Genomic DNA, 243257 nt, shown 5'->3' on the forward strand with positions numbered 1-243257 from the left:
ATGAGAGTAAAAAACGTTAGTGTCGTCTGCAAATAAGATGAAGTTCAAACGAGGGGAGCAATTGGTGATGTCATTAATGTAAATCAAAAAAAAAAAGTAGGGGCCCGAGGATAGATCCCTGAGGGACACCACATGACACGTTAGAGTATAATGAGTGACTAGATTTAAATGCAACATATTGTTTGCGATGACTTAGATAACTTCTGAACCATGACAAAGTAATCCCTCTCACGCCATAATTCTGTAATTTTTCAAGTAAAATGTCATGATCAATAGTGTCAAATGCCTTGCTAAGATCCATAAAAACTCCAATTATATGTTCTTTTTTAGTAAGCGCATCAATAATATTATCGACAGATTTGATTATAGCATAATCGGTAGAAAATCCTTTCCTAAAACCAAACTGATTCGTATTCAATATATCATTTTCAATCATAAACGAGTAAAGACCCTTGTAAACTACTTTTTCTAAGATTTTCGATAAAACAGGCAACAATGAGATGGGTCTATAATTTTTCACCATTAATGGATTTTCTCTCTTATAGATGGGGATAACTTTGGCGATTTTAAAAGAGTCTGGATACTTGCCATTAAGGAGGGATAGATTGAATATAATTTATGGGTGAGAGTAGCTGCTAGGGGGTAAATTATCTTTTTCAACAAATTCACCCTCAAATTATCGGGCCCACAGGATTTACGACATTTCAAAAATCGGACGATATCAATAATTTCAGATTCATTAATTGGAGTAAAAAACAAAGAATTTTGATTATTTTCAGGTAAATATTCTTTATAATTTTTGATATCATTTATGGGAATAGATGCTGCTAAAGAAGGACCAACATTAACAAAAAAATTATTAAAAATATTTGCAATTTGGTCAGGACTAGTGATAACATCATCATTATGAGTAATACTATCAGGACATTTCATAGGTTTCTTTTTGAGTATTTCATTAACAGTCCGCCAAAGAGCACTTTTATCATCCTTGTTAGATTCGAGTTTATTTGAAATATATGATTTACGTGAAACTCGAATTAAAGTAGTTAATTTATTTCTATATATTTTATACCTTTTCACATTTTCAGGAGTGGGTTTTCTCAGAGATATCTTATAAAGACGGTTTCGAGTAAGAATGGAATGTATAAGACCTTGAGTAATCCAGGGTTGCCGGGCTCTTTTCCTTCCATTTCTCTTGGTAGTTAAAGGAATATGTTTGTCATAATAATCTAATAATTTTTGTAAAAAAATTTCATAAGAAGAATCAACGTCTTGGAGTTCAAAGACGTCATCCCATTGTTCTTCAAATAAATCTTGATTCAATGAATCAATATTTTGTGGTGTTTCATTTCTATACATTTTCAAGTATTGTTTGGGTTGGCGGCGTATTAGGGTTGTTACAGATTTGTCTTTAATCATAAAAATCGGTAGATGATCAGATATGTCTGAATAAAGAATGCCGTTCGTGCAGGTTTCAGTAATGACATTAGACAGTATATTATCTATTAATGTTTTACTATGGGTGTTATTGTTTATTCTGGTGGGTTTATTGATGTGGGGATGCAGTGAGTTGGAAAGTAATATGTCATGAAAATGGGTGGGTTGTAATAAATCTATATTGTAATCTCCCATCAAAAAAATTGATTTTCTCTCTCCAAGAATTTCATTAGCACATTGATCGAAATTGTCAAAAAAAGATTGAATATCATTTTGCGGAGGACGGTAAATGGTACCAACTATAATATTTTTCTCATTGTCATTTAAAATTTCAATAAATAAGCTTTCTGCTCCTTGAATATGCAAATCAGTTCGAATTCTGAACTTAATTTGATTATTAACATATATGGCAACCCCACCTCCTATGCCACGCTTTCTGTCATTACGAATAAGATTGTAATGTAAGTTGGTGCATATACGTATAGCTTTCTTTTGCAGAAGTAATATACTATCAATGTGGGACATAATATGAAGTATACCAACATTACGAGACACTTTATCACAGATATGTTGCACATGAGAGTTCCATTTCATATTTCATTAATATATTCCGAGAAATTTTGATATTTTCTTTCACTTTACATGCTAAAGCCATCTTGAACATAGCGTAGAATTGCGCTTTAACAATAAAAACGCAACAACATGATCAACTTCGATGGAGCTCAGAGTCAGAATTTGTTGTTTCCTCTCCGAGTTCAGATGTTACAAATCTGTACATGTATCTGCTCGTTCCGGGATAATGACATGCTCTTATGAAGACCAGTGCTATCACCAAAGCGGTTCTCCTGGTTTACATTACAACGACATCATGTTATTCTGATATCAAGGTGAACTGATAAAATAACAGGAAATCATGTTCACAAGATCCCTGGGGTCGTATATTCCTATTAAAGAAGTCTCGCACCTGTAAACAATTCACTACGCTCGTACGCTTTCTTTTTATTGTGGCTCTTTCCAAATGGAGCAATGTCAAAGAGGGGTTTCACTTTCTAGCCAGAATTAGAAGACTCCATTATTGTTGTTATCATTATATTTTAATTATCATTATCATCATCATCATCACCATCATCATCACCATCATCGTCTTTGTTAGCGATAAACACGTGTTTCACATCAAAGAATTAAAACTGTACAATAGACACGAAAGACTTTGTGTCTTTCGAATTTCTTGACGAAGTATAGACAAACTCACTTCACTGTGTGGTCTTAAAATCTGCAAGAGGGGTTTATCAGCTGAACCTCCGCTCGCAGGTCCTCAAAGAAATAGGGTTTTATCACTCAATATTGTCACATCATTTCTGAATCAACGAAAAATTCAGAAGAATGTGTGTCCATCTTCCAAGTGAGATGTATTTTTAGAGAGATTCATCCTCATCAAACCCCTAATCAAATTTTGACAGGCTTGTGTGGTTTGATTTTAACATTTGTATCAAGTTTATGTTTGTATCTTTCGTCTGAATCAGAAATAAAATGGATGTATAGACCCACTACGTAAATTTCCGATGAATTCAGAATGCACGCGCTTTCTAATGATGTATAGCGGTTGGAAATTTTCAACAATAGCATGTCTGTAAACAATTTTCAAACTTTTGATCTCTGCTGTAGTGAAATGGCATACGTAGAAGAGCATTTCTCTACATAGAGAGAAAAAAACTAATCTTTTGTATAAGCTGTCAAGATGAGACCTTAGAAGAGTTACTATACAGCTCGATTTTCTTGTTTTGTTGTTTAATACATTTCTACAGACACAAAGCTTTCTGATGTTCACAGGGAAGGTAGGAACTGCAGGCAGCTATCGATACAGAACAGTTGCAATTGAAATTACACATCACTCGTACACATCAGGTTAATTTGAAACAGCAATGAAAAAAGCTTTCATTTCTAAATATCTTTGCAGACAATTTTATTCATATCGGTGGTAGATGTGATATTCAGCTTTTGATTTGAAAATAGAAAGAAATCACATTTTCAGCAAAACATTTAAAGGTCCCGGGCTGAAGGTAGGCTCCCACGAACACAGACATGTATCCTCAAACACGTCATTAATACAAAGACACAGATAATAAAATGATAGAATTGAAAGGGTGTTCCTCCAACCCGGTAAAGTGGTCTTCCATGGGGTCCAGTTGGATGTAAGGCGGGCGGCCTTACATCCAAGGGTGTTTACTGGACCCCATGGAAGACCAGCTATTGCAGCTGAATATGGGCTATCCAGCCATCTTTTCAGATGGACATGAAACAAACCAACAAAAGCATTAAAAATAGTTGTTGTTGTTGTTGTTGTTGTTTATAGAAAACGTGAAATTTTAAGATTGGATGAGTTGGTTTTATACGTATTTGTATATCTTTCTCCATGTACAGTAACGAATAAGTTCAAAGTATGCAAAAACTTGGAAAAGTAAAAGATACAAAACAATAACGAAATCGCCAATTCCATATCTATCGGCATTGTCCCTCATTCAAAATTAATCATAAGAAATGGGCGACATTGAACACTATATGATCATACGTATTACAACGAGAGAAAAAAAACTTCAAGATTCTATCACTTTCTTCTTTGAGTCTGATTTTTATGAAACTTCTGTATTATCTTTGCTCAATCTCACTTTGCATGCTAAAGCCATCTTGAACATAGTGTAGAATTGCTCTTTAACAATAACCACGCAACAACATGATCAACTTCAATGGAGCTAAGAGTCAGAATTTGTTGTTTCCTCTCCGAGTTCAGATGTTACAAATCCGTACATGTATCTGCTCGTTCCGGGATAATGATATGCTCTCTTGAAGACCAGTGCTATATCACCAAAGCGGTTCTCCTGGTTTACATTACAACCGCATCATGTTTTGTATGTTTGTTGGCAGGTATAACTTAAAACATGGTATCCTGGTACTGAACTGTTACAATAACAGAAAATTCTGTCCACAAGATCCCGGGTGTTGTATGTTCCTAAGAATTCTCACACCTGTAAACAATTCTCTATGCTCGTATGCTTTCTTTTTATTGTGGCTCTTTCCAAATGGAGCAACGTCAAAAGGGGGTCTCACCATCTACCAGGAATTAGAAGACTCCATTATTGTTGTTATCATTACTTTTTAACTGTCATTACCATCATCATCATCATCATCTTTATCATGTTAATCACGTGTTTCACATCAAAGAATTAAAAGTGTATTAATACATACGAAAGACTCGGTGCCTTTCGAGTTTCTTGACGAAGTACGAAGTAGACAAACTCACTTCACTGTGTAAATATCTGCAAGAGGGGTTCATCAGCTGAAACTCCGCTCGCAGGTCCTTAAAGAAATTTGGTATCATCACTCCATACTTACACATCATTTTTGAATCAACGAAGAAATTCAAAAGAATGCGTGTCCATCTTCCAAGTGAGATGTATTTTTAGACAGATTCATCCTCATCAAACCAATAATTTAATTTGGACAATCTCGTGTGGTTTAGTTTTAATTTTCATGTCTTTGTATCAACAGGTTCATGCTTGTATCATTCATCTGAATCATGAATAAAATGGATGCATAGGCCCACCACGTAAATTTCGGATGAATTCAAAATGCATGCGCTTTCTGATGATATGTATAGCAGTTGGAAATTTTCAACAATAGCATATAAAGAAAAAGATTATAGGTGTCTGCAAGCTATTTTCAAACTTGTGATCTCTGCTATAGTTAAATGGCTTTAATATGTTGAAAAGCATTTCTCCACATAAAGAACAAAAACTAATCATTTGTATAAGCTGTCAAGATGAGACCTTAAAAGAGTTACTACAGCTCGATTTTCTTGTTTCGTTGTTTAATACATTTTCATTTTCATTTCATTTCACACATGCATGTTCACATGCATGTTTTTTATATTTTCATTTCCAATCAAACACAGGTAATACACTTTGACATGATTACATATATTGGAACATAATAATACATATTGGTTCTTAAAAGAACTTCATGGAAATGGAAATTGAGGGGCTGCTAAAAAGCGAACTTGTAGATTGCAGTCCCCTCACTTACGTTACATTACTACAATACATTAATTATATATGACTTTATAACACAATACAACGATACATGTACCGTACAAGCTAATCATTGAAAGTATACAGTTTTCATTCAATCAAATCGGATGGTTACATGAAGTACAGTGTATACGCTTTCACATGTATACACATACACATAGACATAGACATACACATACACATACACATACACACAAGCACACACACGTACCCATATACACATACGCACACACACGCACGTACACACACATGTATGCATCCACATACATTGTGCACACACAGAAGAGAGTAGGAAAAGAGAGGGCGGGAGGGGGAGAGGGGGAGTAGAGAGAGCGAAGGGCAGGTCAACATTCTCGATACAGGGTGAAGAAAAAGAACAACAATTCCAAACAGTCAAACTAATCATGGGGTACATATGAGCTAATCAAATATTTCTTTAAATTACTAGAGAATGATTTCAAACTAATGGAATCTTTTATATTTTTCTCAAGGGAATTCCAAAATTTTGGGCCACTGTAGACATTTCTGGAGACACAAAGGTTTCTAATGTTCATAGAGAAGGTTGGAACTGACGGCAGCTATCAGATCGACACAGAACATTTGCAACTGAAATTACGCATCACTCGTTACACATCAGGTTAATCTAATTGATTAAAAACAGCTTTCATTTCAAAATATTTTTGTAGATTCATATCTGCGGTAGATATATGATATTCAGCTTTCGATTTGAAAATAAACCGAAATCACATTTTCAGTTATTACGCACTTTTGCAATTTGCTATTTTGCATGTCTGCCAATAAAGTATGGAGACAATTCACAAAAATGGGATAAATACTTCTCACTGGCGGGCCCTCAGTGTTCGTTATTTTGGTTTCGAAATCGTTGTCTTCACTTGATAAGGACATTACAGACTTGATTAACATTCTCAACAGTACTCATATGCAAATTAGAAGACTATCAAGCTGCATGATCCACAAATCAGAGAGGCGAATATGCAGCAAAACAGTTAAAGGTACGTTCCCACATACTCAGACGTGTATCATCAAACACGCGATTAATACGAACAGAATGCACAGATGATAAAATAAGACAATATACAAAGTATTGGAAAGAGTTGTAGCTGCTTATAGAACACAAGTGAAACTTTATGATTGATTTGGTTGTGGTTTTATGTTTTTATTTCTTTTCTCCAAGTTCAGTAACAAATTAATTCCAAATTCAAAGTATGCAATAACAACAAAATAAAAAGGAGTAAGAGATAGAAATCAATAAATGAATTGTCAATTTCGTAACAGCATTGTCCCTAATTACAAAACATAAGAGAAAGATGGCGACATTGCATCCTATGATAATGATGTAAACAAGGACAAATATATTTGTCTGCCGAAGAAGACTGCAAAAGAAGATTGCACAGTCCAGTAAGACACTTCAAAAATATATTTCAATATCCAATCACCTCCTTACCCTATGTCCGATCTTTATGAAAATTCCTCTATTATCTTGTTTAAGTAAATTCAATTCAATTAAATCAAATGTAACATCAATCTCAATCTTCTAAAGCCAACTTGAACATAGTCTGGCTTTCAGACCTTCTTCTCGAACTATTTTGCTATACAGGATATTGACGCTCAAAACGTCGAAAACTGGAGTAGGTTTAGGTGGTTTTGTCCTGCAGAGGCCTTTGCCTTCAGCAAAGGCGGCGACTGCGTCCCGGCGGAGTCCAGTTGGCAAAGTGTCTGGAAACCAGACTATTAACTTGAACATAGCGTGGAATTGGGCTTTGACGATTGGTAATTCTGTATATTTTGTATTTTGTATTCTGTATATTTTGTATGTTCTGTATACTTTGTATATTTTCTTTTATGATTGGTAATTCTGTTACTTTATTAATGTGCACATGATACTGTTCAGTTGTGTTTCGTCAGTTTTTTTCCTTGTTTGTGTATGTACCTCGAGTATCTTATTATTTGGATTATTTTGTTTTTCACATTTTTTTAAATCAATCTCATATTGTAACAGTGTCTTGAGCTCAATACAGATAGCAGTTATCATGATAATGCTGATAAACGTGTTGCCTAGCAGAAATTGTAATCAATATTATCTAAGATTATCCTTTTAAACCCATCTGCATATTTTGATAGATTAATTAACCACATAATACATATTTAAGATTTTCATTCATACCATAAATGCATCTTACCTATTGTTGTTTTTACTGTTGGTTGTAGATAATGCAAACAGTTTATCAACCGCATTTCGTTCAAGACTTTCACCAATTACAACAAATGTATATTATCTATTGCGCTTTACTTTTGATTTGTAAAATAATATGAATAGTAGTTAGGTGATACGCTATCAGCGTATCACCTATTGTGATTGTCAAAATTTCTCTTTTTTTTTATTCTTCTTTCTTTCTGCCACATTTTGTGTCGTCAATATCTCAACAATGACATTACGGAATAACATGACATTTTCAGTCAACATGTCTCATAACAATATCTAGCCACAATAAGGTTTTCATGACAGTAACATATCTATCACGTCATCTAGGCGCCATTTTGTGATTTTCGGACCTTGTCACATGATCGATCATAACTTCATAACTAGATATCATTTCTGTATCATTTTCGGTGGACATAAAGTTCAGGTCACGCTCTATCTTACATTTTAACGCTAGTTACCCAGGTCATCATTACGCGCGCGTTTGCGCGCGTCAAAATTTTAAAAGGCTCAAAACGACTTCCCAATGGGAAATCTCGAAGTTTCAGACAATTTTAAGCGTTTCAAACATTTTCTCGCGTGCGCGTCCGTCCGCGCAATTTCGCGCGCAGAGGGCGTAACTAACATGAAAATGCAATTTTTTTGACCGATTTGGATTTCTGATACTTTGAGTAACAATATTCATTGATTTCCGATCGATTTTGACCTATAACAAAGGAATGCACTGGCGTCAAAGTTGAAATTCCGCGCGCGCGTCTTTCTGCAAATAAAGTGAAAAAACATGTCTTTGTTTATTTCGCCATAGCTCTTTAAATCGTCCATTGACCCTATATTTCTCTTGCATATTACAAAAGCATATGAATTGGAAATAACGTTTCAAGTACCGATATTGCCAGGAAAACTCATGACGTCATCATATCATCATCTGAAATCAAAAAAGTGGAATTAATTTTTTTGAGGTACTGTTTCTGACATTCATTTGCTCGTATCTTTATTGTTTAAGCTTAATATTACCCCAAATTCAGATATGTTTTGCTTTGAACATTTGCCTTTCAAGTCCATGTCATGGTTTTAAAATTTGATGACGTCATCATACTTTAAATTGTGATTAAAAGTAAAGACACAAAATCGGACAAGTTTACGTGTTATGTCTATGGGAGGTGATTTTTTTAAAAACCATGCATTGACTTGACAACGTTTAAGCACCTTTATCTCAGCTGATTTTGCTCCATTTCCTCTGAAACTTAAGTATGTTGTAGCTCAGACAATAAGCTGCAGTCATCATGTATTTTATATTTTCAAATCTCCTCATTAGGTCGACAATTTTGTAGTTAAAAACTGAAAATGAGAATGCAATCTGTACGGAACAATTCCCGATTGTTCTTTGCAACTGGATATTGGTCGAATCCACGCGGCCACTTGTGGGAAGTTGAATAGCGCCATCACAAGTCAACGCTATAACGACAGTGTTATTATACATTTAAGTTTCTCATTCGATCTTCAGGACAGCCGTATGGCGTAATCGCTTAGCGCGCTGGGTGTTCATAACGCCATATCGGAAGGAGAGAAGTTCGACTCCCGCAGGACTTTTCCCGTTCTTTCTTTTTCTTTTTTTTTCGGCAGTTCAGCTTTACTCCGATGTCATTTATCATATTATTTTATCAAGTGTACGTAACCCGTGAACACGGCTGCTCTATTTCCCTTGTTTTGTATTGGAGTTTGGAGATTGGGTTTGCTTCATTAATTTTGTCACACTTAATGTTGTAAATTGCCCCTTGTTACAGTGTCCCGCTTGCCACCTTTCGTTTGCTCTTTCCTTTTCTCTTCATTGGTTATTGTTATACTGTAACAGGATAGGTAGGAACATGTACGTTTAAATAACTTGCAGGAATGGGAGCTGAATTGATTAACTCTAGTCCAGGTGTATGGCGTCTCGCTCATCTCTTTGAAATTCCAGATTGTTATTGTTTGACCTAATAACGGAGTTGTAGACAGGTTTTATGTTACTATAGAGGTATCTTGTGCCACATGAGTGGAATGCATCACTGTTTAGTGGTAGTAATGAACTTTTTCATGTTGTATATGGTATAAAGATATAAATTTCACATCCAATCTTCGGGACAGCCGTGTGGCTTTATAGTCACTTGGCGCGCTGCATGGTCATTACACACCACCTTAGGACGAGATGTTTGAGACCCGCAGGACGCTATTATTTTTTTTTCTCTCTCTTTCTTTGTTTTTCTTTTGGCAGTTCAGAGGCCCCATGTCACAATGGAAATTGACAAAAGTTGCCAAAAATTGACAAAATTGACAAAGATTGCGCAACATTATGCAAAGTTGACATGCAAGTTTAGGCAACTTTGCATTTGCTTGCGCAACTTTGCGCCATTTCCGGCAATTTTGCGCCCATTTCTGGCAATTTTCCGCAACTTCCGGCAATTTTGCGCAACCTTGCACCATTTCCGGCAATTTTGCGCAACCTTGCGCCATTTCCGGCAATTTTGCGCAACCTTGCGCCATTTCCGGCAATTTTGCGCAACCTTGCGCCATTTCCGGCAATTTTGCGCCCATTTCTGGCAATTTTCCGCAACTTCCGGCAATTTTGTGCCCATTTCTGACAATTTTCCGCAACTTCCGGCAATTTTGCGCAACTTTGCGCCATGTCCAGCAATTTTACGCAACTTCGTGCCATTTTCCGGCATTTCTGTGCAATTTTGCGCCATTTCGGGCAATTTTGCGCAACTTTGCACCATTTCAGGCAATTTTGTACAACTTTGCGCCATTTTAGGCAATTTTGCCCAACTTTGCGCCATTTCCAGCAATTTTGTGCAACTTAGCACATTTTCAGGAAACTTTGGAAAAGTTTGCACAATTTAAGGGAACTTTGCACAATATCAAACATTTTTTAGCAATTTTTAGCACCTGCACACAATACAATGCCACTTTGAGCAGGTTTTCAAAATATATTGACTTTTGGTGCCTGCTCTCTTTCATTCGTCTCAAAATCTTATCTTGTATATGATTTCAAATATCAGGACTTTATAATAATACTATTGCATCTTTCCTGTGGTCATGCACTTCTGCCAAACAATCACATAGTTGAACATCATCTTTGAAACTCTGTATTCATACATGTACTTCAGTCACAGAGTATGAGGACACCAAGAATGGTGCAATGTCAGATGTGCATGTATATAAAAGATTTCTTTATTAATTTTTTAATCCTCTAGCCCTCTATAATATTTTGTTCATATCTAAAGGGATCATGGAGAAAATATTAACATTCATGTGGTTCCAAAATCTCCATATATGCAATACGGTAAAGTGGGGGATGATGCTGTGGAACGGATCACCCACCTTTTAAATTCTTTGGGAGATAATTACATGGAACTCTAGCATTAACTAATTAAATATACTATCGCAAATCTAACGATGACATGCAATGCCTGGAGTATTTTATGTGGTACTAGTGAACAAAATAAAAAGACCTGCTTGCAAAAATATTTTGTAATGGAAGAAACAATTTATTATACTTAAAAATGTGATACATGTGATATGACTGCTGGATTTTGTTTACCACCCTTCCTCTAACTGTATTGAACAGTTCGTCGGCATTGTCTCTTAATGACATAAACCAGTTTTGGCAAAATTGATCATGAAGTATAGTAGGGGGGGGGGTCAGGAAAAAGCATTTATTATAGTGAGATATAACTTCCATAATTACACACATTAAGAAGATTTTTGTGGCACTGAAAATGGAGAATTAAATATTGCTGACTTAGAAGGAACTTTTGTCCTGTGGCCATTTTCACCATTAACACTTGTGTAATAAAACACTCGCCATGAGTCCCTTAAACTATGTGCTTCCTTTAACTTAATCATGGTTAAGAGATTCCCTTAACCCTATGTCCACTGGGGGGGTCAAATTGACCCCCCCCCCCCCCGTACAAAAATTTTCTGCTGCCGCGCGACCGCCGCTGATCGCGTGATAATTTTTGGTGACTTTTTTTTTCTTTTGAAATAAATTTTGCGAAAATCCGACCACCGGTCGCGAGGTCACGTGACATTTCGTAAGTGCATGTCTGCCCAAAATTTGGCAAAAACCTGCTTTTCCCATACGTTTGTGTGCAAAGCAGCATATTTCATAAATTGCTCTAAAACACAGCTTTTTCAATCTTCTAGGCCATTTAAAAGATGTTATGTGACTTCACATCAACTAATTTTAGATTAGAAAACAAAAAAAAATCTTAAAAACAAGGAAATACATAAGAAATAAAAACAATAGAATACATAAGAAATTCGGAAAACAATACAATACAAAGAAAATGTTTTGAAATTTGAAAATATTACCATATAATCTTGTTGACAATGCTTCTGGGATACTTTCTGCAAAGAATTAGAATCCAATTATAATTTTTGAAGGAAATATTGATATATTTGTGAATTTTATGAAATTTGATGCACCTCATTTGCATAAATTATAATAATTAAAAAAATTAAGAACTTTTGCGAAAAAAATAATGCAGCGACGTTCTTTTCACGTGTCTTCAGGCTTACTTGAATACTTCCAAACTGAAGTTAAATTACATTCAATTAAAACAGAAAACTAAACATTTCAGGTAATAAAGGAAACATTAAACACAATGATAATGTATACATGTACGTAGACTCCATTTGCTTATGAAGAGAGACATTTGTTTAGCCCTTTTGATTGGGGTGCAATAGGTATACATATACAAATCATCAGAAATCTGCAGTTTTGACAGAAACAAAATGCTTCCTACATGTAGTCAGCTCTACTGTCCCAAACTGGATACATCCTTGAGATCTTTGAAGCATCAGCAACAGATATGGAATACATTATTGCATTTGATTGTAATGTTACTTTAGTTTGAAAGTATTCATTTATAATGGAGTCTTGTACACACATTACCAACAAAATATCAGTATGTGGGGGTAACAGTAACTTTGTAAATTGCATTAAAAAGAGTTTTTAAAGGTGAAGAAATAAAATATCATCCTAGATATTTACATGTTATGTTAATACTATACTGACAATTAACATACATAAAAATCAAGTAAAAATATTATTCGTCTGGGGGGCAAAAGCAAGGTTAAAGGAAAGGTCAAAGGTCATAGCACTTTAACTTTCTCCAATAATATGTTTGATACCATTTTTGAATTCCTCTTTGAATTTCATTTTGAATGGTACCAGTTTCACAAAAATTGGTCAACCAGTTCAGACGCATTGTGCCGTTGAAATGGAAGGTCACAACCATTTTTGCCAAAACGAATCAAATAGGGCGGGCCATAGCTCGGAATGGCTTTTTTTTTGTTTCATGGGAAGGTAATGTTAAACTTTATGTGTACCAAATTTGAGCAAATTCTGAGACGGAAGGGTGCAAAATTGCACTTTCATTGGGTGAATTGGCATGGAATGACCCTAGAGCTCCATTATAGATAATTGTATCATACCTTTCTTTGATTTACAGTCCATCACTGGACACCAGAACATAACTGGATTTATTGTCAGTACTTCATAGGTCTTATCGCCATAAACTTTGCCAGTCATGCTCCTGAATCGGTCAAACTCATAAAGGAGAAACGAAGCATCTGTGCTGCAGAGGAGCTTGTTACAATTTTCTGACCATTTTCCATCAGACTTAAGTTCTCTTACTAGTTCTTGGTGGATTTTAGAAGCTGTCACAAGAAAATAAAAATTAGATAAAGGAGTAAGTGAACAGGCTTTGAGCCAGTTTTGTCATTTCGATATCTTTAAAAAATAAACAAAACAAACAAACAAACAAAAAGAAACTAAGGAATATAGGGATTCTTAAATATAAGAAATATACTTTTACACAATACACACACCACTGCTTGTGATACATGTACAGCAGGGACATTGTTTATAAACAGTTTTCCAAATGTAAATCCAGGGGACAATAATTTGATTTGGGCTGGTGTAACTGGGAATTCTGACTCACTTTCATTTGCAAATGCAATAGACCCTATGCATAGAATTTCTGCCCCTACAAGATGCCAGAAAACAATGGTTATATTGAAATGTTGCCTGGTCAACCGATTCCCGGTATCAATGGGTTGTCAACTCTGATGCAAACCAGCGAAATGGTGTACATGACAAGCCATGTCCTCCACGATGGCGGCAATTTCAATTGTAATGCTGTTCCGCATGGTGGAATGCATATAGGGTCTGTAGCGGATACTCCCATAAAAAAAGTCCAATAAAAATTCTGTTAAAAATGAATGGGTCGGCTCATATGGCCTAATATAAATAACAATAGTGGTATATCTATGTGCAATGGCTACCTGATACTGATTTTGGTTGACATGCACAAGCACACTTTACATAGTAGTAAAAACACATGAAATACTGTGGTTACCAGTAGTTTTCTCAAGCCATCACTTCATATGCAAAGGAAGACCCTATGAACAAATCTACTAGACCTTCGTTATCTCATTAAGGCATCAGCATATTTGTGACCATCCACCACAAATCGCTTGTAAAGTCGGCACCGACTTGAGACTAGTTTCTGTTTGTTTTCAGTAGAAGAATTGATTAGGTGTTCTGTACCATAGTGCAATCCCTGGGCATTGTTGATTACGAAGAACGATAAAAGGCAATGGGTGGTAACTGGGTCGGTCATGTATAACATACTTCATTCAATCAATGCAAACAAACGCCCATGGATCACATTATCGTAGAGAACACCTGTTCAATTCTTCCACTGGAAACGAACAGAACCCAGAAACCAGACTCACCTTGGTACCAACTTAACGAGTGATTCGTTGTGGACGGTCACATTTTTGCCATGATCCTCAATAAGGGGCTTTCCCCCTGGAACCCCTGCCAAGTAGCTTTGCCTCCTGGAATGCATAACATTGGACAGAAATTTCATTGCATCTCAGTCCCAACCCCCCCCCCCCCCCCACCAATCAAAATCATCATGTCCTAAGCCTATGTACTTCTCATCATGACTAACACTTTTCACAGTTTATATGAAGCGTGTAATTCTAACAATGTTTTATAAAGGTGAAATATTTGTCTCACAAACATTATCACTAAACTTTATCAACCATTCTTAAACACTTTAGTCAGTTCTTGAAATTTCATTGGTTCCTGGCCGTGTTACATACACATGGCTGCAGCATGTGCACGTCTACGCAATGCGCACACGCGCTGCTCGAACCAATTGGAGCCGCATAGTAATAACGGGACTGATCGATTCTAAAGCCCAGGTAATATTTTGTGTAAAAAATGTAAAAATTGCCTAGTCTAAAAGTTAGTCTATTTTTAAAATTAAAACCAATCTTGAATTGAAGTGTTTAAGAATGAGAATAAAGGTATTGTTTTTAGCTGCTGACTTGCATCTATATATCATATAACAAGCGATCGGATTCCATTATTTTTAGCATAGAACAGAGACTCCAACTCTCCCGTTTTCGACGGGAGATCTCCCGCCGAAAGCCCATTTTTGCACAATCTCCCGTTCTCCCGTTTGAGATTTGATTTCTCCCGCCCTGGCTCTGTGTCTCCCGGTGGAAAGGATTTCTTACTTATTTCTATCGTATGTTGAAAAAACAAGCCTTTGATAGCACCAGAGAACATCTAGAATCCTAGGAACTTCGCGCTTCTCACACATCAACTTGGAGTCTCCCGTTTGCTAGGGGTTTCAGGCGGGAGAATCTCCAGATCAGAAGGCGCTTGGGTTGGAGTCTCTGATAGAACCGTTCGGCTACGCCTCACAGTTCTTGATATCGCCTGTGTTATATGAGACGACAGATGCACGTCAGCAACTAAAAACAATACCTTCATTCTCTAATTGACAATAAGCAGCAACAGTTTTTCAGAAGTAACATTATTAGGCCTACTATTTGGATGTCATTACTCATTAGCAACACCTCTTTTGGCACCTACTATTTAGAGCAAACATGATGCAAACTTAACCCGTTTGAAATCTAAACTAATAAAATCAGAGACTCTCTCTTTGTCTGTTCACGAATAGGCTCCTAAACGATGTACTTTCATACTGAACTGACCCCGTACAATGATAGAACAGGTATCTAAGATGTGCAATGGGTAGGTTAGAGTAGCTCTGGGGTCAATCGTTTACTATGCAAATAACAAAAAAAAATGAATAATAAACAGCTTGGTTGCTATGGCTTGTGCCGAAAGGGTGGGTTGGGTGGTGGCGCGTCGCGTTAATGGGAACACCACCCTTCGTCCAAAGCCCCCCCGGTTTTGCCGAAAGGGTGCGTTGGGAGCGTTGGGTCGCGTCGCGTTGACTGGAACCCCACCCTTCGTCCAAAGCCCCCCCCCCCCGGTTTTGCCGAAAGGGTGCGTTGGTACTTTTTCTTACGTAATATCAAAAGAATTGAATTTATATTTAACCTTCAAACAACCATTTCAAAGAGGCTATCGTCCGGATCGGTTTACACTCTATTACAACTTGGTCTACAGCCAGTTGGTCTAATAGACTGTTTAATATCAGTTGGTCTAATATATACCAGTTGGTCTAGTCATCATTTCGTCCAATTACTGTTTGGTCTAATTGCTATTTGTTGTTTAATATCAGTTGGTTAGATATGAATTCAAAACTCGTCTTTTAACCCTATAAAGCCCAAGGGGGGGGGGGGGGGCACATTGTGCCCCCTACCCGATTTTCATTCGCCACTCCTTCGCCCTTAATTCAGTTTTAACCAAATTTGGTGACTTTTCTAAAAATCTTATTCCAAACATTTTGACATATGATTAAGCTATATTTGATATTGCTGGTTGCCATGGCAACAATAAAACTGACAACCATGTCAGTCAGATTTTGCATATTTTTCTGTTCCAATTCCAATTACCCATATTATAATGTATAAAATGGGCGTTTCTTGGCTGAAATTTGCTGAAGGAGCAAAATGTGAAGTAATTATGGCCCTGAAATGTTCTTCCTATTATTTCCTTTGTTTTTCTGTGACAATGCCATAAAACAGTAGATATAATAGAGGTACTTGAAAATAACAGTATTTTCCAAAGATTGCCATTCTATTTTGTGTCATTTTGATTCCTCCACCCAAGTTATACCTCTAATATCATTTGTTTATCACATTATCAATCTGCAAACTTAAAATTCCGATATTATTGGTATATGAAATATGATAACTATATGCATGTACCTATTCCTAACGATACATCACAGGTCTCATAATGTATTTCTTTATTTTGTTATGAATAGCGCCCCCATGTAGTGACCTTGAGAAATTTCGACCATAAAAAATAATGAGCTTTGACTTGCAAATCATTTGTGGCAAATATGAAAAATATTGGTCTATGATAACACATAGTGGGGATAAAGAAATTATACAGAAAAATCATGTTTTTAGCATATTTCCTATGTATTTCTTTATATTTTGGTGAATAGCGCCCTCTATGTGTCACCATGAAAAAAAAAATCAAGTATGCGGTCATGTAGACTATGAGTTGCTCTACCCATGTGCCGAATGTGACGATGAAACATCAAACAATAACATCAAGATAGCTTGGGCTTTATAGGGTTACATGAGAAAAAGAGAAAAAGTACCAACGCACCCTTTCGGCAAAACCGGGGGGGGGGGGGTTTGGACGAAGGGTGGGGTTCCAGTCAACGCGACGCGATCCAACGCTCCCAACGCACCCTTTCGGCAAAACCGGGGGGGGGGGGGGGGCTTTGGACGAAGGGTGGTGTTCCCATTAACGCGACGCGCCACCACCCAACCCACCCTTTCGGCACAAGCCGGTTGCTATGCGGTCCTACACATGGATTACGCGTTGCAACATCAGGGTCATGTTATACGCGCGATGACGGTGATGCTCGCGTCAGACGCGAATGCACGGTAACTGCGGCGACGCGTTCACTGTGCACAGTGGCCATGGCCACTGCGAAGCACGGGTACCCGCTAGTTATAATAAAATTGTACATCATGACTTGTTATGTGGAGCAACACTACGGATAATATTTCTTGTTAGGAACGCAAACTAGAGCAACTGTTCTCCAAGCAGAAGTGTCTGAGCATTGAACCAGATAGCCACGAGTGTATATGTTTATGCAGCTGTCATTTGTATGACGCACCTCTTGACCCCCGGGAAAAGTGCGTCATGGTCGCGTCAAGTACCACCAATTTGATGATGCGTGGTACCGTCACGGGAGCAAAATGTCCGTCACATACTGACCCATTATGTGCGTCATAGTCGGTCATTTAACCAGAGTGTGTCAAAAGGTTCGTTAATATACTAATGATGCACAGGATAGAGTGCGTTAGTGTAGGCGTAGTGCACTCGAGGGTATTTACAATTGGGAAACATGCACTCAGTACATTGTAAATACCCGAGAGTGAGCTACGCCTACACTAACGCCACGAAATAATCCTGTGCATCATTTGTTTTATAAAATGGGTCGAAAATTCGAAAACTAACATCATTTTTCAGCGTTTTTCACGTACCTTTGTGGATCAAGACGTCCGAAGATGTTCGTCCCAAACTTTTACGCACGTCGCACTCGCGGAAGTCCCGCACATACAGTATAAGTATAATGGGGGGTTGGGTTTCCGGACACCCGCATGAAAACTTACTTATTTTACATAGAATATGCACCCTTTACCTTAAAGACTTGATATAGACTTCTCATATAGGCCTACTAGACAACATACTCTGAAAACGGCGTGAGAATTAACCTGCTAAATCGTTGGATTTGCTCTTCAAAGTGACTCCATGTACGTGTCCGGTCCCATAACGCTTGGTCTACTGTACTGTACAAAGTGTACGTATAGTACAGTATACGTACGTACGCCACATATGTTATGCACAAGGGAAGACAGGCCGGCCGGCCGGCAGCCCGAACTAGAAGTTGTTTACAGGATTGACGGCGCGTACGCGTATGCACGCAATTCATCAAAGGAGCCGCCGCGCGCACAGACGATCGGCAATCTACCATAGGATTACAGGCAGTGCAGTTGTACTGAAGTAAAGGAAGGAGGTGTGTCTCATTTCAGCGCTTCCTATTGGCTACATTCTTGAACCCATTTTATAATAGGACCGTCATGTAATTTTGCGAGGCTTCTTGCATGGTATCCCTCCGTAACAGAATAAAACAAACTCGCGATCGCGAGCCGGGCAAATTCACCGGCTCCTGAAAACGCGAAACTGACACAATTTTCATTCAGTTTTATTATAACATACTGATACTCACTTCATTCTCGTATGTCTTCTTTTTCTATCTGATGTCAGACTAAAGGTCTTTTCAGAAGGTTTGAGCACAAATTTGCTCAAAAAACCACACTACCAAACACGATTTGTGATTAAAATCATTACATACAGCCCGCGGCATCGCGAAGCTCGCTATCCTTCAATCGCATTCACTGCTGTAGTGTAGCATCGACCGACCGTCGACCGTGAAATCTGCTGCAAAACCATGTGCGTGATGTGGACCGTGTTGTACATGTATACAGTACAGGCGTACAGTACAGGCGTACATACACGTGTACAGAAGACGAGGCATGGCAGAGCAGAGGCCAGGCCGCGATTATTTTTTCCGTAACCCTAACCTGCCGATCGACACACAAACGATTATGGAACTACTGAGAGTCTTATTCATATTTATGAACAAAATATTTACGTCGATGTAGGGCAATTTGTTAATCAGTTGCAATACTGACAGTCTATTATTAACTTAAAATAGTAAATTCTATTCAAACACTAGCCATATAAACCATGTACCTAACTTAGGGTTTAATAAGGTTCGTGTTTAAATATAGGCAGGGGCTTCAATCAAGCTGTTTTCGAATCGGGGAAGGGGAGGCGGGAGGTTACGGAAAAAAAATTACTGTGGCCATGCCAGGCCGTAGTTTCGCGAAACTAGATATAATAGTTCGAGGACATGCCATAGCAACGTGTAGGCCTATATATCAAAACACGCGTTTCTATGGGATGTCCATGAACTAGGGAACGGTTTTGAGAAATTCGAAGTCATTCGAAGTTGAAGTGGTCTTTTCCTATGCATTTTTAGGTGATCCGAGTATCCTCTCGAATCACCTTCTGTATCTGTACGGATTCTTTCTTTCTTTCTTTCTTCTTCTTCTTCTTCTTTCTTTCTTTCTTTATTTCTCCCCAAAAAGTTGTGCAGAGGTTAGCTCAGAAAGTGATATGCCTATCAAGTTCATACTTATACCATGTATGTATCGTGTCCCAAAGACGACAGATCTAGTTATTTTTTGTTGTTGTTCATATCTCAAAAATTCGATTTCTTATTTTTTTTTCAACTGGTATTTGGGAGTCTTGTAATATATTTAAAATGTTGATAGAAATTTCTGAATATATTCAGAAAGTACGCCTAGGCGCCTACTGTTTGGATAAACGGTAAACATAGTCTACGTTCGATACGAAGAAATCATTACGTCTTTCACTTGAGGAAAAACATACAAAACAAACAAACAACCAAAAAACACGTACGAACGAATGTTGATAGCCAAAACCAGGGAGGTGGAAGAAAGACCTCCCTGGCCAAAACTTTGATAAGTAATAAGCAGTTATGATGAGCGTGAACTGAAATTAATTGTCACGATTTTGCTGTCTAACCAGGTGATGACTGCATCTCATTGAACCTACTCGTAGTGAATTTCTCTGGGCATACGAGACCTTTTTATTTCTGTGATTGCATTTTTAATTGACTGATTAATCGATCTTTTTTTTTTTTAGTGTTCAGGGAACATAAGATATTCGATCAAGTACACTATATTCGACTGTTTGATGTCTCCTACTATGCGCCAAAAGAAAGGCTATAGAATCACGATATTTTTGCAATGATTCCTTTAATTCAACTAATGAGCTGGTTCTTCGATCGATATTTCCAGGATATTTACACGCTGTTTATTCCAGCGCGCGCATTCTTTCGTCTGGCACGCACCTGGGTGTGGCACCTGCTTTTGTGGAAATTTCCACAAGGGGAGAGAGGTGGGGTGTCAAGTTTCTTATCGAGCCGAAGAGACTGCATGTAACACAATCTCTTCGCTCTGATTTATTGTCATTCGTGCTTTCCCCTTATTCTTTGCTGATGTTGGTAAAATCAGACAACTTGTCTAAAATTTGTCACAAATTTTCTTTAGGTATGGAAGAAGAGAAAGGGGAAAGGAAAAGAGAAAAAAAGAGGAAAGAAGAAGAAGGCCAAGGGGAAGGAAGAACCTGGGGTGTTAAGTTGGATTGACATTTTCGGGGGAATTGGCGACTGTGACCTCTAAAGTCTCTAACAACATGTTAGAGGTCATTTTTAGTGTTTGGGTTAACTGGGGGGGGGGGGGGGGGAACATTTCTGATGGGGGAAATGCCTCATAACCCCCCCCCCCCCCCACCCTCTCACTCTCTCTCTCTCTTTAACTTATGTGAATTTTAACACTTCAATCTATCTTTTAGGCCCGTGAAGATTAAACCTAGCAGAATTAGATTATTATCCATAATCATATAGATCTAGGCCTTACAAAGAAATACAGTGTCACTCACGTCGTTACAAGTCGCGACGACGTGGAATCGGGGAAATCTCCACCGACTCCCGTCCTCAGATTTAGAAGACGACCCGAGGGTAAGAATTTGAGACGTCACCTCGTACTAAGCTTGACGTTCGGTCTGGCGTTAGAAAGCTGCCTAATGCAATGAAAAACCCCCACCCCATTCCTAAATAATCCAAACTGCCTTTAGAGCCACGTTCTATTACAACCACAACACACAAAAAAATGTAAATAAAAACAAACACAAAACAATAAATAAATATATATTTTTTTAAATTGTTCCAAATTCGAATAGACTAATAGTAATATAAATCTTAGGGCTTACCTTTATATCAGATGCCATGTACATGGCTTCCTGTGTTATCTTGTTCCGGTAACATGTGGGTTATGAAATTATAATCATCATGATTTAAAAAAAAAAAAAAAATTGATCAAATGGAATTATAAACACTTTAAAATTAAAGAAATCGCGTAAATCAGAAATAATTTGTTTTATGTGTTTATCATTAATAATGATCAAGTCACTTGGTCTAATATCTAAATGAGACTCCATGAGTTTCTTCAGCAGTGGGCTCGCTTTTGACGACATATTTTTGTATCTTGACTCGACTCGACTATACAGTATTCGACTTGAGAAAAAGAATGAAGATGGCGTATCGATATCTCTTGTGAATATCGATACAGACCTCATTTTAACTTTCAACCAATGAAACAGCCGCAAATTTGCAAAGAATCGTTTTTCAAGTAGTTCAAGTTTTGACACGTCCGGCGCACCATGAATCGAAATGACGTCATCTCTTAGTTTGTTTGGGTTTTATCCTTCGATCTCTAACCACTGGATATAGCATAGTACCAAAGACGCTTAATTGAAAAGACTGGGAACTGCGCGATTTTCATGTACAAAACAAATGGACAGCGCGCGGTCATCAAGCGTGCTAATTAATTCATACGCGGGTATACTCAGTCGCACTTGGTGGGTAGTTTCTCAGTTATAGTGGTACGCAATTATACTAATGATGCACAGGATAGAGTGTGTTAGTGAAGGTGTGGCGCGCTCGAGAGTATTGACAATGGTGCGACATGCACGAGGCGCAGCCGAGTGCATGTTTGCAACCGTTGTCAATACTCGAGAGTGAGCCGCACCTTCACTAACGCCACGAAATAATCCTGTGCATCATTAGATTTATAAAATGGGTCGAAAACTAACAGCATTATTCACGTACCTTTGTGGGTCAATACCAGTCAGCTACATGTAGCACTCGCTCAAAAGTCAAGGTGTCCGAAGATGTTCGTCCCAAACATTTACGCACGTCGCACTCGGAAATCCCGCACACTATAAGTACTGTACGTACGTATAAGAGTATACGTACGCCACGTACTGTTATGCACAAGAAAGGCCGCCGGCTGTTGTGGCAGCCCGCGGCCCGAACTAGAAGTTGTTTACAGGATTGACAGCGCGTATAGTAGCGCGTGACGCACTTGTAACAACTGATTGAGTGCGCACTGCTAGTGTAAAACATTGTGACGTACATCAGGCCAGGGAGGTGGAAGAGAGACTCTTCTTAGTGCTTACCTGAAGAAAATAATGCACGCACACGTGACTCATTTCAGCGCTTCCACTTGGCTACATTCTTGAACCCATTTTATAATATACTAATGATGCACAGGATAGAGTGTGTTAGTGAAGGTGCGGCGCGCTCGAGAGTGTTGACAATGGTGCGACATGCACGAGGCGCAGCCGAGTGCATGTTTGCAACCGTTGTCAATACTCGAGAGTGAGCCGCACCTTCACTAACGCCACGAAATAATCCTGTGCATCATTAGTTTTATAAAATGGGTCGAAAACTAACAGCATTATTCACGTACCTTTGTGGGTCAATACCAGTCAGCTACATGTAGCACTCGCTCAAACGGTGTCCGAAGATGTTCGTCCCAAACATTTACGCACGTCGCACTCGGACTACTCGGAAATCCCGCACACTATAAGTACTGTACGTTCGTATAAGAGTATACGTACGCCACGTACTGTTATGCACAAGAAAGGCCGCCGGCTGTTGTGGCAGCCCGCGGCCCGAACTAGAAGTTGTTTACAGGATTGACAGCGCGTATAGTAGCGCGTGACGCACTTGTAACAACTGATTGAGTGCGCACTGCTAGTGTAAAACATTGTGACGTACGTCAGGCCAGGGAGGTGGAAGAGAGACTCTTCTTAGTGCTTACCTGAAGAAAATAATGCACGCACACGTGACTCATTTCAGCGCTTCCACTTGGCTACATTCTTGAACCCATTTTATAATATACTAATGATGCACAGGATAGAGTGTGTTAGTGAAGGTGCGGCGCGCTCGAGAGTATTGACAATGGTGCGACATGCACGAGGCGCAGCCGAGTGCATGTTTGCAACCGTTGTCAATACTCGAGAGTGAGCCGCACCTTCACTAACGCCACGAAATAATCCTGTGCATCATTAGTTTTATAAAATGGGTCGAAAACTAACAGCATTATTCACGTACCTTTGTGGGTCAATACCAGTCAGCTACATGTAGCACTCGCTCAAAAGTCAAGATGTCCGAAGATGTTCGTCCCAAACATTTACGCACGTCGCACTCGGAAATCCCGCACACTGTAAGTACTGTACGTACGTATAAGAGTATACGTACGCCACGTACTGTTATGCACAAGAAAGGCCGCCGGTGTAGCGGCAGATAGCGTTCCGCGGCGTTTTTTGTTCTAGAACAGTATCCGCCGGCAGTTATCGTTTCAATCGGCAGTTATCGTTCCGACATGGGCTGAAATCTGCCGCGATTAGTGACGGCAGATACTGTACAGCGGCGGATTTTGTACGTACAGGCTACTACGTTGTAATAGCGTTGCTTAACCTGCCGCGTGCACGTGATCTTCGTCAGGGACTGTGTCGAAAGAGTTCCGCGCTGCGCGGATTAGGTTCCAAGTGGCTACTGCAGCCATTTTAGTAAGCAAAATGCTGCATGAATCGTCACGAGATGGAGTGAATTCTGCCTCCCTATGAATACACAACAGGGCGGACTTATTCCTCTCTTTGAATACGTTACAGGGACTCACGGTTGACATTTTTATAATCTGTTGATATTTTTATAATCTGCGGACATTTTAGTAGGCAAAGTGCTGCATTCACCTAGGCATGATACCTGCACCATGTGCACTGGAGTGAATTCTGCCTCCCTTTCATTTTCTCGTTTGAGGGGGAGCCGAGGGGAGGGGGTGGGGGAGGGAGGGGGAGGGATCATAATGCTATTCAAAAGCATATATCTATAAGATAATTTCTCGCATGGCTACGAAAAAAAAAAGATACGTGCGGACCAGAGCTAGCTGTTGTAACCTCGGAATACCGGTCTGGAGTGTAAGTGGAGGCAGCGAAACAGCAGCAGCGAGGGGCGGAAGCAGCAAATATAGAGTTATTGTACGTGAAACTCGAAATGGAAGCAGCGAACAAGCAGGGGCGCATTGGCAGAATCAGCGAAAAGAAGAAACCACAGTGAGAAGCAACGATAGTAACGATACCTGCGCTTCAGAACAGTATCCGCCAGTGTTAGGACACGATCTGCCGGCGGATACTGTTTTAGAACAAAAAAAAACGCCGCGGAACGCTATCTGCCGCTACACCGGCTGTTGTGGCAGTCCGCGGCCCGAACTAGAAGTTGTTTACAGGATTGACAGCGCGTATAGTAGCGCGTGACGCACTTGTAACAACTGAGTGCGCACTGCTAGTGTAAAACAATAGCCGGGTTCACACGTACAAATTAGCGGGATGACGATCGCGATGCTCATCCCGAGTTTTTTGGCGAGCGTCCACACGTACCAAATTAGCGGGATGGCGATCGCGATCGGTAGGCCTATCCCGCTAATTTGGCGAGCGTCCACACGTACCGAATTATCCCGCTAATTGCCGATAGAGACAACAACAAAGCCTGCAAACTGGGTCACACAGCGCCCTTCTCTAGCCGGGTTCACACGTACAAATTAGCGGGATGACGATCGCGATGCTCATCCCGAGTTTTTTGGCGAGCGTCCACACGTACCAAATTAGCGGGATGGCGATCGCGATCGGTATCCCGCTAATTTGGCGAGCGTCCACACGTACCGAATTATCCCGCTAAGTGCCGATAGAGACAACAACAAAGCCTGCAAACTGGGTCACGCACCGCCCTTCTCTATCACTGCTTGCGCGCACTTACCTTTGTCCATTGTCTTTTACGCGTCAGTGGTGTGGTTCGCGCGCTGTTGTTATTGTTCTCCAAAGAGGTGAAGGACCTCTTCGCAGAGGCCTCGCTGTTGTGATGTGCGCATTGCATGATGGGATGTAAAAACTCGAGATTGTAATCCCGACCGTTCACACGTACCAGCGCGCGGCCAATTATCCCGCTAATTGACGAACCAGCGCAAGATTTCTTGGGATTAGCATCGCGATGCTTATCCCGCTAATTTTCGGGTTTTTTCTGTCCACACGTGCAAAAAACTAGGGATGACGATCGCGATGCAAATCTCGAGATTTGTATCCCGCTAATTGGTGTACGTGTGAACCCGGCTTCTGTCACTGCTTGCGCGCACTTACCTTTGTCCATTGTCTTTTACGCGTCAGTGGTGTGGTTCGCGCGCTGTTGTTGTTGTGCTCCAAAGAGGTGAAGGACCTCTTCGCAGAGGCCTCGCTGTTGTGATGTGCGCATTGCATGATGGGATATAAAAACTCGAGATTGTAATCCCGACCGTTCACACGTACCAGCGCGCGGCCAATTATCCCGCTAATTGACGAACCAGCGCAAGATTTCTTGGGATTAGCATCGCGATGCTTATCCCGCTAATTTTCGGGTTTTTTCTGTCCACACGTGCAAAAAACTCGGGATGACGATCGCGATGCAAATCTCGAGATTTGTATCCCGCTAATTGGTGTACGTGTGAACCCGGCTATTGTGACGTACGTCAGGCCAGGGAGGTGGAAGAGAGACTCTTCTTAGTGCTTACCTGAAGAAAATAATGCACGCACACGTGACTCATTTCAGCGCTTCCAATTGGCTACATTCTTGAACCCATTTTATAAATCCAATTAATGTACAATACAAATGGACGCGTGCGCAATCACCCATATATTGCGCAGTGAAACTTAATCATGGCAAGGCGCGTGATCAATAAATTCGACGCAACTGATTGGTGATTGATGCGCTTATTTCTTTTGTCACTGATTGTGTTTTGGCGTATTGTGGCATTGCCTATTTTTCATGTACACGAATTAATCCTTATTTTTCTAAAATATTTTGTTACGATTCAAGCACTTTATATCACAAAAATCGTGTATAATTTTAAAATCTTTTAAAGATAATATTAACACCATTTATCTTATAAATAATCAATGCTTGCGGGCGGACTGAGTTGTGTTCTTAGCTCTGTGATTATAGTTCTGCCCGATCAGTCAGGCGCAAGATCGATTTACCGATCTTATGGAAAAGAATGGTTTTTGGCTGTTTTCAATCACCCGCCGCGTGATGGCGTAGAGATCGTGCTACATAGACTCTACGCAGTCGTTTATTCAAAACAACCAAAAACATCAAAATTATTAATCGATCTGCACGCAAGAATGATAGGAGTTGCGTATACGTGAACGGGTGACATGGTAACTTCATTCTCACACACACACACACACACACACACACAAACACACACACATGCACAGAATATTTCTCAGTATAGTTTCTTTTTGAAGGTATTGCAGTTTTGTTACGTTATTAGTAGTATACACACACGCACACACACACACACACATACATACATACATACACACAAACACACATATTTTTAGTGTCTCAATATGTAGCGCTTTTATTCTAAGACAATGCAGTTCCATTTCGCGATTACTATGGTCCAAAAACTACCTGGCCTGATGTGCATGCTTGGTGGGGGGGGGGGGGGGGGGGGGGGTCAAGCAGGAGAAGCAAACCCCATAATTTGAAAACCAAACAGGGTGTTGACCCATACGCAGAGCGGGAGATGTTTTTAGTACCGTTTTAGAATGTTTTCCCCTGCTCGTTTGTCATAATTCAATTGCATATCTTGGTATATAAGAAATCAAAACAAGAACAATTACATAATCTTACCCCCCGGTTCAATAGAGGGGTTTCGTAATGTCAAATTTTATGCACACACCTTTGTTAAATTTCGATAAGCAAACATTTGTTCACCTGATAACAAACAATAACATTGTAATGGATGGAATGATCGTCACCCGCTGTGAATGTTGCTATAGGTTTGACAAGCTACAATGTTTGTCCGACTTGGCAATACTAATGTATGCAGTTCGCCTTCTGACTATTGTGATGTGGTTGTATTTGACAGGTGAATACATAGTTTGTCTACATTACCAAATCATCTATTCTGCTCCACCCCCCCCCCCTTCTACTCTATGTCTCTGAGCTTCACGATAAGATGTTACATTGATAAACATTAGCGAGTTGCAACCCAACTGATAACAAACAATACCCTTACCAGATTGCGTTATTTGACAAAGCGCCTGTTCGAACACGTCTATAAGGAACGGTTCGTTCAAATCTTCAAAAATATCGAGCCTAATTACGTATTCCAGTGGAAATTCTCAAAAATGTCATGGCTCATTTTCTTTTATATTAACAGAGAAGTATCATTATGTATTCTTCATGATTCATGCGCTTTGTAAAAAATATTGAGCCATGACATTTTCCGTAAATATTTTTTGAAAAACGGTACTGCAAACCAAACATTTGTTGGCCATAGGTATAACACGCAACGCATCGCAAAGCATGACGGGACTAAGGTTTATGTATTATTCATCAGGCCCCAAAACAACCATAAACCGTTCTTTTGGGGAAGAACGGTATTTCGATCTTGTGCCTGACTGCCGATTGCGGTCCAAATGTGCTTGCTCCATGCATACTGCACGCTTTCCTATCTTGTTAACTCTTTGATAGTACCAAAGATATTAGAGTTAACAAGATAGGAAAACGCACAGAATGTACGGAGCAAGCACATTTGGACCTCATTTGGGGAAGGGAGAAGAATTAAAGTGGAATTTTGTGAGAAGTTAACCCGTTGAAGACGAGTCCCGGGTATAATCGGGCTGGGGTCATAAGAATTGCGTGTAATAGCAAAATCAGCTCGTCTTCAACGGGTTAATGGAACTTAGTAGGGTGGAACATCCTATTACCGGACGCTTTTCTTTGTGGCTTTGAATTCCGTACTCATAGAGTGAAATTTCGGCTAAAAACAACACCACTTATTCACAGACTCATGGAAATTACGAATTCAGCCAACTTACGTCATTTCTTCGTTCCAGTTTTTAGAAAATATGCTTCAAACATACCCCTCTAAAAATAGTGGTTTTTTGCGCGGTGCAAAATCGCATTGTATTACCGGACGCTATTTTCGTAATCGAATAATCGAGGTCTTTCGCACCTAATCCTTGCACCAGAATCACAATTCATCCCACAAATCACCATACACATTCTCACCGAGCGGATGACACACAAAAAAATCTGCAAATGAAGCTCAAATTTCGTATTTTACAGTAAAATGTCTGCCGTCTTGACCATTTCGAACAGTTCACGCAATAAAACCTTGTGAGAAATCGACAACTGGTTAGAGTATACGTGCTTTGTCTATGGGAGCTGCACGCGCGGGTGATGAGTTGCGTGCCCCTTAGCGCACAACTATTCCGCATCGTTCGCGTTTGAGGACGATAGCTACAATTTTTCCGATATTGATCAGTGAACTTTTGGTTCTAATAGAATCTTCAGCATTTTTCCTGTATGTGAGTGGGATTTCATAGAATTTCAGTCGCGAAATGTGATTCAAACATGCATAAATATTAACTATAAACAAGGTACGGGTCACTCAACTATAAATTTGAGGTAAAATGTGAATTTTTTCGTTTTTTTTTACATTTTTATGTGGCGTTTTTTGCGATTTCGGTCCACACAAAGTTCTGTGAGGCTAATCTACGAAGTCTCGCGCGTACAGAATGTCATTAGTACGCAAAAATGTGCGTGTCCGGTAATACCATGGTGTCCGGTGACACCATGCTTGCCCCTACAATTTTATGTGACTTTGTGAACCTTTGCGCAATTTTGCATAACTTTGTGAAAAGTTAATGTAACTTTGTACAACTTTGCGCAATTTTTTGCAACTTTGTGAGAAGGTCATGCAACTTTGTACAACTTTGCACATTTTTGTGCAACTTCGTGAGAAGTTTATGCAATTTAGTGCAACTTTGTACAATTTTGCGCAATTTAGTGCAACTTTGTACAATTTTGCGCAATTTTTAGTGCAACTTTGTACAATTTTGCGCAATTTAGTGCAACTTTGTACAATTTTGCGCAATTTAGTGCAACTTTGTACAATTTTGCGCAATTTAGTGCAACTTTGTACAATTTTGCGCAATTTAGTGCAACTTTGAGAAAAGTTTGTGCAACTTTGTACAATTTTGCGCAATTTAGTGCAACTTTGAGAAAAGTTTGTGCAACTTAGTACAATTTTGCGCAATTTAGTGCAACTTTGAGAAAAGTTTGTGCAACTTTGTACAATTTTGCGCAATTTTGTGCAACTTTGTGAAAAGTTTATGCAACTTTGTACAACTTTGCGCAATTTTGAGCAACTTTGTGAAAAGTTTATGCAATTTTGTACAATTTTGTGCAACTTTGGTCAATTTTGTCAATTTTTGGCAACTTTTGTCAATTTCCACTGTGACATGGGGCCTTTTATGACGTAACAAAGGCTTCTATATTGGGAAATCTGGCAACTTTCAGCACACAATGCTATTGTAATGTATAATAGTTGTGTATTATTTCCAGAGAGGTACTCGCAGTAAAAGATGAGCTCGTACAACATCAAGTTCTTCGTTCTGAAGAGAGCTATTGCTCCTTTATTGAAACGCAATGTGTATAGCCGGTGTATAGAGAAGGGAGCAACTCAGGAGAGCGGTCCTTTCTCAATCACCGTCTGACAAGCTCTCTTGAGTTGCTCCCTTCTCTATACACCGGCTATACACATTGCGTTTCAATAAAGGAGCAATAGCTCTCTTCAGAACGAAGAACTTGATGTTGTACGAGCTCATCTTTTACTGCGAGTACCTCTCTGGAAATAATACACAACTATACATTACACTATAAGTACGTATGGATGGAAATCACTGATATCTCTACGGAAGAATAAGATCAGTGGTGAAAACGATTGGCATGCTTGGCGGAGATCTGCGCTCTCAGAGTGCTTTTCTAGTTAAGACTGTTGTGACTCCATTTCTTGAACCTCCTTACTTTGGTCGGAGCAAGCTTTATGCATTTTATGTTGCTTTGAAAATGAATGCGTGCCAATCAGTAATATTGGGGGAAAAAAAGAAAGGATATTCAATGTACCATGAAAAATTATGAGGAAACTCCGAACTATGAGTTTACTCTAACACAGCAAAAGCTCCCTAAAAGAGGGTGTACCCCCCCCCCCCCCCGCAATTCAAGAGCCACCATGAACTCTTTTAACGTTATCGACGTGGAGTGGTCGTCCTACAGCTGGATGAAGCTGACGGACGGGCAATGTCCCCCATTTTGAGTCCCCCAAGAAATGAGCGCTGACCCCAGCCCGGGGCCCGCCCACTAAACGGAATTTCACTGCAAAATTAATTCACATTATATACACAGGGCGAAGTTGCTTAGAATATTGTCCACCCATCAACAATGTAGCGCTTGGAAAAATTGACACGTGAGAGAAGGAAAGTGTGTTTTGGAAGGTTCCAGATTTACGGAGAGTGGAAAGTGTTTATAGTACTTATGCCAGGCCAAGTTACGTGCAATATTTGTTTTATAAAATTGTGACATGAATGCATTTCCCAGCGGTCACTTTCGCTGGCTAGATTCCCAGGCCAGCGCCAGCTCCACTTACAACCAGAAGTGCTGTTTGTAATACACTGGAAATGCAGAAGAGCTGTCTTTGTTACTACAGACTTGTAGGTCTATGTTGTTACCCCCGGTTGTTATCAACGCCCAGTAAGTGTGCGTTTAGACCGTTCGCATACAGGCGTACATAAGCTCTCAACCAGCCATAACCACTGAACTGGCTAGAACACCACGGTGGGACAACATATAGGGCTGCAATAACATAATTATCGTATAATAGTAATAATAATAGTGGCTACTTGTATAGCGCACAGGTCCACTTTTCAGTGCTCATGGCGCTTCAAAAATGAAAAGATATCATATATTTACATGCATATACATATTTAAACATTTCAACAATAAGAAAATGGTAAACAAAAAATACAGCTCTATGGGACAACATCAGAGTTAACCTTTTGTCAAGGCCCTCTCGCTGTATGGTGAAGAGAGCCCAGCCGAGTGGGGTTGCGCTGTCGCGCCTGGCTGGCCGGGCTCGCTTCGCTCAGCTGAGCTCAGAGAACTCTAGCTTCGCTCGCCCGTTACACCGAGAGGGCCTTGACAAAAGGCTATCTCGAAGCACGCTCGTTGTGCATGTATCGCATACAGTAGCGTCCCATCCAGGTACTAGTACTATCGATGGTAAGTAAATGCTAGAGCTCAGTGGACATCGCGCATCTGGCGGCCATCTTGTAAGCGTGGCCGCGTGAGGAACAATCTATGTGTGATCAATTCTCTGATTGGTGTTATTTCACTTGTATACACTACATTTCTGTGTAGCCTACAAAGTTTGTTGTTCTAATTCATCTCATCTTTCTAGGGCACAATTCATGGATTCCAGTAGAGTTCCTCCGCCCCCCCCCCCCCCCCCCCCCCCCCCCGTTTGGTAGTGTGCGTGCGCGGTCTAAAGAATTGATGATGCACGCACGTAAATATCTATGATTTATCCTTAGAGCGCCATACTAGACTGTACGTACGAGACTTCTGTACAGTTTGAACAAAATCAAAATACGCAACGCAGGCGCAACGCACACACGCACGTATAAAGATTTTACACTGCTTGTTGGACCAGCAGCCTGCGCCTAGCCTGTGACCAGCTAGTAGCTGGCTATTGAATACGTATACACAGCGTAGCGAACTTGCTGTCTGTACACTCTGCACTGTGTACGTACAAACTCGACTCTGATCTCGTTAACGTAGGCCCAGCCATTCAGACGTCCGTTTTGCTGATCTAGTCAATACCGACAGTCTTGTTTTCTCTGCCAGAAGAAACAGCACATACTGCACTGACAGATTAGAGTCTATATCTGTGATAGACCTGAGACTTAAAGGAGAGCTGGAATTCTCAGAGAAGCTGGGAAAGTCCCTGCAACGGAAGCCTTCGGAGAATTTCTGTACCGGACTTGTCCACTGAGTGTAACACTCACAGTGTCAACAAGTCTTCTTTCTGTGATCTGTGTGACTGTGTATCATCATGCCTCTTGCAACGTGTGCAAGCTGTGGTGGCAAGTGAGTGGCGCTTTCACTTTAATGATCGAATTCGGCCTAACACTAACACTATTTAACAGTTAGAATCTTCTAATTAATCTCTACAGGATGTACAGCCATGTCTTGGTTTTGTTTCACGGTTTCTAAATGCGGCAGTGAGTTTTGAAGGAGGCATGACTGTGACTAGTGTGATGGTGTGTTACCGTGTTTCCTTCCTACTTAACTAGCGTGTTAAGTGTTACAAATTGAAATGTCAATGGACAATGACATGTTGTTAATGTTATGGTAAGTTTACATTTCTGTGTTAGGCCACACTCCACTCCATCAGTGACAGGCAGGGCAGGGCTGTGTACTGAAATGTAGACCACTGCCACTGGCACTGCACCAGCCAGACTATATTCGACTATTGAGCTAGTGTAGGGGCAGCACTTCTAGTCCTACAGGGCAATCCTGGATAACCATGACCATTCATGATGACACTGATCTGTTTGTCAGGAGAAGTCTTTTATTTTTATGACGTTATCGCTCTCCTCTGTATAAGGACGGGATCCGTGAAGCCAGACGCAGTCTCCGTGGAACATTTCCCCGACGACCAGATACAGACCGATCTTTCAGTCAAGACACTACTCTGCTTTGCAGAGGCGGGTGTAACATTCATTAGCAGTCATGCATTGCGCACTTAACATTTGAGTGACAGTGTAAACTAGAAAAGCACTCTGAGAGCGCAGACCTCCGCCAAGCATGCAGCTCATTTCCACCACTGATCTTGTTCTTCTATTATTTCCACCCATACGTACTGCATTGTGTGCAGAGTCGCCCGAATCCCAATATAGAAGCCTTTGTTACGTCATAAACACTCAGCTGCACGGCGCGCCTCGCCCTAACAGAAACTAGAGCACGCACTTTAGTGCGCGTATGCAAACCTCAAATGCGCGCAGCCTGAACTCGCAAGTTCATTGACCCTACCTGCTAAAATATCAAAAATCCTTCATAAATTCCCCCCAATTCTCGGATCACTACCAAAACTTAATCGTTTGGTACTTGTGTCATTTTCAACCTTTCCTGCAAGTTTCATCCCAATCCGTTAACTACTTTTTTAGTTATTTTGCGCACGGATAAACGAACGAACGAACGAACAAACAAACCAACAGTAACGAAAACATAACCTCCCCCATTGGCGGCGGTGATTAAACTTAGTCGAGCAAGGGCCTACAACACGTATCGGTAGGCCTGCACGACAATCAGTCCATGTGAATTTGAGTACCTTCTATCATCAGGCACCGCGGGTTCGATACAAGTTTGTATGAGTATGTTTGTCAGTTCATGTTGGGATGTAGTGTGTGTAATTTGTGTACACGTGTGTCAGTGTGAATCTCATACTTGCCGACTAATAAGATTTTATCAGATTCAGTAAGATTTTTGCATTTAAAAATAGCAAAATAAGATTTTTTGTCAGAGAAATAAGATTTTTTAAAAATATTTAGATATACCTTTCATGTGTATTTTCTGAAGATTTGACTGAAAGTAAGATTTTTAACTTCAGTTTGCATATAAAATAAGATTTTTGCAATCCACGAGTAAGATATTTCATCTTGAAATGTTGGCAGATATGGAATCTGTATGTGCATTATGTGTGTACATGCTGCGCATTTGCTCTAAATGCCTTCCCATGTCATGCTGGGCCATGTGTCGCATGCTGCATTATATGAGCAGGGACAGGATCTAGTTCTAGGAATAGGATGCTGTGGAGCTCAATGCAACTCAACAATGCAATGCAGTGCACACTTTCATATAGACCTAGACTCGTAAAGAATACAGTCGTAGATTATGTCTCAAGTTATTGGCTGACTAATCTACATATGATATATAGGGCATTTTCCATTATGTGTGCACATGTTCTTGGATGCGCGTTGCCTTATTGGATCATCAAATGTCCTGTTTACCTTTGGGAGCAGTGCTTTAAAAAATGTTGAAGATATCACTTTTGATGCATAAGAATGTGTTGTTACATATATATGTAGATGTATCACAAAACATCCTACCACATAAAATTATTGCAATAAAGCCTAAAATATAGGGAAATATTCACCATTTTTCTCATTAAACCATAACTGTAGAAGGTTTAATCTGGAAACATTTTTATTATTTAACTATTGTTCACATTTTGGATTTTAACCTGTTCCATACGGGAACCTGCAGGTATGGGGAATCCGGAATTCAGTATGGAATGGGTTGACAATACTTAACAATAAACATCAATTATACTGGTTCAAATCTTAACATTGGTTGTTTCTATCCCGAACTCACATTTTAGAACTATTTTGAAGCACTAATGCTGGGTTTTTGTTTTATCTGCAAATGGTAAATTATGCCTTTGAATAAAACAAGTGTGTTTTTTAGATGATTTTTTTTTTCAAGAATAAGATGAGAGTTTGCTTGTAGAGAGTTTGGGGAGATGATTCCACGTTCTGTATTGCAAAGGGCATACATACAAATGTATGTCTACTGTCCTTGGCAAGATTATTCTTTGAAATACCGGTAGTGAAAAAAAAAACACAAACGTGACTATCATCTGGATGTGCAGGCAGCAACCACATGTACACACACACACACACATACACACACACACACACACACAATTGTCAGCATACACCACTGTACACACTATTGCCTGCAGTGGGTTATGTGAATTGCGGCAGCAGATGAATAATGAAGGAGGCATACCGGTACATAGCTACACATTGTAGCTAGGATGTTCAAAAATTACAGGTTAGCGTATCGAAGACCTCACACTGTGCAACAGCTGTCAATCTTTTACAAAGTTACATTGGGTTTATTGCAAGAAATCGAAAGCGTGAGGCAAATTTTTTGTAATTATTATGTTAATAATATGATGGCATGTGATTGTGAAGCTAGATAATCCTTAACAGAGTGCAACGGCATACCATTTTGCTCAGTATTTTGTTGAAACTCGTAGCAAGCTGTCACCAGTCAAAACTGCAGTGTGAGGCGGGCTTTAGCGACCTACATTTGTAACTGATGAGTTTTGCGTGTTTTTAATTACATGGAATCAAGACATCAACTACTGGAACATATGGCAAGCAAAAATATTCATGTGCTTTTATTTTTGCGCTAATCTCTGGTTGCGCAAAATGCGCAAAATTTCAACACCACAAAAATTTCCACATTTACAGTGCATGCAAGTGTACTTCCAGCATAAAAGTTACACATCACTTCGTGATGTTCTTTTTATATCATGAGCAAGTACAAATTTGTATATGGTGTACCCACCACATTGCAGTGTCATTCAGGAACACGGGACAAGAATGTACACTGTATAATGTTTTAGATCAACCTACTGTACTGTATAAGCTGTTATTTTCACGGGGGTTTAATTTTCGCGACTTTCTCAAATCACTGTTGGACGGCAAATTTAGACCAGGCGTCCACTAGGGCGCGGACAAGACGCGGTCAAGCCCCGGAATGCACTCCTTCGGGAACCTGTCCGCACGTTCCTGAACGTGTCCGCTCACTGTCCTAAACATGTCCGGGCGTTTCCGCACCTTCGGGAGAGAGAAAAATTTCCGCGTCCAAATTTTGATCGAGACCAAAATTTGGACGCGGAAATGAACTTCCTGACACCTTCGGCGACTTGTCCTGACGATGTCCTGACGATGTCCCGCTTGTCCGGAACCCTTTCGCTCCTTCCGCACACGCTCCGGAAAGAATCCCGCGGTGTGGGGAAGCTTCCCGAATGAAAGCGGAAGACACCAGGAATGTTTTAGGACAGCGCGGAGCCGATGCGGATCTATATATGCAAGTGTCCGGAACCGATGTGGAAATTGTGTGATCCAAACAAGAAAATGTCGACACTTTCCGCTAGCGTCATGCCAATGAAACGCAAAATGAGCAAGAAGGGAGGCAAGGCCCCCATGCAAATATCCCCATCACAGGCACTCCTTTCGTCTAGTGATGAACAACAGGTAAATCTAAGGAATATCCGGTCCCAGAAGGCAAAGAAGAAGATAGTAGAGACTGTGCCAAAAGCAACCAGAAAGAAGCGAAATCAGCCCCCTAACTTCCTAGTAAGTTTGTTTTGATTTAATCTTTTCAGAAATTATTTTTCATCTGAGTGACTTCCCTGGTTCCTATTACTTACTATAGTACATTTTCCTTTATGTTGTTTTCGTATTTTATTTGCCAACAAACTAGGTTGTCCCATGTGACAGCCCAGCTGAAAAATCACAAAAGTAGGTGGAATTACACTCAGAAAAAAAGCATAGAATTTTTGGCTAAATGTTAATGTATTGTATAAACATGAACAAGTTGTTATTCATACGTAAATGCTTTCTAATGATGCAACATATTAGAACAAAAGACAAATTCATCACACTTAAAAGCATGAATTCGATTGCAAAGATATACCTGTGGTGTCATTACAATGTAATATCTTTGAAGCCCAAAATAACAATGAAAGCTACAGATGATGGAGGAAAATGAAGAATTTTCTGTCACTTCAAAATTCAAGTGAAATGAGAGAAAAAGCAATAAATCATGAACTCGAAAAAGTGTTAAATTTCTGGCTTTCTTTTGTTTTGTTTTTTTGTTGAGTGTATATATTTAAGTACACATTAAGCATCACAAATCATTTCAGAAATATTCTTTACCTGAATGATTTTCGTAGTTGTTATTACAAAATATTTTTTTCTTCTCTTTTTGTTTTAGTTGCAAATAAACTCGATTGTCCAATTTGACAGCCCAGCTGAACCCCCCCCCCCCAAAAAAAAGAAAATTAAAGTAGGTTACAAATATTTCCCCATTTTTACACTTCATTGACAATAGGCTAGTAAGCTCTAAGCATGAAAAAAAAAAATCTCGGACTTGAAAATGTTCAAAAGTGATCAAAACAAGAGAGGGTTAGAGATGCACAAGAGTAAAAATCAGAGAAAGAAAAACAAATTTAATGATTAGGATCATTTTGGCATGCTCTACAGAAGTATCAGACAAAACATGTATATACTTCACGATGGATAAAGCACAGGTCTAAAAAAAGGAAATAAAGAATAAATATATATATATTAATATATATATATATATATATATGAGTAACAAAACGGCAAAAAAGTTCATGCTGTATTCACCAACGGTTTATTTCTTGTGAAGTAATAAATCGTTGGTGAATACACCATGAACTTTGTTGCAGTTTTGTTACTTTTCTTTTCATCTTGCCCACACGTGGACTACCTTATCAACATGATTATATATACATATATATATGTATATGCATTTACATTTCTATGTATATTATATATATATATATATATATATATATATGGTTCAAAAAGTTTGCGAATATCATCCATGTGACTGTAGGCAGAGAAAAAATTGTTCTCCCAGATGAGACAAATCAAAAAAATAAAAAAAGAGTCGTCAGCCCACATGCAGACAATCCTATTCTTCGACTTTGGTGGTCACATTTATCAAATAATATTGACCAATCATATTAATATAATATCAGCCGCTACTGCGGAAGCACAACAAGAAGCATCAATGACGGCTAGCAGTCACATGAGGAAAAGTCAAAGTCGGCGCCAAATTTATACCTTTCCATTTTCCTGGTATTGTCCGCAGTTTGTCCGCATGCCTAACTTGTGTTGTCCGGAAGGCATCCTGATTGTCCGCGTTCATTCCTGGTGTAATCCTAGATGTTTCCGCGCTGCCCGGCTACGATTAGCATATTCCGAGGTATTTCGCGCTCTTCCGGAGTGATTCCTAGGAATGTCCGCAGTCAGTCCGCGGACAGTCCGCGGACAGTCCGCGGACAGTCCTAGGAATGTCCTAGGACAAGCCGATTCACAAAGTTATTCCGCGTCTGTCGCGGACAGGATGCCGAAATGACAAAATTTGCTTCCGCAACCCTTCCGGGGCTTGTCCGCGCCCAAGTGGACGTCCGCCCTTAACAACATGTGAAAATGTCGCCATGTGCTATAGGCTACCAGTGCACATTTCCAAACCTCGGTGTCAATTCGTGAAAGCAACATCTTGCAAAAATGTCTGTGGCCTACTCATTCGCGAAAATATCTGTGCGAGAAAATTACAGCTTATATACAGTTATCTCTATGCTTGTGTTGGCCCACGGCTTTTGAGTAGAGTGTAGGCCTAGGTATTGCGCAACCATACAGTATGTCGATCCATGGGCATTAATAGTATGGTTACAAAAGTGTACTGTATACGCTATATATTTCGCGTGGGTTTTATTTTCGCGAATTTCGCGAGTCGGGAGCTATTCGCGAAATTAACAACACGCGAAAATATTGCCTTCCAAAATGAATCCCTTGCCTTGATGATACGAACATTTCAGTACTAGCATACCATGTCATGGCTTACTGAACAGACCATATAAACTGGCTAAGCTTGTTTATGTACATATAGCACGTCCACGTCGAACTACTAGTACACAGCCCAGTCGCTGTAAGTAGCATTCGCACAGCACACAGTAGACGGCGCAATACTGTTTCTGCGAGAAATTCCACTTTCTTTTGTTTTTGTTTTTTTCATTGCGCCACCACGTTACAAACGCGCGGCGTGTCACCCTTGATTACAGTCATGTGCGCTATAGCTCATGCGTTTGCATGCCGCTACGTCTTTACAAGTACTGTATGTCAACTTTAGGGGCCGGGGCTTCGTATGCTCCAGCTGGTTGCCGCTGAATTTACTCGTACCCCTCGTACCACTCGTCAGAAATCTAGCGCGATATACTCTTAACCACTTCAAAAATGTTGAATTCTAACTTACTAGTTAGCAGAGTTTGGTAAGTTTTTTGCATGCAGTGTATAACTAGTATCATTCTTATTTGCTAGTAAGTTGAAAATTCACACTTTCTTTGCCACTTCATATTTTTTCTGGTCCCCCAATTGCGAATTTAACCACTCGCGAAAATGTGTGACAGCGGCAATTCGCGAAAATTTATGTACGCGAAAATTATAGCGTATACAGTAAGTTAGTCCCATGCATGGCAATTTAGAAATATAACATGGTGTAGGAAATGAGAGCTCTGTAGGCAAAAGTACAATACTGGGTAGTTTTTGCTGTGCACACACACACACACTCACACACACACACACACACACACGTGTACATTATCATACAATGTACAATTGTGTGTTTGTGATTGAACACCACAAACTTGGCAATTGATGTTGACCCCTTGTGGTATACCTGCAGTTGACTACATGTAGCAACTGTCAGTGTAGCAATGCCAGCTGGAGCAGGGTATCAATCACCTTCAGTGATAGTTCTAGTTTAAATGAATAATGAAAGATAATACCCCCTTTCTTTACTGTTTAAAATAGGAGTTGTTTTTTTTTTGTGACTAACTCAGGAGTCCAAAGTTGAATCATAAATTCTCATTGTTAATGCCTAAGGAGTTCCTTGTTATGATTTTATGCTTTGTTCAAGAGCTTGAACATGCATGCATTCATGTGACCTATTACACAATGCCTGAAAGGTAGGGGTGTTAAGCCTTTGTCCCTTGGACAGGAAAACAAAATAACAAATGTAGGGTTTTTTATCATTTTTTTTTCAACCATGTTGAAAAATAGCAAGGATGCTGTACCTGGTTACTGTACAATCCTCTTTCCCATGTGAATGTACATTTTTACAGGTCATACAAATTACAAGAGTATCACAACCAGTGCTGTCACATCAATACTCAGATTGCTGTAAAGCCAGAAAATTTCATTACACGTACATACACAACATGGGCATGAATTTTTTTCGAATTTTGCAGGAGCCAGGATTCGCAGAAGTGAAATGTATGTGAAAGTTCTTGTCTACAGAATGTATTGAATGCAATGGCAATTCACGAGAATTTCATGCAAAAAAAAAAATAATAAAAAAATCTGTTGGCTCCCATTCACGAAAGTTTCATGCTACAAAAAGTTTCCTGGTATGGTATCATTTGAACATATTTATACATTACATTTGTGTTTTTCAAATCATCTAGAATGTCAACAAGGAACAGAACAAGAGCATATATCAACTTTCTTCTCCTTCTTTTCTTTCTCAAAGAAAAGGTCAGCATCTACATGTAGCATCAGTAAAACACTAAAATTTACCAAATTAGATTAGAACCAATTTAGTTTTCTGAGATTCAACTGTGAAATGAATTTAATGTTTTAATGGTCGAAAAGGGTTTATTTAACAGAGAAATCTTGTGTGAATGGAGTGGACCTCAGTGAGGGATAAATTGGATTTGGAATTAAATGTTGGTTTAAATATTATGAGAGCAAGCCTGTTCTAGTGAGAGAAATCCCCTCTTGGTTGTACACTGTAAAAGAATGCACATGTACAGTAGTATTCTTGAGGCCCACTTTCAGTTTTCTCAGATTTTAACGTGATTGGCATAGCAAACACAAGTACACAGAAATATAATCGTACTACTTAAATTGTGAGTATGAAAAAACTAGGTGTGGAAGAGTTCAGTGTTGTTTGTGTATCTCTCCAGGAATGCGTGAAGTATCCTGTTTGTCATGACTTCCCTACTGAACATATTGCAAGACTCTGACCATGTTTACTCCACAAGTTCTGTAGTTCTGCAGGTTCTGTAGTGACCTTTTCACTGATTTACTGGTGCAGTCATCTTTTTTTTCCCCTTTTTTTTTTAATGCCCCAAAGCTAAAATTCATACAGTTTGTAGTTTGCATCTAAATATTCACGGACAAGGCTACCTCTAGAGTGTAATTACAGTATATGTGTACAATTGGTGTACATGTATATGGTATGGCATGCATTCTTTTAAAGGGATTGTTTAGTTTTGGTTGAGACCTAATTTCAGGTTTCTAACATTTTTTGGTGAGATGAGAAACCTCTTATGAAATATGAAAGAGCATGTAATTCCATGAGGAATTCAACATTTATTTGATGAAAATTGGTTTTGAAATGGCTGAGATATCCAAAACAGAGCAATTCTAATAAAGTGTTGGACCCACACTTTTTTAACGATCGCTTTGTTTTACTTTGTTTTTTGGTGTTTCAGTCATACCAAACTCAATTTTCAATTTCATCAAATAAACTTTCAATTCCTCTTAGAATGGTATGTTCTGTACTATGTCATACAATGTAAGTGGTTTCTTGGTATCTCGCAAAGAGTTAAAAGCCCAATTCTCATCTTCACCAATACTGTACCATCCCTTTTTGCTATGATTTGCACGATAAGGTCGGCAGTTTTGTGCATGATAAGGTCGGCAGTTTTGTGCCGTCATTACATATCTGGGGGGCATCTCTTGAAAGAACTTGTCGGATAAAATATCTGACAAGTCAATTATATCTGACAAGTTTTGAGAAATTCTTTAGTCTGATTGGCTGATTTCTCTGAACTTGTCGGATATACATTGTACTTGACTTGTCAGACATTTTATCCGACAAGTTCCTTCATGAAATGCCCACAGGTCAATTAACAGAAGTGTGTGTTGTTAATGTTGATTGTTAAAAACAAACGAACAAACAAACAAACAAAAAAACAGTACCATTGAACTCGGGACTTACAGCATTATAAAAAAGCAAATAAATACAAAATGAATGTGGATCAATGTACAAATTGATTTATGGAATAATTAGTTTACCCAATTTGAATTGTGATATTCAGTCATAGGTGCCCTGAGTCTGACTGCGCCAAAGGTGCATCGACTGAAGAAATGGCACAACTTGTAGCAGTTGTCCCTCCAGGCTCTGAGGCCATCTACCAGTATCAACGGAGGCAGATGCCGTTTGTAGTGGAGGGCAAAATTACGGTGAGTTCTTCTTTCAGTTCCTTGCTTTTTTGATGATCAGTATATTTTGTGCATTCAGTTCTGCCTCAATCGTGAAGATTGTTCAAGACTCATCTATTGATGCACCATGTATTCATGCATTGTGGTCCACCTATCACTCTTGGAGGCAGAAAGATCACTTCAAGGAAACTTGAAACTTTGTCTGTTTGTCATTTCATACAAGTCCTTCGAAGCACTCAAAACACAATTTGCCCCAAAGCTCTGCAGAATGAAGCCCTTTAATCAGTAATTTCCTACATGAGATGATAAGCTCTGTTCCTGTAGCACACAGCACCCAAGAAAGAAGGAAGAAGCAATAATATAAATTTCAAAACTTTGTACACTGTAATGAGTTCAACAAAATAAACGGAAATGTGTGCATGTGAATATTTCCTCATTCAATGAGTACTGGTAACTTATGTCCTGTCAAAGTGTGAACAGGAATGTTTACTTTTTTGAAACGACAGGCTGGCTATATAAGGTGTATTGACTTTTGCAGACACTGTGTCCTTCACCGTCTTATTTGATATGTTTGCCTCAATGAGTCAGTTTAACCCATCAAGTTCTTGGGAATTCTGTTGCAGCAGTCATCATCTTGCCTCCTCAAATTGGCAACTCGGAACTCATTCCATATCTTCTACTGGACAAAGATTAAATGAGACTGATTAAATTCATGAAATCTCCACAGATTCAATAGTTATGTATATACATACTGTAAATATATAGAATTCTGTATACGCCGAATATTTTGCAAGGTTTTTATTTTCACAAATTTTGCGAGTCAGGTGCTATTTGTGGATTTAATGTCTCTCAAAAAATATTGACTCTGATCCCAATATGAATGTGACACACACGTACAATGTACATGTAGATATACTCTATTCCGTACTGTACTCCATGGCTGTGAATTTAACCACTCGCAAAATCGTTGGGAAGTCCCGATTCGCTAAAATTTAGACTCGCTAAATATATGGCATATACAAATGTAGTATACAAAATATGCAGGTTTTAGGGAGAAACAGTGAGTTCAACCTTTTCAAGGACTTAAAATTCATTGTTTCTTTCTTCTGCTGGGTGCTGCAGGAATAGAGCTTATCATATCATGTACAATGTAGGAAGTAACTGATTACAGGAAAACCGTGTTGCCAATTTTGGAATTACTTTTGTAAATTTGGAATATATACTAAAGTTGTTCGATGATTCTGCGTCCAATATGAACATTGATATCAATTACCAAACAAGTGCTCAATTGCATGACCACTTTCTATCCTACATTTCAGAGTGTGAGCATAGGAAATAAAAAAAAGATTCAAGATGCAGCAATGGACCACAAAAATTTGACTTAAACTTTATGGGTTAATGAATGCATATAGGTACCATATACACGTATGTGGATTTAACAGACTGCAAAACAGGAAGTTTTTGAAGGCATAGTTCCTATTAAATATTTGAAGCCCATCAGAAAGAGGACTATGGAGCGAGTCATCAGCATACCAGGTATACTACTTGCTGAAGCAAACAAATTTTGTCGGGGCTGTAAATGCATATTATCACTTCTTTTGTTCATGTTTTGATTTCTCTCTTCCGAATGTCTCAGATGGTATTGGAGCTTCCCGACGTGGAACAACCAACATGTGATCATTCCAAGGGAAAGAGCAAGTCTCAGCATGCCATTGTAGATGCCTTCCGGGAGGTAAGTCAGATTCATTGAGAAACAAAATAGACCTTTGGTAATGTATTCAAATTTATGCATATTTGTCCTACCCCCAACCGCCTGAGGAGTTGGAAACAAGTCATTCAATTAATTTGTCCTCATTTTTGTGTTTCAACACATCAGCACAGCTTTCGTGCACTTCACATATAGTCGTTTCTGTGTTCGTTAACCCATTTATTTTACGTCAGGCAAACCTCGTTGTCATCAGAAACAGTACTGTAAAAGTGGTTTCTTTCGCGGTGGTTTTATTTTCGCGCTTTGAGGTTGAACCGCGAATTTAACATCACGCGAAAATGTTTTGAACTCGCCACTTGTTACAACGCTAATATTGTGCACATGCACACACGACGATTCCGCGCATTGAGTGTATTGATGGTCAACACACACACAGCATTACCGCGCAATGTAGGTACAAGCATGTTATAAAGTACTCGAGAGACGGGATTTCAGGTAAGCCTGCATTCAATTTTAATTTCTATTTATTAAATAAAAGAATAGTTGGATTATAGTTTGGGTTTTCATGTGCAAAATAAAACAGTTTTTGCCGACCGTGATTTTAAACACAAGCGAAAAAGTCGGCACTGTGGGAAACTGCGAAAGAATCTGTACGCAAAAGAAACCACTTTTACAATATATAATGTGAAGATGTCCAAAAGATAAACTGTGATAGTGAAAGGGTTTGTTCTACTGGAATTACATCTGCTTAAGAAAAAAAAAAAAGAGACAACACAGGTGCATTGAATCAGCTTTCTTTTTTTAGCATTTTTCAGTGATGTAAAACATGATGTGAAATTTGTGATACACTAAATGTTAATATGTGAGTGACATTATTTGTTCAGTGCATTTCATCAATATAGGGGTCATAGAGTAAGAGAAAGCTGGACTGGCAAGCTTTTGTTGCCCATTTGTTGTTTATTAATGTTACAAAATACAGTGTTTTAATATGGGAGAGTAATTTATAAGGTGTTTTTACACACAGCAGATACATGGATAGTGTGTATGTAGGCAACATTAACATTTAATAGCTATTTACTAATCAGTGCTTGTAGTCTCTTAAAGACAATAAACCACAAAGTTCAATGGGACTTCAGGCTTCACCTTGCATGACCCACTACTTAGCTTGTTTTCAGATGTGCAGTCATGGTTTTGAAGCCAGCAAATACTCTTCAAGACCGTATATTTGATACTACTTTACTGAGTATATGAGCTCATATTTGGTCAGCTTACATCCAGAAATAGGCAGAGTTCTGAGTACATGGAATTTATTTCTTTCACTGAATCTCTGTTTTCAAGTCCTCTTGACTGATGTGCTCATATACATGTACCTCCAAATGCTTAAACTTACCTGTGATACATGAGTGTTGTCAGATGGTATGATTGAAAAGTTCTGTGATATTCATCCATGGGTTTGTGTTTCTTTCCCCAAATCAGAAATGCAGTGTTCTAGATCGTGACGAGCTGGCTGCTGCCCTCATGGTTCCAAGCAAGGAAATGTTTGGCCAGTCCCTGCAGGACTGTGTGCCTTGTGTCGGTTGCAGGAGGAGGTAAGTCACATGCTTCTCCAACATGGCAATCAGTAAATGGTCAAGAGCGCATTGCTGAAAACAACACAGTTGCAAGTGAAAGTAGTGTCAGTTAAATGTAAAGTAGAACTGTAGAAATTGTGAACATTAGAGATGACATGCTACATCTAGCAATTAGGCTTAGCTCCCATATATCCGAATAATGCTCTTTTAAATTCGTCCTTGAAAATGTGATGTTACGTTGAAATCATTGACAATCTTTTTATCTTCTCTATGTTACCTCAAACAGTATGGAGGAGATGTTTACCAGGTTACGAAACAAGCGACATGTGCGGGTGCTTGAGCCATTGGTCATCACACCCAATTCAGAACTTTCCGTCACGTCCTGCACCCTGTATGATGTCCGACTGCTGCACAACATTCTCTATACACACAGGTCAGTGTAGTTTTTTACCTCGCTGTAATAAATATATTACACCCCCTTGAGTAATGGAGAGCTGCCAAATAGTATGTTTATGAAATATTTACCCCCGTTCACATTAGACTCCGCGTTGCGGGGATAGTCACCAGAGATCTTATTTTTTGCGACTGACCGTCCACACTGCTATCTCATCTGTCCCCAAGCTGTGGGGGCAATTGGGGCATGGGGCAAGCTCTGCCACTTTAAACCAGGCATAGCGCATGCGCACATTTCATGAATACAGCTGGATGCTATCAATTTTGCCCCAAGGTCACTGCCCCCCTCCAAATCTTGTCCCCAGACCCGACTTGCTTTGAGGGGACAAGTCGAAGCGAGCATTCACATTATGGTTTTTGAGGAGTGTGAACACGGGATTAGTATATGTTTCTTCCTCAAAATTAAAAACAAACATATTTGAAGTGATTTTATTTTCTATTGATTTAGCATGATAAATGCATTCTTTCCCATTTGGAACCAAAGTGATTTTCCCATAAAAATTGATATTTGTTAAATATCTAATTTTTCGTGATAACATGCAATCTTCCCAAGTTTTGAACCAATATATGATTTTCCCCCTATGAAATATATGTGCGTGTGTATGTGTGGTTATGGTGTATCAGTGTGTGGATATTCAGAGGTTGCTTACATTTGTAAGCAGCTCTTGTAATGTCATTACCTTTGTCTGGGAAGTCCCAAACAGTATTCAGAAAGTTACGATAATGGGAAACTGCTATATTCTGGAATGGAACATTACTCAACCAGATGACCATAAACCATTTGTCAAGCTTTCACTCAGCCTTTTTAAATTGTGTGAGAGCCTACAACAGCAATGTGCACCAATTTTCATGTGAAACTCCACATGTTTTGCTCATGGCATTCCTAGGACCAAACTGGATAACATCCTGGAGACCTTGCAGAAAAATAAGAAGAGTCGTCGGTGTCAGCTGCATTCACTTGATAGCCACAAGACCAAGCAGATATCGTAAGTACTGTACCAGCTGCATGAGTGAGCTTTAAATTTAGAGGATCCCATTTAGATTGTTGCTTTTGTTGCAGTAACAGCTTTTGGAGGCATGGGTAGTAGGGGCATGGGGGCATAGTATGTGATTTTGATTTTAAAAAAAAGAAGAAGAAGCAAATCTTTTATCAAAATGAAGTTAACATGATGCCAGAGAAGAATGCACAAGTAAGCAAGAGAACAGATGAAGTGGAAAAGGGGAACAGAACCACAAGGTGACTATAGACAGGATAGAGAAGAGTCCAGAGAGGGGGAAGGAGTGGATGGTACATTGTTGGAGAGTAGAAAGAGATGGACAGAACGAATGATTTGAGGCAGTTAAGATACAGTCTTCATGTCTAATTAACAGGAGAAATACAGAATATGCTGTTCTATGATGGAAAATCTCCAGGATTTAATTTAGAGAGATGTACCAATAGTTCAAGGAACTTCTTCACATTTTTTGCCAAACCAATGCTCTTGTCTTCTTCGTGGTGTGTGTGATGCGTTCTCACATCTGACCCCGTACTGATCAATAGACAAAAATATCTGTGATATTTTGGGTAGGCCTGCAAGACGGGTTTAATGCTGAAGGGAATTGAAGTCGATCTTGTGTTAAAGGAGACCTCCGGATGATTTTCAGACTTTCACATTTGAACAAGCAAAAAGTAGTCATACTGAGTACAGAGATCCCAAATTTATAGTGATTTGGATGAAGAATAAGAATGTGTTCTAAATTTATAGCAAATTGCAATGAACAAGGATGATGACATCGCAGCCTCACCATAAGAATGAATGAGTTGGGGCTCAAGAAGCACAACAGAAGGAGAAGGCATGCATAGATTCTACACAAGTGAACTTGCTAAGCAAGCGGTACTGTAATGGAATTAGACTGCTTCATTTCTGAAATATGTGAGCCTCCTACGTCACCATCATTGCTCAGTGTGATTTGCTTGAGGTTCTTCAAAGTACTGGTTTCTCTGCTCAAGAACTTCAATAAATTCTAGAAATCTATACACAGAGCTGTTGATTTAATACTACATGATGTGAAATTATGAAAATCGTCTGGAATGCCCCTTTACTAGAGCGATTTCTGTGAGTCCTTGGGCAGACACTTTTATCATGCATTATCGTGTAAATTGCCTGAGATGTGGGATTTTGTTGTATCCTGTCACCCGCTGCAGAGTGTGGATGGACGTGTGGCAGGTCATGAAGCAAGCATGTCGGGAAGAGATCACCATCGTACCGGAAGCTGGTCTGATGCAGACCACGGAGGGATATCTCCAGAAACACAGGTCAGAGAATTCGGCAGACAGCTTGTCCTCCTTGTATGTGAGGACAGGGTGCACAGTATGTAAAACACAAAGTTACAAATCAAACATCTTCCCCGAATGGCTTAACTCTTTTCGAAGGATGGGAGTACAGTGCACTCCCGTTATAGCGAACATTTGTTATAACAAAAATCCGGTTACACAGTAAAAATTCAGACCATAACAGTATCTGCTTTATGTTTTTTGTTGTTTATTTGTATGGTTTTAACAAAAGAAAACTGCCAGTCCCGAGGACTTCGGTGTTACTGGAGTCCACTGTAGTGTGAACTCACCAGGAGGAGCATTTCAACCACTTTTTGTCAGATTTTTTCACGGACAAATTTTATCCCAGCCAATCACATGCAAGAATTTCAGTAGCTTAGAACAGTTGTCAGTGACTGACAAGTTTCATGAAACGCTGCCGTGGTTGGTGCAAAATCAAGTGAAGTCAGACTCATACACAGGATAGTTTGGACAGTGTGGTTGTTAGTGAATGTTAGTCTGTAATTAAATGGCAGCTCAGAAGAATTTGAAATCAGGCTTAAGTCACAAAAGTACAATGTCACATGGATGACTCTAGTCGTAGATTTTTATGCGCAAAGAAAGTGTTTAAATTTTTGTTTCTCAGAAAAAGACAAAATACTTCTTTAACCGTCTTTCAGGGCCCCGTTTCATAAAAGATGTTAGGATGTCAATTCTTGCTGGAATGACAACTTCCTATAGCAACAGCCAATCAGGAAGCTGCATTCATGTCGTTACCATGACAATTGACATTCCAGCAAGAGTTGTTATCATATCAACTTTTTATGAAACGGGGCCCTGATGTGTCGAGGACATGGTGTCAACAATCTACACAAGAAATTGAATTCCTGAGAACACATACGGAAAAAGAAGGGTTTGCTCTTCTGTATGAAAAGAATGAAGTGACTCTACAATAAGTTATATCACCCTACATGACAAAGTGTGATAGGTTTAGGTGTTCATGCTTTTGACCTTGTTGTCCCCGCCGAACGAGTTCGAGCAGGGGACTATGAAACGGGCTCCATACGTGTGTGTGTCCGTGTATCTGTCCGTCCGTGCGTCTGTGTGTCCCTCTGTCCGTCCGTGCGTCCGTGTGTGATCAAAATGTTCAAAATGCTACTCCTTCGCCATTTCTAACCCGATTTTGATTCTGTTTGCTTTATATGATAGCACTACATGGGAGCTTCAAAACTTCTACACAGAATTTCAGTAGTGACCTTTGACCTTGACCTTTGACCTATATTGTACATTTTGCTTCAAAATGCTACTCCTTCGCCATTTCTAACCCGATTTTGATTGTTTGCTTTATATGATAGCACTACATAGGAGCTTCAAAACTTCTACACAGAATTTCAGTTGTGACCTTTGACCTTGACCTTTGACCTATATTGTACATTTTGCTTCAAAATGCTACTCCTTCGCCATTTCTAACCCGATTTTGATTCTGTTTGCTTTATATGATAGCACTACATGGGAGCTTTGAAACTTCTATACAGAATTTCAGTTGTGACCTTTGACCTTGACCTTTGACCTATATTGTACATTTTGCTTCAAAATGCTACTCCTTCGCCATTTCTAACCCGATTTTGCTTCCGTTTGCTTTATATGATGGCACTAGGTGAGGGCTTCAAAACTTCTACACAGAATTTTGACCTCTGACCTTGATTTTTGACCTGTATTGTACATTTTGCTACCAAATGCTACTCCTTCGCCATTTCTAACCCTATTTCGATTCCGTTTGCTTTATGTGATGGCACTAGGTTAGGGCTTCAAAACTTCTACATAGAATTTTGACCTTTGACTTCTTTGACCTTTGACCTTGATCTTTTTAGCTATATTGTACATTTTGCTACTAAATGCTACTTCCGGCGGGGACATATATTACTCACCGCGTAATTTCTACTTTTCCTTGTTGTGATTGTTTTACAGATTTTCGTTAGGTCATTATGATTATTTGCAAATTTTCAAGATTTCATGCTGTAAAAGGTTTCAAATTAGCAATAGATTATTCAAATTCATGAAATTCTTCCGTCGAGATGTTTTCATTGCAACTGATTGACAAATTGCCCTACATCGACGTAAATAAGCACTGAATTGATCAGTGTTTTAGTAGTAGCCATGATAAAAAATCATGGGTGTACATACTCGAGCAGGATTCGAACCTATGACCTCCTGATCACCGGACAGGCGTCATTTCCACTAGACCACCAAGCTTTCGCCAGACAGCAAGTGTTGGTTCTAATCCTTATAGCATGCAGCGGTTAGTGCGTAATTATTCAAATTCATGAAATTCTTCCATCGAGATGTTTTCATTGCAACTGATTGACAAATTGCCCTACATCGTTCAGTGCTTATTTACGTCGATGTAGGGCAATTTGTCAATCAGTAGCAATAGATTATCGTTAAAGTCAAGGAAGAAATCAATAAGCAATACTGTCGTTATGCTTCGCTTCACTTTCTGTGCAGGTTCTGTACGGATTGCAAGGCCAAGGTGATGACTGCCTTCAGCATCCTGTTTGGAGACATTGACCCTTGCTGCGAGAAAGGCTACAACCCCGTGGTGTATGAGGGACTCAGACTGTGCCGTGAAGAAAGGCACGTGCACCTCTCCACAGAGACTGACTTCATCGCCAGGCTCATAAGCCGGGCAGAGCCCGACTTGAATGGCGTGTAAGCATGACTGCATATGTGGTATATTGCACAGTGTTGCAATTTTTCTGAATTTCACAATGATATTATGCAAATAATTTATGAGTTGTGAATGCATTGGGCCTGAATATCGCACAAAGCGCGAGATAACCCAACTGGTCTATTCAACAAGGCGCGTAGTGACGCGTTGAATAGACCAGTGGCGAATCTCGCGCTGAGTGCGATATTACGTGCCTCAATGCATGACCAAATTCATAAATTATTCGTTTTATACAACACGTTGTCCATAATCACAGTAAATCAATGACCAGCAACTCGGGAAGGCCCAAAAATAAATGTAACAATCAGGCCAAGAATTCTAAACCACCCAGTGTATTCAAACACTCGCCATGATTCGACCACACAGGAATCAAAGCAAACTCTGCAGGGTCTGTACCCAGTCTACACTAACGTTAGATCGAGAACGTTCTAATGTTAGGCCTAACGTTAGGCCGATCTGAAATGTCAGTAGATCTAGACTACAGATCTCCCACGTTAGAGACTAGAGGTCTAGACTATGTCTATTTCCGACTATGATTTTGTATAAAAACACGGAAAACTAATCGAATTACAGTTTCTCAACTTGAATTGAAGTCTTGATTTTGAGATCACTGTGGTCCATGTAGCAGATGCGAGTCAAAAGTAAAAACACAGCCATAACCCGTAATATAATACGCAATACATGCAGCTACAGGCCGGGTAAGACAGCTGGGCGCACACGTACACGTATACGTAATGTTGCAGTACGTAACACGCCCGACAACCGCGCCGCGCCTGCTGTGTGAATGAACTTACCGCAGCGCAGCCAGCATGTAGTTTGCTGCTCGGTTAAGGCGCTTTGCTCGTGAAGTCGAGCGCCCGTGCATTAGTACCTGCAGGAGCCGTGCATTAGGCCCATGCCAGGGGCCTAATGCACGGCTTTCACTGTCAATGAGTTTGATAGGTATTTTCTATTGAATGTCATGTGACATGTTCTTAGCCAGTCACAATTCAACATCATTCTGAGGTGTTGTACATGTATAATGCCTCATGTAACACAAATGCATTGTATATTGTACAGTGTTGCAATTGTTCTGAATTTCACAAAGATATATTGCCTCCTGTAACAAAAATGCATTGTACATGTATATGCTCTGCAAGGTGGGAAAGCGCATACTTTGCTTTTGCATAGTGATCATACTTCTTTCTTCATTCCATATGTGGGATTCTCAAGAGTTCAACCTTTTGCAAAGCTGTCTTACAAGTCCCTGCAAATGTAGAGCCTATTAAATTTTGTACTTGTGAATATATGACATGAACAGAGTGCAGTTTATTTGAAATGTTACTTTCTGTGAAATGTATGTAGCACCGTGGTGCTATGATGTGGTAGAAAAAACTTCGATTAGTATGTCTTTTTTAAAGAACAGATATTGTTTTTTAACCTGCAAGATAGATTGAACTACCACTCGGTATGTGACAGTGACATAACAGAGAAAGAAAGTTCCCCATACGTACACCTCATTCAGATTCTGACTGTTCTTCTCCCTGTTCCCCCCCCCCCCCCCCCACCAAAACCTGCAGGAGGCGAGAACGTCACGCCAAGACAGTGGACATTGCCCAGGAAGAAGTGCTGACCTGCCTGGGGCTACACCTCTATGACCGGTTGCAGAAGATCCACCAGAAGCTGATGGCGGAGGAGCAGACGTGGCGGCTGCTGCTTTACGTCGGCATGAACCGCCTCCAGAAGTCCTTTGAGGTGGGTGTTGTCATGTTTGTACACTCAGGATACGGTTGCCATGGTGATTATGTATCTAGTTTGACCAGAGGTTGATACTTCAGTGATTGCATAAGTGATTGCATACTGTCAAAGCAGAAGAATTTACAGCGTGAAACTTTTGATTGGAACCTACAGCCTGTTTTGCAGCATGAAACTTTGCCAATCGCGGCTGACATTCCATGCATTGTGTCGAAAAACAATTTTGCGTGCATTTTACTTTCGCGAATCCTGGCTCCTCATTGCTAAAGTTTCATGCATACAAAATTTCGGGTTTTACGGTATCTTGGAATGAGAGTTGGGGGTATCCTAAAGAAATCTCATGAGTTCCCTGTCCCGACTGATTGGCATTTGTTTCAGAGGCAGTTGCTGCTTTGATGAGATCTCTGGTAACAGAGAGCAAAATTATAGGCTTTTGTGTTTGATTATTACTCATTTAGAGTAATGTTCAGGTCAGAGATATAGGTGGTGGTAATGTTATGGGTATTTATTGGATTATAAAAGAGTTAGATCAGACATAAGTCTCAGTGATATGGAAACAGGTAGAGTTAAAAGTGTGGATAGGATTAGGATTGCAGTTGGCGTACAGGCTTATTTTCTGTGTATTGCCACCCATGATTTAAAAGCCAGTGTTATGCAATGTCTTTACGTCAAACTCTGTCATCATTTTAACGTTCTTGAGTGTAAATGCTGTAAAAACTGATACCCATTCCCCAGATGGCGCTAGAGTCCAAGGAGGGTATGTCCAAACTCGAGATCGTCTGCGAGGAGATCAACGAGGCGGACCGGGCCAAGCGGGAGAAGAAGGAGCAGAAGAAGCAGAGGAGGAAAGCCCGAAAGAAGAACAAGGCCGGCAGTCCACCGGACAGCGGGAGGACCGGCGGCTTTAGGACGGCCGCAGTGGAAGAGGTGGAAGTCAGGGTGATTCCTAAGGAGAGGTCACCAGTAAACGTCTGTGAGGTCAGTCTGATTTTAGCCTTCTCAACGCCAAAGTCTTAGAATTCCATGCCACAGACATTTATTGGTCTTGCCTGTGGCTATGATGGAGTTACAGGGCAGGTTTACCTTCACATGCATGTGAATTGAGAGAATGCAGCAATACCGGAGCACACCAGTAAAAGTTTTAGAGAAGTCAGACAATGCATTCTAAAGTTATGAATGTTTGAAGTTTTGGTGCTATCATCGCTGGATGAGAAGACTACTAAAGCTTGTGATGTCATGTGTGTAGAGTGATATAAAGAAGATAGAAAATTCAACATATTTTCACTTTTCTCTTCTTTTTCGGAAGGAATGGAGAATGATATTATTCATAACATACATTGGGAACAAGTTGAGGGAATGTGTAATTTTTTTCAAAAAATGAAATTTTGTGAAATTCTCTTTCTGTTTTCCTTATGTCTTTCTACACTTGTGACATCATAGGCAGTTGTAGTCTTCTCTTCCACCGGTGACTGCGCAGAAACTTTAAAAAATTCGTAACTTTTGAACGGATTGTCCAATTTTCCTCAAACTTTCACTGATGTGTTCTACTAATATTGTTGCATTCACTCAATCCACATGTATATGAAGGTGAACTTGTCCTATAAGGCACTATGATGCATATTGCTTTGGTTTTCTTTTGACTCTTTGTGTGACATGGTTGGCATGCCTGACTCTTGCCAACTTTGCATATTTTTCACAAATCCACACACTCGCATACAAACCGCTCAATAAATTGTAATATGTCAAAGCACACGAAAACTGTCAAACCAATTAACGTTGTCAGAAAAATTAACATCACAGCAAAGTTTGCATTTTCTGTATGACTTGCTGCTTTGCTAGCATGAATGCTTCCATAAACGTAACATGGCGTTGAAAAACAGAGTGTTTTCGAAAAGGACTCAGCAATTTTTGAGTGATGTGTCAGGAGCTGCCATCTGTGAGTGCTCTCCTACCACCTTCTACAGTAAGATGCAAGTAATATGCATTCGAATTGATCAGGCAACAATTTTTATGCAGGGAAATGTAAAATTATATTTGGTCTTTTCTGTGAATTGGATGAAAACATACCAGTGTAAAGCAGTTGTGCAGGGCGAATTCAAGAACCCGCAAATATCTTTTTGAACTGTTCAGTGCGAAGAATTATCAGATCAGTGTACCCAGGGGTTTGGCAATGAGTGTTATTTTCTTTTCAGTCTGTACTAAAGGTATTTTCAGTTTGTCATAAGATGATTGGTTTTAGATTTCAATTAAGAGAAAAAAAAACAAATCTAATGTCAGTTAGATATTTCCTAGGTTGGACAAGAGCTTGGACTTAGTTATTTCATGATGTACTTGAAAGTTCTCCGATGTAAGGTATCCCAGAATGTGTTATATTAAACACTTTTTGTTTTACGTGTATCTGCCAACATTTTGCTCACTGCAGTGTGAGGAGCAACAGGCAGATCTCAACGAGAACAAGGCGGTCCTTCCATGCAATGAGTGTTCACTGGCTGAGGACGGCTCTGTGCTCCACGCCTTCGTGTCGGCAGACCGCTGTGATGGGGACTACTCCAGCGGAGTGGAGTGTGGGGAGGAGTGTAACCACAGCTCACGGGAGAGCTCCGAGGTGGCGTGCTCAGAGGGTATGTGCAACCACGACTGGGGCCAGAACGATGACATGCAAGGTGAGTTCCTCGCTGACTTGTCTCCCATCGTGTAACTGTATAAGTGGAAATTTTTCACGCATTTCGCGCAACCAGAAGCTTGCGCGGAAATAAAGGCATGCGAATATTTTGCATGCCATATATTCCAGTAGTTAATGTCCTGATTCCGCAGAATTAAAAACACGCAAAATCCATCTTGCCCGGCCAAGCACAAAAAATTACTTGTGCTAAAATAGCCACTTTTACAGTAATTCTCCCCCTTTGTGCCATGGTAGAAGGGCATAAGTGTAATACTGTGACAAAAGGGCATAGGTGTCATGTCATGACAAAATGGCATAAGTGTGATGGTCTACATGTTTATAAGGCATTGGATTTTTGATTAAATTTTGGAAATTGCAAGTGTGAACTGAGCCAGGCAGAATAGCCTGAGTTCATGTAGGCAGTGTAAGTCAGTCCAGGGATTATGTAAATCATGATTGGGTTATATGGGTATGACACATAGCATACATCAACAGATATCCAATTATGAACGCATAATTGTACAAGGTTTGCCTATATCGCACTTGTGTAGTCTGTTTTTGCATTTTCTTGACATGTGTGTCCAATGCTGATAACTTTGGGTCCAATGAATCAATACTGTTAGAGGAAGCTTTTGCTTCAGAATGGAAGTACAGTACTCTCCGCGTAATCGGGTATCGCTTAAACGGGTACTCCGTTTAATTGGGTAGTATTGTCAGAGTCAGTTCCAATGCACATTAAAATTACCTGATAATCGGGTTGCCTCTCCGCATAAGCGGGTAAAAAATTTTTTTGTAATCTAATTTCTACCCACATTTTATATATAATTATAAGATATAACACTTTAAGAAATCATGCATGTCAAATCTTTCACAGTTAACCACATTTTCTGCTTAATTTGCAAAGAAGACCGATCGTTTTGGGAGTAATTAAACATGCAAACACTTGTACACATACCGACTTGCTACACGAAAACGAACATTACAAATGAAGCTGGCACTCACAACTGCATAGACAGACAGGAGTTGAGCACACTTGCGCTCCTGCCTTGCTCCGCAACAACACTCACAATACGAGAAGTTTGCAACGAAAATCAGGCCATGCACCATCTGGCTAGCTCCATATAATTTTGCTTTTCCCAAGTCACTTCTTGAAAAGTAAGCCAACGTTCCACGTGACTTGTGCACGCAAAGAGACGTGTTCATTTCGGAAAACGTCTGTGTGTTAGCGAGGAGGCTATAGTCAAAGGACAAAGTGTTCTGAAGACATATTTGTCCATAAAAAAGAGAGTAAATTATATTGCTCGTGACTGAGCAAGTGTAAGGTATTTATAATGTGCCGTGCAAGAACGGGTAAGCATACAGTGTAGGTGTTTGGTGCAGTATACAATGCATGTAAATACACATTGTGTGTGTCAATTGTGAATGAGACGTGTTCTTCTGTTAATCGGGTACTCCGTTTAATCGGGTAAGAAACCCTCTGCCCGAGCCTACCCGATTATGCGGAGAGTACTGTACTGCAAGACAGGAGTTTATCGACTGTGCTCTTACAGCCTAAACTATTTCACCTCCTAGTATTTTTACATTTCACACCAAAAACAGAGGCGAAAGGATGTGGGAAAAAAAATGTTTAGGTCTCTTACCCTTGTTTGTCTTGCCTCAAACTTTCATATGCGTAATATATGCATGAACATTGATAGAGACAGGCATTCCATTTTGGCAGACTTTGCAAATTGTTTGTTCTGTTGATGACTGAGCAATTGTGGCAGTTCTGACGAACTGACGTCAAATACACTTTGTGAGCCATAGTAACCTTCATAACCTTTCAATTTTGAAATGAGGATGACCAAAATACAAAATTGTTGTTTTACTCCAGGCGAGGATGTAGATCATTCTGCAGCAGTAGACGAAATCTGTGCGGATTGCGAGGTGTCGCAGGGAGAGGGCCAGGGGGATTCTGTGCGGACGGGGAGGGGGAAATGCAGCGGGGGTCAGCCACTTGCGAAACCACTGCAGCACAACGGCGAGGTGAGTTGTTAGATTGCAGCTGTCGTTGGTAAAGTTAACATCTTTCAATTCATTTCTTTTCAGTTTGCAAGACTATGTGGAGGAACATTCTTTGAGTGACCCAGGGAGAGATGTGGAAATATCGTAATGGTCAGAAGTCAGCAGGCATATTAAAAAATGTTTCACTTATGCTTCTTTTGCTCTGACATGAAAAGACAGGGGGCAGAAGTTGATGCCCATTTCTCAGAATTATGACTGTCAATGATTATATTGCACCTGATGTATTAGTCACACTGTTTTCAGATGATTGGCAAGCGTGTTTATCTGATACAAAAGAGTCTAGAAGAATATCTTTGTCTGTAGTGTGTGTCTTGTATTTCTTGCTTGTTTGTTTCTGTCTCACTCTTTCTCCTTCTCTCAGTTACTTCTAAATCCAGTTCAAATTGCTTTATTATTTCTTATTAAATTCCACCATACCCAATATCAGGATGACGTGGGCAACTCACAGGTTCGGAAGATATGTCAGTGTGCGAATGAAGACCAGCTGCGGAGAGCGGTGGGATGGACTCACCGGTTACAAGACATGCTGACAGAGGTGAGGATCAAGCTTCATCTAGATTTGGTCCAGTTACTTACTGTATACGCTATATATTTCGCGGGGTTTTATTTTCGCGAATTTCGCGAGTTAGGAGCTATTCGTGAAATTAACAACACGCGAAAATATTACCTCCCAAAATGAATCCCTTGCCTTGATGATATGAACATTTCAGTACTAGTATACCATGTCACGGCTTACCGAACAGACCATACTGGCTAAGCTTGTTTACGCACGTCCACATCTACTTACGAATACTGTAGAGAGCCAATCCATTATCGCAAGGGGACCACTCGTCAGAAATCTATCGCGATGGACTTAACCACTTCAAAAATGTTGAATTCTAACTTACTAGTTTGCAGAGTTTGGTAAGTTTTTTTCAATCAGTGTATAACTAATATCATTCTTATTTGCTTGTAAGTCGAAAATTCTCACTTTCTTTGCCATTTCATATTTTCTCTGGTCCCCCAAACGTGAATTTAGCCACTCGCGAAAATGTGTGACAGCGGTAATTCGCGAAAATTTATGTACGCAAAAATTATAGCGTATACAGTACCACCACCGATGGCAGAGTTCACCTGATACTTTTACAATTCCTTGACAGTACTATTAAACCAGAAATTTGTTGCATGCACGATACTTTCAGGAATTTCACAGGGAGCCAAGATTTGCTGAGAAAAATGCATAGGAATTTTTTTTTGTCTAGACAAAATGCATCAAATGCCAGTTGCAAATTCGTGAAAGTTTCGTGCCGTGAAAATGGCGGATGTCTCCAATTAGCAAAAGTTTGATGTTGCAAGTGTTTGTGGTTTTACAGTATTACAATTCAGTATGAATATCTAATATCTGTTACAAGTAACATGTGCACATATGTGGAGGGATGCAGGAGGAACTGATTTTCCTTCAAGTTTCATGTTGCAAACTAAATATTGTGATTCATCAACAGAGCAAGCTCTTGTTTCAAGTCTGTAAATGCACACATGTCAGAGAAATGATGATTTCATAGGAAGTTTCTGGCTACACAGAACAGAGCAGGCACCATTTGAAAATCAAGCTTTGCATATTGCCAATCATTGATATATCCACTCCATATGCAATTAATTACAGAGTAAAATTAAAGAAACGGGAGAATGAAAACTTTATGGATCAAACAAACGGTCATGAAATGAGGAGTTCCTCTGAATATGATATGGACAAATTTGAAATGTTTACTTCTTATATGTGACCCTGCACCTCAAAACAAACAAAAAGTCGCCAGACATGAATTTTTAGTTAAGACCATATTCTGAAAGAGCAGATTTTAAGCTTTGAAATGATGTTTAACTCAAATCAAATGGACTCTCCTAACCTATCTAAATATTGGAGAGAAAGCACAAACTCAGGAAAAGTGTGAACTGAGAAAAGAGGCTCTGAAGTACAGTGTCTATTCAAGCGCTTAATCTTTACCAAACCGTGCTGGCTGTGCGATGAATGGGACAAAAAACAGGAAGTAAACCACCAGAGTATCAACAATGAAGGGATTATCAGATTAAACTGAAATTAAGCATGCCTCATTAACACATTCTGTCCATAATTAATGCCAACTTTCAAAGCAGTAGCACTATCCTTTCAAAAGTTATGAGAGTTGAAAGTGAAGAGTGTGGACAAGGTTTTTCAGAAATGAAAAAGGGATTCTAAATACACACCTAATCACACTATTCTACCAAAAATGTTCGAGATAAACTGCTAAAAAAGCACACTTTCCTGCCCGTCTTATGATACCAAATTTTAGCATAATGTAAAAGAAGACCCGCTCTTTCAGAAAATATGAAAAAGTCAAGTTTGGCTAGGTTGACCCATTTCACTTATTTTCAGTCCTCACACAAAATCAGTGTGTGCGACTTTATGTTCGTTTTGAGGTGCACGGTCACATATACTGTAAAAGTTTAATGGAAATTGTGACTGGTTTGTTTATTAGATTTTGTTCTGCTTATTTGAGTCTAATTGAACAAAAGAGGAAGTTGACTGTCAAGAGATTCTCCTTTATTTCACTCTTTCCCTTTGTCTCCGTTGCCTAGCAACCCAACTGTCACCAGCCAGACGAGGAGGAGGAGGACCTCCGTATCTCTCAGGAGGACATCCGCAACTTCCAGGCCAAGCACAAGACAGTGAGCCACGAGAGGCAGCAGCTGCGGGCCCAGATCCAGCAGCGCTTCTACCGCCGCTTCAAGGGACTGGAGGGCAACTGTGCTGTGGACTACCGCCTCAGCCAGTTAGCCATCTCCATCGACTAGACGTCCACACACCCACTGCCGGACAAACGCTTTAAGAGAGAGACTTGATCCATTGTAGCGCGCCACAAACAAGGACTTTCCTCTTCCCAATCCAGTAGACTGTCACATCAAGGGGGAGATTTTTGCACTCTCTCCCTTCCCTACTATTTTGCTCTCTAATGACTATTGTCTACAGATTTAGGTAACCTCACAATCATCTATAATGAAAAGAGTGTGGTCGCAAGTATTATGTCACAACAGCACAAAAAACTCAATGGCCCAATTGCATTGAAGACTTGCTGTGATGGTGAAAAAGCTAAAACAAAAACAAACGGCAAACAACTTCGCAAAGAAAGCAACTACCTGGTAGATAATACACAGGAATCTGTAAAGCTGACTCCCTGGCACCGTAATATACAAATACTGACTGCTCTGAAGATATACTCATCACAGTATATACAACGAAAAGAGCCCTGAATATCCATGGTAATGATTAAAAAATAACAGAAATGGAAAGACTTCTTTTCGACAGGAGGTGCCAAGACAGATAACACTGTTGCAGTTCATGCTAACTGAAATTCACAGATGATGTGGTATTGGTACAGTGCACTCCCGTTACAACGAACACGGTTATAACGAAATTTCGTTACAACGAAGTAAAACTTCTGGTCCCAAAATTATCGCCATTAAAGTCTATGTTACAAAATATGCTTATAACGAACATGTTTATAGCGAAATTTTCGTTATAACGAAGTCTTTTCCGAGCACCACTGACAAGGAAAAACAAAAGAAATGTGCTCCGTTATAACGTAATGAGGATCGCTTTCGAAAATACGTAGCGGAACAAGCATTTATAGCGTCTCTGCATGGGCGAACGCGTCACATCACTGTGTGTTCGCTTGGTGTGTCACGCACAGTTTCCGAGGGGAACTTGCGTTTAAAATTGTAATACAATAATCTGAAATTGAATAACTATTTGTTCTATTGTTGACGTAGCTTTCCAGTGTATGACGAGTATTCAACATACCGAATTTGATATAAGCGTGGCTTCCTTGTTTTCGTTATATATTGTATTTGTTCGGTAATAACGAAATTTCGTTATAACGAAAGGAAACTGCTGGTCCCGAGCATTTCGTTATAATGGGAGTGCACTGTATTCTCAGATGAGGTTGACAGATTGCATATTTCGCACACAGCATTCTTGAACTGTCTACAGTGGTTACCATCAAGCATCAAGACATTACTGTAAAATGAGGAATGTTCGCGTGCATTTTAGTTTCGCGAGAGCCAAGATTCATGAAATTAAAATGCACGCGAAAGTTCTTGCCTACACTGTATGCATTGAATGCCAGTGGCAATTCGCGAAAATTTCGTGCCGCGAATGTGTCATCGGGTGAGAATGAGAAGAGTGTTAAGTTGCCACTGTACCCATAGTGTTCGAGACAACTTAACGCCCTTTTCATTCTCAGCTGACGATATTGTGTTTTACAGTATTCTAGTCAATATGAGTGATGTCAGAATCGGAAGCACATTATCGACTTGTAGAGGAGGCACAGTTCTTGTGTCAATCATTGCATGGCCTGCGAGCCCATTCCTGTCTCCTCAATCAACCAATCAGAAAGCAGCATTCTTCAGATGATGCATCCTTTGATTCGTTCGTCAAGTAAGCCTTGATGCAGTTGGGCCACAGAGTGATAGGGAACACATAACAGATACTTTTTTTTATGGTTGGTATGACACTGTGCAGTATTCTTGCACTAGCTGGACTAAAAGTTGTCTACAAGCCTGTCGATTATTGTTAAGTACTTAGCAGATTGATTCCTTTTGAAGTCATCACAGTCACTCTGTCAGTGGGTCGTCTGTGTTGTAATGTAATGAGAATTTGGAATGGGGGGGGGCAGAATGAAAACTTGACGTAGCATACACTGGATGCATGCTTCAGGACCTCCAAGGGACAACATCTTTTGTGCATTTTTAGCAGCAGTGGGGATGACATGATGCGAGTTTTCATCCAGGGTGAAGTGTACCCTTCCTGGTGGCAGAAGTCCTCAGTTTCCATGGCACTGTCGAGGCACCGAAAAAAACAAAATACAATGAAAAATCACTGTTGCAATTTCACAGCCACACTAATACATTGCAATGAGAGGAAAATGATCTTAACGGAAAGAGCATGTTTATGAAAAAAAAAAATGATGTAGTCAACAACAAAGAAAAGTTCCTTACCCCAACACACATCACCTAACATTGATTACCCTGCAAGTTTGATATTTCAGATACTCTCAGTGGCAGCTCCCAAATAGTGTTCAGGCTTTAAAAGCAAGGTTGACATATTGTCATTCTCACAAAGTGCAAGATAAGGCAGTGTAACGAGAAGATTGAAGGCATAAATCTGTTGCTATAGTAACTCCCATCTGCAGCTGAATAATACAAAGAGGGATGGTAGAAGTAACGTAATGGACTTGTCACTTACTTGTAACTTATTATTTTGACATACCCTATTGTAACGTTAAGTGGCCTGACAGACTAAATCCAGACACTGTATGATGACTACATGTGACAATCAAGCATGTGTTGTGATGGCAATAATTCGCAAGCTCAGTCAGCTATGACTATAGTGATGTCATGAAATGTATTGGTATAGGCGATTTGTATGTGATCCAAACCCTAGCAGCATTTGACAATTTTGTGGGGTAGGGGGGTGTCACATGGGACCAAGCTATGGTGCGTGTGTGTGTGTGTGTTCGTCGGCAATCATCTGTCAGATACTTCATCCCTGCGGACACATCATGCAAGAGAAACCCCCAAGGACTAGCTGCGACTAGCTGAATACCAAAGCACAGTCTGTCGCATCATATCTTTAATGGGCGTCATCCAGATTACATCTTGACTTTTGCGAGGGATGGGAAATTCATGGATATGGCCAAATAAAGATACTTTTAAGGGACTGTACAGTACTGGTTGAGGTAGGGATTCATGTTTCGAACATTCCTAAGTGAGAAAATGAAAAGCCTCTTGTGAAATATGAAAGAGCTTGTAATTTTAAGAAGGATTCAACGTTTATTTGATGAAAATTGGTTTTCAAATGGCTGCGATATCCCAAAAAGTGCTAATAATAAAAGGCGACATGCCCCAACTTTATTAGGATCTCTTTGTTTCATCTTGTTTTTGGATATCTCAGCCATTTCAAAACCGATTTTCATCGGAAAAACTTTTGATACCCCTTAGAACTGCATGCTCTTTGACATATCATAGAGTGGTTTCTGAATATCTCGCAAAATGTTAAAAGCTAGATCTACACCTCGACCAGAACTGTACACACCCTTTAAATGAAACTGATACTAATGATGATGGTGATGATGATGATGTATTGCTCTCATAAAGTGCATGTCATATTGCCTGAGCATGTAGATGTGTGCTTTAAAGCCAAAGAAAGAAAGGAGGAAAAGAAAGAAATCATGTGGATAAATTTTCCACTTCTGTTTGCATATTCGCAAGTTTTATTAGCCTAGGGTGTGGGTCTAACTTATAATGCATTTTAGTTCTAAACCGCTCAATCTAATGGGCTTTTCTTCATAAAGCTGCTTTACCTGGAATTTACAAAGCATGAATACAAGATTTAACTTGAATGTCATTTCTTATAATGAAGTATTTCAATTTCAATTTCAATGAGTGCTTATACAGGGAATATGATATTTTTTTTTTTTTGCCTTTGTTAATGCAGCTTGCTGAATTTCATCTCCAAGCCCAGGGTATAACTATAGTACTCAACGATGCTTTTCCGCCAACAAATGTATTACTGTTCCTTTTTATTAGTCAACTCCATGCCGTCCGATTCAGGGAGGAAGGTGACAAAAAAAGAAAGCGCGCCAGCCGACATTTGTGATGATAAAAATCATGTTCAATTATTGTGAATGAAACTCTCAAAGTGGATGTACTTTTGTGAGCCATTTCACTCACAAAAAAAGTCTTGCTTTGTAGTAGCCACTCTGTGATGGGGGAAAAAAAAATGAAGACTACAAAAAGAAAAACATGAAAGGGAAGACTGTAATTTTGTCTGCTGCACAAGATGTGAAATCAAGTTCTTGCGATTGATATTCCATGTGTATTTGCGAGTATTTGGGTTGTAGTCGGTATATGCAGTTTGAATGGCTTCAAATGAGTGATGAGTTGGAAGTGTTAGAGAAATTACAGCAAAGACATTTGCAAGCTGTTGAAAATGACATTCATTCCATGTAGGTCGTTTAGAAAAAAAACAAAAATAATTATGAAATAGTGAATGAATTGCTTCCATTTTGTGACATCTTATCATGCATTCAAATTTGATGAAAAAAAAACCATGAAAATATGAGGACATATGAGAGAAAGAATATTCTATAGACAAAAAGTGTCAATGTGAAATATTGAAACGTGCATTAAAAAAAAAAGAGGATAAGTGTTTTAAAGACAAAGATTTCTTTACTGTCCTGTTGTGTTTTTTTATTTACTATGTGTCTTTATTCTTTTTCAAGAAAAAGTAAGTCTGCAGGTGTGTGCTCTGTGTTTGCCCTATCAATTTCTGTATACCCAAAATATTCCGTGAGTCAGGTGCTGTTTGCTACTTTAAAGACATGCTAAAAAATTGACTCTTATCCCCACATGAATATGACGTGCATGCATACATTTCTCCACTCAGTACTGCAATCTATGATCGCAAATTGTAACCACTTGTGATTTTGTCAGGAAGTCCCGATTCGCGAAAATTAGACTTGCTTAATATATGGTGTTTGCAGTGTACTAGCTCAATAGCTTGTACAGCCAGGTATGTTTGTTTGTGTGTGTGTGTGTGTGTGTGTGTGTATGTGTGTGTGTGTGTGGATGGAATGTTCTTATCAGTACTCTAGTGACACCTCGCGATGACTCAAACATGGCTCAAGGCAAGTGAGAACAGGCATTCCCATAATGCACCATTCATAGCTGAACTCAGGACAGAAAGGAACATTTCTGGAAGTAGTCGAGCCCAGAAGAAGAGACAGTTTTAGTCTTAAATTGCGTAAGAGGGTGACTGATGAATTCTGCCATACAGGCAATTGTGTGTTAGTACTCTTGTTTTTACGTAACCTGCAGTTTATGTAAAGCAAGGATAGTGAAACAAAAAAATTCACCAAATTGTACCATTGTGCAATTTTTTCATACATTTTGCAAGCCTCTTCGTAGGCCTACAGTGCACTCCTGTTATAACGAAATGCTTGGGACCGGCGGTTTTCTTTCGTTATAAACGAACAAAATACTATATATAACGAAAACAAGGAAACCACGTATATATATATCATATTCTGTTTGGTGAATACTCATCTTACACTGGAAAGCTATGTGAAATATGATGGGATAACTGTATTACATTTTACAATAATGAATGCAAGTTCCCTTCAGAAACTGTGCATGACACAAGGAGCGAACACACAGCGGTGTGAAGCGTTCACCCATGCAGAGACGCTATAAATGCTTGTTCTGCTATGTATTTTCGAAAGCAATTCGCATTTCGTTATAACGGAGCACATTTCTTTTGTTTTTCTTTGTCTGTGGCGCTCGGAAAAGACTTCGTTATAACAGAAATTTCGCTATGTGACCGTGTTAGTAATAAACGAATTTTGCACCATAGACTTTAATGGTGATAATTTTGGGACCAGAAGATTTACTTCGTTATAACAAAATTTCGTTATAACTGTGTTCGTTGTAACGGGAGTGCACTGTATTATGTGATTAGAAAGATGATTGACAAATGATTTTTAAAGATGGGCCTTCCCTTTTGCATTCCTTCCCAAATAGCACAGAACATGGTATATTCCACCAGAGTGACAAGACTATTGTGAAGCTATAACATTTCTGTGATCTTTGAAGGTTGTTAGCCTTTAAAATTCAAATAATGCACCAAATGCTCACCGTAGCGTATTCTGTGTACTAGGCACAGCTGCATACATTAATCCTCCTATGGTTGTAATATGATACTTATACTTTGAACAAAAGATATGCATGTTAAAGCTGTCAGAAAGGAAGAATTCACTAGCTTCTATTACTTTGTTATCGATGGCAAATAACAACACACCACTTCCATGAACTACATGTGCAACTAAGTGCATCACACAGGTGTGTAAAACTAGACTAGTAGTTTAGATTTGTAATTTTTTCCGTAGTACGAAAAAATTATTCAAATCTTAACGGTCAATTTAATTAAACAAATAAAGACCCTCTTGAGTTCAAAATTTACAGGAGGTTTCCAAATAGTGTTTTTTTCAATACTTTTAGTATGAAGTGTTCTCACCAATTTTTCAAAAATTTTGCATGCAAAAGGGATTGGCTGTCTTTAACCCTAAAAGGGCCGGGGGGGGGGGGGGGGGGGCGGAATCCGCCCCCCGACGTTTCTCGCTATAATTCTGTAACGCGAGAAGGCCTCGTCGCGAGACTTCTTGACTTTCTTCATTCAAGTCTCGCGCAACTTTTGAGACCAAATTTGCAACGTCCATGCATACTTTTGCGAAGCCACGCCCATTTTTGTAACGGAATGTCGCCCCAAACGGGCACAATTTTGTGATTTCGTGTACATTTCCTATGGAAAACAGTGCTCTGTCATGAAAGTCATAAAAACCTGATTATTTTTACAATTAATCACTTTCATTGATTAATTTTGTGCTAATTATGGTAGAAAAGCAGTCAGTGACAATTTCCAATGAAAAAACAAAGAAAAAAAAGTTGAAAAACAAAGAAATACATAAGAAATTCTGAAAACAATAAAATACATAAGAATTGAAATGAGTTTTGGAAGTTTTTGTGATGTACAATTGTTGAATATGCTAAAACAGATTTGCAGATCAGAAATTAGACTCTCATTGCTTTTAATTAGGCTAAAATATCATCCTGAGCTTAATTTGCATGATTAATAAATTAAAATTAGAAATTGATTGTTTCAAAAAATCTTATGACACAGTCTTGTAAATTATGACGCGGGTCTCACGCATGCAAAATTTCATCGCGATCACACCACCGATGGCCGAGATCTCGGGGGGGGGGGGGGCAGCGGAATCCATTCTCACTAGTTTCCATCATCCTTCTTGCATTCCTCCTTTTTTTTTTTTTTTTTTGTTCTTTCTCTTTAGGGACTCTTTACTTGCAAAAATGTATGCTTTTTAAACCTCTTTCATCACTAATGTCAAAACTTACCAAACGAAGATTCCAAGTGGAATTGGTCGAGTGAAGATAGTTATGTGGTAACTGTTCTGCACAAAAACACATAGAAACACACAGAGGAAATACTTGAGCACAGTTAGCAAGAGAGGGCGTCCTGGCGTAAGCTCCTCAGCTCATCGAGTCCACTTCGGCTCTGATCCCTCTGATCTAGTAAGTAAACTGGTTACGCCTGAGAGAAAACGTCGATACATATGGAACGCAAACAGATACGTAGTTAATCAATCGATTGCGTATCTCGCGTCAAAATAAATGGTTTGAAGGACGTACCGATCAACGCAGAATACTGACGCACATCGGAGTCAAGCTAAAAAGGCTATACAGGTACATTCATCTAAACCCTTGGTTTATCAAATCACGACCGTTTTGCATTTGGTACGGCTACTGCAATCATTGCAATCTAGAATGAAAATTGATTATGTTCAAAAGAGAAAAGAAAAAAAAAGGGGGGGGGGGGAAACGGAGTTTCGCAGAAGATCCCAGAAGATTGGAAAAGAAAATTGATACATTTGCAGGTTTTGTGTGCGATTGCAGCTATATAATATTATGAGGAACTTGATCGCAACACGAGTTAAATGCCTCTTTTAAGTATTTCATGTAAGTCCATCATTAGAGCAGGTTAAGATCTTTTCCTTTGATTTTCCTTTTTTAAACAACTTTCAAATATATGATATAATCGCAATCTCAAATTAACACGAATTGAGTTCAACTCGTTCTGCGATTAAGCTCTTCACTTTAATAGATCTCGACACTATTTGTTTTTATTTATTTTTGTTGCTGTTGACTCGTTCGGGCCACTAAAATCTTTCAATCTCAAGTTTTGGTCTCCCGAAAAAGATAATTTTGTGGCCCAAAATAAAAGTAAAAGAAACAATTCAATTGGAATCTTTGTTGACCGATCGGGCAACCAAAAGATAAATCTGGATGGAGTTGATTCGTAGATGGCGCCCTCTTCTACCTTTTACCCGTGACTTTGACATCGGATCCGGAACCTTCGGAGATTTTCGGAGGAAAAAAAAACATACACAATACGCCAGGGAAATCTTCTCATCATAGCAATTAACAAAGTAAAAAAAAAGCAGAAAAAAAGACGCAATTATGCAGACTTTGGCTATTCAAAAGCTGATTGAGTTTGTTTGTTTGCCCTCTGTTAAAACACACACACACACGCACACACACACACACACACACACCGACATGTCATTTCCATAATAGATGTCGCAGTATTGAAATATTAATATGATATATATATTGTCGAACTGAATAATGAGATATAAAAAGCTAGGGGGGAAATGTTTTTCAGTAATGTTTATTTGATGTATATATATATGTATATAATATGTGTGTGTGTATATATACATATATAAGAAGAACGAGTCTCAAATACGCCATATATATATATATATATATATATATATATATATAATATATATATATACATATCTATATAATATATCGAATAAAAAGTATCATATAAATATATATATATATATATATATATATATATATATATATATATATATATATATATATATCATATTTGATATATATGTGTGTGTGTGTGTGTGTGTGTGCATGTGTGTGCATAGACATGTCCAGAGATTATCATATACAACCTGTAACAGACATGAGTACATACATACTTGCAGACAATAAAATACAAACGTACATTACATACAGAATATGCACATAACAGGTCGGAGGCCAGCTTACATGGGTGCACATAATGGTAGGCCATACAACATGCATGCCCACTTATACAAGGCTTCGCGTCACACATGCACATAAACAAGCACACGCCTTGAGTCCAGGCTACTGCTTGCCAGTCTTCCTTTTTCTCTTTCTTTTTCTTTCGTAATGACTCACCTTGTTACTAAGCAACCGCTACGACGTCACCACTAAGGGGGAGCATCTAATCTACACGGTGTGCTTATGCATCGCGCGGCGGAGCGAGCGGTTGTGGTCGATTGTTACCTGTCAATGGACCAAGGCCTTGTTACGCTACACTCATACGACCGTGTACGATGACTGTTCAAGCGCGGGAATTACAGGACTGCTTAGAGGTGACCGTAAAATGCGTAGTCCTCATACACCGGTGCAGATTAGGCAGCAACACTTGTTTACGGGAAAAGAGGTGAAAACCGAAAAAAGGCACCGCCCACGGCTTCCTTTAGACAAGATCGGTATCAAAGGACAATGACTGGATAGGATACGGTATCAGAAAGATAACGAGTCAATTATGCCAGCGCTTGCAAGTAATTCAAGAGACATAGGAGTCTACGGTCTGAGTCAAAATGAGTAGACTGAGACAAAACCAATATATCAACCTGAAAATCACTTCCTGAAAGAGGTCTTGAATCGTTGTACACTGATCGACGGACCATTGCATTAGCTGGCTAGCGCTCCTGTGGTGTGTTGAAGTACATGAATGATAGTTAAGATCACCAGCTGTCTAAATGGAATTTAATACAGTGTGATGGAATTGTCGCCTAGCTGCGTGGCGGGTATGAATGTTCCTCAGATCCTCATACCCGTATGTACGCTCTCACTCGAACAAGCGCGCCTTATAATAGACCGTTTATATAAATTACAATTCATATTGTCTTTTAGCCTACAGACTACATTTTTGGATAGTAGAAAAATATTTTACCTAATCCCTCCAATAAGTTCCATTATGATGTAGGCAGGAATTCACTTAATTATTGCTTGGTAGGGCAAGTCTCCGGCAAGCTTCAATCCAACATTTCGGCCTAAATGTAGATTGAGTGAAAGCAGCAATATTAGTATATAGAACACATCATTGATAGTTTGAGGAAAATCGGACAATTGTTTCAAAAGTTATGAATTTCTTAAGTTTCCGTTCCGTCATCGATAAGGACTCGACAGTTTATAACGTCATTATTTGGACAACAAATCAATATGAAGAAAATATAAAGAAAAATCAACATAATGCTATTATCACTTGTATGGCATAATGAAAGAGCACTTGAATGACCTCTTCCAGAAAGCAGGGGGGGGGGGGATGTCGATGGAATGTGTACTTCTCATGAAAAATGAAATTTTGTGAAATATTCTTCTATATAGGCTCCTAAATATTTTCTTTATACAGTGATGTCCATAATGTTGTCGCGAACTGTAGTAGGCCTAGTTAGTAGGCTTAGTCTTCTTATCCAGCAATGGCGGCGCCCTATAAACTATATAAAATGGATAACTTTTAAATCGATTGTCCGATTTTCTTCAATAAACCTTTCACTGATGTGTGTTCTACTAATAGTGCCGCTTTCTCTCAATCCACATTTATATCTGGATTTTACTTTTGTGGACAAAACATGCATAGAATTTGAATACATACCAACAGGGTCTATATCCTGACCACGACATCATAATGCAGTTGAATTGAGAGTAGAGGGATAAAATGTGTGTGTGTGTGGGAGGGGGGGGGGGGGCTTTCGGAAAGTATAAGCATACTATCGTATAGTCATCCTGTATTACAGCTACAGAATACAGGAAATGCTCGGTCGGAAGCGAAACTAATGGTAATTGTCCATGTAGGCCCTATACTCATCCGTTGCAGATATGAGAATAAAGTAAGCCCATAAGGACAGGACATGTGAATATCATAATACCGCACTCTTTTTTCACTAGGAAGAATGTAGCATATACATGGAATCCACATAACAAATTGCCAGCAGGGCCCTTGTGCACTACGCAATGTTATTGTCCTTTAAACGCTACTTATTCTATATACACGCTCAATTAAGTCTCCTTTCTGTACAACATTTATGGATGATCATCACAGTCTCTTGACTTCTTAGCTCTCATTCTTACTATAGATCAAATTCAGCATCAGCCATGCACGATTTACTGATACATTCAAATTTATGGCTACTAGTATTACGATGACTGATATATATTTATTACAGAGTGCAGTATATATTTTCTTATGTTATGATGGTATTTTACCTGTATCATTACTTGGTTATTTTAAACTAAACAGAGATAATCATAATTATGGCACAAGAAATTTTAGAAATTTTTACTTGCCTCAGATTCGAACATCCTCTTACAAAAAGTCAATATTTCTTCAAATCTGGAATTCTATCCACTCTGATGTGAAATGTAAGAAAACCGTGACAAGTTTTAAGAAAGTTTTCAAGCGTTTTTTACTTGAAAGGTATTCTGGAAGTTATCTATATCATTTTCAGAATTTTTAAGAGATTACCATGTTAGGGGTGTGTTTGTGAAAATGGCATCTTGTGTATTGTTAATGTGCTGGTGTATGATTTTTGTCAGTGTATGCATGCGTGTATATGTGAGTGTATGTCTTATAGAAAGAAGAGACATGACGCTGTATTTACTTTTCCGGGGTTAGTTTTAAATAAGGCCCATTGCCTTCTCACTAACCCCTTCACTTGATATCTTTGGTTGTTTGTGTTCGTTTGTTTTTTGTCACATTGTCATGTTATACTTGTCATACCATTGTTACATTTTGATGAATGCATGTTTTATTAAGTGAAAATAAATGAAATGAAATGAAATACTTTTTTACACATTTAAATAGTGTATACAGTATATGTTGATAGAATTATGTATGTATATATAGGCTTATGTATGTAAATATACATGTAGACTTAAATACTATAATACACTGTATTTTTGTATCGTATCATGTTGCATTATATCATATTACATTATATTATATTATGTTATATTATATTATATTATATTATATTATATTATATTATATCATATTATATCATATTATATTATATTATATTATATTATATTATATTATATTAAGTTATATTGTATTATATTACATTAAATCATAATATCATATTACAGTAGAATACCATATTGGTATATGGATCTAGTGAAGAATAAAGTCTAAACTTATCATTTGTTTTTTTTTTTCATTCTAATACATTTTGTAATCCTTGGACACCATGGGTGAAACCATTTTGCAGATGTCACAGTTGAATGGAATTTGAAGTTGGAAATGAAAACCCAATAAAAAGAAATTGTCTTCATCGTTTTGGAAAGTTAATGCAAGAGACATAGATAGGCCTATGCAATTAGTGTATATGCGATGAATCGAGTTATTGTTCAAAATTCCAATATTTTGGAGTTTTTCATTTGGTCATTTCATCTCACACTATTGTTTTCTTAGACGGAAATATAGTGTATAGACGTGCAGATAAAGTCGGTAAAATTAAGCTCTTAAATTAATAAAAATTAAAGAGGCAGTATAAGAATCAATGCTAATGGACAATATTGGGATCACACACACACACACACACACACACACACACACACACACACACACACACAAATGAAATTAGTCTTGATAGTCAGATGTATACTCGATGTACTATATATAGTAGTCTGTATTTTCGTGAATTTGGCCTGCCAGGGAGTAAAAACAAGACGAACTAAAAAATCAAAATCATTAAAAAAACAAACAAGCAGGCAAACAAACTTATAGGTAAACACGTTTGCATAAATCCAATCAAAGGTCCATTACGTTTGGCACTTTTGCGAATTACATTGCTAATATGAAAAGTATTATCGCACAAAATTCAATCCTTGCTGAATTCATCGGTCACGTTGTTGATCTGATTTGATGCTGCCTTTCGACTAAGGGTTAACAATCTTTTCTGAGTTTTCGGAAAGATTATCGGCACATTCCATAAATAAATTTAACTGTTGTCTGCACGTTTCAAAATGGCTTGACTTGCAAGCGTGGAATTAATGCAAGACTTGAAGCACCGTGTGACTCCGGGATATGAAATAAGTTGCATAATGATGTGTAGTGTGTGCGATGTCATTGTTTTGTTAAGAACGCATGAATCCCAAAAAATTCTATGACTTCTTTTCGTCTTTGTCCCATTTTCATGAAACCTTCTTTCTGCGATAGTAATGTTTGATTTCCCTCTAGGTATATTTATCAAACTCCATCGAGTGAATATATAATATATATGGAATGATATCTCTCGTTGAAAAATGAGCTCGTCAGCATGCATCCCTCCCTGCCTCCTAACCCATCCCATCCTCACCACCCCTAGTTCTCAAAACCCTTATCCACACCTCTCCCAACACCCCTCCCCACACCCCTCTATATGCCAGGATGGACACTCAAAGTCACACATAATTGCATTTTATTCAAGGTCATCCATTTTCGTTTAATTTTTTATTTTGTTTTGTTTGACCCGTTCGCATCTATGATAAATTGAATTTGGCGCCAGAGATTCGATCCCTATTTTTAGTGAATTGAATATCTCATTATGATTCATGTATGAGATCAGCAGTATAACTATATAACGGTAACAGTTATAACAGTATAACTCCGAAAAAAAAACAGCCCCCTCCCACACACAATACTTCTTACCGTCTAGGTCCGTGACACAATATGCCAAACGTTGAATAAAATAGAACTAAGAAGGTATAGGCCTATACCTACTGAGCGAACCCTCGTCCATAGACCACCTTGGTAGAACCACTCACTTTAAGAGGTTTTGTACCTATTCGCAACCTATTGTTATGCCTACACTTTCGAGCCGTGATATCTGTGAAGGACTGCATAATGAATCAATTGAAAAGCGAAACTACAACTTCTTGAGGACTGACAAAAGGTCTCAAAGAGTTCCCATTCAATTCAATCGCGGAAGTATGAACGCAAAATTTTGCAGCAGAAATAATAAAATCCCCGGTATGCATTATGTTTATGATATGCACATGATAACAGCCAGGCGTCCTTGCTCCCAAATCATATGACATATACATGTACTTCAAAAGTGGAGTACTTAGCGGTGAAGAAGAGGATGTTAAAAGAGCAGACGACTGATGGTATAATCCCTATGTGTAGTGAAGATATTGATGATGATGATGATGATGATGATGATGATGACGATGATGATGATGGCGATGATGGTGATGATGGTGGTGATGATGGTGGTGGTGGTGATGATGGTGGTGGTGGTGATGATTGTGATGGTGATGATGGTGGTGATGATGGTGGTGATGGTGGTGATGGTGGTGGTGGTGGTGGTGATGGGTATGGTGGTGGTGGTGGTGATGGTGATGGTGGTGGTGATGGTGGTGGTGGTGGTGAATGGTATGGTGGTAGTGGTGGTGATGGTAATGATGGTGGTGGTGGTGGTGGTGATGGTGACGATAGTGGTGGTGGTGGTGGTGATGGTGATGGTGGTGGTGGTCACAGCGGTGGTTGTGGTGGTGGTGATGGTAATGATGGTGGTGATGGTAATGATGGTGGTGATGGGGGTGATGGTAGTGATGGTGATGATGGTGGTGATGGTGATGATGGTGGTGGTGGTGGTGATGGTGATGGTGATGGTGACGGTGGTGATGGTGATGGTGGTGATGGCGGTGTTGGTGGTGCCACCGTGATGATGGTGTTGGTGGTGATGATGGTGATGGTGGTGATGGAGGTGGTGGTGGTGGTGGTGATGATGGTGAAGGTGGTGGTGATGGTGGTGGCTGTGTTGATAATGATGATGATGATGATAATAATGATTTGAAGATCATGACAATGAAAAGAAAATAAGAAAGGAGAGGAAGACGAAAGAGGGAAGAAAGGGAGGTATAATTTGCCACGAAAAATGATATCTCAGCCTTGAACATAGGTGATCTCCCAAGGCTAATCCTTCTTCTTCTATACATACACAACAAATTCTTGCGATATTAGGGAGTTTTCGCTACACGACGGGAAGACCGAGAATACGTGGAAGCAATCACCTGTGACAGTCCCGTACTCGGACTACCGTTCCCATAACTAAGCAGTTTTGCTTTCCTGTACAGGACGGAGGCGTGGGGACAAGATCGCTGATTGGCTGGCTGGCTCACTGGCTCACTCCTGCCCAGCATCGGGACCGAACGCTATTTTGGCTGAATACCGTACTCGTTTTCCCCAGGACGGGACGTTTCTCGGATTTGATCATGCGTAGAAGCAAATTTTGCACACGGCACGCTCAAATCCGTCCGCGTCGTGCTTGCGAAAACTCCCTAATGTCAGCTGAGAACCAGAAGGGCTTTGAGCTATTGGGATCATATTGTGATGAGATCTCTATTATATTCCTCTACATAATCGTGTAAATTTTGAATCATTTTCATTTTAAGCAAAATGTTAAAGATTAAAACTACGAGGGGTGTTTTACCCTATATTTGGAACAATGCTTATAAATTTGTCCACTTTTGATCAAATAAACCTTTTGTTTCACCAGAACAATAGTTGTTTCGTTTTATGTACTGTATACTCTCATCATACGATATAGTACCCTTCTGCTTGTAAGCTGACTATTTTAAAGTGGAAGAGTATATAAAACGACCCCCTCCCTATAAAGTTTGAGTCCAGGAAAGTCTGTGATTGGCATTAGTGGCGAATATTATTGTATTGGGGGAAAATATCTTGCCAACAATACTATAAGACAGTGCACATTGTTGATAATAATCATGATAATCATTATATTTGTCACAAGCATGAGAGGCAGATTTTGTTTTCGATTAGGAAGTACATTACTTACGACAGGTGTTCTAAAAACCTTGTTGATCGCGCCCGTGTTAAAAGTAACTCGTACTGCATATGACATTGTTTGCAAACTAATAATGTGTGAAACTAAATGTAAGATTCTGATTTACCTATATTTACCTAAAACAGTATAAGGGCCTACAGAATTCAAGTCAAATCAAATCATATCTACTCTGACCCAGTGTATAACTTAGACTAATCGAATCGAATCAAACCAAATCAATTATATCAAATCTATATTTTCAGCATAATATATGGATAGGACAATACAATGCTCCACTTGAATGTGTCTCCTGCTGTTCTTACATGAACTAACGCAAGGAGGCAAATGTTCTAGACCTCGACCTTACATACCTGTTTGGATGAGCCCTTTGAACACAAATGTATTATTTCCATCACCCCGTGTTTGAAATCGTCGCGAATATCTACAAAGGCCATGTACCACACATATCACTGTTTTATGTACGGAACCCCATAATGCAAAATGAATATGAGTGGGATTATTGATACAAGCTTCGCTCTGTTGATTTTCTAAGGCTGTATAACAGGGCTGTTGGAGTTGTAGAGGGAGTTCGAGTGAAGGGCACAACCAATGAATGGAACTGCATGGATATGTAATTAAAAAAAAAGGCGAAAGAGCAAGCAAAGAAAAAGGACGCGGGGAAAAAATACGATGTATCCGGCTTTGATATACATCACTGAACTCTCACGTTTCTGTGCAAGACCAGAATCTGATCATAATGATTGAACGCTGACTATTCACGCACAGTTAGTGTACGTTTTAAAGTACGCTGGCATTCACTATAGCAGGCGTGGCTGGCCAATTTGATATATAGTGTCGTACCACTCGCAGCCTGTGCTACCAGAGAAGCGACTCGGCTCTCGATTGAAAGCATTAACAGTTCAAAGCAAGACCACAAAAGTTCGGAATACTCGGGTACCCACTTTGCAGTCAATTATAAGGAGAAGCTTGGCCTATATTAACATTTTTTGCGATGGCGAGCACTTTGACTTTTCCTCTACATGACGGCGTCACGGAGGAAGAATTTTGCAAATTGTGCGACTTTGACAAACTTTATTACACGGACAATGATCGCTGGTCCTGGGTCCAGAGAGCCAAAATGGCAGAGATGACGGAGCAATACGACGGTAGGTGTAAAATAAAGTAATGTAGCCCTATAAATGGCGAGTTAGTAACTTTAATAGGAACAACAGGAGGTATACTTGCCTTTGAAGACATTTTGTAGTGGTCAAACATAATTATCATTTATTAGTCACAGATTTTAGTAATAACTCGACGTATTTTAGGATTACATCGATTGGCTGTGTATTTTCAGTATTTTATTTAATAGACGGATATGAGAATTATTCACCTTTATTTGTGTGTGTGTGTGTGTGTGTGTGTACTGATAAGGGCTTGTGGGCATGTCTAGATATAATATGGCATCCTCCATATTTTGTTTGCTTGGTTTGTTTGTTGTTTTTGATTTTATATTTTCCAGTTGAAATAATTTCTATTTTAACACCTGATTTGTGTGTTATGTGTGTGTGTGTGTCCGCACCATTCCTGTTCTGTTTTGTTTTAACTTGAGATGAACACTGAACGAGACTTAGTTAGTACCATTACCATTAGAAAATATGTCTCTTCATCAAGAAGCAAGGGGGTGGAGAGAGAAAGACAATAAAAATGCGTCGAAAAGAAGAAAAGAAAGAAATCAATGTCCATAACATTTCTAGTAATCTAATCAGAGACCCAATTAAATGAGGGAATATACAATGATCATTATAAGTGAAAATAGTGTAAATTATTGACATCCGTTGTCATTAATTTTGTGATAGATGAGAAAAAAAAATCCTCATGATATCCAAGTATTAAGATTGATCAATCATTTCCTGCAGGTTAAAGGAAACCAAAATCTAAAGAGTATTTAATGTGGACTGCGTGGAAGCAGCAACGTTAGTAGAACAGATCAGTGAAAGTTTGAGGAAAATCGGACAGTCGTTGCAAAAGTTATGAATTTCTAAAGTTTTGGCATTGGAACCATGTGCACTGGATGAGGAGACTACTAGAGGTTATGACGTCAAGTGTGAACAACAATGGGCCTATAAAGACTCAATCCACTCAATCCACATAAAACTCGGTTTTGGTTTCATTTTAATGCATTAACGTGTGTTCCTCATTGTTATAATACAGCACGAGAAAACGTTCACACACCGATTCTCGCTCTTGGTTAGCTCATCAGATTTTCATGTATTATTGTTATTGTTATTATCATTACCATTATTATTATCATTATCATTATTGTTATTATTATTACTTCTACTACCATTTACAATGTGCTATTGCCTTTAAATGATATCAGATACCCTTTATGAGTAATTATGTAACTATTAGTCCTTTAATTTCATAATTTCTATTGTATGATCTTCAGTTAAGAGTTAGATTGTGTTATTTTCTTATCAATCTATTTGTTGTTGTTTTTTCTTTTGATTATATCATTTTGTTATGCGCAGTTGAGTATATAATATTATGCTTTATAAAAACTAGGCAATATATAAGTTCACAATTATTATTTTAAGACCCGATATTGCGTGCGGGGGATCCATGGATGGCCCAATTCATTCGCCAGGTGTTCGCTGCCCATCGGCGAGGTAATGGTACATTCGATCAAAACCAAGTTCAAGTTTACCAAGTTCACCTTCATATACGTGTGGATTGAGTGAAGGCAACAATAATAGTAGAACACATCAGTGAAAGTTAGGGGAAAATCCGACTATCCGTTCAAAAGTTATGAATTTTAAAAATATCTGTGCAATTACTGCTGGAGGAGAAGACTACTGGAGGAGAAGACTACTACAGTGTATGATGTCACAATATCATGCGTACAACGATATAAGGAAAATGAAAAGAGAATTTAACAAAACTGGACTTTTTGAATAAAGTGCACATTCCATCGACTTGTTACTGACTTATGTTAGGGGTAAAATTATTCCCCCTGACTTCTGAAAGAGAGAAGTCGAGTGTTTTTTTATTATGTGAGAAAAGTGAGTATATCTTGAATTTTCTTTATACTTTCTTTATAATTGATAGTTGTACTCATTATGACATCACAAGCTATAGTAGTCTTCTCATACAGCCGTGACTGAGCAGAAACTTAAAAAATTCATAACTTTTGAACGGATTGTCCGATTTTCCTCAAACTCTCATTGATGTGTTCTACTAATATTGCTGCATTCACTCAACCCTCATGACTCTTTGAAGGTGAACTTGTCCTTTATTAAGAATGCGCCGGTCGAGCGACTGTATACATCGAAGCGTAGAGCCTACGCCCATCGGCTGTGTGTATAAGCTGTTCACGATTTGTTGCACCTCTATCTCATGTAGACGGCGATTCCGCTACGATCCTCAAATCGACAAAGCGCGGCATATCGTGGCTTGAGCGGAGGGTCGCCTCTATCGTCGCCGCCAAGTTTTGAACATGAATGTCCAAAACTTCCGTAGAGAGAGCGCAGTGGTTTTAGACGTATCCGGGCAATTACCCCCATACAGAGGGCAATTACCCCCCGACTAAATATACTGGTTAGTGGTAAGGTTAGAGTAAAGATTAGGGTTAAGGTTAGGTTTAGGGTTAGGAGTTTGGGTTAGGGTTAGGATTAGGTTCAGGATCAGGATTAGGATTAAGGCCAGGGTAAGGGTCCGGGGTAATTGCACAGGGGGTAATTGCCCTAGACCCGTTTTAGAGCGTACCGCCACACGAGCGTATGATAGGCCTTTAATAGGTCAATATAAGCGGCATATTCATAGCTCTAACGTGGTAACTTTAAGCGCATTGAAAGTGTTTCCCATCGCCCATGAAAACTTCCACTAAAAGTACAGTATTACGTAACAGGAACCGACCGTGAAAAATGCACCAAACCAGGGAAATGCAGAGAGAAACACGTATAAAATTCCTTTCTATAGACGTACACGCGCATGACTCTTCTTTGTTTATCAAATTGTTCGTTTTAAAATTACTTTTGACTCAATGCAATTAGTTCAAAATGCAATCATTACAAATATCAAATTGACTCGTTGTCTGATATTATGACTTGTGTATAGTTTACTCTATGCCTGTTCTACAGGTGTATACAATTTACCCTTTTAATTGAATGGATAACTTAACTAACCGATCAATTTCACACCGGGTTCTAAACAGGTGCGTGTTCTAGAATGCTATAAGATGTAGGAGTGAAACCATTTTGCACATCCATGTTGGTTTGACACTGACAGCACTGACTGAAGAAACTCAATCGTGTAGCCCAATGCCCCGATCGCTTTCCAGATCGTACACTAAGGCACGAGCCCGGTGCTCTGAAAGGAAACCCAAACCCAATGTGGATCCTCATCCAGCGGTTCCATCACCAAAACTTTAAAAATTCATAACTTTTGCATCGACTGCCCGATTTTCCTCAAACTTTCACTGATATGTTCTACTAATGTTGTTGCTTTGCACTCAATCCGCATTTCTATTTGGGTTTTGGTTTCCTTTAACGTAACACAGTGGCTCCGATCGCATCAACGCTGTAGCGAGGTCTTGATAAGCGTACGAACATCGCATCATTTTACTACGATCGATCAGATCGCAGAAGCCAGGGCATCTCGTCGACCTGGAAAAGCGACAAAAACGTGGCAGAGTCGTACTATCATCGTGCACTGTTGCCTTTATTGCAGGTTGAGCGTAGAGAAACCTAGTGTAATCGCCTTACAGGCCAAAAATGGAGATGGAGGGCGATTATGTTACGATTTGTCATGTTTGTGATTTATTTTTTTTTCACAGATCGCCGTGGTCGCCTCATACAGGCGGTCACCATGATCGCCTTCATGTACTCTCTAAAAAAAAAATCGAGTGAAAATATTCACTCTTGAAGGAGTGAATACAAAAAAGAGTGAATTTAGAGTGAAATTGGAGTGAATTTTCAGTGAAAATGTTCATTTTCACTAATTTTGGAGAGACCTCAGGGATCACTAGTTCTGATTTGGAGTGATCCCTGAGGTCACTCTAAAAAGAGTGAAAATGAACATTTTCACTCAAAATTCACTCCAATTTCACTCTAAATTCACTCTTTTTTGTATTCACTCCTTCAAGAGTGAATATTTTCACTCGATTTTTTAAGGGAGTTTATTTAGGATTGAATTCGCCGGGATAGCCTTCCTATTATATACCAAGTATCCCCATACCGGGTTTCTATCGTGGCCTGTACAATCTTATGCAGATTGACACCGTCGATGAACAGCAGGATCATCAACAGTAGCTGCTTTGGTAGGCTATCTAGTATACTTCCGTGTGCAAGGGATGTGCGTAATATTATCACAATCATCATGATACTATGTATGCGTATAAAAGAAGAATGTACATGATAACACACCGTATGCAAAGGCAATGTAGATGTGTGTTTTGTGTATGTATAAACACACACGGACATGCATCGCCATTATAATGCACACACACACACACACATACGCATCTATGGTGGAAACCGAGGACCTGTTTTACCCATAAGAATTTTACCACGTATATAACAAAGGACCTGTGTTTCAGTAGGACTCTTGTCACTCTCGAGGACTCATTCGTATATTACCATCCAACCGAGGACTTATTACAATAATGCTAATTGAGGACCTACAAATTATACCCCTACATGCAAAATCATGCAAAAGCAGACCGTTTGGAATGGTCTGCGTATACCGAGGACGTCCTCGGTTCTCTGTTTGTTACCTCGGTTTAAATGTAAAGTTCGTAATACTATTATGTGTGTCCTCGTTTTACACCATGGGTAAGTGTACACACACATGCACACACACACACATGGATCGCCGTAATTATGATGAACGTGTATCCTGACTGCTATTCACTGAGTCATCTTAGAGATCAACGCTAACAGGTAATTTGGTTGGAATATGACATGTTTTCACCGGCAAAGGATGAGTCAGTAATCATTAATGATTTTTTTTTTCGGTAAAACTATACCATATGACAACTAAACTGTTACTTAGGCCTAATTAATACTACGACAATCACGTCAATGTATAGAAAGACAACACATTAAATGTCATCATCCATCCAAGCAATATTGGGAGGAGACATCGTCGCGATTCGGAAGACAAAAAAAAAAAAAAAAAAAAAAAAAAAAAAGTTGCTCTCTCTTGCTCTCTCACCACGAATGTGACTCCAGGACGACGTCTAGCAACGGGGCCCAGGACAATCAGGAGACGCCGTGGAGACGTCACGGAGACGTCTCTATCGCCGCGTCCAGCGAGACCACTGCGAGTCGCCATTGACCAGGTCGCAGCCTTGTCTCCAAACCAATTCTATACCCACTTGTCCGTTGTTGTTTTCTTCTTCTTCTTCTTCTTCTTTTTTCCCCTAATATAAAGTGTCGCCGCGATTCGAAGAAAGTGCAACTGCTCGTAAAAACCAATACACCGTATATGCGTATACGCATTGAGATACTTAAAGGGACTGTACAGTGTATACTGGCTGAGGTGAGGCCTCAGCTTGCAACGTTTTGAGAGATATTTAGAAACGAAAAACCGCTCTATAAAATGTTAAAGAGCTTGTGATTCTAAGGGAAAGTTTATTTGATAAAAATCGGTTTTGAAATGACTGAGATATCTAAAAACGGTGCAAAACAAAGAAATCATAATAAAAGTCGTGCTAATGACCTGTCAATTTTATTAGGATCGTTTTTTTTTGTGGATATTTTCTGCCATTTCAAGGCCAATTTTCGTCATTAATAAACATTGAATCCTTCTTGAAATTACATGCTCTTTCATATTCCATTGCAGGTTTCTCATTATCTCACCAAAAATGTTATAAACCTGAATCCTCACCTCAACCCGTACTGTAATACAGTCCCTTTAACAAGTGTGAAACATATAAAAACCAGCTATTATTATTATTGTTATTATCCTATACTGTCACCGTGTATGGTACGAACGTGTTGCATTTATAATGTGTGGGGAGGTCTAGAGGTGGAGGGGCTCGGTCTTTAAAGGGATCGTATAGTTTTGGCTGACACCTATAACTTCAGGTTTCTAACATTATTATTATTATTTTTTTAGATGAGATAATGAGAAACCTAATATGAAATGTGAAAGAGTATGTAATTCCAAGAGGAACTCAACATTAATATTTGATGAAAATTGTTTTTGAAATGGCTGAGATTCTAAAACCGATTTTCATAATAATAAACTTTGAATTCCTCTTGAAATGGTATATGCTCAATCCTATATATTTCATAAGTACTTTCTGGGTATATCTCGCAAAAAAAAAGAAGAAGTTAAAAGCCCAATCGCATCGTCACCGATACCATCCCTTTAAAAGAAATATGCTCACGGTGGCTTTTATAACGAGACGTCAAAAGAACAGATTTCGCATTTGGTATAAGTTCAATGTGTGTTTTCTTGTTCTTTTTTGTTCTTTTTTTTGGGGGGGAGGGGGTTATCGGAGGGGGCACATCATGATGGGTCGTGTGTATAAACTATATCCTCAGTAGGCCTATATACATAATACATACTCTCTAAAAAAATCGAGTGAAACTATTCACTCTTACAGGAGTGAATACAAAAAAAGAGTGAATTTAGAGTGAAATTGGAGTGAATTTTGAGTGAAAATGTTCATTTTCACTCGTTTTGGAGTGACCTCAAGGATCACTCGAAGATTTTGGAGTGATCCCTGAGTGAAAATGGACATTTTCACTCAAAATTCACTGCAATTTCACTATGAATTCACTCTTTTTTGTATTTACTCCTTAAGAGTGAATATTTTCACTCGATTTTGTTTAGAGAGATAGGGACGATTTTTTTTTTTTGTGAAACTGTGAAAGCTGTAGATTGATGAAATACATGGCAGTGAGGATATAGTGCTATCTTATATACTTCTATCAAACAGTCTTTGGCATCTCAAAGTCTGTTGTTGTTGTTGTTATTGTTGACTACAGTGCTCAGAAAGATAGGGGCCTATATGTACAAACAACTTGGTCTACATCGCCTGTGACGCTCCATGTTAGAATTACTTTAAAAAAGGTTGAGTTTTCATCAAAGTCGAAATGAAATATGGGTGGGAATAGAATTATTTTTTTAACCTGCATGTTCTACGATAAGGACATAATCAAATAGATCATCTTGCAACTTTGCCCAAGGCATGTATAGATATCACAGATACAGTAAACACATATTTTTTTTTTTGGGCAAAAATTCAGCGACTATATCCCCTCCATTTTACAAATTCACCATTGCTATAGATAGTTCATTGCTCATGATGCTGAAATTCTTCTTGAAAAGAGACATTAAAGGGATGGTACATTGGTTGAGGTGAGGATTCAGCTTATAACTTTTTGTAAGATACGTAGAAACCACAACGTTAAAGAGCATACTGATATTCTAACAGGAATTCAAAATTTAGTTGATGAAAATCGGTTTTGAAATTGCTAAGATATCCAAACACAGAGTTAAACAAAGCAATCCTAATAAAAAGGTAGGTCCCACTGACTTTTATTAATATCGCTTTGTTTTGGATATCTCAGCCATTTCAAAACCATTATTTTCATGAAGTAGTATAGCTTTGAATTCCACTTAGAATTATATCCTCTATCATACTTCATAAAAGATTTCGCTTGATCTCAAACAACCATTAAAAAAAAAAAATTAAACAACGTTGGAAACCGTTGAAGCACCATCTCAACCAAAACTGTAGCATCCCTTTAACTTTGTCACAATCTGCAGGGGCGGATCCAGGAATTCCGTAAAGAGGGGGCGCGTTAACAAAATTAAAGGGGGCGCACGCATCCCTCCCCCATTCTTTTCTTTTTATTTCTTTTGTTTCAACAAAAAATAAAGGGGGCGGGGGGGGGGGGGGGCGTGCGCCGGTTGCGGTCCTCCCTGGATCCGCCCCTGATCTGTAATAGAATTGGGGGTGTACTGCGCATAATTTTTATATGTAATTCTCATACTACATAGTGCGACTTCCTGTGGCCGACATTATCAATGTCCTTAGAAAAATGTGAAGCCTTCAAAATTTTTTTTTATTAGATTAATTATAATATATATATATATATATGTATACCTATATATCTCACAATCACTAACATCACAATACTGACAATATTGAGTTATTTTTTTCAAAATCTTTTAATGCAAATTATTGGAACTTACGATCAGAAAGGACTTCATACTGAATGCAAAAAAAAAGTACAAAAAAGCGTCCGAAAAAAATAATTCAAAATTAAACTTTCCAACAGAGTTGTTGCAGAGCAGTTACCTATGTGCTTGCGACTCTGAATGCCAAGTGCCTAATCGGCGAAAAGACTTGAAATCAGATTAGTTTAAAACTTTTTGAGATATGAGATCAAGGTGTCCCACGTCCCAGTTCTCCCCACTCTTCCCTATACCATACGTAGAGGAAGTCGAGTGACAGTCACCAAGGAAGTCATGAACATGTCGAACAATTACATATTTTCGAGGAATATAAATTCAGTTCAATCAATTCAGTAACATATACATATTACAGTAGTAGGCCTACTTTATTTCTATCCAACGAACAAGACGAAAGGTAATGGTTACAGTTCGTTTGTTCAAAAGGTTGATAATGTGAACATAATGCCTATATAGGCCTATATTATGGCTACCAAATCCGCGAAATGAAGTTCGTGCATGATTCCGATGGCTCTTTATACGCACTGTTGTTTTTTTTTTTTCGGTTTGTTTGATATTTTGGATTCATCGGAATAGCGAACTTTTGTACTAGTACAAACAGTACGCGTGTAAATGTAGTTCATTTTAACGAACATCACCCAATGAAGACTATGCACAGCGCAAATTTTGTATTCCTATCCATTTTATAGTCTACACGTATCGGACAAGAATTCATTGTTATTTTTACTGCAGTAATTTGTCCTAATTGCTGTGATACTCTAAGTCAATCTTTCTTTAAATATATATTTTTAAGGCAGCTGCCTGAGAAACTATGAAGAAAACGAGCCCCCAAATGTATGGTAATTGGTATCGGGGCTTATAAGGGAGGTCTTTTGAATTGCTATCCGCTATGTAAGAAGCAAACGATCATAATTATATCATAACCTACTATATTATTTCATTGACATTGGATGAGTTTGTACTCTTTTATATAAACATGTATGCTTGTGTGTACTATGTAGTGTTGAGACTTGTCATAAAAAGCAATGTCAAATGCGGAGAAATTGGAAATAAACAGAAAAGAGGACTCGAGAAAATAAATATCGATAACCGGAACTACATTTCCGATAACGATTACGATCGCACGATAGCGCGGGTGTTGTGAGTGTGCAGCCATTTTGTGAACTACGGTGAAATTTTATCTTGAACTAAAATCGTGCTGAATCTGTGTTATAATAATTACATCTACCATGGCAACTACAAGGGATGAACACGTATACATGGCTAAACTAGCCGAACAAGCAGAGAGATACGATGGTAAATATTAACTGTTATTTAATCCCATTGTACGCTTATGAACCAAAGCTGTATTCATCTCCAAGGTACGTAAACGCTCCATAATGGCAGCTCGGGCAAGCGGTGAATTCTGAACACTATGCACTGTGCTGTGCAAGAACGAATGATATGCGTGCGCTATGGATGCAGTCCGGTTATAATCTCGTCGATACCTGAATAATGTTTTCATATATGGATTAAATGCAAGCCTGCATGCTATTCCGTTCAGTTGTTGACTGTTTGTGTATAATATTTAAAATGCTGTTACGTTACACTCTAAATTTGTATGTCTACTAGACTTCTGGCCAACATATTACTAATACAGATGAGCGCTCACCTGAGACCGCGTCATTTGGACATAGCATTGTTGGCTACTTACATAGACTACAGTGTAGTGGAGCATGCACGAGTAGAGTGTGTATGTGTGACAACTGACATGCAGACTCGTAGCTCGGACGGGAAAGAGAGGGGAGAGACTACGCCCATTTCGTACTTCGCTGCTGTTTTTCACTTACCTTTCAATTTCTATCATTGGATAACACATATACAATGCCTGTACATCAATAGATGTCTTAATGTTTTGAAAAGTGCCATATTACTGCAGACACTTTTTTCACTCTGCTTTAGCATCCAGTGTAGCATACATAGTCATATAGGACAGTGTATACAGTGAGTGGTGGGTGGATGTGAGTAACCAACATCGTGCATCAAGCATGTGCATTGTTCTGGGTGTTCACAGCACAGTGACTTAAGGGTTTGGCCTTTGGGCCGGGGATCACCATCACTGTGACCCTTGAGATAATTTTTGTCTCTTAGTCTTTACATTAGTCCCTAAGTGAGTGAGCATGACACGGCGCTGAATCAAATAACCTTGATGATGTATACATTGGGTGACCCGCACCTCGCCATAGTTAATGTTTAGCCTGTTATGCATATTTGAATCAGATTTCGTCACTGAAATTCCATGAAATCCCACTCACATACAGGAAAAATGCTGAAGATTCCAATGGAACCACAAGTTCACTGTTCGTAACCGGAAATTTGCAGCTATCGTCCTCAAACGCGAACGGCGATGCGTAATAGTTGCGCGCTAAGGAAGGGGCCTGCAACTTGCCACTCGCCCTCCCATAGACAAAGCATGTAAAAGATGTGTGCGGGTGACCGTGATGCTCCCATAGACAAGCACATAACACATATTCCTAATATACATGTAAATTTCAAATTTGTGCGAAAAACTGCTTGTTTTTTCACCACAGTTTGCTTGTTTGTGGTAACCCTGCCAAGTTTCAAGTTTTTAAAGGGATACTGAACACAGTCCCGGGCATAAATTTTGATTCAGTGCGCTTGTAACAAAATTAAACAGGGTGGCGGTATTCGGGCCCCTGGCGAGGTGCAGGCACCTCACTATACATGCTGGTGAGAGTAAATGTCCCAGTTTGCGGGCGCCTGTTTGCGGCCATTGCGGCATATTTGGTAATATAATGCTGAACACAACGACGCATTCTGTACATGTATACCACACATTCACTAACACACTGCTAATCTACAAAAATCAACCAATGACATGGGCAAAATCTCCAACCAAAGTGAAATATTCCTACCTCCAGCTTTGTCCGTCAAATTTTTGACCGAGGGGTGCGTCAAAATCCCCTCATTGTCGGTCAAATTTTTGACCGAGGGGTGCGTCATGGTACGTCACTTGGCTATGGAAAATAACACGCATTATTTTAAACCCCGGATACACGTACCGCGAGTGAAATTACAGTGAGCGGTGTCCCGCGGCAAGTGAAAATCAAATTCGGGAAGTGTTTTGGAATAAGAGGGAAAAATGCTTGCCAGAATCTGGTAAGCACATAATTTAAAAGCCACCCTTTCTCCTTACATTTTCCCTCCAACAAACCCATGAAATCTGTGGTGACAAAGGCGAATTCTTGACAGTAAAAGAGGCGGCAGCAGAAGAAACTGCCTGCAGCATGCCATTTTCTGCTCGCGCGATAGCCCGACCATGACGTGCGACGCTGTTAGCTGTGCGAATCTCTACGTACAGCGACTAGGCTGTATGTAGTTACTCGGGGGAATGCCGTGGCGTGGTGTGTACCTGCGCTGCAGCAGTATGCATCCACCGCACTAGCAATGGCCGCGCACACACAGCGCATCTGCACACACACAGCGCATCTGCACACATGTGATTGTCATGTATGGATTGCATGCACAGAATACATACTACTGTACGGAATATCGTAGCAGCAGCGTGATGTACGATGAATGACGGTACGGTGCTTACAGGGCCATGGTAAGGGAAACTTGCCGAAACTTTTACAAATTATGTTTACGAACCAAAAGAAAATGAAATTGCGTGAATAAAACGTATGCAAAAATCGTTTCAGTATTTACGGGGGTGCGTCAAATGTACCGGGGATGTCCGTCAAAAAAGTGACCGAGGTGTGCGTCACTTTCAACGTGTTGTCCGTCAAAAAAGTGACTGTGGTGTTCGTCACTTGCAGCGTTTTGTCCGTCAAAAAAGTGACTGTGGTGTCCGTCAAAAACCCCGTGTGGTCAGTCAAAAAATGACCATGACGCACCCATGTCCGGGGGTAGTGGGGATTAAAATGACATCTCGCATCCAAAATTTCATTTTCGTTACTTCTGAACATCACAATTAAGGAACAAGGGTCTAAGAAAGTGTTTTTTTTTTCATTTTCCTGATGTTCATGGATTTTGAATACTAGTATATGTCCTCGCATAGAAATAGAACTTTCGCGAGCCGCCGTGGGCCGCCATTTTTTGCCAGAAGTGGATGTAATGATCGAAAAACATACAAAAAACATGAGAAAGACAACAGTAACACCGCCACAACTGCAATCCCTGTTCACAGTCAGTGCACGCGCGCCAGCCCTTTTCACGTGCTTTCGCAATGGGACTTGTTGCTTATGCCAACGTTTGCGAGCCAAATGAAGGTGTTCAGCAGAAGATCGCGAAGTATGCGCATATCGCATAGGAATTGTACATCAGGCCGTGAACCGATCTATCATTGTCGCGAACCGGCAGACGCTGTACCGGGTCGCGGCCGTGGTTTTTGTTACTATCGCGATGGGCATTGGTCTTGGATGGTGACAATAATGTGAATTGGCAAGTGGTCAACCTCTGTGATATAACCTGGGTTAAAGCAATTTGCAAGTTTGCGTTTTAGACTGGAAAAGCCCTTATGCCACCGCAAACCGGGACACTCACTCTATGGATATTGCGATTTAGAACGCAAGTTATGTAACACAGTTAGAAACCACGAGTAGGGTGGGTGTTTGGAGTATTTTTCTAACTTTTGAAATTCCTTGAAAAGCTAATTATGAACTCTTCCATATGAAAGAGGATTAGAAACTCTATGTCATTATAAAGTAGGCTGTCAGAGCGTGCACTGCCACACACCTTTGTTCTCTGTTTTCACATCAATTAGCCAAGTACACACGTGAGCATGGCTATATCCATAATATTCACAATGATAATGAGATGGAAAATATTTCAAGCTTATTTACATATAGTATGAAATAGAATTGTAAATATGAATTTATAAATATTTCAAAACCGAATATACCAACAAATACATGTACATTGTGTAGGCACGGTCCTTTTCGAGCTTCCGTCCCTGTTGCATACTACTTTGTGTACAAACCACTCTCGCACGCATACTTATCATACTCCATCTAGCTGAGTTCGGCGTTCAAACCAAAGATTACCTGGGCATAAGAGACTTGAATTCTTCAAAGAAAATATTGTTTCTATCTCGATATTTCTGTAAGTACTCACATATCAAACGATATATGTTTTCTGCCAGGCAGGGTAAAAACAGGGGGCTACAGGGATATGATTTCGCTCCACTTTGCCGTGCAGTTCCAGTCGGCACTGGCAGTGGTACTGCAGTCCAACCCCGGCTGCAGCCCCATGCATTGTAAATGAAACATAGCTAGGCACTTTCCTTACCTCTCTACAATTCCTCTCCCCTGTTCTCTTCGAAGTTGATGCTCGAGATGTTTCTGCTTTATAACTCATGAGCAAATATGGTCAGGATTACATCTGGCTTCAGGAGTTTTCACGGTTTATAACCGAGGGCCACAGCTTGCCTGTCCACGTCAAAACAATGCTTCTCAAAATGTTCCTCGCATAGGCCTACAACACGATATCGAGAATGCTGGTAGGTTTTTATGTTCAGCTTCGTTGTACCGAGATTTCTCAGCCATACAGCGCACCTTTCACGATCCTTTTTTGGGTCTGGGATGGAAAAAAAACCCTGATTTTCCTGGGCAATTTTCTCTACAATTCAAGCAAAATACTGCTTGACACATCGGCATGATAAAAGATAGCGCGACCAGACGAAGCTTCATTCGGTCGCCCCTGTAGTGTAAATAAATGTGTAACGGTAGAACCGTTTCTACGTACGTAGAGCATAAACAGCTAATATATAAAGCTAACTGCATGCACGGCATGCGCGACAGGGCTGTAGCTGCACTGTGATGATAGACTGGAAGTGCGCGAAGGGCAAGGCTAGCCGCGGTATCTACCGTAGATCTATTTATTTTTATTGAAAGGTTTATTTATTCATATCACATCTCGTAGCCCAAGGGCTAAATTGCGTATAATATAACATAAAATATGTACATACAAATTCAAACATTCAGACAGTTACAGAATAAAGCATTTACACGTGTGATACGGTAGAAATGAGTGGAAAATATCATAATTGCACAAATCAATAAGTTGAGCATTATGCAAGATAAGAACATATTCCGCATTTGTCAAAACAAACAGAACTACACAAAAAATACTGTGACGACTGATTTGCCTCTAGATACTCCAATAAAACTACAAAACATCATACACAAAACATCAGGTTTACATGACTGATAAATAAAAGGTATTTAGAAATGTGATTGCACAACCCCCAATATAATTAAATCACTGTTTTTACATTTCATAACAAAATTTCATTCTGATGGCTGAATTATCACATGTGACTTATACACCCTAGCACTCTCAACCGACCCCTACAAAGCCCCGTGACCCACATTCTTCTTTAAACATCATCAAAATAACAACATCACATTCACAGAAAAATTCGTCTAACTGTCCAAAAATATGGATAAAAATTTCATATTTCTCTATTCAGAATTTGCAGAAATATGGGGAAAAATAACGTTGTTAGAGTTATTCTCAACGTAAGTATCAATACGGAAGAGATGTGGAGTAGAGATACGAGAGAGATAGGGGAGAAGGAGAGATAAAGATAGGAATAAGTAGATATGTGTATACAATACATATACAGGTGTACACAATACACACAAATGCACAGTCATTGGCATGTACACACAAATAAATGAACCTTTCTATGGGGGGGGGGGGGCAGAGTTAAAAAAATAACATATTTATGTCCTGCATAGCTTTCTCAGTAAAACAAATATCATAAACCACACATATTTTTAATAGATATTGAAAAAAAAATAGAAAAACACTCGGCAATGAACAGCAACATAATCAGAAAAGTAGCCCCATCAAAATAATAACATTATCAGTGAAAAATTTCGCCTGCCAGAGCAGATGGGAAGGACGAGGCAAACTGGATAAAAATGGTCTAATAAATATTTGGATGTTTATATGATACATGCATATATAGGTATAATCATATACAGCTGTACATACATACACAGTCATATGCATGTACATAAATGGAGACGTTTGTATAGGGATGCAGAATGGAAAAATGACACATATATCCTATTTAGCTTTCACAGTAATAAATGCATACATACATATCATGGACCGCACATTTTAAAATTGCAAAGATAAAGAAATACAACAACATGAAAGGGAAGGTGGCCCCATCAAAATGATTACAGAGTCAATGAAGGCTTTCACCTGATGGTAGAACAGATGGAAAGACCAGGGTAGAATGGGTACTGTAAATGAGGGGTCTAGTAAAGATAGAGAGGGAGAAGGAGAGATAAAGAAAAGAATTTGTGAATGTGTGTATACACAAATAGGTATACATATACAAACACAGCCATAGATGCATGTACAACCTTACTCAGAAGTCCAATAGTGACGTGATTGGGAAAGTAGTCCATTAAGAAGATAACATAATAAAACTCATTTTTATTATGTAATCGGGTAATGATATAAAAGTTGTGACTTTGATGACCTTTTATGAACAAGAAAGAAGGAGGTTAAAAGGAGAAAAAGAAGTAAAAGGCTGAAGGAGAGAGAAAAAAAAACTGTAAGGAATGAGTATGAGGGGCGTGTCATCATTCACCACACAGACACTTGTCAGTAATCTTAACCCGGGATAACAATTCCAAATAATTTACATTAATTTAGAATTCAACAGCCTTGTGAGCCCAGGAATTGCACTATTCTCAAAGCGCTTAGTGCGACATCTTTTTTCCATGTAGCGCTTTGTGTGTCTAGTACAACTGTAGTACCGTCCACACGTGTACTAGACGAATATACAGTACACAATTGCATACACACACACACACACAGTAGCCATCGCCTTTTTCATGCATCCGGGTAACTAGTGAGCTCACGCATAACGAGCAGAATGCAGCTGGGAAGAAAGAGGTTTTGTTGTGCCTCGGTAACATCTGACTCTCCGCCAAGACTTGCTCATCAGCATATTCACCATGCAGATTCACACTTTTTCAATCAAAATTTACAAGCTTGTTCTGTGATTTGAAAGTTTGTTTTTGGTGAAAGAAGTTCATTAGAGGTACCAACAACAACATGTATTTTTTTTTTTTCAAATTCGTGAGGACTGCCTCACTTTAAAAAGATTCCATGTCACTTCTCTCAGAAGATGCAAACCTGATGCTGTGGTCTGTCCTCACACATGCACAATGGGCAAGTACTGCCTACATACCCCTCATGGTTCATTCATGGAGCTACTGATCTCCATGGTTCATTCTAGGTGACTAGTAGGGTTGGACCTACTACAGCTGTACTCATGGACCGCCTAATGTTTATTTGCTTGATAAGAATATTTAACACTGAAATTCACGTGAAAAACTTGACCTACGTGATTGAGAAAATCCAGCTCTATCAAATGCCGTTGTTCCCTTTTCGATTCGAAGTTTCAGTGCAAAAATATCGCCGACGAACTTGCGTTGCCTCGTTTCAGCTCCCCGCGGTAAATCGCGTTATTAGGATCGACCGCTGTTTTTGCATTGACAATGCACGCAAACCGAGTTGCATTGAACACCGTGTTGTACGAAGCTTTTTAGAAGCCTTTTAGAAACTTCCATAGACATTACATTGTGCCCTCATTACGATTCGGTGAAAATATTCATTCGAAATTTTGTCCTTGATTAAAACCATTAATGAACAGTGAATTATCGCGTTTTCCCACACCATCCTCATCTAGCATTCAAAGCCAATCCATTTTTATGTGCTTTGCGCGCAGAGAAGTGCGTACTAAGTGTTCAGTGCGCGAATTATACGCGGTCGGTTTAAAAGATGGTGGTGGATATGTAGTAGGGCTACTATATACAGTAGTCAGCACTACAGATATCAACCCTTCACATTGTACCTGTTTAAAAAGAAGAGAACTGCATGAAATATGGACTCGCTCACATGATTGTGAACGGATCTTTGCCTACTTGTGTATTAAATGCGTTGTACTAAGACTTACTTGAGCATAGCTGTGTGATAGTTTAGATGTTGTACCAGATTGATTTCAAACCCAAATGATGTAATACTGTACTCAGCATGAATGTTAGGGTATCCGGCGATATACAGTAACATTTGTACAGGGTTGATAGAAGCATACACACTGGTGCTACTAGAAGTTGGAGGTTGCTTGTAGGAAAAATTGATTTATTTTGCAACCTCAGTATTAATATACATACTTGAATTAATCGCCAGTTATTTTGTATGTCAAATGCATTTCACACTTTCACCAAACAAAGCTTTTCCTGAACTCTGCTCAAGGTACAGGTACAATGTACAAGCATGGGAGACATTACATCAACATGTACACTTTTATTATAAAATGTTCTTTCAAGGTGCACTTGCCGTTGTTGACTGAGGATGTCAATATTTTTCTGTGACTGCCTTATGTTAATTCCTGTATAATGCAGATGAGAAGTACAAAGCAAGGAACACTAGTAATAAATGAGTAATGCTCTTGTACTAGTTGACAGTCGGCTATAATGACATCCGAGGAGTTATGACATTAACTCTGGCCTGTACCAGACTTCACTCTGACATCAAGTTTCCATTTGCTGTGATGTCAAATGCTATCAAAACTACACATGTACAATTGTGTTTGCTTGTGTTTGTTTTGTTTTTCCTTTTGAACTTGTACAAGGTATAACTGCCTTTTGATTTTTGTTCTTGTTTTATATGAATTGTAGAGAAATATCTGATTGTCACAGGTACTTTTGACTCCATCACTCAGTGATAATATTATTACAAGCTGTCGTTGGATTTTTCTCAATTGTGAATGGAGGTTCATGGCAGTTACAAATTTCTTCAAAAATTCTCTTTTGGTAGGTATTATACATACGTTTTATCAGACAATAAGCTATTCCGTAAATGGAGATGAAAATGATAGAAATGATGCATGTATCGAACCATTATGAATCAGTATCAGTGCAGATTTACTGTTGAAATACTTTGCTCAAAACCTTTATGGATTTACTCATGCAAATGAACTCATCTAGACTGAATTGTCCATTGTTACCATACGTCTGGGTGAATACTACATTGTAGGATCACAGTTTGACAGACATACAATTGTACATGTACATCATCATGTACATGTACATTTATGAAAAGATCAGAAGTACAAATGTACGTTTGTATGGTATATTGTAAATGCTACACTCTTTGGCCATGAATCTAGAAAAGCCCATGAGGTTAAATAATCTACAACTTGAAGTACATTTTGTAGGTTTCGCTTGCTGTGCTTAGAGGCAATTACATGTAGGTACTGTAATGATGTGTGACAAGGGAAAAGTGGGTTTGTGTGTAATTTATACCATGGTGTACACCATTTGTACCTGCACCATTACCTTTGATCATACCAATTACATGTACATTGTAAGAATTAATTTTTGCGTGGGATGATAAACAGAACTATTCCTTGGCATTACAACAGGTGTGTCTGAAAAAGTATGAACTGTACAAAATGTATGCACTGATTTTTTTCCCCGCTAAGAAGTGCATCTGAATGCATAATCCACATACAATTTAGAGATTTTCTTAATGCTACAGAAATGACCAAGATGATGAAGAGGTGGGGCAGCAGAAGCTGAAGAATAAAACAAAACAAAACAAAACAGATATAGAGTTGCAGGTAACACTATACGTATAGCATTTACACTGAACAACATGTGTACAGCTGTAGACTCCATAGTGAATCTGTATCTGCTCTCCCTACCCACATGCAGTATAGACATACACATTGTTGTATACACTCAGACCTACAAGTAAAGGAAAGTACATGTACAAGGTGCACAGAGCTGATTTGTACCAAAATGGAAATTACAGGTACCGTAATACTGGATAGAAGTTAATTTTGTCACAATCAACTTCTTTGGAGCTTGTGAATAACATTTTGATAGTCATGTGGATGTCTCATATCTGCGTGGATAGTGTCCCAACTATTAGAAGTATATTTGAAATATGTCTGCTTAAATAATGGGGGCATGCCTACAATGTATAAAATACTGTAAAAGTGGATATTTTAGCGTGACTAATTTTTCGCGCTTGGCCGGGTTGGAAGAGTTTCGCGTGTTTTTAATTCCGCGGAATCAAGACATCACGCACAGGCACATATGGCAAGCAAAAATATTCGCGTGCTTTTATTTTCGCGCTAGTGTGTAATGTACATTGTACAGTACATGTGCTGTCAAACAATGAAAATATCGATCAGGCGCGAGGTATGAATAGACCGTGCGCTGATGCGCTCACAAACTCTTTTGTTCTACACAAAACCACGCTCCTGAATGGGATGACTGGGGCCAGCGAACACAGAAATCTACTGAGCTCAGCTTTGATCGCTATGTACATGTCCGTAGTCCATACAGCTGTACGAGTTTTATAGCAGAACAAGAGGCGAATAATACTGTGATCCGCTCTTTTCCAACAGAAAGAAAACATATGGTTATAGAATCAACTCTTATCTTTTTATCAAACTCATTTTTCTCGGCATTACAACACAAAGAAACATGAATTTAGGCCACGAAAGCAGGCACTCTTGTCTTTATCTTGGGAACCTGGTATACCAGGTTGCTGTATAGTTACTCCCACAGGACCAGGTTCCCGTAAGGAACAGGTTAATTCACAGTCTCAAAGTTGTGCCTAGTGGTTTCATAAAATATACAGTGTAATGCACATTATGCTATAAAGCATTCAAGGTGAAGGGGGAAAAAATCAATGTGATTGATGATTGATTTGTTTTGTTGTGGTCTCTTTCCACATGCATCTTCACTGACATGTTCTTTTGTCACTGTTGTGTATGTGTATTTGACAAAAAAAAAAACCCCAAACACCTCTGTATAGTGTTACAAATCTTACAAATTTGATAGTGATTTGCAGGCATTTCCCCATATTTACAAATTGTAAGTGGATTTTTACATGTTGCATGTGAGAGCACGACTTCAAGCAAAAATTTTTCGGGTCATTTTTGTGTAATAGATGCAGTACAGAACTCAATATCCAAAAGACAAAATATGATAAAATTGCACATCTGCAGACAGAAAAGCCACTTAATAGACTCTTTATTGCTCTGAAATCATGATTATGATTACAAAAAGCGAGGAAAACTGGGAGAAGGCATCCGGCTCTATCATCAGTACACCAGTTTCGAGGATGCTGCTGCATGCAGATTATGGAGCACGTCTTTCACATTGAATCAGAATTCTGCCTTCGAATGATTTTTCTTTTTCTTTCTGAAACTAATGCAAGGTGCATTTAGCTCTTGCTGGTTTAGAAGTTACAAGTAAAGTCAGACTCCCTGTTTGTGTTTGTTTTGTCTCTACTTTTTGATATCTGAATATTGGTCTCCATGATCTTCGTGTAAAAGCATACAACATCTCTTTAATGCCATTATACATTGTAATTTGGTAGTGAATTCCACAATGCAGACCACACTATAAAAGGAAATACAAATTGTAAAACATCTTCTTGGGTACAGATAAAATGATGAATACCGAGTGAAGAATAACGCTGTTGAAAGTAGTATAAAAATTGTATATTTTAATATTCTTTAAATCCTTCATTTCTTTGGTACTGTGTTGGGTTTTGTAGTAGAACTTTGGTGGCTTCATGGCATTTCTGCAAAAGAGTGCAATACTTGCCATCATTCATGCTCATAGACAAAATGTAATGCTGGATTTTTAGGGCAGTTCTAAACAAAATTGTGTAAATGAGATTGCTTTGTCAAAATTTTTCTTTGCACGAGACTGTCGCTTGTCTTGTTAGATTGTTTCACAAGGGGTTACGTGTATGCACTGAAAGTAAAATTCTAAACCAATCAATCCCTTAAACCGCATTCTTCAGCCATTAGACAAAATTACTGCCACAGAACCTTGCCCTGTACAGCTGCTGGGCAGCAGCAGTTACTTCTACAGTATGCCAACTGTGTTGAGAGAAGGAGAGTACCGGTACATGTTTTATCTCTGCCAGCTTTCAAGCTGTGATTGAGCATTCAGGTAGCAAATCAACAGACCAAGCATGTTTCCCTCCCAGTCCTGTATTGGTATCTGTGCAAGTACAATATTAAGTGTGGGAGTGTAGACTGTGAGTCGACTGGCATTGCAGCGTCTCATGCTTACGAATGGGAGAGTGGGACACTAATTGCAGAGACTGCAGCTGGGCAAAAATGTCTTCCAACCCAAAATCAGTTACCATGTAGTACTTATTGACTCGAGGAAGGCATCAGGCATCTGTAGTCTCTGTACAATTGTACATGTACAGTACAATTACGTATGCATACAAGGGCTCTTTTGCAGTGTGTGCTGAGCAGTAGGAAAATATGCACTCCAACTGACACTTCCTCGTTCTCTGAAAATATGCTCATCAGCTGGGGGGAGAGGAGGCAGTTATCAAGTCAACCCCATTTGTGTCCTGGCAGATTTGTATTCTTTCCCCTTGTATATTGTGTTTTGACCAAAGTACATGTACAGTATGTACAATGTATGTAGACCCTACATCATTACAAGAGTGTTTACATCATGAAAAGCATTTATACTGGTACAGCTTCCTATTATGTTGGTGAAATGTTTGTGTACTGTTTTAATAGGCGCACAGATTTAGTAAACCAGAAAAACCTTGCAGTAACTTTCTTACTGAGGAATTACCAAAAACAAGTTTGAATATGCAGTAGTAGACATGACAGAAAATTAAGGCAGTTACATTTTGTATGTCATACTAATATATATAAAACAAAAGAAATGTTTCATTTTTGGCCATAAATGTTCCTTTTGGTAATGTTAAAACATATTGTACAGGTACATTGTATACTGTAAAATAATAATCTGTACCAGGGCAGGGAATAATTTTGGAACTCAAATTTGATTAGCAATTTCAGCTGATGAACAATATTTCACATGGTATCCTGTACACTTCTATGGAAGTAAACTGCTATACAAAAGTTAATTTGTGTAGCAGTGGTGTAAAAATGCATAGCAAATTGCGATGCGATACCAGGAAAATTATTCCCTGCAGGGTATAAAAAACAGTGTACTTTTAGATATACAATGTATATAATTCATTGAACATAATAAGACCTACAGTGTACAATGTGTATTCATTAGCCAAAATGGTTATAAAGCATGTTCATTGGAACAAACAGTCAAAAGTTTGATTTTCTTGGGAAATAGAAATGGCTCCAAGGAGAAGTTTGATATGCGGTACATTGTACTGATCCCTTGAGAATTGGTATTACACTGAACATCAACTTGAAATATTCATGATTAAAGATGGTTGCAGTGATTACCTGTTCTTCTCCTATGAAATTTTTACTCTGTAATTGAAACTAAACTGCATTGAGGAAGTGTGCTGGAAAATTGTTCCCCCCTGATGTCAGAGTACTGCACAGTAATACCCACCCACAGGGCATTCATTCATTTATACATTCATACACTGACGGCTTCAAAGCGTGCATAAGTGCCTCCTGCCTACATAGGATTCACCAGTGTGCTGATGCATGAGAGTCATGGAGCATTATGCTCAGTGTGACCGGTGCCATTTGTATACAGATGAACCCTCGACTGCCTACAAATGTAGTCGTTGCAGAATACAATTGTAGGCGAAACATCTATTTAGGCATGATAAAACTGCATGTTAATATTATTGAGTACTGTCTGACGTGTGAAGACTTTGAGGATAATGTACATACATGTACATACATGTATACAATGTATTGTACATGTACAGTATATCTGAATGGACATGTAAATATGTGTGTGTGTGTGTATTTCTACATGTATACTCATGTTCTGATAAAAGCTTTAATACGGTGTTTGATACAAAAGATGAGTCACAGGTCATGTGTGAAGTGATACTGATGGTACATATCTGGTACTGTAAAAGTGGTTTCTTTCGCGTACAGAAACTTTCGCGGTTTCCATCGGTGCCGACTTTTTCGCGTGTGTTTAAATTCGCGGTCGGTAATGATAGCGTTGTAACAAGCCACGGGTTCAAAACATTTTCGCGTGGTGTTAAATTCGCGGTTCAACCTCAAAGCGCGAAAAGTGCGAAAATAAAACCACCGCGAAAGAAACCACTTATACAGTATTCAGTTTCAAGTCCATATCACTCAAATGCAAATGGCTTGGTCAATTGATCTGGCATGTATACTATTACAAAATTAATTCTGTCTACTACATCCCCGGATGTACAGTGTACACCCAAGATGTTGATCAGGCTATCTATTGAACTATATGAGGCAATGAATTTAGACAATTCTAGAAGATTTTGTGATTTTTCACATGAGTATGATTGTATAATGATTTAATAATTGTATCAGTGTGTATGACTACTTGATATACAGTGTAGTGAGATTTACTGTGATATTTGACCTGATATTTTAAACTGTCTAAAGCAACAAATTTTTAGTCATCTAAATATAATTCCAAGTTGTGGTTAGTGGCCGGTTTGTCTTCAAAGTATTTGGAAAATCTGTGAACTGTTCACTCATTTTGGATACCAAAATTTTGAGATGGCCTACCAAAGGATTTTCAAGTTTTAGTTGTCAATTGCAGTCCTGTTACGCTTGTTGAAATTGTCATGTGAAAGTTGTCATGTTTGGTCATGCAGGGAAAAGTCCATTGATAGTATTAATTTTGCATAGTGGCTACAAAAAGATTGTCAAATGTTTTTATGAGAAAAAAAAAAGTTGAGGCACAATCCTGAATATTTGAATTGTACATAGCAGAATGTAATGAGTCTAAAAGAAGGTTGAGGCTTCAAAGTTTAATTGCTCTACCAGGTACATTATGTAGTTGGTTGAGTGAGAGGTGTTATGAGATTGTAGAGAGGGACCAAGTTTAATATGATGCAGCAACCTTTTGTCGGGAGTGAACATACATTTTTATTCACTTTTGTGGCACAAGGCACTACATGTATTTATTGGGATCGTTAAGTTTTGACTCGATCCTACATTGTACATACCGGTAAACTGTTCCCCTTGCCTTTCTTTTCTTCTCAGAAATGGTTGAGAACATGAAACACGTAGCAGAATCAACTGAAGATCTGTCTGTAGAAGAGAGGAATCTCCTATCAGTAGCGTACAAGAATGTGATTGGAGCGAGGCGTGCATCGTGGCGTATAGTCAGCAGTATTGAGTCAAAGACTGACGGCAAGGAGAAGGGAGAGGGCAAAGATTTTTCCAAAGAGTACCGGGCCAAGGTGAGTTTGTGTGTGGTACATTCAGCAGTGGGATGTTGGTATGGTACATGTACAGTATGTCTCCCCAAAAAAAATTACAACCGGATTTTCGCATTGATTACGTCTAATATGATTAAACTATCTGCATGTTGTTTCAGGGTCTTGAAATATAACATCTTAGCTATATTTTGCTGAAAACCCCATTGAATTTCGTCAAGTGGTCACAGAGAAATGTGGATTGTTGTAAGTCACGGGTCTGATTCTTCCAAGTTTAGCACTTGGATGCTCTTGGAACTGCATCTTAACCCATCCATGCATGGGCCTCTGTGTAATCTGTAATTTCATGCCTGCCTAGTAACTTGGCCGCGATCTTCCCTACGGCGCGATCTACACGCGAAGGGCATTCATACGTCATAGAAAAACTGCCTGTGTCATTCCCACTAGGCAGGAGGGTTGATGCGTGTACACTCGTGCGAATGTGCACTTAGTTGACTCAATACAGCACTAGTTTATGTGAATTTTATGAAAGGAAATAATGAGCTGTGAATGAATTATGAAAAAATATTATTTTTTTGTGTATTTTATTCATAAATCCTCTTCATTTCAACCCATCTGTAATCACATCTTACCCACTTGCAAATCGACGTGTCCATAACGTCCTCGAGCCCCCGGAGGTAGCTCTGGGACATTCCATTCAATGACGGGGTTTTTATTTTGCAACGTTATCTGTAAGCAAGTTCTTGCTATGGCTAATCTATTTTATAATGTATCATAATCTATCTATGCTTAGATAACCTAAGGGAAGGGATATTTATTCTCACTAGCGTTCTACCGCGGGATCCCGCAAATTTGCGGTAGGACGATTGCCGAACGCGTAATACGCGCTGAACGTTTTTTTCCTCGCGCAGCGGCAGGGGAAAAAAATCGTGCGGAGGAACGCGGTAGGACGCTGATCGTCCTGCCGCGGTAGGACGGGCATGATTCATTCTTCGTGTGCACGCAACTACGGGCAGATACTGAAGTGGTGCACGCACATCTTTTCCCCGTCGATCGGATCTCTGTGGCACAACCTTTGTAACGTTAATGATGCATGCACGATACACTCGTACGCTGGCGCTGAAAATCTAGTTACAAACCTTGTTGTACATGTATCATGTTGTAGTGTATTTGGGCGGCTCGCTCGAGTGTGTCACGCGGGGTTAGTAACGGTGCGTTTCAATTTTTGAGTTCTCACGATCGTATTAATAAACATGATACACTTTCTTTCGATCTCAGCATCAGCAAAACTGCGTTTGACTTGTTTGCACTTTACGAATTCTTTGAGCTCTGTCACAGCACGATCATGACAAAGTTTTGTTCAATTCTTTGGAAATCATGCTCGGCAAAACTGCGTGTGATTTGTCTACAAATATACAATCTAGCAAATTCTTTGGGCTCTCTCCAGCACGATCATGACATTTTTAAATCTAATTTTATCTTTTCAAAGTTTTTGTTCGATCTCACTTTCAGGAAAATTGCGAGTAATTTTTTTTTCTTTGAGTTTGTACAGTACGATCATGACATGTGAAGTAAACTTCAATCTATCACACACTTTCTCATACTAGTAGTAAAGTTGGGCAAGCGTTTTGGAACAAGGAAAAAAATGCTTGACCGAATCGGGCAAGCAAATTATTTTGAAGTCATCCTTTTCCCCCATATTTTCCCTGAGCTCCAATATCAATAAACCCATAAAAATCGAGCATACGGAAGCCCTAAACTAACGACTGTCTAGCGCTGCTACGCAGTTTCAACAACTTTCGAACACTTACTTTTCGATGAAACACGAACACTCGAGAGATCGCTATGATCGGAAGTACGAGTAGTTATACAATGTACTTGAATATTTATTCCATTGCAATTTGTGTGTGAATAATATTCCGTAGTGACAAAGCCCAATATTTTGGCAGTAAAAGTAGCCACAGCAGAGGAAACTGCCGTTTTCTGCTCGCCGTTTACAAGCTGTTTGCAGGTGAGTATAGGTGACCCCCTTGTAAACAGCCATACAGTACTGTAACTGTTTGTGCACCACGTGTCTGTAGAGCACGCAGCGAATTCGGAGAAACAAAACAGAACGCAGTCACGTAGACAAAGTTGTGAACACCAACTTGACCAAGAAGGAAAACATGAAAAATCCCACGATGGCAAGGTGCCAGACTTGGGGGAAGGGTGGGGCGGTAGAATAGGGAGCATTCAACAAAGGAAACCGCGCGCACTGGTGCATTCCTGGAGGTTATAAACAGTCTGGGGCCTGGGGGACCCGGGATGGACAGGTAAGGAAAGCAAATCGAAGACCGAGGGCGAAGACCAAGGATGTCAAACATTTAATATGATTCGTTATCACAGGCTATTTTTTCTTTTTCCTCTCATTTCTTATCTGTCTGATCTTTCATTTATCGGTAAAAAGAAAAAAACATTAATTGATGTCAGGATTCAAATAGCTTTGTTTTTTGTGTGCCTTATTTTCTTTTCTACTGAATTATATCTTACCTCAATTATCACCACTGATCGGGGAAAAAACAACAGTAACTGTTCGTTTCTCACAGTTCACAATCCGAAGTTTTTTGTTTTTGTTTTTGTTTTTGTTTTTGTTTTTTCGTAAAGAAAAAAAAATGAAAGAGAGAAAAAAAAAGTTTCGGTTTTCCGAAGGTTCGCTTAACAAAATATGGAAAAAGAAGAAGAAAAGTTAAGTAATTTTGAAGGTTTGTTGATTCGAAAGCGAAACACAATGTGTAATTCTGAAGATTCCGCAATCCCGAAACTAATAGGCCATAAGTTTCGTGCCACGCATACCTATACATGAGAGTTCGTTCTAAGATTAACAAACTTTTTCTCAGATTTACAAACCCTGGGGATAATGCCACAGTAATATTCGTATTAACGAATCCTTACATTTTCTTTAACAAACATCTGGAGATTTTGCGTGTTTCAGATTCGAAATAACGGGATCATCCCACGAGAACGACACCCACGACTCATACAGCCCACGAGTTCGACATTGAAAACAGGTCCATGAGTCATACAGGTCACGAGTCATAGAGCCCACGAGTTCGACGCTGGGCAAATGAAGTTCATGAGTTCGACACTCGGTGAAAACGGCTCACGAGTTCGACATAAATAAAAACAGTCCACGAGTTCGATGGATATACAACACGGGATTTAATGTGTCGGTCTCGTTAGGCCTTTTTTGCTCACGTTAAATGGGTTATTCAAATACCGGTTTTGATTGATTGACTAAACACAGTCACGTGATGGAGGCACATTGGTTATGTTCGCCCATGGGCAGAGCATTTTTGTAATGCTCTCCCATGGGAAAACATTTTCACGTAAGAAATGACAAACGATACCAAACGATTGAACGATCATATTTTTTCACGCAATCGATAGGATATAAATTTGCCTATTCCGTACAATGTGAAAATTAAAGCAGATGACCGATAATTGTAATGCGTATGAAAGTATGATAATTTGACTAACCCATAGCTATAGGCCTAATCTAACAGATAATGACTTTCGTTGTCGGGAACATGTACCAAACATTCCACCATCAGGGTTTGAAACACTATTTCGGGAGGCTGTAAGTTCCTCGACTTCGTCTCGGGACTTATAACCTCCCTCAATAGCATTTCAAACCCTTCGGATGGAACATTCGGTATTTTCCCTCCCCGCCAGTGGACATCATCTATGTCGAACTCAGGGCTGTATATGACTCGTGAGGTGTATGACTCCTGGACTGTATATTATGTAAATATGACTCGTGGGTGTCGGTATCGTGACGTACATGCACCCGAAATAACGAAACATCAGAATTTCCTTTCAACGGAATAATGCATACCGTGCCTGAAAGAAATCAACCATTCTAAACCAAAAGATACTATACTTATTTGTTACGATTATATCTCCACGTTTTCCATACCTCCTTGTAAGATATCACTCACTGCTATATGAATACTCCTCGATAAAAAGTAAACTATAGTATGTCGAACCATGTATGTTAACTTATCTTGCCTTAAAGATTTTGTCTTTTTTTGATTATCCCTAATAACCAGAAGGTTCGATAATAAAAAAAGAAATAAATATATAAAAAAATGAGAGGAAGAAAGGATCGAAGGTTCGTTCATTTGATAACGAAAATTGATTCGGTATACTGCAAGTTCGTTTATCAGAAAAAGTTTCGTACGACGTGATTCATTCTCTGATCAACGAATCTTATTTCATTTCCAGAGAAACGAACCTTCGGAATAATGCCACAAGTGGGATAAACGAACCTTGTTGATTATTTTCGGATTGACAAACTTCTATATAGTCGGCAGAGGGAATCTGCGTGTATCGGATTTGCAATAACGAACCATCGGCATAACGAACCTCCTTCTTCTTCTTCTTTTTTTTTTTTGTCGGAAAATGAACACCACGCCTAGAAATCATCGATAGTGTCGAATAAGAATGAAACTGATTTCTTATACCTCAAAGATTATTCTTTTCTGAACTTTCTCCCAATGCCCGAATAAAAAGAGTGGTTTTAGAGCGTGTTGCTCTGAAAGTGCTTTATTCCAAAGGTTCGTGAATCCGAAAATGATGAATGATATGGCCTATTAAATTCTCCGAAGGTTTGCCAATCCGAAATGAAGGTTCGATTTTATGATGGTTCGTTAGTTCATATAATTTATAATAGGGTACTGTTCGTTATTCCGAAGGTTCGTTAATCCGAACATTTTGTGGCGTTATTTCGAAGGTTCGGTAATCCAAAAATGAAATAGGGTTCGTTATTCCGAAGGTCCGTTGATCCGAAAATGAAATAGGGTCCGTAACGAACCTTCGGTATAACGAGCTTTTATTTCATTTTCGGATTAACGAACCTTCGGAATAACGAACCTTATTGCATTTTCGGATTAATGAACCTTCGGAAGAACGAACCTTTGGAATAACGAATCTTCGGAACAACGAATCTTCGGCCTAAAGAACCTTCGGAATAACGAATTGTAACCATATGTATATGTTGAAAAAATGGTGTTATGTTGAGGTGCATGTAAACACATAATTACAAACACAAGAACACACGATTCACGAACTGGAATACAATCGTAATCTCTATTATGATTGTGGAATTGATGAATTTTATATCTACTCCTGACATTATTGTGATGAAAGAAAAAATATCTGCTTTTTTGAATCTCTCTAAAAAAATCGAGTGAAAATATTCACCCTTAAAGGAGTGAATACAAAAAAGAGTGAATTTCGAGTGAATTTCGAGTGAATTTTGAGTGAAAATGTTCATTTTCACTCGTTTTAGAGTGACCTCAGGGATCACTCCAAATTCTTCGAGTGATCCCTGAGGTCACTCCAAAATGAGTGAAAATGAACTTTGCATTCAAAATTCACTCCAATTTCACACTAAATTCACTCTTTTTGTATTCACTTCTTTAAGAGTGAATATTTTCACTCGATTTTTTTAGAGAGTACGTGTGTGCGGAGATGGGTTAAGATGATAGGTGAGTGGTCGAGTCGCGACTTGATAATGTTTTCATCAGCGTATACTCCATTACAAAAAGTTTTAAAAATGGAGATATCAAGGAATGAAAATTAAATGAAAACACGCACCTATACAGAATCACGCACATACCCGTTTAAAGCTGACAGAAGGTTCGTTAATCCGAAACACACAAATTCCCTATAATACCTAGAGAATCCGAAAATGAAAAAGGGTTCGTTATAATCCGAACATTTGTGGCGGTATTACGAAGGTTCGTTATTCCGAAGGTTCGTTAATCCGAAAATGAAATAGGATTCGTTGTTCTGAATGTTCGTTTATCCGAAAATGAAATTGGGTCCGTAGCGAACATTCGGGATAACGAGATTTGTTTCATTTTCTGATTAACGAACCTTATTTCATTTTCGGATTAATGAACCTTCGGAATAACAAACCTTATCACTTTTTCGGATTATCGAACCTTCGGAATAACGAACCTTCGGACTAAAGAACCTTCGGAATAACGGACCTTCGGAATAACGAACTACAATCGGTAGGCGTAAATTCACACACGAATACACGATATACACCAAGAGACGAACTGGAATATAATCGTAATCTGAATATGTGGAATTGATTTTATCATTGTTATTTTCATTTTTTCCTCTTCCTCTCCCTTCTTACGAAACTGTGATGATGAAGAAAAAAAAATTCTGCTTCTTGTATACTATCCACACTTGTGTGCGAAGGTAAGGTGAGGGGTACCGAGTGGTCAGGTGTCGGGGTCATCCAACGAGACATTGGACATTGGAGTAGTGCATACAGATGAGGCTTATGAATATGTCTTACGGTATTTTTTGAAAAAGTGGACCTTCCAGACTTTTATTTTATATTTATTTATTTATTTACAGTATTTATTTTTTTGGGGTGGCGTATAATGTATACGCACCCTAACACCACCCCCGCTACGGGCCTGCTGATCCTGATCATCCTCTTTGAAATAATGGGCTGCGTGTTCCCCTTGTCATTTATCAGCCCCTTATTCTCATCATCATTTTATAACGATGACCCCCCCCCCCCCCCCCCCCCCCCCCCCCCCCCCCCGTCTTCGCCGCAGGTTATTCACTGCTGTATAAGTTTATCTTAATTCGATTAAAGGAGTGGTATAATATATTGGGTGATTTTTTTTTTTCATAGCAAGATACTCACAATCAACCTTTATGAAATGTTGAAGAACATACAATTCTAAGAGGAATTGAACATTCATTTGAGCAAAATCTATTTTGAAATGGCTGATATAAAAACAGTGTAAAACAAACGATCGTCAAAGTGGGTCTAACTTTTCTTGAACTGCTTTATTCCACCTCCCTGATATCTCAGCCATTTAAAAACCAATTTTCATCACTAAACTTTGAATTCTTCATAGAATTATGTGTTCTCTATTATTTCATTAGAGATGTCTCATCTAAAAGAAAAAAAAAAACATCTAGTCCCATCTCAAACAAAACTGTACCATCCCTTTATCGAACCTTTCCCTGTGGAATAATGAACTGTCGGAAAACTCCACAAAGAGTCCGGATAGAATTCCGCAAAATACTACGTGGTGGCCATATTTTACTCTTTCTTTACACACCGATCTGCAATTCCAAACGGTAAAAACAAATGCCAGTCCCTTCCAGTCAAAATGGGATGATGTTCGTTGTTCCGAAGGTTCGTAATTCAAAACAAATTTTCATCAAATACAACTTTGAATTCCTCACAGAATTATGTGCTCGTAAGCAGAAATTAGTAGGGACATACTCAGCAGCTCCAAAATTCGTATTTTGCCCGAAGAATAAAGATTCCTATGTTCAGCGTTCATTGATTGCTTTATGTTATATCAAGGACGCAATATCTGATCTCCAAATGCTTCGGAAGGGGGGGGGGTGCGGAAACTCCAACTGCCTTTCAGGAGAGGGGGATACTTTGATCTTCTCAAGCGAGCTTTTGTGAGAGCGAATGCAAAACTTTGTTGGGTATTTTTAATTATCGTTTACTATAAAACATAGACATGCATTGTTTTCAAGCTTTAACTTTAAACATCACCATTTCCGAAGTATATTATTCCAGTTTCTTTTCCCCTAACTATAATCTGAAAGTCTGCCACATGCATGATCGCTAAACGCCACGCTTTGCGTGGATGTGCCGAAGTACGAAACGGTTACAGCTCGTTATTCCGAAGGTTCGTTATTCCGAAGGCTCTTTAGTCCGAAGATTCGTTATTCCGAAGGTTCGTTGCTCCGAATTTTATTTTTGGATTGACGAATCTTCGGAATAACGCCACAAATGTTCGGATTAACGAACCCTTTTTCATTTTTGGATTAACGAGCCTCTAAGTATAGGGAATTTGCGTGTTTCGGATTAACGAACCTTCGGAATAACGAACCTTCGGAATAACGAACAGCACCCGTACGAAACACGTGGTTTCACTCAATTCAAAGGAATGAGGTTATTGCAAGTTCGATGGATCGAATGCCCCTCATGACTTAGTTGAAGAAATCAAGAAGTCTTTTACGAGCAAAGAAATAAAAATGAGAGAAAAGAAAAACCCCGAACGAAAGTTGCTAGCCAAAATATCTAAGTAAAATTTAGTGGAAATTTACAGTATGTATATATATAATAATATATATATATATTTTTTTTTTCACAGGTGAAGTTCCTTCGAACTTTGAATAGGGATACGCAGTTTTGAGGGGCATGAAATTGTCATGATTTTGCTGTCTAATCGGGTACATGTATAGCTCTCAATAAGCATGCGGCTGCATAACATTCTCGTAGTGAATTTGTCTCGGCATACGAGACCCTTCATACTAGTAATATTTCTGTAATTCCATTTTTGATTGAGTGATTAATCAATCCCTTTTATAGTTCAGTGAGCATTAAAATACTGGTATTCAAGCATATATAATCGACTGTTCGATGTTGTCTAGTATGGGCCAAAAGAAAAGCTATACACAATCATGATGTGTTGTTTAGAATCATGATCTTTGCCAATTACAAGCTGATCGTTGTTCGATCGATGTTTCCAGGCTATGTAATACGCTGTTTATTACCAGAAGTGCGCGCATTCTTTCGTCCAGCACCTGGAGTCTGGCAACTGTTTTTGTGGAAATGCCCACAAGTGTATGTTGTGTGTGTGTGTGTGGGGGGGGGGGGGGGGGGGGAGGGGGGGGTCAAGTTTCTTCTATCCGAAGAGACTGCATACGCACAATCAGCTCTTCGCTTTTATTTTACTGTCGTCAATGTTTTTTCCCCTTATTCTTTGCTGGAAATAGCATTCGTAATTTAACCGAAAATAAAAAAGGTCAAACGGTTGGTTATTCGGCAATTCCATCCAAGTTGTAAGTTAGTTTATCATAAAGACCAATACATGTACATGTAATAGTATTTGACAATTACAACAGTGAAAGAAATGATCAAATTTGATCCTGAAATTGATCCTAATGGCGATGTAGAAGAGAGGGAAACGTGGCAGATGGAAGGATTTTTTTTATCATTGAATTTTAAGAAAATTACAGATCACCAGTATATTTCATGTCGTCAAAACTATATCGTGTTTTTGTGTTTATGTCAGTGCGTGTATGTGGGCATACGTTTACTTGCGTGTTTTAATTCAACTCTCATCGTGTAATATCCCATAATTATAATTACAGCAATCTGCGCATCCCGAGAAAAAACTGAAAGATGTAGCATCTCCTTGCTCAAAGTCTTGTACTACGCCTCCCCCTCCACCACCCCACCCCTCGAAAACCAACCTAACATAACATAGTGTGTTTGAAAACACCGCTGTGCTTCTCAAAAAAAAAAAAAAAAAAACAACTGTACATTTCGCGTCGTAACGTGTTGATTGCACGTCGGTCTCCCACCACTCAAAGAACATCTTACATGACACCGTGGGAGCTGAACATGAAAGTTGCGTTCTTCCCAGGCACGCACATGTTGAATGACAGCACGTGGTTATTGCGCACCTCTTCTTCTGCAATAGACTGTTCACAGATTTTCTTGCAGACTGACTTGATTACAATTGTTCTCAATCATTCAACTAGTGTGCGGTACGCGTTTCTCTTCATATTGTTATGGTGCTGTTAATAGCCTGCAGCTGCAGGCCGGGAAAACAACAGCGTGTTTGAAATGGAATTGTTGGGAATATATCACAGGTTACTACTGATTTGAGAAGAATTTGCTTTCCTGTCTTCCAAAGTGGTATGTACAGGCAATCTCCCCTAAAAGCCCAACCAATTTAACGTAAAATCCAGCGATTTTCTTGGGATTGCAACGGTATTTTAGCAGCAGCCTATACTCCTGTAATGATAGGGAGATCAGGAATGAAATTGCACATCGTTGAATACAACCTTGGGCGTCCTTACACACGGAATGAGTTGCCCGTCGAGGCGTGGTAAATTTTCTGTAGGTGTAGTATGTACCAATAAGAACTAATTTCCGTAAAACAGTATCCCGACAGTGAAAAGAACTGCCGTGTCGGTAAAATAATGTCAATGTGACGATCAAGCTGTAATTACAATGTACAAAATACAATCTACAAACTACAAGAAAGACATGATATTACATTCGCTCATCAGAAGTGAAATTCATCCACCAAAATTTACGTCTAAAAAGGCGAGTCTAAGCAAGGTGTGTGACCGTGGCACATGCCGTATTCTATGTAAATAATCATAAGAGTTGTCAAAATGCAGCTTCACGATGTTCTTTTTGTGACTTGTGTTTTGTTTTGTCGGGTTTTTTTTTTTTTTCTTAACAAAGGAGCTTCGATATTTGAAGCTCATTTTTCCCATTGGCATTTTAACATGTCAAACGTTGCACTCTCGCTATTCGATTGCCTGACAAAGAATATGAGTCACGTGTAGATATTTTTTTCAGTGATTTCGTTCATTTATATCAACACAAGACTCGCGAATTGTCATGTCACATTATATAGCTCATTTCACTGTCGTTAAATCAGGATTCAGGTACTAACTAGCCTAGACCTACTTAATCATAATCACTTCATCCTTGGATGTAAATTAGGGCCTACACTTTATTTTTTGAGTGATCCCGATAGAATAGTGTCTCAGCTTGAAGGTTGCGCGACGATATTTTTCCACCTCATTTATGATTAAACTGGCATCCATACGGCCACAAACGATTTCAAGCCGTGTAATTCTAGTCTTTACGATATAAAAATGGCCATACGCATCGTAGTACATGTACACACAGCTTCTGGCTCTCGTTGGTTGCGTGTGCTGCTCGAATTCTCACTTCTGTTGATTGGGATCACACGGCGTACAACCAAACCGGGCTCACACACACACACACACACACAAAGCATGAGACGTGACCAAAATGTGGCGGTAGAACGCGGAGGGACGCCAGTAGTCCTACCGCGGTAGGACGATCTCTCTCTTACAGAAAAAAATCGCCAGCGCGCACATCATGTCAGATGCGCCTATATACGCGTAAAATCGTCCTCGAGCGTTCCATGCGTCCTCCTGCGGTAGAACGCTAGTGAGAATAAATATCCCTTCCCTAATTCAAATTTGCAGAGACATAGAAAGAGATTTGTTTTACAATCGTGATACGTTCAACTACTCATTTACCCTGTGGCAGTGCTGAAATCCGCATGTCTGCTCCGCACGTGTTATCGCTATCGCTCAAACTTCGATCGCGATGGCTTGTGTGTAGTACATGTGGGGAAGCATGGGGCCTGAAAAAAACACGCAGCACGTGGCATGGTACAAAAAATCGGACGTAAGAAGCCGTACATTCAAGAGCTAAAACAGACAAATAGTGAAATCAAAGTCCACTGAAAAGGTCTTGACACTGTAATGTACAGTATTGTATGTTCCAAAATCATGTTTGGCTTAGTTTTGAGAGGATTTTCTACACTTTGAAGGTTTTCCTCGCGTGAGATCAGGAATGAGATTGGTGGACTAGCTACACTCGTACAACGTGTACTGTATCGTATAGAACATATATGACTGCATGCATGCACTGCACTATTAGTGGATGTGAGAGTGCGGCAAGAACGCTAGGAATGCGCCAGGTACGGTGTGCTGCAAATTCTTGGGGCGAAATTAGCCTTCATTGTTCAGCCCGTCTAGTATTTATATTTGTATAATAATTCTAATTCTTCATAAAATCACGATAAAAATACTTCATATTTTCATTATATATTTTAAAAGCATAATATGTAATATTTTGGCTTTTTCTTTCAGTCCAAGAAAAAAAATATTTTGAATAAAAAAAGTAATAATAAATAATAGTTCTTGATTCAAGTCTAAATTCCATGCGCCTTCTTGCAGTTTCCCCGCAGTTGCCCATGGATACGATGCATAAGTAATCAGCTGTTTAAAGATTTTTTTTTTTATTAGTTTAATGTCATAATATTTCATGATGGTATGTGTTCTGTCTTTACATGGCAAGATGGGATTTTTTTCCATCCAGGGTCAAAGAAGAAAGTGACAGGAAGGAAACAAAAAGGATAGAATGAAACACCTGCTCAGCAGGCTCTTTTTCATTGATTTAACATGATGGTGAACTCAGTACATCAGAATTTAAGTACAGTTCTAAATAATTTATTAGTTGAAAAATGAGCAAAGAAAATAGGATTTCATCGAGTTCTAAATGAAAACTAAATTAGCATCGCCATTTAGATCTAATATTTACTACAGAATAGACCTGATGCAAACTTATTGTCAAGCTTTTGGTTGAGTTTCTTCAGAGACACGAATTTTGGTAGCACTAAACCGGAGCGAACAAGCTAAAGGAAAAAAATGATAAGATGCAGGTCTCTAGACCACTCCTGTGCACGAGCGAGCATCATCAGCCCCCGTTTCAGTGACAGTGTCACTCTCGTCATCGGCCTAGGCTACTCGTGTCATACTCGCCATCGTCAACGTCATCATGGTCACACTAAATAAATTGCATCATCATAAGGGTTCGTACATCAACATCACCAGAATCATTATCATCATCATCACTATCATCTCAACCACAGCAAAACCCTGAATATCACTCCCATCATAGTCACTCTCACAAAACACATCAGCAAACGATACAGACATCGCAGACCCAGCTAGACATTAGTTGTACACAAAAATGAAACGGAGGTCAAAAACTAGTAATGAATACACGAAGACTATCGACGATGGTATTTTACCGTAGAAAAAAATACACAGAACATCTTGCACCGAAAAATAAATAGAGGTAAAAAACTACGATGTGGAAAACTAGGGTGAAAACCCGATGCTTGGAAGACGAACGATGAAGACACTTTACGGTAAAAATGCTTACACGGAAACAAACGAGTGGGTACCATACAAAGTACGATGTTCTCGCACACATGTAGATAATTTACATCGTGTTCAATAAAAAAACTCAACAAACGCTCGAACAAAAACTCACCTCTAAATTTTTACAAACGAGATAATCACTTAAAAAAATGAACAAAACACTCTCAGAAGTACGATTGTACTCTGAGAATGAAAGAGATAGAATGATACGAAAACAAAAGGGAGAAAAAAGAGAGAAATAGACGGGAAACCTAGAGCAGTAACGCCACACTCACTAACGTAATTCGACACACAGGCAAACAGATATCTTCACGCACTCTCTGAGGAGATCGATATCACGATACCGCGCGTAAGAAATCACTGCAGGTGCTGGGGCAACAAAGATACATACACGCTGTAAACATGAATATTGATTAGTTTCTCAGCAGGCTCGAACCCCTGGTAGGTGTTTTAGCCAATAAGAGACATTCTAAAATAGATTTCTTTGCATAAATTATTTTTCAGAATCCCAGTAAGGATCTCTGTGATTGCCTAAAATTATTCTACAGCTCCTGGCCAAGTCTGTGGTCGTAGGATGCCCTCTCTTGGTCATAAATAATGCACCCCACGCTGTATGTGGGGTGTTACGTGAATGGGTTAATGTGTGAACACAATGGACAGAACTTGGAAGGAAGGGATTCCTGACATGCTCTACAAAAATCCTCATTTCTCTTTGACCAGTAAAGCAAATTATCGAATGGGGTTTTCTGTAAAATGTGGGTAGCAAAAAAATGCTGCTGAAAACTGCTTATCCAATAGTGGTGAGTCAATGGAGTAAAATGGAGTCAAAAGGAGCCCAAGCTTTTGATCCTAGCAGAATCTTTGTTTGCCTCTGACGAAGGTTCTACTCAGATGGAAAGCTCGGGCCCCTTTCGACTCCATTAAAATGTGGGTAGTAAGTTATACTTTCACACCCTGAAAGTATATTTGGATTGATTCACTATTTTTAAAAGTTATTGGTGAGACGGGTCCTGTTGTAATTTTTTCTGGGACATACAATACGGTACAGAACTTTCGAAGCCAGAAGTATCTGAAGGTATTCAGATGTCATGAGAGGTTTTGTGGATGAAAGTATAATTTTTACAGCATCCTTTTTTTTTTTTTTTACCATGTGCTCCCCATATAATTTTTTGTGCATCTGCTTAATTGTAAAAACAAACAAAGCAAGTCCATTGAGAGAGACTTTACAACCAGACAGATGCTACTCACCAGGCTCAACTTTGTAGCAGATTGAGCATACAATAGTATACAAATGATGCACAGGGGAGAGGGCGTAAGTGGTGCAGCGCACTTGAGGGTACATGTATTTACATTTTACAATGGTGTAACATGCATGCGGCTTGCGCCTCGTCCATGTTGCGCAACATTGTACATGTAATAGTCACAATGGGCACATTTATAGACCGGTGCTACTTACATGATATTGTAAAAATACTATTTTCCCCCATGTGGAATCAGTTACCTATTCAGTTACGGCAACCGTTATCTACAGAAACATTCAAATCCAAACTTAAAATGTATCTGTTTCTTCCCCACTGAAGACTTATAAATGCAATCTATAATGTTCGAAACACTTGTATATTTGGTATCTGTGAGTGTTTGTTTGCATGTTTATACATACATGTATCTTTTCATTTTGTTGAAGTGCCATGAGCACTGAAAGGTGGACCTGTGCGCTATACAAGTAGCCACTATTATCATTATTACCTTTTGATGATAGCTCAGTTGCCATGAAAGTTGGATGTTACCTGTAAGTGTTTATTTGAAGAAAAAAAAAAGATGTGGGCTATGGAGTCAAGGGCAACAGTTAAAGGTCAAGTAAAATGCTCAAATTCCCAAATACTTGCTTCCTGAAACAATTCAGCCATCCAAACCAAATTTGTTTCAAGGAATGTACACATACACTACATGTATAAACACTATTCAACACATTGGGGTTGTGCCATCAAACTTTCAAACATGTCATTTCAGTTTTTCACTATTAAATCATGTGAAACTGTCATCTCCCATTGTCAAGATGTACAACGGACCTTGTATTGGAGAAAAATGCAATAGTATGGCATTCATACCGGTTGCCATAGTGACATTTCTAGGTGTTTTTTTCCCATTATTTCTGATTTTGCATTTTCAAAAACTACAGTACTGTAGTTCCAAAACCTAGGATTTGATATTGTTAAAGCTGCAAGTGAAAACAACAGTGGGCTTTTTCGTATAGAACCCAAACCCAGCTACTGCACGCACACTATGTGAACCATCTGCAGGGATCTTCAAGTCTGAAGTAGGCAGATCATGTATGTGATGATTTGTCTCATGAAGGAAGAAGACAAACATTGCAGGATGAAATTAACTTCTTCTGTAGGGAAATGCTTTCTCATGTGTTTCTTAATATATCATATCAAGAGGAGTTTGCTTTTTGTCTCCTCTCTCCATTTGCTGTAGAGTTTTTTATTACTGAAAAAAAGAAAGAAAATTAAATAAGACCAGAAGGGAGAAAGAAATATATTAGTCATCTTTAATACCCAAACTGTATAAGGTATGTACATAATGTACAAGTGTAGTAGTGGAGCTTACAGTACAAAGATGAACTGAGCTGTCACAATGAATACACTTGTCTCAGCAGTGCCCACATTCACATTCTTGTGAAAAATGTGCTAAATGGATTATATTTTTGGATTATATTTTTAAAGTCACAGTTATTTCTTATGTCAGTTTCTTTTCTTGTTGAACTGAAAATTATTGATGTAGTCATAGTAGAGCAAACCCATAAATTGTTATCAATGTCATTTTCTCCTGTAATGTTAAAATCAAGTACTGTGAAATTTTATGCGTAACAGGTACATGTACACCCTGTACAATGTACAACATACATGTATTGTACCTAACAGTTGTAAATATCTGGCAGCCGCTCATGTCAAGGCTACAATGTAGCTGCAAGTATTTGTTGTCTATACAATGTAAACTGTGTAATATAATAGGTGTTATACACACACACACACACACACACACACACAAGAAGAAAATCCCACTTTTGATCCGTAGTACTAGTTCAAAAACTATATCAGGTATGCAAAACTGGCATTGATATGAGCAATAGCTGAATAGTGTACAATTTTGTTGGATGTACTTTGGAAATGGAGGCATAAATCAGTTTCATTAGATTCAAGCTTCATTTTTTAATCAGGGTTCAGATTTTACTCTATTTTTGACTCTCTTTACAAACCTTTAACTTTGCACAGGGGTCAGTTGGTGTGCATGGAAATGTGTGGTTAACACCCAGACAATGGCTAGGGTTTAAAATGCTTTAATGAGGAACTCCGCCATCACAGCTTGTCTTTATTCATCCTGAAATGTAGTTTATGCAAGTACATGGAAACATGTGCTTACTTTTTCATGTACATGCATTTTACCCATTACTATGAATTCAGACTAGCAGGGCCCAGGGCTATCCATTATGAATTATTAATAAAGCATTCATGTGCCTTGGAGCAAGGGACCAGAAGCCTAGTCAGCAGAGCTCTGAAAAGGTGGTATTCATGTCTGTTGTTAGGGGCCATTGTAAACACACACTCACACACATCATGTACAGCGGGTTAAAATTTTACCAAAATCTGGAACCTGTCTGTAACATTAATCATGGATTTAATGAAACTGATTTAAATGCCTTCATATTCAACTAAATTGTACACTATTTGGCTATTAACTCATATCAATGACACTGTTATCTGATATAAGGTATTCAAACTATTACCCCGTTGAGGAAGAGTCCTGAGTATACTCGGGCAGGTGTCTATGGGAAATGCGTGTTTTAGCAAAATCAATCCATCCTAAATGGGTTAAGGATCAAAATCGGGAAATGTTTTTTGTAACACCTACAAACGTATGTAGTATGTACACAATGTACAGCTGTATCAAATGTATTGTATATCTGTCAATGTATACTTTTACATGATTGTTTTCATGGATAGACAAGATCGGAGTAAAGAGTCTCACCACAGATTTCATTTCTTCTCTAAACCCTACCAGATTGAACAGGAGCTGACAGAGATCTGCAACGACATCCTATCTCTGCTGGAAAGGTTTCTGATTCCCAATGCCAAACTGCCAGAGTCCAGGGTTTTCTACCACAAAATGTGAGTACCTCAAAACCTCTCTGGATTGATACTCTGTTGATACAAAACTAAAAGACATTATTCATCAGTGAATGTATTGTTTGTTTTTTAAGTGTTTTTTTTTTACCAGATATGATTAAAGATTAATCTGAATAGCTCAAAGTATTTAGCCATGTTTGTTTGTGTGTTTGTTTTGTTTTGTTTTTTGGTTAAGTTCAGAATAAGTATACGTATAATGCGTTGATTTGGGTCATCAAGATTGTTAACAATGTCCGAAAAATGTGAGATTAACAATTTCAAGATGTGTCATGTGACAACTGACTGAATAAATGATGACAAGTGGACAATAAAAGAAAAGACCGAAAACACTGATCTCTTTTGATTAGACATGAACAGCTTGTTTGTTTCCAATCATGTAGCCCATGTTTTGTATCAATCTTAACTGACATATTATATCTGTGCATTTTGATATGACTGCAATACAAAATTTCATTTGTGTAGCAATTTCATTTAAACAGAACTGTACACTTTGTTTGAAACGTGTGTCCAACGGGGATTGCTATTCAATTTTGTTATTAAAGGCCCTGTAACACTTTTCTGGGCAAGCTACGGTACGTGGACTTGTTGCGAGTAGGGAGTTTCCAGCACGCAGGAAAATTTTCTGCGGGCGGACAAGGATGGTGGCGAGTTTCGCACTTGCGTCTTACCTGCTAGACACGTACTACTTACCTGCTACTTGCGTGTATTCCGTGCGACCTGCATGAAAACTTAAAAATCGATCCGTTTTCAGTTACAAGCGACATAAGCAGAGCTGCCAAGACTCCCTGATTCTGCAGGAGTCTCCCGGAAAAGGTCAAGATCTGTTCATGTCTGAATAAGAGAATATTAAAATCTCCCCGATTTGGGAATTATTTTCGCCCATTGAAATGCTTGTAACACACAGATATCTCCCTGATTGCTGTGTGGAATCTCCCTGATTTGGCTGTGGGAATGTTGGCAGACCTGCATAAGAGGACTGCAAAGTACCTACCTTACAGCTGCGAAGTACCTTCGGGGGAGTTGCCTGTGAGGTGCTGCCGCTAAGGGCTTCCTACTGGTGTTCTGAGTGTACCTTTGAGGGCAAACCCCCGCAACTCACCCAGAACAAGTTTTGCGTATGCTCGAGGCCCTGTCACACTGTGTCTGGGGAAGCCGAGCGGGATTGTTTTTGCTTCCCGGAGTTTCCCACAGTTGGCCCGCACCTGACAGTACCTAGCACGTACACTGTTTCTCGCCCATAGTTGCTCAGAGGTGTGCACGCAAGTCTAATTTACCCACAGCCAAGTTTTGAGCAAGACCAAAACTTTTTCCGGGTGAGTCGGGGGATTGCCCGCCGAGGTCCACGCAGAACACCAGTAGGAGGCCCGTAGGTGCCACAAGTCACAGGCAGTTAACCTGCTTGAAGCACGTAGGTTATAGGTTGCATTCTACAAGCATAATACAGGTGTTTTACTGGCAAGAAACGGTGTCGATACTGCTAATATCCGTGTAGCTGGTCAGTTCTGCGGGCGTGGAGCAAGTAAATTGCGTGCATGCTGAGGGTCAGTAATACTGCCTTTCTGCTGGTTAGTTGAGAGTCGGCTGCGGCCAGGGTAATGACATTCACTGGGACTTTTGCCATATCAAATTCCTTCAGAGGAATTCCTTCTCGGAATTGTCAGCCCTCAATCGCCACCCATACGCCTGACACGCAGGTCATACGGAATACACTTAAATAGAACATAAGTAGCACAGGTCCAGCAGGTAAGATGCATGCGAAACTCGCCCAAATCCTTGTGCACCTGCAAAAATTGTCATGCGTGCTGGAAAATCCTCACATGCAACAAGCCCGAGTAGCTCGCCCAGAAAGGTGTGACAGGGCCTAAACTTGGCTGCGGGTAAATAGGACTTGTGAACGCAACTCCGGGCAACTGCGGGTGAGATACGTGCTAGGTACTGTCATATATGCAGGTCAGCTGCGGGGACCTATTAAAGGGTAGCAAAAATTGTTCTTCGCAAGTTGCACCAAGGAGGTTTAAGAGATGGAGTTCCAACTGGCTGTAATTATTCAAACAGTTGTCAGTTTTCTTTCGATGTACAAACGATTTCCACAGGTGCATTTGTGCCTTTGATCGTGGGTTTGATGCCGCTGTCTCGCTGAGCAATCTGAAGATTCATTTTGAGCGTTGACATGAATGTTGGCTACATTTTGCTTGTTCATTCATTAAATGAAATGAAATCACTTAATGATAAAGCATATAAAACAAAAGTCAATCCCGTCCAGAAATATGTGCAAAAGTGTAAATCAGAGCTGTATCATGTGAAAATGTTTAAAACTGTACCCTCCCGGAAAGCCATTTTTTTTTCATTTTTCCACTTAATTCTGACAATTAAAACTGAAATGGAATAATCTTATAAGTATAATTGTTTATTTATCAGATTAGTGTACGGGCATGGCCAGTCGAGTAATTTTCATTTTTATTTCATCATTTTTTGCACAATTTCTATTCGCGCATCCGCGTGTCTTTACAACTATAATATATCACTTATCTACACTTGTACGTAAAGTAGGGATGGCGAAAAGTGATTACCATCACAAAGACATATCTTCCTTAGAAAGTGGCTGGTGATTATGCAATTGTCAATTGTCAATTGTATTCCTATCTGCGCGGCAGATCCAGTTTGGGACATGCTTCAAATATTTTCCAGTGGCGGCATCAAACATGAGATCAAAGGAAATAAGACAGTTGTGACTCCATTCTCTTGAACTTCCTTGGTTGCACGCAAAGCTTGCCTGGAAAGGTGTGACAGGGCCTTGAAGGGAAATAATTCCCTGTATGATATGTTAGGCAATCTTCAGGAGCAAAGTTTGTTTATAAAAACAGTAAAAAGCAAGCGGAGCAAGTTATGCTGCATAGCGCTTTATGTGACCCCACCTTTGCATAGCAAGTACTCGATGAACTGAATCTCCATTCTACCTCTTGAGTGTTTTTTAGACTGTTATGTAACTATTACACAAGAGCATTAGGTGAATGGTAGAGCATACCAGCAGTCCACAGCAACGTAACAAAATGAGAAGTGGTGGGGGGGGGGGGGGGGGATGGGAGAGAATTGGCGGGATGTACTTGACACCTTTCCAGGAATAATTCAGGCATCAAGCTGTGATGAGTCATGTAGGTTGTCCATTACTCAATAATTGTCATGTGGTCAGTGTATGCCCAGAGTGGTAAAAGAGGTTCGTCCTACTTGAATAGTTTGCATGAATGACCAGAAGGTAGATGGAGGGAACATTACAATGTAGTCAGCAGGGTCACTTACCAGTACTACATAAACTGTTTTCATATTAACTCTTGAGTTCAGGGTAATGTAAGACCCCGTTTACAGTGCGGGGGTGGACCGAGCCGTGGCCGAGCCGCGGCCGAGCAAGCCCCGCAATTCTGTCCGTTCACAGTGCGGGGCTCGGCCCTGGCTTTTCATTCAAACCTTTCAATATTTTGTCGTAGTGGCGCTCTGCTTGTAAACAAACGCAATTTGGTATAGTCTGGTTTTCAGACCCTTTGCCAACTGGATTCCATGTCGACGAAGTCGCCGTTCGGGCAAAGGCCTTTGCAGAAGGAAAAATCCTTTGCAGGACAAAACCACCTTAAACTATACTAGTTTTCGACGTTGAGGGGGTTAATATCCTGAATAACGAAATAGTATGGGCAGTGGGTTTGGAAGCCAGACTAAAATTGGCCGTGCATTTGGCCCAGTTTGCGTTTACACTGAGAAAAGGCCAGGCTCAGCCGCGGCCGAGACCACCTCCAGAGCGTGGCCAAATGCGCGGCCAATTTTGGCTCGCATTTGGCCTTATGCATGTTCACATTGAAATGAAGGCGGGCTCGGCCGCGGCCGAGCCTTGCACTGTAAACGGGGTCTTAGAAGTAAGTCACTTGTGGACATCCCTCCCCACCATTGAATAAGACATAAAGAATATACCTCAGTCATTCCAAGGGCTGCAGATATTAAGCAGTGAAAAGCTAAGTTTCAAAGTCTCCTTAAAAGGGTGTACAGTTCTGGTCAAGGTGAGGATTTAGCATTTAACGTTTTGCGAGATATTCAGAACCCACTCTATGAGATGTCAAAGAGCATGCAATTCTAAGGGGTATCAAAAGTTTATTTGATGAAAATCGGTTTTGGAATGGCTGAGATATCCAAAACAAGGTGAAACAAAGAGATCCTAATAAAAGGCGTGGCCTGTCGCCTTTTATTATTATCACTTTTTGAGTCACGTTGAATCCTTCTTAAAATTATATGCTCCTTCATATTTCATAAGAGGTTTCTCATTATCTCACTTTAGGAATGTTCAAAACTTGAATCCCCACCTCAACCAGTACTATACTGTACAGTCCCTTTAAAAAGATATTTAAAAAAAATCTTTTGTTAGCTTGAAAGGGAAGACTTTCAAGTGTAGTCTCTTTTTTTTTTATTAGACTAGAAGAAGGTTGTTCAGAGTGGAGTGTCATTGACCAGATTCTTAGAATGTTTAGAAGGTTGAACTGATCCACTCCATTACTGCACACTGCATGTTTCGTTAGACATTAGGATCCTCTTGGAACAGAGACTGTAGCTCTTGTTTGTGAGGCTGGGCTGCGGAATATTTATCACTGAAAAAAAAAAAGAATAAAGAAGCAACAGCAGAGCATATCCACACTCTGCACACTGCATAATAAATCTACAACTGTCTTGTCAACCACTGTAATGTGTGTGTGTCTTTCTTTTTACCATCTTTTTGTTTTTGTCTGTTGTTTCTTGTCTTTACCCCTTCTGCAGGATGGGAGACTACCATCGCTACTTGGCTGAATTTTCCAAGTCTGATGCACGCAAGACTGCTTCTGACAGCAGTTTAGGTGCATACAAGAAGGCCAATGAGATCGCTTCATTAGAACTGCAGCCTACTCACCCAATCAGGTGTGCAGATTGTCAAAGTGAAAAGGATGGGGATGGAGTCTACAGGCATTCATAGTATCACACGTACTTGTGCTCTCTCAGTTTACGTAGAGTCGCCATGATGGCATGCGCATGCGCAATTATTTATCCAAAAAAGTTTGTTTACAGCAGTCCTGATTGCATATTCATGTGGCATCTAAATTTTCATCCTTCCTTCTTCAATAACCAGTCCGAAATAAGAAAGGAAGGCTCATATGAATATTCAATACTGTTCTCATGAATATAAGAGGTTGGTGACCAGCGATTCACTGTAGACCATTATTAAGTCCCCTATTATAAAAGTGACAATTTCGACCTTTATTGAGCATTGAAAATTACACAGATAATGTAAAATCTGATATATTTTCCCTCTTGAGTAGTAATCACTTTGCATGAGGTGTTGTAATATTTTCTGTGTGACCACGTTCATGTGCCTTCAGGTTGGGCCTGGCACTGAACTTCAGCGTGTTCTACTACGAGATCCTGTCCTCGCCCGACCGTGCCTGCCGCCTGGCCAAGGCAGCCTTCGATGATGCCATTGCTGAACTCGACAACCTGAGCGAAGATAGCTACAAGGACTCTACGCTAATCATGCAGCTTCTGAGGGACAATCTGACGCTGTGGACATCTGATATGCGTGAGTAAACTAGCAAGTGTAGGGTGCTTATATAGTGTGTGGATGTGCCTTGTTTCTTCATGTCTTTGCTTGAGCTGAGGTTGCTACGAAATGTGAAATATTTTGTGCTTTCATGGAGCCGTGATGTTAGTTGTAGCTGCATATATGCTGATTAGATAAAACAATGATGTCAGCACTTCACAGCTCGCCCATTGTACACACAGGAATATTTCAATAATGTTCTTCATTGATGATTTAGAAGTCTACATCATGCTTGAAATGTTGTCATTGTTAGGCAATTGCAACATTATTTTAATATGAAGGAAATTCAAGTTGGTATTTTTTTTTAAAAGAAGGAAATTTGTTGATTTATTTTCTTAACTGAAAAAGATTGTGAAGACACTGACATCACATCAACTGATTTACAACTGACTGCAACTCTTATCACTATTTTGTGAAAGCAAGTAGAATTTTCAAATCCCAGAAGTCTAAAGAAACGTAAACTAGTCTGTCAATATGATGTTACTGTACCTATTTGGGCCAATTTGAATGTGGAGTTGAATTGCACTTTTGAATGAACCGCTTGTACTTGAGTTGAAGAGATACTGCCAATACCCAAGTCGATATATTTTATGGGGATACATGCCCGCCCAATTAGTTTCACAGGGAGACACAGAAGTGGCAGAGAAAGTGGTAAGGAATGCAGTAAAAAAAGTGGTAGAGAAAGGGGCAGAACTATGAGAGCCTTTTCCAGTGTCTGGATGTTGACCTACCATTAGTACCAAGCCTCACTGATTCTGTAAGAGGCTACCTAAAAAATGAACTATTCCTGCTCATTGTGACGAGGGCAAATGGAAACCGCCCTGATTTTGGAGTCGTTGCCAATGCTGATATGACATTTGCTCCTGCGACATTTCCTTGTGTCTAATTTTCTCCAAGTACTTCAGAGTTAGGGTAGGGTGTTGATAGGGCTTTAGGTTCAGTTTAATGTGAGGACTAGAATTAGGGTTTTTTAAAATGAGGTTATGTTTGTGGGTAGAATTTATGTTTGGCTTTGCGTGCAGATATTTCCTGAGAGCAATTGTTACAGGAGCAAATGTCATGGAACCATCGTCACCTGTTTTTGTTGGCTGAGATGGATAGTTGTCCTGACTTTTATATAATATGTTCAGCAGCCCTGTGAGTTAATGAAGAAACGAAACGAGGTGCTTATTGTTACTTTTTGCAGTATTTTATGCTGTTTTTGTTTTGTTCTGTTTTGGGTTTTTTTTGTTGTTGTTGTTGAATATACTGCAGATTTCATGGAAAATACTGTTTTTCCCCAAATTGTAGTACTACACATGTCTGTTGCTAGAAAGGTAAAAATACCGTTGTCAGTGAGAATGTGCCTTTTCAACCCTTGGAATGCTACAGTGCTGTTTGCAAGGTTGGCATCCCTGAATTAATCCTTTGCCCTTGTCCCTTCTGTGTTGCATCTAGAATCAAATAAGGATGACAAGGCAGAGCCAGAGGTAGAGGACCTGGAAGAACAGGGGCAAGAGGCTTCTTAATCAACGGTGGAGGGTTCAGGATCGCTCCTCAGATCCAACCTGGCACAGATAGAAGGGACATGTTACAGTGCAGTTGTGTGTTTCTTGTTTCACTATCATACTACTAATCAACTTCATTATTTTTACCTCCTTTCTGTGTATCGGCACACTTCATTTTAATATTCTCACTCTTAAAACACAAAAGAACGTCACGAAAGATAAAATAAAGACATGCAAGGAAAAAAAAAATGGCTAAAATGCACTTGTTTAGGTTTTATCGGTAGAAATGAAATAATTTATTGAGTGTTGTGTGGATTATTAGTGGTAGATGTTCAGAGAACCAAGTTGTCAAAACAGCACATATTTATAATAAAACATCAAGGAAGAGATACTTCGCCATGCACTATAGTCATCATAAGATAATAGACGTCTATGATTGTGTGATATATCCACTTGAAACTTAATGTATACATATATTGTGTAAGATATTGTAACTTTTTTGAGCTTCGTATAAACCTGTTAGGCAGAGCAAAAGCAACATTTAGACAAAAAAAAAAAAGCCAAAAAAAAAAAGAAAAAAAAAAGACTGTGTATATATTTAGTCTCATTAATCAGCTGTTCCATCTGTTCTCGCCTATGCTTCTATTGCGCTAGTATTGAAACGGCTTAGTCTAGCTTTGTCAATGCGGAAGTATTGTATCTCTCTCTCTCTCTCTGTTTTGTATGCGTTTCCATTGTTTTTTTGTGTCACTGGGAGAGATGATGTCATGCGAGTTGGGACTCAACCGTGTTGAATTTGTTGTGTAAAGCTTTCTTTCAAATCTGGCGTGTATCTTTGAGCCGTGACCGGTGTGCGTCTCCGATGAGCCGAGACTACAAATGCCACGTGATTCTGTGAATTTGGACCGCCCCCCAGTTGGAACTTCTTGCACCAGTTTCACTCGATTCCACACTCATAAGTGCCAGTTGATTTTTTTTTTTTTTGCATTCTTTTAATGAAATCAAGCTTCTGTGAATAATGTGATATTTTAAGGACTTTTAGTTACTTTTTTTGTTTTGTTGATTCTGCACTTCAACATAAATGCTGTCATTGTAGATATCGGGTGACTGTGGCGTTTTACGTATGTTACACAAGAATGCAAAAACTAAAGTGCATTTATTTGCTTCACATCTTGACACAAGATGGTTCCCAGAATGTTTTTGGTATGCACTGTTCCCCTCCCCCCACCCCCCACCTTCCACCCCTTGTAAATGAAGAGAAAGAGCTGTGAAACTATCCATGAAGATATTTGTGAATAGATAGTGCAAGTGGAAGATTACAAATTTTGTTATTCTTTAACAAGCTTGATGTATCAAGAAAAAAACAGAGTGGCTGGGAATATCCGGTCGATCATTCTATTAAAATAATAGAAAAAAAAGAAGATGAACTGAATGCTTGCGTTGTATTGACTTAATGCAGTAGGTGTATGGTAACATATACATTATATTCCCACACACACATGCTCACACTCTCAAATAGAAAGAGCTGGCATGTATATTTGAGCCGCTGGCTGGCAGACGTCTCCGGTGAGCTGAGAGAAAAAAAAAATATACAGAAAAGCTGTAAAAATTCAATGTACGCAAAGAGTGGAGGCTGGAGGGAAATAAGCAGAATTATCAGAGATACTTATTGTGTGGTTTAGAAAGCAACAAATACACACCAGACCAAGCTATTGTTCCTGCAGACAGAAAGTTAGTTTGCTATATGAAATAATCAGAAGTTTGATATTAGCACAAATGGTGTACTGGTTCATGCTCTTTATGCGTGTGGTCCTGTCCAGGATTGTGGATTTTAGTGTTTTATATAGACATATTATGTTGTAATGGCGCAATCAAACACAGCATAAGCATAATGAAGGAATTTGCAAGGTACATTGTTGTATGAATTCAATTTCCTAAGTGCTTAGTCCGATCTATGGTTTGTGATGATATACAAATATGCCTACCAAAATGGGAAAAAATACAATGGAACACTTCCTTTAGTGGTGTGTTCTAGTTTGTTTTTTCTCTCTCTCTCTCAAAACAATTCCTCAAATTTGCCGCAGCATAACAGTATCCATCGAATACGAAGCTCAAGTGTATTGGACGAAAGTTGAAATTGTACTTGGGAACATGTACGACATTACACAATGTTTGTTTTAGACAACAACAAAAAAAAATGGAAAATGGAAAAAAAAATATATATGTGTTAGTTTGACCTGTGTGCAGAAAGTAATGATTGCTGTTTCATCATTGTAATGAAGATGTTTTTTGTCTATATATTCTCTCTTCTCTACTTATATGGAAATGAGAAAATTGGCTTATTCTCTTCATGTAATCATTGTGAAGACGAGAAGAAATGTCGCAGAATGTTCAGCAAATACAGGTTTATGACTTGGTGATAAAGCTTGTCTGTCTTTTTTTTTTTTTTTTTTTGTGCTCCTTTTTTTTTTTTTTTTTTTTTTTTTTGGTCATGGTTTCATGGTAACTTCCAAGACCAGAATTGCTTGAAGGGTTCATTTTTTTTCTTCTTCTTCTTTTTCTTTTTCATCTTTATGCTGGTTGTGACTTATTGAAGAATGATGAGTTTATTCAAGCTATAGGAGCAAATACTCACTGAATTTGATACATTTGTGATTCCAGAACAGCTGAGAGAGTTGTTGTTTGTGAATTAATTCCACACAGAGAGAGAAAAAAAAAATAAGCCACATTAAGTAGCAATCTTTAGGTCAGGGCTCTTTGTTCAGGTCTCAGAAACAAACAAAGGATGGGGGTGTTGGATTTTAATTCACTCTAGATTAAGGTAATACAGTGTACCAGCTTAAATGTTTATGTACTTGATACATACAAAGTGTAGAATTGATGTCTATTATGCTTATGGTGAAGCGAAAAAAAAAGAAGACAATAATTGGCACAGTTTTGGAGCTCCGATTGTAGTAATCGTCTTAGACTAAATCTAGTTTTGCACAGTTTACAGTGATTACAGAGAGGATGTAAGGACAAAAGACAGCAACACCTGGTTTGCTATAGAAAATCACCATCGGCTGTTGGTACAATAACTACCACAATAAAAGACGGACTTTGATTCTCAATGTCTCCCCATAACACCTCTCGTGCTGGCCTCATCTTTCTGGCGTGCTGGCCAGTGTTCACAAAGGTGGTGTGAATTTAGAACAGGGTTTATGCAAATTCTTGTGGGTTAATGCCTGTAATAGATTGTGTAGCCAGCATTAAAACTGTGCATTGACATATGTGCATGTGAAAGGTATGCATATTTCACGCTTATTTTAGTACATGGACTAAATTCAAGCCAGGTTGTTGATACTCTCTGTACACCACCTTTGTGAATACGGGCCACCGTGTCCAGTGATTACCCCCATATAATTGCGAGTGAATGCATGTGTGTATGTGAGGCTTTATGGATGAGTTTAGCTAGGCTGCATGTTTGTGTGGAGGGGCCATAGAAGGCATGCAGTGGCACATATCTGCCCCCCCCCCCACCCCCCCCCCCCCCCACACACACTGGCGAAACATCACTGTTACATTAAACATTGTTGTAATGTACATCTCTTCTACTTGCTAAGTAGTAAGAGTTTAGACTGCCATTGCATGAGGTATTGCAAGACCTCCCCTTCCCATGGCCATTCTTGCCTGTGTTGAGACTAAGCATTCATCACTTTAAATACATGTATTTACAAATGATCCGCATTCTTGTTGGAGGCTAGTGTGAATGCAGGGTATGGCAATTGGGGTGGGAGCTTAAGACTGGAGCAATCGTTGCAGGAGCAAATGTCATGTCACCGTACGAGATATGTTAGACGTGAATGTGTGTGTATGAATTTTGGTTGTTTGGGTATGGAGAAAAAGAGATGGGGGTCGGGGGGATGTGTCCAAGATGAATATGTTCCATTGAGCGACAATTGGGGTGTAATTTTAGAGTTAAAAAAGATTTTTGGTGAATTAAAATGAAGTGAACAACATACACAGTCATCATGGAGCATGACTGACTGTATGCGAGATTCACCTTTTAAGTTTGATATAGATAGGATCAATGACACTGAGTAAAGTCTCTGCATGGATTAAATACTAGTATATCAAGGGGACCTCAACTCTGCTTCCAAGTTACTAACTGCTAATTACATTGTAGACTGACATAAAGCTGCTTGTTTGTTTCACAGAAATTGAGCGTGTACAAAAGTTTGGAACATGGCACAATGCACAAGTAGCCAATGAGAAATGAAGTTTGATATTCATCTCACACTTCTGCACAGTGCTTTCACAGCCTGGGACCAGTGTGCTGTGCACAGATGGCAAAAAAAATCAGATTGTACTATTTTACAATCAATCGCCACTATACGTATTTAATCAAGGGGACACAGTTCATCGAGTAGACATGTTACTAAAATATCCACACACTTCTCCATCACACAAGTCACAGGTGGTCATGGATAGGTTGACAAATTTAGTGTGAGTGGAATTAAATGGTGTGAAATGTTTGCACAAGTGAGTCATCCATCTGGAGGGCATTTCATGAAGAGTTTGTCATATTTCGTCTAACAAACTGTTAAAAGCTACAGAAATCCTTGCATGAGATTGGCTGACAGCATATTTGTCGGACAAAGTTGTCGGACAAAATGCTTCATGAAATACCCCCCTGTTCTTAGCTAAATGGAGTAATGTTTGTCAATGACTCTCTTTTCTCCTCTTCAGTCCATACTCCCCCCTCCCCCTCCCCTTTCACTTTCCTTGTCGAAGATATGTTAAAGGTGCATGGTCCCGGTGTTTTAGTCAAATGCGTACGCGGGCGCACGGTGCAAGTTTCCTATAGAGACCTACGCTATCGACTCCTCTTTAGCGCTCATGCTTTGGACCACTTCCCCAAGTCCGAAGAAGTCCGATTCATTGTAGTCAGTGGTCGGATCACAGTTCGGCTCATGATTCGGCTGAGGGGGATGACAGCTTTAGCAAACTTCTTTTGTGATGTCATAATAACAAGCACATATGCACGCACCCTGGCATTACTACAGACTGCGCGATGCGCAGAGAAGACAACGAAGGCAACGTTACTTAGCAACACCTACGCACTTTACTCTTGATGACGGCTCAACTTCGGTAATCTTCGTACCAATGCTGACGGTGGTCGGCGGTATCATCAACAGCACCCTCTACACTACCGGGACTATGCACCTTTAATCAGCTCTTGCACAGGTGACTCAATTTACAACGAAGTCTGCAGGACCAGTGATTTTCTTTTGGTATATCAAAATGTCGTTACAGCTGAACAAATGAAGTATATAAAGATATATACGCCTAGATAATGATTTTAGGACCTGAATTTTCACTTGCAACAAAATTTCTATATCACCAAGTTTGTTGTGCTAGGTGGGCACTGTACCTAGTTTTACCACAAATATAATATGTGGTTTCAATAAATGGAGAAATGTAAGTAGAATGTAACAAAGGTTGGGGAAAATTGGACCAATCTGTTCAAGACATAATATATTTTCAAAGTTTTGGTGTAAAGCCACATGCCATCATTGCTGGGTAAGATTACAATATATACAAATAGTGAATGGTCACGAGTGCGATGGTACAAGATTTCACACGAGGTGAAAGATAGAGGTACTCTATTCAACGAGGCAAAGCCGAGTTGAATAGTGCGCCTCATCAGCCGTTTACAAGGTTGGCACCAAGACTGTACAGTGTACAATGCACTACTTTTCTCAATGCTCAGAATTCACATACTGTACATGTTAATGAGATAAAGAGCCCCCTAAGGTGTCTCCATTTTGCTGTTAGAGCTTGTCGATGCACAGAGCAAACCAAAGTGGCATACCGTGGCACTCATTTCATAAAACATTTTGCCGCACCCGACTTTCACAAAATTGCTGCTCCCATGGTGACCAGCTAGGCAGCTTTCATTTTGGCTGATAACCAGTCAACAGCATCTCGTAATAATACAAAGTTATGATAATATACAGTCCTCTGTCTTTAGATGATGCCCCAGGCTTACAAGTTAAAGGGATGGTATAGCATTGGTGGAGAAGAGAAATGGGTTTTTAACTTTTTGTGAGATACCAAGAAACCATTTATGAAATAGTACAGACCATACCATTCAGAGGAATTCAAAGTTTATTCGATGAAAATCGATTTTGGAATGGCTGAGACATCCAAAATCAAAGTAAAACAAAGCGATCATAATAAAAGGTGGGTCCCACCATTTATTAGGATCGCTCTGTTTTGGATATCTCAGCCACTTCAAAACTAATTTTCATCGAATAAACGTTGAATTCCTCTTGGAATTACATGTTCTTTCATATTTCATGAAAGGTTTCTTATTATCTCACCAAAAAATGTTAGAAACCCAAAGTTAGGTGTCAACCAAAACTATACGATCTCTTTAAAGCATTTCCCAGACGCTTCAGCGTACTGCATCACATCATACTCCACTGCATCAACATGCCACAGTGTACGGGTAGTCCCCGTTAAATTCAATTCATCCTCATTTCGTTCTTCATTAGAATATCAAATGAAAATCAAAGAACTCTCAGAATTCAATATTTCACTGACATTATCTGACAAATGGTAATCAAATTGAGAACAGTACTCTTTGGGCAGTCTGATGAAACAAATCATGTTCTGCCAAATATGTGGGGGAACCACTGGAGCACAATGCTGGAAAAAAAAAAAAATGTCTCTCCCACGGCTAGTCATGCAAAGTTTCTAAAAATGACCTTGAGAACAACAAATTTGTGCATTCTATAGACAGTAATGCCAATCCTGAATTGAATGGCACTGAATTAAATGAGCAAGCAGCAATAGGCAGAATACTTTTTCCCCCTTTCATGTTTTTTTTTTCCCCTCTCTCTCACAATCATACACTGGTATACAACAACAGCTGGTAATTACAACATTGACAGTATTCCTGCACATCATAGAGTAACTGTACAGAATAATTTAATGGAGACTTTTTCCTTTTTTTTTTTCCTTCTTTTTTTACAATTCATTTGCTGTCACAGTATGTTTACAATATTTTTGTAATTTTCCTTTTTTAAATACACTGTATTACAATCATATTTTCAAATGTATTGTACAATATTGATAGAGCATTTCACAACAAAGTTCATTAAGATTGTGGCACTTAAAAAATGTTAACGACATTCACAGGATCGCTTTAAACTGATATATTACTGTACCTTTCATATGCGTACATTGAGATAGGGCACTGAAATACACCAGTGGCCAACATTTCTACATTATATACCACTACCTGAAAACTAATATATGTTTTTAGTATTATTCTCTAAAATATTGATTATCAGTCATGCTATGATGTAGACATATAATCCCAAGTTCTCTGGAGCATGTCCAATCACAAAATCCTCTCATTTATTTTACAATTTAATGTCACTTACTGTGAACCTGACAGTAAATACTGTATCACTCCATCAGTCAAATGCAATTACAATCCACACTCACACACACACACACGATTAACACACATATGCACTTGTAAAACTGTACATATGTCCATGCATAAACAAACTCTCACATTTCAAGCACACACACTCATACACACATTTTAGTCATGCATGCACACAGGCACACACACCTTCGATCATAATTGACTATGAACCTCTCTACAATATTACTTCTATCCCCCCCCCCCCCCAATCAATCCTCCTACAGTCAAAAAGAGGATACACACACAACTTGAACTTACACTTGGACAGAAGGGAGGTGAAAACTCAAATCCACAATTCAGACAAAGATGAACCAACTGTCAAAATTATGTGTAACATGCACAGAGAAATACGTTAAGTTGACCAATTACAGGCATCAAAGCATGGTCGTTGGGGATGAAGGGGGTGGCCAGATTGCATTCTAGCATTCCTTCCTTTTCCTTGTTTTCCAAGATTTCAGTACTTTTCTGTCCCATGGGCACCACATCGATTGCAGAAAACATGACAAGATTTTTACAGCACTCATCACAGAGGTTGCACATCTTCTAACCATGGGTGACTTTCATGTTTCCCTCACCATTAGTATAACTAAAAAAAAAATTAAAATAACAAAACCAAAGTAAATCTGATTTACCAGTCAGAATTAAGTATTAACAGATTCTGTGTTCTGTTTTGCAATGTGCGATGACATTGTGGGATCACAACTCCAGTCCTATAATAACAAGGCTGTTTGAAATGAGCATATTCCTCTGTATACAACTACAACAACAACAACAACAACAACAACAACAACAACAACAACAACAACAACAACAACAACAAAAATCTTCATTCAACCAGTTGTAGTCATAATGCCCTGTTGCAGTACAAACATGACTTACATGGTTACACTGACATCACTTCTCAGGAGTGGGATATGAACACACTATATGTGAAAGAGGAAAAGCACAGTTAGAACAGACTCTTCTTTTTTAGGATCATGGTACAGCGAGCGACAAAACAGACTTGGCTCGAAAAAGTTACTTTATATGAGGCAAGGCGTGTAATGATGTGTTTTTTACTGTACGGAATGAAAACAAAGATTTTCTCACATGTAAGATCCACTAAGTGTGTGCGTGTGTACATATTTATCACACAAAAACTAGACTTAGATAGAGTTAAGATGAAGTTTAACCTACCTGAAATGTTTACCTGAACTCAAATATCTCAGAAAAGAACCAATGTCACATTCTGTGTTCTTTATATCAAAAATAAATGCACAAACTCCCTTCTGATTATAAACCATGAACAACAGAGATATCATAGCAGCTAATGCAATTCTTGCACAAAATTGCAAATTCATGTATCAACACAAGGGCACTACAGCCCATCCACACTAGCAACACACTGACCCCTAAATGTCATGGATTACTCAAAGTGACCGATTGACCACTACATGACCTCTTGCTCCATAACCTGCCAATTGGACCAGTATGACACAACAGATAATATAGTACACTGACCTATGAAAGCTGTGTGACCAATAATACATGCATTATGCCACAGTGACCAAGCTGAAACTTGACACACTGTTATAAAGGTTTGCTGATTTCCATGTACGATAAGATAGGACAATCAGGCCACAACTTAAGGTAATATCTCTTATCGGGGTCAGGTGACAAACAGCCTTCTTCCGGTAAAACAGACATGTCCTCACTTACAGCACATTGTTAGCCATTTGTTTAGTTGTTTAGTCTTTCAGCTTCGCTATTGTGCAGTGACAAGCATGAAATGTTCTGGGCAAATTAATTTTTCACACCAACATGTGTAGACATTTGACCAAGACATGAGATCTAACTTTGGGCAATTCTTCCCCTTTAATTATTTTATGCCTTTTATATCAAACCATGGCTAGGCTATGACATATTCCACTGCTGTTTTCTCAGTCATCTAACATGTACAAAGGCTAATGAATAAAAAAAAAAACACACAAAAAATTAACTTCTCTCAAGTACAACATACTAAAAGTAACAAAACCCCAAACATTTCCTGCTATTAACCATGTTTGCCCCATGAAAAATTCCATCACAACACAATGTTCCTCATTCCTTCAGTCCTGGACTAAACTCTATTATCCTTACAAAATTACAAGATGAAACAGTAATCAACGAAACAAAACCAGACCAGCAATACCCATCGAGCCAACGTCCAAATGCCATCAGTACCCGTTTCTGTTTTGAATCATAGCCAGAATGCTATTGCTCAGAAATAACACACAATACAGAAGAACACAAACACACACTTAACAAAAAAACAAAAACAAAATAAAACAAAACAACTGCATAAGCTGTAGCCTAAGCCGAACGGGTGACCTGACTGCTAATCCAAGCATGGCTGATAAACCAACAATGCAAAAATTCACATCAAGAATGGGAAGAAATTCACACGGTGTCTTTTTTTTGTTTTTGTTTCCTATTTATGAGACTTTATGGTTGAATTGGAATGCACGATGCACACAGTTATACTTTAATATGGGAAGGTATCTCAATTCCTTCATGAACATTTCGCACAAAACCCTATACAGGAGAAACATAAACAGGAAAAGAGTTGAAGAGGAGGAGCAGGAGAAGAGATGGAACAGAAGAATACCAGATGGAAACTTTAGGAAGAAGGGAAGGAAAGATACACAAATAATATATAAAGGAAGGAGAAACAGAAATACAAATTGTAATATACAGTACATGTGGTTTTAAGGGGGCCAGAGGACAGACATGATAATATGAAAGGTTGGTTTCCTTGTATGGGTTGAAAAAAAAAAATCCAGTCTTTCTTTTTTTTCTTTCTTCCTGTTGCATTCAGCTGAAAAACATGCCATTACACATGCAAGCAGAATGTCTGCATATTGTTACAAGCCACTAAAGCATGACTGACTGTGGTATACAAACATGCCATGTTTAACACCCTGTTTGAATGGGTTTGCTGTTATTGGATGTTGTTTCTTTTTCCCCCTTCAAGGAAACAAAGACTGCAATGTGTGATTGATCATTCCTAGAGTTCATTCATCATGACCCTTGACCCTTGGTTGGCATAATGTGCATACAGATGTTAAAACCCTTGGACTTCAGCAATATGCGGACTATGAGTTTACCATTCATGACTACTGTATACACCAATAGTGAAGCTAATTTTTCGCGAATCAGGACTTACCAAACGATCTCTCGAGTGGTTGAATTCAAAATTGTGGAGCATGGGACTGAACGGAGAAATGTGCGCATGCACGTCATCATCATGCTGAGATCTGAGTTAACATTTTCATGTGTTTCTAATTCGCCAATAGCGCCTGACTTGCGAAATTCACGAAAATAAAAACCTCACAAAATATTTGGCATACACAGTACTTCATCTCTCATGTTTCCAATAGCATTGAGAGGACTTACAGACACCATACCTCCCCTTTATTTCAGGCCACAAACTCCTTATTTTCATGGCATACATCACCACATACAGAACTAAAATCACAGTATATAAGGAGAGTCCACTACATCCGATGTTGTAAGGAATGTTTGATGCACAAATACCCTCGTCAAACTTGAAACATTGCCAATGTACACACACTTCCCATTTATAAATGGATATAATCACCATAAGTCACAAGAATTTGGCAAAAATATTTTACACGTGGAGAATCCACAGCTTAACGGCTATATTTTTGTTTCATTTTTCTTTCTAATTGTATCCTCTCTGTCATGAATGGGTGTGAATTGTATACAACCATCTCTTCACAAAGGAGAACAAAATGAATGGCCTGCAAACGTTATCATATTCCTGTATGTTCAGTCCAACCCCCCAACCTCCCTCCCTCCTCCCCCCCCCCCCCCACAATTTTCCAGTCTCGGATATGTATTAGCATTAGCTCTAAAACAATAGGCATCTTCTGCCAAACATAGCACATTCCCCTGTCTTGATATCAACAAAACTACCCGGTAAGCATCCCTCAAATAAACATTTGACTCTTTCTATCCACACATATATAGTTATGTACTTTGGGCATCATACTACCAGATAGATGTGGTGTCAATAACAGTACACCTCACCAATGTTTGTGCTTTCTACACAGAGACAATAGTGTCAGAGAGTAAAGGAAGTAGGTATTCTCCTCCTCCTCCTTAATTTCCTCCCCTTCCCCTTCATTCATGGTTATATAACAAGCCAGTCATAATGCCCAATTATCAATTTTCATGGTCTACCATCCCAGTACTTAGCAGCGGCGGGAGTGAAGACAAATCCATAATCAGCATATTTTCAAGACAAAATCAGCTACTTTTCTTCCATAACTATTGGCTTTGAAATTTCATGAAACTGTCACATTTCTGATAGCCACAAGAAATTTTACAGACAAATTATGGTAAAGAATGGTAGATCAAGGATTCTGTACGCCGACACCGTGCTCCGTCATCTTTAAAACAATGTAGATTCGTGCACAGGGCATACCAGCCGGTAGGCCTACGCTCAAGCAGCTGCTCCACACATGCACATGTACTTTGCGGGCAATAGTTTTGATTCCACTCCAGCTATAGTAGAACCATCTACCGTGTACCTGACCATGAGAATATTTGCAGAAATAGCCTCTGATATACAATAATGGATGTTATAAGGCCCTGTCCAAGACAGAAAACTGAACATTAATACCTCATTATAACTTGTTTTGAGCGCTGTTTATAGAACAGAAGACAAGCATCGGCATATCTGATATAACACCAACCAAATTAATATGACTTTTATGTAATTCCCTATGTATCTTATATCTGCAACATCAACATAGTGTGCACATTTAATAAAATGATTTAGTATTTCATTAGATGAATCTGCATATTCTTTATTACTTGTAAGAAAGAAACATGAAAAAAATAAACAAAACAAAAACATGAACACAGACAGCTTCGGGTACTTCACAATACTTGTATGTTCTTTACAGCAATTGTGAATATCTTATTGGATAGCTAATACGATTTGTTTTAAACCAGTGACAGTATCACCTTAGCACAACGTTTTGTGTCAGTCTCTTCGGGTTTTTTTACCAAACTGTACTGTCAATCTCTCAAACACATTCTCTCTTAACACACATATCATTAAAAAAACACATTCATCCTCTGAACCACTCAAAATAAAAGTCACTTAAAACCACCTAAAACCAAGATATCTTTCATAGCACCTATACAGTATTTCTCAACATTTCCTGCTAGAACCCACTCTCATTGTCAAGCTGACCCACATATCCCTGAAATATCTTTACAAACGAGCTGTATTCAATAAACCCACACCCTGAAAAACACTCAATAAATGAGGTAAAACAAAAGAAAGATGTAATCTGCCAAACAAGAGGCAAAAAGCATGCTAAACCAGCTTCAATCATGCATGCATAAACCCCATTCATGGCAGTTCTGGTGACTTCCTAAAGTCATCATCGTATTTTAATATGCGAACCTGCTTTTTTGGAATCTTCCAAAATCTCTACACAAATTTTTTATACACATACCTGTGCAAGGAGGTGATTCAAATAGTGCTCTCAAGGGGGTTCATCTCCTCTCCTCAAACTTCTTCACAATGCATTCAACATAAAAGAGTTGATGCCATGACCTATGCTCACATATTTTCCCAATCAAAATCTAGCACCAAAAAGTATTCATATTCTCACTCAATACATACTTCACTCCTACAGCCCAGTGATGAATATTCTAGTTCTTCTACACAATGATCAAAACAAGGGACATCCTCAGTGTTAAATTGTTAGATATTTTCACTCCCATTGAACACTTGGATGCATTTTATGTCCAACAGTTGGCATCCATGAGTATTATTATCAATATTATCTTTATTTTTTGTACAATTGTACTTCACTGTAACACACACAGTAATCAATCCTTCTACACTTAGCACAATGGCGTAAGTACTTCACGGTGCAACATCCATGCATGTACATGTTGTGAATGATCCATGCTAATCAACAAGGTTCACCAGTCTAGACAGAGAGATGCAGCAGACCGTATCTCACTTTGACTCCAGGGGGAAACAAACTCAGTATGATACAGTAAGGTAACACTCCCTATGAACTCAGAGCATAGAAAAGAATAAGATCACTGTGCCTTAATAGCAATTAACACACAAGTGGGAAGTGTGGGGGAGAAGGGGGCAGTGGTGTGTGTGTGTATGTCTGTGGCTTCCTCTTGTTTGTATGGCTGTTGTTTTTCTTCTTTTTAGATCCAAGGGCAGAAAGCAAAGAACAAAAGCAGACACAAACAATTCTAGTGGAGCAAAAAACATTTAAACACATAACTGCGTACTCTACTAAACATTTACAAGCAAACAAACAATTGTATGATATAGATAAGCAGAAAAGAGCAGACAATACAAGGTTACTAGACCCCATTTTTGTATGCAAGTGGTACATGCATGCTTTTAGCTTTCAAGCAAAACTAAATACACATTGAGACCCCAAAATGACTTCCATGAGACATTTTTTTTCCCCCCTTGGTGCGAAATCTTGGAGCAAGCAATGTATACCCCAACAACGGAGACAAAAAAGCCGAATGATATCAACTTCAGCTTTAGTAAACATAATGATTTCTAAGTATTAAAGAGGGTGTTGGATCTTGTGATCTTCAAATAAAATTTAAAAACTCCTGTTGCACAAAAACTCCAGCAACACTTTGCATGAAATATATCTCGTTGAGGGAAAGAGCAAACAAAACAAGAATTGATACATGTATACGGGATGATGAAAGAAGAGTGTGTGATAGATCTGAACAGCATCATACCATGATATAAACACTGGCAGTGTTAACTTCAAAAGGAAGTATGTGACATCAATATGAGAAATATTCTTCCACCCCTCCTCCTGAGAGTCCTTATTGAATGCTCAATCAAAAAAATACTACTAATAATAATAATAATTGGAGGCCTGAATAAGATTTTTTCCCCCTTTTGATAAAAAAAAGGGGGGAGGAGTTTTAAAAGCAAAAAGGGACAATTTACATGCTGGTACACTGTAGTAGAGACTGATAGGGAGGCTTCCAGAAATGGAAACGATGTAAAGTTATAGGCATATCTAAAAAGCATCATGTTTGGTTTAACTGAGTTGATTAGATTTTCTAATAATGTTTTGTTGCAGACACTCCTATTCTTATCTCCCCCTTTTTTTCTTTCTTTCTTTTTTTGCCAAGGAGGTTAACTCCCATTAAAACATAGTATAGTGTTTTCTCCTTTCAGTTCCTACATCCTTCCATCTGAAACAAAGGGCAAAGTCTTCGTATTTCATCTTTGAATGGGAATAATTGCATTAGAAATTGAATTTTTTGGAAGAGAAGGAAGCATGTACTGTAAGAGTGGATATTTTCGCGCGACTAATTTTTCACGCTCGGCAGGGTTAGAAGAGTTTCGCGTGTTTTTAATTCCGCGGAATCAAGACGTCAACTACTGGAACATATGGCAAGCAAAAATATTTGCGTGCTTTCATTTTTCGCGCTAGTTTCTGTTTGCGCGAAATGCGCGAAAATTTCAACACCGCGAAAATTTCCACTTTTACAGTAATACATCAACATTTTGGGGCATCATCATCACCTTCTACTCCTTAATTAGCACAAAAGATATGCTGTGTAGAATGTGTCTGCTTACAAGGGTAAATACTGTTGGCAAATGTCTTTTCGATCATATAACACTATACACTGAGAAATACTTGGCTGTGACTGGCAGATGGCTGTACCGTACGTAACTTGTAACCATCAAATGGTAATCACACAACAGTGAATATGAGAACTTTAAACTCTGCTGCCCACTAATAGTCAGTATAGAATATGCACAGTAGGCCAACAGGCCAACATTCACACCAACTATGTACACACCAACACCAATACACACACACACACACACACACACACACACACACACACCATTACAAACAAAAACACGACACACATAAACAAGTAAACACACAAGCCAACAAACATACACACACACACACACACACACACACACACACACGTTCATTCAACACGATCAGGCACACACAAAAAGTCTGTGTTCCATTACCTCGATCTGCAAAAGTAGCTTCACTACTGACCGAATAGTTTACTTATGGTACTGTCTTTGAAAGAGACGTGCAAGAACCCCAAACAAAAAGAAAAGTTACTCTCCAATTATCTTCTTTACATCGCCCTGACATAGAATCACAGAATGACAAATTACCACTGCCCATCACACACTGCCACTTCCTAGTTTTACTAAAATTACTTGTTACAAGAAAAAGAGTTTGTGACATAAATGTCCGCACATAGTGAATCCACACAAGAGATGCCTCTCTTACATTTACAGGAGACCTCTGGATGATTTTCAGACTTTTGCACTTGAACAACTATGGATTCTGAGTACAGAGTATCAGAACTTATGGTGATTGGGATGAGGAATATGAAGAGAGAGAGAAAAAAAACATCTTAAGCAGGAGAAATTCAAATTTAACCAGGAGAGCAGGAGATTTTGAAAAAACTGCCCCAAAGCGGGAGAGCTGGAATCTTCGAACATGAAGTAGGAAGGAGTATGAATCACAAGGCTGATTACAAACAAGAAAATGAGTTGTGAGTGCTATCCAGGATGTAATACTATCTCAGCGAATGACAATACAGGGTATTCCCCACATCCTTAATATCTGTGCATGAGATCTCAGGTGTTCAGAAGGGGAAATGATCCTCAAGACATCTTAGATACATAAGAGTTAACGCCACAAAAGAAGCACAAGTATTGTAATGCCAGCTTTAATATAATAATATGGATCATATATACACAGTGTCCAATGTCCAATTCTTGAAGGTTGTAGGAATACGTGAACGTGACATATATACGAGTAACATGAACCTGGCTACATGAAGCTCATGTCTATTAACTCATCCACACAAATTTCTTCTCCACAGGATGGAAACAGGTGACCACAAGAGGAAAGTAATGGTTTAATACTACTCTAGAAACACAAGATTCCTTCCGTTTTAAGTTAAATTAGCTTACATTTTGGGGGCTTTGAAGTGGTGGTGAGCTCGGTGCCACACTCAAATAACCTCCAGTCGAGAGGAACACATCACCGCTCTTTCTACACCTCAATCTGCTATCTCCTTAATCTGGGTGATGACCTGCACTATGCATTCATGAGCTTGCGACCAACCCATTACTGCATTTGCTCTTTCATCACAGTTAGAGTATCCACAAGCACAACATACAGGACCTCAATGCCTGCATTCCACTGGCAAACATGCATATACATAATATATTGACACTGAGGGGCACCTGAGAATGTTACGAGGCATACAGGATTTCTTAAAATGAGATCTTTGTTTTGACATGAGTGACCATGTAATTGACACCTTCCTCCTTCTTCTCCTCTTCCCCAAATTTCCCCTATCCCTTCCCTACCCCTGTTCACCTCTTTTTAAACCTCCCCCAAAACATCATTGTCTTGAAATCAATTTTGAAAGTATGGCACAAGTGTATTTCAAGGACAGCAATGGAAATACATGCTGTATATTTACAAATAACCCCCCCCCCCGGGACTGATTTGTATGAAGCACTCTCATTGCGGGGCACAGCAAGCTCAGAAACATAGGACTGGGTAGCAAGGTGACTTTATTAAAGCAATTTGTGCAATGATGGCTGTTTTTGCTGATTAGATGCCAAACATTGATGATGGGGACAAAGCAATCAGATAATCAATTGAGGACTGTACTATAATGATTCTTGCTGTGACTGATAACTCTGATGAATCATCTGAACAATGTCTATCTACAACAACTTGCTATAAAACACTCGCTTTCGCCTGCCCCCCAAGGCACAATCATTTCAGTTCTTCAATCATGATAAAACAACAACAACAAAAATGACAACTGATGTAGAAGCTGATTTACTGCGATACCAAACTCAAGACACTTTTTCTGAATTCCATTCGACTTTCACCAGACCTATTCTTTATCTCTCTGTCATCAAAAAAGAGTAAATCTAGCAGAACAAAACGAAGAAAATGAACAAAATTCCGAGTAAATAACAGACATTTTCCTACATTACTCCCTCCTTCATCTCTTCCCATATCTCCTTCACCCTCTCTCACCTCTTCTAGTAATCCACTCAGCACGGCACCAGGTTCTCATTACATGTCAAACCACATGGCCGATAGCAGCGTGCTCTACAGATGCACCTGTGTAGTAGATGACTCCAAAAACTGCAATCCCGCCAGCGATGTCACACCTCAGCCCTGTTGCTGTCTTTGATTCCTGTATTTGATTACTAGAACAATACATTTCTCAAGACAACAGGTTGACACCACATGGAATTCGGCACACCCCTGCATCATTTTTTCCTCTTACACTGAACACCCCATGGCAGCTACATGTACAGCTCTCTGAATGTCACGCGCTCATCCAGTCCACTAGTCCAGTTGGCGAGACACAAATTCAAGAAACTACAGAGTGGTCTGGCAAACCAAGTTTCTTAATTCTCAATCTGACGCAACATCATAACGAGAAGATTCAATATCACCCTGCATGTATCAAATTATCACATCAGATACAATGTACGTTGTACAATGTGCATGTATCAAATTATCACATCAGACACAAATGTACATAAGACTTTGCCGACTGCCCCTTGGCAAAAAAATGTTTGCTGCTCTCTTGTCGAGAGTCTGGCAAACGAAGGATTTCATGGGTCAGCAGGACATGAAGTACTTTAATGCCTGAACAGGAATGATAGTTTGCTCATGCTCTGGAAATAAATGCCGATATACCCTATGAAAGATTACAGCCAGAGCAAAATGTAGCTAAATCGTCTACCTAACTCACAGTCTCCAAATACATGTTCCCTTTAGTGTAGAGCAAAACAGTGCCCCACCAGAACACCCCTCCCAAGCAAGCCCTTCATCAATTGCACTCCGGTGAGCTGCTGCTGGCCGAGGGAAAGACCAGAATGTGGTCCATGGTGTGCTGCGGAGAGAGGCGGGCCTCAAAGGAGTGGGGGATGCTGTCTGCCGAGCCGGGGCTGGAGCTGAGGATGCCGTTGCTATCGGCAACGAGCTCCACCGGATGCTGCTGCTGATGATGCGGCGACTGATGATGCTGGTGGTAATCTGAGGGAGATGCGGGATAAGCACGTTTGATGAGACCCGGTCTCAACTCAGAATGGAGCAAACTGTCCTGAATGGTCAAGGGTTAAGGTCGAGGGTCACAAGACGGGCGGTGAAGCGATGCAGTGAAAGGAGTTTAACAGAGATAAATGTCAGGAAAAGTGAATTGGCAGAGGAAATTGGAGTCGCCAGAAAACATGCAAGGATGGAGATTAAAGGCAGGGGACCCAAGGCAGGGGACCCCAAGTTAAGATGTAATGAATACAATGCAAAAGCCAACAAAACAAGATAGATATAGAGGTAGGGGAGCACCCGTTTAAAGATTGGGAGGGAGAGTGCACAAGGATGGAGGAAGGGTAGCAGTTAACAGGCGGGAAACAACCAAATAAATGAAAGAAGTAGATGGAAAGTGTTAGTAGAAATATTCCACACCACACAATAGTTATAGTTAGTGATGAACAAAGGAGTGTATGGTAAATATCGGATATATATTAGTGATTAACATCTTGGGTATGATAACACTAAATACAAGGCTGTAAGTGTCAGATTTGATAGAGCAAGACCTCCACCAAAGATGAAAATGCAGACCATGAGATGTTTTGCTGGATAGCTTGATTACATGGCAGGGTTATAGCTGGCTCAGTGGGTAATTGGACTATATAAAGGGGACACAACAACAATCTGAAACAAACGGATTTGAACTTATAATCAGCATAATATGTCAGCGAGAGTGTTTTGGTTTTTTTTTTTCTTTTGGATAGAAATGATTGCTTAAAATAAGAAATGTTATCTATATTTTAGAGTAGGCAGGTGCATGTACTATTGATTCCTTTAACAGTACTTAAACCCTATTTCAGTTACACTGACACAAAGAGCATCTTTTAAATGCATACAGCTAATAATATATCACAAAATCTTTTTACCTCACAATAACAATAGTATTAATAATAATAGTAGACATTTATAGAGCGCCTTTTCCACTGGATGCAAAGCACTATTAACCATACAAATTAACCATACAAATTAACCATACAAATTTCATACGGGTATCTAGTGTACTTTAGAACAAATCTAGGCATTAGGAATGCATAAAGTGTGTACAGTGAATCATCAATCTCAATGACAGCAGATGTTTCTACACCCGTCATAAATACTCAATTCCATAACTTCATGCTTAAAGCTAATGGACGATGAATATCTAACTGTCACCACTTACATAAATCATAGCAAAAAAAGGCAAAGATAAGCCTGTTGTCAAAGCCATAATTGGTAATATATGTTCTGTTGGGTTCTTACAACACCAAGTTTAGGAACTTAGATGTCAAGTGCACAGGCCTTCTTTTATCTAGGAAAAATTTGCTAATTTGAACACCCTTTTGCAAACATCACAAATTTTGCATGATTGAAAGATAATGTCTCTAAACACTGTGTATGAAATCTTATGGTAAATACAACTCATAATTAAAAAAAAAAAAACTTAAAAACTAATCCACATCTTTTAAGAATAGGCTCCTATTTTGAAACGAGAATAACGGTCAGAAATTAGGGGGTGCAAATTAATTCATTAGGAAATTGTAGTAGTATTTCCCCCTCCATCACATGGAAGTTTTCCACTTTTGTTATTCTAAGGAAAAGTCTAAATCACCTACCTTCAATATACCAGATTATGAAAGGAATCTAACTTCCAGTGTTACAAAAGAGACCCATAGTAAGTGTTTCTCACCTTTGCGCTTTCCTGAGGGGCCCGTCTCACTGATGGGAGACTCCGCCATGGCCTCAGCGATGGTCTGCTTGAGGTGTTCCTCCAGCATCTCACTACTGCGCTGGTGGCTGGGGTAGCTCTCTGGCCAGCTGCCACAGCTTACCTCCAACAGGTTGGAGGCGTGGTCAAATGTACCTGGCAACAGACATGGCAGACAGAGAACACCATTCTACATAAACAATTTACTCTCCTTGGGTGACAACAGGTCATGACAGTGGAAAACAAAAGAAGAAATTTTTCGTGAGCAGGGATTTACCCTATGTCGGGGGCATGGTCAAATGTACCTGGCAACATACATGGCAGACAGGGAAACTCAGCTCAGGTATGAAATTTACTCTCCTTGAGTAACAGTAAGTCATACCCGACAGTGTCGCTGTGAAAAAAGAAAACTTGAGTGAGCCGGGACTTCCCCCATCTTGGAGGTGCGGTCAAGTTTGCCTTGCAACATACACAACAAACAGGCAAAACCATTTCAGATAGACAATTGACTCATCTTGACTTATCATTCAGGTGTTCCTTGCAATTGATGTGTAGGGAAGAAAACGTAAATGGCAATAGTGGAGAAACCTCCTCTGCAGGATACAAAGGAAGATGATTTCTCACTGGGACCAGTCAGTAAATTCCAACAGTGAGAGTGTGGATGGTAATGACAAGGAGACATAGCACTTTGCAAATATTTGACAAGCACATTTTTCAAAATAATACAAATGTCCTGGTTTAAATGAATTCTTCTGAATATAAGTTCGCGTATCTTTTTCTTTTCGTTTTTCTAAACACTTCCAGACTGTTAGAAACTTGACAAGCTGATCCTGAACACATTTATCAAATATATCAGATACTGTACTTTTTTTCCTGCTGATTTTTGATGGATTATAGAATTCAAATTTGGATCTATCTTTGGCAACTTATCAAATGGCTAGACATGTAGAAAACAAATGATGAAATAAATGTAGACTTAGTTTTTACCTGATCCGTACTCTATACTGGCTCCTGCTGACCCCTCACAGCTGGATAACCTATGAACTCTGCCCTCTTGGCTCTGCGGCGTTGGCAGGGGGTCAGATCGCAACGGCTGGATCCTGTGAATGACAAAAAATATTGAAATGAGCTTGTTCCATTGAATCTTTTCAAAAAAGAGCAAACAGTAACCTCTTACGGGTGGTCCTTTGGAATACCACACAAATAATGGATGGAGTACGCTCAGCCAAATCCTGCATAAGAAACCTCATCATCTCCAGCAAAGTTTTCATAATACAGTAGTAGCATAGTGTGAAACGCACCAAGCATGTAATACATCCTGAGCTTTTTACTCTCTGAAAGTCTTAAACGGAGCAACTGAAGACTTTGAGATGGATAGGGTTAAAGGTCCTGTTTACCTTTGGGAGCAGTGATTTAAAAATGTTCAAGATATCACTTTTGATGCATATGTGTAGGTCAGTTGTATCACAAAACATCCTACTGTATAAAATTTTTGCAATAAAGCCTAAAACATAAGGAGATATATCACTATTTTTCTTCTTAAACCATAACTGTAGACGGTCTAGTCTGGAAACATTCTTATTATAACAGAGACTCCAACCTCAAGCACCTTCTGATCTGGAGATTCTCCCGCCTGAAACCCCTAGCAAACGGGAGACTCCAACTTGATGTGCGCGAAGTTCCTTGTGGCCAGGGTCCAGCTCTAGGGTTCTAGATGTTATCTCATGCTATCTAAGGCTTATTTTTCAACATACAATGACACTAAGTTAGAAATCATTTCAAGCGGGAGAAATTAAATCTCAAGCGGGAGAACAGGAGATTTAGCAAAAATGGGCTTTCGGCGGGAGAGTTGGAGTCTCTGTTATAACTATTGTTCACATTTTGTATATTGAACAATACTTAACATCGATTATAATAGTTCAAATTTTTACATTGGTTGTTTCTATCCTAACTCACAATTTAGAACTAGTTTGAGGCACTAATGCTGGGTTTTTGTTTCATCTGCAAATGGTATATTATGCCTTTAAGTTTCCTCACCAAGGGTTCGAACAAAAAGTAATCGCCAAAATATTGATATTTGCAGCAACAGATCGAGGGAAACATCTGGCAACAACCTTGTGAATGATAGCCAATTCTATTTCAGAAGAATTGTAGCAGAATTGTGCATCAGCAAAATCTCACCTGAGGGAGCGAAGGTCCACATCATCAACAGTCATGTCCATGGCAGAGCGGTTGGTTTCTTGCCCTTCAGTGAGGAGCGCAGATGAGCTGGAGGAGAGAATGGTGGTACTGCTCGGCTGGGGCACCGTCTTGAAGACAAACTGTGGTCCCATCCATAGGTGACGGTGTGGGCCAGCGTGTGTTACCATTTCAACCTGGAGGTGAACATGCATGTTGTGAATTCATATGTTACAATTTGAGGTGGCGTCATTGCTATATTGCAGTACAGACATTCTCATTTTCATCATTATCACACTGGGTGTCTGTGCATGGTATAATAGTGCATAATTTTCTGTGTAAACGATACTTCTCAAACACATGCAACCATGATTTGCTTACATCCTAACATTGAAAGTTCATTCATGCCTTTTCTGTCATTTTACTGTGTATTTGCATTACCTATGAGCAACAATCACATTTACAGCACAAGAATTTCATTTAATTAGTGATTGTGGCTGAATTAGATTGAAGAGCAAATTTTGAATTTGTACAGCCTATGTACCAATCACAACTCTTCACAAATAATATTTTGCTATGTACGAAATTGTAGCTTCATACGACCACTGATCAAGTTCTCCATTCAAACCAAATAAATATGTGGGAATTCAAATTGAATTGAATAGAGTTGAAATATGATTAACTTTGCATGGCCTTCTCGTAAAGAATGTATTCATGTAAGCAGACAACCACAGGACTGGTAGGTTTAGGAGACCCTCCCAAACACCAGCCAATGAGGAAAAAGTGGAGGTGTCGTGGCTGAGTGGATAAGAGCGCTCGTCTGTGAACGACATGAGCGTGGTATGGTTCGTGGGTTCGAGACCATGCCAAGCCTGACAAGTTTGCCCTTCAGCAAGGCACTTTATCCACATTGCTGCTCTCCACCCAGGAGTATAAATGGGTACCCGGTAGGATGAGAAAGCTGATGTTGGTTGATCAGCATGTGCACGCCTGTAAATTGCTGCGACTGGCTGGAATGCTCCCCAGGGAGTGGAGAGTGAGCACTGTCTGTGCTGGTTAGAAATAATGTATCCAGTGACCGGGGTAATTATAGTCTGTAAAGCGCATTGAGATGCTTAACAAGTGTGAAATGTGCCATACAAAAACCAGCTATTATTATGATAATTATTATTATAAAAAGTGCCTTGCATAGGGGGCACTATGCCTGCTAACAGGGGGGCTTGACCCAAGGATCTCATGATTGATAGTCTTTGGTTGCATCCACTGAGCCACAAACAGCTCCTATATTCCACGAACTGTTGCTAACCCATTTCTGTGTCCCCTAAACTGACCTGCGCTAGCCAGGGCTCGTCAAAGTCACTGTCCTGGCTGCTACTGTGGGCGGAGGTGAGACTCTCACAGGACTCGTTCCTGGGGAGGGACTGGTAAAAAGACCCTGTGGAGAGACATGTGGTAGAGTCATTGGTTGAAAGAGAGAGAGAGAATGGCAGCCTCTAAATCTTTAAATATATGCTTCCTCTCTTTTATTTAATTTTAGCACATCAAACTGAGGAGGAAATCAAATACATTTCAGCACAGCAAATTTCAGGGAACCGGCAATACCTTTTTTTTTCTCTCTCTCTCTCAATACGGCAAGCCTGCAGTAATTGCAAACTAACTTTTGTGTCTTTTTAAAATTGTAAATCACTTTCTTACAAAATTATTGCAGTGATTAGTGACTTTCTGACTCAGTGTCTTAATATCTGCAGAAATTTGTGACGGATGATACTTTCACATTGTCATCAAAAAGAAAAAAAAATACAAAAAAGTACTCAAGACCAGTAATCTGTCTTCCCAAAATAAACATCATCATCTAAGTGTGGATTAAAGAACACCTTCAATCAAATATACAAATTGGAATGTAGCTTTGAAAATAAAAATGAAGGTAAGATAACACACATGAGAATAACTGCAACTTTGAATTATTCATTTTTAACAGAGTAACTACATTTCATAATGACAGTAGTGATTACAATGATTTGAGAGAGAATCGGAAGGAAAGACAGTCAAGAGTTGAAGAGAGGAGAAAAGAGGCTCAATGTAAACACACCTTGAGTGGCAAGTAAGGACTGCTCACCATCATCCGTGAAGAGATGCACGAGACTATTGCCTGTTATCCTCATATGACACTCTGATGACCCGATGTTTCTGTGGCAGAACAGACGTGGCAAACAAGTTATGAGGAAAGTTACTCAACTATCCCTGCCCCCCCCCAAAAAAAATATATATATGTATATATGAAGAACTTTATCGCAAAATGAAATAAATCAGATAACTTCATTCTTTTAAGTTGAGATATTTGTGCTTAAAGCCGCTAATAAACAATGAAAATGATTAAAAAATAAAGGATTTTTAAATCATAACTTCTAGAATATTCCTTGTTATGTCACAAGTGAGGTATTACTGGAACGATTTAAATTTGCTCTATCTGATGATGTACAGTTGTACTTGCTTTGAAATGTTTAAAAACGGCAATTACCTCAGTTAGCAATAAAACTCTTCATATACATGCTGTACAAACTTGTACATCATGCTCCAAAATACATGTGTGAACACAGAACCAACTGCTTCAGTCACCTTAAAGACCTGGTAGCGTGGGGATTTGTGCAACGGGAAGGCTGGCCCAATTTGGATATAACTGAATATCCCCGTAATTAAATGTGTGTAGCTTTATCACTCTGTGTGTCTGTCAGTCTGTCAACATTAGAGATCTGTCAGCTTGTTTGCCTATCAATAAATAGTCTACAATTGTATTTCTCTCTAAATTTACATATGAATACACAGAGGGTTGATTTCAGATCTAATCTCTGATCAGGATACCAGTGTAAACAGACCTCTGCAGCGCCCACTGGGCAGTCATGATTGCACTGAGCTCCAGAGGGGAGTCATCCCCCTTCTTGACACTGGCCGGCTGGGAGGCCCTGGGCTCTAGGAAATACTCCACCAGCACTCCATGGCATGACATGATGAAGAGAGACGGCACCGATGATGATTTGGCCACATCTACACGAAACAAGAAAGGTAGTAGCAGGTAGATGAATATAATAGACTTATCTATGTGAAAGGGAAAGGGATCATATAGTATTGTTTGAGACCTAACTTCAGGTTTCTAACATTTTTGGGTGAGATAATGAGAGATCTCCCATGAAATATGCAAGAGCATGTAATTCCATGAGGAATTCAACGTTTATTTGATGAAAATTGGTTTTGAAATGGCCGAGATACCCAAAACAGAGCAATCGTAATAAAGGAGGGGCCCACCTTTTATTATGATCGCTTTATATCGCTTTGTTTTTGGATGTCTCAGCCATTTCAAAACTGATTTTCATCAAATAAACTTTGAATTTGTCTTAGAATGGTATGCTCTGTACTATTTCATAAGTGGTTTCTTGGTACCTCACAAGAAGTTAAAAGCTCAATCCTCGCCTCTGCCAATACTGTACCATCCCTTCAATGTAGGGTAATTTGCCAATCAGTTGCAATAAAAACTCGACAAAAGAATTTCATTTATTTGAATAAATACGCAATACCCCCTGCATGCCGTAAGAATCGGAACCAGCACTGGCTATCAGGCGGAAGCTCGGTGTCTTAGCTAGTGGATAAGATGCTTGTTCAGTGATCAAGAGGTAGTAGGTTGAATCCTGCCCGAGTATCTATGCCCATGATTTTTTATCATGGCAACTACTATACACTCGTTATTTTGGTGTTTAGGTACGTCGGACGTAGGACAATTTGCTAATCAGTTGCCATAAAAACAACTCACTGCCAGAATTTTCTTAATTCAATTCAATTCAATCCATACATTTATTCAGTAATAAAAATCATTTCGATATAAAATGTTTACAAAATGTAGCAGGTACAGTTCTGAGAAAGCCAGAGGCTTGTTAAAATAGAATGTACCCTTGAAAACAACTCATACACATATTGCAATCAGTATAATCAATACAATCAGTATTTATCAGTTAAACAGACAAATATAATCAGACAAATAGCTTGGTAGATAGATAGATAGATAGATAGATAGATAGATAGATAGATAGATAGATAGATAGATAGATAGATAGATAGATAGATAGACAGATAGACTGATAGATGGATGAACACACAAGTAAAAAGAAAGAGAGACAGGGAGAGAAAGATGAAGCTTTCCTGAATGAGTTATCTAACTGGTGCTGTCACGTTTGCGTGTTTTTCTTTCCATGATTGCTTAATTCTACTCTTTTTCTGTTACATCAATACTGCATTGCTGTAGAACAAAAATGTAATGCAAAATGTGATTCTTTAAACCCCACAGAAACATCTTGCCCTGTTTATACACAAGTGAGAAGCACATACAACTTAACTTGCCCAAGCATCTGAAAACTAGAAAACACATTCGTTTGTGTGCATAATGCACTTCATTGGCTCAAACTGAAAACATTATATGCCATTAGAGTCACCCTTTTCTGCAGCAACTCATAATTTTGACAAAATATCAAAACTAACAATCAACAAAAAAGGCAGAAAATGCACTCAATGAGACAATTTGTAAATTTTTACCCATCACCCGGTAGCATGGGTTAAATGATTAGCAGACCAATTCAAGGAATACAATTACAGTTATCCTGGCGTAAATGATGACACTGCTACATGACTGCTCTGTACAATGTACCCATCACATGTTGCAAGCCTTTCCTAAAAGCGCACAAATGTTTAGTTATACATATCAGAGGTGGCATAACTCAGAACATGCTAAAAAGCACCTTCCACAATTACCTTTCTCCCTTGACACCTGGCCAGCTCCCTGTACATGTCCCCTGGATGTGGCAAAGCATGTGGAGAGGCCTGAGTATTCGCTGACCCCTGAGGCCTGAGAGGGGGACTTCCCCCGCCCCGCCTTGGTGGAGCCAGCCATGCTGGTGGCTACTGCTCCCAGGGTGGTGGAGAGTTTGATCTGCTCCAGGGGTAGGATAGTGATGGTCTGGGGGTAGGGAGGCAGGCGTGGGTTACCGATGGCAACGTTCAGGGTGCTGTTGTGTGGTATGGAGGCGATGGAGTCTGGTGTGTGGAAACCTAATGGTGTGAGGCAGAAAAAGTCTTGTTGTAAGAGCTACAATTTGTATGACATGTCTGTATACGAACAGTAACTCAGCTATAGCAGTACACACTATACACCCTTCACTTTTAATCACTTCACATTCACTGGCAGACTGTATCATGACATCTCTCCTTTCTTTACTTTGCTTTCTCACTGGACATACACATAGGAGAATGACATATATAACTATGTGAGGATCCAATGATCATGTGCATGTTACATGCATGCACTGTATCTTGCTGGAATATCATGCCTCAATCTTTTGTCAATCTTCTTGTTATTATTTTCTTTTTTAATCTTTTTTTTCATAGATAAATACTTTTTGATACATTTTCATACTTGTATTTTCTCTTCAGACTTTTGTAACAAGATTTTTTCATGAAGGTCAGCAGTTCCATCCATGTCACCTTTGGGTGCGTTCGAACGCTCTTAAGCGAACCAAAGCGAACTGAACTAAAGCGTACTGTACCAAACTGTGCCAGTTTTGGAGGGTTCGAGCGCTCTGTTGAGAAAGCGTACCTCACGAGCTATTTTTTAGAAAAGGTCACACTTGTTTACAGCAAGAATGTCATTCACCTTGAGCTTGACCTACTTACAGCTGTCCCGAACAAAGAGAATGATGCCTTTGCATTGTGACGTATGCGCATGATACGCCCATGCTTTACAACGAACTTTTGGTACGCTTTGGTACGCTTTTGGAGCACATCGGGAAGTGGTCCACTTTTGGCTTGGTACAGTACGGTACGGTACACTTTAGGAGCGTTCGAGCGCTCCTCTGGCGCGGGTACGGTATGGTACAGTTCGCTTTAGGAGAGCGCTCGAACGCACCCACTGACTGTGATGCCTCAGATATCTGTAGTCATAGTTACGAGAGGCAGTTCAGTACTAATGGACTGAGAGACTGATGGAAAGACTGTCTCATAATACAATATTTCAAAACCACGCTCTGTCGTAGAGGCACACAAAATATTTCTTCTCTCAAACAACATCACGCAGCTTGGCTACACACAAACATAATGACTGACTAACATTTGTGACCCTGCATCACAAAACTGACAAAAAGTCGCCAGACATGGATTTTTAGTCGAGGGCAGATTCTAAAAGAGTAGACTCTAATCTTTAAAATGATGTATAACTCAATTCAAATGGGACTCTCCTAACCTATTTAAACACTTGAAAGAAAGCACACACTCTGAAATAAGGTGAACTGAGAAAAGAGGCTCTGAAGTACAGGGTCTATTCAAGTGCTTAATCTTTACCAAGCCGTGGCTAGCTGCATGATGAATGGGACAAAAAACAGGATGTAAACCACCCAAGCAACAACAATGAAGGGATTATCAGATTAAGCTTAAATTGAGCATGCTCTATCAACACAATCTGTCCATAAAACATCAACTTTCAAAGCAGTAGCATTATCCTTTCAAAAGTTATTAGAGTTGAAAGGGAGAGTAGGCAAAGGATTTTCAAGAAATGAAAAGGGACCTCTAAGACATACCTGATCACAATACTCTACTAAAAGAAAAGGGTGGTAGAAAAACTGCTGAAAACACACTTTCCAATTCATTTAATGATCCCAAACTTAGGAATAATAACGTAGAAGATGAATAGCTCTTTCAAAACCTATGAAAAACCCAAGATCAACCCGTCTCACCTTTTTTGAGTCCTCATGTAAAATCAAGGTGTGTGACTTTTTGTTGGTTTTGAGATGCACGGTCACATTTTAAGACAGCACACTAGTCTGTACTGTAGACTTCATAACTTTTGTTCTTGTTGCTACTGCATCATTAATATAATCATTCATACCGGCAAAGATGACCTTTTCCCCACAGATATGGTGACCTTACCTGATGATGTTGGACTCTCTGACAAGCCATGGACAGGGCTCCACCTTCCTGTCTCCTCTAGTTCCTCCAGCCCGGCACTCTTGTGAAAACGACTCTCCTTGTTCACAATCTTCTGAGATGTGTGGGTCCTTGCACAGACGTGTCCTTCAAGGCATGGGAGTGGGGAAGTGAAGAATCAATCGTTCATCATACATGGACAAATATTTTCATAACACAAACCTCCCATATTAATAGCGAGCCTTAGATCAGCGACACAAACACTTAGACAATGTTAACCCTAACTAGGCCGGGCTATTTAGGTAGATGATAGAGCCAGGGGGGGGGATCTGCGGATCTCGACCGTCGACCGCGCGATCGCGACGAAAATTGGCACACACATTGCCTATGATGTAATCTAAAGTACCATGAAGTTAATTTGTTCAAAAATTATCATTTACACTAAATTATGCTAATTTATGCATAATGATGCATGAAATCAGACAATTTGGTGTAAATCACTAGATAAAGCTCAAAACAGGCACATTTTTGGTGTAAATATTCTTTTTAGTGTCCTTAGCAAATGTAAGAGAAAAAAATTGCACAATCAGAAAAAATTTCCTAAGTATTTTATTGTTTTTCGAATTTCTTATGTATTTCTGTTTTTTCGACTTTATGTTTTTCATTGTTTTTTCAACGAAATTTGTCCGTGACATTGTTACGAACAAGGAAATGCGTTATTAATTGATTTTAATCGATAAACCCCCAAAATAATCATGCTTTTATGAAATTTGCCTGTAAACACAGTTTGCATTGAAATTGTACACAAATTCACGTTTTTGAGCAATTTTTGGTGTGACATGCACGTGCATATTTATGCGCAACTTCTGAACCGCGCACCCGGGCATCGCAAATTCGGTGTCAAAAGATGCGGGAGACTCGAAAGAAAAAAGTCATGAAACGTCGCGGCGATAGCTTCTCGCGATAGCGATACATCGCGCGAAACGTCGAGGGGGGGCCTCGGAGGCCCCCCCCCCCCCCCGGCCTAGTTAGGGTTAAAGGGACTGTACAGTACTAGTTGAGGTGGGGATTCATGTTTTGAACATTCTTATGTGAGATAATGAGAAACCTGTTATGAAATATGAAAGAGCATGTAATCTTAGGAAGGATTCAACGTTTATTTGATGAAAATTGGTTTTCAAATGGCTGAGATATCCAAAAAAGTGATTACTGTAAAAGTGGAAATTTTCGCTATGTTGAAATTTTTGCGCATTTCGCGCATCCACAAAGTAGCGCGAAAATAAAAGCACGCGAATATTTTTGCTTGCCATATGTTCCTGTGCGTGATGTCTTGATTCCGCGGAATTAAAAACACGCGAAACTCTTCTTGCCCGGCCAAGCGCGAAAAATTAGTCACGCGAAAATATCCACTTATACAGTATAATAAAACGTGACATGCCACAACTTTATTAGGATCTCTTTGTTTCACCTTGTTTTTGGATATCTCAGCCATTTCAAAACCTATTTTCATCAAATAAATTTTTGATACCCCTTAGAATTGCATGCTCTTTGACATCTCATAGAGTGGTTTCTGAATACTTCGCAAAACGTTAAAAGCTAAATCCTCACCTCGACCAGAACTGTACACACCCTTTAATTAGGTAAAAAATGGTGTTCTGCACATGCACAAGACAGCTGTTTCCACTGTCAAAGCCAGGAGGCTGCGTCGTCTTGGCGTTCCTGTCGCAGATCTATAGTTCGCTAATATTTCAGGGATGCTTGTAGTGGTGACTGGCACTGTACCAACCTTTTAAGCAGTATTGCAGTATTTTGAGGGCTGAAAAGGTGTGTTTTTAGCGGTATCTTTACCTATCCTGCAACAGACGTGTGTAATTAAATATAATTTAGGAAAACAGAATTTTTCATGAAACCTACAGTATTTTTGGCTAAAAAATTACAAAATACTGCAAAAAAGCAACAGCTGGCATCTCTGATCTCTGCATCACACATAGTTCCTTATATCAATACCTGCATTACAATTACTTCCTCATACCAATACTCACAAAACATTTATTTCCTGGGATTATAGACTGCATCATAACCACTTCCTATTCTACAGTACTAAAAAATCTCACCTCACAGCAATAGACTCATCTAATGACACATAAATGCCAATGAGTATTAGCTGTTTCAAAGGAAACACTACTGCAATGAAACTGCTGCTTGTAGAGTAAGTATTCTATGGGACTGTAGATACATCTAAGTCACACCATTGGTAGCTAACAAGTCATTGACGGTGAATTCATAAAGAAATAGCAATGTATACTGTATACACCACAATCCTTAAAAGAATTGAGGATAGTACAGACGATAACATGAATTCGCAAAAAATTTAGAGAAAAACAAGACGATCCGTTCTTGGGAAACAAAGTTAGCAAAAATTTCCTTACACAAGACTGAATTGCATTGGTGATATGGGATGCAGTATTTGGTGTGTTGTTGAATTGCGAATATCCCTTGACTTGTGATATTCATGAAAAGAAAACCACCATAAAATGCATGGTGCATACAAGACACATGCATTGTTACCAAAGGATTTCAACACCCACAACTATTCATTCTGTCAAATAAGTCGCTGTACTGTAAAAGTGGAAATTTTCGTGCATTTCGTGCATAAATGCTAGTGCTATTTAAAATAAAAGCACGCAAATAACGCTAGCGCGAAAAATAAAAGTATGCCAATATTTTTGCATGCCATATGTTCCAATAGTTAATGTCCTGATTCCTTGGAATTAAGAATACATGCAATCCATGTTACCCGGTCGAGCACAAAAAATTATTCGGCAAAAATATCCACTTTTACAGTATATACATCATGTTTGAAACTCCCTACTGTGAAAACATCATACACCAAGCTGCCTTCTACAGTCATTATATGCCTCGTAGCCTACCTCCATAGGGAGTGATAGGAAAGACGTGAGTAGTCTCCCTCATAGTACTAACAGCCACCCAGCGGCTATCATTGGTGAAGGACACGTGCTGAACCTGTCAAAAGAATCGGCACAGAATGAGACAGGAGTTTGGAATGCAGGGCACTGTACAATCAACCACACAGTGGCAATCTTGGCATGATACTAGTACGGTTAAGATTTCAAAGTCTCATGGAAAGCATTTTCCCCGAGTGATAGGAGATATAACTGTTGAACATGCATCTCAAAAACTTGTTGCAAAGTTACGCAATAAAATGTAAGGATGTGTAGTTAAAACATAGAGCACATCCCATCTCCTTTCACCCCCCCCCCCTCCCCCATGTGAGATAGATCCAATACGACAATAACTGGACTTATTTCATGAGTTAGACATGTTTTGGTCTTGAAGAGAGACTACTTAAAAAGAAACAGAAGGCCTTAAGCATGTTAAAAATCCTCTGATTAACCAACTGAAACTATCTTCAATCATGCTAATCATTGAAGGACTTAGTCACCCTAAATCTAACTGAGTTGACATTGAACCAACCATTTGAAAACAAATATCAAGCGTACAACAGCAACATGGTACACTGAATCACTGTGGACATCAAAAAGTATAACATTACTAGGAATCATGTTAAGTTTCTCTATCTCATGTAACTGTAAAAAACTGAACGGCGGTGGAGCTATTTAATTTCTCGTAACGATGTGTAACTGTTGATGACGCTGTGCCGATGCACAGAGCAAAATCTATTTGATTGTATGCAAAAAGCATGGAGCACCATTCCTTTCTCCACACTAGCATAGTTTTGTAGATTTTCTCATCAATTGTTATGTGTTGGAAAAGGAAACATCCATTTATAATCTCTGAAAATACAAGCATTTATAGTGTGAAGCGTCAATGCTCTAGTCAATTTAAAAAGGGAAAAATTAGGTGTGATTATCGCATGTTACCTACTCTCTGCCTGTGTCTGCTGCAAAGTAACTCCGCTTGACCTCCGCTATTCCACTTGGGTGCATAGGATCACCTTATTCATTTGCATATAGCGTCAGCCAAAGTATGGACCCGACTACCAGTGACAAAATGTTTACATTTATATACGAAAGGGAAAACTGAAAGCATTGACAGCGTAAGAAATATCTAGACCACCAACCTTAGCAGCAGTGTCTCCCCTGTAGAGAATGTAGAGGTGGTGGACGGCACCAAGGCCCGACCTGCAGGGGTGGCTGGTGATGCGGAATATGTGAAAGACATGGCCCTGGGCCCCCGCAGTGAACAGTAGCCGCCCGCTGGGGTCAAAGGTCATAGCTGTGATGGGCTCGTTGAGGTGGGCCAGGAAGTGGGCCACGATGCCCTCCCCCGGACTGTCATCACTGACATTAAACTGATGTGGCGGGGAAAATAAATGGGAAGAAACAGAGAGTGCAGTTTTTACAAACATATTTATTCAAACCTCTATTCAAAGTCTTTCCTCAGGACCAAAAAGCTTACCTCAGCACTATCTGGGATAGCACAATTAATCCATGCAAACATGCATTCAAAGCACTGAAATGCATTAAACATAATATACAGGTGGATGGGAAAGCACGTTTAGAAAAAAAAGGTCCTTAGAGGAAAAATATTCACAAACCTGAATACACCAGTAAGCTGGCCAACTGTGGCAAATTAAAATTTTAGTGATTTTAAGAACTTGAATTGTGCTCTCAAGGAAAAAGAATTCTGAATGGCAGGACAATTCTCTAGGCACAGGGTATAGTGTAGTGTATGGAAACCTCAAAACCCTGGTATGAACGAAGAACTTACCTCCCCCTCCAGTGAACAAGCATCAACCACTGTTACCACCCCTGGTGTACCCTGCTTGTGGGGAGGACTGGTGGTAGCCTTCTCCCCAGGACTCTCTGGAGAGCGGGGAGGGGAGTTGGACAGCTTGGAGGAGGCATACTTGCCCAGGGACTCACTGAACACAGATATTCCTTTGGTGATAGCCTACATAGGGAATAACAGAAGAAACAGCCACATTAGATAATTTTTCAAAGCATGTATTCCATATGATATGAATGGAATTTCTCTCATTTTCTACTGCATGCTTCACTAGACATGTACAATTATTGATTATTATCACTTTTTTGTTTGCATGTGATTGTCCATGATATATTCACCATGGTGTGAGTTTTTTTTCAAGTGCATAATCTAGAACAGCACAAAAAGAGTGACAATGGCAGAAACTCTTAATCAAGATCTGTATTAACTGACAAGAGATACTTTTTTCACAGCAATTTAATACAAGAGTCCAAACACAACAGCCTGTCAAAATCCATTGATGCTAGATGTACAGTGTGAAACAATGTGTGAGTAGGTGCATTATGCCCTGAAGCTAACAAAACAAAACAAAAAAACGATATTTGATATAACTTCGTGCTTTCGTAACTGAATATTCATATTCAATTCTGCAAGTGATTAATACTGATGATAGCCAAAGTATGTACGGTATGTATGGTTTAGTGAACTTCATATTTTGTGGCAGATAATGCAAAAACTTTATTTCTGTGTTCATTATGAAGGTGAGCATGATGATTTAACACATCAATAAAGGGTGCGTGCTATTGTAGAAATGCCAAGTACATCAGGAAAATCCTGCAATCTTTCTACCCTCTGTGATTTGTTTGAGAGTGGAATGGTTGATGGGGTAGCTTCAGGGTACTTGACCTGGAACCTTACTGCACAGCATAAACCTTTTTCAGGAGTATGCCACACAATTAGCATATAAGGAGTATCTTGAAATCAGATTTACAATGAATCTACTGAAATCAGACGGACAATTTAAATTTGTATAGAGAAAACAAACACATCTGAAAAAAAATTTTTAAACATGTTCTTACAATCACCCCACAACACAACCCGACCCCCCCCCCCCAAAAAAAAAAAATACCCCACAATACACTACCACAAAAACAAGAACATAACCATCAGATTCTGTACATACATATGTATGTGTACCTATATCAGATTCTGTAAATGAAGAGCCACATCAAATCATCACCTAGCCATATCAGCCATATCAGACCTAGAGTCATGCAAGCAATCTAATATAAGCTGTTGGGCTCGTGGGCGGTGGGTGCTGGTAGACAGATCATGCACACATTTGTGCATAGCTGAACAGAGGATTGTGCCTTTGGAGTGGCGTATCAATTTGCATATATATGGATTGAACATCACTGGCTTCCTGATTGCAACTTTTGTACTCACCCTCAATTTAGAAAGAAGATATTGTGTTTACAATGTAACCACTCATAAATGTAGAGATTGACTATGAGAGCATTTTTATTTTATTTTATTTTATTCTTTTGCTTAAAAGTAGAAAAGCATTCACTACATAACAGTTTACACGGTACTCACACTACTGATGATAGACATATTATAGTGTACAAAACATATTCATCTTAATTTCCCATGATTTTGATTACAGGCAGTAACTCTTAGTATATGAGTAGATATTGATATTACATAATAACACAAACTCTTATTTTCAGCGTTGTGTCCTTGCTTGGGATAAATCCAAACGCACCATCAGACCCATTAATTCAGTTACACAGTCCAGCAGCAGTGCATGTCACTTCAATAATGTGAATAATTTGTGTACAATACCTTGGCAGCATGGATGACTGTCGCCTTGTAGGACTTTGAGGCATCCCGACACACACCCCCACCTGACTGGTGGGTGGGGATCAGCTGCAATGCAGGAGAGAGAAAAAACACACACAATTATTTTGTCAATTATTATGAAATAAGGTCACAGAATTCAGAGGTGTTGAAGATAATCAGCGGTTGTAATACACCATCTTTTATGACCCTCAAAGGACTAATTCCTCTGCAGTGGCAGATCCAGAGATGGGAGCACCGGGCGTGCACCCCGTCTTTTTTTTTCTTTGTTAAAACAAAAGAAATAAAAATAAAAAAATGGGGGGGGGGGACAGGCGTGCACCCCCCCCCCCTTTAATTTTGTAAAGGCACCTCCCCTTTACGGAATTCCTGTATCCATCCCTGCTCTTGGCACCGTTTCATGAAAGTTGTCAGTCTCTGACAATTTCAGTAAAATCCTTGGTTCTGATTGGCTGAGAAGCTCTGGTCACTGACTATTATTGTAATGGTTATTGCTGGAGACTGACAACTTGTCAGGGTTGACAATTTTCATGAAATGGTGCCCTGGAATCACATCCATATCTACAGTGTAATTATAACTCTCCACATGGAGCATTCAACCGAGGTCACCACACTGTATATCTGAACACACTGAAAACAAATTCAACTACACTTACGGTAATTATATATTTCTTAGCTTATATCCTTATTTCAAAATCATTATGCTTTTTTCAATCTGAGCAGAGGGGTGTAAAAGGGGTAAAAGTGTCTACTTTGCAAAGTGCCATGGCTGGTAGGACTCAAAGCCTAGAACTCGTCTTTGAGAACATAGTGCACAGTCCACTAGACCACTACTTCACCAATTCTGACTTCATTAAAATCCTGTTCAGGACAGACTAATAAATAATCCTGAAATGTTCGGTGAACATCATAACATGAGAGTAATAGCATTTTTCCACTTCATGCTTCTAAATACTGACTCTCACTATTAACCCATTGAGGACGGACTGATTTCGCTGCAAGATGCATTTCCCATAGACACATGCTCAATAATACTCGCGACTCGTCCTCAATGGGTTAAACAGCTTCACTAGTCCACACTAGAAGGCTGTTCATTATCCTGACTTTAAGCAAGCTATGTGTGCTATGTCACCTTGTGATTCATAAGAAATGTTGGAAATATATGATTAAGTTGAAGATGGGACTTAAATAATAAAACATGAAAACAATAGACATGAACAAACATGAATACACATGACCACTCATACATGTTGGGCATTATAATGCTCTCTTTGTTTTTGCCTTGCATCATGGTAGGGCTATGTGCAGTGTAACAGTACAGATTCGGGCTGATACTCAGAGACTCCAACTCTCCTGCTTTCGACGGGAGATCTCCCACCGAAAGCCCATTTTTGCAGAATCTCCCGTTCTCCCGCTTGAAATGATTTCTTACTGAATTTCATTGTATGTTGAAAAATAAGCCTTAGATAGCACGAGAGAGCATCTAGAACCCTAGACCGCAAGGAACTTTGTGCTCGTGATGTGCGCTTTGCGCTAGTCAAGTTGGAGTCTCCCGTTTGCTAGGGGTTTCAGGCGGGAGAATCTCCAGATCAGAAGGTGCTTAGGGTTGGAGTCTCTGGATACTGCTCTTACCTTCTTGTCAGCATACGCTAGCCATCTTGTCCCCAGAGCTAGTGGGTTGATGCTTGGTGGACCCGCTGGGTAGCAGCTGGTTATGATAAACCGGTGTTTGAAGGATGCTGCATCAAATGCTGCAATCTTCTCCTGTAGGGCTACTATCATCAATCTATGGTCAAACATGACATACATATGTTACATTAAACACAATGTCCATATGTCAGTGAAAATGTGAGTGAAGAAATGCTGCTACATATGGTAGTCAAAGTAGATGACAGTGACATACATGTAGATATATTGATATGTACTGTACACTAAATTTTTGCTGAAATCCAGCTGGTTACTTTAAACTTTCAAAACCACTCTTACTATAAACAAAAGGAAACTTCTACAACTTTGTAACGTTAGACACAATGTATTTACTCTTTACAATCAAACTTTCTAAATCTGATAATGTTATGTATTCAACCTGTGGAGGAATATGAAAACTTTCCTCAGTAACATGGGCACCAATAGGAACACATTCCATGAGCTTGCAAGGCTACTTCAGTAATTTGTCATTCCTTGGAAAGTATTTCAATAGTCAGAGCATTTCATTAATGAAAATGGCACAATATAGATTGTAATTATTATTATAAGTATCAAAAATAGAATGGTAATTTCAAAGCAATCTTCATATATGTATTAGAAATAGCACACATAATACATATTTTGTTTTCATGTGACTACAAAAAATAAATTTTGTAATCTTGACTTTGATGCCCCTCCATACACTGAAATATTGATAAATGCAAAATTTTGCATTACTTTTTAAATGCTACTGCTGGAAAACAGTAACAGTGCATTTAATTCATTAATACAGCTGAAAGAAATCACTGAAGCTGCACAGGAGTACTTCTAAAAATAAAAAAATAAAGAAAAAGAACCTTGAGGAGAATTTATACACATGCATTTACCCAAACACAAAATATAAAAATAATAGTATATATTTATACATGGAAAGAGAGAGAGATAGAGAGAGAGAGCAGTTGGAATGGACCTTCACATATCTCTTCTCTTTAAAGTTTCTTGTTTCTTGTTTGGAGAATAACAGATTTATAAGCAAAATTCCAGCTTATCTTGTGTCATAAAACAGAAGTAATTCTATACCTTCTACATGTTGTAACATGTCCACATTCCACATACCTCTTGTTACAGAGTATATCACATACAGGTGTTTTGAAGGAGACTGCATGCACTTGTTCATTGGACCTCAGTGACCGAATTGTCACAGAACAGAAGGGCTGGCTAGAGCTGGAGAAAGAACATGTACACAAATGTGTGATGAATACAGTTCTCTTGGAAAGTGATTATTATCATCATCATCATTAATAGCAGCTACCATCATTATCCATGCATTTAGATACACCATGCACAGTACAACTATATCACAGCACTTAGAACTACAGGTAAATACACAAATAAAATATATCAACTCAGCACAATTGAGGAAAAGATTTTTTTTTTTACATTTTCTTCAAATGTACAATGTATGTACATGTACCTGGTACTGACTTCTGGGTTTGATGAAAGTGGGGGGTTTGTTCCATTCTTTTGTTGAGCACTATGAAAGTGAATGTATGATCCCAAGCTATCACAAATATCAAATATACATCTAAACCAATGTATTCAGTGAACAGCAATGTTCGAACTAAACTTACATTTTGTTGTTGTTACCATGTCAGGCAGCTTTGAATGTAAAAGTTTCAGTTTCTAGGCAGTGTGGGTTTGATTGGTTGATAAACTGTTGTGAGATTTCAGCCTTTCAGTGTGAGAGGTTGTGGATAAAAGACATAGTCATGGGTATAAAATGTTAAGTTGATGCACAACAGAACATGTCAGCACTTGGTTTAATAGCCCACATAAGTGTAACTAATCAATTCAAATGTATGGATTTTTTTTTTTCTTTGGAGCTAGTATCAGTAGAAACAAACAATCAAGTTATCTCATTCTACTAAGCACATTACTATATAAAGCCATTGTTGCTTTGTTGAGCAAGACACTGACAAACTCGCTACGAGTAGTTGTCTGATAGGAATGATCCTTTATAATAGAGGAGAGCATTAATAATTCAAAAGGCTTTAAAGTAGACTAGTCCATAGTCTTTGGATGCCATTTAAGGAAAACTGCAACATTTGGTCAGACTTTGTGTTCAAAACATGACCGAGATCAAAACAGATGTATGGAGGGCAAGTGGAAACAAACACTGTTGTGCATTACAATCACGTATGTACAGTGTACCACCTGCAGCACAACTGATCATATAGCCACAGTGCTATTTTTTCCATGGCTGTCTCGTGGCAGATGTGGCTCTGTTTTCTATGCCACCTAACCCATCACCTGTGGGGAGCTGTCTGGCCCAACATAAAGTTCAAGTAACAGAACACCAGCTGGTCATGCTGATGTGATTTGCAGCAAACAAGAATTTAACATTACAGCTCACACAGCAGGCTATAGCGCTTTGGCAGTTTGAATAGAAAATATCCCCACCCCACTTTGAGCAAGGCCCCAGCTTCCATTTAATCCACTAAATTTCACTTGTTTATAGCAAATTGCATAGGAAAGCATGCATCATGTGTGAGAACACAATAATTACTGTTTGGCAATGAGGACCCCCCCCCCCCAAAAAAAAAAAAAAAAAAAAAAAACCAGGAAAAAAAAAATGAATTTCATTCGTGCTTTTTGGGCAGCTTTTGTTTCCCGTATGCAGGGAGGTGGATGAGCTCACCATCCTGCAGTATGCATGACACACGAATTGTGACCGCCACTTGATGAACGCATTGGTGAATTGTTACGCTTCACAGCCATCAGTTTGTGCTTTTATACACAGCCCAGTACAACTCCATTAGCAAATGAGGACTCCGCCTCTTGCAGGTGAAAGTACTAGTACTGGCTTGTATGCATAGATGCTCTTTGACTAGTTTGAACAGGCATGATGTGTTCATTGCGGCCAACTGTAATTGCATCTTGTCATTCTGAACCATCGTAGTATTGAACTAGTCTTGATGATCCACTATCATCTGAGACTCTGGGCATTTGATTGTGCCTAAAGGTAGTAGTCAGCAGCCACACACTTTCTAATTTAGTAAACTATACTTGTATGATAGTGAATGCAAATTTATGACATTATTCTCTTTGCCACAAAAACACACAACTGAAGCCAAAAGATCAAATTTGGTACCAGTTTACACAATTCTTGAGCTAAATATGAAATGACATTGGAAGGTATTCTGCAGTCGTTTTAATACACAGAAAGGACAATTGGGGTGGGGGGGGGGGTGGGGACAGTTTTAAATTTGAAGCAAGATACATTGTCCGCTCACCTTGCACCATCACAGACAGCTATGAGGGGCCTCTTGTCCTGGTGGTGGTTCTTGGAATGTGGTGGAGTAGGCAAGATGCGTAATATTCGCACGGGTCCCTGTCGCAGTGACAGCACCTCCTCTGCATCCCCATTGGACTGTTTATGTAACAGGAATAATAAAACACTAGAAGAATAGAGGGAATGTTCAGTAAAATAGCATGGAAGTCCTTTGAAAACTCTTATTCATCATCAATCAGCATTAAATATTCATTTTCTGTACACACTCACACATATTCACAATAATGTTGGGTTTGCAAACATTTCCCTTTAATTTGGCAAAACAAACAATAATTGTATTAAAGCTGAGCTAAAGTATACACACATTCAATTTTCCCTTTTCATATGGATATTAAAAATTCATGCTGCACACCAGTAACATTCCACACTGTGGGATTACACTATCAAATGAATCACGGACTCCTGCCTACAAACTTGAGCAGCCTCAGAATCTCATCAAATATACATTAACTGCTAGACATGAAGAATGTGCTAGTTTCCACCCTGGGCTCATGTTCCAACCACACGGGGGTCAAAGCCAAGTTTGTTGCATGAGCATACAGTACCTAATATCCCACCACATAAATGTGCTCTAGTGACTCATACATGTGCCATGGCAACCAAATGTTGAATATGCTAATCATATGCTCCATTATTTCGTGAAAGAGGGTGAGTTTTTGCCCCTCTTCGATTAGAACATAGCATTGTCCTAAATACATTGTCAATGCCTCTAGCATTGTAAAGGGAAGACATGTTCTACAATGTATCATAGAGAAATGCTGTGAAGTATAGACTGCACATCACAGCTGGGATGGAGTAATACTCTATTTCTTGCCTGAAAAGCATTTTGATTGCTCACTGAATAAAGGAATTTACATGAAAATAATACGAGGCATGAATCAATTTTATTGAATGGTGCACTTTAGACAAATTGCAGGGATATAAGTATTTCCTCATTAACCTGATTACTTTTACACAATATGCATAAATGTTGTACCTCTTCTCACAATTTCTTGATCTACCATCTGGTGTACATGCTGACCAATCATACTGTGTCGACTGGTATGATTGAATACAGATTTGTCATGTGCACAGACATACAGTAGTAGGTATGCTGATTATTCATAAGTCATGATGATAGACATGTGTTATGGAGTAATTGTATCATTTTACATTCCAGTGTAGCTTTATATACCTGCCAAGAAAATCCTGAAAAACAAACCTGGCATTTTACCCACTTCAAAAGTGTAATATTATATTTGAATTAATGATGCATATTAATCACAGATCCACTGTAATTCATGGTCTTGAAATGACAGTCCTCTAATAATTGTAACAGATCATTCCCTCTTCTGGGAAGCCCTTTTTAATTAGTCATCATCAAGGTTACAATGTATGAAAGCAATATCATTACAGACACTATATCTGTAGTTCAAATGTTTACATGTAGCTATATTTTCCACAACAAGATGAATTCCTGTACCACGGTATCACAGCATCCATTCCATGACAGACAATATATCTACATTATTTAAAGTGGACATGGGGGGGGGGGGGAGGTATTGGCTCCAATCTCATACACATGTAACCTGGCACTTGAATTTCCATCCATTTGTAGCCCCTAATGATTTTAGGAAGACCAGATGAGACTCTATTACATGTGAAGTCATTCCAGGCATTGCCACTAATTCTACGGGACAGCAGTATTATGTTAATCACAAAGAGGTGGCGGAGATGGGGTAGCGGACATAAATGCCAATGACTGAGCAATCTAAAGTCACTCCATTGACATTCCACACATTAGGGCTGATGATAAAAGAGGAAACATTTCACTTAGAATTCAAGTAATTTATTGCTGGTTCGGAGGGGCAGTGCATATAGTGCAGGAGTATGTTAATCACATAGCGATGGGGAAGGTGGTTTTTCCACAGTGAGTCCACTCGGCATGGAAATGCTTGCACATGCCATAATGGAGCATCAAGCACTGTACAGGGCTATTCTCAATACACAAAGACCCTATCATTGCCATTGGTTTATCTGAATGTACTGTATCTAGTTTAGCAGAGCTGTATACATCTTCATTTGAATTAAATACATCATGTACATGTACAACATGATCTACATAATTGGGTTTTTCAATAAAAAGAAAGTGCACTGAGATAACCTAATCTGTTTCTTGGATATGAACAAATCTCAATATACATTATGCAATCTTTACATTGATGGTGAAAATATGCATCTAATTGAAAGATACGGCAATGATAATTAAACAGCATAGAAAACAGCAATCTTTTCATACCAGCTTCCAAGTTGAGAACCCCCCCCCAAAAAAAAAAAAAAAAAAAAAAAAAATCACGCTTAACAAGAAATTATTTTACTGACTTAAAAACGACTTGAACCCTCTTTTTTGGTTATGAACCTGTTTAGCCTTTGCACACGGTATGCATTTTCTGCATTTTCTTTGAACTACTGTGTTTCCCTTTTATGAATCTATTCAATTCTTGATACTCAGTTTAGTAGAGCTTTAAATTTTGTTCATGAATAGCTTTGGCTGCTCATTTGAACAGCAGATTTAGTTAGCATCCTAATTAATTTTCCTTCACCCTAATGTTCAACATTCATTACTGTCAAGCACTACAATGGTATGATACATTGAACTTTCATGAAAAAAAAAAAGCATCTGCTGAGTCTTTGCACATTATCTTTGGGGAATGCCTATTATTTTCCATTAACCTCAACAGAGTTCAACTGCATTTACAAATCTATGTAAATATTCAATAGAAAAGAATAATTCTTGACTTGTTGATTATTTCAGGTCATAACAAATCTTTCAGGGTATCCATTAGCTACAGTCGATACATTTAATGACAAGTCATGTAATCTCAATCAATGGTTAATGGTAGTCTCTTGCCAGTTAAATGTTCATGTAAAAATCATGTGTAGCATAACAAACAAAATGAATTTTCATACATTGTGTATTAAAATACAAAGGGAGTTGTGTGTTTCACAAAGTATCAACTTTGCCCTACAATGTCATTGTTTTGTTTTTTCATAGTGCTCAGCAAGTTTTTGCAAGGTATATAAAGAACAATAGGGGAGAGGGTCATAGATCCCTCATTCTCCTAAGGAAGGCTTCCTTTGTAATAGAAAGGCTGTGCCTATTAGAAGTGTTTGTGTAGTACGGTGTCATTACGGCTGCCCTGGCAATGAGGGCTACACTGTACATTACAATGGGATGATAATGGTTCCCGCACAGTTTTCATATTTTTCATTCTTAAAAAAAAAAAGGCATGTATACTTAACATCATGTACTAGTTGACAGCCAAGCACTTAGACTTGCTTCACTCTCATCCACACCCCAGTCACGCATGGCAGTCAGGATGGAACAAGCTGATTCTTTACCAATGTAATAGCAGCACATTACTGCCTTGTGCACTATTTCCTGATAGCGTAATCCATTCTACATCACTGCTCACTCTTCCCCTGGGCTTGGCTTCAGAGCAGTCACAACAATTGCCATTTGCAATCAGTGCAACCACAATACGTACCATGTCTATTAAAAGCCTAGAGCGATCATCTGTCAGACCAAGAGAATTTGAGCTGCTCCCATGGTAGTTGCAATTATTGCAATTTAAATGATTGCCACCTTTAAAAACACATTCTGGGTATACTGTTTCTTTTTCACAGCAATCTTTGGTAAATGTGATCGAAAGACACATTTGTAAATTGAATTAAAAAAAGCAATAGGTCCTATGTTGATTTTCTAGAGGAATGTGACAATGAGACATCACAAGCATTTCAAAATACATTCAACCATGGATGCTGATAATGCATGAAGTTGAAAGTTGTACATATTGCCCAAGTGAGGCACTGTGATAACACTTGGACTGAAAGAGTGCATAGTTATTAGTGTAAACAGTATGTAATGCCAATTACTGAATATTAAAGATATCCAATATACAAGTATTGCACATTCTTCATGATGAAAAGTGTGACCATACAGAGTAAGCCTTCACACTAGAAAACAAAGCAACATATTTCAATTTACCTGCTCTTTACAACCCTTCTATATGTACATGTGTACCTCTCTCTCACTCAATAGGAAAATCAATGTTCTCGGATTACAAAGATAATACACACTTTACTTGAATCTGAACATAAATATTTTGGCTGCTAGCCCTCCTGGTTCATCTTTTCAATAGGTATCATCTATTAAAACAGACATTGACTCAAGCACCTGTAGTCTAAAATGAATATGCTCAGTCAACCTTACTAGCAATGGATTCTGGGCTATTGTGGGAAATTTAATTTTACCACATCAGTCTTCTTGCAACTAGACGATGTGTTAAGAATAAAGTCCTTTCTAAGCAACTCAACAGCAATTGTTTCCTGCATCATTATACAAGCAGCGGTTGCTGTGCATGATAGAATGCTATCATGGTTGTAGCAAAATGAGTAGCCTTCTTGTTCCCTTTCCAAACATGAGAAGAAGGCATAACTTAGGGCTACCCATCTTTAGATACTACTAAAAACAACTTCTAAACTACAAGTAAACAAACATGAAAACTACATTGAAATTGACTTCAAAGGCATTTTTTTTTCCAGTCACAAAATATGCCTTCAAAAAGTAATGCAACACTGGTATGAGATAACATGATACTGAACTAGATGGAAATTACTTCAAATCTGTAAACCAACATTTGTTGTTGTTGTTGGGGCTTTTTTTTTAACATTTATATCAAAAAGTGGGAAAAAAGTCAATCATGCAAAACTTTCCACATATTTTGTATTAAAAAAAATCAGATCTCACACTATAAAGAATTTATCAACTTCACACATGATCAATATGCCAAAAATTGGTTGCACATTTGTGATCGTAAGACTGTACGTTATTTTTTTTTTTCACGTAACATGATTCTGAAAATGTCACATTTTTGGTCATCAAACTATACACGGGCTTTAAAACCACATATAATTTGTATCATTAGATACTGTTCACTAATGAAGACAATTTGTACAGATTCTTACCAATATGCTCCAAATCTGGACTCCATTTGTGTAACCAATCACCAAGAACAAAGGGCAATCAGCTGCTTCTTGACACGGAAATATGTGATCTAGTCGATGCAAAACACAGAAAATGGGAAGCTTGCATACTTACACTGTGTCATAGTTAACATTGAGGTGATCAGTTATGGGACCATAAAAAATAAAAATGCATACCGGTGTACCTAGTACATTATACAGTGTACTTGTAATAAGTTTTCTAGTGATCATGATCAGGCTTGCTATGCTCAATAACATTGTCAAGCCATTAAAGGCAAGATTTTAATAGAAAACTTATTCTTTCTATTTCAAGCTGGTAAAGACTATGGCATCCAACATACACATTCATTCTTTCAATAAAAATAAAACACAAAGAAGGCACATGACAGCATTACTCCAAACTAAATCTGTTTAGTAATACAGATCGTTATAGTTCGCTTAAAGTACAAAAGCCATGCTTTGAGAGCCTGTCCTTTCAATTTTGAATTACTTTCAAGACGTCACATATTGAAACTAAGTTTCAAAACTTAGTTAAAACTGTTTTAATACTCTCGGCTGGGAAGCATACTTTCAGTAGTCTCCATTTACTTCCTCGTAAGTCATAGGCCCTCTACAATTACTGTAAAACCAGGCATTTTCATGTGCATGATACTTTTGTGAAATTTGCAGGGAGCCAAGATTCACAAAAGTAAAATGCAAGCATTAGTATAAGTATTTATGTAGCACGATGAAAACCAGCTTGCAAGTCATAAAATGTCATGCCACACAAAGAGCCATCAACTTCAATTCAGGAAAAATTTCATGCCGCAAATTGTTTCTGGTTTTACAGCAATGCATTACACTTTACAATTATGGAGAATTTAAATTGTGTGTATACACATAATGGACTGATGGTACGCTATGATAGATCCAAACCAACTTATAAAGTATATGTACCTCCCCACACACTATACATTACTGCACAGTAGATTGTAGGTAGTCTGTAAATCTCCAACACTGTAGGTCTACTTCTAAAAAGCAGCCTGAATAATTCTGTATGTATCGTGATTGATCCATTTTACACCTTTACAGCCTTGCTGTTTGTTTTGAAACTCCCATCATGTTCAAATACGAATAACACTTTGTGCTTTCAAAAGCTAAAACATAGTTCTCCTCTGCTTGCAGAACTTTCGATTTTTGCTTCAATCTGTAAACTTTAATACTACAAGAAATGTGTGAAAGAACCCATAAAACATGATTGCCATTGGGTATTGATGAAAATGCAAAATATTAACCAAAAAGGTTCACCGGAAGTACTGAAGTTTACGATCTTACCCGATCATGTTTGCTACGGAATGTTTTACATTCGATAACATCGATTACAATGTATCCATGTATCAGGCCATAGCAATCCATCACACATGAGAGTGAATTGAGTGCAGTTTGCTATACGTAGGCCTACAGCTGTATGCGATTCATAATACTAGGACATTAGATCATATTAATGTAGCAGTGTTTTAAACACTAACTACTGAACATGGGAGGGCGCTTCCTGAATAAAAGTCGGTACATTGACTTTTGAAAAATGTTTATCACACTCTTTGATCTCAAAATACTATAAAACAACTAGATATCCTGGCAAATGACACCAGCGAGACAGGTTTCTTGGTACAATTCAGATCCTTTCAATTATAGCAAATTCCAAACATTTGGCAGAAGAATGTGAAGGTCCTGCCGAGCTATGTTTTAGAGCAACTGCTAGAGATCAGTCTATGATTTGAACTATTAAACTCCATGCTCTCATATCGAAGCCAACTGACAACACAGGTATAACTCATATCACCTATTTTTGATTGACAGATAGCATGATGGTTCACCTACATTACCATTTTACACTGTATACCAATTCCAGATGGCTAAAAACACTTTGTTCTTTATGATGACATCAATGCAACAAAAATATGTAGCTGCATTGGTCTGATCCATCTACTTTAATCCATAACACTTTAGTTCCATAAATGTACACTGTGCACACCATTGATATTTTTGGTCCTGTATACAATACATCTTAGGCACTGGCAACAATAGACTGGTTCACTCACATCGATGCTGCACTAAGCTGAAATATAGTTTGTTATCACACCATTTATGAGAAGGATCGTTAATACATGTACATGTACCCGGTAGTAACAAAAAGGCTTGTCTATGGAGGTTTGCCAAACACTCCATCAGGTCCATAAATTGTATTTCTTCTTCTGCACACGTGTATGTGCATCCCAGCTCTTCCTCCGACTCTTTTTATTCTTTTTTTTTTTCTTTCTTTCTTCTTTTTTTTTTTCCATAGTTTCTGGAAATTGACTTGTGTTCAGGCTCTGAATTCATTCTGAATGCATAGTATGTACAACTGCACATGAATAAATCATTTGGTCACTGCAGCTGCTAAGATGTGCAAATCTGAAGCACAGAGTGTTGGAACCTTGTAGAAGATGCTACATTGTGCTTGTCACCGATGCAGATGAAGATGCTTGGAACCCATTATGTTCACCATGACCTTTCATTCAAAATAATTTATCAAAAGGGGGGGGGGGGGGCGGTCAAATAGTACTCGCAATATAGAATCTCTACACTTTTGAATTCAATTGATTTTGAGGGTTTTTTTGCCAAGGTTTGAAATCACTAAAAGGATGCAGTTTAGATTGTAGTTATTTAAAACATTACAGTACTGTATGGAACTGCAGGTAACCAAATACTCTCCACGATGACTATTGACAAAAACCCCATAATTCAAGCCTTTCATATTTTTTTTTCTATGGAAAATCAATAAACAACATTATCGCATCAGTTTCCTTTCTTTAACTCAATAGTTTGATAAATTCTTTTTTGTTGTAATCATTTATGAAAGATATTTTAGGGGGGGAACAGACACCCACTCTAGATGTAATTTCCGCATAAAATAAAATATTCTATACTCAGTTAGTATTATGTGGTTGTAGTGAAAACTAAAATTAGAAATATCCAAACAAAATAGGATGAAACAAGTCAAATCTTCATACTAATTTGAGTGAAGTACTGTGGCACTCACCTGTAATATCGGGTTTTTCAAACTTCACCCAAATGATCTTGTCGCTTTCAACAGGACTGGGACCAGCATAAGCGTCATGGAGGAAATCAACAACTGATGCAACATATGACTTGTCACTGCAAAAACAAGAACAAATATATGTCATGTCATAGGTACATCTTCACACTAAAGGACAAGTTCACCTTCATATACATAAGGATTGAGAGAATGCAACAATAATAGTAGAACACATCAGTGAAAGTTTGAGGAAAATTGGACAATAAATGCAAAAGTTATGAATTTTTAAAATCTTTGTGTTGGAACCGCTGGATGAGGATACTACTACAGCTTGTGAGTCATATGAGTACAACAGTATAAAGAAAATGTAAAAGAAAATTCAACATATTTTCACTTTTTTCGCATAATACTTGTAAAAGAGCACATGACTTGCCTCTTTGAAAGGCGGGGGGAATAATATTACCCATAACATTTGTCGGTAACGAGTCAGGGGAATGTGTACTTTTTTCAAAAGATGGAATTTTGTGAAATTCTCTTTATATTTTCCTTATATTGTTGTACGCATGTGACATCTACAGTTGTAAGTTATACATACACTGCAGTAGTCTTCTAATCCAGCGGTTACTGCACAAAAACTTCAAAAATTCATAACTTTTGAACGGATTGTCTGATTTTCCTCAAACTTTCACTGATGTGTTCTACTAATATTGCTACATTCTCTCAATCCTTATGTTTATGAAGGTGAACTTGTCCTTTAAAGATGATCTTAAGTGTGTGTGGTAGGTGTGAACAGCTATAGTACTAGTACATGTGTAGCTTCATCAGAAATTATGCCTGTTTCCGAATATGTGAATTGCTTATTGAAACATAATTAACTGCGTTGCAATCTGATCGGTCCATTATGCTATGGTTAATGATAAGAAGATGCATGCATGAGATACACAAAATACCATGTACAAAGTAACAACAGAGGGTTAGAAATTTACTAATAAACCAATTTCAAGATTTCTCAGGAAACATTTGCAAGAAAAAGATTGCAGTTACACATGTACTCAGCTGCCATCTCAGGCACTTTCACTTGGGTGCCTACATTCTACTGTACATAGAACTACACACAATATGTAAAAAAATACCATTGCAAGCTGTGATTTTCTAACAATGAACAAAAAAAAGTGTCTTTGATGGAGGGGCAATACAAGTGTATGTTACAAAATGTCACTGTACAATTGTAGTTTTAATAGACAAATGACACTATGGAAATGCATGCTGAGTGTACTGCTTAAAAGACACACACACACACACAAATTTTGTGTGGCATGATGTCGGCCATGGATCACTACTGTGCCATCTACATATCTACTAGCAAGGTTTGATATACATGTACTGTAATATTGTGATTAAACAAGAGTGGTCCAAGACTTGAAACTTGGTATACATGTTACAAAGAAAAAGCATATGATGACAGTACAGATTAAGTTTAGACAAGATTGAACTACTTCTCAAATTTAGGCTCAAATGAAAATTGTCTTTCTGCCCTATTTACACCCATGATGCCACTACTTTTTCCCACAATCACATACATACACATACACACACACACACACACATGATATTTTTGTAGAGTCTGATTTTGAAGGGGACCAGACTTCATTAGAAAATAAGCAGATTAAAAAATGATATTAAAGGCCCTATCTGGCTGATCTGGATATACTGTAATTACTCTGTATGGTGGTGAAATGTCATATTCCGTAGATCTGAATCTTCTTCTTCTTCTTCCTATATTGTTATGAATGGTAAAGTTTTCTCTGACACAAAACATAGTTCAACTAGAAGCACTCTGAGAGCGCAGACCTCCGCCAAGCAGCTACTTTCCACCGATGATCTTCCTCTTTCCAAAGAGATTTTTCTCCTCTCCACCACTCTGGAAAAGTTCTTTGGGCTCTTCCATAGAGATCAGTGATTTCCACCCATAGACCTGTATGCTGAAAAATTGTCCGATTTCCCAATGTAGAAGCCTTTGTTACGTCATAAACCCTCAACTGCACGGCGCGCCTCGGCCCAGCAGAAACTAGAGCACGCACTTTAGTGCGCATTTGAAAACCTAAAAATGTGCAGCTTGAACTCCCAAGTTCATTGACCTTACCTATCGAAATATCAAAATCCTTCATAATTTTCCCCCAAAATTCTCGGATCACTACCAAAATTTAATCATTTATTACTTGTGTCATTCTCAACCTTTCCTGTAAGTTTCATTCAAATTAGTTAACTACTTTTTGAGTTATTTTGCACAGGGACAAACGAACAAACCAACTGAACGGTAACGAAAACATAATCTCCCCCCTTGGCGGAGGTAAATATAAAATTATACAAAAACTTGTATGTACACTTCATCTACTGTAGTGACTTTGAGAACACTCAATGTGTCTTTTGTTTCCCTACAAATAACTTGACAGACTTTTGCATTCAAGCAGAATACTTTATGGCCCATAATAGTCACGCTTGAAGAATTCTACAGCATGCAAAAAGAGCATGTATTTGAAGTGTTTGTCTGTTTGTAAACAAACTTGTACGTGTTTAGAAGGTCAGCTCTAAAATTGAGTATCAGTGCTACTACTATCAACACTCATTTATTAATATGTCAATCACATTCCCAGGTGAACCACCTAATCTTAACCCTTTGAGAACTGGCTATATTTTGCTACAACACGCATTTCCCATAGACCCCTGCCCGAGTATAGTACTTGGGGACTAGTCCTCAATGGGTTAATACAGACAGCTGGCATTCATGCGTACATTGTACCTTGTACAGTGTAGGCTTGATACATAGCTTGTTGCAATGACAAGTCAAGAACTTTGATTAATAGAACTCAATGCTGTACAAGTGTAGCTGTGATGACAGTGAAGGGAAACGAAAAATAGCAGACTTATGGGGTGTTGCAAGAAAGTTGCAATCAATTGCAAATAATTGCTAATTTTGAAACAACCACTCTGATTGGCTCAGGGTCTGCTCTATTAAGAAGACATGCATGCAACAATGATTTTGATTGGCCAGTGACAATCAGTTGCAAGTTGCAATTGATTGCAACTTTCTTGCAACACCCCATTAGTGTCATTTCTGTGTGTGTGTGTATTTATATGTGATATTTAACCCATCGAGTCCTGTCCAAAAGAAATTTTGTTGCAGAAATCACCATCTTAAAAGTCTTCTTAGAAAGTTAAATCAGCAACTCTGAAATTTACCTTAAAGTACATTTACTAAAATTGTGTCTATCAGAGAAAGATTACTAGATATTTATATGTATGAAACTTGTTTTGGATTGAATCTGCACGTAATAGATTTACACGAGGTTGCCAATTATGAGAGGGAAGTTACATGAACTTTATCCTCTTTAATGTGTTGCCAATTTAAGAACCTGTAAACAAAATTAGTAATCACAAGGCTTTTCAAAATTCTGCAGCCAAAACAATCACATACATTGTAAATATATAGGCAAAAAAGAGCGCTTTATAAATGAAAGTTCTAAAAATATTCACTCATACCTCATGAAATACTATCGACAGAAATATGTGTGCTTGAATGGTCCCTGAGATTTGATGGGTTGAAGCGTTGACAAAAATAACAGGCTCATACATGCATGGGGAAATATTACACTGTCTTTGGTACACAGAATAGCTTCATCTGGTCATTAGGTTCTAATACATTGTACATCAGTAGCAATTAAACAAGCCTTTTGCAAGTGCAAAGTCATATACTACTACTAGAGTGGCAGAGTTCATCTGGTGAACAATACAATCTGATGCTGGATTACAGGGCTTTGCATCTGATACATAATTCCCTTTATTTTGAGATAATTTTTGCAGAACTCTGCACTGTTCTTCCATTAAATCAATGAAGGCCCCCTTGTGCCAAATTGTTTAATCATGTCATCCATTCGTAGATCGGCCCTACAGTGTTGTACGTCCGCATACTGTACATACCAGTACCACAGCACAGTCTGTGTATACATAGAGACAAATTTTTATACAATGTAGAAATCTAGGAGTAGCTGTATCAGTCTACTAGTACTATCACTATCAATTCACATTGTCAATCTGCTGATGCTGCAACTGATGGAACTACATCAGTAAACTTTGTCTTTTAAATATTTTATCTACATGGTCCATCTACCTAGCCTCAATGCCATGCGGCCGTTCCACGGTAAAAGGGTCTATCTAATCTTGAGAAATGTTACTTCGGAGAAAAACGGGTTTAAAGTTTGGTGTATTTGTATGTCTACGTCTGCCTCTTGTGTTTGTAAAGAGAATGGCTTGTGAGTGTATGCATTATGAAAATATAAAAAATGAAATATTAAAAATACACCAAACGTTAAACCTGTTTTTCTCCGAAGTAACGTTTCTCAAGATAGACCCTTTTTACTGTGGAACAGCCACATGGAATGTAATTGCCATCAGAGAACTACAAACTGCGTCATTCATTTTTACATCTTTTAGTCACGCCCGCTAGCGAACACTGAACAGCGCCAACAACTCCATCCCTTTCAGTTTGCCCCCCCCCACCCCTCCTCCCCGAGCCACCATCCATCCTCCATATTCATCCACTGTAATAAATTTACACTAACATTAGATGGGGCTCTAAGCCTCTAAGTAGACTATATCTCTTGCACCACACAGCTCTGGCTATGGCTCCAATATGATGTAGAGACTAGAGTCTAGAGAAATATTAATACTGCAATCGTGGCAATAGGCAATGTTGTGTTGCAGGGTTTAACACGTTAGAAACAACATTTCTTGCGGTCAATAAAGTATCATACCTCACAGGTTGTGGCCTCACAACATTTCCCCCACGTTGAGCTCGCCTCACACCTTCGTATGACATTTTGAGGCTGGTTGACAACTGTTTTCTCCACGGCTGTGCTGTGTTGTTGTAAGCTGTTGTTTGTAGCTAGCGGTCTAGAAAGTGGATTTCGATTCGATACCTAACGTTAGCTCACTCAGCTGTTTTCCGTTGTCTTCTGCAACTCACTACGGAACGCAGTTGTGCTGTCCAGCGGTCGTCTAACTTCGGAGTGCATGCGCCTTGTTTACAGCCTCGGAGGCCTCTAAACACGCGGTAGAGCACTCTCTAAGATACTTTTCATCAAACCATTCTTTTGCCTTCTAATAATTCGCTAAAAGAAACAAAATTTAGCTAGGAAATGCCAACAGTTGCGAAATAGTCGAATGACGTTCTCAGTAGTGTTGTCGTCTGTATGTAAATGAGGTTGCGTTAAAGATCAACTTATGAGGGCGGGCTCTGGACGTACATGCAGCGATTGTGTTTGGAGAAAATCCACATCACACTAGCATTGTGCAATGGAGGATCGGCCGATTTTTTTTTTTTTCCCGAATAAAACTAACCCAAACCAACAACAAACAAAACTACGGCGTAGGAGCACTCAGTGCATTGCTAGTATATCCATGGAGTGGTATATCTTATCACATGTGTATGTCCTTTTACATTTCGACGTTTTTGCACTGAAAACAAAAAATGCACATACTGTACATTGAATTCGGTCATTGTTCGTTCTTCACGAATATATCACAAAGAATTTGAAAGTTTCATATGATTTGTTTTCATGAGGAAGATAATTAAAGGGGCTGTATAACAGTACTGGTTGAGGTGGGGATTTATGTTTTTTACATTCCTAAGTGAGATAATGAGAAACCTCTTATGAAATATGAAAGAGCGTGTAATTCTAAGAAGGATTCAACGTTCATTTGATGAAAATTGGTTTTCAAATGGATGAGATATAAAAAAAAGGTGATAATAATAAAAGACTACATGCCACAACTGTATTAGGATATTGTTTCACCTTGTTTTTGGATATCTCAGCCACTTCAAAACCGATTTTCATCAAATAAACTTTTGATACCCCTTAAAATTGCATGCTCTTTGACATCTCATACAGAGACTCCAACTCTCCCGTTTTCGACGGGAGATCTCCCGCCGAAAACCAATTTTTGCACAATCTCCCGTTCTCCCGTTTGAGATTTGATTTCTCCCGCCCTGGCTCTGTGTCTCCCGGTGGAAAGGCTTTCTTACTTATTTTTATCGTATGTTGAAAAAATAAGCCTTAGTCTACAAGATAGCACCAGAGAACATCTAGAATCCTAGGAACTTCGCGCTTCGCACACATCAACTTGGAGTCTCCCGTTTGCTAGGGGTTTCGGGCGGGAGAATCTCCAGATCAGAAGGTGCTTGGGGTTGGAGTCTCTGTCTCATAGAGTGGTTTCTGAATATCTCGCAAAACGTTAAAAGCTCAATCCTCGACCAGACTGCTGTCTTTAATGTGCACATTTACGAGGGCTAGCCATACATTCTTTTGTTCAAATCATCAAGAGTTAGCAACTGCGACTCCCTCTTAAGATATTAATGCTCAGTAAACTGTTATTAGGCCTACCTGAAATTATCAAAGTCGATGCAAAATGATACTGAATTAAAAAAAAAACAACCACTGATTAGGCCCTTTGTGTGTCAAATAAACGGATGACAAAATAAGCTGCACATTCATTGGGGAGGTAGGCTATTAGAAATGTCAGTCTTTTCAACCACCTACAACTATTTTCATCACTTTCATTTCATAGGATATCAAAACTTTAGGCCTATCATGAGCGGCTGCAAGAAACTTCTATCTAACAGGAAACCAAAACCCAAAGAGCAATGTGGATTGAGCGAAAGCAGCAACATATAAAAGAAAATCCAAATCCAAAGAGAAAATGATGTAATGTGGATTGAGTGAAAGCAGCAACATTAAGTCAATGAAAGTTTGAGGAAAATCGGACAATCGATGCCAAAATTCTGAAAGTTTTGGTGTTGGAACCGCTGGATGAGGAGACTACTAGAGATCATGACGTAAATACTCAATCTTGAGTGATACACGCCATTAAAACCAAAACAACAAGTATATGTGTGGATAACAATATAAAGAATTGTGTTTTTTTTCACGAAATTCATTTTTCATGAAAGTTCATTTCATCAACTTGATACTGACATTATCCTTATGCTAAAGGTAGCAATTATCCCCCTGCTTTCTGAGAGCGGTTAGTATAGAACAGAGAATTTTTTAGGAATTCCCGTTATATTTTTCTTTGTGTTGTTGTCCACATATCATAATGTGACGTTGTTGTTGTTGTGTTTGAGGTGCGTCATTCACTTTTGAATATTAGCGCCTTCATCTGCATCATATTAATATTATCATTATACTTTGCATAAAATTAACTAAAAAAAAAGAAGCTAAATACTTCACATATCAGATAAGTCCTGCAATGGGGCAAGCTGGTGACAAACGCCATTATACCTCTAAGTGGTCTGTCATCCAGCAGTCGTTCCAACAGCAAAACTTTAAAAATTCATAACTTTGGTTGCATCGATTGTCCGATTTTCTTCAAACTTTTAATGATGTGTTCTCCTAATAATGTTGGTTTCACTCAATCTTCATTTCTCTTTCGGTTTGGGTTTCCTTTAATAAAACACAATGTGATCCATTGTTATGATTCATATTGTTGTGCACACATGACATCATAACATCTAGTAGTCTCCTCATCGAGCGGTTCCATCACCAAAACTTTAAAAATTCGTCAGAGATAGGGAGAGATATAATATAGAGAGAGAAAAATGATCGTGCAACAAAGAACAGGTACGTGTAGAAAAAACGAGGATTCAGTTTAATCTGCTCAACAAAACTCGTGAAGGCAGAATTTGAATCCACTTAATGCACTCTTCGAGAAAAGAAAAGTCACCACAAAAGCAAGATGAAATATACAAGTGAAAATTACCATTGCGTAGTTTCAGTTAGTAAATTTATGATGGCACATAAAGGAAATCAATTCAATGACAGAGAAATAAGAAAGTGTCATCGTCAGTGAGATGAGAAGAAAAGGAAGAGACAACATATAAAAATCTGAGGAAACAGAAAAGAAATGATATGATTTATCTGAAATCATGAATTCACGAGCGCAAAAAAAAAATGAACAACAATACTTTTTAGGCCTATGTTTGCTGGAACCACATCCCTCAACTCACATGATGATAGCCTCATTCTTCGAAACTTACGACACGGAGATAATTTCATAGCCTTTTCCTGGACGTTTTCTTTTATATTCTCAGTAAAGTGTTGTTGATACAGTTGTGGTAAAAACAAAACAAAACAAAACAAAAACAAACCTAACATATTCCTATACTGCAGTATCATGTGCAAAATGAACAAAATAAGTTTTGCTGTACAAACACAGAATTCACACAATGTGACTTTATATAGGTATGATTAAATGGAAAAGATGAATATAATTGGCCTCCATTGCGGTTGACCCTGAAGTTACGTCTCAAGTTTACATGCAGGCCATTTTTTGATAAAACCTACTCAATGTGTGAATTGTACACTAAATAAAGTTCTATCCTCAAAATAAGATAATATCAGCGATATACAATGTCATTCAAACCTTCTTCTTTTCCCCAATAGCCGGAAAGGATAAGTTTTCAATTTATACAGATAACAAGCTCAGCAAGTCATTGATGATGACAATGAACGATGATGATAATAAAGAAGAAACTTGAAAGAGACTATATTCGGTCATTGATTGTTGTGATCTGAGTAATCCACGTCCAGTGATGTGGTGCCAGGTGGTGGGTGTATTTTGCGTGTAAATTGTATGTACCTGTAAGCCAGTCAGTGCATTTGATACTGTGCGAGGAAGGGAGGCGAAGTAATCTTGAACAAAGTCAAAATGTCCAGCAGTAATCCATTTTTTGACGACGAAAGTGCCGGTGGAGGTGGAGCAGGGAACACATGGAATGACTGGGATGATCTGGGAAAGGACACAACTGATTATGATCCGAACAAGGACTATGGTTTCGGTGTCCAGAGTAAGCAAATGGAGCTGGAGAGACGGAAACAGAACATGTTAGACAGCACACACCGCTCGATGGGGCTGATGTACGAAGCGGAACAAGTTGGCAATGAAACAGCTGCGGTAGGTTTGATCCAAACGATATCTATGCTAAAGAAGGGCCGTATACGTAGTAATTCAAAACTAAGTCATGTAAGTGGTCTAGACTACTCATACAATAATTAAGTCGTGAGTAAATTACTCTGTAATTAAAATTAGTCAGTGTAGCAGCTAGTGTTGTTACTGTCAGTTTATAACAGCAATGAGTGGCAGTACATGTACAGCAGGCATGTGTTGACAAGTTTATCCCCAGTTCTTCTGTAATGTCATGTACACGACACGTAGTTCTGCAAATGCTTTGAACATGGTAAAAGCCCCAGAGCAATGCTAATATATATATATAAAGGTTATGTCAGTGTCTTTGGCATACTCGTGAAATAGGCCTCCCCCTCTGGCCTCACCACTGCATGTCCGTACTAATATTACGGCGGCTTGCCTGTTGTGTTAGACTCGTGAATTCAGCCCCATCGACGCATCGTGGTCATCGGTACCTAAGCACGGCGGTGGGGCTTTCTTCCACAGTATTTATACTCGTGAATGCAGCCCCACCAAACAGCATTTAGGACGTTTATGCGAGATTGATACAGCATCTTTCGTCCTTCCTTTCTCCTGTTTTTTCCTGTGTTCATTCTTTTCTTTCTCCCTATAATCTTGGAAAGACTTCCTAATGTCCCTCGACTAATTTAACCATAATACAACCCTAAACCTAAACCTAACCTAACCTTGCTTGCTAACGCACGGATGCACACGCACTGCGATGGGGCCGATTTCACGATTTTGCTGTGTCTTCTGCTGTCCAACACAGTTGAGTAGACAATTTTTACAAAAATCCAATGTAGAAAAGTTATTGTTTTCGCAAAATGCCCCAGTGCCTCCAGTATGTAAAGGCTTATCATGTCAGTGTCTTGTTAATATGCTGTATGTACATAAGAACACAATAGAGTAGACAGTTTTTACAAAAATCCAATGTAGAACAAGTTCATGTTGCTCTCCATACAATGTAGCCATATAGTCTTTTTTGCGGCATCTTTTCTTTTTCTTTTCTTTTTTGTGTTAAAGTTATCGCTGTGTGACTTATCTCACTCCCTGTGATCCACTAGAATTCCATGCTTTGGCCTGAGAGCTGGTGATGGTTCCAATTCATACTAACCATACAATGTGGGCTATTTGCATTGATTAAGGGATGAAGTCAATCTTTGGTGGCATCGCCAACTACTTCAGCAAGTCCAAGCCGCCCAACCAGACGCGCCAAGGCCCAGGGCCCCAGCAAGCTGGCCCAGCACATGGAGAGGGTGGACGCAGAGGAGGAGATGAGGAGGGAGAACACAGACCACCCTGCCCTCCAGATCAGAGGGGTCGGGCTTCCAGGTCAACGAACGCTGGCTCCTGGGGTACATCATCGTCCCGCGGCGGTGGTGGTGGTGGCGGATTCGGCACATCCGGCTTTGGGAAGAGTCGAGTGGGCAGACTGCTGATGTTTGGCAATCTTCCAGCCACATGAGGGACTTTGACAATCAGCTCAATAGCAACCTTGGTGAGAACATACAATAGGCCCATAACTAGAATTTTTTATGGGAATGTTCAGAATTTGAAAAAGTGGACCACTTCCAGATTTAATCAACTGGCAAGTAAAGAAGAAAAAGGCTTTGGTTTCTCCTGCCACTTCTGGGTTTCATCATCTGACAAGCAAAGGAAAAAAGGGGAAAAAAGGCTTCAGCACAATTTTTAGTGCACTACAAGCCCCCTTTCATATTTTTTTTTTTTTTTTTTGGGGGGGGGGGGGGGACTAACCGAGTAGCCAAACATATGTGACCCACTACAACAAAAGGATCCTAAAGTCGCTGACGGCTGAGCCAAGAAAAATGAGTTTGAAGGCGCATCATCAAAATTGGTCAAAACAATCAGATTTCTGTTTTTGGCATAATTTTGTAGTCTAATGTTTTGTCTATCATCTGCTGAAATTTCAAAACTAAATGATCAAAGGAAAGGCAAGAAATCAGCATTTTCCTGGGCCATGACTTTCGGACTTTCAACGTAACAGAATCGTGTCCGAAGATCTGGATTTAGCGCCGCAGCTAGACTCCGCCCCTTGCGATGAGGGAGTGATCTTATTGGTCAGTGTGTGGCATTCTGATTACTGATTAGTTGTGCGTAGACCGCTGGCGCTAAGCTTGAATGAACATTGCCAAGGTCGCTAGGAGCATACCTTTTATTGTCAAGCGGTGAAAACTGTCTCGCCTCCCCTTGATCATGATAGCGTCGGATCGAAAACTTTGAAGGCGTGTTTCTTGAAACTCTGATTTCCACAACCACTTGACATGTGCTAATAAAATCATCAATATCTCCGCAACCAAGTATACTTCTATGAGTTGTGCTATCGATATGAAATTAGAGTAGAAGAGTAAGGGAATAATGTCATGCCATTTTCAGAAAATTGTCCTCCCCCCCTTGACTTTCAGATCCTTTTGTTACATAGCAGGTCACATATTATTGTGGCTTCTATTTGTGTAAGAGTGGCCTATATCAACATGAATGCAATGAGCCACTTTTAAGTGAACTCCACTTGTTTCTGATTCTTGATGACAATATTTCTGAATGTGTATGATACAAATATCTATAAAAAAGAGAAGCTATTTGTGTGATGTTATTTTTGTACCAATTCTTTGCAAATTGATGCAACCAGCTAGAAAGTACCACTGCAACATATCTGCTAAAAATGTGAACAATATGTTGGAAACAAAAAAGGAATGCATAAAATCAAGTCTGGTAGAGGATTAAATGTTTAAAAGCCAAAAATGCAAACCCCACTTGTTTGTTCAGTGAAGATTAATGTTTGACACCAATGAATAAATTCACGATGGAAGTGTTTAAATTCAGAGCATGGATTATGCAGATGTGAAGTTTAATGTGAGCAACAGGGCAACACGCATCCAAAAATGAATGCTATGTGAACTGTGCATCTGCAACAGTGGACTCCCATTATAATGAAGTCCTTGAGTCCGGCAGTTTTCTTTCGTTATATCGAATTTTTACTTCCTTGTAATCGGAATGTTGTTATAACTGTCTTCGTTTTAATGGGAGTGCACTGTATACGGCATATATTTAGCGAATTTAATTTTTCAAGAATTGAGACAGTTTTGCAAGTGCTTAAATTTGCAAGAGTAGAGTACAGTACATGGTACAGTAATGAACAGAGAAATGTAAGCATGCACATTTGTATTCATTTCAGCATCAGAGTTTATATATTTTAGCATGTTGTTAAATTAACGATCATCATCTGACTCGCAAATGTTGTGAAAATCAGACCCTTGCAAAAAATATGGCATATACAGTAGATTAAAGATTTGGATTTGATTTCAGATTATGCTGTATTTGTATGATTTAGGGCCAGAGTGTGTCTGTGTGTACTTGTTTTTCTCTTCATCCATCCTTTCAAATTGTTATGATTTCTGCATGTGTTTGTCTGTCTGTCTGTCACTGTCTTCTTGTTTCGCTCATCTAGACGATATCGGAAGTGGCCTCAGTCGACTGAAGGGTCTCGCCCTGGGTCTGAACGATGAGCTGGAGAGACAGAATGATGACATTGACAGGATCACGGGCAAAGTAGAGCGAGTGGACGACAAACTGGTGAAGACCGATAAGGATGTGAAGAAGATTCTCAGGAGATAATGGCCGTCCGCTCCTGCTTGGACACTCGAGTTAGAAGCACCACTTACAGAGCACTTTCATGAATTCTAACCAGTTAAAGTCTGCAACACGCATCCCCCTCTAATTTCTGTCAGGAAAAGATCACATTAAAGACTGACTGGAACTCACCTTTCAATTTGTCCAGAACACATGGAAAAAGTATGAAAGTATGTCGCAACTATTCTAGCTGTTAGTGGAGCATGTTGGTAATGTTTTGTAGCATTTTTGCATGCTTGTGTTGACCTTGAAAGTTCAGGTGTTAGTGGACATATGAGCAAGGATATGGTCACTGAAAAACATGGTACCAAAACAATGGAGGCACTGATAATTTGATAGTTCATGACACTTTTTTTTTTTAATGTAGTGAAAGGTGATTGTTGGATTTGATCCAAAGCCCAGTAGCAATATTGAAACTGGGAAATTTATCCTTGGCTTCAGCAAGGCACCAAATAATCTCAAGAGTGGACAATAGAACTTCAAGTATGTGGGAATGCTAGCATTTAATACCACATACTGAGTATTCAGAAATTCAGGAACAAATTGCACCCAGGCAGGTTACTTTTAGGATTATCATGGTGTCAAATTGGAGATGTGATGCATGTGGTTTCACCCTTTCTCCTTCATTTCAGTGAATACATAGTTCTGTCAGGGTATTACTTTTGTAGTTTATGTCAGATGACAAAACACACAGTACAAGACTTTTGACAGAAGACAGAAATTTAGCACGTTCTCCTGCATGATAACTATCAGAGGAGGTGCTGATTTCTCGGCGAAAGGGGAGTGGAGGATTTGAAATTTTGGAATTCCATCATCGATGATCAAGGCAAAAGAATATATGTGTAGTGTTATTATGCAGATCAGTTAAAAGAGTCAAAAGTCATATGAATAAGTTGTAGGATTATTCCGATATGAAACCCTGCTGGCTGTGCTAAGCTGCACTGGTTAAAACATTGCTAATGACATTAATTTGCCATTTTCTTGTCGTGATAAAATGTTCAGGATGTAAACAAAATGAAAATGAGAGATTGTATGAAATAAAAGGGCTGGGGCCTCTGTGAGTCAAAAATTCATAAGTCATATTTGCTGGTACAATGTACTAGTGTATATTTGATGTGATTGGTGATGCTGTATGTTATCCCTGCATTAGTTATTGAATGATGAAATATCATGCCCATGAATTTTGATAAAATTACTTCTTCAAATGATCATGAAGTTGATATTGATGTCAAAACTTTACAAATATGAAAAAGCATACTGTATATACATTTTAATTTCTCAGGTTCAGATATAATTAAAGTTTTTTAAAGTTCCTGTCTGCCAGTGATTGATGGCATTGGTGTGAATTCTTGCCAGGGTACTTACTGAGCTACTTCATTGTATGGCAGTGGAAAATCCAATTGTTTGCAGGAAGCCAAAAAGGAGCCATCTTTATAGACTTTGTTCCCCATTTTCAGTCTTGGCTCGTGAGAAACAGGTGTACAGTGTATTACATCTGTGAACAATAACCACATCTTGAAAGCCAGTGGTTTACACCATTATGATTTTCAAGGGTTTTCAGGTAATGATTTTCAGGTAAGGATTTATGTGTTATATGTTGTTGATGAAATCATCCTCCCCTCCAAGATAGAAGCCTTTGAAAGTTACTTTGCAGATCAGGCCACCAAACCAGTGTGCATTCAAGGCATTTCATGGGAAAATGTCCATTGCAGATTGCTTGGCAGACAGATTACCATGGTCGTATGAAAAAGAAGTGTGCAAGTCTGTATGCAAACTCCAGGCAAAATGAAGGACTGGTGTACAGTCAATGCAATTTGTTTGACAGTTCCCCCGTGTTCAGTGACTGTAAGCATGGGCACAAGATGCCATGCTGTGATGTGTGAACGACATTTTGTTACTGACTGTAGGTATCATATCTCCTGCAATAGATAATCAGTTGGCAGAAATTGTGCTTGTTGTCATGACTACTTATATAATTTGGGTACATTCACAGTGAGTCTTTGTAGTGGATTCAAGCATAATTTGGGGAATCACAAATATGTATTATGAATATTCAACAGTAGGAGGGCATGTGTGAAATCCTTTGTTTTGATTGGCTGAAGTGATGGATGTCAAAGTATGTCATTTCTCCTGTGTTGACATCTTCCTCCAGACCACATAGAAACAAGTAGGAAATTCTCACCAAATAAGGTTTGTTCTTCCACCAAAATCTACTTGTTCCATCTGCCATTATCTTTGGTCCTAAAGATTATTTTGTGTAGTACAAAGAATACAATTACCGACAAGAAAGAAGAGCAATAATTAAGTACATGATATGACTGTCCCTCCCAACTTTTTACATTCTCATCAGAGAAGAGATGTACATACCATTAAAGGGACATTCGAGACAGTTTAAATGTAATTTCACATGTAGTACATGAGTCAATAGTCCCATGTATAGATTTGCAGAATTTATTGTGGTCCTGGAGCAGAGAAACCAAAACTGCAAAACCCAAAACATAATACACCGAACGAAGCTGATGGCTCACATATTCCTGTATAGAGTAGCAGTGTAATTTCGTCACAATACCACTTGTCTAACAGCTTCACCTTTGTAGAAGCAGTGACAATAGCTTCTTGACTATCTGCAGTCCCCCATATCTCTGGTGATGGTACCTGCTGTCTTCAGTAATCCATCTGTAATTGTGGAGTTACTATATGGTATATTGATAAAGACAAAGCTTTTTACTGACATTGGTCTAGCCACTGAGAATGGACATTTCCATAGATTGTTCTTTGTTTTTGTAACTGAAAGTATGAGGAAATCTTCAAGTGGACTTGAAGTAAAGCAATTTCATTCATTTCATTTTTTAATTTTTTTTTGGTCACATTGGTACACCAAATGTCATGCTGTTATACTTTTCAGAATTGTACTTGTCATGTAGTGTTTAAACAACTCCCTTGTCTTGGGTGTCGTGGCTTAAATCATTTGTAATTTGTGATCAAGTGTTTGACGTGTGAAGTGTGGGCAGACCCAACCAGACCTTTGATTGGCGGACTAGACAGTCATTTAAAAGTCTGCCCTCAAGCAAATCTCTTTGAAAGTTACAATGAGGTGCAGTGATATCATTACATTAAAGAACTCTTCTCCAAGGACAAGCAGTAAAGGCTAACTACATTACCTGACATGCAATTCTCTTGAAATATTGCCTTATTATTTTTGATCCTGGATTAAACTAATTGTGATGTTATACAACAACTGTAGATAGAATATTAGCAGACAAGCTGCTTCTAGCAAAGTTAATTTTCAAAGCATTTTCAGTGCTCACATTTCAAGGTGAATATTTCAGCAATAACGGGAGGGAGTATCGAGTTGCTTCAATGGAAATTTTCGTTGGCAGTTGCCGTGCAATGTACATTTTGTCTTTCCAGCTTCTCATTCTCTTTTCCAGTGTGAGAAGATGATGCGTCTGGTTTTTGATGCTGTTCAACATGTGTTGGTGGGGGAAAAAAAGTGATTTAACTCAAATAGGAGTTTGACCCACAGTCATGGACTACTGTGAAAGTGGATATTTTCGCAAGAGTAATTTTTCGCGCTCGGCGGGTAAGATGGATTTCGCGTGTTTTTAATTCCGTATCAGGACATTAACTACTGGAACATACGGCATGCAAAAATATTCATGTGCCTTTATTTTCGCGCTAGCGTGTGGTTGTGCGAAATGCGCGAAAATTTCCACACCGTGAAAATTTCCACTTTTACAGTAGCTTATGAAGAGCACATCATAACAGATGTGGATCTTGCTGTAAAACATGGCTTTTCTTAGAAGGTGGAAACATTAAAACTACTATGGACTTAGCTGTATATACAAGGTTTGTTTTCAGTGAAATCACTTGTTCATTAAATTGGCAACTCTGCAAATTTTACTATGTACCTGTTATTACAAGAGTATCAGAGAAAGATCAAATGAAACCAGTGTAATTTACTAACTCTGCACATATTCAAGGTAAAAAACAGCAACATTTGCCAATTTGAGACAGACACATTAACTTATTGTGTCTTCAATTTGAAGGATCTGTTTTTAATTCTGCAACCAAGATAAAGATTAGTGCATCAAATAAAAAAACACTGTATAGTTAAATAAACATGAGATGCTGGTAAGACTCATGCATTACCAGGGGGAGGATTATCAGTTGTTCCCCATTAGTCACTGGGAGTTTCAGCCTTTTGTGAGTTTATAAGTAAATACATTGTATCTCTCTATAATTATCTGGAACCTGATGTGTTAATGATAATAGGTTCAGACTTAGTGTGAAACATGCTAATTGAGGCATTGGTGTGTGATTGCCAGTGTGACAAATGAGAGATTTGAATGAAAAACTTTTTGCCAAAGAAGATGGTCTATTTGTCCATCAAAAAGGTGAAGATTACTCCCAGGAGACATATATATCTAATGGACTTGGGTACGTTTACATGACTTTTTATGATACATGTATGTAGCTTATTCAGGCATAAATGTAATTATTTATGCATTATTTTTTATTTTGTTTTGCTACCAGAACTGGCCACTCGTCCCATTTTATAAGAGGGTGGCTTATCTATGATTTATAGTACATTATGTATACAATATGTATTTTTATGTTTATCTTGGCAATGTTTATGAAAGAAATTGTACGCTTGTCAAATTGTACCATATCAAAATATATCAGAGAATAAACTGTCATCGGGTAATGCATCGCCACAGACTACAATTTGTTGTATTGCATATTCAACTACAGTACATTTATCATCAATAATTGATTATATTAGAATTTATATCTGTGTCCCTCTATCCACTTACGTATCAATTAATCTATCTATCTATCTATCTATCTATCTATCTATCTATGTATCTATCTATCTATCTATCTATCTATCAATCTATCTATCTATCAATCTATCTATCTATCTATCAATCTATCTATCTATCTATCTATCTATCTATCTATCTATCTATTTATCTCTCTATCTATCTATCTATCCATCTATTTATCTATCCATATCTATTTGTTATATATCTGTCCATTCATCCATGCATGTATGCAGAATTTTGTCCATTTTATTTTTGTCATATACACGTATATACAAGTCAACTTGGTTGGGATTATGCTTTAGCACAGTAAATGGGCACTCGTAGCAAAAGTAGCAGTGAGAAAATAAAAGATGATAAATAGTGTTGTGTCAGCCCATGAAATTACCAGTAAGCTGTTACACAAGTACCCATAATTGTATGTGTAGAGAGAGGAGTCTATGCAGATGGCAAGGATTGTGTTCAAACTCAGTTTACGTCCTTAGACACATCTCCCTGTGGGCCACACACACAAGAAGGAAAAAAGTGAAGCAATAAAACAAAAAGTGATGAAACAGTAACAAACATGATAAGTGGATACTTATTCATTGTTTGCCCAAAAGAAAGGAACATTTGCTGTATGCCTCACAATATTTCCAGGTCTTACATGTTCCTGTACATAAAAGCAGTTTTAAGATTATTCTTTCATACAAGTCTGAGAAATTTAAAAAGTAAGACAAGTGTTTTGCAGGAGATATGTCGAAGTCACTTTACCATTAAAATGTGCTGTTTCACAAAGATGGAGGTACATGTCAGGGGCGGCGCAGCCGTGGGGGCCGTGGGGGCTCAGGCCCCCACACTTTTTTTTTGCACCATACAAAGGAATACATAAGGTGTCATCACTTTGGGCCCCCACACTTTTTTAAACCCGGAAGTACGTAAGTGGTACTAAAATAGAAATAGATAGAGATCTTGAAGTATGGCGGCGGTAAGGTTAAGTGTTTTCTCTGAAGACCTTTTTTTTATAACACCCGGAAATGAGATGGGAGAAAATGAGCTGAGGACCTTTTTTATTTTTGCTTGTCAGCTGAAGGAACCCGGAAGTGGACGGGGACGGGGAGAGATGAGCTGAGGACATTTTTTTTTTTTTTTTTTTGCTTGTTAGCTCATGAAACCCGGAAGTGGGCCCCCACGCTTTTGAAAACGCTGCGCCGGCCCTGCATGTACATGTACTTTACATTGCACTCATTATGTCTTACCTCGCTTAAAAAGTTTCACAATAGGTGACTTGCTTTAACCCTAACCAGGCCGGGCTTGTTTGGGCGTTCTGTGTCTGGGGAGGGGTTGATTCAACCACCCCCCTCCCCCCCCCCCCCCCCCCCCCCGCGCAATCGCCATGAAATTTGGCACGTGCATTACCTATGACGTAATCTACCAAGCTGTACAAAAAGAAATGGAAATTTTTGTAATTATGATTAATTATGCTAATATATGCATAAAATCATACATCTTGCTCTGAATCAGAAATTAAAGCTCCTAGAATCCTAATTTTCGGTGAAAACATTCTTTGTAGCATTCCTAACAATGTACTTGAAACAAAAATTTGGTATCAAAATCAATTTCTTACGCATTTTTTGTTTAATGAATTTCTTATGTATTTCCTTGTTTTTTCGACTTATTGTTTTATCATTTTTTCGTAAAATTTATGACAGAACCTATTTCAAGCATAATTATGCTAAAATTAATTAATTTCAGCCTATGAAAGTGAAAATAATCATATCTTTATGAATAAGAAGAGAAAACTCCATTTGCATAGACTTTATACACAAAATCACGTTTTTGAGCCATTTTCGGTCTGACAGGCATGTATAAAACGTTATGCAGCGTCGTAATGGTACGCACGATTTTCACGAAAATGGTGTCAAAAGATGCACGAGACTTGAAAGTAAAAAGTCAGCGAACGGCGCGGTGAAAAAATTTCGCGCGGCGGAGAACTCGCGAAAAATGTCGAGGGGGGCCTTTTTTAGGGTTAAAATCAAGGGGGAACATAAAGTTATTTGCACTTTCTTTGTGCAAACAAGCTTTTATTCGGGGAGTTACCTCTCATAAAGACCCGATTTTTTTTCGTAGATTAAGATGTCACTCTCTATGGGGCCTTTCCATTCCATTTTCCTTTCATAGTCACAGTTTTGTGTTCCTCTTGGAGTGAACCCACATGTAAATCGTATATGGCGCTACATAGAGAAAATTCGCAGTAACAACTTCACAACCAATCATGATCTCGACCCAGCATTAACATGATTTAATCATAGCTTCTTCTTCTTTTTCTTCTTCTTCTCCATCATCGTCTTCTACTTCTACTTCTTCCTATTTTACTTCTTCCTCTTTTTCTTTTTTTTTTCTTTTTTTTTTTTTTTTTGGGGGGGGGTAATTTTGAAAAATACAAAACATCGAGAAATCCTATCTAGGGATGCACGTTTGTATAATTTCGTTTTTGCCGGTACGCTGTGTAGGAAGTTATGACATGACGGTGGAACAAAAATTAATAACGCTCTCAAAAGTGATAAGTTTTTGAGTTTGTGTGCGGCTGCAATGATTCCAGCGCATTTATTCATCTATTCTTTCATCTTCCCAGCGCCCATGTCGAAAACAGGAAAGACAATTGTAACTGTCATGTCAACCCCCTGGGCTCATCAAATCCGTCTTATATATCTAAGATAAAGTGAAACATTTCAAATTTTGAAGAACGGGCAAATCTTGATCAAACTTCCTCTCTAGATTGACTGTCAGGTAGACATAAGGCAAGTTTGCTTTACTTCCATTCCAGCCGTGTTTCTTTTCTTCTCTGTTCCTTTCTTTCATCCCATGGAGGCAGAGATGGCCGAAGGGTTGATTTAATGTTATTTCGTGTCGAGATAAATTACGCAAAGGCAAATTGACGAGGCAAACATCATGGTCTCATACATTGTGCTTACTTGGATGCTGATGCACACAAGGTTGCAATATTTGAAAACTGCGGACCCGTGAAGGCATTCCCAGTAATGTCATATAATCATGATTTCGACATACATAGCAGTGATCTGCACTTTCGAGATTAACTTTTGTTTTCTCAAATCGTAGTAGATGCCATGTCAAAAGAGTTTCGATGATGTTTCTTTGACAAAAAGAAAATGAAAATAAGAAATTAACGTGATGATTTTCGGTAGAGATATCTTTGTGACATGTAAATTCATCTTTCCTTGATAATGGTTATGGTGCATTTCAGCGGATGTTAGATTCCCTGCATAGGCCAATTGAATTTCTTCAGGATTCCCATCTGACCCCTGGCATTCGGCACTTTCCCGAAGTTTTCCAGCTTACAGTCATGCTTCCAACCAATCAGCGCGGCGGTTGTTCGGGCGAATCTGGGCGACGACGATGCAGCTTGAGGCTTTACGATGACCGGCAACTTCCTGCGTACGGAATCTCCTTCTATTCCTCTTGACGTCGTCTTCGTCGATGTCGGCGATGAGGGCGACAACCTCTTCGACCTTCGCGGCGTTGGACGACCGCTAGAGATGGAAGGAAGATTGTTGTGCGCCGACGACCTCTTGAGCGGCCTGCCGCAGCTTGTGACGGTCGGGGAATTCGATTGGACTAACGGCGTGATTTGGCTGGACGCGCTGGGCGGCGTCTGACTGCGGCAGTTGGCATAGAAGTGCGCGTCTTCGGGATCGGGCGAGACGCGCTGGCCGGTAAGGCGCTTGTTCAGGCGCGTGTATTCTCGTGTGATGAACCCCCATTTATCCGGCCAATTACTCCAAGCCTGGTATTCATGTCTCACGTGATCTTTCCTGTAGATATTGTAATAAAATGAGAGGTGTTTAATATTTATGCCCTCCAAAAGGAAAACTCGACAAGTTAGTTTGTCGTTTCTCAACGATCAATGACTGAGTGTAATGGTCTACCAAGTTCAGTTACGACCGTGGTCGTGTCAGTGGTCATTCAAACACACTTGAAAAATTCTAAGACCTTCTTTTCATGACGTCATTGCAGTCTCTGAGTAGGGCCACGATCCAACTCAAAGGAAGCATATAAGTCAAATTTAAGGGTTTAATCGGAAAACGAGTTGATTCCATTCTTGTTTATATGAGATTATTTGCAATAAAAGCGGCTAAAAAACAAAGAAAATGAATGACAAGAAATACGGGATTTTTATCATAACTTGAAGAATATTCTTTGTTATATGTAACAAGTGAGATATGAGGAGAAATGTTTTATTTTGCCCTGTTTTGGACTAAGCCCGTTTGATGGCAATTAAACTCTTCCCATCTTCGTGATAGGTTGCATGATAGCCCTTTGAAGATAACGGGAAAAAAAGAATTAGGAAGATTTGCAGGTGGCGGGTAAATAACATTCTGGGGAGAGGTAAAAGTGCTATAGATGTAAAGTTGTCAGAGATTAGGATGTTAAAAGTTAAAACGCCTGTTGTCCTAAAATATTATGCAAATTTATATGTGTATATTACAGAGGCTAGAGTGAAAAGGTCAGATGTAAAACAAACAAACAAACAAACATAAAGCAAAGGGGGTAAGTCCGATGTAACAAGGTCAACATAGATAGAGCTATCAAAAATTCTGGAAAACGGAGATATTTAGGTGCTGGGGTCTTCATCTTGTCTGATTTTCGTGATTGTGACCGATATCGCTGTTTCATGAAAAAAAAAATGCTGAAATGACTTTGAATTCCACATTACTTTCATTTTCTTCTGATAAATGTCCGTTCTGTTAGGCTGTATATGCTTCGTATTGGAGTGGATTTTCTTATTAGGTACAGTCATGTTTAATCCATTACCTCCTGACATGGGCACGCCGTGCATGCACTGCCGCAGCGTGGGGTATCATTAACAAGAGCTTCTTAATGCATGTATCAAATCGGTTTTTTTCTCCGACAATGACTTCCACCCTTGTTAAGTTTCATTCCGCATATGATATTGGTAAAAGTGTTTTTACGATTGGCTTACATCGTTCGCACAATAGCCAGTATAATTATAATGGCATGGGATATGATAAATGATACTCACCAAATTTCGTCCACATGAACATAATTTGGATTCTTCTTGGCATTTATTGCTTGCATGTTATTTCCTGGTTCACGTGAAAATTTGTATGAAAGATATCAATGGAGTTTTAAAAAACACTACAGGAAGAGTTTTGTCTAATATACACTTGCATGACCACGGTCTTCCTGTTTTGTTACACTTCAAGAAACGTCACACAAGCCCCAATTCATATCTAGGCAACGCGAGCGCGCGTTCATTGCGCATCCTGGAATGACGTCACAATCATGGTCAATTGTACTCGTAGAGTTGTATCGGTTTACTTAGTACACTAGTCTTGTACTACATATACTCATATAGAGATAATTATATCTCTATGGCCCTACACATACTTGTACATGCCAAGTCCATAGTAGGCAAGTATAGGTACCTAAGGTAATGTTATGCTCTATAGGGTGCCTTAACTATGTGCCGACAGTTAGCCAAGTACGGGCATCTGTATCCCCATCAAAATTTCAGGAAGGTACATGCATTTCGATAAATAAGAATATTATAGACCTGTATACGTTTGAGAAGGGGATTTATTATGACTTTGTGTCGCGCTTATGTTCATGCATGTATTACTGGAACACGGGGAAGTGCAATAACTGAACTTTGAATCAGAGGACCACTTCCTTCAACCTCGCATTGACTCCGGTAGCTGAAGCACGGGGTATTGTTGCATGTTCAAATAACAACGAACGCTGTGTAGCACAATAATTTATGTACAATATTTTTTTTGCATTTTACTGGCAAATCCACATCCTGATACAGAACCCCTTCAAGACCACTATACAGCCATGGGAAATGAAAACAAGCAACCTAAGTCGACTCCGCTGAGGATGATATGTTTTTACCGTCGTTTGCTTGTTTGTCTGTTAGCGAAAATACTCGAAAATACATTGATGAATCTATTTTGGTATAATTCTTAGGATAGATCTATTGTGGTAAAAGGATCAACTGCAAAAACCTTGTTTTTGTTTGTTTGTTTGTTTGTTGTTGTTGTTGTTGTTTGTTTGTTTGTTGTTGTTTGTTGTTGTTGTTGTTTTTTTTTTTTGGGGGGGGGGGAGTGTGTTTGTTTGTTTTCGTTCTATTGATGCGCGCACAATCCTATGGGGTTAAGGTCTGAATAGCGCAGTATAGTGAGGCCTACGATGAGCCTTGAATTCTTAATAGGCCTCTATTATAGTATAGGCCTAAATGTAAGTGGTCTGGACGTACAGATCAAAATAGACTTGTCTGAAATTACCTTTATCTTCAAGTTCAACCGTATCGATGTACAGAAGGAGCAGTCAGCATGCAACAAAATGTGGACACATTTATGTGTCACAGCATACCAGTAATCCACAGTAATTTCTTTTTCTTACAGTTTCAGCCTCTGCAGAAATGATTATGAATGGCGTTGCTCTGACGTTTGCCGCCATCGTAAATGCACTCCATGGAGATAAATGCACACACGCTTTTTATTTCACTTATTGCATTGATTAATTTCCGTTCAATAATGATTAGATATAGGTAATCTAAACTGGTATTCCTGTAAAACCTAAAAATAAAATATTCGCATCGTTAAACACAGTTAACAACACACACACACATACACACACACACACACACACACACACACACACACACACACAAGATATTGAAGAATGAATTAATAAATGAGTAAGGAATGACTGAACGAGAGTAATATATACAACTGACGAATCATTCTAACTGGCTAGGTGCCATGTCCTCCTTCATTTTCTAATGGTTATGATTTCTGACGAATAACAGAGGAATTATCTTCTTTTCCCTAAGAACTGAGTACATGTATTGTGAAATTCCTTTTTATAGTTTCTCTGTATTTGTTTTTTGACTGACATCACACACAGTGTTATAGAATTCCTGTCTATAGAGGGCAGCAAATGGAATTACATGTACTGGGTAACCAAAATTTTACCCCCCCCCCAAAAAAAAAGAGAAATATATATATACATATATATATATATATATATATATATATATATATATATATATATATATCGCCCTATACTGAGTGCACTCTTTCAGATTTCCCTTTCCTTGAATGTGTATTTGCTAAATCCATTCTTGATTATTATTCAAAGGATCTATGTGCATGTTTTTGGCTGTGTGTTTGAGTGCGCAGTGTGTGTGTTTTCTTTGATATAGCTTTCTGTTGGTACAATATATGTTACTTCCGACATTGGTCGTGGAATAGTACAATATATTTTACTTCCGAGACTGGTCCTGAAATACCAAAAGCACCCAGAGAGAACTGAACTCGCTTCACCCCCAGTCTCCCTCATTAATCAAACCAGACCCCTGACAATTTATTAGTACCGGCAGTGTGTTGTTGTTGTTTTTGAAAAAAAAAAGAAGAAGAGAGGAAAAAATGAGACCCTACTAAAAAAAAAAAAATCCCTTCGGACAATACTGACATAAAATCAGACCATGATAAATCTTAGACAAATCAAACGTTGTTATAAGATATAATTTAATGTCTCAAAGAGGGAGCTCATAAGTGAATGTATATCCACGATCGAGGGAGCTCGCATAATTCAATGTCTCCACGGGGGAACTCATGACATGTGTGTGTGTGTGTGTGTGAGTGTGTGTGTGTGTGTGTGTGTGTGTGTTGTTGTTTGTTTGTTTGTTTGATTGTTTTTTGTTGTTCATTTGCAATGCGATATTGCATCCGTCCTTGTTTTCGTTCTTGTCCTTGTTATAGTTTTTTCTGTCTGTCCGTTTCGTCTGACGTCATGTCAAGATTTTCATACATGCATGGAGTCTTTGATCTTGAGATGAACTTATCTTCTAGAACAATTCACCAAATTTACAAGCTTTGTTTTTTGTGGATTTCTCTTTTCCATAGATAGTTAAAATGTAATTTTTGCTGCTTGTTTATTGCATCGCAATATAAAGACAAAACCACTCTTATTATATACTGTATATGCCTATATGATATAAATTAAAATAATAATTTGGATAGGGGGCCTGTGTGATAATCGTCAGAACGTTTACATTAAATTGATCATAGGTCTACATTAGTGTAATGATTCGAGAATAAAAAGTTTTCCTTATATTTTCGAAATTTTGAATATTAAGTTTTTTGTTTTATTTTTTTCCCCAATTGCCTGAAAATTATTGTTTTATCTTTAAAAAAAATATGTCACTGCAGGTCCGGAATACAGGGGAAGAGGACGTTGCACGTATCAAAGAAAGTTTATTTGCAAACATAAATGAATTCTAGGTCCATTACAAGTGTAATATATGCCAAAGTGTTGTATGTTGAGCGCTACTAAGCATGGATTGATGTGGTGATTATCTCTTATCCTAATCCGTACTCAATCTGCTTGACCACCCACAGTGACGCATTAATGACCCAATGTTTTACATCTTGTGTCCGTCCATTCAAACTTTAGTTGCTGTGCCTTCAGCAAAATCATCGGACTTTAAAGCCCTTTTTGAATTGTATTCACTTGATGTATGCCCTGCATGAGGAGTGATAGAAAATCCGCTTAGACTAATGCTGTTAGTGACAGTTTCGCTGTTGTACAATGTCGAGTCAATAAAATGTGTTGCGGTAAAAAAAAAAACTAGTAATGTACCAGAGAGGCTTATCTATTCAGCTAGAGCTGCGCATGTTTTCTTGATCTCCGGTAGGGTAAAGGCAAAGCCACACCGCTCGCAAATGTGACGTCAGTAAACAACACAGGTACAATACTGTACGAGGTTATGGCTGGATGGATGTGAGACGACGAACATTCATACGGACTCTGCTGTTTGCCTAAAGCTGTTTGATTTTACATGCGAACTGTGACAAGGAGGATTATAGCAGTTTTCATACTGCTAGATTTGTAACTGGTGAGTGTTCAATTGTGCCCTGTCTGCGCAAAATTCCCCGTTGCATCGTGAGTATACGATTAACGTTAGACTAGAAATGTACCGGCGTATGGTTATCGTGCATGGGGACGAAGCTGGCACGTCCTACTGCGACTAGTTGTGCTCTGCCCCACGACACCGGGCCGCGCCCGCTGCGTCTCCGTGCACTACATGTTCAACGAAGTGGGGCTTTCAGCTCTGAGCTAGCTACTGTAGCTCTGTGCCAGACTGCCAGTATCCTGTAGTAGCGTGTGGATAGCTCAGCTGTAGCCAGAGCACTCTGTTCGTTTGATTGGTCGCCTCGCATTTGGCAGAATATAACAAATAACTGCTGTTTGCATGTACCACATAGTGAAAAGCTACAACTGTGCTGGAGGAGAGTTTGTGCAAATGACTGAAATATAGTGACAGTGTGCCAATGTCAATGTTGCCATACAATTACAACTGTAAAGCATTTAATATGTGTATAAAACAGTTAGTGAATAGACCAAGCCAAGACAAGCAAGGCAGGGTTCTACCAAATGAAATGGTTGCATACCTTGCTTATTTTGCACTGTCATATGATACATTTGAAATACGATCAGACATTTCCTGTTCACGAACAGTCATCACAACCAGTAGCTCAAGTTTTCCTTGTCAAAACACAATTGAAAGTAATCTGTATTGTGTACACTGGCGATGGCTGCACAACTAGACATCTATGCTATGAGATCATGTCGTATTGTCATATAGGGTCTACCTGTGGACAACTGTGTTGCAAATGTTTGCTTAAAATTATTTTCATATTATCTACATATACAGTTTGTGGTTTGGCCAGATGAGAAAACAAAACAAATACAATTGTGCAAATCTTCTCACAAACAAAGCATATGAAACTCATCAGGGTTCGAAATTGGCGATGGTCTGCTCTCCATTGGCCACCCAAAATCATGTTGGACTAGCTAAAAATTGTCAAATTCTTAAGTTTCTTGTCTGTGTGGCTAGCCAAAATACACGTTTGTATTGCTTTAGTGTCGTAAAGAGCTGCCAACCTTTGGAGAAGCACAAATTAGTACTTAGTGAAATGTATGCATTCATCTCAATCTGTACTTTTTTCTTTTTTTTTAAAGATTTCTACTTTCAAGTGCAGAAATGTTACCACACACTGGAGGCACTACTTTTTTTTTCTTCTTTTTTCCAAAATATGTTTTACAGTAACACCAAATTCTGTTTTTGGTATATTTGAAGGGACTAAATATCAGGGGGAAAAAAGTGATGTGATTGTGAGAAATTAAGTTTAAGGTACAAATTTTATGTATACATTGATCATTTCTATCACACTGTACAGTGCACTAGTCCATTGATAGTGCAAATTTCAGTGCTTGATCCTTCTGTGATTAGCTGATTGAAGTACCGTATTTGTTGGAACCTTTGGGTGCCTAAGGGGTTAAATTTCTATCAGATTCCACGAACAGATAGTTTTACACCTAAACATGACCTGCATTGATAGCCTACCTCTGTCTGTCCTGCATTAATTATGACACACTTAACCCGCTGAGGACGAATCCTGAGTATACACGTGTACTCGGGCAAGTTTCTACATGGGAAATGCGTGTTGTAGCAAAATCAGCCCGTCCTCAATGGGTTAAGCTGTATGTTCATGAAACTGTCAATTAAAAGGGTCAGAATTAAGAAAACTCTGACCATGTTGCTCGTGGATTGATTTGAAAAGTAAAGAAAGCTTGTAACTCACATCATGTAATGTAATACAGCTGTAATAGTCTTTTTTTTTCAGGACAGGCTATTCTGGGAACAAAGAACTGGAAGAGATTTATCTAATAATATCTTTCAGTATCAGGCAGTGAGCTGGGGGCTCTTCACATTGAGCTGCTTTCTTTGTGTCTCGCAAAGTTCTCTTCCTTCCATTGTCTTTGTGGGTCATTGTCTTCTTCACAAGACATTTTATGAGGGATAATATTTTTGCAGTACCTGTATATTTTTACTACATTCACATCATGAGCAAGAACAAAGGACTATTTATAGTAATATGAAACCTGTGCCAGTAATAACAGAACGTACAGTTGGGCATAATATGCGTGCTCATACCTGTTGTAGTTTTGATGCTCGTGAACCAGCTGTTAGAAGCTACAATTCAAAATTTGACAATTAGACATGTGACTTGTTCCATTTTTTTTTTTCTGGGGATGTGGGTTAAATGTGACTGCCAATGTATACCAAATGCATACTTGCCAACATTTTCATTTGAGAAAGCTGTAGAATCCAGGATGCCTATGCGAGCAGCGCTAGTTTGAATGCTAATGAAATCATTCAAAAGCGGTAGTCTACCGCCAAATGCGGTACCTAGAGTTGGCAAGTATGCAAATGTTGCCAGAATGTCATAGCTGTTTACCCTAAAATCCACCCTGTCTTGACGAGAAGAATTATTAAAATTCAATTTTTGTCAATGTTTACCTAAAGGTGGCTGATCCATTACATACTAGACAGAGTAGAGCCATGTTCACAATGATAGTTGAGTGTCTTGAAAGTAAGAAAATACAACATTTCACAACACTGTACCTGCATCTTACATGCAGCTTAGATTCCCAGGAAATGATGTCACTCCACTTCACCATTCTCCACTGGTTTGTTGATTGATGGAAATCATGACTGCATCTATAGGGTTTTCTTTTTCATAATTTGCAACTGCAACCCCTCTTCCCATTACAATGTAGATGTCATTGTGGTAACTTTGTAGTGCATAATCTCACCAGTAATTTGGAAAAACTTCAAACCTTTTGCATGGCTTTTTCTTTTGTACTTTCAAGTTAAAACAAATTTAGTAAAGATTCGTGCACAGGTCAGTGCTGTCAACAATGGCATCGTCATCCCATCTGAAGAACGTGTTCTGACCAATAAGACTGTCAAATGCAAAAATTGGAACTAGGGAAATCTGTAATGTACACGTTCGTATGTGTTTCATATCAAATATGAATGAAAGTTATGCTAATTTTGTTTGCTGAATTATCCTCCAATCAAAGGAGTGAGCTTAAACATGGAGCGGCGTTTTACTCTAAAATGCGATAATTGAGGTCTGGCTCCTATAAATTATACGAGTGTGGTTGCTAGGGAAGTCTACCCCAGTGTGTTTGTCGCTGTATTAGAGCTGGGTCCTGCAATATCAGGAGCAAGAGTCTGAGGATTTGTTTTCCCTTTTGATGTATTCGGCCAGGAAAAAAAAAACTGTTTTCTGCTGGAAGATTCATCAAGGTCATGCACATACATAGTTACTTGTAGATTGTGTAGCAAGAATATCATCCAGTGAATAGCATTGACGCACTAAAGCAAAATACATACAAAATAGTGAATGAACAGCGAATGATGAAACAAATACAAAGTTCTGTAAATGTTGCGAGGAAAAGCAGAGATATTTGATCAAAACATTTGTCTTGCAGGTCTATGATATACAATGTATGAGCGTGAAAAGTGTGAGTTGCAAGTATAATGTCAGAATGTACTCTAATACCTGGGCCAGTATGTATGTATGTATCTACAAAATGTAACACCCAAGTTTATCACTTGATATCTGTTTATTACCTCCGCCAAGGGAGGAGGTTATGTTTTCATTACAGTTGGTTTGTCAGTTTGTCCGTGTGCAAAATAACTCAAAAAGTAGTGAACGGATTGGGATGAAACTTGCAGGAAAGGTTGAAAATGACTCAAGTACCAAACGATTAACTTTTGGTAGTGATCCGAGAATTTTGGGGGAATTTATGAAGGATTTTTGACATTTTGGCAGGTAGGGTCAATGAACTTGGGAGTTCAGGCTGCGCGCAGTTTAGGTTTGCCTGCGCGCACTAAAGTGTCTGCTCTAGTTTCTGATCTGCTGGGGTGAGGTGCGCCGTGCAGCTGAGTGTTTATGACGTATCAAAGGCTTCTATATTGGGAAATCTGGCAACTTTCAGCACTCAATGCTATAAGTAAGTATGGGTGGAAATCACTGATATCTCTACGGAAGAACAAGATCAGTGGTGAAAATGATTTGCATGCTTGGCGGAGGTCTGCGCTCTCAGAGTGCTTTTCTAGTTAACATTGCACCACATTATAGAGTTCTTTCACGGTTGATGTTGTTTGGTATTGCATGGAAATTGAAACATGCAGGCAAATTGGGAAAAGTAGGCTTCCTTGTTACAAGTATAAATGCGACAACTTACCATTTCCTTATGATATACCCTATGATTAGGAAGAAAATTACATACAGTTGTAAACATTTTCTCAACATTTTGTTCCTTGTCATTGGACGGTACATTCGTCACATTTTGGGAAGATGAAAGTATTCGTGAAGTCCTTCATTTCACCTCAAAATTCTATTGACATTTGTGTGTAATAGAAAAACATGTTGCTGAACCTGGACAAGGGACAGGCAACATGATTAATATTTTTGAATTCACATTAGCCATGTGTTTCAGAGGCCTTCCAAAAGCGATAAAGATTTACAAAGATGATGATTTTCCAAGCTTTAAAGGGGAAGGCTAGTAACTGATCAGTGGGAATCAGTGGAAATGCTGGGAGATGATTGTTCCAATCCTTATGGGATTCATTCAAGAGTTCATTGTATATCTATTGTTGTGTGAAAATGATTTGCTTCAGAACGGTCTCATATTCAAGTAATGTGCAGATTAATGATCCGTCACTGACCAGGGACGCTAACCTGGAAGCATTAAACTGCACATTACTTGAATATGAGACCATTCTGAAGCAAATCATTTTCACACAACAATAGATATACAATGAAATCTTGAATGAATCCCATGAGGATTGGAACAATCATCTCCCAGCATTTCCACTGATTCCCACTGATCAGTTACTAGCCTTCCCCTTTAAATAATCTGCAAACATCCCTATCAGTGAACTTTCCGTTTCCTCACTATCAATAACATGGCTCTCCTACTATAGGAAGATAACTGGTGATGCAAATGGAATAATCTACCACATAGCTCAGATGTCATTCCTGGGCACTTTCCTGTTTTCAGAGATTGCTTGGCTCTGATAACTCAACATTGTTTTTAAGGAGAAACTATGTTGTTTCTGACTTAAATGTAGCAATATCCAATCAGTACTGAATGTAAAAATCCAGTGAAAATGCAATGTACCATGTAGGTTATAGTTCAAATCTCACACATTTTTATTATTTAGATTATTGTTACATTAAAAAATATGCCAATTATATTAGTTGATGATATCTTCAATTCATCAGTTTTCCATCTATAGGCTTGCATACTTATAATGTTTTCAACATAAGTTAAAGATAATAAAAAGTTTTGGTACCTCAAAAGCTTCCCTGAATTTCCTTGTCTTGGTTTGTGTTTAAGGTTAAAGTACGTTGTCTGTGAGAATTACTCGCCCCAAAGTGCTCTCATGTCTTAGTAATCATGCAATAATGGTTTCGTACCAGAGCCAACGCTGTACAGCGTCGATAAATATTGTACGAAACCACTGACTGCGATCAGCAGCGTGCAGCCCATTGTACGCATAGCTAACTGCGACCAGCAGCCCCATACGCAAAGCGTAATGGGGCTTCGCATTGTAGCATTCAGGATCATGACAGAATTAGTATCGCGGGTAAATGTCAACTTAAAATCCAAAAATTTCTTCGATTTGAAGACTTACCAATTAAGTTGAAGTATTGAAAACAGGCTTCGAATAACGTTTGGTTCTGCCAATAGCCCCTTTCTGTTCGAATTGATGACTGAATGTGACTCGGTCGAGAGGACCTTGGGAGAGCTACTAGTACATACACTGGGTACCATGGCCAGCGCATGCGCACACAAACATCTTATCCGTTCATGGATTTGAAATTTGTGTGCATGTGATGTGTTCGCATGCACTGGCTGTAGTATTCAGTGTACTGTATGTAGCTCTCCTAAGGTCCTGTCGACCGAGTCACATTCAGTCATCAATTCGAACGGAAAGGGACTATAGGCAGAACCAAACGTTGCCCTAAGCCAGTTTTCTATACTTCAACTTAATAATTGGTAAGTCTTCAAATTGAAGAATTTATGGGATTTTAAGTTGACATTTACCCTGCGATACTAAATCTGTCATGATCCTGAATGCTACTGTCCATGCGAAGCCCGATTACGCTATGCGTATGGGACTGCTGGTCGCTATGCGTATGGGGCTGCTGGTCGCAGTTAATTGCATGATTACTAAGACATGAGAGCACTTTGGGGCGAGTAAGTCTCACAGTGTTAGTTATATGAAAGGTACTTTAACCTGAAACACAAACTAAGACAAGGAAATTCAAGGACACTTTTGAGGTACCAAAACTTTTTATTATCTTTAAGCTAGAAAAAATAATATATTTTGCGTCAAGTAGTTTGTGGTTGTTTTGATTAATCAGTGCTGATTTTCCTCTCTCTCTCTTTATTTTTTAAAGGAACTTATGGCTACAGCACCATTGCCAATTCTGATGATTGTGAAAGTTTTATTAAAAAATGTGTGTGTGTGTGTGTGTGTGTGTGTGTGTGTGTGTGAGTAGTGAGATGAAAACATTGCCTCCTTCCAGACAACAGAAATATCTCTCTTGTCACCATGATACAGTGTATCTAACCACTGTAGATGAGAAGAATTGCAATTATTGTAATTGAGACATTTCTTGTGTTTGAAAGGGGGGGGGGGGATGTTATCACCTCACAACTATGTACATCTCATGTATCTCTCACATGTAATGTGATCACAGTTCTAGAATCTTGATTATTAACAAATTGATGTCCGGCAATGTATTAAAATCTTGATTTGCTTGATTTATGGTGCGCACTATTAACTGTCTTAAAGGCAAGACCTCAAATTGCCTGAAGTACAGTATTTAGGAGGGGGAACTTTAATAGCTCAACCCTACATTTACTTTCGCTCACAGACCGTGGAAATGTAGTGCAATTTACCTGTGCTTCTCTAGCTACTATGCACTTTGCAAGTTTGATTGACAGATCAGGAAGCTCTAAAACTTAAAATCAAGATTACTTTATATATGATTCATAAACATGATCATAAGGGAGATTTTGCCATTGTCTGAAAGGACTCTAATTCTTATGTTCAAGCATTTGAAAGGTCTGTAATTCAAGATACTATTACAATCAGAATTCTTAAATTTAAGAATCATTTAAAGATGGATTTTTTCATTGCCTACAATGTAATAGGGCTGATTGTCACTCAGCTGATTTGCGTTCATGTATAAAATGATGGGAAATGTTGGTCATTCCTGCCATTGTTATCAGAAATCATGAGAGACTCTGAAAATTGCTATTTCTTCTTTTTTTCTGATGTATTGAAACTGAAACCAAGCATTCTCTTTGTTTGACTGTCACTCTTCTTGTGAAAGTCAATTTAAGTCTGGAATTTAATCTCCCTTCAAGGAAGACTTCATACAGTCTGTAGTGTAAACATTAAAATACAAACATTTTATGATTTTACCCAAGATTGGCGGAAGATAGCGGTTAATACCATGAAGGAATGTGCTTAAAGGGAAGCAGTCCTGAGATTTTCACTGTACTGATAATTTACAAAGAAGAGTAAAAAATATAACCTTTCACCAATTCATATGCGTGGACATCAAAAATTGTCTCCGTACGCGATTTAAGAAAAATAATTCCTGCAAGCGATCATGTAAGAGCCTGCCAAAAGGTGCAACGTCATTGATGCCCTACTCTCAAGTTGACAGCCGTGCCTCAGAAAACCAATTTAAGTGTTCAAAATGATCATATCTGATTTTTTCATAAAATGTGACAATATGTGGTTTTATTATTTCAAACAAAATATTTCAAGCTTATTTATATATGCAATTAATATAAAGATAAATAGTAAACATGTATTTATAAATAACTAGGGATGACGAGCAGAACACCGCTGGAAAGAGTTGTGCATCGATGACGTATGACTCTCCGCCAAGACTTGCTCATTTGCAGAGTCACACTTTTTTAACCGAAATGTACGAGCTTATTTGGTGATTTGAAAGTTTGTTTTTGATGAAAGTAGTTCATTGGAGGTACCAACAACAACATATTTTTTTAAAATTTCGTGAGGACTGCGTCCCTTTAAGTTGGCTTATAGAAAGGATGTTCTACAACATATGGATGAATTGACAATGACCAGATTCAGGAATTTTATTTAAAGTTACCTTTCCTTTCAGTGTTACAAGTTTCATCTTTAAGATTCAGGAATTTTATTTAAAGTTACCGAAGTTGCTTTCAGTGTTACAACTTTCATCTTTAAGATTTTGTAAAGGAGACTTACAAAAAAATCCAAAAGTTTTGGAACAGTGATTTTGATGTTATACTACTAAAAATGTTTCTGTTTCTCTTTTAGACTCATCACAAAATTGTGCAATAAGTGTCCATACACATACCGTAACCCCCTACCCCACCAAAAAAGAAAAAGTGTGTGTTGACGAAAAACAAATTGAAAAGAAAAAAATTAAAGTACCATGCGCACTTATACACACACAAACAACATTTTGTTTCACTTGCATCTGATATATATTGCAATGCATTTGTTAAAGCACTTGTTGCTTTTCTTGGTAACTTTGTATGGTTGACACCAAGATGTGAAAATGATGCATGCGCTGGCCCTACCTTCCCCATTCAACATAGACTTCCTTTCGTGTCTCAGCGAAAAGTATTTTAAAGTCACCCACAGTACAGATTCTGTGCAGAGGTAAATCACCTCCCACGGAGGCCAGAGTGGACATATTATATGTACAGAGAGCTTCCATTGTGGCACATGCAGTTGTTTACAGTGGTTTTGACACTATTGCGTCTTCAACTGTCAGCTGGCATCAGAGAAGGAGAGAGAAAGAGAGAAGGAAGGAGAGAGAAAGGGAGAGAAAAAGAGATGGAGAGGGAGAGAGGGAGCGTTAGAGCCGAGAAGTCGAGAGAGTGTCTTATCAGTTGTGACCAGGCCGAACGAACGAACGAACGGGATGCATGCATTCATTATCTCTTACCATTGCTCTCTTCTCCTGACAAGAGAATCTGATGCTTTACCCATGCACACAGTCACACACAGACACAAAGAGACACACACACACAGACACACACACAGAGTGCACATCATACACACTCCATCCTCCGTTCTATGTCTGTCTGTCTCTCACCCTATCTCTGTCTTTGCCAAGCTCTGTAAATGCCAGAGTTCATGGCACTGGGGAAAAAGGAATTGTACAGAGCTTGCTGAAAAGCACATAAACACATTCATATTATGCTTTAAAGTCACACATCATGTATAAACACACACACATGCACCCACACTCTGATGCACAGTTTGTAATAGAGGTCTCATGTTACATGGAGAAATATATCCCTCTGTAGACAAATACACAACATTTCTTCAATTACATTTATTTCGGAATGCACAAACATATATTGAAAAGTGTAAGTATACAGCATCAGATAATATTCACAAACATGCACATTATAAACACAGGGCTAGACAATCCATTTGTGCAAACTGAGCCACATTGCTTACAGAGAAACGCACAAGCATGACTGACATACAAACTCCCATTATGCACACACACAAACACACACTTGCACACAAACACACACGCATGCACCAAGCACTCCGTCAAAATGACGGCAGACTGTTTTCACACCGTGGTAGCACAGTAATGTAGATGTGTATACTCTGTTAGTATTGATAGCTGTCCGTCTGTGTGTGGTGAGGTGGCAGCTAATAAAAGCTTCTGTCATGATTAATGAAGTCAATGTCACTCTAGTACTCTCCCGTGCTTCCTTCAATCATTCTCTGGTTAATGATGGGGATACAGCGTCAAATATTAATTACCGGTGCAGCATTTTTTTACTTGGCTCCTTTCTTTTGACTGATTAGCAGCGTTCACTCCGCTCATTTTCTTGTATTGTGATGATAATCATAATTGGCCCATTTATTATAATTCTTTGTGGATGCTTTTTGTTCTGTTTTTAACCCAAAGTCAAACTCTTGTGCAGTTAATTTCGAGGAAGGAGAGGTTATTGTAAACATTGTGGACGGTTTTTCACGATGTATACCAAACTGGTGAAAAAATAGCATGCAAAATAAACTGGTTACCAGAATTTTTCGTGTGCATTTTAATTTTGCCAATTTTGTGAGAGCGAAGGTTTGTGAAATGAAAATGCATGCAAAAGTTCTGGTTTATGCATTGAATGCCTGTGGCAATTCACGAAAATTTCATGCTGCAAAAAAAGCCACCAGCTCCAATCCGCACAAATTTCATGCCGTCAAAAGTTCTTGCTTTAAAGTAAAGTAAAAAAAAAAAAAAATATTGTAGTCTGTGAAGTCATCATCAAGTTCACAGAGATTGGCCAGATGCATAAAATCAATGCTTCAAAGCTTATTCTCTTTGAGGAAAAAGGTGAATATACAGGAAATTTTTACAAATTTTTATCATATCTAGAAACCAGAAATGTATGTGACCTCTTTTACTACAGAGGGTTATATATATGTATGCTTAGGAAATATGATATCCTTTGAGTTGTTTCCCACAGAGTCATGAAAAATCTTTTTCTTTTTCTTTTTTTTTTGCAGAAATTGGAGATGAGGTATGAACTTTTACTTAAGTGTACGTATAGAATGTATGTTGGATATTCAGTACTTGTATTCAGTGTTAAATTGACGGCTGAAGTCACGTGGTCATGCAGCTCATAGTGGACGGAAGACAAATTGCGTTTACCTAGGTTGTGAGTGATCTTTGCTGCTACTTGGCTGCACAATCCAAAGTACACTGCACTGAGTTTTAAATGCAAAGCGCAGCGGTGCAGATTCTCTGCCCGTAGAGTTGAATGACCACAACTCTGATGCAGCACGCTCCCAAATCCAGTCTGCGCCATTTAAATTCATTGTGTGTAAACCTGGGCCTCATGAGGCACAGAAATCTGAGAAAGGGAATATATTTGATCTGCCTTAAACCAATCAGTGCCTCTCCCCTTATTCTCAGGTGAGAAGTGACATTTTTAGAGCGAAACTTGCAAAAATCCAGAGTTGCAAAGCACCACTTTGTGCATTCAGAGTGAAGCACTGATCATGGGAAAAAAAGGAATTTTGATTAAAGGCACTATAATTTTTACCATTTGCAGATGAAACAAAAACCTAGCATTATTGCTTCAAAATAAGTGAATATGTGAAAAAATGTGAGTCAGGGATGGAAACAACCAAGATGTAAAAGTTTGAACCAGTATAATCAATTTTCAGTATTGCTAAATATACAAAATGTGAACAAATGTAGTTATAATAAAAAATAGCTTCCAGACTAAGCCATCTACAGTAATGGTTTAATAAGGAAAATAGTGATATCTCCTTATATTTTAGGCTTTATTGCAAAATTTTTATACAGTAGGATGTTTTGTGATACAACGGACCTACACATATGCATCAAAAGTGATATCTTGAACATTTTTTTTTAAATCACTGAGCAGCTCCCAAAGGTAAACAGGACCTTGAATATGGTTGTGCTAGATTTATTCAGTATTGTGAAAATTTTCATATGAAGGTCTACTGTTATTCCTTTCCTAGACAATGTATCCATCCTTTTGATAGATAACTATTGGTCCCTGATCTAATGTCATGCAGCAGTCAGTTGTAATGATAAAATGTATGCTCCCAAAATTAATTTCTAGCAAGAATGTCTCTTACAGCAAGTGTATCTAGGGTGGTAGAATTTAGTCAAAAGACATGATAATCTTGGTGTTCACATTCTGTTAGTTGAAACTCAGAAGCCTCTGACAGTCGTTAATACTATTCATTTTTTACGTAGTCTGTTTCGTGAAGAGGTGGACAATCATACAGTGATTGGTAGGGATTACAGTTACCATGGTTACAACTGCAGTATTTGCACCTGATTGGTCAATGCTAGGTTGTTATCTTGGAATGTGCAGCCTGTATGAGCTGAGATTGTTCATTCAAAACAACTCTGTCAAACGTGAAATAGATGAAGAATATGGTGTGATATTGACTGAGTGTTTTAAACTTCGTAAAGAATATCATATGATATACAAACAATTATAGGAGTTTGCAGAAATCACAGATTTACCTTTACAAGTTTATATTTTGCTTTACTGCAGCAGTTGTAATTTTTGCTTGAGTATTTTTTTGAAATCTTATTTTACTTTATTTTACTTTTTTTTTGCTCATCTGGGTAAGATATATTTCAGGTGGGTTTAATTCTACAGAATCAAGATATGAAATAGTAATAAAACAAGCAAAAAATGTGCATGCTGTATTTTCACGCTATTCATCTAGCGTGAAATGCACAAAAATTTCCTTGATGGCAAAAATATCCACTTTTACAGTATATCTTATGAAGATCACAAGCCTGCAGGAAGTGCACTCATTATCTGATATGTATGTAATACATGGATAATGTGGCACTGTGTTTCATAAAATTGTACAGATTGCCCAAAGATTCAGAATTGGCTAACAAGTGTTGATAGATAAATTGCAAGCTCAGAAATATCATTTTCAGATGTTGATGTGTGTAGGCATGATGTGATCTGGCATTATCATCAGAAGATATGAATGTAGGAACATCTTCAGCGATATGTGCAGGTTGAATAATACCTGCAGTACAATATGCATGCAATGGGAAATTTGTGAGTTTGTAAGAACAATATGAATATCAGTATGTCCATAATGTGGTTTAGAAAAGATAATGTCTACCAGTAATGTGATTTACAGTGAATTCATATTGAATAGTTACACTCCTTTTTATTGCGTTCACAAAACATGTCCTGGACAATTCCTATTGTTAAAGTTTTATGTGCACATTGCATGCATCCAGCATCATTCGTATGCTACGTCAAATTTGAGCACCACAGTTTTGATGTCTTGATTAGTTTCCTAGAGACAGAAGTATTCTACATTCATGTACTCTTCAAGTTTGCTTCCAATCAGAATATTTGTTAACTGACGGGTAAAGGCAATTAAGTAGGAACATGGAAAGGACAGTTTAGAAGTGAGAGATGGGAAAAGACAAGGAGAGAAAAGGAGAGAGAAAGACTGAAGAGAGAGATAGAGAGAGAGAGAGAGAGAGACAGACAGACAATATATAGATCTATATATGTACAGAAAGAGACAAATATATAACATATATATATCATATATATATATATTATATATATATATCATGTATATATATATATATATATATATATATATATATATATATATAATATATATATATATATATATATATATATATGTATATTTATCCACAGAAAGAGATAGATGTATGAGCAGAGAAAGAGATAGACAAACATGGAGAGATAGAGCCTTACAGTCGGGCAGACAGAGGGTAAAATACAGTTGTAGTACAATCATTGTCATTAAATGATAAATTGACGGATAAGACGGAGACAGAGCTGAGAAAAAGTGTAGAATGGAAGAGAGGGTAACGTGACCAAACAGAGGAAAGTTGAGAGACACAGAGAGAGACACAGAGAGAGACATACAGTAATACATACAGGGAGAGACACTATACTTAATACTTGCCATGAAGAAACCACTTCAAAGGATAATGCTTACAGGCTGTAGGAAGGAAGATAAAAGAAAGAATCATATATCAAGAGAGAGAGAGAGAGGGAGATATATAGTTTGAAAGAAGATAAAAGAAAGAATCATAAAATCAAGAAAGAGAGAGAGAGAGAGAGATAGTTTAAAAGAGAGAAAACCAGAGAAAGAGAATCATATGATTAGAGAGAAAGAGAACTACAAAATGTAAAAGACAAAGGAAACAGTAGCTTATAGGGCCATTCCAGACAATTCAAACCCTGCAGTATACTTTAATAAATCGAGAGCACTGTGTTTTATAGATTTGTGGAATTTATTGTAGTGTATGAGCAGATAAACCAATACTGTGAAAACTCGTAATTACACTGAGCAGGGATGATAACGTAGAAGGCTATTAAACATATTCCAATAATGTAACGATATTATTCCATTACAATACCACTTGCTTTATACAATACAAATAAATCTGTGTAGAATGAATGCAGCCTTTCTTCGTTTGTTCTGCTTCCTTGAGCACCCAATCACACAATCTTATCAAAGTGGGTATGTCATCATCCTTTATTATTCATTGTGATTTGTTAGAAATTTTAAAAACAATCTTGTTCCTAATCCCAGTCGCTATAAATTCTGAAATTCTGTCCAGTGTAAGTATGTTCAGATGCAAAAGTCTACAAATCATCCGGAGGTCTCTATTAGAGCCCACATCAAATTGATGTATTTACTGTATGTTTGGGTTAAAACAGTTCAGTGAAAACAGGCTGCTTGGTGGGGCCGTGTCGCAGCCGTGAATACGAGGCCTGCCTGGGTGGATGAAAAGTTCACACGTCGGTCAAGAGGGGGCGTGTGGGGGATGTGTGGATAGGAATTAGCCGGTGAATTCGTCTCAATGCCGTCTGTGCGGCGGAGCAAATTTCTCTGTGAGACAGTCAATATATGGGCGGGAGTTTTTGATGGCAGCGGAATGTTTGATGTATTTAACAGCACCAAAACCAGCCACGGTGCACTGTCCTGTAAACGCTGTCAGATATTATTAGCGCTATTCTGCTGCCTTCTATACACTTTCCAAAAAAAAAAGTAAATCACTTTGAAAGTTTGCCAACAGAAAACACAGACAGGATCACTAGTTTTAATTTCAACTATGCAGTCATTAATGTCTTTGAGTACCTATTTATTTTAATATTTCAATTATGTTTTATTGATGCTTTCAAATCAACAAACATATTTCATTGGATGATACACAGACACAATATTTTTTTTCTAACATGTACTGAGACATGAATAATCTTAAAACATACAGTATATGTGAAGCATGGAGGAGGACAAGCCATAAGAAAACCAAGAAAATACTTTATAGATATCTATGAGGGGAGATCCGCTTCAGAAACAAGCCAACCTCAAAAAGAGAGCTTAAAAAAATTTACCGTTATACTACCATTTTGTGGTATAATTGTATAAAACTATATAATTTAGCATTCTTTGCTGGGGGTTGGGGAACTGCATCTTTCCAGAATGTACACTGCATATGGAGGAAAAAAAGATTTTCTATCGTGTAAATGAATATTTTGATTTAAATTAAAGATTATGGCATATTGTATATGTAAAAATATTTTGTTTGTTATGCAAAGGATTTGATATCAATGTGAAATAATGAAATTTACCATGCAGGAGCACCACCAGCCACCATTTGCTTTTAAAGCTTTTGGCATTTAAAAAGTCTGAGAAAAACACCAAGCTTAATGTCAGCTACTGTAAATAACAAGCTCAGAGGTATAATATGTGTACCAATCATCTGAGGTTTGCCTGGGCTAATTGCCTTATAATGCTTGATGTGCTTGATGAAGCAGTGTGTGCCTCATTATCTCCCTTTTCATAGTGTATGCAAGATATAGTGATAATGAAAAGAACAACATGTCCGTAGGAGTGCTTTAGCATTCAGTGGTTTTTCACTGTTCTGCAGAGTGATTATCATAAAACAAATGAAAGTTAGCTGGCAACTGTTTTGAACTGCAAATTTCCACAGCAATGGAATTCAAATTGCCATACCAAAATGATTAATTCCAGGTAGATATTCTGTGTGACATATGAAGAGTTTTATTTCAAAATGAGTTTTCCAGGTCCTTCTGCAATTCTCAGAGAGTCTTCAATGCCCCCAAATGCAGCAAAAGAACAGATATTGATAGAAGCACATGTAACTGTACCGGTAATCTTCTGATCAAAGCAATTTTTCTGGGCAGCATAACACAAATAAACATGAATTAAGGCCACTAATGCAGACACTCTTGTCTTTATTTTGGGAACCTAGTATAACAGGTTTCCGTACATATGTATATGAGTTGACTGTACTGAACCTAGTCTACAAGGTTCCCATAAGGAACAGGTTCATTCCATTCTTTTCAGTTTTAGTTCATTAATTGTAATTTCAAAATGTTCCTTGTTATGCAACAAGTAGTAACTTTTAATAGGTATCACAAAAATGTGTGATTTTGTTCTATATGCTGATAGACATACTTTAAAATGTTAAAAAAGGCATTTAACCTGTTTTGTGATCACACTCTTCATATCAGATCATATGAGAGTGTAAAAGGTAGCAGTACCTGCATGTACTAACAGGATAATGGCTGATTACATCTGTATATAACTGTTGTACAGCAGCATGAGTGACTATCTCATGTGTATATAAGTATTGTATTTTGCAAACAGTCATTGTAATGAGGTTTTGTGTAATCTGGTATGAACTTCTGGGTTGTTTTACCCCCAAAATGTTTTACTTTCAGGCTTTTCCCGCATTTTTTTTTTTGTTTATTAAAAGAATTCTTGGAAGAATCCAAGCACCAGTAACTCTGCCTCGAGGAGTTTCACCGCAACTTGAAAGATTTCTCTTGGAACTTCCTGAACTTTGAGGAAATATGTGCGTAAATTCCAAGAAAATCTACAGATTAATGGCTGAAAAAAAATAATTGAAGACAAATCTGTCACTCAGCTGTGATGATTAGCCTGCTTGCTTCTCAGTGTATGAGTTACATAAGGACATTTGCAGGCCAAGCATACAGTGATGTTAGCCTGATGTACTCCCCATAGTATCACCCCCTGGTTGTATTTATTCATGCTCTTTTCTTCCTCTCTCTGTCTATGTCAACAGGTCTTATTGGATCTTCTTCCCTCGTTGCATAGCGCCATCAAGCTACTTAGCATGAGTCGTTGATCAAGGAAAGGACTCCCCCATCACCCACCACATTTCCAGGAACTTTATTTGCCTGACAACATCGGAAATGAAACATTTGATAACCGCTTGAGATGCGATGTGCGTGGCCCATTTCCAGGAAAAATCTGCAGAGCATCACGGGAAATGCATGCCCGTAGGCCCGCCGGGCAAGCAAGCGTTACTTGTACTTTTCGGTCTGCCTCCGAGTGGGGTTAGCCAGGCAAAGTGGTGATTATCCGTCAAAAATATTCAGGCCGTCGAAGTCTCAATTTTCCCGTCGCAAGAAAGGGGGAGGGGAGTTTGTGGAAGGACAAACATTGAGGCGGAGTTTCTCAGGTTTTTTTTTTTTTCTGGAGGAAGAAGAGTGGCACCGTCAAGGATATGAATGCTGTGTAAATGAACTCTGAAGGGCAAAGGTGACATCCCAGACTCTCTCCGACAGATCTTTGTTTGCAACTTTCCAGCAGTTGTTCTCCACGGGGACTGGAATCATTGCTATGGTATGTATCTATCTTCTTGTCTGGCATCAGTTTCATTTCTCTACCTGTGTTTTATACACTGGAAAGGAGGTCCATGTATTATCAACCATATGGTATGGGTGATTCCGTACTGACAATTATCTGCAAACCTTCATAATTTGAATTGACAATATATTTGCTTCCCTTTAATATTGTGACATAAACTCATTCTCTTCAGGGACTGTTTTCGTTTGAAGGGACAAGACTTTAGTGCCCAATTTGATAGAGGAAGATACGGCTTGCATAATATTCTCTTGAATAGTCCTAAAAGGATTGTAGATAATTAGGTGAAAGCCCTGAGGTATTGTATATGGTGAATATTTGAGCTAAAACCCCTTGAAAAGGATAAAGACATAATTTACGTGATTTCATCAAATTTACTGTGTACAAATTACATATTTGTATGTAACCACCAAAAGAAATGGCTAGTCTTTGTTTGTTATTTTAACACGTAATATGGTTTATCTTTATGTGCTCTTTTTATAAGTTTTGTACCATTTTTGCATTTATTTATAATGTAGTTTATTTCTATGCTCTAAATATATTGTACTTTATTGTAAAAGTCCATCGTTTTGATACTTGTCTTCTGCTTCCAATAGTAGGAATGCTAGCACTGCTTGTGTCATTGTTGCTATGGATACTACTGCTGGTGATCGCGAGGATGACAGTAACGAAGAGAGTTTTCTGTTGCATAGGATGACCAAGAAACCTACATGTTTATTGTTGTTTTTGCCGTGGTATCGGGTACAAAAAGTTCTCTGGGTAGTATATTTTCATACTTCCCCATGTTTTCATAATTCATGCCTACAATTTGTACCTGTGATTAGAACTTAAAGAGGTTCATCTCATAAGGCATTCTCGTGTATGAATACAAAAACATGGATATTTGCTATAACAAATGTTCTTTGTGTATACCACCATGTAGAGACTGAGAGGAGTGGAAAAAAGTGCTCATAGCCTTGAATTTGCATTCATCCAAACTGTGATTGGATTAAACATCAGCTTTATCTGGGGATCAATCCGTATTAGCCCCTCAAGTGCAACAGCCTTGGCCTTGGGCTCAAGGCTCATGGGTACAATACTTGAGACCATGCACATTTAGTTTTAGTTTATCACTATGTTTATCAGGAAAACTGTATTTTGAATAATTGTTCAAAATCATAGATGTTCTTGCATGAGCTCGAGTTGAAAAATTTAATCTTCACAATGGAGGGAAATGTATAAATTTTAGTCAAGATAGGCATATGAATCTAAGCATGTTTTTCAGTTCCCATGAATTGAATACCTTCAGAGGATGTTTTGTACCTGTTTAAAGGGAAAATTTTCCTTTCCATTTTTGCTCAAAATTAATCTTTCACCACTTGGAATTTGCTTGCAATACATCGAAAGGGTCTGCCAAGAAACTTGTCTGGCTGACCTGGGCCCCGTTTTATAAAACATGTTAGGATAGCAACTCTTGCTGGAATGGCAACTTCCATTTGCAAAAGCCAATCAGGAAGCTGAATTCTTGATTGCCGTTCCAGGAAGAGTTGCTATCATATCAACTTTTTATGAAACGGTGGCCCTGATTTGCCAGGATAATGAGTTGTTTCAATGGAGTATTTTGAGATGAAAAAGGAAAGCAATCATGTTTGTCGCACACATGTTATACAACTCTTATTTCTATAGAGGTACAGATGGAATGTATGTACAGTATTTCATCAGTAGAATCTGATGCTCATGTTGGCATTACTGTACAGTGTATTTATATTGTAAGTTGATGAGTTTTGATTGCCATTTGAGTCACATGTTTGTTTCAATCTTATCAAATGTTACGGGAGAAGAGAAGATTGCTTATCGGCTGTTTTGAGAAGAAAGAAAGTGAAGAGATGTACACCATGTTGGATTGGAGCAAAACATGTTTGGTTTGTGTGATCAGCTAAGGGCCCCATTTTTTTCTCTCTTTCTCTTCTTCCTTAAAAACAACAACAACATATGATCAGCTAATTTGGCTGCATTGAGAAATTTGTGTGTTATAAATCAAGATAATGACCTCATTTCGAAAATTTTTAACCTAATGCATATGCCTGCATATTTGATAGAGCTATTGGATGTACTGTTTGAGTCAGATTGTTATTTTTTTTCAAGCAGTAATGTTTCTGAGTGGGCCTTGGAAGATAGTGTCACAAGTGGTTTTACGGTAATCATACGCAAACAATAATTCACGATGTAGAAATACATCGTATTGATGAGAGATTTGAAAGTACATGTATTATCCCATTCATGATGTGAAGTTATAGTGATTTTCGACTGTGGAGATGATATACAGTTTATTTGTGAATATCAGTAGACTATCAAATTTGCTGTTTTAAAACATTGCAAAATATGTGAAGTGTAGGGTACTTAGGGATATGTGAATTGTGCATGCATGTATTTCAAAATTTTACCCTGTGAGTAGTTTCATATCTTCAAAAGATAAGAATGTTGGGAGGTGAAAATGGCTCGCTTGCTTTCTTCTGCAGATCAGATGAAGAAGTGTTTGAGAGATAGAGGGAAGGAAAAAGGAGGAAAGAAGGAGAAAGGGATAGAAGAGATATAGAGATAGGGGAGAGAAAGCAAAAGAGAGGGAGAGAGAGGGGTAGAAAGGGAGAGGGGGAATATGTGTGTTCACCCTAGCCAGCTCCAGCTAGCAGGCAACCAAACTCAAGTACACATGCACTGTGACTGAGTGACATGCATACGACTGCACACACTGGGGCAAGAGACTGTGCATCATCACAACACGCACAGCAGACATACACACAGCACTCTGTGTGTGTGTGTGTGTGTGTGTGTGTGTGTGTACACAGTAAAGACACAGAACAGCATGTCCCTGCTCTGTGCCTTTGTGCTACATGCAGATTGGAGGGTGTACTCCAGAACAGCAGCTTTCTCCTGCATACACAAGCTCATATGCATCTTTCTCTCTCTCTTTCTTCCAAAGATATACTAGTATGTGTGTGTTTCTTTCTCTCTCTCTCTCTCTACCTCTCTTTTTCTCTTCCTCTAAAGATATATTATATGTCTCACTCTCTGTCTCTTTCTCTCTGCTCCTCTAAAGATATCTTTTTCTCTCTCCCCTTCTTTTTCTGAAGATATATGTTTTTTTTTTCTCTCTTATCATGTGTCAGTTTGTGTGTGTGCGTGCATGGGTGTACAGTTTTGATATGTGTGTGTGTGTGCAGTCTTATGTACTGGTTCTTGCATGTGTTTGTTTGTGTCTGTGTATGTGCGTGTGTATGTGTGTGTGTTATTGTCTGTGTGTGTGTGTGTGCGTATGGGTGCCTCCACACGGCGCAGTGAGCATCAGTTCTCTTGGCCTGTTTCCCCTCCTATTGCTCTCACAGTGCGGTGTTGGAATCATGGAGATAAATCGTGGTGCCATATGTTGTTGGTCGTGACAATTGGAAGTGGAAAAAAAAAACAATAAAATTCACTGACTTCTCGTTGGATGCATATCCCTCATACTGATGTGGCCAGATTTTCTCTTCCAATTTTGCGGAGGTTTTCATCCTGAAGGCATCATCATGGGAAAAGGCCGTTTACAATATTAAAAGAAAGCCAAATCCCGCCAGATATTGAGAAGAGGTATAAACCAGCATTTGTCGCTATTTTTTGTGCCTTGACCGCGTTCGGCCGTTGTACCGGCTTGCAGCCCGACGATCATGGATATGGATGTAGTTCTCGCTTGGTGTTTATTGATGGATATTATGTCGCCGTGCTGTCATCTGTTATCAAAATGGTGATTTGTTTTGGAACAATTTTTTTTTCCTTGAAGGAAAGCAGAGAACTTGTGAGTATGAAATTGCTACCTTTCTGCTTTCCTGGTTTGTTTTAGTCCTTGGCCACCTAAATCAACATTCTGCCTGTTTCTCGGGATTTGATTGTTTCTCGAGTGTACTGGAGAGATCAAAGGTGAAGTAGGTGTGTTGAGAGGAAGGAGTCAGGAGCTTCTTTCAGGGAAATTGATTTTGAACAGCACATGCAGGAATTATCTCTCATGATATACACATTTTGAGCACTGAAAGTTTGATGATTTTCTTCCCAATGAATTCTCGCAGTTAAAGTCAATTGAACAGAAACAATAGCTTGTGTATTTTGTGAGGTCTTTATCACCTCTGCCATGGAGTTTATGTGTTTGCTGGCATTGGATTAAATGTTACCAAAATAAATCAAAAAGTTATGGATGGATTTGTATGAAATTTTCAGAAGAAGCAGATAATGACGCAAGGAAGTGATAATTTAATTTTGGTAGTGATCTTTATCACCATCTGCATCCAGTAGTTTGTTTTTTATTTTTGAAGGAGTCTTTATCATTGGGAAATAGGGACACATTCAGCATGCATACTTGGTGGAAGTCTGCACTCTCTAGGTGCGGTTAGACTGGCAAAAGATCAAGAAAATTAAGTTCGCGATTTTTAAGATCTCCAAGTTTTGCCAGTGTGACCTCAAACTTTCCGCGAAACTTCCCGCAACACTTCTCGCGAAACTTCCCACTCCAACCAGGGATATTACCCTCTCCCCCGACAAACTTCTTGATCTTTTGGCAATGTGACCGCTAGCACCTGAAACTTCGCGATATTTTTCACGTGACCAATCCACCACCTGTTTGCAGGCGGTGTCTCCGAAGCGCGAGGCCATTGCCATGTACAGATGTGCATTGCTACGTCACAATTACTAGCCATCGGATGGCATGCTCTTTCTTCTTTCTTGCGTGCGCGCACCAATGACCCAAACTTGTCAATCCAAAGATTGAAAAGTTTGGCTACCAATGTGACCGCATGACAAAAAATCGCGAAGACTTTGCAATCTTTAACTTTTCTTCGATCTTTTGCCAGTCTGACTTCACCTTATGAGTCCATTTGTAGTTCGATTGTGGGATTCAGAGAGAGAGAGAGAGAGACAGAGAGAGAGAGGGAGAGGATTATCCCACTTTGAGTGAGAAGCAGTCATTTGAAACATTTTTCCATTTCTATTTTTTTTTTAACCTGTTGAAGACAATTCCCGAGTATACTCCCGAGGGCAGGTGTCTATGGGAAATGCATGTTGCAGCAAAATCAGCCTGTCCTCAATTGGTTAAGGGGTAAGGGATTCCATTTGTTCTCATCCTGTTGAAGACAGTAGGTGTGTATGGGAAATGTGTGTCATAGTAAACTTGGATCATCCTCAGCAAGGTATTCATAGACTTTATTGGTAGCTTGGTAATTGCATTGGTGATCTTTAAAACCCATTGAAGACAGACTGATTTTGCTACGACACGCATTTCCCAGTAGACACTTGCCCGACGAGTACATACTCGGGACTCGTCCTCAATGGGTTAAACTAAAAGATGGGACTGTTATCCATTGGGTGCGTATGAGTAAAGAGTTTTATCACCTGCATAGAGAAAAATCATTCCAAAGTAAATAAAGAGTTTGCAAAATGCAGGTATACAAGAAATACGCCTAAAGTATACAAAAGTTTACAAATATTTTAAAACAAATCTAGTGTCTGACTGTAATGGCACATGTCATGTCACAGCTTTTCTGTCATTAGAAATCGTCATTAAAGATGTATACTGCTTTGCCAGGTTACCTGTTTGCCTATAAGAACCTGATAGACCGTGTACAATGTGTATGGGGTATCAGAATCTTGTTGCAAACGGGTTACCGTAGAGACCTCTTACCAGGGAATATACGTTTCTGTATCATTAATTTGCATAAAATTTAGTCTATAGCATCACTTTGTGTAGCATGCATCCTGTGTGTATAATTCCACATACATGGTCAATTGTTACCATACTGAAGTACATAACTTGTTTTCCAATTCATACTGTTGTGAAAGGCTTATAAAATTCATCAGGATACAATTTCTCAAGTGGAGATAAACAGCAAACAGAATGTCACATTCTCCTTTTGATATTTACACACCTACCATAAAATCTCATGTCAAAGATGCACACGGTGTTGGAAATTGAAAAAAGAAAAGAAATATAGACTGTCAGAACCCTTAAAAATATTTAGCCAGAAAAAATTGCTGGAATTTTTTTAAAAAGAAATAATAGGAAATCTATATCAGAAAATTCACAACAATTCCAGCAATTTTGGACACAGATTACAAGAATAGAAGAAAAATTGCACCTAGAATTCAGTGTACACATTTTGTGTTTCCCCAGTTTCTATGTATGTTTCAGACAGAAGGGTAATAGTATTATTCATTGACATATCACTCACACTGACACTGCTAGAATTTTATGTACACTGTGTATGATGTCTGTATGCTGACAATAAACCCTCATATAAACATATGAAATGTAATGAGCCAGAGTACAAAGTAAAATGTATAACAGATCATGACCAGGAAAATGACATGATTTGGAATAAGATGACAACTTGCTCTTACCTTTGACTTACTATCAATATGGAAAAATCTGTTCATGTGGAATAAATCATTTTTAAAGGTATTTTTAAACCCCAGAAATTTATCTGAGTCTATAGGAAATAATCATAAAAATGTTGATTTCTGAATGCCATATACAGTATTTTCAACAGAAAAAAAAATCTATGAGGGCTTTGCACATTGAGCACAGAATATTATGAATCTTGTTGTGTGTTTTTACATATTAAAGCACATAACAAAAATGAAATTGTAGGCCTTAGCCATGTAATGCATACATGTATAAAGTCAACAATTCACTGATAATGCCAGGAGAATCTAATCACAGTTTCATCCTGTGAATAGTTCTGTTTTGCCAATTTAGAATGGAAACAAATGAATTTGTGTTCATGCAGAAGATCCCTCCCCCCTACCGAGGTTCAGGTGCGGGATCTTCATTAAGTTTGTCAGTCATCTATGATGCAACCAAAATTTTCTACAAAATACAAAAAAAAAGAATACAATGTTTAGTGCAAAGTGTTGGGTTAGTCTGCTGGAATTAAAAAAAAAATGTTTGTGTTTGTTTTTGCTGTAGTGATGAATGATGGCTTTATAAAATCTGTTCATTATTTCGTGTTTTCATTATTAAAAGAGATCTTAAAAAATGCTTTAACAGAGTATGTTACTTTTGGCAGGGATAACCACTCCTTTTTTGCCCTTGGAAGCTTTGCAAAAAATAATGTTTTGATTTCCTTTTATGTGTTTCTGCTCCCCATTTAAATATACCAAATGTATGATCATTTAAAGACTGTCCACATTAGAAAGAATTATTAGCATTCCATGATGTCTTTATCAACACACATGCACATACACACACACACACACACACACACACACATACACAAACACACACACACTCACCCACACACACACACACACACACACACACACACACACACACACGCACATGCACACATACTTACACGTACAGACAACAAGTTGCTGCATGGCTTTCTTGTAATCCTCAGTGATAGTGAGAGGTAAGACCTAATCTCTCTGTGAGACTGATTTACATAATGCGTGGGTGGTCTCACTCCGTCTCTCCCCCTCTCTCTCTCTGTCTCCGGCGGCAACGCATCTTCTCTCTGCTGTGGTTCAGCGTTCATTGCCAGATATTATGTGGACGGCGGGATTTTTTTTTTTTTTTATTCATGCCGAGATGTACAAGTTCATGTGTGCAAGACTATGAAGTTTGTGTGTATGTGTATGGGTGTTTGTGTTTGTGTTTGTGTTTGTGTGTGCTTGTGTTTGTGTTTGTGTGCTTGTGTTTGTGTGCTTGTGTTTGTGTATGTGTGCTTGTGTTTGTGTTTGTGTGCTTGGGTTTGTGTTTGTGTATTTCTGTGTGCATTGTGTATGTGTTTATTAACATAGAAACATACAAGAAAGAGAGAGATAGAGAGATGAGAGAGGATGGTAGAGAAAAGAGTGATGAATTTGTTTTGCTCAATTTTTGATCTTCTGAATGAGATCTTTCAATCATAAATGGGGCATTTGTTACAAACAAGAGTTTTAAACTGTACAAAAGAGCATACATTGGGTCGAAGTGGGAAAAGATCATGATCACATCTGCAGTACAACTTGAAGAAATTGTCTTTCACTTGCTATTTAATATGAGTTATGCAGATCTACATTGTATGTGTTTGTTCTTCCAACCCACATTCATTGTTCACAAAAAATGGATTTTACAATGTAGTTGTGAACATTGCCAAAAATAGATTCATGAATAGGTGCAGAATACAATGATTACAAAAGAAATATGTACATGCATATGTATGCCCCCCCCCCCAAAAAAAGAATGTTTTACTGACTGCACCATAGGGAGGGAGATGCAAATTATGTAAATGTACAAACTTTTATTATTCATTTCATATGAATTAGAAATTATCATTGTTTTCAGTCTATGGTCTGAGCATGTACAGTAGCGTAGGAAAAATGAAGACAGCCAAGCCAACCTGTAACAGCAACTGTAATAAGCTAAAGGCGGAATATGAGCAATTTTTATGAGATAAGATGGCTGTGCAAGTGGATATGCTGCAGATGGAGAAACAGGCGTACCCATAGCATCATCGCCGTGGCAGCCCCCCCTTTGGGATAACCATTGAGTATCATAACAATGGGAGATGGTAGAGCCATTACCCCGGTCTGCCCGTTATTGCTGGCCATCCAACTTGTTTGGCATAGCATTCAGCTGTAATGAGCAGGCCATTCTGGCACTAATATACTTTGGGGAGCAGGGGCAGGAGGGGTGGGGGGGGGGGGGACTAGAGTATTGGACGGCATGTGGAAGAGATGGTATTGGGATGAAGAGGGTGGGGCATGGGGGGGGGGGGTGAGGGAGGGGAGGAGGGGAGGATAAGTTTAGCCATATAGCTCAATGTGGTAGTAAAGTAGGCATGTTGCATGCATGCCTAGATTATGTCTTAATGATCCTGGGTTGGCAAGCTGGAGCAAAGATTTTGATGTATTTCACAGTATCAATTTTCCAACATCATGCTTGGAGGGTAAAAAAAAGAAGAAAACCTGGCAAAATGTGATTCAGGAATATCCACATCTTACCATGACACTGGATAGTTCAGCCATCCCACTTGGTGTGTTAGTAAAGTGGGCATATTGCGTGCATGCCTGAATAATGTCTTAAAAATGCTGGGTCAACAAGTCAGGGCAAAGATTTTGATAGATACTGTGTACCACAGTATTCACTTTCCAAAGATGATACGAGGGCAATAAAAAAAAAAAAACACACACACACAAAGATTTGGGAATGCTCAAATCTTACCATGGCTATACTGCTCGCACACACCCAAATTAAAGCTTTTTAAAACTTGAGTTTTGCACTGCTATGTGAAAAATGTTGATATGTGTGAGTGGACACAAAAATGTGTTAATCATCATGATGTAAATATTTATCCCACTTGATTTTTTTTTTCTTGTGGGGGGAGGGGGGGGGGGGGGGGGTGAGGGGGTGGCAGTCGAAAACATTGCAAAAATTCGCCCAGAGCGGTTTGTGTGAAGAGAAACTCATTTTTCTTTTTTTCAATCCCACAATGTAACTCATGACATCAGTAGGTCTGCACATTCAGATGTCCAGGGTCATGTTCTGGCAACTGTTATTTATTCATTTATTTATTTATTCATTTATTAATTTTTTTTTTTTTTTTTTTTTTTAGGGGGGATTTTGTTCTGATAATTTTTTCTGTTCATCGTGTGTAAAAGGTAACAATTTAATATATTTGTCCCCGCCGAACGAGTTCGAGCAGGGGACTATGAAACGGGCTCCGTACGTGTGTGTGTCCGTGTGTCCGTCCGTCCGTCTGTCCGTCCGTCCGTGTGTCCGTGTGTCCGTGTGTGCGTCCGTGTGTGATCAAAATCTTCAATTTGCTACTTCTCTGTCATTTATGAGCCAATTTTGATTCTGTTTGCTTTATATGATAGCACTACATGGGAGCTTTGAAACTTCTACACAGAATTTCAGTCGTGACCTTTGACCTTGACCTTTGACCTATATTGTACATTTTGCTACAAAATGCTACTCCTTCGCCATTTCTAACCCGATTTCGATTCCGTTTGCTTTATGTGATGGCACTAGGTGAGGGCTTCAAAACTTCTACACAGAATTTTGACCTTTGACTTCTTTGACCTTTGACCTTGATTTTTTGACCTATATTGTACATTTTGCTACAAAATGCTACTCCTTCGCCATTTCTAACCCGATTTCGATTCCGTTTGCTTTATGTGATGGCACTAGGTGAGGGCTTCAAAACTTCTACACAGAATTTTGACCTTTGACTTCTTTGACCTTTGACCTTGATTTTTGACCTATATTGTACATTTTGCTACGAAATGCTACTCCTTCGCCATTTTTAACCCGATTTCGATTCCGTTTGCTTTATATGATGGCACTAGTTGAGGGCTTCAAAACTTCTACACAGAATTTTGACCTTTGACTTCTTTGACCTTTGACCTTGATTTTTGACCTATATTGTGCATTTTGCTACAGAATGCTACTCCTTCGCCATTTCTAACCCGATTTCGATTCCGTTTGCTTTATGTGATAGCACTAGGTGAGGGCTTCAAAACTTCTACACAGAATTTTGACCTTTGTCTTCTTTGACCTTTGACCTTGATTTTTGACCTATATTGTACATTGGCTACAAAATGCTACTCCTTCGCCATTTCTAACCCAATTTCGATTCCATTTGCTTTATGTGATGGCACTAGGTGAGGGCTTCAAAACTTCTACACAGAATTTTGACCTTTGACTTCTTTGACCTTTGACCTTGATTTTTTACCTATATTGCACATTTTGTTACAAAATGCTACTTCCGGCGGGGACATATGTTACGCACCGCGTAATTTCTACTTTTCCTTGTTTTGCATTACAATGCAAGATTTCACAACTGTTTGCTCTTGTGCGCAGAGGCAGCTATCAAACCAAAAGTTGAGAAGCAGAAGGCTGTCAACTCCGTGACTTTGTACAGCACTAACGGCCTTCTGGCTCTGAACTGCCTATACATGCTTGGTGTGTTATTGTTGTGTTGTCATACTACTTTTGATGCAGCATGCTCAATTCACCTCAGAGTCAGTGTTAACCATGTAACCATAGCATGGTAACCAAGTCAAAGGTGCCCGATTATGACAGAAATACGATGTAGAGCAGTTGTAGCTGACACTAATGTTTGGAACACACTCATTCATCAAATGTAATGTTCTAAATTTAACTATAAATTTTCAATATGCATGAAAGTGCATGAGTTTATTGTGCATTTAAATCCCACATTGAATTTGTAAACATATTCTAGTGCAACAATATTTTCTGACGTGTGAGTTTCCGTGTTTATTTCCGTGTTGTCATCAATGTTTATGACAACTATAAGGTAATGTTCAAGGGAAAGTGCAATAAAAAGAAATGTACTGTTAATAACATTAGTGTTGTGGTAACTTTAAAATGAATTGGCCCTTCTAGTATTACCTCACCCATGTCCATTCAGTGGATCTATTGCAACATTTTTACCAAGTGAAGGGTTGTAGTTCTTTTCTTTTTGTTGTTGGGGGTTGGCAGTTAAACTTTTGATTTGATCACCTAGTATGGAGGATTTAATCCTTGGGGAAATTTTAATGCCTGCTACCCATCACACTACCAGTGACAGTCATTGTACCAGCAGCTTTAACTCTGTGACCCAAGATGACACTGACGTCATAAAAGCATCCGTCAAAGCAGCTGGAGTAACTACAGTAACTCAACTTCCTCTACAGTATTCCCCCCCCCCCCAAAAAAAAAAAAAAAAAACAAAAACAATCAGATTTCCACTTTGATAATTTTCAATATGATTAAATTGTCTGAATCCTATTTCAGGGTCTAAAAATATAACATTTTACCTATATTTTGCTGAAAACCCCATTCAGTTTGGTTTAGTGATGACAGAGAAATGTGGATTGTTGTAACGCATGTCATATGGGTCTGTTTCTTCCAAGTTTAGTACTTGGATGCTCTTGGAACTGCATATTAAAGGGTGTGTACAGTTCTGGTCGAGGTGAAGATTTAGCTTTTAACGTTTTGTGAGATATTCAGAAACCACTATATGAGATGTCAAAGAGCATGCAGTTCTAAGGGGTATCAAAAGTTTTTTCGATGAAAATAGGTTTTGAAATGGCTGAGATATCCAAAAACAAGGTGAAACAAAGAGATGCTGTACTAATAAAGTTTGGGTATGTCGCCTTTTATTATTAGCACTTTTTGGGATATCTCAGCCATTTGAAAACCAATTATCATCAAATAAACGTTGAACCCTTCTTAAAATTACATGCTCTTTTATATCTCATAAGAGGCTTTTCATTATCTCACTTAGGAATGTTCAAAACATGAATCCCTACCTCAACCAGTACTGTACAGTCCCTTTAATGTGTGAACACAATGGACAGAACTCGGAGGGAAAGAATTCGTCATTTTTATGCTTTGTGAGGGCACCCCACCCTCAATGCCACATTTATAGTGCTGATTAATGTCCATGAGGAAAGTTCTGCACATTAACCCATTGAGATCAGACTGATTTACTACAACATGCATTTCCCAGAGACACTTGCCCGAGTGTACCTCGGGACTAGTCCTCAGCTGTTTACTGTACATCCACATATACTGTATGTGCTCTGATGTACATGTACGTGAAGGATATGATATAATTTTGGTAACATTTTTGCACAAACTAAGCTGAAGTAATATCACCTCCCTGTAATAGGACATCATCATACCGGTAATTACCTCTTCGCAGTTTATCAAGTCATCAGTTTTCAGTGCTGAAAATAGCACAAACAGGATATGCTACGTATTGTATTTCAGTGAGAAAAAAAAATGTATTAAAAAAGATAACTGTAAACATACTGTACATATGTTGAAGAAACGCAGCTCAGATTGTGTAGCACTGTAACAATGTATATAAAAGCGAAGCATATCTGACTGGTCCTTTAGAAATAATTACATGAATCTCAGGGCTTACTCTGCAACTTAATATAGTTTAAGTGCAGCAGTGTCTATAGTGTATTAGTGATGATTTCCCAAGCCTGTTAGTAAACAACAAGTGACTTCCACTGTCAAATTATGGCCTTGCATCTAGTGATTTCTGTGAAAACTAGACATTTTCGTTTGCATTTTAATTTCACAAATTTTGCGAGAGCCAAAATTCGCGAAATTAAAATGCATACAAAAGTCCTTGTCTACAGTACATGTACGTTGTATGTATTGAAAGGCAGTGGTGATTCGCAAAAAAGTTCATGCCACGAAAAATGCTGTCGGCTCCAATGTGCGAAAATGCCATGCCACAAATGTTTCTGGTTTTACAGTACAACTGATATCTGTGCTGCAGCTTAGTAAAGTGCACCTACCCAAGCACAGGAATGGATTTTTTTTTATTATTATTATTTTTTTTTAGCACTGTGAAACAATGATGAAGAGACATGGTTCTTTTGTTTTACCCACTCTGTACTTTACTTGAACAATGGAAAAATTCTGCATAAAAAAAGGAAGGAAGACAAGCAGGGAGAAATGTAGAGAGAAAACAGGAAGGGGGAGAGGAGGGAGGGGGGGGGGGGAGGGAGGGAGAGGGGGTGGGAGAAAGGGAGATATTATATGGATTGAGAGCATAACATCATCAGTTGCAACTCACAGCATCACATACTATCCCTGAGATATACTTTGAAATTTGATTGCTGTTGTCTTTTTTTTTAAGTGAAGTCATAGGATACGTGCCAGTGTCATTTTCACATGTTTTTCTTGTAACCAAATCATTTTCACATAAGTACTTAAAAAAAAAAAAATTGTATGGGTTTGTCTGCAGGGAGAAAACTGCCTAAACGAATGGTAATTGTGTTTGTGTAGTTCTTTACACAAACTCAGAATGAATTGCTAACTTATTTTCTGATCATTGGCATTTCTTGGAGTTACAGATTGTTGTGTCAAAGTCCTTTCAGTATGGACTGGCTCTTGTTAGTGAGAGTAGGGGCATGAGATGCATTGCAAAAAATGGAATAGGACAAACCAGAGTTTATTCAAATTCATGAATTTCTTCCGTCGAGATGTTATCATTGCAACTGATTGACAAATTGCCCTACATCGACGTAAGTGCACTGAATTGATCAGTGTTTTAGTAGTAGCCATGATAAAAAATCATGGGCGTACATACTCGAGCAGGATTCGAACCTACGACCTCTACGCCCATGATTTTTTATCATGGCTACTACTAAAACACTGATCAATTCAGTGCTTATTTACGTCGATGTAGGGCAATTTGTCAATCAGTTGCAATGAAAACCAGAGTTTGTTTGATGTACCATTTACACTGTAGGCAGGTGGTCAGAAGATTCCCTGCACCAAGGGGGAATGTCACTTGACCAAACATGAAATAAATTTTTAAAACTGTGGAGTGAGCATTTAAACCAACCCCCCCCCCCACCAAACAAGTAAACAACAGAATAGGACAATGGAGTTTCAAAACTCCTTAGAAGGGTTTTATGATTCTTGCCATTTGCTCTGACACATATTAAAAGTTGCACTTAGCAACTTCCAGCGAAAAACTGAAATATGCAATAACTGCTGTTTTTCCGTGGCAGTGTACGTGTATGTTGATATGCCCATATTCAGTGTCTTCACTCCTTCAAAGCAGACAGCTATTTCTTAACCAGTCTCTACGTCTTCTCCCACCAGAGACCCCAATGATCTGATGTGGTAGGGAAGAGGCGAGATCTGATCACCATGCTGATCAAGGAGTACCGTATACCACTACCACTGAGTGTGGAAGAGTACAGGATTGCCCAGCTCTACATGATACAGGTTAGTCCCATGTATACTAACTTGCTGCTTTAACAATTTGCCCTTCGAGTGCATGGTGGAAGGGCATTAGCTGGAATATTGATGTATTGAAAATCCATTTTCTCATTTTTATTTTTTTATTTTTTAATATTTTGCTAGGGAATGTCCTCTTGCAGAAATTACTGTGTATCTTGTTCCAGGTGAAATGTGTTGTACAAGTATGTATGTATGTAAGCATGCATGTACAAGGTGTGTGTTGTATGTTTTTACTCATGTTTTTATGCATACCATGTATGTGTGAAATGTTGCATTTTAAATGCAGTATGTTTGCGAGTATGCATAAAAAAAGAATGTGTATTACACTGTGTATGGCTCTATTTTTTTAAAGGGTGATCCCAAGTGTCAATGTTGCAGGGTAAAAAAAGATCAAATTACAAAAGTACCTCAATACAGCTAACGTTTTATATGCATGGCATCCCAAAGCATGTTTGATGAAAATGAAATTTCTGGAAATTTTGTGTGCAAAACAAATAGATCTATGGAGAGCTGCTCACTGCTTGGAGCATTCAGAGTTACAAATTTGTCTTATTCTCAAATTCATAACTTTTTTTTTTATTATGTGTCATTTTCCCCCAAGTTATCACTGGGAATATACTTCTCTCATTTTTTATGTTTTCATACAAAACAGCATGATATCTGGATAGAATTTCCCTGTGAACAGAGGTATGTTTAGAGAAAAAAAAATCCATTCTTTCCCAACCATTTTGAAAAAAGATTCAGAGGTCTTAATAGACAGATGGCCGTAGTCACCAAGACAGCCCTTACCATGTTATTTCTAGTGACCAGTGGATACGATCCCCTTTAAAGGACAATTCTGGGCCAGAAATAACTTGATTTTTTTTTTTTTTTTAATGACAAACTATTTACAAGCAGACATTGTAACTATTTCAGATTTTATCAAAATCAGATTGAATATAAGGAAGTGAAGAAAAAGATATTACTTTTTGTCTCGCCCACCGGAGGTGAAGGCGAGACTAAGGGATCCAAATGGCGTCCGTCCGTCGTCCGTCCGTCGTCCGTCCGTCGTCTGTCGTCCGTCCGTCGTCCGTCCGTCGTCCGTCCGTCGTCCGTCGTCCGTCACAAATGTTAAAGTTTACCTGCAAGACTCTCTTATGATGCATAACTTGGCAACTGTTACAGCAATGGCAGCCACACTTGGGTGATAGAAGCACTAGGGGTATCTTCATGTTATGGTGTTGTCAGAGGTCATGTGATGAGGTCAAAGGTCATTTGAGGTCATATATGTGACCCGCTACAACAAAATGATCCTAAAGTCGGGCGAGGTCGATTATTTGAAAATTGCATGACACAATTCTCTAATATTTCTGCTTTAAATTGATATATAACACGTCTTATACAAATAATCGGCTGCGGAGATATCGATGTTTAAATGAGAGCATGTCAAGACGTCTTGGAAATCACTGTTTCGAGAAAAGCGCCCTAAAAGTTCTCCTTGCGACGCAATCACAATCAAGAGACACGCAAGTCAGTATTCACCTCTGGACAATAGAAGTTAAGCCCTAGCAACCCCCGAAATGCTCATTCAAACACAGCGTCGGCGGTCTCCTCACCGACCAATCAGTGACCAGGATGTCAGGAGAAGCGGCTGGGCATAGCGCAACCCACCCGCACGCACCAGTCGACTGGGCAGTGTGCGAGCTTCACGCTTCGGTTAGCGGCAAGCAGCAAACTGACCAATGAGATTACTCTGGTCGTTGTTAGGGGCGGAGCCTATGTGTGGCGCTCAATCCAAATGTGCGAACCAGTTTCTGCTTCGTTGAAACGCCAAAAAACATGGCCCAGAAAAACGCTATTTTTTGGTCTTTCCTTTCATCATTTTGCTTCAAAATTTCGACAGATGATAGAAGACATGTCAGACTCTAATAATATGTCAAATTCAGAAAATCGTAAGTTTTGACCAATTTTGATGCTCTAACTTCAAACTCGATTTTCACGGCTTCGACCGTGCGCGACTTTAGGACCATTTTGTTGTAGCGGGTCACATATTAAAGGGTATGTGCAAGACCCTCTTTTCTATGTTAAAGTTTACCTGCAAGACTCTCTTTTGACAAATAACTTCACATAAGTTGCTTGGATTACAACCTAACTTGGGTCATAGATGCACTGGGGGCACCTTCATGTTATGTTGCCGTTGGAGGTCACATGATAAGGTCAAAGGTCATTTGAGGTCATACATTAAAGTTTACACGCAAGACTCTCTTATCACTCGTAACTCGACACATGTTGCTACAATAGCAATCAAACTTGGGTGATGGATGCACTGGGGGTACCTTCATGTTATGGTGCCGTAAGAGGTCACATGATAAGGTCAAAGGTCATTTGAGGTCATATGTTAAAGTTTACTTGCAAGACTCTTATCACACATAACTCAGCACATGTTGCTACAATGGCAATCAAACTTGGGTGATGGTAGATGTCTCTTGGAAAGTTGAAGGTAACCACAAGGTCAAAGGTTACAGACAGGGGTCAACGAACTTTTAGGGCCCAATGTTAAGTTTTTAGGGTGCATTTCATTTATGGCTCATAACTTTTGATCCCTTTGTCCGTTTGTGACCAAACTTGGATGAACATGTCCCTTGGGGAGGTGAAGGTCGTCACAAGGTCAAAGGTCACAGACAGGGGTCAACAAACTTTTAGGGCCCAATGTTATGTTTTAGGGCGCGTTTTGATTGTGGCTCATAACTTTTGATCCCTATGTCCGTTTGTGACCAAACGTGGACGGTAGATGTCCCTTGGGGAATTAAAGGTCATCACAAGGTCAAAGGTCACAAAGGGGTCAACAAATTTTTAGGGCCCAATGTTAAGTTTTTATGGCGCGTTTCGATTATGGCTCATTACTTTTGATCCCTTTGTCCGTTTGTGACCAAACTTGGATGGTAAATGTCCCTTAGGGTATTGAAGGTCACCACAAGGTCAAAGGTCATAAGCAGGTCAATTAACTTCTGGGAGTTATAAAAGATATTAATTCCTTGTACGCGAATGGGCGAGACACAATTTGGTGATTGCCTTGTTTCTCTACAGTTCTTCTAACAGTTTTGCAAATTTATATGAATGTGCAAAATTTGTGAGCTGATGATGGCATGGCCTCACAATTTTCCATTGATTTTTTACAAAAAGCTGATAAAATTCAATCCTGCCATAAGATTGAAAATCATAGTATTATTCATAGCTGAATAACTTCAAAATGGTCATCATTCAGTTACTGTCTATGCCATATATTTAGCGAGTCTAATTTTCCGCGAATCGGGACTTACCGACGATTTCACAAGTGGTTAAATTCTCGATTGTGTAGTTTGGCACTGAATGTAGAAATGTGTGCATGCATGTCACATTCATGTTGCGATCAGAGTTGATATTTTCGCATGTTTTTAAATTTGCCACTTGCTCCCGACTCACATAATCCATGAAAATAAAAACCTCACGAAATATTTGGCGTATTGCAGCAGTATAATAGGGCTTTAGGCTAAGGCATACTTACACGATGTATGTTTGAGCTCCCCCAAAAGCCTAAAAATTTCAACTTTTATGTACAAACATTGTTAGGCAGTGGTATCATCCATTCATTTGCGTATTTGTATTGACTGTGCAAGAATTGTTCTGTGAAAATTAGCAAAACTTCATAATTTCATAACTTTCCTAATTTTTATCTGATCTTGATAAAACTTCCACAGTTGTGCTAGAAAGTTTTTGCTCTTTCTTTTCAGACTACTTTTTTTTTGACTGGTAGGGAATTGTCCTTGGAAGCAGCTCAATCAAATTTGACATTCTGCAGTCAAGCACCGGTAGTTGAGTTGTGTCGGTCCTGTATTCTGTGACAAGTGTCGTAGTGAGGTATTGAATTATGTCCACATTGAGGGAGCACCTGTACCTTTTCTCCCCCGTCATTTTGATCATTGTTTGCGATTCATGGGAGCAGAACCGGAGGTATTGAATTTGGTCGGCCAGGAAATGACAGTTGATGCGTTTATTAATGTCTGCATTCGGCGATCGTTATCGACAGGTCCTGTCTTGATAATGTTACATTTTGATATCCCTTGGTATCTGATGTACGATGATTACTGGTTGAGGGAGTGATGTGGGAAGAAAGGGGGCGGGGGAGGAAGAGCGGGAGAGATAGAGAGGAAGGGGATGAGAAGGAGAGAAATCTTTACAAAAGAAGGAAAGACCATTGAAACAAAACAGAATGTTCAGATTTATGAATTTCATCAATTTGAATAATTACGTGGTACCCGCTGCATGCTATGGGGATTAGAACCAGCACTGGCTGTCAGGCAGAAGCTTGGTGGCCTTGTGATAAGACGCCTGTTCAGTGATGAGGAGGTCGTAGGTTCAAATACTGCCCGAGTATGTATGCTTTTGATTTCTTTTACCATGGCTACTACTAAACACTGATTGTAAAATTCAGTGCTTATTAATGTCAATGTAGGACAATCAGTCAACTTGTCAATCGGTGACAACAAAACAGATTGGTCGACAACTTCCTGATTGTACAATATTGTAGGCCAGTTGACTGATGTAATGTATACATTCCAATTAGGGTAGTGCATTTTTCCTTTCTGTGTTTTTTCTTGAGATCTATTGTGTAGAGTTAGAAACTACTTGAAAGCCTGTTCCATCAAAGTACATTTTAATACATCTGGAGAATTACACTCAACATGTTGCTGCTCAACGGTTGCTGCAATGTGGGCCTACAAGATGTTATCAGATGAACCACCATGCTTTCTGTTATGTGATATAGCCTTTGCTCTTTAAAGGTACAGTCTGACCACTTTTATCCGGCCATGTTGGGACTAGCACTCATATGGATCTAAAGCGATTTGGCCGGATATTTCTGGAAGAAACAATGTTATGCACATTGTACTGTATGTAGCTGCAGACCCAGTGGTAGCTAGATCAGTAGTGCACACCACAAGAGTGATGTAATCTATGCCAATCTACTTGGAATTACTTACAATTATAGTCCTTTTTTTAACAGAAATTGAAACATTAATAGTGCAAAATTCATAACATATTTCTTTTTGAACGATTTTAGGTAAATGAGTTTTGTAGGAGGTTATATTGAGTTTGAAATCATTCTTATTTTTCCATCTTCGTTACATGAACATGGCCAGATGATTGAGGTTGGACTGTCTTCACAAAATTTGAGTTCTATGAAAACTCAGTCTCAGACACAGCATTTCCAAATCTGCTGGCATTTCTCTTCTAGTTGTCCAGTAGTAAGCAGTCCAGTGGACAAGATGCAGTTATTCCTTGTTGCTATGTCAGGCAAGGGTCAGGGTGCAAGTCAGCCAAGTCAGCTAAGCCACACAAGTTCTGTGGCAGCAGAATAAAAGATTTGGGAACTTTTTTGGTTCTGGTAATGAATATTGTAATTTGTATTTGACAGCATTTGTGGATACTTGGTTGCAATTAAGTCGTTCATGGCTACCTCAGATATGCCAGCCAATACGATTTTATAGTATTTAGTCCGATAAACAGTGTGAAATATGATAATACGATAGTGCCTCCTGAAAGTACGACTTTACATCTTTCAAGTATTAAACTTGAGTAAAGTTCAAAATGAAGCCAATATCAACCTCAGAAAACTACAGAAAATATTATCATATAGAAAGATAATGATACCACTAAATACGTGCAACCCCTACAAAAGCATTGAAAGACGAGCCTAAATGGGCGGGAAATGCACAGTTATGCTTTACAATTTTCTCATCAATGTTGATGAAGTAGCGACATTTTTAGATGCCTGTTCTTACCGATGAAACATTTTTTCTGACATTTCACTTGCCCAGAGCCAACGGGCTAGTGATGGTGTCAAGATTTCATGAAAATATGATTTTCTTCTCAAAAATCTGATTTTGGGGGATATTCCATATGTCAAGAAGTTGGCATCTCTGCTACCTTAGAATGTCCCAGATTAAAACCATGACTTGCCCTCTCTTTACACACACACACACACACACACACACACACACACACACACACGCGTGCATGCAATTAATGTAGGCAAAAAAGTCCCCATTTATATCTAAAAGAAACAAACTCACGAGATTCCCAGATGAAAGTGTTATTTATCAGTGGGAATTGGGGCAGAAAATATTTTAAGGTAAAGATTCAATACACACTAGTAGTCTGTTTGAGTTGCCCATCATGCCCATCATGTGAATATCTGGAAGTATTGACTTCATCTATGAAGAAACAAACATTGACATGCAGTATGATAGAAACCTTGTGAAAGTAGTCTGAAATGATTTTATTGTTGTTTGCTATGGAATGTAGGCCAATCTGAAATTACTCCTTCTTTTATCTTCTATCATCTCTTTTATTTTTTAAAGCACATAATTAGAAAATTGTTAGCAGGTCTTGCATCTGATGTCTGATGTGATAATTTCAAAAGAACATATCTGTGAGCAGATGATTAAAGGGATGGTGTAGTTTTGGTTGAGACTCCGCATCAGGTTTCTAAGTTTTGTAGTGAGATACTGAGAAACCCCGTATGAAATATGAGAGAGCATGTAATTCCAAGATGAATTCCATATTATTTGATGAAATTTGGTTTCGAAATAGCTGAGGTATCCAAACAAAACGATACTAATAAAAGATGGGACTAAAAGGTGGGACCCACATTTTATTAAGATTGCTATGTTTTGCTTTGTTTTTGGATATCTTGGTTATTTAAAAAGTGATTTTCATCAAATAAACTTTGAATTCCTCCTTTTTAGAGTGGTATGCTCTGTATCATTTCATAAATAGTTTCCTAGTATCTCGCAAAGAGTTAAAAGCTCAATCATCATCTCCACCAGTGCTATACCATTCCCTTAACGCTGTAAGGTAGCTGTACAGGTAAACACACACACACACACACACACACACACACACACACATGCACACACACACACACACACACACACACACACACACACACACACAAGACGAAACATGTTTCAAGTCCTTGTTAGTTTTTCTTTTTTGTGTGGATGTTCATGTTTATAGCTCACAGTGGTATGCCTGACTTTTTTCCCCCCATCTGGGCAGTAGATGGTGATTTAGTTCAACCCGTGAGTCTGTTTCACAAAGTACTTGGTGTATCCGTACGGCATTACTGATGCATCTCGATGTACCCTTGATCACAAAATTATAATTTCCCTTCTATAAATAGATGAAATACCTTCTAATGGTGTGCATTATGCAGAGATTTTCCCCTCTTCTGAGATTCTGTGCATTTCCCATGGATCAGGTTTGCTTGCCTGTATGCACACTTTTTTTTCTTTCCCCTGTGTGCGTTTTAAAGAGTGTAAAGAGAATATGTAGAGTGTTTGTTTGTGTTTGTTTGTCCTGTTACTTGTTATAGCACTGCAGTAAGGATATTGAACATGTCTTCTAGAGCTTATTCAAAACATAAACTGTGGGATCTTCTGTTTGTTTTATAAACTGTTGTAGCAGTTGTTTAATTAATGCATGTTGTATTGTAAAAATTACTTGTATGGGAAACGTCATATAAAAAACAATGCATACAGATTGATGTTGGATCTGTATACTTCTGTATACATCATCTATGTACATTCATCTCATTATTATCATCATCATTGAGATAAGAATTTTATATCTTTTTTAATCAAAATAGATGAGAATCCCAGTTCATAGTTGGTAAAAAAAAATTATTTCAAGAAAAGCAGAATATTGTTTTTTTTTAAATATCAATTTTGCAATTTAGTTTATTATCATCACACATCTGAGGAGTGTGGTGAAGAAAATTACAGTTATCTTGCCTTAAGGCCATTGTCTACTTCAATGATATTTAACCCGTTGAGGACGAGTCCGGAGTATACTCGGGCAGGGTTCTATGGGAAAGGCGTGTTGTAGCAAAGTCATCCCGTCCTCAGCGGGTGAAAGTACAGTTGTATGTCTGGTGTATAGAAAACAGATAATGATGCTTGTTCTTTGTTGGTTTTGTTTGTTTGTTTGTTGTTGTTGTTGTTGTTGTTCTATCCAGACTTTGATCCCAAAATGCACTGCACATCGCCATCTGTTATAACCTTGTCTCAAGAAGTGCACCAAGTTGTGAGTGTATAGCAAGAAAAGAAGGGTTTGTTGTGGTTGGAGGATGCTCAAAGCCAGGCAAGAATTGATGCTATTCTTGGGCCAAGAGATCTGATGAAAGATTAGTGGATTATTTCATGTAGATTCATCTTTTATTTGCTCTTTGTCATGTTTGGACTTGTTTTACATGGCTATTAACCCGCTGAGAATGAGTCACAAGTATGCTCGGCAAGTGTCTAAGATGGGAAATGCGTGTTGTAGTGAAATCGGCATGTCCTCAATGGGATAAGGAAGCACTCAAATGCTTTGAGCAAACTACACATCCTATACCATGGGACCACCAGTCCCCTCACAACGACTATGTCATGAGGATAAAGTTCCTAGCCTGGGAGCATGACCACAACTGCTAGGGTGCTTGAACCACAGACCTCATGATGTAGAGCCTGTGGTCTCATCCACTAAACCATAAACGTTCACGTTGCTGCAGGGAAAGTCAATCAGCAAATCATTTAAATCTGGCACTGATTCTGTAATGCAGTTTAAATGAAAATACTGGAAATAAGAGATTTGCAGATGATTTATTCCCACCACCTTTTCTTTTTATTGTTTAATTCTTCTTCTTTTTTTTTCTGGCAGAAAAAGTCTCGGCAAGAGAGCAAAGGAGCTGGGAGTGGAGTGGAGATTCTCATCAACCAGCCGTATGAGGACGGCCCAGGTGGGAGTGGGCAGTACACCCACAAAGTCTACCATATAGGTAGCCATCTGCCAGGTAAGGCTGGGATCTGGGTGGAGAAGAGGAGTGGGTGTACATTAAGTGTATGTGCAATGGGTGCAGTGGAGTAGGGTGTGGCTGGTAGATAACAGAATGTTGTCCTCTTTAACACATAATATTGTAAGACAGGTCGCTTTCATCATAAGAAGGGTTTTTGTCACATCTCTTTGTTGGATAATCCCATGGCTCATATACACAAATATTTCAAAAATTTTGTTGTGCAAACAAACAAACAAACAAACAAACAAACAAACAAACAAACAAACAGGCAAATGCATTTCTATAATTCTGTGCCTTTTTTTCATTACAAATTTTACAATTCATTGTTTGTCATGAGATAGAGTCAAAATTTTGCTTCTGACATTGCAAACTCTTTGTTGTTCATATGTTTGTTTATTTGCAGATTTTTCAAAAGCTTTTTATTTGCTAAATTTATCACTGAATTCAAATTGATAAGATATTCTAAAAGATAAATGTTACTGTTTCTCTCTGAAGTTGGCAACCATTAGAAAATGTTTTTCTGATTTTTTTCTTTAAGCAGATATGATGACATTGTCTAGTTCCTCTAATCTGTCTTAAATACAAGATATGCGGTGAAATTCAGAGTTGCCAATTTGATGAAGTCTTACAAGATGACTAATGTCTGCAGCAAAATTCCCCATGACTTAGGGAGTTTGATTGCAGCGTTTCAAGTGTCCCACTGCCCTCATCATTGATTGGTTTTATCACTTTTTCCCTTTCCAGGATGGTTTCGTGCAATATTACCCAAAACTGCTCTCCGCGTGGAGGAGGAGTCTTGGAACGCTTACCCCTACACCAAGACCCGCTACACCTGCCCCTTTATTGAGAAGTTCTCGCTAGAAGTAGAGACCAAGTATCTGCCAGATGCTGGCCATCAGGACAATGTCTTTAACCTGTCCAGCGCAGAAGCCAAGAGTAGATTTATAGGTAATTCCCTCCGATTGCATGACTTCAAATGTCAAGAGGTCATCTCTTCGTCAGCCGTGTCCAT

The 243257-nt window shown here is 38.8% G+C and overlaps 4 protein-coding genes and 1 pseudogene across 5 annotated transcripts in view; 4 read left to right on the forward strand and 1 right to left on the reverse strand.

Annotated features, from left to right (window-relative positions):
* Nucleotides 1-32626: 32626 nt before the first annotated feature.
* On the forward strand, nucleotides 32627-61257 carry LOC139719655 (gametogenetin-binding protein 2-like). Its single transcript, XM_071631061.1, has 14 exons — nucleotides 32627-32711; nucleotides 42337-42481; nucleotides 44097-44192; nucleotides 45645-45757; nucleotides 46026-46172; nucleotides 47080-47178; nucleotides 48378-48488; nucleotides 50991-51194; nucleotides 52773-52947; nucleotides 53683-53925; nucleotides 55370-55610; nucleotides 57483-57634; nucleotides 58101-58208; nucleotides 60266-61257. Exons 1-14 carry the CDS (start codon nucleotides 32677-32679, stop codon nucleotides 60479-60481), a joined length of 2085 nt encoding a protein of 694 aa, XP_071487162.1. The 5' UTR covers nucleotides 32627-32676; the 3' UTR covers nucleotides 60482-61257.
* A 15730-nt stretch (nucleotides 61258-76987) lies between these two features.
* Nucleotides 76988-125849, forward strand: LOC139719654 (uncharacterized). 2 transcript variants are annotated; one of them, XM_071631058.1, is made up of 6 exons: nucleotides 76988-77372; nucleotides 101429-101628; nucleotides 118501-118607; nucleotides 123417-123554; nucleotides 124013-124209; nucleotides 125668-125849. In XM_071631058.1, the coding sequence occupies exons 1-6, from the start codon at nucleotides 77219-77221 to the stop codon at nucleotides 125736-125738; spliced, it is 867 nt and encodes a 288-aa protein (XP_071487159.1). In that variant the 5' UTR covers nucleotides 76988-77218; the 3' UTR covers nucleotides 125739-125849. The 2 variants fall into 2 exon arrangements, with proteins under 2 accessions (XP_071487159.1, XP_071487161.1); XM_071631060.1 differs by lacking the exon at nucleotides 76988-77372 and adding an exon at nucleotides 86509-86712.
* Nucleotides 125850-142815: 16966 nt separating this feature from the next.
* LOC139719657 (BCAS3 microtubule associated cell migration factor-like) lies at nucleotides 142816-180164 on the reverse strand. The gene is made up of 19 exons (XM_071631063.1): nucleotides 179747-180164; nucleotides 174939-175054; nucleotides 171860-171948; nucleotides 166794-166930; nucleotides 164617-164724; nucleotides 163447-163600; nucleotides 161800-161883; nucleotides 159958-160140; nucleotides 159308-159538; nucleotides 158136-158229; nucleotides 155209-155352; nucleotides 153043-153339; nucleotides 151122-151290; nucleotides 150338-150435; nucleotides 149580-149683; nucleotides 148252-148445; nucleotides 147058-147170; nucleotides 146053-146226; nucleotides 142816-144332 (listed from the first exon to the last, which is right to left on the reverse strand). The coding sequence occupies exons 1-19, from the start codon at nucleotides 179809-179811 to the stop codon at nucleotides 144127-144129; spliced, it is 2760 nt and encodes a 919-aa protein (XP_071487164.1). The 5' UTR covers nucleotides 179812-180164; the 3' UTR covers nucleotides 142816-144126.
* A 3491-nt stretch (nucleotides 180165-183655) lies between these two features.
* Nucleotides 183656-188506, forward strand: LOC139719627 (synaptosomal-associated protein 29-like; annotated as a pseudogene).
* Nucleotides 188507-218058: 29552 nt separating this feature from the next.
* LOC139719656 (protein retinal degeneration B-like) overlaps nucleotides 218059-243257 on the forward strand; it is a 70099-nt gene continuing 44900 nt past the window's right edge. Inside the window, exons 1-4 of the mRNA XM_071631062.1 lie at nucleotides 218059-218606; nucleotides 233251-233376; nucleotides 242110-242242; nucleotides 242990-243193. Coding sequence (XP_071487163.1) covers nucleotides 233299-233376; nucleotides 242110-242242; nucleotides 242990-243193 — 415 coding nt within the window. The 5' untranslated portion in view covers nucleotides 218059-218606; nucleotides 233251-233298. The remainder of the gene's footprint in view (nucleotides 218607-233250; nucleotides 233377-242109; nucleotides 242243-242989; nucleotides 243194-243257) is intronic.

This window comes from Diadema antillarum, unplaced genomic scaffold (assembly GCF_040938485.1).
Source record: "Diadema antillarum isolate AM-2024a unplaced genomic scaffold, OU_Dant_1.0 scf00000112, whole genome shotgun sequence".
In the NCBI taxonomy this organism is placed as follows: domain Eukaryota; kingdom Metazoa; phylum Echinodermata; class Echinoidea; order Diadematoida; family Diadematidae; genus Diadema; species Diadema antillarum.

Coding starts and splice junctions, on each gene's coding strand:
- LOC139719655 (XM_071631061.1), top strand. CDS start 32,677: ATGCCTCTTGCAACGTGTGCAAGCTGTGGTGGCAA. Junction 32,712..42,336: donor TGTGCAAGCTGTGGTGGCAA/GTGAGTGGCGCT, acceptor TGTGATATTCAG/TCATAGGTGCCCTGAGTCTG. Junction 55,611..57,482: donor CCAGAACGATGACATGCAAG/GTGAGTTCCTCG, acceptor GTTTTACTCCAG/GCGAGGATGTAGATCATTCT.
- LOC139719654 (XM_071631058.1), top strand. CDS start 77,219: ATGGCGAGCACTTTGACTTTTCCTCTACATGACGGCGTCACGGAGGAA. Junction 77,373..101,428: donor GATGACGGAGCAATACGACG/GTAGGTGTAAAA, acceptor TTTTCTTCTCAG/AAATGGTTGAGAACATGAAA. Junction 101,629..118,500: donor CCAAAGAGTACCGGGCCAAG/GTGAGTTTGTGT, acceptor AAACCCTACCAG/ATTGAACAGGAGCTGACAGA.
- LOC139719657 (XM_071631063.1), bottom strand. CDS start 179,811: ATGTCATACGAAGGTGTGAGGCGAGCTCAACGTGGGGGAAATGTTGTG. Junction 161,884..163,446: donor TAGCGTATGCTGACAAGAAG/GTAAGAGCAGTA, acceptor CCTGCATTGCAG/CTGATCCCCACCCACCAGTC. Junction 159,539..159,957: donor CTTGTTCACTGGAGGGGGAG/GTAAGTTCTTCG, acceptor CCGCCACATCAG/TTTAATGTCAGTGATGACAG.